Source organism: Ursus americanus, chromosome X (assembly GCF_024610735.1).
Source record: "Ursus americanus isolate L20-20 chromosome X, mUrsAme1.1.p, whole genome shotgun sequence".
NCBI classification, from domain to species: domain Eukaryota; kingdom Metazoa; phylum Chordata; class Mammalia; order Carnivora; family Ursidae; genus Ursus; species Ursus americanus.
Window position 1 is genome coordinate 32,821,408 of NC_142164.1, and position 260,120 is coordinate 33,081,527.

At 38.7% G+C, this 260,120-nt stretch overlaps 2 protein-coding genes, 1 non-coding gene and 2 pseudogenes across 10 annotated transcripts; 2 read left to right on the forward strand and 3 right to left on the reverse strand.

The window, feature by feature from the left end:
• Positions 1-13,676: 13,676 nt before the first annotated feature.
• Positions 13,677-47,796, reverse strand: LUZP4 (leucine zipper protein 4). Its single transcript, XM_087860065.1, has 7 exons — positions 47,706-47,796; positions 31,732-31,863; positions 30,286-30,401; positions 28,626-30,031; positions 23,658-23,739; positions 19,414-19,466; positions 13,677-13,713 (listed from the first exon to the last, which is right to left on the reverse strand). Exons 1-7 carry the CDS (start codon positions 47,794-47,796, stop codon positions 13,677-13,679), a joined length of 1,917 nt encoding a protein of 638 aa, XP_087716191.1.
• A 24,258-nt stretch (positions 47,797-72,054) lies between these two features.
• LOC123796371 (SH2 domain-containing protein 3A pseudogene) lies at positions 72,055-73,864 on the reverse strand (annotated as a pseudogene).
• A 34,090-nt stretch (positions 73,865-107,954) lies between these two features.
• Positions 107,955-223,840, forward strand: LRCH2 (leucine rich repeats and calponin homology domain containing 2). Of its 8 annotated transcripts, none has more exons than XR_015723447.1 (23): positions 107,955-108,378; positions 139,833-139,977; positions 145,078-145,204; positions 150,411-150,516; positions 150,596-150,732; positions 154,305-154,438; positions 159,407-159,494; positions 159,797-159,908; positions 160,094-160,191; positions 160,289-160,347; positions 162,280-162,387; positions 168,654-168,719; positions 177,434-177,482; positions 177,561-177,677; positions 186,203-186,247; positions 188,581-188,631; positions 191,640-191,697; positions 192,461-192,573; positions 192,763-192,900; positions 193,055-193,132; positions 214,123-215,965; positions 216,948-217,011; positions 219,448-223,840. XR_015723447.1 is itself a non-coding variant. In XM_087860226.1 (22 exons), exons 1-22 carry the CDS (start codon positions 107,955-107,957, stop codon positions 214,240-214,242), a joined length of 2,463 nt encoding a protein of 820 aa, XP_087716352.1. In that variant the 3' UTR covers positions 214,243-216,883. The 8 variants fall into 8 exon arrangements, 4 of the variants coding, with proteins under 4 accessions (XP_087716352.1, XP_087716350.1, XP_087716349.1 ...); XR_015723448.1 differs by lacking the exon at positions 219,448-223,840 and having other exon boundaries at positions 214,123-214,243; positions 215,903-215,965; positions 216,932-217,130; XR_015723446.1 differs by lacking the exon at positions 219,448-223,840 and having other exon boundaries at positions 216,932-218,117.
• Positions 181,660-184,923, reverse strand: LOC148106884 (ATP synthase F(0) complex subunit f, mitochondrial pseudogene; annotated as a pseudogene).
• On the forward strand, positions 188,981-189,109 carry LOC123796372 (small nucleolar RNA SNORA35). The gene has a single exon (XR_006780736.1). It is a non-coding gene; the product is annotated as a small nucleolar RNA SNORA35 (small nucleolar RNA).
• Positions 223,841-260,120: the final 36,280 nt, after the last annotated feature.

Consider the following 260,120-nt stretch of genomic DNA (forward strand, 5'->3'; position numbering starts at 1 on the left):
GAAGCAGGATTTAGCTGCTCTGGTTGACGCAAAGGTGGATGTTCTCGGTTCTCACCACCCTCCTCAAGTCCTGCGAGGCCCCTGCTCAGTTCCCACAGAAACTCAAGTTTGCAACTGTGAAAATTACTTATATAATCCACACCCTCGTGAGCAGATGGGCCTAAGATCCAGAGGAGGAAAGGAATTTGCCTAGCACCATCCAACTCAGAAGAGGAATAGCTGGGACCAGAAAGCACATATACAACTGGGCAATATATTTTCCTTAGGTTCTAGAGAGAGGTAAGGATACCACAGTAGATGTAAAGTGTTGGCAGGAGGGTCAATACACTAAGTAGGTTGTTTTGATTCAGCTATTTTGATGTCTATTTTGGCCATAAGAACAAAGAAACAATCTTTCAAGCTTAAATAAACCATTAACAAGCAGCCTGCCCAACAAAATATCTTTTTTCCACTGTACGTCCCCTTTCCCAAGCCTTCTCTCATCCCAGACCCTAGTTGTATCAAATGGCTGGTCCAAATGGAAATAGGAGGTGGTAGGCTCTCATATTTTAGAGGCAGTTTCATAGTTTATTAATTTTGTTCTGAACTTTTCAAAGTAAGATCAAATACTGTATGCACTCAGTGACAAATCAAGGCACGCTGAAGAACTTGTGATGGAAAGCAAGTCTCTCTTCCCATTCCCACTCCTTAGAAGCAATTTATTTTCAGTTTCTATTTGTATTTCCCGAAAGGAGCCAAGGTCAGTTTTAAACTACCTTGGATCACTAAGTTCATTCTGTGCTGGAATATAAGGGCTTACAAGCAACAGTCGCCAGCTATATTTACCATAGCGTTCTTTCTGTTTATATCTCTTTTTGGTCTCCCAAGATTGAGATCCTTGAGGCTAAAGCTATGGTCCTCTGTAAGACCCCAAAAAGAGCCCCATCTTAATCTTCGAGAAGCAACTCTTGAATTAGGCCCCAGACTATCTTATTCTTCGATTCTGAGGACTTAGCACGTAATAGGTACTCAATAGTACGTCACAGTAGGTACTTCAACATTTGTTGAAGATTTAATTCATTAATTAGTTAATCAGCAAAGTTCTTAAGGAACCAGTACAATATCACTTCACTAGATTATGTGCCTCAACTCCAGGATGACAGCAGTGTTGGCGATCACTGGGAGGGACCAAGACAGCCTACTTATATATTATTATTCCTATGGACCTAGGCAACCAACCTGTGAGGAAAGATGTAGAAACCTGTGCATGGAAGAAAGTCCTGACCCTGACCTTGGTTCAATCCAGAAATCAATCAGCAAGTAATAGCTGCCATAACAGTGCTCATTTATTGATGTCGATACTCAGGAAATATTATATCTAATACTCACCTGAGTCCTGTTCACAACTCTACGAGATATTATCCCCATCACTGAGGAAGAAACTAGATGCAGAGAGAGAGTGCATTCTGACTAAGGTTATACAGTTAGCATAAAGCGATGGAACGGGAGGGGTTCAAGTCTAGACAGTCTGACTCAGGCGCCTGTGTTCTACATATTTTAAAAGCACATACTCCAGCGTCTTTCACACAGCAGATGCTAAATTTATGTTAATTCTCTTCTGGTCTTGCTGGAAACAGGAAATATTTGGACAGCCATAAGTCAGGGAGGTAAAGGAAAGGAACTCAAACACTTAAACACAGAATCTAATCATATTGAGGGGCCAAAACACCATGAATACTCTTCTTAATCACCTTCCCCACTTCGCACTGCCCTTAGCATCCCCCTCCCCCCTTGGAGGTCATCCAGTTTGATCTTCAAGTCAATGCACTAGAGCTGGCTGCCTTCCCGTCACAGGACTTCATCCAAAACTACACCCACACAAGCCATGCGTCTGCTCCCTCCTCCATCTTATTTAAGGCCATGTTGATGATCCAAACAGAACGGGCAAATTATGTTTGGGGAGAAGACTGTATGCAGTTGGCTAGGGCAGAGCTTGTGGGTCTGCAGAAGTTTTCTAAGGCTCCTGACCCTGACCTTGAATTCTGCTTCCCATCCTCTGAAGACAGAGTCTGTAATAAAGTTGCATTTTGTTGCACTTTATAATCTCCTAAGAGTTTTTGCAGATGTTACCGACTGATCCTCACGAGAACCTTGGGAGCTAGGCCCGGCATTCACTCAGTATTTAAGGCACCCTACCGTGCGCCAGGCATTATGCTAGGCTTCAGCATAAGCATATGAATAAGGTTAACACCTACTCAGCCTTTCAACCTCAATGCGAATGTCACTTTTTCAGGGAGGACTTTGCTTCCTCCCTACTCTTACCATAGCCTGCTTGTATCCATCATAGGACTTTGCACAATTTAGTTTTTAAAAGATTTTTCCTTATTCACTTAGAGGAGAGAGAGAGAGAGAGAGAGAGCAGAGGGAGGCTCAGAGGGGGAGGGAGGGAAAGAATCTCAAGTAGACTGCGCTGAACATGGAGCCCCACAAGGGACTCGATCTCAAGACCTGAGTCAAAATCAGGAGCTGAACGCTTAACCGACTGAGTCACCCAGGCGCCCCTCACAATTTAATTTTAGAGTTATTTGTTTATTGGCTCCTTTCCCCACCTGCTCTGTAAGCTTCAAGAGGGTTGAGAATTTGTCCCATTCCCCACGGAATCCCCACACATAGCACAGTGGGGGTAGAGTTCACAGCTGGGAAAGAGACACAGACAAGTGCACACATCACCATAATAAACTCGTGCCCATGCCTTCGAAAAAGGCTGTTTAGCGTAGGGGCCCAACTACAGGAGGGACAGAAAAAGCTTCCCCGATGGGGCTACACTTGAGCTGAACATTGAAAGAAACGAAGATGGGAAAATACTTCCCCCAAGAGAAAGCAACATAGACAGTAGCTTAGAGGCATAAAACAGCATGCCACATTCTAGAAACTGCGCCTATGCTCTTTCCATATTGCTATTTAATCATAGGGAGCCCCCGAGGGATTTAATTTTTTTTATTTTTAATTTTTTTAAAGATTTTATGTATTGATTTGAGAGAAAGCGCGAGCAGGGGGAGGGGCAGAGGGAGAAGAAGACTCCCCACTGAGCAGGGAGCCTGATGCAGGACGCATGACCCCGAGATCATGACCCGAGCTGAAGGCAGACACTTAACTGACTGAACCACCCAGGCGCCCCCACCCCTTGAGGGATTTAAATAGGGAAGTAATAAAATCTGTTCGGTCCACTGAAGAGATCTTCCTAGGCACAATGTAGAGGATGGATTGGAAGGGGCCAGAGTGGAGACGGAGAGACCAGCTAAGAGACTACAATGAATGTAAGGCCACTGCTTCTCAGGTTTTGACGGACATACGGGTCACCTGACGATCTTGTTAACACGCAGCTTCTGTTTGAGTAGGTCTGGAGCCGAGCCTGAGTTTCTGCCTGTCTAACATGCTGTTGCTTGGCCACTTTCCAATTGATTCTTAAGGAGGGTTAAGGTCGCTCCAAGATAACATACCTAGTTAGGAACTAAAGCTAGGACTAGAATCCAAACCTGCCAATTTCTTGTCCCCCTTATTTGGCCACCGAAAGGAAGTGACACAATACAGCTACACAGCATTAGGGCTCCAACTAAAATCAAACAATTGCAAGTAAGATAAAAAAAAAAATTTAGTTCACATTTGCTCCATCTTAAATTTACCCACCTTAACTATTTCTTCAACTATTTGCCCCTGCCACGGTTTCTCTAGCATACGGTGGCATGACATATACCAAAAAATGATGTATTTAACTGTATTAGGCTAAAATACAACAGCGTTTTACAGCATTTGGTCAAGAGTATTATGATATTGAGGAGTTCTGCTACAGAGTCACTGGGCACTTCAATCCCGAGTTTGATTGAGGGAAGACTTTACAAGGGGTGGGAGTGGGATTTGGCCTGGATCTCACAGGGTGGGAAGGATCTAGACAGGATGAAAGGAATGAGAGAGTCAGTTGCATAGGGAGGACAGTGGGAATAAGATCCAGAAGCAGGAAACTACATAATGTGAATTGCATGTTTGAAATACATTATGTGAATTATATGGTAAGCCTCTGCTCGCTCTTCCAAAAAAAAAAAAAAAAAATCAGTTATCACAGAAAAAGGAAAACCACAAGGGGCTTTTCTGCACCAGCTGTTTAGGAGAGAAGAATTCCTGCTGCCATTTGGGGAAGTAAGAGGTAGAGGTAGTGTTGGAGGGTATGACATATGGTGACCTCAAAGAGATGAATGTCGTATCCATATATTCATCGAATGGGCATGTGTTTAATGCCTATCCCACCCCTGGGGAAGGGAGAAGTCTCTCTAGCTATTCTATTCAGACCCTGACCACTGTCCCCTCCCCATGCCCAGGAAACAGCCACAGAGGCACTGGCTCCATGTTTAACCATTTGAGGAACTGCCGGACTGTTTTCTAAAGCATTTGCACCATTTTACAATCCCACCAGCGAAGTATGAGGACTCACATTTCTCCACATTCTCATCAACACCTGTCTTTTTTTTTTTTTTTTTTTTTTTTTTTAGTAGGCTCCTTGACCCTAAGATCAAGACCTGAGCATAGACCAAGAGCCGGATGCTGGATGCTTAACCGACTGAGCCACCCAGGCGCCCCCTGTGTCTTTTTGATTACACCCATCCTAGTGGGTGTGAAGTGCTATCTCATTGTGGTTTGAGTTTGCATTTCCCAGCTGGCTAATGATGTGGCACATCTTCACGTGCTGATTTCCAGCTGGCTCTTGAAAGCTGATTGCAGGCATTTTTTTCCAACCCTGGTAACACAGAGTTCCCATATGACCCAGCAATTCTACTCCTAGGTACATACCTAAGAACACTGGAAACATGTACACACACACACGTTATACAGGAATGTTCATGGTAGCATTATTCATCATAACCAAAAAGTGGAAACCACTCAAAGATCCACCAACTGATGAATGGACAAACAAAATGTGGTGTGTGATGTGTATTATTCAGCAGTAAGAAGGAATGAAGTACTGAGATATGCTACAAGACGGATTAATCTTGAAAACATGATGCTAGGTGAGAGAAGGCAGACACAAAGGTCCCATGATTCTGTTTCTATGAAATACCCGGAATAGGCAAATCCACAGAAGCAGAAAGCAGACTGGTGGTTGTCAGAGGCTGGGGGGGGTGCACGGAGGGGGAAGGAACTGCTTAAAGGCCGTGGGGTTTAATTTTGGAGTGACGGACATGTTTTAGCACTGGATGTATGGCACTGAGTTGTTCACTTTAAAACAGCTCATTCTAGGGGCGCCTGGGTGGCTCAGTCCTTAGTGTCAGGCTCAGGTCGTGATTCCGGGGTGATGAGATCGAGCCCCGCATTGGGCTCTGCATTGGGTGTGGAGCCTGCTTCAGATTCTCTCTCTCCCTCTGCCCCTCCCCCTGCCCCGCACTGGCACATGCACACCTGTGCTCTCTCTCTAAAAACAAATAAAAATAAAATAAAGTGGTTAAATCTATATTAATTTCACCTCAAGGAAGAAAACAAGAAGGCATTTGGAGCTGGCTCTAGCTCACCACTGCCTGAAAGCTTTGCTGCTCCCAAGTCAGGAAGATACCACGGCTCACACCTTCTGACAACCTCCTGTCACCACCAGGGCCATGACTAGCAACTTGAATGGGAAGGGGGTGAACCCTGAAGGGTAAACCCTGAAATCTAGTAGTATTTCAAATGTATTCTTCTATCACCTTTCTGTCTACCTTCCCACTCACATTTATGATTACCTTGCTTCTCACAACGATTTTCTCCGTGGGGAGATTGAGAGCTAGGAATAACCTAGCCAAGATCACACACAGCTAGGAAGTGCCAGAGATGGGATTTAAACTTTGGTCTACCACAGCCTCTCTCTTCTAGTCAAATGGCAGCTGAGGTAGCCCTGGCAGTGGTACGTAGCCACGTTCCTTGGGTACCCCCGTCCATGGGGAGACCTCAGCAGGGAGTACGCCTGCTTGCCAACGACTTCAGTCCCATTCCAGAACGGGTGGCCTTAGGCCTTCTGAGGAACTGTGGGGCTGTAGGGCTGCTGAGCCATAAAGAATGACAGAGCCAGGGGGCGCCTGGGCGGCACAGTCGGCTCAGCTTCGGACTTTGGTTTCGGTTTGGGTCGTGATCTCAGGGTGGTGGGAACCGCATCGGGCTCCACGCTGGGCGCATAGTCTGCTTGAGATTCTCTGTCTCTCTCCCTGCCCCTCCTGCTTGTGCTCTCTCTTCCTCTCTCTCTAAAATAAATAGATAAATCTTAAAAAAAAAAAAAAAAGATAAGGCCAGGACCACGGGGCTTCTTCTGATCTGAGGCTTCCTTTGGCGTCTTTTTCAGAAAATTCAAAGAGGAATTTAAATATTTCAGGTTTTGTAGGGAGCCGAGGTGTGTATGGCTTCCTGCACCTAAAAGTCCACCTTCTCTAAAGACCTCACTGGATGAAGAAACTGAAGCTTCTAGGAGAGAAGTGACTTGTCTAAGATCATATAACTGGTTCAGTCAAGAACTAAGACTAGGGGTGCCTGGGTGGCTTAGCGATTACTCATCTGCCTTCAGCCCAGGTCATGGTCTCAGATCCCTGGGATCGAGTCCTGCATCGGGCTCCCCACTCAGTGGGGAATCTGCTTCTCCCTCTGCCCCTGGCCCTGCTTGTGTTCTCTCACTCTCGCTCTGCTCCCTCTCAAATAAATACAATCTTCAAAAAAAAAAAAGAAAAAAGAAAAAAAGAACCAAGACTAGATAAGGAATTAACTGGAAGAAGTTTGTCCTCATCCTCAACCTCGCCATTTCCCACCCTTCCTTTTCTTGTATTCCTTGCTCAGTTCTCGAATCTGGATGTGCTTTAATAAGAGAATATCTAGTAGTACACTTATCCAAGCCAAGGTACAATAAGATATATTCTTTTTTTAAAAACTCTTTTTATTATAGGGGCGCCTGAGTGGCTCAGCCGGTTAAGCGTCCCACTCTTGATTTCAACCCAGGTCAGGATCTCAGGGTTGTGAGATGGAGCCCCATGTTGGGTTCTGCACTCAGTGCAGTCTGTTTGGGATTCTCTCTCTCCCTTTGCCTCCCCCCATGCATGTGCACTCTTTCTAAATAAATAAAAGTAAAATCTTTAAAAAACCTTCTTATTATAGAATATTCATGCATATTACTTATTCACATATTACATATAATTATATCTTCCTTATTTGTTTATTTATTACTAGAATATGTTAAAGCAAGTCCTAGCTGGCAAGGCATATATTCTTCAAGAAAAGCAAAGCACAAAGCCACGCTGGGCTGCAGGTAGAAGACCTAGGCCTTGCTTAGCTCTTAGCTCGGCCACTAACTGGCTACACGACCATGGGAAAGTTGCACGAGCCCTTAGTCTCAGACTTCCTTCCCTAAGAAAGAAAACAAAACCCAGATTTCGTGACTTTATAGCATGCACATTCTGCGACTATTTGAATTCCTCTTGGAATACCCGACTTTAAAAGAAGACAAATGTTAATGTACCTCAGTTATGTGGCAAAGGAAAGTGATTTGGGGGAGCAGTAGTTAGAGCCGTGGGGATGGGGGGGTGAGTTAATGGTTCAGAGGTCTTCAAGATAGATACTCTTTGAAGGCAGCTGTTCTTGACTATCACCCCTGCCAAGTGTGGCTCTGGGAAGTGCAAAAGTATGCCACCACTCCTCTCTACCAGTGGACTTTCAGGATTCGGTGTTTAAATAGCCTCAAGATTGTGTCTGCCTCCTTGTCAGGACCAGCCCAGGGCATCGGGAGGGTGGCAGGCGTGGTGCCGACCAGGAGTTCAGGACTGGAGGGGGCCACAGAGCCCCCCACTCAGGGTGACCGGGCTGTGTCTTAATAGCAGCTTATAGAGTTCATCAAAGCAGCACCTTCCTGAATTGTCGGTGTGCACATTTTCCGAAGTTATTTTTTCTAAAGATTTTATCTATTTATTTAAGAGAGAGTGTGCCCCTGCAAGCAGGGGGAGGGACAGAGGGAGAGGGAGAAACAGACTCTCCCACTGAGCAGGGAGCTGGAAGTGGGGCTCGGGGCTCGATCCCAGGGCCCAGAGAATGACCTGAGCCCAAGGCAGCGCTTAACCGACTGAGCCACCCAGGTGCCCCTGAAATTATTTTAATGAGGATATTGCAAACAAAATGAAAGTGAGGGAAATTTTATTATTTTTCCATTCGTGCATTGGCAAATAAGTAATGCTCACTCACATGTCAGTTTAGCCAAATATTTTGGGGGTAGTGGGAGGGGAGCTTGAGGAAATTAGCCTTTAGAGAACAGATTGTACCTGCACATTTTGTGTCATTAACTGTAACTTAAATCTGCTGGGTGTGACCACGTGTTTCTGAACGTTCAAAAGGCCAGTTGAGGGGCGCCTGGGTGCTCAGCCGTTAAGCGTCTGCCTGCAGCTCAGGTCATGATCCCAGGGTGCAGGGATCCAGCCGCATTGGACTTCCTGCTCAGCGGGGATGCTGCTTCTCCCTCTCACACTCCCTCTGCTTGTGTTTCCTCTCTTGCTGTGTCTCTGTCAAATAAATACACTTAAAAAAAAAAAAAAAAGGCCAGTTGATCCGAGTCCGGGCTCTAGTTCTGCAGATGGTGCCACCAGGGAAACAGGGTCCTGGGCATGTGGGGTCTGTACTGCCGCTCACAACTGCATGTGCGTCTAGTTATTTCTAAACAAAATGTTTCATCGGAAAATAGATAAAGAGCCTGAAGATCATCCGTCTGAATTAAGCTAGGAAACTGCTGTAAGACTGTTTTTTAGCTTCAAACAAACGTCCGTTTTCTGAAGTATCCAAACACTCCACAACTTGTTTAACCAGAAAGTATCTTTCTTCTTCCCTCCTCCTTCCCTCCTCACCCCTTCCTTTCCCTTTCCTGCCTCCTTCCTTTTTGTTCTTTTATTGGGGGGGTTGCAGGTTAGTGGAAGGTTCTAGTTTAGAAGTTGAATGCTGCCATCTGCTGGCTGAGGGACGTCTCAGCCGGAGCATGGAAATCTTTCTTCCCAGCCCACAGCAAACAAAAAACCCCACGTGACTAAAGACACCAGATGCACAGTCCAAAAAGCAACTTAAATACTTTAATGGCTTAGTATTTCACTCACAAATGGATTTATTTTTTTCTGTTATAAGTAAAATGTTATTATTTCAGAAAACGTGTGAAGTCTGGGAAAGTAGGTGTGGGAAACACCGATTTCCTATAGTTTCAAAAATCTAACACATGATGGTACCTTTTTTCTTATCTTTGTTTAAGGCTTTTTTTTTTTTTTTTGGCAACACTTCAAATTTCAGTCAACAAGTATTGATTAGCCCTAGACACTTTGTTATGCACTGGCGATTAAAATAGTGAAGACAAACAAATCAAGGACTTCCCTGCCATCTTGTGTTCACGTTCAAGGGCAGGGGCAACAATCACCAAATGAAGATAGCATCAAACGTTATAGACCAACAAATGCTGTAAAGAAAGGGGCACCTGGGTGGCTTGGTCCATTAAGCGTCTGCCTTCAGCTCAGGACCTGAGCCCAGGGTCCTGGGATCAGCAGTGGGCTCCCTGCTCCCTACTTCTCCCTCTGCCTCTGCCCCTCCCACCGGGCTTGTGCTCTCTCTGACAAAAACAATAAATCTTTTAAAAAATGCTGCTGGGGCGCCTGGGTGGCACGGGGGTTCAGCGGTTAAGCTTCTGCCTTCGGCTCAGGGTGTGATCCCAGCGTTCTGGGATCGAGCCCCACATCAGGCTCCTCCGCTAGGAGCCTGCTTCTTCCTCTCCCACTCCCCCTGCTTGTGTTCCCTCTCTCGCTGGCTGTCTCTATCTCTGTGGAATAAATACACAAAATCTTTTTTAAAAATGCTGTAAAGAAAAAGAAAGCATGATAACGGGACAGAGTGATTGCAGTACTCTTTTAGGTAGGGTGGTCATGGACAGTGTCTGAGGTGGTAGAAGTGATATTTGTCTTTGTTTTTTGTTTTGTTTTTTTTACAAACCCTTGTGTTGAGGGCTGACTTACAATCCATCGCAGCAAGGGAGCTGCTCTGCTCCATACAAAACCCCTGACCCAGAAGCAGGCTGTCTTCGAATGCTTTGGCCCCAGGCTCCCCACGAAAGAGCGTGCATGGTGTGACAGGTGACAGGAGAGGGACGGCAGAGAAGTGATATTTATGGCTTTTTTTTTAAAGATTTTATTTATTTATTTGACAGAGACAGCAAGAGAGGAAACACAAGCAAGGGGAGTGGGAGAGGGAGAAGCAGGCTTCCCGCCAAGCAGGGAGCCGGATCCCAGGACCCTGGGATCATGACCTGGGCCAAAGGCAGACTCTTAATGGCTGAGCCACCCAGGCACCCCAGAAGTGATATTTGAGCAGAACCCTGAATGATCAGAGAGAGGAAGCCGTGCGAATGTCTGGAGGAAAAGTCTTCTAGAGGGAAAGCGTCCTAGGCTGATGGAAAGGCAGGTGCAAAGGCTCTGAGGCAGGAGTGCCCTACTGCGTTAGAGGCATAACAAGGAAGTTAGCATGGCTGGAAAGGTATGTGGGAGAAGAAAATTGGAAGGAAAGAAGAGAAGAGAGCAAAGCCAGGGATCAAATCACAAAGGGACCAAATCACATACCAACTTTGCAGTGTTTTCCTGCATGTAACATAGCAGAGCTGCAGCTTGAAGGACCAGGCAGGATCCACAGTCAGCCAAGGAGCGAAGGAACGTCCCCAGAGAGAGGTGTGCTCGAAGCAAAGGCGTGCATGTGGAGTATGGGCTCCGGGACTTGAGAGATTTGGGTTCAAATGCCAGCTCTGCCATGTCGAGTTCCATGACCACCCCCGCCCCGACCAATAAATAGAGTGGGATCCGCTGGTACATCCCGGGCCCTAGCTCTAGGAAACCTAAGATCAGAGGACAGCTGCTTGAGACGACTGCACATGCAGACAAGCAGAGGGTCCTCCAACACCCACGCTCGTCCCCTGGGGACAGTATTAGCGCCAACACGGAGAGGAGAGGAGAGGAGAGGAGAGGAGAGGAGAGGAGAGGAGAGGAGAGGAGAGGGGAGAGGAGAGGAGAGGAGAGGAGAGGAGAGGAGAGGAGAGGAGAGGAGAGAGTGCAGGTTCCTGATGTAGGGAAAAAGTAATAAGCAGAGAGGTTGAAACAGAAGACAGGGAGGCGGGGTAAGCCCTACAATTTCTACCTGGCCTTGGGTGGGACTTCTAGTTACCACTGAGTAGCCGGATAGCGTACCGTCTCACACCGTAGCACGCACCACACACACCGCCGGGGCCCACAGCTGGAGTTGCAGGTTCCGTAGGTCTGGGGTGAGCCTGGAGTTTGCAACGTCCCAAGTGATGCTGATGATGCTGGTTTGAGGCCCTCACTTCAAAAATTAATGCTATATGGGGCACCCGGGTGGCTCAGTGGGTTAAGCATCTGCCTGCAGCTCAAGTCATGATCCCAGGGTCCTGGGAGTGAGCCCCGCATTGTGCTCCCTGCTCAGCTGGGGAGCCTGCTTCTCCCTCTCTGTCTGCCTGCTGCTCCCCCTGCTTGTGTTCTCCGCCCCCCTTCTCTCGAATAAATAAATAAATAAATAATCTTTTAAAAAAATTACTGCTATGATTGGTGCTAAATGAGGCAAACGTGGAAAATTCTGTCAGCCAAACAGGTTCGTGTACCGACAACCAGCTAGAGTGTTTCTCTCTTGGCGTTGACCAAACTGGTTGTTTCTGCTCCTGTACTTCTAACGCTATTCAAGGTAGAGAGGGAGAGATGTGTGAGTTGTATGGCTGCTGTTTAATATAGAGAAGACACCATGGCTACTGTTTAATATAGAGAAGAGACCATCTGGAGCTTGGAAGATATTACTAGGTTCGTTGACTTACGCTGTTTGTCCTTACCCGATATTGTCCATCAGCAAGCAAGACATTGAAAACAATATATCCCTCCCACATTCTCTGTTGATGAGGGCATGAGAAAATAAGGCTTTCCTATTCTGTACGTATTCTGTACAGCACTGTCTCAATATGTGGAACATTCTACACAAGTACCATCTTATCTAGCAATTCTACTTTCAGAAAATGATCGTATGGAACAAACCGGAGTTGTACTGCAAAGATAGAGCTACACAGATGCTCGTCACAAGTTTAATTTATAAAAATTCAAACTGGATGCAGCCTAAATGTCTGGCAATGGGGAGCTGGGTACATACTGTGGAAAGAAAGCTTTGCTACTGAAGAAATCTTAGTGTCCAGAAAATAAATATGGGGTTAGAGATCACAGGTGTTATGTATATGATTTTGTGGGTTTTTTTGTATTTGTATTTTCAAAATGTCTTCAACGAACATATATTGTTTTTGGGATCTGAAGAAACATTCTTTCCCCAAATCACTTGCTACAAATGACATTCTGAAGCTTCACGCATATTGTCATTCTCTATATTCAGGATTAGGACTTGGTGACAAACAACTGCCACGCATACAGACCTTAGGTCAAACTGGTGATTGCTTTGCTTTTCAACACGATGTTGTTGGTAGGAGAGTCTTTACCACTTGTAGTTTAGTTCAGAAAACAATGGTATGAATGAGCCAGACTGGAATCCAGCTATTCCTACATTTCTATACTGTATTTCGTTTTCCTCACACAAATAAGTATTAAATGTGAGGACAGAGTTTATTAAATTAGACTAAAAGCCACCAGTCTTACATGGAAGTACCCAGTCATTATAAAACAGTATTTTTAGTGTACTGTAACAACGGGCTTAGCTGGACAACAGCTGACCTCTAAATTACACTTTGATAGTCTGTCTGTATCAGGATCATTATTACTTTGGACCCCAAGTATCAATGGAAAGGAAAAAAGTCACGTTTGTATTTAAACTTTATTAACTTAATGTGTTCATGGAAAACGACAATTTGAAATTGTTACAAGTTCATGTCAAAAACAAAAGCATAATTTCCTAGAAAAAAATGAAAAGTCTTGGGTACAAATTTGTCCTTTTAATGAAGAGTGGAATTCAGTCTTAGAGAATAGTTCATCACAAAAGACCCTTATCAATAATTTTGCTCTACCTTTGAAAGAGAATCTACTTAGGATTCATATGTGGGCTCTAGAACTCAAAAAACAAATTAAACCAGGGGGCGCCTGGGTGGCACAGCGGTTAAGCGTCTGCCTCCGGCTCAGGGCGTGATCCCGGCGTTATGGGATCGAGCCCCACATCAGGCTCCTCCGCTATGAGCCTGCTTCTTCCTCTCCCACTCCCCCTGCTTGTGTTCCCTCTCTCGCTGGCTGTCTCTATCTCTGTCAAATAAGTAAATAAAATCCTTAAAAAAAAAACCAAATTAAACCGAAGAAACAAATTCTCTACTGTTGAAAAGACACATTATTCTGAAAACATAGCTGTCTTCCTAACATCTCTCCTTCCAAGTCACCTTTCCTAGTTCATACTCATCTTCCTGTTCTTTTATGCAAACAAGGTAAACATTTTTTTCTTTTCTGTAAACACTTACTTTTGACAGATTATTCACATCAAAGCTTAAGAAAATACATTAAAACAGCAGCAAAAAGTTAAATACTGAAAGAATATATTTATGCTCTACCATTAATTCACTCCAATATCCCTGTTAACAGCAAATCTTTAAGAGGAAAGAGCTTTTTGGTCTTCAGAATTGACAACTGATTCTGGTATTTTCTTCGTTTTCAGCTTAGAGAATCTTTCATTGAGTGAAAGCTTAGTCTGTGAAGGAAAGAAAAGCTGTGACTTTGGTGGGTTAACATTAAAAAAATACTCCTGGAACGTGCTTATTGAAGAAGACAGGGAGAAGACTGGGAGTGACCAGAGAAAGACCATGAGTTTGAAGAGACTGCATAAAGCTGTTCTCTGTGACCGTAAAAGCATAAAGGAGTTTGTCTGATCTACGGTATAGCCACCTCTTGGGTTCTTACAGGCTGAACAGTGTCCTCAAAGGGCTTTAATTGAGGAGGTAGCGAAGAAAGCATATAATTATCCACAGAGTACGTGGGTAAACTTCCACAGTGGGGTGAGGGGCAGGCTTACTTCTATGCAGTAGAGATGAAATGCCTCAACTATGCCCAGGAATTTGGTCATCTGCCTTGTGAAGACACCCCTAGGGCTAAGTGACTTCCAGTTGGTATTATTAGTCTGTAACCAGCTGGACCACCTCAAAGATCCCCCAAGACTTAACTCTCTTCCTTACATAGACTGCCACCGGGCCTAAGTTTCTCTCTCCATCTTCAAGAAATACCTTTTTAACATCACCCCAAAACCTAAATCAGAAGCAGGATTGATACTGCTCCGAGGCACAGGTCGTCTCTCCGATATCATATATTGCCTGTTTCCCATGTCTGGGTCATATGCTTTTATGTGGAACACAGTTAATCAGAACACAGATGGGACAGGGTGCTCTGGTTAATTTAACCTGTTGCTAACTGAAGCTTGGCAGATAATTCTTTTGATTTCAACCCCTGCTGTGAAACTCTGTAAAAAATACATCATTCTTTTTGTTTTGTTTTCTTGTTCATTTTTGCTTTCTTAGTACACAGTCTAGTAAACAGAGTGTCTTCTTGGCAGGTGAGAAACATGTTGAGCTTTGAGGCCACTACAGATGTGAACGCACAGTAGATTGAGCTAAATCCATGTTTGACCTGAAGTTTGCTTTAAAAAAATAAGTAATTGAGCTCAGCTTATTTTCTTGACCTTCGTGTCTTTCACAAAGGCAAAATACAGGGAAGGACTCCAGCTAGGCTTTGGTTAACCACTTTTTCCCCCCACACATAAAAGATAACCCTTGTATATACTTAAAATAGACATGGATTCTTGAACATCTCATGGGCAAGCTTACGGTGCAATTCTATTACATTTACCTGATTACCAATTGCTCGAAAGTTCAGTTTCAGGCATTTTTCTTTGGACTTCTTCAGAGAACTCTTGGTTGTAGTTTTTTTACTTGTTGGAAGTAAAGGTTTAGCCCCACATCTCATGCATCTGTCAATTAAGTATAATATTTAATAAAAATATATTTAATAGGCACTAATTAGATGAGCAACTTTGGGTCATTCAATTTAGCCTCTCTAGGTCTCTTTTCCACCAGCTATATAATGAAGAAGGTATACTCAAGAATTTCCAAAGTTCCTTTTAGTATTAAGATTCCAAGTATAGGGGCTCCTGGGTGGTGCAGTAGGTTAAGCATCTGACTCCTGGTTTCGGCTCAGGTTGAGATCTCAGGGTCATGATCTCAGGGTTGTAAGATCAAGCCCCATGTCAGTCTCCATGCTCAGATTGGAGTTAGCTAAAGACACCCTCTCTCTCTCCTTCTGCCCCTCCCCCCCACTCTCTCTCTTTCTCTCTCTCAAATAAATAAATAAATCTTAAAAAAAAAAAAAAGATTCCAGGGCACCTGGGTGGCTCAGTCAGTTAAGCAGCTAACTCTTGATTTCGGCTCAGGTCATGATCTCAGGGCCCTGGGATGGAGCCCCATGTCAGGTTCTGTGCTCATTGGGGAGTCGGCTTGAGATTCTCTCTCCCTCTCCCTCTGCCCCTCCCCCCACTTTCTCTCTCTCTCTCTCAAATAAATAAACCTTTTTGAAAAAAGATTCCAAGTCTTGAATCTAGGACCGTTTGCATAGCATCCAAGAGGATCGCTTGCATGCTTTCATCTAGCCTTTTTTTATATTGTTACTTCAAAACCACTACATGAGTTTTGCTACTACTTAAATGCCAAAGTAGCTTTACTATTGTTTCAGTATGGTCTTTCCTATGAGCATTTTGGAACAAAAGTAGCCAGAGCTTCCATATATAAAGAAAATGTATTAGTAATTGCCCTAGGCTCAGGGGGAGGGAGGAAAAGAAGTTAATGGGGAGTGACTACTAACGGGTACAAGGGGTTTCTTTTGGGGATAATGAAAACATTGTAAAATTAGATTATGGTGATGGCGACATAACTCTGTTAATATACAACAAGCCATTGAATTGTATACTTTAAGTGGGTGAACTTTATGGTGTGAAAATTATATCTCAATACAGTTGTTTTTTAAAAAGTAGCCAGAACACGTGGTTACATAGAAATTAATAGAAAAAGCAGCTGGCTATCTGAAAATTTTCGTTCTGCCGTGTTGCAGGGGTATCCTCTACCTAGGGCCTTCTGAATGGCTGATGGTGGGTCTGGTTCTTGCTCTCTCTTATTATAATAGCTCTTCATGAAAATAGCACAGAAGATTTTTTGTTTTAATGGATGGCTAAATACTTGAAGGGAAAATGTTGACCACATGTCATGTCTTCATCTGTTTGGGCTACTGTAAGTAAATAGACTGGGTGGCTTATAAATAACAAACATTTATTTCTCATGGTTCTGGAGGCTGGGAAGTCCAAGATCAAGGTGCTGGCCTGATCAGGTTCTGATAAATGCCCTCTTCTGGGTTAGAGACTGCCAACTTCTAGCTATGGCCTCATGTGGTAGAAGGGACCAGGGAGCTCTGTGGGGTCTCTTTTATAAAAACACTAATCCACATTGGCTTCACCCTTATGACCTAATCACCTCCCAAAGGCCTAACACCGTCACATGGGGCATCAGGATTTCAACGTAGGAATTTTGGGGGTACACAAACATTCAGGCCATAGCATGTAGTCATACTCTGTAAGAGGTAGAGAACCACAGAAGCCTAACTGCTGTTAGATATTGTTAGGTTGCTGTAGTCAGCGGTTTTAAATAAGTCAGGTATTGTTTTCACTGTTACTTTTTTTCTGGTTATAAATACTGTTCCTCCGAGGACCCAACTGGACCCAAACCAGTGTTTGATTTGGCAAAAAGAGAGAGTGCTCTGAGTAATTAAATAAATATTGGTTTGCTAATTAACTTTTTAGTCATACTTTCTCTTTCCTTTCCTTTGACAACATTTTATAGAATGTGGGCATGTTTTTTTGATTTATCGAACACAATATATTACATTCTTAATTTGAAAAGCAGGTAAGTGTGACATTCTAGATGTGGTAGGCAGAATTCCAAAAACAGCCCCCAAAGGGTTGCCTCAGAACTGTGAATACGATGAGATAGCATATCCACGGCAAAAGGAACCTTGTAGATGTAATTAAAGTTATGAGTCCATTGACTTTAAGATAGGGAGATTATCCTGGTTTATCTGGGCTGGCCAAATCTAATCATGTGATAAAAGCAAAAGAGAGGGCAAAAGAAGAAGTCAGAATGACTCAAAGAGAAGGAGGGGCACCTGGCTGGCTCAGTTGGTAGAGCACACGACTCTTGATCTTGGGTGTGAGTTTGAGTCCCCATGTTGGGTGTAGAGATCACTTTAAAAAAAAAATAAAAATCTTAAAAGAAGAGAAAATGCCTGGGTGGCTCAGTTGGTTAAGCGTCTGCCTTCGGCTCAGGTCACGCGTGATCTCAGGGTCATGGGATTGAGCCTCATGTCAGGCTCCCTGCTCAGTAGGAAGCCTGCTTCCCCCTCTTCCTTTCCCCCTGTCCCCCTGCTTGTGTACGTGCGCACACGCTCTCCCTCTCTCTCTCTCTCTCAAATAAATAAATAAATATGATCTTTACAACAACAACAACAAAGAACGAGCAGGACATGACATGTTGTTGCTGGTTTGAGGATGGAGGGGGGCCTGCAAGAAAGGGAATTCAGGCTACCTCTAGAAGCAGGGTAACCCCTGGCTGACAGTGAGCAAGGAAACAGAAACCTCATTCCCACAACCTCCAGGAACTAAATTTTTCCAACAACTAAAATGAGCTTAGAAGCAGATTCTTACCCAGAGCTTCCAGGTAAGAGTACAGCTCAGGGTCAGCAACTTGGTTTCAGTTCCATGAGGCCCTAGGTAGAAAACCAGCCCAGTGCACCTGGACAGCTGAGCTGTAGGACTCTGAGATAATAAAGGAGTGCTGTTCTAAGCGCTTGTGGTAATTTGTTTAAGCAGCAATAGAAAACTAATATGCTAGGCTTTTAAAGAATTTAACCTTGTCTTTACTTGTACTGGTGGAGAGACACTACAGAAGAGTAGACGGGCTCCTCCTGGGTGGCTCTGACTCTTGATTTCCACTCCGGTCATCTCCGGGTTGCAGGATCCAGCCCCGCATAGGGCTCTGTGCTCAGCAGGGAGTCTGCTTTTCTCCCTCTCCCTCTGCCCCACCCCCTACTCCTGCTTTCTTTCTTTCTTTCTTCCTCTCAAAAAAAATAAATAGGGGCGCCTGGGTGGCTCAGTCGGTTAAGTGGTTAAGCGTCTGCCTTCAGCTCAGGTCATGATCCCAGGGTCCTCACTTCTTGTTCAGTGGGGAGCCTGTTCTCCCTCTCCCTCTGCCTGCCACACCCCCTGCTTGTGCTCTCTCTCTGTCTGTCAAATAAATAAATAAAAAATCTTTAAAAAAAAAGAGAGAGTAGAAAGCCCACAGCTTTGTAGCCACACAAACCAAATTTGAATATAGCATTCAAAATTTGAATTATGTTATTAGTTGTACGCTTTGAGGAAGTTAATATAACCTATTGAGTTTATTTTATTCATCTATAATATGGAAATGTTCATACCTACTTCACGGGATTGCTGGGGAGTAGATTATATCACAAATATAAAAGTGCTTAGCACAATGCCTAGTACATAATAGGCACTCAGTAAATGCAATCTATTATAATTAATCTGCTGCTGTGTCCACAGCTCTTTCAACTCTTCCACAGATGCCCTTGGTTAAACCCACTTTGAAGGGAGTATACCAGCACTCTTCCTTTCAAGGTTATAGCTCTGAATGGGTGCACAACTGCTCCTGATAATTTCACCTGGCAAAGTCCTCCATGCTTGAAACTAAGATCATTTGGAACACTGAAATTTACTTAGTATGTTTGGTATATATTATAAAGAGCTGAGGGTTTTAATCTTGAGACTGAAAATGAACAAAAATCTTCATGGCACTGAATTCCTCAGGGTGACAATTCCTGCATGCTTTAAGTAGAAAGGATACAACATCAAGACATTTATACTCACCATAGCAAAATGTAATGCAGAAATCTCAAACATAAACATAAAATCAAGCCAGGCAGTTTTACTCATGAATTTTCTGGTTCTGTATTAGGATCATTAACAGAAATTGTTATGAGCGGCGCCTGGGTGGCTCAGTCGGTTGGGCGTCTGCCTTCGGCTCAGGTCATGGTCCCAGGGTCCAGGGATGGAGCCCTGCATCAGGCTCTCTGCTCAGCAGGGAGTCTGCTTTTCCCTCTCCCTCTTCCCTTCTCCCCTGCTTGTGCTCTGTCTCTTTCTCTCAATTTAGTAAATAAAAATCTTAAAAAAAAAAAATTGTTATGGATTGTTCAGAATCAGATTCTAGAGGCCCCCTGCTCTAAGTTACCTTTATTTGTTTTTGTTCCATTTTTCTTATAAGAATAATTAAATTTAATTGTATAGATGTCTATCAGCAATTACCTTTCACATCTTCGATCATTTTCATGGAAGCTGCGGTCATTTTCTGGTGATATCTAAATGGGAAAAGTTGAAATAAATCATGCAGAAGTCTTCCGTACTCAGCACAAGGTGCTTATTTTCTACATTTTCAATTGACTGACATTTTCAGTAACAATAGTCTCTTTGCTTGATCATCAGTCTACCATTCAATTTCAGATTTTTCTTCCCTATTCACAGATGCAAGAATTCACAGTGGGCCATTGGAGATGAAGCGGTCCAACCCCCTCACGTAGCAAATTAGGCAATGAAGATTCGGAAAAGTCAAAGGTCTTCCCAAAGGCCTTATAGCTCATAGTGACCCAGAAGAAAATTCTCAAGATCTAGGTGTGGCCTGGCTCCACCCATATATGGTTAAATGAAACAAACCAAAGTATAATGAAAACATTCCATTCAAAAGTTAATTGGTCCAAATCACTCCACAGCTGAACTGGTTTCAGTGCCTCCAGTTATATGTAGCTGGTATTTGGTGGTTTAGCTGTTTGTATATGAAATCCTAACCATAGTTACAATTTGCAAGCAGATTTGGTACTAAGAGGCTTACAAACAATATAATAGCGGCCAAAAAGTCCATCAAGCCTGTAGACTATAAAAGGATCATAACACATGGGGTATTCTTCAAAGTTAATGGTTACAGATCAAATATGCACTTATTGGAAAGTTCATGTTCAAGTTGGAAGCACATATTAGTGTTCATAAGTAAACCTGTTACTGAAGGCAGCCCTGAATTCAAGATGGATGTGTGTCCAAGGGCGATGACTCCATGAGCTAAACAGAGCCTCGCATACGTTCACCCATATTCTACTACTGGCAACACTAGTTAATAGGGTCCTTGCCAAGAACTAAAGAAGGATAAGGACGCCACTAGAATGGAGGTATGGTTTACATGCAAACCAGTGGCAATCACGGCAGATTATCCAGGAGCTTGACCAGGTGGTAGAGAAGCCAGAATAGGAGAAATGAGAATAGGAGCCAAGGAAATGGTGGGGAGGGTGGGGGGAGGAGAAGGAATTAGAACTCGAAGCTATTAGGGGGCACCTGGGTGGGTCAGTTGCTTAAGCGTCTGCCTTTGGCTCAGGTCGTGATCCTAGGGTCGTGGGATCGAGCCCTGCATTGGGCTCCCTGCTCAGAGGAGAGCCTGCTTTCTCTCATTCTGCTGCTCCCCCTGCTTATGTGCTCGCATGCTCTCTCTCTCTCTCTGTCAAATAAATACAATCTTAAAAAAAAAAAAAAGAACTCAAAACTATTAGAAGAAAAAGGGATTTGAGCTAATGTGATTAATTCTAAAATAAATTGATCAATGCCATTTCCTTCCTAAGGTCTTTCAACACTTCTATATTGCCCTTGATATAAAATCCATACTCCAGCATGGCATGGCGCACAGGCCCTCCACGATCTAGCTCCTGATACTTATCTCTTCACCCTCGCCTCTCAGTAGCCTTGCCCACACACTTTACACTTGAGCTCAGTGATTTTCAAACTATTTTAAGTGGTAGAATACCTAGTTCTAACAAAATTTTATTTGGTATCCCAATGTGTAAAATATTGGAAAGCAAACTGCCTTCCTTGGCCCCTAAGGCACCACTTCAAAGATCCTAGAACTCTTGCAGTACAAAGTTTGAAAACTACCAAGCTAATTGCAGTTTGCCAAACATGCTGTGCTTCCTTTCACTTCTATACCTTTATACGTGATGTTTCCTCTGACTAGAACGCCTTTCCCACCTTTTCTGCTTTGCTTACTTCTACTCAGCCTCTAGGACTCAGCGCAAACACTCTCTTCTCTTGGATGCCTTCCCTGACCTCCCTAGCTGGTTCGTACCTTGGGCCCACCTCTATCTAGGTATTTTTGCTATATTTCTCTCTCTCTCTTTCTCTCTCTCTCCCTCACCCCTCCTTCCTTGTCTCTCTTCTTTCCTTCTTTTTCTTTCTTTCTTGGAGTAAAGATTCTTTCTCAAGTACGTAGCACATTTCTGGCATATAATAAGAGCTGAAAAGTGTTAAATGAAGAAATACTACAAAGAAGGAGAGAAAGAAGGGTGTAAGAAAAGGTCATTGAATTTGACAACAAAAAAGTAATAAAAATCTTTCGATAGCTAAATTTATTAGAATGGTAGGAACTGAAGTCAGGTTCAAGAAATGAATGGGCAAACAAACACTAGGGGGTTGTAGCTATAGCTATCTGCAAGCCTATTAGAGATTTTGTTCCTATTTTTAAAATATTCATATTTGCCCCTATATTCTCACGAGGTTTTTTTTACTTCATGTTGAAAATCTCTTGAATAACTAATAAGCATATATACGTATAAAATCTGAATCACAAAATTATTTAGAATGTAAGGACTTTTAAAAAGGCATGCATTCTTAAAGTAATCACATCAATATGGCCATAATGAACATTTGGTAATTATAATGAATAATTTGATATAATCATCATCATAGTAATAATAAAATAATAAGAACCCCAATTTATAGAATGCTTACCATAATCCAGTCTCTATCCTAAAATGTTTAACTATATTTCAATTAATCATTATGACAACCTAAGAGATCAATATTATTCCCATTTTATAGCTGAGAAAACAGGCTCAAAGGGACTTGCTCAGGCTTCCTTGGCTACCAGGTCTCATCCAATCTAAGACACCACGGTTATAAAATGGGCTATTATTTTACACATCACTGAGAAAGCTTTTAAAGCTTTTCAACTTAACTATGATATACCATTGAATGTAAGACACTTCCTGATTTCAGAGATATTAAAATCTGAAAAAAAATGTATATCTTGAAATTGATTAGATATGGTATTAGGTGGTAGAAATATGATTCCATCCAAGTGTGAGTCCCAAGCCCCTGTCATTAGTCACTACTATACCATACCACTTAGATCTCTTTAGCTGTCTCATAGATGTCCTTCATTCCTTCATTCTAATCTTTATACGGGAAGAAAACTAATATTGAGAGCTGGGGAGGTGACTTGTTCAAGGTCACACACACAGCTAGTAAAGAGATTAGCCGGGAAGGGAAGCCAAGTCTCTGAGACCCAGACTAGAACACTTTACACTAGATCATGATGCCATTTAAGCTACCCTGTCTTTTCCTATAGATAAAGAGGTATTGGGAAAAATACCAGAGTGTCATGTAGGAATAAGTATTATGTGTTTCATGTAGGAGCTACATCTACTCAATAGAACATTTCATCTAAATGCTTATGTCAGGGGCAGCTGGCTGGCTCGTCAGAAGAGCATGCGACTCTTGATCTCAGGGTCATGAGTTCAAGCCCTGTGTGGGGTGTAGAGATTACTTAAATAAAACGTTTTAAATAAATAAATAAATACTTATGTGAAACACATGGGCTCTGTATTAAAGATGCAAGTTTCCAGCAAAATAGATTTAATTGGTTTAACCAATAGACAGCATTTCTTGTAATTGCTGTTTGTAGAACTTCAGCAAATAAGTAATAAATAAAATAAAGACAATATCCTAGGGATTCAGTGATTATAAAAGAGTACTTAAAATAATACATGTTACTGGGGCACCTGGCTGGCTCAGTTAGTAGACCATGGGACTTTTGATCTCAAGGTCATGAGTTCAAGCCCCACGTTGGGTGTGGAGCCTACTTAAAAAAATAATCATACATGCTACTAGTAAGTTTTATTTGTGGAGTGCCTGGGTGGCTCAGTCTGTTAAGCGTCTGCCTTTAGCTCAGGTCATTATCCCAGCGTCCTGGGATTGAGCCCCACATCGCTTTGGGCTCCCTGCTCAGCAGGGAACCTGCTTCTCCCTATCCTACTCCCCCTGCTTGTGCTCTCTCTCTCTCTCTCTCTGACAAATAAATAAATAAATATCTTGAAAATTAAAAAAAAAGTTGTATTTGTATCATCCTATCTCCCTTGTGTCTCATGCCCACTTAAAGGCTAAATAATGTAGAGTAAGATGAAGGTAATGGAAGTAGGAACCTTTTGCAAGCAATTGTACTACAAGGCTGGAAACACTTGACTCATGTCGACATGTGTGACATACATGGCTTCTTCCTACATTGCTGTTGGTAAAAAGGTTTTAACAATGTATTAAAGTAATCATCAGTACAAGCAGATGCCAAAGGAACTACTAGAAGGAAAGTGGCTTCAAAAAGAAAAGCCTATTCAAATGAAAATGATATTAAAAAACTACATAGACTCTATGCTTATAAAATGGAAAGCGCTGACACTTACTTTTCGCATCTTGTTCATTTGATCATGTCTTTGCCGCGTCTGCTTCCGGAAGTGTTCATTCCTTCTTTTCATTATTAAAAACCTGATATGAATCATAAATGGAGGTACTTTAAAAAGCAACCTTTTATTTTGAAAGAAATTATGTAAAACATTTGTCTTCAAGCAATATTATTTTATTATACATATTTCAACGTCTGATCTAAGAACGCTAGATACAATTAAAATACAGAAGAGCGTTTTGATAAGTGATTTTCAGCTTAAGTGTGAATTATTACTTTACCACATGCGTAACAAAGATCAGAAGTTAACCAGGCGTTTGGGTGACTATTTTTGTTTAAATTTTTTTCAGGAGTGATGTCAGCAAGATGGCACTTATAAACTCAATGCTTTGTTTCCTCAAAATTCCTAAGTTGAATCCCTAACCCCCAATGTGATGGTATCTGGAACAGGGGCCCTTTGATAGGTAATTAAGTTTAGATGACATCATGAGGCTGAGGCCCCATGATGGGAATAGAAGAGGAAGAGATCAGAATTTGCGCTCTCTCCACTGTGTTAGAACACAGAGAGAGGGGGCTGTATACAAGACAGGAAGAAAGCCCTCATCAGACCCCAGCTATGCTGGCACCCTGATGTCAGACTTCCAGCCTCCAGAACTATAAGAAATAGATTCCTGTCATTTAAACTAGCCAGTCTGAGGTATTTTGTCATGGCAGCCCAAGCAGACTAAGACAATGGCAGAGTAGGAAGCTATAGACTAGAATACTTCTATGAGAATTCCAGAGACCAGCTGAGAAGCTACAGCATCCAGGCCATTGTAAAACCAAGAAGGGACTCCAGTGAATGGGGTAGGAATATTCCCAACATTTAGTGTGCTCGTTTGTGTCCCTCCCCCTATGCCACAAGCATAGAGCAACCGGGAGGAAAGCCCCATTCTAGGGCTTCTCCCTTGGGATGGAAACTAAGGAGTGGACCATGTCTGCAATGTTCTGGTTTCCCTGGGGGCTGCCTGAGGGGCTAGTTTTTGTCTCACCAGACTCAGAGCATTCATGGGACCGGTGCCAGAGTTTGGAAGCTATTGAAAACAGAGGCAAGCAGCACGTTAGACCTGCAGTTCTGTAGGCAGATGCCAAGGGACACAAATAAAAGGTCTGAAAGGTGCTAGAGCTCCCAGGCGGTAGACTGGTGGTCTTCCCCTGCATGAAGCCAGTATGCAAAGACTGGGAAAGGTGTTTGTTGTTTCAAATGCCCAAATCCCTTGGGGCACCTGGGTGGCTCAGTTGGTTAAGCATCTGCCTTTGGCTCAGGTCATGACCCCAGGGTCCTGGGATCAAGCCCAGCATTGGGCTCCCTGCTCAGTGGGGGACCTGCTCCTCCCTTGCCCTCTGCCTGCTGCTCCCCCTGCTTGTGCTATCTCTCTCTCTCTCTGTGTCAAATAAATAAAATCTTTTAAAAAGAAATGCCCAAATCCCAGCAACAAGTATAAGACATACAAAAAAACAGAAACCTGCTTCAATCGAAGGAGAAAAATAAAACTGCAGAAACCAGCCTTGAAGAAATGGCAGATCTATGAACTACCCAACAAAGACTTTAAAATATTAGTCATAAAGATGCTCAACGAGCTAAAAGAGAACACAGGTACATGACTAAAGGGGATCTGGAAAGTGATGCATGAACAAAAAAAAGAATATCAGCCAGGAGACAGAGACTATAAAGAATAACCAAACTCTGGAGCTGAAAAATACAACTGAAATGAAAAATTCGTTAGAGGAGTTCAACAGAAGATTGGATTAGGCTGAAAAAAGAATCAGCAAACGGGAAGACAGGTCATTTGAAATCACTGATTTGGAGGAGCGAAAACAAAAATGAATGAAGAAAAATGAAGAGAGCCTAAGGGATTTATGGTACATTATCAAGCGGGCCAATATATGCATTATGAGAATTCCAGAAGGGGAAGGGGGGCCAAGAGCTTATTTGAAAAGGTAGAAGCAACCCAAATGTCCATCAATGGATAAATAAAGTGTGGTATATACACACAATGGAATATCTTTCAGCCTTTAAAAGGAAGTAAATCCTGTCATATGCTACAACATGGATGAACCTTGAGAATATTATGCTAGATAAAATAAGCCAGTCACAAAAACACAAGTAACTACATGATTCCACTTACAGGAGGTATCTAACGCAGTCAAATTCACACAAACAGCAAGGAAAATGGTAGTTACTGGGGGTTGGGGGCTGGGCGTGGAGGGAAGATGGGAAGTTATTATTTAACAGGTACAGACTTTCAGTTTTGTGAGATGAAACTCTTAAGATTTTTTTCACAACATTGTGACTATATTAACGTCACTCAAGTGTACACTTAAAAGTGATTAAGATGTTTAATTTCATGTTTTTTACAATTTTTTAAAATAAAAAGATGAAATTCAGGAACTCTTAAGATGTTGCCAGTTGGCATAGATCCTTAGTCACATAGTCCAAATTTCTCCTTTCACATATTAGGGAGATTGAGATCCAGAAATAGTAAGTAATTTGTTCAATACACTTAGTGACAGAGTTGGGACACAAAGCCGTGTCTTCATATTCTTACGTGGTTTCCACTCACTCATGCTACTTATACTCCATTAGGGGCCTTTCATTAAAAAAACACAGACCAGATTCTCACTGGCATCTTCTTTCAAGAAATAAGAAAAATACTAACAATTGGGTAACAAACGGAGCTCGGGAATAGTGAAGGATTTGGGAATAAAAATAGGGAAATCAATTGGTCTGAAAAGACTTCTGTTTTTAGAGTGATACATAGTAAATTAGGGATTTTAGACCCAAAGATCTGATTTGTCAATTATAATCAGGTTCGAATCTGTTGCAAGAATTACTTGGAATGCTGGAGTGGTAATAAGATGTCAGTTGTCACTCTATAATTGGAATTTAAATGGCAAGCACTCCAAAACTAAATACCTCATTTCCTCTGAAGCTGTTATCTGTGTTTAGAACAGCTTTCATCAGGTGGACAGCCCAGCTAATGTAATGATATGCGCACTTTGCCATTCATTTCATGTAAATTACTTAGTGCAGAGTACAAAAGACAGTTTTTGTTCTGCTTTGCTACTCTATTTACACATCACTTTCATGGCCAAGGAAGGCATCTGTCTCTGGATATCATTACCATATCAGGAAAAAGGAGCAAAAGCTGAAATCGGGTATTTTGGAGGTGTGAAACATCCAAATCCACACCTTGTTTACAATAACTTCTGCTTGGGTTTTTGAGAATCATATTGGGTTTTCAAAATTGAAAAAAGTTATTGTAAATCTCCATAAATAAATAATATTCTGAATATGCTATCATTCTTTATTCCAGATATTTGTACAACTACTTGTCTTTTATTTAGACCACACTGGGCTTCTATATTGGTGGCTTGTTTAAGGCAGAAATGTACTTAGAACTTCTGGTTTGTCTTTCTCTCCTGGTGAAGCTGGCCTGAGGGGAAGATTTTGGTGAGGGCGTGAAATTACTGAAGTCTTCATTTTATACTTGGAGAAGCCAACTCCAGGTCTAAAGAGTATTATTACACCTAACTGGTCAACTTACATATAGTATTAGAATGGAAAATTACAGAGTAGGAGAATTCATCTCCAAGGGATCAGTTATAAAAGTATATTAATTTTCTGTACTTTAGGCGTTCTTTTATTCCTTTCTAATAGTTCAGCATTTGATAAGTTCAACGTTAACCAAGCAAGTACTACTTACTTGTGCTGAGACTACAAAAAAAAAATTATAATAATAGAAGATAAAGGAGGAAAAACTGAACAGAATTGTTTATTACATTTTAAAATGTAAAACGACAGAAATATGGCATTGGACCTCGGGGGAAGTGTTATGCCACTTGACAAACAAAAATTGCTGTATAAAATGAAGTAAAACGTGAATCCCTGAGAACTGCAGAAACATTAATTACTTGTCATCAGTGTTAAATTTAAATTTTTATAGCAAATTATTTGTATACTGTTTATATAAGTAGGATGGGGCCTTTAGCCTTAAAATGGTGCCTACATCAGACATTGTCTATATACACAATAACAGACACATATATTTTGGAAATAATTTTTTAGCTGAAACTAGTAATTCTGTGCAGTTGTTACTATGTGCTAAAATATTTGACTAGACATTTATAGGCAATGCAAACTGAAAGCAATTACTGAGAACTATGAACTAAAAATAAACTTTTAGTCAATTACCTAGTTAATCACAATAAAGATGTCTTGCGTTTTTTAAAAATTCAAACAATTTGCAAAACTATTAAATTACTTTTTTTTTCCCCCACCAGGGCAGACAGACCTAGCCTAACAGTTTCATAAGGGCAACAGTAAATATACACAATATATTCAAAATATATTCAGAAGGTTAGTGTTGCATCTATGCATAAAATACCATGCTCTCCTATGCTCTGATTGGAGGAAAGCAGAAAAGTTCAGCTGTCCAAAGATACAACTATCATTTGTGTGCTGAGGACTCTGAATACTCGTTAGGAAGGAGACAGAGGAAGGAAGCACAGAAATTCATTATCAGAGATTACATATTATCACCTCTAGCATAGTATGTTGTTAGATTAGCTAGCCTAGCAGTTTGGAAGTTTCAAAAGGAATGGGTCACCGGGTCAATATATTTCTATTGTGGGGAAGGCTCAGTAGGAAAGGCTGAGTAAATGGGGCTCTGCCAGGGAAGGCCAACCTAGATGAATCAACTTAATGAGGGCCCACTGGAAAACTGGATGATACTAGAGGTAGTCAGCAAGTTGAAAGAAAATTGATGCCATGTATATGTTACCTCCATTCTATTAATATCTTAGTCTTAATACAATGTCTTTAAAAAAAAAACATATTTAGCCACTAAAATATAGATATATAAAGGAAGCATGCCCTTACATTACTCAACACATTGTACTAATGGTTAAGTATTTATTATGTTTTTACCTGTCAAAATCAGACTTGATTTTGGGTGATGTTTTGAATCTTTCTACTGGTGAATGTCTTCGATATCTCCCTGATTGGCCATGAGATCTCCGTGGTAGGAGATGATATCTCCCTGATAGGATATGAGATCTCCCTGATGGGACACGAGATCTTTCTGATGGGACATGAGATCTCCCTGACAGGATATGAGATCTCCCTGATGGGACATGAGATCTCTCTGATGGGACATGACATCTCTCTGATAGAACATGAGATCTCCCTGATAGGACATGAGATCTTCCTGATACGACATGAGATCTCCCTGATAGAACATGAGATCTCTCTGAGTGACCATGAGATCTCTCAGTGTGGCCATGAGATCTCTCTAATTGGCTATGAGATCTTTCTGTGTGGCCATGAGATCTCTCTAATGGGCTATGAGATCTTTCTGTGTGGCCACGAGATCTTTCTGTGTAGCCACACGATCTTTCTGTGTAGCCACGCGATCTTTCTGTGTAGCCACGAGATCTTTCTGTGTAGCCACGTGATCTTTCTGTGTAGCCAGGAGATCTTCCTGTGTAGCCACGAGATCTTTCTGTGTAGCCACGAGATCTTCCTGTATAGCCACGAGATCTTTCTGTTTGGGCATGAGATCTCTCTGACTGTCTATGAGCTCTCTCTAATTGGCCACGAGATCTCTCTGGTTGGCCACGAGACCTTTCTGGTTGGCCACGAGATCTCACTGGTTGGCCACGAGATCTCTCTGACTGGCCACGAGATCTCTCTGATTGGCCACGAGATCTCTCTGATTGGCCACGAGATCTCTCTGATTGGCCTTGGGATCTCTCTGACTGGCCTTGGGATCTCTCTGACTGGCCATGAGATCTCTCAGACTGGCCATGAGAACTCTCAGACTGGCCATGAGAACTCTCGGACTGGCCACGAGAACTCTCGGACTGGCCATGAGAACTCTCAGACTGGCCATGAGAACTCTCAGACTGGCCACAAGATCTCTCTGATTGGTCTGAAGATCCTTCTGACTGAACATGAGATCTCTCCGATTGGCCTGGAGATCTCTCCGACTGGCCAAAAGAACTCTCTGACTGGCTATGAGATCTCTCGGATTGGCTTCGAGATCTCTCTGACTGAACATGAGATCTCTCAGATTGGCCTGGAGATCTCTCTGACTGGCCACAAGAACTCTCTGACTGGTCATGAGATCTTTCTGACTGGACATGAGATCTTTCTGACTGGCCACAAGAACTCTCTGACTGGCTACAAGAACTCTCCGACTGGCCACGAGATCTCTTTGAATGGTGTCGATTTTCTGATGAGTCTCCTTGAGATCCTTCCAATTGATGCTGGCTCCCCTCTGACTGGCTTCCACTCCTCTCTGCTTGGGACTTAGAATTTTCATTGCACTTCTCCTGCAAAGAACCACAGTTTTGCAAAACAAATATAATGATATTTTGTCAAAGCATTTCTATGGGCAATTTTTTAAAGAATTTCATTGTCCCATTTTTATAGACTAAACAGTTTTCAGAACTAATTGTTCAAGGCACCAGGAGGGAATACTAAGAAACAATCTCTGCTTTCAATGGAATTTAAAATCATCTTTAATATTAAGAATTATATTAAATTTAGGACCCTTTATATTGGTTAATTCTCCATGCTTATTTACCTGCTCATTTACAGGCTGCTTGTTTAAAGAGCTTTGTCCAGGCTTGACTCCAGAAGGTTCTTGATGTGGTTTTGTATCATTTTCTTCCTCAATGTCCTTTCTGAATCTTGAGAATCCTTTGAAAAATAATTATTTTCTGTATTTTCAGTCAGTAAAATCAACATATCTCTCAGAAGTATTACCTGTGATCTCACTGTTTTAAGGCTAGGCACTGGGTTTTGCAAAACTTGACATTTCATTAGTCTGATATCACCTGAGAGGCTCACCGAATTCTAGGAAAGTCTTTGCCATAGTGTTTCTATTTGCATACCTTAATATAGTAGTCTTCTTTGTATACAATACCTCAAATTTGTTTTCATAAGCCAACAAGGTTGGGGTATATCATCTATCTACTAGAAAAAGCAGAGATGGAGAAAAACTGTCTGCTTTGTATTAATCATGTGAATATTTGCTTCCGTTGTCTGCTTTGCTTTGGGTGTAAAAAAGGTAAAAGAAATAAAGAAGATGGAGCTCCAAAAGGCTCACAAAGATCAATTTTATGTTAGGTAGAAACATGAGAATGGGATGGGGCGCCTGGGTGGCTCAGTCAGTGAAGCATCCGACTCTTGGTTTTGGCTCAGGTCATGATCTCCGGGTGGTGGGCTCGAGCCCCATACAGGGCTCTGCGCTCAGCACAGACTCTGCTTCCCCCTCTCCCTCTGCTCCTCCCTGCGTGCGTGCTCTCTCTCTAAAATAAATTTTAAAAAAAGAAACATGAGAATAGGCCACCTCACCATTCTTCGCAGCTTTGTTCCTATAATAACCACCACCCCTCCTTTTCTCAGAACCAGCTAAGCCACTGAAGGATTCAAACAAGGACTATAATGAAGCTGGGTGGGCAACTGGCAGGGACTTGGAGTAGTACACACACTGTCAAGACGATTCCAGCTTGCTGACTAAACCGTGGAGAGCCTTAATTGTTGGGAAGGCTTCTCTACAACGGCAGTCTTGCAGCACATTCTTATTAAAATATGCAGACTGCACTGACTGGTAGGATTAGAAATACAAAAAAGGCTTTCTTCGTAATCTGTACTCTGCCGTACAGCATTTGTTTTTTCAAAAATGTGGATGACATGGTGCCCAGATTATTAACCATCCTCTTACCCCTCCTATATTGCCTGCTAAAGATGGAATTGGACCAACCAGGCTGGCTTCTGAACAGGTATAAAACATTTATCATTCTCATCCTGCTCTCCCTTATGGAAGAAACACACAGAAATTTAAACAATTGTTTTCATTTGTCATGGCATAAATTCTTACCAACCCTATATGCCTACATTTCCAAGAAAAATAAAAGTAGCAACATAATGCAACTTTAGAATACATTCCAAGTTTGCGAATTTACTTACCTAGTTATTCACAAATATTTCAGATTCTTTGCAACGTTTGATTTTTAGTATACTTTACCTCTTTGTCGGCGATGCCTACGAGCATTTGCTCGCTGTCTTGAAATTGGGTTCTTTTTTTTACGGTTCTGTGTCACATTCATTTTTGGTTCAGTGTTTTTACCTTCTAACTTTTTAAGGATTATTATGTCATCTGTATTAGAAAACACATGAAAAATAAAGACAATAGAAAAAGCCAAATTACAACGTGTCTCGAGTGAATAATCTATATTCTACCTCATCATATTTCAGAACATTGTAAAAATTGGTAGCCCTGAAAAATGGTAACAGTATAATAATAATGAACTTGTAAAACCATAACAAAGATCAAACAATGCAGACATTTTAGGGTTAGTTTCCCAGAACAATAAAGAGAAAGACTCCTGTTAAACAGATCTATAGTAATGTCATTCATGCAAAAATAAAATACTTTCAGGGCACCTGGGTGGCTCAGTCAGTTAAGTGTCTGCCTTCAGCTCATGTCATGATCCTGGGGTCCTGGGATCAAGTCCTACATCGTGCTCCCTGGTCAGCCGGGAGTCTGCTTCTCCCTCTCCCTCTGCTCCTCTCCCTGCTTGTGTTTGCACTTATGTGCGCGCGCACACACACACACGCTCCCTCCCACTTGCAAAAATAAATTAAATAAATTAATTAAATTAAATACTTTCAGAGTAAAGTAGCCTAAAAGGGAAATCATTTAAATAAATGATTTTACTAAATGTTGTTGTCATTTCAGAGAAACATAGAACAAGAGCGTCATTCCTGATGAAATGTAAGTGCTAGACAATCAGTTGAATTTATTTTTGTGAATTGCAAGAAAGGAAGCAGTAGTGATGGACATTCAGAGGAGATACCAAAGAGGCAAGGAACTAAGATTAGTGTAGTAGCAGGAAGCAATCAGACCTTACTTCATAGTCAGGCATGTTTTTATGCACTCATGCAGAGAGCACTTACGTGGCATGATCTGAAGGGTGAGAGACATGTACGACCTGCTTTAAAATATCTCTCCTAACATCTGGGATGGGAAGATTTAATGGTGGGATGTTCTATCAGTGGATGAAAGCTTACTTAGGTCAAGGGACCTTTAGAAATAAGCACAAGCTACGTATTTGGAAGGAACTAGAGATACTGGGGGGGGGGGTTGGATGCGTACAAAAGAGGAGGCAGTCGTACACCAAAGATTAACCAATTCCTTCATTATTTTGCTTAGTACTAGTCCTGCCTCGGGTCTCTAAAAATCTGATTCTGATTTTCTTTGAAATGGCTGGCATCTTCAAACATAAAAGTCGGGGTAAATCTCAACAATCAGCTGAGTACCATTTCTTGACAAGCCCATTTTAAGCCTTTGTTCTGTCTGCCTGTTGGCCACCAATGGTTATAACATCTTGCAAAGACATAGTTAATTTTCATTCATATTCTGTTCTTTGTATTCCTTCTGCATTCCCTTACCTTCTCATTTTTTCCCTTTGTTCTTTCCCCTGTATTTGACATTTAAAATCTGCACAAATCTCTGTACAGGGTTCTTCCTCATTACAATATAAGAGAGTTCACTAATCAGAATGTCTTGCAGGACACCACTTTGTATAATTAATTTGAAACAGAATTGAAAGGAAAATGCTATTTTAATGAGAATATCACATTCAAAGGGAGGGTCACAAGCCTGGGTACTGCTGAGTGCTGGGACACGGAAGATTTTTTTAATCTCCTACCCCTCCCCCTCGTCAGCCCTGAAACAATGGCCAACCAGGTTTGCAGGGACCCAGTGAGATGGGTGACTTCCTAAATAGGAGAGCAAAACCTCGGAGAGGACAAAGTGAAGGGCAAGTTCCTCCCTGAGTCAACGGTTTCACAAGGCCATGAGGCCATGAGGGAGCACTCTGGGACCAGTCTGTCTTGCAGCCCTCATGGACAATTTTCAGTGACTTCATTTTTCCTGACTTCTGAGTCACCAAAAATAAGGCAAGCTCCATCTTAGAATCACGTAAGGATTAAATAAGATGGAAAATGTCTTGGGCTCATGCAGAATTACAGCTACCATTGAGAAACATCAACCCAATGCTTTGTTACAGGGATGGCTGAATGGATAAACCACATGGATTCACAAGAACACCTTTCAACTGAATAGATGTGACACTCAGTAAATGAGACAATAAATGAACAAACGTTTATCGAGTGTCTCATGTATGTCAGATAGTGCACGCCCACTCTTAAAGGGCAGCAGAGGTGATCCTCACTTTTTAAAGAAGGAAACAGACTTATACGACTTTCTTTCTTTCTTTCTTTCTTTCTTTCTTTCTTTCTTTCTTTCTTTCTTTCTTTTTTTTTAAAGATTTTTCAGAGAGAGAGAGGGAAAGCACAGCAGGGATTCCGACTCTGGACTGGATCCCAGGACCCCAGAATCATGATCTGAGCCAAAGGCAGACACTTAACCAATTAATAAGTTAACCAACGCTTAACCCAGGCACCCCCTTACGTGACTTTGTTGAGAGCAAAAGATTAATATGTTAAGAAGTCACGATAGATTCTAAGTCCAAGATTCTTGCCACTACATTACACTTCCTCCTTCAAAAGCTCAGCTATCCCAGGGCATCTGGGTGGCTCAGTCAGTTAAGTGTCTGTCTTTGGCTCAGGTCATGATCCCAGGGTCCTGGGATAGAGCCCTGAGTCGGAGTTGGAGTGGAGTCGAAGTTGGTGTCCAGCTCCCTGATGAGCAGGGAGTCTGCTTCTCCCTCCCTCTCCCCCCTCCCCTATGCTTGTGCCTTCTCTCTCTCTCTCAAATAAATAAATAAAATCTTAAAAAAAAAAAAAAAAAAAAAGCTCGGCTATCTCAAGGATGAGGAGAGCAGCACCCAGGCTAGTGACCCTCGATTTGAATTGGTATTATTAAAATAGCATTTTCCTTTCAATTCCGTTTCTAATTAATTACACGAAGTCAAGTTTAGCACTCAAGTAGTAAAAGACAACCTCTAATACAGTGTTCGAGCACTCACTTTGCCCTGTCCCTTTGATTTTTTCAGCCTCAGACTGGTATACAATGCTCTCAGGCTTGTTCGGAACCATATAGTGCTATGGGATAGCTACGGTGTGGCTTTAGATCCTGTCAGTGGCCTCATATGCACAAAAGGACTTAAGTCGTTTGATCTTTCAAACCAACCACCCTGCAACTCACAGAATCCTTTTTAATTCATGAGTGAAATATATAACGTGGCTCCCCAAACACCAAGATTCCTCCTCCCCCATAAGCAAATCCTTCTGTTTACTTTGTAGCTTATACATAACATTATAAAGACTTCAGTCTTGGTGCCACTCTGACGGTGCCACATTAATCCCACGGGATTTTTTGAATCCTTTCCTTTTGAATATATTAGTATATGGAAACATTTTCCCATCTCATTCTGACCCAGCCCAAATATCATATAACTCCCTAGTACTATGAATGAACAAAAGACAGAGGAAAAAGTAGTGAATAGCAGGAGTATTATAGAAAGCAAAATATTGTGCATCTCAGGCAAGATTTTTTTTAAATAAAAATGTCATTTCCAAACAGGCTTTACAGATATTGACTGTCATTGTTCACATTCAACAAATAGGTATAGATTTCATATCTGCTACTTGGCCAACAGCATCAAGATCTTTTGACCTACAGTAATTATTCTAGAAGAGAGAAGGTAGAAATATACGATGATATCTATCCAAATCCACAAAAAGGATACTCTCTGGGTGAAAACTACATCATTTTCCCACTTATTTAGCCTTACTCTAAGGCTGTTTATCACCCTAAGGCTTTTGTTATGGTACTGACATTTACATTTTCATAAGAATAGTCACTGCTTTCACCCAATTTAGGCTCATAAGTGATAGTACTGGCTTTTCTTTAAAATAGCAGCAGCCCTGCGGTGCCTGGGTGGCTCAGTCGGTTAAACATCTGACTCTTGATCTCATGGGTCCTGGGATCAAGCCCCACATCCCTTGGGCTCCACTCTCAGCCGGGAGTCTGCTTAAAGATTCTCTTCCTCTGCCCCTCCCCGAATTCCCTCTCTCTGAAATAAATAAATAAATAAATCGTTAAAATATCAGCAGCCCTTTAATACGGGTTCAGGTTTAATGACCACACCGACAGCTGCTATATAAAATTCACTTAACTAATAGGAAATTCAGTTTTGTCTTTGTTTTTTTTCCATTTTTGTTATATTTTCCCACAATTAAATTTCATGTCAAAGGGCTCACTTGTGCAAGGGAAGATAAGCACACCAAAGTAGAGTGCAGGAAAACAAGCTATACGGACATAGACAGCAGGAATTTGTCCTGACAGTCTGTAACACGGGTAAATGAAACTGTTTAGAAGCCGAAAAGGACGTCATCAGTATGTTATAGACTTGAAAATAATCACCCGCATGTATGTTTCATTTAAACTGCCTCCTAGGGCACTTGGGTGGGGCTCAGTTGGTTAAGTGTCTGCCTTTGGCTCAGGTCATGATCCCAGAGTCCCAGGATCGAGTACCGCATCAGGCTACCTGCTCAGTGAGGAGTCTGTTTCTCCCTCTGGCCCTCCCCCCTCCTTGTGCTCTCTCTGTTTCTCTCTTTTTCTCAAAAATAAATAAATAAATATTTTAAAAAGAATAAAATAAAATAAACTGCCTCCTAAAAACAAACAAACAAAAAATCCCCTGCCTCCTGGGGCGCCTGGGTGGCACAGCAGTTAAGCGTCTGCCTTTGGCTCAGGTAATGATCTCAGGGTCCTGGGATTGAGCCCTGCATTGGGCTCCCTGCTCAGCAGGGAGTACGCTTCCTCCTCTGTTTCCCCCCACTACCCCTCCCCCTGCTTGTTCTCTCTCTCTTTCTCTCTCTCAAATAAATAAAATCTTTTTTATTTTTATTTTTTTTAAATTTTTTTTAAAGATTTTATTTATTTATTTGACAGAGAGAGAGACAGCCAGCAAGAGAGGGAACACAAGCAGGGGGAGTGGGAGAGGAGGAAGCAGGCTCCCAGCAGAGGAGCCTGATGTGGGGCTTGATCCCAGAACACTGGGATCACGCCCTGAGCGGAAGGCAGACGCTTAACGACTGAGCCACCCAGGCGCCCCTAAAATCTTTTTTAAAAAAATAAAGATTTTAGTTATTTATTTGACAGAGAGAGAGCACAAGTAGGCAGAGCGGCAGGCAGAGGGAGAGGGAGAAGCAGACTCCCCACTGAGCAGGGAGCCCGACTCGGGGCTCGATCCCAGGACCCCGGGATCATGACCTGAGTGGAAGGCAGCCGCTCAACTGACTGAGCCACCCAGGCGCCCCTCAAGTATTTGTTTTTTAAAGTCCTCCAAGGAACTCTGATGTTTAGCCCAAATTGCCAGCAACTGCTGTGAGCAAACTAAGAAGCTTCAAAGAGCATACGAGTGACATTATGAAATTGATGGTTTGGGGAAATAGCAATTTATGATTGGCAGTAAATTGTAGAATAATGTTAGATTACAAAAAGGAAAACTAATTATTTTGGGGTAGGCAGAGGGACGGCAATAGTTCAAGCATGAAGAGATCAAAGTTGATACTAAGGTGGTGCCAGGGGGAAACGTAAAAGAGACACAAGAAGTCTTCTCCCCATTCACTTCAGATGCCATGGGAGGGGCCTCCACAGACTCACCGTCTTCTACTCATCCGCTTGCAAGCACAAAGCTCTTCCCCCAGAGCTCACACCAGTCTCCCTGAACCACCAGTTACCAAAGAAAACTCCTCAAGTCACCAAGGAATTGAGGCTGTATTGGGAAGGAAGAGGAACCCATAAAGAGATATTCTTAGAACTATATAGTAAGGGAGAGGTCTTCCTAGAATTCTGTGTGACCCCGAAATACATTATTGCATAGCATATTATTATAAACAGTTGTCGTCATCCAAATTGCACTGAATAGACGTTTGTACACTGCCCTAGAATCCTACTCACGCTTTACAATATTGTTTCGACAGGGAGATTCTTTCTGCATCCAACAGCTGGCATACAAATGAGGTACTGGAACACAACAACACGTGCCAGCTGGGAACTGCCTGTATATGATTAAGTACTGCCTGAATAACGCAGAGACGGAATACTCCGAGCCTGCAGAGAAAAGACTACTGTGTACTGGAACAGCTGCGACATCTTTGCGGCAGAGCTGGGTAAGATGGGTAGGACGTGAATGAGGGGAAAGATCCCGGCACTCGAAGAAAGAGAAACAACACAAGAAAAGGCCTGGAGCCGGGAATTGATATAGTATTTTCAGGGCGAAGATCAGCTTGGCTAGAAGGTTAGTGCTGGAGAGTTATGGGGGAAAGGTTAGACAGACAAGGTAGATGACGAAAAGCCTTCAGTGTCGGGACACCTGGGTGGCTCAGTGGGTTAAGCATCTGACTTTGGCTCAGGTCATGATCTCAGGGTTGTGGGATGGAGCCCAGGATGGAGTCGGGCATCCAGCCCGGCATCAGGCTCCATGCTCATCAGAGAATCTGCTGAAAATTCTCTCTCCCTCTGCCCCTCCCCCCACTCGTGCACGCGCGTGTGCGCGCGCTCTCTCTCTCTCTCTAAAGTAAATAAATAATTTTTTTTTTAAGGAAAAGCCTTGGGTGTCAATATCTCAATGTACAGTAAGGGATAGGAGCTAAGGCACAAGTAGTGTGGGTTATGGATGAGGGTGACGGGAGAACCCCATACTATCTCCAGCAGTGCCATCTCAATCTATTAAATAATAAGCACTTACTAAGAGCATTCCATGTGCTTGGCAATATGCTAAGGATTATCTGAAATCAGGAAATTGATCAATGCTTTTTATTTTTTTAAAGATTGTATTTATTTATTTGAGAGAGCACAGAGGGAGAGTGAGAGGGAGAAGCAGACTCCCTGCTGAGCAGAGAGCCCGTTGTGGGGCTCAATCCCAAGGCCCCGAGATCATGACCTGAGCCAAAGGCAGATGCTTAAGCAACTGAGCCACCCAGACACCCCAATGCTTTTTAAATAATAGAGAGAGGAGCTTCTGGATGGCTCAGTCGGAGGAGTGAGTGACTCTTACTCTCAGGGGTGTGAGTTTGAGCCCGACAATGGGTATAGAGATTACTTAAACAAAAACTTTAAAAAATAATAGAGAATTGATATCACTGCACAGCTATTTGAAAGGAAACTGCCATCTTTTCTGTGATCCAATCATTTTAATTTCATTTGACTGTCTTCAGAAACTAAGTCCCCATTTTAAAGGAAACTTGTTTTAGCAAAACTGTAAAGCTGCCTAGACTACAAAAGGAGGGTAGTCAAAGAAAAGGTGAATGCTGGGCCTATTTAAAGATAACACTACATCTTTAAGAGCAAATGCATTTGGGATATTCCAAGTCCAGTTGTGCACGGTTCCCAATCAAGTAGAAAAGTTTTATATAATACAGATCTTTTATCTCACCTCTTGCCAAATGTTAACTATTCCATTTCTCTTTGCACTTAGAACACCGATGTGGTGTCATGTCAGGCCAAGCCTATATGGCATAGTACCTATCTAAACAATTGCAAGATGCAAACATCAGTATCTAAGATACAAACGGATGAAACTCAAATGAGTAGGAAATTTTAATCTTGAAAGTGCTTCAGATTCAAAAAGGAGAAAAGAACTATATTTTAGTTTTATAATCTTAAACATCCATTCTATGCTAGATTTTCTAGAAATAAACCTAGTGTAATTTCATAAATATTTCATATTAAATTAACAAATGTTCAAATTGAAATATAATTGAAAAAAAAATGGTATTAGGAAAAGGCATCTATGTCCCAACATAAAAATGTACCATGAGACTGAAACAAACAAACAAAAAACTCAGGTATAGTCTAAGTGAAAGTATCAATAAATTTAACAATGACATTCTTTTAATTCTTTTTCTAAATGGTTCTTTATTTGACTATAGAGACAAGAGAGGCTCTATAGTGCCCCTCCATCTCTAAAATTCTATTAAGAAGATTATAAAATTGACGAAAAAACCCTGTAGTGTAAGAAGTCTTTCTGTTTCATAGGAATTCTTAGATAATAGTGAATGTTTAATAAATATTTGAACTGGGAGCGCCTGGGTGGCACAGTCGTTAAGCGTCTGCCTTTGGCTCAGGGAGTGATCCCAGTGTTCTGGGATTGAGCCCCACATCAGGCTCCTCCGCTGGGAGCCTGCTTCTTCCTCTCCCACTCCCCCTGCTTGTGTTCTCTCTCCCGCTGGCTGTCTCTCTCTGTCAAATAAATAAATAAAATCTTTGAAAAAATAAAAAAATAAAAAATAAATAAATACTTGAACTGAATTGACATTTAGTAGTTGCTGACACTTAACACTTTTCTCATACGTACACATGTGGCCTATAAAAAGTACTTAATTTTTCTATTTTTCCCCCTCTAAGAATACAGGTGTGTGTTAAGTGGGCCAAGGTTAATAGATGGTTACACAGCCGAAAAAAACTGAGAAACACCACAAGTCTTGATTTTTGAAACATAATGGTCATTTACAAACTTATTTAGAAACTTAATTACTTTTGGGGTGCCTGGGTGGCTCAGATGGTTAAGCGTCTGCCTTCAGCTCAGGTCATGATCTCCAGGTCCTGGGATTGAGTCCCGCATCTGGCTCCCTGCTCAGCAGGGGAGCCTGCTTCTCCCTCTCCCTCTGCCTCTCCCCCTGCTTATACTCTGTCTGTCTGTCTGTCTCTCTCTCTCTCAAATGAATAAATAAAATCTCAAAAAAAAAAAAAGAAAGAAACTTAATTACCTTTTTAAAATTTCAATTATTTGCACCCTTGGAATATGTTGCAAGTTTGTTTTTGTTACTGGTTTTTTTTAAGTGAAATTATACATAATTTTAACCCCGGAATTTGTAATTCCACAGACCACCGTTTGATTTGTTGCATTGTAATGAAATTGCACAACATCTAGAAATCAAAGGTCTTATCAGCTACGATTTAGAGATGAGATCCAATTGCTGCTCAGCCTGTCCACAGAGAAGCGAAAACAAATGGCTTTTGGACCTAGGTAAGGTGTAGAACAACCTTTTCAGCATAGTCTATGAGGTTATGAAGATGGTGTCTTTTTTTTTTTAATTTTTTTTTTTTTTTTAAGATTTTAAATGGTTCTCTCAAGGAGAACCATTTGGTTCAGGCCTCACCAAAGACCCTCAAATTTGAATTCTTGACCTAAGTAAGATTCGTGTCAGAAAAACACTGTGAGGATCGAAGAAAGACAACATTCCTCAAACACTTTAAAATAGATCACTGAGGGGTACGTCGGTGGCTCAGTCAGTTAAGCATCTGCTTTCCGCTCAAGTCATCATCCCAGGGGCCTGGGATCAAGTTCTGCGTTGTGCTCCCTGCTCTGCAGGGAGTCTGCTTCTCCCTCTGCCCCTCCTCCCACTTGTTCTCTCAATTTTTCTCTCTCTCTCTCAAATAAATAAAATCATAAATGAATGATTAAATAAATAAATAGATAAAATAGATAAATAAAATAAAATAAAATAAATCACCCAGGGCACCTGGCTGGCTCAGTTGGAAGAGCGTACAACTCTTGATGTCTGGGTTGTGAGTTTGAGCCCCACGTTGTGTGTAGAGATTACTTAAATAAATAAATTTTTTAAAATATTTTATTTATTTATTTGACAGAGAAAGAGGCAGCGAGAGAGGGAACACAAGCGGGTGGAGTGGGAGAGGGAGAAGCAGGCCTCCCGCCAAGCAGGGAGCCCAATGCGGGGCTCGATCCCAGAACGCTGGGACCATGACCTGAGCCGAAGGCAGACGCTTAACGGACTGAGCCACCCAGGTGCCCCTAAATAAATAAACTTTAATAAAAATAAATCACTCAGCTTGAGGTACCATGTAATTACATTTTGATATAAATCTTATAAACAATTTTCTTGTAAAAAGCATAATTATATTGTTTGATGTTTCAGAAGGTGTTGAAATCACCATTTTATTATTTGTGAATGTTTAAAATCTACCCCAATTTTTGTAAACATTGTTCTATCACTTTCTAAATATGTAAAATACCAGAAACCTCAAAAAATGTGACTTAGTTTCCTCTCAATTTCTGATAGACTCTGACTATACATACTTCCAACACTTAAAACAGCATAAAATTGCACATATTTACTTAGCTGCCTCCCCAACTGGATCATGATCAGCTTGAGGAGAAGCCATTGTTTATCTGTCAGGGTACCAGGTACCTAGCACAGTGCTTAATACAGAGTGGATGCTTTACAAACATTTATGGATCTATGATTGACTACATCTAGCAAGCAGAAAGGGGTTTTTTCTTTCAAACTACAGTACTTTTGCCTTAGTCTCCTTTAGACAAAAGTGGTGAAGAGGGAAGTACAGTTCCCATTAAGTTCTTGCTACTGCCAGTTCCAAGTTTGGTTTTATTTTTGCCTTTTGTTTCTTTTTTATTTTATTTTATTTTTAAGTAATCTCTACATCCAATGTGGGGCTCAAACTTAACACCCTGAGATCAAGAGTCACATGCTCCACCAACTGAGTCAGCCAAGCGCCCCATATTTTTGCCTTTTATTTCTAAAAAAAAAACACCGTAATACCTTCTGAAAATGTTTACTAGGGACAAGAACAAAAATAAATTTGCAGAGGGCACCTGGGTGGCTCAGTCAGTTAAGCGTCTCCCTTTGGCTCAGATCATGATCCCAGGACCCTGGGATCGAGTCCTGCATCGGGCTCCCTGCTTCCCTGGAAACCTATTTCTCCTTCTGCCTCTGCCTCTCTCTCTGTCTCTCGTGAATAAATAAATAAAATCTTTAAAAAAGGATTTGTAGAGCGTTTTCCTATTTTAGTACATCTTATTACAATGGAAGTAATAAAGGGTGCCTGGGTGGCTCAGTCGGTGAAGTGTCTGCCTTTTGCTCAGGTCATGATCCCAGGATCCTGGGATCAAGTCCCGCATCTGGCACCCTGTTCAGCAGGGAGTCTGCTTCTCCCTTTCCTTCTGCCTGCCACTTCCCCTGCTTGTGCTCTCTTTCTCTCTCTCTCGTAAAAATAAATAAATAAAATCTTTTAAAAAAAAAGCAATAGAAGTAATAAATACCCTTGCATTCAATATAAATAATGTAAAATTATATATAATACATAAATGACATAAATAAGCATAAAATTTCTTTTCAAATGTACACATGCAGTTATCCAAAGACAAGTATGCATTGTTAAAAGTAATATTTTCACTTCAATAAAGTCATGGGGAAATCTACTGGAAAAGTATGACTTTCTCATCAACTCACTGAAGCAACATGTATTTGCTCTTTATGATGTATTTTTCTTGGCTTCAAACTGGAAGGGCCTTTCATGACTAACAGTTTTGCCTGTTCCCCTTGAAAAACTCAAAAGCTATACTCTCGTCTGCCTAAAATGGTATAAATATGGATCTGGGGAACCAAGGTTTGGGAACATGAAACAGTGAAATCAACAGAAGAAAAGCGCAGGAAACATTAGGTTTTACCTCCGTGCTATAGATTCCCCTTGGCTCTGGATTCCACCACCCCCCATTCAGGCTCCTGGTGACAGGGCAGAGCCTAAAATAAGGCAAATGAGGCACTCACCTCCGGCATCAAATTTTAGGGTGCTCCAAAAAACTCAGTATTTAACACAGTCTTTTTAAAAATAAAAATCAATGCAAGAACAATCCCTGATGAATAAACAACAAAAACCAGATCAGACCCTGTGCGTGCACAACATGGCCTCACTTGCTTCAGTCTGCTCCTTTATTTATAAAAACACGTGACCAGCCAGAGGGCTTTAGTTTGTCCATTTGATCTTTAAAAATATTTCATTAAAAATATTATCTCAGGGCAGGGGGGTGCCTGGGTGGCCCAGCTGGTTAAGCTTCTGACTCTTGATTTCAGCTCAGGTAATGATCTCAGGGTCATGTGATTGAGCCCCGTGTCTGGCTCTGCACTCAGCGTGGAGTCTGCTCAGGATTCTCTCCTTTTCCCTCTGCCCCTCCTACTGCTCTCTCTCTCTTTCTCTCATACAAAATAAATAATAAAAATCTTTAAAAATACATTACCTTGGGGCTTCTGGGTGGCTCAGTCGGTTAAGCGACCAACTCTTTAGTTTTTTTAAAGATTTTATTTATTTGACAGAGACAGAGGCAGTGAGAGAGGGAACACAAGCAGGGGGAGTGGGAGAGGGAGAAGCAGGCTTCCCGCTGAGCAGGGACCCTGATGCGTGGCTCAATCCTAGGACCCTGGGATCATGCCCTGAGCAGAAGGCCGTCGCTTAACGACTGAGCCGCCCAGGCGCCCCAAAGCAACCAACTCTTAATCTCAGCTCAGATCTTGATCTCGGGGTTGTGAGGTGTTTTTTTTTTTTTTTTTTTTTTTTTTTTAGAATTATTCTGCTTTTTAAAAAAGATTTTATTTATTTACTTGAGAGAGAGAGATAATGAGTGAGGTGAGGGGCAGAGGAAGAAGAAGGTTCTCCACTGAGCAAGGAGCCCAATGCGGGCCTTGATCCCAGGACCCGGGATCATGACCTGAGTCGAAGGCAGACGCTTAACCAACTGAGCCACCAGGCATCCCTCGGGGTTGTGAGTTCAAGCCCCACACTGGGCTCCACACTGGGTGTGGAGCCTACACAAAATAATTTTATCTCAGTCATCAAATTTTTTTAAAGATTTACTTATTTATGGGATACCTGGGTGGCTCATTGGTTAAGCGTCTGCCTTCAGCTCGGGTCATGATCCCAAGCTGGGATCAAGTCCCACATCGGGCTCCCTGCTAGGCGGGGAGCGTGCTTCTCCCTTGCCCTCTGCAGTTCCTCCTGCTTGTGCTCTCTGTCTGTCAAATAAATAAATAAAATCTTTTTTTAAAAGAATTTACTTATTTATTTTAGAGAGAGAGAGAGCAGGGGGAGCGGCAGGCGGAGAGAATCTTCAAGCAGACTCCACCTCCTCGGGTTTCGATCTCACGACCCATAAGATCATGACCTGAGCCAAAACCAAGAGTCAGATGCTTACCCACTGAGCCACCCAGGTGCTCCTCAATCACTGAATTTTTATTGCCTCCTTAAATTTTGCACCCTTGGCTAGTGCCTCACTTGCCTCACCTTAGTCCCAGTCCTGCCCAGTGACCAAATATTATTTTTTAAAAGTCACTTTAATGCCATGAAATATTTCAGAACTCATGTTGGAGCCTGGGGTGGAGGGCAAGTAGCAGTCTAGAATCCACAGGGCTTATGTCCTAGAAGAGTAAAGCCTATCGATACCCATCATGAAATAGATTGTTAAAAACACATTAAAGGAAAAAAAGCAAGAAAATGTCTTAGGTACTATTCAGTAGGGCCTTTCCCCCTCAGAGGTAACAGGGTAGGGTAGGCAACTTCTCAACCTTATAAAAAGCATCTAGGAAAAACCAACAGCTAAAATGATGATTCATGGGGAAAGACGAAAGCCTTCCCCCTAAGATCAGACACAAGTCAAGGATGTCCACTCTTACCACATCTATTTAAGATTTCGCTGGAAATTCTAGCCAGGAGAATCAGTCCAGAAAAAGAAAGAAAAGGCAGCCAGATTTGAAAGAAAGAAGTGAAAATATCTATATTCCCAGATGCCACAATCTTATATATAAAGAAAGTCTTAAAGATATACACACACACAAATTAGAGCTAATAAACAATCTTGGCAAGGTTGCAAGTTAGAAGATCCACACACAAAAATAAATCTTATTTCTATATACTAGCAATGAACGCTCCAAAAATGAAGTTAAGAAAGCAATTCTAGGGGCGCCTGGGTGGCTCAGTCCTTAAGCGTCTGCCTTTGGCTCAGGGCGTGATCCCAGCGTTATGGGATCGAGCCCCACATTGGGCTCCTCCGCAGGAAGCCTGTTTCTTCCTCTCCCACTCCCCCTGCTTGTGTTCCCTCTCTCGCTGGCTGTCTCTCTCTCTGTCAAATAAATAAATAAAATCTTTAAAAAAAAAAAAAAAAGAAAAGAAAGCAATTCTACCAAGACCATTCAATAGGGGAAACAATAGTCTTTTTTTAACAAATGACGTTGGAACAACTGGATATCCACATACAAAAGAATGAAGTTGGATCTTAACTCACACCATCTGCAAAAAAATTAACTCAAAATGTAAAAGCCAAAACTAAAAAACTCTTAGAAGTAAACATAGGGGTAAATCTTCATAATTACTTGGATGCAATACCAAATCATGAACAACAAAAGAAAAAAAATAAATTGTACTTCATCAAAATGAAAAACTCTTGTGCTTTGAAGGACACTAGCAAGAAACTAAAAAGCCATCCCACCATACAGAAGAAAATATTTGTAAATTGTATACCTGAGAAAGATCTAGCATCCTCAATATATATTAAAAAACTATTACAACAATAAAAAGGCAAACAATCCTCTTTCATTTCAGAAATCCACTCCCTCAGACCACATTTGTAAGGTCCCCTCTGCCTGCTTCCTGCCACTTGCACTGTCCTCCCTGGCTGCACTTCTCAGCTCCTTTCTGAGGACTGCCCTCCCTATTTGCTCATTCACTCTCATTCCGAAGGTCCGTTCTTCTGGTTCCTGCCTCTTCCCACTTCTACTGATGGCCCTCACAGCTGCTCCCTGTCTCATATGTCACATCTCAACCCTGCTCCTTCCTCCTCATTTCTAAAGTCCACCCTCCCTCCCCACTTATAAGGTCAACTTTCCCTGCTCTGTGCCCTGCCATTTCAAAATTCCACCCTCACTGCTCTCCAGTCTCCATCCCTACTCTACTCCTTCCATTTCTAAGGTCTTTTGCCTTTGCTCCTCTTCAACCCCACTTCTAATGTCAGCTTTCCTTACTCCTCCCTCCCCCCCTAAGGTCCACTCTCCTTGCTCTGCTTTCCCTCTTATTTTTGGAAGTCTGCCTCCCTCTTCTTCTACTCTTTCCCATTCGTCTCTAAATCCCCGCATCTGCTCTGCTCCTGCCATGTCTAATATTTGCCTATCCTGCTCTTCTCCACCCTCACGGCTCTCCCCTCTCATAATAAGGTATGTCCTCCCTGTCCCTACCTCATTCTTATGGCACACTCTCCTTCCCCTGCTTCCCGCCCTGCTTCCCACTCCTACCCCCGCATCTCCCCTCCTACCCCCTCTACAGGCCCTGCCGCCATTTCGAAGTTCAACCCTCCCTGCTCAGCTCGCCAATCCTCAACTCAAAACGAAATCTCTTTGCAGTGCTCTTCCCATTCAAAGTTCAGCCCTCCTTGCTCCTCCCCTTCTCATTTCTGCCCTTGCCTTTCAGCTCTTTTCCCCACTGTTAAAGCTTTCTCTTTCCCTGCTCTTCTGCCCCCCCCCCGCATCCCCACTCCACCCCATCTCCTGCCATTTTTAAAGTCAGCCTCCCTGCTCTGCCCCCTCTCCCTCATTTACGAAGTCTGCCCTCCTTTCCCCTCCCCCTCCCCATTTCCAAAGAGGGTGATAGTCCTGAAGAGGTCTGAGGTTAAGAGATGAGAGGGGGCCGGTGGAGAGGAAAGTTGGTCTAGAGTATATAAGCACCCATCAACAAGTAAGCAAGCAAACAAACCACCCCTCTGCCCAGTCTTGCTGCCCGCTTTCACTCTTGAAAACTAGCCCCTGGAAAGTAGTCATTTGTGACAGGCTCTCAGATTCAAAGAGTGATTCTGAGGAGCGTGCGGTCCCACGTGTGAAGTGGGTGGTAGCTTGCTATCAGTCCTTAGGAGAATAAAGTATACGGAGATTGCTGGCTTTTTATTTCCCTCGGCCTGAACCTTTGCAGCAATCCTTACGCCTCACACACTTCCTGTCAGCTTTCGCCAGTTTCCCGCCTAAGAGGAGTCATGGGAAAATGGGAGCAGAAAGAAAGGGCAGGAGCTAAGCTGGCACGTTGCGACAGCGGTGGTGCACAGAGTGCAAGCCTCGCCGCCCAGGAGGGTATGCCTCACGAGGCCACTTCCAGCCTGCCCCAAGCCAAGGTCCGCTATTCAAAACCAGTCAGCCCAGACTAGTGGGGGCTGGAGTCTGGGGTCTACATACCTAGAGACATATCTAGATAGGTCATCTTTCCCCCATTGTTAGGTTCCTTCAGCACCTTTCCAGAAAGTGTTGGTTTGGAAAATGAAGCCATCTCCTCAGCGAAACTGCACCCGGCTCTGAGCTGTGCTTATATATTGCGCTCCCTCACTACCCCCTAGGGTTCTGGCTAAACTTGTCACCAATCACAGTCTTTCTCTTCACTGTTGCTAAGACTCAGGGGGTGGAGCTTAGCAGTTACCTCCACAGACGTCCTATCAGGAACTTGGCTCATGCTAAAAAAAAAAAAAAAAAAGGACCCGCCCATTTCATTCCCGCGCTTTCTGAACACTGTGTCTTCTGTGCATCTGCCACCCAGTCAGTCGGTTGCAACTATTTTTCTTTCGTGACTTCTTGACCCTCTCCTTTCATAACAAAGAAAACATCATTTGTCCTCTTTGCTGTTGGCGTTCTTGGTGAGAAGAACTTTATGTTCTTGACGTGATAGACTGGTTCTCTGCTTCCCTCAAATTTGAAGATCTACCACAAATCTACCAGCTAGGGCCCACCCACAGGCTTGCAGCACCACATATTTTTTGAGGACTTCCCTAAAGATGTGTCCATGACATTTCTTATGAAAATAATATAATCATTCCTCTTATCACCTTAATACTGCTCAGTATACACTATTGTTAAACGTTAGAAGAATCCTGGGTGTCACTGGTTCTTCAGAGGAAATAAAAATCAAGTTAATAAATTTTGAAATAAAAATCAAGTTAATAAATTTTGAAATAAAAATCAAGTTAATAAATTTTGAAAACTTGTTTAAGTTGTTACAGAAATCACAGCATAAATATCTGAAGAGATTTTTAAGGTGTAAATTATTTAACTATTTGTTGTATTTAAGTCATTACTTAGCACAAGGAACCTAAAGATTAATAAATAAATCTTTTTTTCAAGGCATATACAGTTGGCGAAGACAATAAATACATGCAACATATTAATTTAGATGCTATAATTCAGTCTGTCAGTAAATACTGAGCTCCTTACTGTGTTAGTCTCTGAGGAGTGTTATCTATAAAATATATATGAGACTTACAGAAGAAAATCACCTAAGGTATCAAGAAAAATTAATTTAAGACTTGAAAAATTAGGGAATAATTTTAGGGGTGGGAATGGTATTTCCTTTCAGGGGAAACAGCCCTACCAACACTTTGAAAAGTTCAAGCTATTTCATGTGGTGGGGTCCTGAAAGATGAATCTGAAGAGATCAGCAGAGAATAGATTGTGGAGGGACTTTTATGCAATGGGTTTGGAGCATTTTTTTTCTTTCTTTCTTTCTTTTTTTTTTAAGATTTTATTTATTTATTTGACAGAGATAGAGACAGCCAGCGAGAGAAGGAACATAAGCAGGGGGAGTGGGAGAGGAAGACACAGGCTTCCAGCGAGCCTGATGTGGGGCTGGATCCCGTAATGCTGGGATCATGCCCTGAGCCGAAGGCAGATGCTTAACGACTGAGCCACCCAGGCGCCCCTGGAGCATTTTTTAATATCAGATTTATTGAATTATAGAGTAAGAACGGAAGAGGACCAAAGACAGAATCCCAAGGAAATTACAAAGGAAACTGAGTAGCAAATATCAGAGAGATATGGGAAGAACCAGGAAAGAAGCATCAGGGAAATAAAGGGAAATTCTAAGAGGAACCTAGTGGCCCACCAAGTCAAGAATTGCTGAAAGATCAAGTTAGCTAAGAACTGCAGAATTCCTTAAATTTAGTAATTAAGAGTTGGTTGGTTGTTTTTCTAACCTTTAGCAGACTTTTAACAGGCTGTAAGGTGAGAACTGATCAGTTAATTTTTATTTAATGAACACATATAACACTTATCATCTGCCAGGCACTGTTCTAAGAGCTTTACAAATATCCATTCATTTAATACCCACAATAACCCCATAAAGTAAGAACTAGTATTATTTCCTTTATACATGTAAGGAAATGAAGTCACAGAGCATTAAAAAATTTGTCCAGGGACAAAAAACTAGTAAACAGTGGAGTTTTCAACCCCAAGCAGTCTGGCTCTAGAATTCATGCTTTTAACCACTACTTTCATAAGGTAGAATACAGTGGATTGTGTTTTTGTTTGTTTGTTTTTTAAATAATCCCTCCTCCAAATTTGGGGCTTGAACGCATGACCCGAGATCAAGAGTCACATGCTCTACCAACTGAGCTGGCCAAGTACCTATACAGTGGGCTTTTTTAATGGAAAAGATTTAATTAAACATACTTCCAGGCTATGGGCAAGGAGCTGGGAAAAGAGAGGCATTAAAAATAAAGAGAATAGGAAATAATCACTGGACACATTCCCTATCCTAGAGGAGACAGAAAAGATGAAATTAAGAGTGCAATTAGAAGAATAGTCTTGAATAGGAAGGGGGAAAAATGTACCAAAAAGGTGAATCTTAATAAATGAAAAATTTCCTATGTATCACACAAGTTTTCCCAAGCCTCATCTTCCATCTGCGGGTATCAGTAGTAGTACATTAACAGCAACAACTCAAATTTCAGTAATTTCTGTTTCCCTATAATCTTGTAGTATATCCAGCTCCCTGAAATATGTTTCCCCTAATATTTCCTGGGTGAGCTGCGGGGGGGGGGGGATCTTTCATAAATCCAAAGCTGCCATACATAATCTGCTATTTCTTTCCTTTTATCTTCCTCTGGACTCCTTTTTTTGGTACCACCATGTCCTTTAAGCTCCATCGTCTCCTGCTACAACTAAGGGATTGGAGCCCTTAAGAAGTCAAAAGCCACATGCTGACGTAGAGAACGTCTCTCTGTCCTTCTGGGTCACTAATGGGACACCAAAGTGCTGCTTCTTAGATCCAAATGTCCTAAAGAGTTTTACTGGAACATTTTTGTTGTTGTTAATTTGGGGTTCGTTTTGTTCTGTTTTTAAATTTGCAGCCCCCTCCCTCCTTAGGTTTCAGAATTGAGTCTAGTAGAAACTGGGCCAGGAGACAACTTTGAGAGAGAGAGAGAGAGAGCTCTTATAACATTGCTTTGCATAAAATTGCTTCTCCCCTCTGACAACACTTTGTTATTTAATGAGTTTGGCCTTACTTAACTTTTTCTTAGGAAGAATTCTCTGGCTTCATTCAAATAGGCTTAGGTTCAGAGTTCCCCTGCTGCATAAAGATTAATGTGCGGTTCAGAGTGTTGTTTCTCCAAGTCAATTGTAGAACAATTGGGTATTTTTTAGTCAAGGATCTTTTGGTTGGAAATACCAGAAGTCTACTCCAACTAGGTTAAATGAAAAGGAGGGTTTATTAGAAGGGTCAAGTGAAGGTCAAGAGTGTGAAGCATAGTTAATCCTCCCAAAAGACTGGAACTGGTTAATTTATTTGATACACCCACAGGATTTGATACAATTGATTCTTTTTTCCTCCTTGAAATGTTTTCTTGGTCTTGACTCCTAATGATGAAGGAGCAGAAGTCTAGCTGAGGACAAAGTACAAGCTGACACCCTGCAACCCTCCCCCCGCCCCCCCCCCCCACAGACACACTCCCGGGTGGGACATGTGGGACATTCCTCTAGGAAACTTCCAACTCTCTTAATGTCAATGCTTTGCTAGAGGGAAAAAAAACCTTAGCTTGATAATAGCCAGGCCTCCAGGGTCCAGAGCGTCTTCTTTAGCACATGAAAGTCCTTTTGGACACCTCCCTTTTTCCTTACCTCCCCAACCCCATAGTATATAATCAACAGCTTCTCACCACCCCAGTGCAGCTCTCTCTGCCGCAGGTCCTGTCCCAGTGCTTTGATAAAACCACCATTTTGCACCAAAGACATCTCAAGAATTCTTTCTTGGCCGTCAGCTCCGGACCTCACCCCACCAAACGTCACCTATGTTCCAAAACTACGTCACTAAGACACCTTGCTTTCCTGGGTTTCCATCTTCCTTACTGGTTGCTCCATTTATGTTTTCTTTTCTAGCCCCTCCTCATCTCCCTGGCCTTTAAACCACTGGTGCTCAAACTGTACCATACATTCCAGTCACCTTATTAAAACACAACTTGCGGGACGCCTGGGTGGCTCAGTCGATTAAGCGTCTACCTTGGGCTCAGGTCACGATCCTGGGGTCCCGGGATTGAGCCCCTCATTGGGGTCCCTGCTCAGCAGGGAGCCTGCTTCTCCATCTGCCCCTCACCCCGCTTGTGTTCTCTCTCTCTCTCATATAAATGAATAAAATCTTAAAAAAAAAAAAAAAGCCACAGCTTGCTGGGCTCCACCCCCAGAGATTCTGATTCAGTAGGTCAGGAATAGAGAAGAAAAATGTGTATTTCTAACAAGTTCTCCTGTGATGCCGATGTTACTGGTCTAGGGACCACACTTTGAGATCCATGGCTTTAAACACTGGAGCGAGGGCCCAGTCCATACTCAGTTTCTGTATTTACATATACTGCCTCGTGATCTCATGCAGTCTCGCGGTTTTCAACAGCGGTTATACAGCTGTTTCCCTTCAATCTCTAGCTCAGACCTCTCTGCTGAAAGTGGGCATGACTGATATGCCTACCTACTCAACATATCTACTCAGATACACAACGCTCATCAGAAACTTAATTTTTCAAGACCGAATTCTTACTTCACCAAACCTGCTCTTGCCACCGCTTTCTGCCCCATTTCGGTAAATGGCAACTCCATTCTTTTCCTTTTTTAAGTTGTTATTTAAATTCCGGTTGGTTAACATACCGTGTAATATTAGTTTCAGGTGTAGAATTCAGTGATTCATCGCTTACATACAACAGCCAGCGATCATCACAAGGGCCCTTCTTAATCCCCATCCCCCATCTAGCCCCCCCCCCCCCGCCCACCTCCCCTCCAGCCACCTTCAGTTTGTCCTCTATAGTGAAGAGTGTGTTTTATGGTTTGAATGGCCACTCTATTCTCTATTTGCTCAGAACCAGGCATTTGAAGTCATTCTCGACTTCGTTCCTTCTACCACGCCCTATAGCCAGTCCATCTGCAAATGCTGTGAGCTCTACCTTCACAGTATATGCAGAATCTCACCACTTCTCTCCACCTCCACCATTACCCCCTTGATTCGTGCCAACATCACTTCTCGCCTTGATTACTGAAATAGCTTCCTAACTAACCTCTGTAGTTCTGCCGTGGCCTTTATGTGTAGTCACCACACAGAAGCTAAAATGAGGCTTTTAAAACATTTCTCAGCTGCTCGACAAATGAATTCCCTTCCTAGTTTTGTGAACATCTCACCATTAAAATCTTCTGGAGAGGCAGAGCCCGTCTCCCATTACAAACCAAGAAAATTTCCAAGAAACTGAGCGAAAACATATGACCTAGACTTGGCCCTCATGGAAGCTGGTATTAGTACAACACAGAAGCAGGGACAGTGTAGATTTCATTCTGGCCATAACAGCCAGTCCCTAGGGCCAGCAACAGCAGTGGGATGATTCCAGCATCAGCATATGGCACTGGTGGCCTCAGCAGATTCATTTTGAGGTATGAGTTTCGTGACAATTTGGAATTTCTAGCCATTCTTGGTTCCTGTCCTTTTTCTTGAGCCTGGTTCTCTAGAGTCTGGAGCTATTTCTCGAGCTACCCAACTGACTTCCAATGAATTCCTTCCATTCTTAAGGCAACCAGAGTTAATCCCATTCAACTAAGAACCTGTTCCTACTGCTATCAATACAACAGCCAGTATAAGAGAAGTAATGCCTTGAGTTTTGCTTTAGTATTGGCCACCACATATTAACTGGCAAACAAGATTGAAACAAGGGAAATCTACTAAATTTGCGAGGAGATTTAAATCATGTCATGTGAAGCATTATTGCAGACATTGTAAATGTTTCAGCCTGTGGAAACCTCGGTTAGGGGCGCCTGGGTGGCGCAGTCGTTAAGCGTCTGCCTTCGGCTCAGGGCGTGATCCCGGCGTTCCAGGATCGAGTCCCACATCAGGCTACTCCGCTGGAAGCCTGCTTCTCCCTCTCCCACTCCCCCTGCTTGTGTTCCCTCTCTCGCTGGCTGTCTCTCTGTCACATAAATAAATAAAAAAATCTTAAAAAAAAAAAAATTTAGAAACCTCGGGAGACCGTGACTGTTGTGAAAAAAATCCTGGGAAGAGGAGCGAATTTGTGCAGCGCTAGAGGGCAGCAGGAGCTCAAGTTACAGGAAAACTGATTTCTGCGCTCCACCGAGACGTTCCAATAGTTAAACTACAGTAATGGGACAAAACTACAATCGTGAGATAAACTGCCTTGAATTGAGGTATTGACACTGGAAGCATTGAAGCAGAAACTAAATTACTGACTACTTCAATGGGTTACGTTCAGTGACCTCTGAGGTTCCTTCCAAATCTGAGGCTACAGAAAAAACAAACCATGGTGACTTTTCTGGCCAGTGAGTGCAGCCACATGATTTAGAGACCGCTATCAGTCTGTCAGGTTTCTTTTTTTATTATTTATTATTATTTTTTAAAGATTTTATTTATTTATTCGACAGAGATAGAGACAGCCAGCCAGAGAGGGAACACAGCAGGGGGAGTAGGAGAGGAAGAAGCAGGCTCCCAGCGGAGGAGCCTGATGTGGGACTCGATCCCGGAACGCCAGGATCACGCCCTGAGCCGAAGGCAGACGCTTAACGACTGCGCTACCCAGGCGCCCCTCTTTTTTTATTTTTTTTTTAAAGATTTTATTTATTTGAGAGAGAGAGCGAGAGCACAAGCGGGGGGGGGGGGATGGCGAGGAGAAGCAGACTCTCTGCTGAGCAGGGATCCCAATGTGGGACTCAATCCCAGGACCCCAGGATCATACCCTGAGCCGAAGGCACACACTTAACCGACTAACCTACCCAGGTGCCCCAGGTTTCTAAAACAATAGGTAGGAATGATAATAAAAGGAAAAATAGGTAATCATTCCCACGTAGAGAAGTGAAAGCAACATAGATTTTTATGTACCTAGAATGGAGATTAAGCACTATGATATTTTAGTGCAAAATTAGGTATTAATTTACATAGACTTAACTATTCTTTCTTTGGCAGATTTCTCTGGCAGAGTACCATGACAAGTTATCTTGATTTAAAAGTTAAGTGCTTTAGGGAAAGAGTTCTGTTATAATGATTTTTTTTAAAAAAAGATTTTATTTTTAAGTAATCTCTACACCCAATGTAGGGCTCGAACTCACAACCCCGAGACCAAGAGCCGCATGCTCTTCTGAATGAGCTAGCCAGGCACCCCTGTTATAATGTTCTTTTTTTTTTTTTTTTTAAGATTTTATTTATTTATGTGACAGAGAGACAGCCAGCGAGAGAGGGAACACAGCAGGGGAGTGGGAGAGGAAGAAGCAGGCTCCCCGAGGAGGAGCCCGATGTGGGACTCGATCCCGGAACGCCGGGATCACGCCCTGAGCCGAAGGCAGACGCTTAACGACTGCGCTACCCAGGCGCCCCGCCCTGTTATAATGTTCTTAACAGATACTTTTGGGGGATTCCTGGGTGGCTCCGTCAGTTCCTGGAATCAAGTCCCACATCAGGCTCCTTGCTCAGTGGGGAGCCTGCTTCTCCCTCTGCCTGCCGCTCTCTATGTCTCTCTGACAAATAAATAAATAAAATCTTAAAAAAAAAATCAGATACTTTTGGGAATACAATGATTCCTATTACTTGTGTTAAACAACAAAATTCAACTGAGTAAATTTAAAGATTGAATTGGCATTATTTATTGGTTCATGAATTGGGTGGCACGCCACCTAGCAAATAGAAAGGACCTCCAAAGAGCTATAGGAAAGGAAAGGTTTTTAATTTAGAAAAGGGGTAAGAAAAGGAAGTTTATTAGCAAAGAGACAAGCTTGCTTTCCTAAGGAAGGGGTCTAATGGCAGATTTCCTCATTAGTGCTGACAACGTAATTGCAGACCAACTGGTTAAAGATTACGTTCCTGGAGGAGTCTGAAACTGCAATTAGATTAGGTATTAAGTCTCAATTCGGTGATGTGGGACGTAGCATAAGTGACTCCATTTTGGGCCGGTTCTCTCTTAACAGTCCCCAGCCCCTTTGATCAAACTCTCAGCTAAGCTGAGAGATGTGACCAACTTTTAAGGCATTGGTGCCACTTCCAGCTACCTCTCAAGTTGTCCCAGTTTTTGTTGATTCTTTATGTGGTACTCACAGGTCACAACGATTTTGCTGACACAGGTCACAACTTCAGGTTCACAATTTTTCAGTTGGTCATTTTCTTCACTCTTTTTCTGGCATTCCGGTTTTAGGGACGTCATTTTTTTTGGTGGTTCGCAGCTGCAAACATGAATTTAAAACTTTTGAGAGAATACAGCACGCCAAGGAGATTACTATGATTATTACAAGCAGGATAATTACCGATGTCTGGAGTGCACTTCAAAGCCATGGTCTCCAAGGCCCAAGCCAATTAAAATCAAATAAGTCAAAGAAAGACCCCATTGAAGGAGTCACCTTTTTAAGCCAAGTGCCTTGCTCAGTGATCTTATGTAACTAAGTTTCAACTTCCCCAGAAGTGTTAATCCAGGTGCAACGTGTGGTATTGGCCACGGCACAGACATCTCCTTGTTCAGTTAAAACATAATCAAGGGCTATCCTACAATCAAGAAGAATCTTGGCCAGAGAGTCCAAGGATTTTTGTCAGACGCCTGTTGCATTAACAATAGATTCTGTCATATTTTCAAGAGTCAAGGAGATGTTCCTGATCATGGCCTTATTTACATTTCTTCCTAAACAGGGAAGCTGGGACCTGTCAGAGGGAGCTAATTTTAATTCACGAGGGCCTCTGGTACAGCCATGTGGGTAAGTAAAATGGAAGGGTCTAGAGACCACACAGGTGGTTGTATTCCGGTTACCCTTGCTTGCTTTTTTTCTTTCTTTCTTTCTTTTTTTCTTTCTTTCTTTTTTTCTTTCTTTCTTTCTTTAAGATTTTATTTATTTATTTGAAAGAGAGACAGAGAGCACAAGAAGCGGGGGGGGGGGGGAGAAGCAGATTCCCTGCTGAGCAGGGAGCCTGACATGGGGCTCAATCTCAGGGCCCCAAGACCATGACCTGAGCCTAAGGCAGACACTTAACTGTCTGAGCGACCCGGGCGCCCTTGTTTCCCTTTCTTTGCGTAGAGCCTGGACTAAAGCTCCCCTGGGTTTGCGGTTGTTAACCATAGAGATAGGGAAATGCACCTCCAGGTTAGGGAGTATGACACAACAGTGAGGGGGCTGAGTCTGTTCTAGAGAAACTGAAGAAGCATTCTTGCAAGTCCGACAGCTGTTCGGAGGTTGGATTTCGCTCCTTAGCAAGGGCCTGGGTGATACAGATGATGGCACTATCTTTTCAGGCCAATGACAGAGTAAAGGAAAGGAAGAGAAAGAGAAAGGGTTTCATGTTCAGTTAAAGTATGAAGTCTTGATCCAGGGTCTTGGGAGGAGGCAGTCTACGTTGATGTCAGCTACTTCTTTTACTACGCAATTTGATTTTGAAGATTTCAACTGGGGTGGAGAGGCAGATATCAGGGGGAGAATTATTTAGCTGTGAAATACATATCCAAGGCTCAAGTCCCTGAAATTTAGCTGCCATCTGGTTAGTGAGGAAGACCTAGTCTAGTCCTTTCCAAGGAGATTCAAGGGTAGTCTTTGTCCTGAGTGATTCCAAATTGGAAGGGTGGGAGAAAATTGGAAATGTTGGTTTGAAAATTTGTAGCAAGGTATTTGAGGAAACCAGAAGAATTCAGGACCCAGTCCAGTTGTAGGTATATAACAAAACCTTAAGGCAATTAATAGGATTAGAACCTAATATTAAAAGGGTGCTAACAGGGGCACCTGGGTGGCTCAGTCATTAAGCGTCTGCCTTTGGCTCAGGGCGTGATCCTGGCATTCTGGGATCGAGCCCCACATCGGGCTCCTCTGCTGAGAGTCTGCTTCTTCCTCTCCTACTCCCCCTGCTTGTGTTCCCTCTCTTGCTGGCTGTCTCCATCTCTGTCAAATAAATAAATAAAATCTTTAAAAAAATAAATTAAAAAGCGCTAACATAATTTTTCTTTCTATAATAAACCCCCCCTTTTTTTACCAAAGATAATTTGTTTACACTAAATTTGCTATGATTATTTACGTAAATGCAGCAAGAATAGTGATTGACCACATAAGCTCTTTTTTTTTAAAGATTTATCTATTTTACAGAGAGAGAGAGAGAGAGAGAGTGGGAAGACAGGCAGAGGGAGAGAGAGAATCCCAAGGAGACTACCCACTGAGCCCAAAGCCCAACATGGGGCTCCATTGACGGACTCTGGGATCATGACCTGAGCCAAAATCAAGAGTCAGATGCTTAACCAACAAAGCCACCCAGGCGTCCCTAAGCTCTTTTTTTTTTTTTTAATGATTTTATTTATTTATTTGACAGAGAGAGAGAGTGAGAGAGCACAAACAGAGGGAAGGGGCAGAGGGAGAAGGAGAAGCAGGCTCCCTGCTGAGCAGGGAGCCCGATGCAGGACTCAATCCGAGGACCCTGAGATCAGGACCTGAGCCAAATACAGTCACTTAACTGACTGAGCCACTCAGGCGCCCCTCTAAGCTCTTTTTATGGCTGCTTTGCTGAAAGCCCATAAACAAGATATCAGGCTAATTTTTCCAAAGGGCACATTGGCTTCATAAAGTCAAATGTTTTTTAAAACTCTCTGGTCATATTTGAGTCTGCACACATCTCTGTCAAATATGACATTTCAAAACAAATATGACATTTTGGTCAAAGCCTTGGTAATATAACCAATGTTTCTAATTGTGTCCTGTTACAAGAAGGTTTTTTTTTTAAGATTTTATTTATTTATTTGACAGAGAGAGAGAGACAGCCTGTGAGAGAGGGAACACAGCAGGGGGAGTGGGAGAGGAAGAAGCAGGCTCCCAGTGGACCAGGGAGCCCGATGCGGGGCTCCATCCCAGGACCCTGGGATCACACCCCCCCCCCCCCAGCCGAAGGCAGACGCTTAACTACTGAGCCACCCAGGCACCCCAGAAGATTTTTTTTTTTAAGATTTTATTTATTTGAGAGGAACAGCATGAACCCAGTGGGGGGGGGGGGGAGGGTGTGTGTGGTGTGCAGCAGAAGGAGAGGCAGGAACAGACTCCCCACTGAGCAGGGAGCCTAATGCTGGGCTGCATGCCAGGACCCTGAGATCATGACCTGAGCCAAAGGCAGACACTTAACCAACTGAGCCACCCAGGTGCCCCTTGCCTGTAAAGTTTCTGCTAAAAATGAGCTGAGGGGCACCTGGGTGTCTCAGTTGGTTACACGTCTGCCTTCGGCTCAGGTCATGATCTCAGCGCCCTGCAATGGAGACCGGAGTCCGGCTCCTGCTCAGCGGGAGTCTGCTTCCCCATCTCCCTCTACCCTCCCCCCCACCCGTGACCTCTCTCTGTCTCCCCTAAATAAAGAATCTTTTTAAAAAAATCAGTTGAGGGGCACGTGGGTGGCTCATTTGGTTGCGCATCTGCCTTTGGCTCCGGTCATGATGTCCTGGGATCAAGCCTGGCATTGGGCTCCTTGCTCAGCAGGGAGCCTGCCTCTCCGTCTCCCTCTGCCATTCCTCTACTTGTGCGCTCTAGCTCTCTATCGCTCTGTCAAATAAATAAATAAAATCTTAAAAAAAAAAAAAAAGATAGGTGGGGAGCCTGGCTGGCTCAGGTGGTAGAGCATGGAACTCTTGATTTGGGGTTGTAGGTTCAAGTCCCATGTTGGGTATAGTGATTACTTAAAAATAAAAAAATAAAATTAAAATTAAAAAAAGAAAGATAGAGGTAGAACGTAAACAGTCATGCTCAAGAGTTCGTCTGACCCCAGAGAGTTCCTTGCTATTTGGTGGACACTCGAAGGTTAGTTTACTTGTAATCTGGTTGCCCTTTAAACTGCCGCTTTTTTTCTGCGCCCTAGAACGTGTGTGACTTTGCACGTGGATCCCTCAGTGCTGTCCTTCTCCACTACAGTTCTCAGCATCTGGGGAGAGAGTTTCGTTGTTACTGTGTCTCCACCTCTCCTGCTATCTTTGTGTGGTCCCTGTATCCCGTGTTGTGCAGAAGCTATTCAGTCGACCCTCAGTTCTTCTTCAGAAGGAATTGCTCTGTATGTATGTACAGATTTGGTGTGTCTGTGGGAGAAGTGAGTTCAGGGTATTCCTTTGCTGCCATCTTGCACCTTTCCCCTTCCAAGATTTTTTCCCCATCAACTTTCTATGAATTTTTATTTATTTTTTATTTTTATTTTTTTGATTTTATTTATTTATTTGAGAGAGAGAGAGAGGGCATGAGCAGGGAGAGGGGTAGAAGGAGAGGGAGAAGCAGACTCCCCATTGAGCAGGGAGCCTGATGTGGGACTGGATCCCAGGACCCTGGGATCATGACCTGAGCCGAAGGCAGATGCTCAACCGACTGAGCCCCCCAGGCACCTCAACATGACTATTTTAATTAAACCAACAAATTTAAACTAGCTTTTATTCACTGAAGATTATCTTAGAACACATGAACTCGGAAAAAAAAAAAACATTTCGGTTATTTTTCTTATTTTTAAGAGCTCTAGGAATCCCTTTGTGGAAGGCTTTTTCCCCCCTCTGGGTACATAGTTTTATTGTTGTTTGGGGGAGAAGGCCTAAAAAAATTCCTATCAGGTTCTGAATATCAGCTTGCAATTTAGCCAACTGCTAAAAAAAAAAATCTCTTTAAATAGCTCATCAGTTTTCAGCTGAGACGAAGAGTAAATATTTCTGGCAGTATTTAACAACCCCTTGGATTCAAGAGACATTTAGAAAAAGGATCAAATGATATTTTGTTTTCCTTTCTTTCTTGAGATTTGGGAGGTCAAGTCTGGTAAGAATTCCCACCCTTAGCCAGCGTTAGTTAGCTGGCCCAGGATCCCATCTATAAGCTCCAAGGAGGGTTTAAAGCAGAGTGAGGCTCCAGTACCTACTAGAATTCACCAAGGTTTTTCATTCATTTGTAGTTTCCCCATAGTTGTTTAAGGGAATTATACGGCATTTTACCAGAGAATTCCTCAGAGTTTATCAACTCTGGGAGGGGCCCATATGAGGGCCCTTCTTGGAGCATAGATTTGGGATTGTCTGTAAAGCCACTAATTTAAAAAAAAATTTTTTTTTTTAAAGATTTTATTTATTTATTTGACAGAGACAGCCAGCGAGAGAGGGAACACAGCAGGGGGAGTGGGAGAGGAAGAAGCAGGCTCATAGCGGAGGAGCCCGATGTGGGACTCGATCCCAGAACGCCAGGACCACGCCCTGAGCCGAAGGCAGACGCTTTAACGACTGCGCTACCCAGGCGCCCCAATTTTTAAAAACTTTTTAATTGTTTTTTTTTTAAGATTTTATTTATTCATTTGACAGAGACAGAGAGAGAGAGAGAGAGAGAGAGCACTCTCTCACAAGCAGGGGGAGTGGCAGGCAGAGGGAGAGGGAGATTCAGGGAGCCTGACTCGGGACTTGATCCCACGACCCTGAGATCATGACCTGAGCTGAAGGCAGCTGCTTAACCAACTGAGCCACCCAGGCACCCCATGTAAGGCCACTAATTTGGTGGATTTTGTTTATAGTCTTGTCCCAGAGTCCTTTACCAAAGAGCAAAGTGCTTAGTGCTCACAGTGCTTGGTCAGACCAGTGGCCTCTCATCCTAGTTTCTGCCATTTTATCAATCTATTAGTCTTAGGAGATATTACATTTACAAAAATTTTTGAGGGTTTTCTGTGGGTTTAGGAAATTTTTAAATATGGCCCTTAGTTTGGCCTTTGACCAAGGAGTGAAAGATAGCTGAACAGGATCACCTGTAGCCTTAGGTGGTCTTATTGTAAAAGGTAAAACTGTTTAATAGCCTTTTCAACATGAAAAAAGCTATTTAGACTGAGGATTACTTGCATAAGTACTCAGATAAAGGAAGACAGGGAAGTGGCAGGGGTTACATCAGTCTTATGGTCTTTTATTTTAGGTACCTCTTACATTTTTAATTTTTCATTAGCCTTTCACAACAAAACTTTCATTATAGGTATTTTGGAATTTTGAAGCACTTTGGAGCTTTCTGTGTGCCAATTAAAATAGGTTTCCCATTCCGTTTGTTTGATTTGGAAACCCTTGCTTTTAAGGGCACTTTAAAAAGTGAACTTACCTAATTCGAAGATTCCTCAAAATAGCCATTGTCATTCCTTTAAAGGCTGACAGCAGTTAGGTAGGAACCTAGCCACAAGTAGAATTTAACCCACATTTCAGTCTAGACATATCTAGCCACAGATGGGCTACAGACCACATTTCTGTCTAGCCATATTTTAGAGCCTTTGACCCCACGGTTACCAAGCCCAGTTCTCAGGACACAAAAACTTAGCCTGATTTTGCCTTTTTTTTTTTTTTAAGATTTTATTTATTTATTTGACAGAGCACAAAATCAGGAGGAGAAGTAGGCAGAGGGAGAGGGAGAAGCAGGCTCCCCACTGAGCAGGGAACCCAATGTGGGGCTCGATCCCATGACTCTGGGATCATGACCTGAGCCTAAGGCAAACACTTAACTGAGCCACCCAGGCACCGATTTTGCCATTTTTGTAGATATCTGTAGCTTCTGGAACCATAGCTCTTAGATGTATTTTATGTCTAAGAACTATGCTGATGGCCTTCAGGAGGCATGCTGGAAGATGGTGTACTTAACTCTTTTAACAATCTCATTTTTTGGCTAAGCTTTTGGGTCTCTTGGAGCCACGCTAACACCCAAGAGGGATGTGCCACTGGGTGGGGGATTGTATGGTATTTTACAATGTACCTTGTTGCATGGAAATTCTCTTGAGGTTGGCAGGTAACCTAGTGTCCATCTAACCTGTCTTGTAATCAACTTATCCTAACATGGACGTCTTCGAGCTAGGCGGCAGGCAAGTACTCTGTCAGCTTCTAAGAGCTTGACCCAGGTTCACCAATTTTGTGGCTTTTTTTTTTTTTTTTGCCTCCAAGATTCCCATTAACAATAGCCTTTACTTAAAACAAAATATTATTCAAAAAAATTAATAAATGTCATTCACCTGAGGCCTCTCTCTGGACCCTGTCCAGTTTAAATTGAGCCCGGTCTGGATCCAAACCCATTCTGGTTTTTAAGGTGGACCCAGTCTGATCCTGGACTAAATCCAGGTTTTAAGTTGGGCCCAGTTCAACTCAAGACCCAATCTGGTAAACACCATCAGTTCCCAGCATGAAATTTGGGAGAGTGGGGAGAGAACTCAGGGAGGGATTCCAATAAATGAGTAACTGTGGAAAGTCACTTAGACTGGGAGCTCCATGCAAAGAGAACGGAGCTCAGAATGGAGAGGAACTTACCTATGGCCCTCAGAAATAAAAAGAAAGGGAACTCAAGAGGGTTTTTGGGTACCATACCTGTGATTCTCATTGTCCCCGAAGCTATTCGAAGTCTCCTTCAGCCCTGCACTGCCACCAAATCTGTTAAACAACAAAATTCAACTAAGTAAACTTAAAGATAAAATTGGTTTTATTCAACAACTCATGAATCAGGCAGTATCCCATCTAGCAAATAGAAAGGAGCTCTGAAGAGCTATAGAAAAAGGAAGGCTTCTAAAGGCAGAAAGGGGAAACGAAATGGAAGTTTATTAGCAAGGAGTGCATTGTTTCAGGCAAGGTTGCCTTCCGAAGAGTGATGGAAGGGTTCTATCAGGCAGATTTATTCACTAGCACTGACCAGGTAATTCCAGATTGACTGGTTAAAGATTACATTCCCAGGGTCCCATGGGTGCCTCATTCGGTTAAGCACCTGCCTTCAGCTGGGGTCATGGTCCCAGGGTTGCAGGATCGAGTCCCACATTGGACTCCTTGCTCAGTAGGGAGCCTGCTTCTCCCTTTGCCCACTGCTCCTCCTGCTTGTGCTCTTTCTCTGACAAAAAAAAAAAAAGAAGAAAGAAAGAAAAGAAAAGATTACATTCCCAGGAGAAGCTGAAACTGCAATTGGATTAGGTATTAAGTTATGGCTTGCTGACATGGGGCTTAGCATCAGTGACTCTGTATTGGATTGGTTGTCTTGTAGCCAGGACACAGGGGTGCAAGAGCACCCGGCTTCGGGGACCCTAAACAGACTGACTTCGGCTACTTGCCACCGACAAAATCCAGAGGCAGAGAGACGAGTGGTGGTGAAACAAGGAAGGAATTTATGTCAGAGAGGCCAACACTGGGACGATAGTGGACTAACCTCTCATAGTGTGCCTCCTAAGTGCTGAAAACACTTGTAGGTTTATATAAAGAAAATATGGGACAACGGTTGGTGGGTACATGCAGGTGGGCTGTAAAGGTCAGGTCAGTCGTTGTGATGGGGTTTTGGAATATAGGTAAGGTTCAGTGGGGGTGGAGTCCGGAGCTGACGACCAAAAAAGAATTCTTCAGACGTCTTTGGTGCAAAAATGGTGGTTTATTAAGCACGGGGACAGGACCGGTGGGCAGAAAGAGCTGCTGCCCCAGGGTTGTGGGGGGCGGCTGATTATATACCATGGGGTTGGGGGAGGTAAGGAAAAAGGGAGGTTTCAAGAGAGTACTTTCATAAGTTAAAGAAGACTCACAGGATACCAGAGGCCTTGCCATTGTCAAGTTAAGGTTGTTTACCCCTCTAGCAAGGCATTAACATGAAGATAGTTGGGAACTTCCCGGAGGCTGCAGATTATAAGGACATTTAATTGTATCTACATTTCCTTCTGGAAGCTAGGTTATTGATAGAAATGCTTCGTTCTCGTAGATCGCTAAGACATTTGTAAACAGAGAGACTCAAGTCTTACAGGATTGTGGTCTCTATAGGTTACCTATCTTTGTCCTTTAGGGCAGCCAGGAGTGCCTGAGGAATGTCACATACATCCCATGGGGGGGGGGGGGTTGCGGACTGTCAGTTTCTGCTTTGTCCTCAGCTTGCCTTCTGTTCCCTCATCATTTTTGAACAGAGTGTAATTTATTGTTTGGTAGGTAATTAGTTGATCCTCGAGTAACTGAATATATGTTCCAGAAATATTTAAAGCAAACTTAACTTTCTTCTTTTTAAAAAAACAAAGTTTAAAAATTGTTCATTTAGGGGCACCTGGCTGGCTCAATTGGTAAAGCATGAGACTCTTGATCTCAGGGTTGTGAGTTCAAGCCCCATGTTGGGTGTAGAGATTACTTAAAAAAATAAAATCTTAAAAAAATTTTTCATTTAAATTATCAGTTTCATTCATATGTTTGTATACGATTTGGGAAACACAAAAAAGGAAAGAAAAGGAAAATAACCAAATATTCAAAAATCACTAAACATTTTGTATATTTCCTTCTAGCTATATTTTCTGTGTAATAATTTTTATGTAGTTAAAAGTTACATGGTTAAAAATACACACACACACACACACACACACACACAATGTAGGGACCAAGGGCAGGCTGCCCAAAAATGGGCTACTTTGGCATGAAGATTATTTTGAGTTAAAAGCAATCAAAACCCAGCAGATTCCGGAAAAGCTCTTTACCACCCCCTCAACTGCCTAAATTTGCATTGGAACGGAGAGCCTGTACCAGGAAGAGAGCTATTAAAAGAGATTCCTCTCTACCTAAGACGCTTATTTGCATAAAAGAGCACCCTTTGTTTTCCAAACATCTTCTCTCAACTTCCTACTAAGATCTTCTTCCTCTTTGTATCTCCAGACCCCTAACCCTCACCTCAGCTCAGGATGTCAGATAAATCTGATATTGCCTGTCTTTGGAATTTCATGTTTGTATGGATTCCCTGTACATACAAAACAAAATTTGATTTTCTCCTCTTAATCTGTCTCATGTCAATTTAATTCTTATTCCAGCTAGAAGGACCTTGAAGGGCAGAAAAAATTTTTTCTCCCTGACTATAGTTATATCTATCTCTATAATGTATACAGTTATTTATATATGTGTATATACATATACATATATATACACACATATATAAATATAATTATTAGGTGCATATGATCATTATATATATAATTATACACATGTTTATTATATATGGTTATATATAAACTTATTATACACCTTTATTATATTTTATCATATACATATGTTTCAAATGTAAGGTTTCTGAGAAGACTTTTTTTTTTAATTATTTATTTTTTAAAGTAAGCTCTATGCCCAGCGTGGGGCTTGAGCTCACAACCCCGAGATCAAGAGTTGCATGCTCCACTGACTGAGCCAGCCAGGTGCCCCTCTGAGAATTTTGTTAAAGGTTAATATTTCTAACATGATTACTAATTGTATTGTTAGATTATTTTAAAAACACTTTCTCTCAGGGTGCCTGGGTGGTTCAGTTGTTAAGCATCTGCCTTTGGCTCAGGTCATGATCCCAGGGTCCTGGGATCGAGCCCCACGTCAGGCTCCCTGCTTGGTGGGCCTGCTTCTCTCCCTCTGCCTGCCGCTCCCCCCGCTTGTGCTCTCTCTCTCTCTGTCAAATAAATAAATAAAAATAAAATCTAAAAAACAAAAAAACACTTTCTTTTAAGTACTTTTTTTTGCTGTGTTATTAGGTAGCCAAATACACTTCCAAATATTTGGCAGTATGAGTATATAATCATATAAGGAGTGGATTAGTTAACTTTTAAAGAAAAGAATGGAATTTTTACAGTGAACTCTGAACTTTTATTGAAGCTTGTGTTCACATTTTCAAAATTGCTCCATGAGTATTTTCCTAGAAAGTAAATAATGTTGTTTCCTGCTTTGTTGCAATGCTAGGTTATAAGCCAGGTTAATGGAAGATAGCAAATAGAATAGAAATAATTGAGGAAAACATTTAATACCCTATAGTGTGTTTGCTTCTGTTTCAGTTCCTTACTTTTTCTAAAATCCCACTGAGGGCATTAATGGTGGGGAAATTTAAACTCCAAAATGCAAGAGAGGGATGCCTGGGTGCCTCAATTGGTTAAGGGTCTGCCTTCCACTCAGGACGTGGTCTCAGGGTCTTCGGATCAAGTCCCACATCGGGCTCCTCGCTCAGCAGGGAGCCTGCTTCTCCCTCTGCTTGCTGCTCCCCCCGGCTCCCGCTCTTTCTTTCTCTGACAAATAAATAAATAAAACCTTAAACAAAATTAAAAAATTAAAAAATAATAAAATAAAAGAGAAATGAAATAATTTACATAAAAGTGTTGTAAACATATACAAGTAAAAGTTACAAAGGTACAGAACTCAACCTTGGCAGCTATGCTAGTTTTTTCATACAATTAAGTTGAATATAACATACTGAAATTTGCAAAGGAAATTGGAAAGGGGGATTTTATCCAAATTTGGCTTGACATTTCAAAATGTCAGTTGCACTTTCTGGAACTGCCTTTGAGAATGTTATATATCACTATCTTGAACTCAAAATATTAAGCATGGCAGGAATGTCTGTGAGGCTAAATACAAAACAAGGGACTCATTCATTCATTCATTTATCATTTACTGTCTGCTATTATGTCCCTTGTACTTGATGAGATTCTATCATGCAAAGATAGCTAAGCCAGAGTAGGGAGAGAGACAGGTACAAAATCATATAAATGATGGTGAACTGTGAAAGACGATGTAACAGACTAATGAACAACGTGCTGTGCAATCACAGAGGATGGAATAATACTTGTCTCTTATGGTGTAAGGTGTAAAGAAACAATTAGAAGCACATATGCATGTAACAACAGAGCCAAATACATGAAATAAAACCTGACAGAACTGAAGTGAGCAATAGACAACTCAACAATAATATTTGGAGACCAATACCACACTTTCAATAATCAATATAATGTACACTTTAAATGAATGAATTGTATGGTATGCGAATTATATCTTAACATATCTGGGTTTTGTTTTTTTTTTTAAGATATAGAAGGGCTTTGGTAATAAAGACTTCATTGGCAAATGAGCATCTAAAAATAACTCAGCTTTTCTGATTTCCTAAAGGAATATTATCACACACATTTTAAAAATGACAAAGGTAGTATATATTTATATGAGCGAAGTGTATTACATATAATTTTTTAAAACCATCCCTTTCACCACCCAATGATATCTAATTTTTTTTAGCACTTGCTAACATTTAACATTCTTTTTTTTTTCAATGCACATATTATATTTTTGTTTTGAAATAGATAATGCTGGGGCCCCTGGGTGGCTCAGTTGGTTAAGCATCTGCCTTCAGCTCAGGTTCTGATCCCAGGGTTGGGCTCAAGCCCCGCATTGGCCTCCCTGCTTGCTGGGGCGCCTGCTTCTCCCTCTCCCTCTGCTGCTCCCCCTGCTTGTGCTCTCTTTCTTGCTCTCGAATAAATAAATAAAATCTTTTTTAAAAAAATAAATTAAAAATAAAAATAAAAAATTAAATAATGTCTTAAAGTAGCATTCAACATATAATTTGCATCCTTTCTAAATCTAAACATCTTGATAATTTCTTAAGCTATTAAATATTCTTAAGCTATTAAATATTCTTTTAAAGCTGTATAGTATTTCATTGTATATCGTAACTTATTTAGTCCTTCCTTTTTTATGGGCCGTTTAGGTTCATTCCAATTTTATGCTACATGAGATGTAATGCTGGATGAACATAGGTATGCCAAATTTTTTTGCACTTCTAAAAATTGGAACAACTAGCTCAAAAGACATACAATATTGTTAAGACCTTCAGAATACTTTTACCAAAATATACTTAAAGTAAGAATTTTTTTAAAAATAGTTTATTTAGGGGCGCCTGGGTGGCTCAGTCGTTAAGTGTCTGCCTTTGGCTCAGGGTGTGGTCCCAGAGTTCTGGGATCGAGCCCCACATCAGTCTCTTCCGCTGGGAGCCTGCTTCTTCCTCTCCCACTCCCCCTGCATGTGTTCCCTCTCTCACTGGCTCTCTCTCTCTCTGTCAAATAAATAAAATCTTAAAAAAAAAAAAAGAGTCTGTTTCTTTAAAAAAATAGTTTATTTATTTATTTTAGGGAGAGAACATGAGTGAGCATGAGTCAGGGGAGGGGCAGAGGGAGAAGGAGAGAATATCAGGCAGACCCCCCCCACCCCCACCCCCCGCAGCTGAGCGTGAGCATGGCCTGGACTCGGGGCTCAATCTCACAACCCTGAGATCATGACCTAAGACAAAAAATCAAGTCAGCCGATTGACTGAGCCACACAGACACCCCAACAGTGAGAACTTTACAACAAATTTCTGTCAACATGGCAGACAAAGCTGAAATAGTATTTGCCTAAAAATCGTATTTTACTTTTGGGGCACCTGGCTGGCTCATTTGGTAAAGCATGGGACTCTTGATCTCAGGGTTGTGAGTTCAAGCCCCACACTGGACATGGGGCCTACTTAAAAAAAAAAAAAAAAAAAGGAAAAATCATATTTTATTTTTTAATTGCTATTGAGGCTGATTTTTTAGTTCATGTCCACTGGTTATTTGCTACTTCTCCTTTGCAAAGTACATTTCGTGTGTCATATCTGTTTTCAATGGGGATATTTACAATTTTTTGACTGAGGAGTTCTCTAAATGTTATGGATATTGACATTTGGTCAATCATATTACTGGAGTCCTTTTATATTCATTTAATTGCCTCTAGAACGCCAGAAACTAATACATTATGTTTGCTGTTCCTTACCCACCTCCTTCAGTACCCCCTTCTTACATAAACACCAGTTGTCTATGAAGTGGTGAAAAGAATAATCTGTGATTTTTCTGCTACACATTAGAAATTATTTGGATTTGAACTAATCTTTACCCTTATTACATAGACTTTATACAATACCCAAATTGAAAATCCCAACTATTCTCCTACCAGATCATCAGATCTTCATCAACTTTAACTTGTTTACCTACTTTCTTTTTTTCAAGATTTTATTTATTTATTTGACACAGAGAGAGAGCACGAACAGGGGGAGCAGCAGGCAGAGGGAGAGGGAGAAGCAGGCTCCCCGCAGAGTGGGGGGAGTCCAATGTGGGACTTGAACCCAGGACCCTGGCATCATGACCCAAGCCCAAGGCAGTCACTTAACCAACTGAGCCACCCAGGCGCCTTGTTTACCTTCTATAAAAACAACATTATTTTGTTTATATGTTTTCAGGGGAATATACTCATCAATTTAGACGTGCAATGCTTTTCTTCTTAGGTAAATAATTATTTAAAGATTGACATAATGGCATATTCTTTATACAGAAAAACAAGAAGGTTTTAGAGATCATCTTATATTTCATTTTTTAATAAAAGAGGAGGTTGTAAAAACATTAATTGATTTAGAAATGTAAATGATCTATCTAATAAAAAACATTTAACATAAAATCTACCATCTTAATAATTTTTAAGTATACAGGTCAGTAGTGTTAAGTATATTCACATTGTTGTGCAAAAAATCTCCATCTCTGTAAGTTTTTCATCCTGCCTGTTTAAAGACTACTCTTTTCCCTCTCCCCTCCATAGTTATCACCATTCCACTTTCTTTCTGTATGAATTTGACTCGTGTAAGTGGAAGCATACAGTATCTGTCTTTTTGTGATTGGTTTATTTCCCTTAGTATAATGTCCTTAAGTTTCATCCATGTTGCAGCATGTGGCAGGGTTTCCTTTCTGTTTAAGACAGAATGATATTCCATTGCATGTACATACTACATTTTTAAAATTCATTTATCCATTGACTGAGATTTGGGTTGCTTTCACCTCTGGGCTCTTACAAATCATGCTGCTAGGAACATGGGTGTGCAAATATTTCTTTGAGACTCTATTTTTAATTCTTTTGGATATATACCCAGAAGTAGGATTGCTAGATCATATGGTCGTTCTATTTTTAACTTTTTGAGGAAACTCCATGCACCATATTTCCTGCTAATGGTGCATAAAGCTAATTTCTCCACAATCTTACCAACACCTGTGATTATTTTTTTTAATAGTAGCAATCCTAATGGGTATGAGATGGTATCTCATTGTGGTTTTTTTTAAAAGATTTTATTTATATATTTGACAGCACACAAGCAGGGGGAGCAGCAGGCAGAGGGAGAGGGAGAAGTGCTGAGCAGGGAGCCAGATGTGGGACTCAATCCCAGGACCCCAGGACCAGGACCAAGACCTGAGCCCAAGGCAGACGCCCAACAGACTGAGCCACCCAGGTGCACTAGAATTATTTTAAATTAATGTCTTTGGCAAAACAATTTTCAATGACATTGTTTTTTGTTTTTTGTACTGGTATGCAATAGAACCGCAAGTTTCTTTATTGGTATGCAGCTTTCAGTAGTTCTTTTAAAGATGGAATATCTTTTGCATATCTAGTTTTAAATTTTATTTTGTTTAACTTTAAAATTTTTTATTGTTATCTGATATAAATCCTTTACAAGTAAACCATCTTTCACACTAAAAAATACATGTAAAATATATGGCACATAGTCTAGCGTATAAAGAAATACAATAAAAATTATTTCTTGGGGCGCCTGGGTGGCTCAGTCTGTTGAGCTTCTGCCTTCAGCTCTGGTGTGATCCCAGGGTCCTGGGATCAAGCCCCACATTGGACACCCTGCTCAGTGGGGCGCCTGCTTCTCCCTCTCCCTCTGCGCCCTCATCCCTGCTTGTGCTCTCTTGTGCTCTCTCTATATATATCTCAAATAAATAAATTAAAAAAATTATTTCTTATTAATTAGTATTTAAACATTTCTATTATTCTTAGAGGATATTTAAAAATACAATTTGCCAATGAATATTTTCCATGGTTGAAAACTTAAAACAGTTAGAAAAAAAAAAGATTCTTTTTTTTTTTTTTCCATGTTCACCACAGCTTTACTGAGAAAAGGAAGTGTTGAGCACCCACTTTGTGCCAGGCATTCTCCACCCATGATATTTAAACACTGAGCTTTAATCCCCATGAGAACCCCTAGAAAGAACACAGCCTCCCTTTTTTTTTTAAGATTTATTTATTTATTTGAGAGAGAGAGAGAGCGAGAGCGCGCCCGCGAGTGCACTCCATCGCTGGAGGGAAGGGAGAGGCAGAGGGAAATACTCTCAAGCAGACTCCCTGCTCAGCGGGGAGCCCAAGGCAGGGCTGGATCTCAGCACCCTGAGATCATGACCTCAGCCAAATCAAGAGACCCACGCTCAACTGACTCAGCCACCCAGGCACCCCCAACAGCCTTACTTTTACGATGAAGGCAGGCACAGAGAGGTTGAGCCATTTGCTAGAACTCACAGACTTTAAAAAACATTTGAACTCTGGCTTCTGAGTAAGAGATCTGCAAGTTCTCTTTCCATTAAAACTCTTATATTCACCGTTTGTAGGGCACCTGTGTGGGGGTTGAGGGGTGGGATAGGGCATTCAGAGCCTCCAGACACCTGGATCTTCTAGTGTGGGGGAGGAGGCTGTCCCTCACCCTATGATCCATGTACATTTTTAGGGAGCAGGATGGGTTTTTGCAAATCTGCTCCCCCCCATTTTGTGAGGCAGAATGTGGGTTCCCCCCGTGATTGGCTGTGTGAGCGGCTTGGGGCGACTTCCTTGGTGTCAGCCGGGGTTCACCAAAGCCTGGTTGTCCCGGTGTGAAAAGGGGGGCCTGTGCTTTCAATCATCTAGCTCCAGGTGCTGTGAAAGCACGCTGAGGACGCGCGGGAACTTCTCAAGAGGTGCAGCCTGTGGCACCCCCACGCCTCGGCTTCCCCAGAGCAGCCTCCTTCAGGAGCCTGCCCATGGCCTCTTGGAACCTGGGCGAACGCAGGGCCTTCTGACTCGCAGGGTGCTGGTTGTGCAGCCCCTGCTTGCAGCTCCCCTCTAGTGGCCCCGGGAGTTGTCCGCTCTCCAGCAGGCGCACCACGGGTACCACGTGCGGCAGTGCCACCTCGCCTGGTCGCAGGGTCAGCTGCCCTCATCGAGCACCCACATCAGCGGCTTCACCTTGGCTCAAAGTCCAGTGCAGCCCCTGCGTGGCTCCTTTGCAGCTGGCACCGCATGCGATCCAACCTGCACACCCGGGGCATGAGCAGGGCACAGTCCAGGCAGATCCCCCGCCACCCCTGTCTGCAACACCAGGGCCAGCTCCACCAGGCACCTCAGGGTGGCCGCGCGCAGCCCAGCACAGCCAGGGCCAGCACCTTGTGTCTCTCCAGAAGTTCCAACCTCAAGCGATGGCCATGGGGAAGTGTGAGCAGCTCCAGGCCAGAGGCGACCCCCATGGCACACCGCTGAGGCTTGGTCACTCCTAGAAGGACTGTAAAGCCCAGCAATAATAGGTGGAGGGCGGTGCTCCCAGGATGGTGCTCCAGGAACAGGCCTTTGGGTTCTGGGGGCCGATTCTGGGGGTCCCACAGGCAAGAGGGGTTGTTGAGGGGCGACCAGAAAAAGACCTCAGCCTGTGGTCTTGAAAAATTTCTTTTGTCTTCCTCCTCTTCCTCATTGACTTCTCCATGGGGGCTCTCTTCCTGGGCCGGTGTGGCCAGGGGGTGTTTCTCCGGCCCTGGGCACTCGGGGCACCAGCTCACAGTATGTTGGGAGGCGTCCACATCATCACACAGCACCACTGAGGGTGTTTGAGGTGGCCTGGTGCGTGCCTTGGTATAAAGCTGCCCACCGAGGCCCTGAGGCTGTCGGCAATGGACCCCAGCTCTTGGGGTCTTTGGCAGTACAGGATCACTACCTATTCCGGGGAGGGCACATGTGGGCCAACCTGAGGCTCCTGGTCCAGCGTGGTCTTCTCTTGACGACCCCATGTGCTCCAAACCTCTGGGCTGACTGCCACTCCACTTCCTAGCCCTGGGCAAGGAAGTTGCCCTAGTTGCCTGGACAACTCTATCTGAGCTGGGCTGTCTGGGAGGGTGTCCTCACTAAAGCTGTATCAAATAGGTCCTTACTGTACCATGGGCCTGGAGGCCACAGCCCCTATGGCCTGGGACAGTGGATGCTGCCTGTCACATAGCTGAGAGCCAGGGAGGCCTGGGAAACACTCATCTTCCACCTGAAAGAGGGCTGTGGGCTTGCCTGGGTGGAGATGCAGGGCCACACGGAGCACCTCGAAGTATAGGGCTAAGGCCTGCCGGCAGCAGGAGATCACCAGGTGGCCCCTATGGGTCCAGGGACAGGAACCGAGAAGTCCCCATCTTGCTGAAGGAGGGCCTCAGCCTTCTGATGGGACAGGGTGCCGTGGTACCAGGGTTGGCTGGCAAACTCTTCTCCATTCTGTGACACCTGCATGGAGCTCTCGGTCGTCGAGGGTCCAGGGTTTGAACGCTGCACTGTCAACAGTCCTCAGTCTTCCACATCTGGGCTGGGACCCTCAGAGCTGCCAAGAGGCTGCCCTCCTGCATCCCCACAGGCTCCATGCTAAGTGTAGAGTCTGCTTGAGATTCTCTCCTTCTCCCTCTGCCCCTTCCCCCTTCAAATAAATAAATAAAATCTTTAAAAGTAATATTTTGATAACTGGGTGGTGACAGATGGTAACTATACTTATCATGGTATGCATATCATAATTTGCATAATTGTCAAATCACTATGTTGTACTTCTGAAACTAATATTTTATGTCAAGTATACTTCAATTAAGAAGTAAAAAAAATTTAAATTTAATTTTTATTTATATATTTATTTAATTATTTTTAAGAAGTTTAATTTTTAGAAAATGACACTCCCTAGGGAGCTATTTGGAAGTTGTTTTTCTTTTTTTTTTTTTTTTTAAGATTTTATTTATTTATTTGACAGAGAGACAGCCAGCAAGAGAGGGAACACAGCAGGGGAGCGGGAGAGGAAGAAGCAGGCTCCCAGCAGAGGAGCCTGATGTGGGACTCGATCCTGGAACGCCGGGATCACGCCCTGAGCCGAAGGCAGACGCTTAACAACGACTGCGCTACCCAGGCACCCCGGAAGCTGTTTTTCTTTATTGAAAAATTCATTAAAATCTTGAAGACAACTTAATTAAGTTACCATTATTTCAATCAGATGTGTTATTTTTATTACCTTCAATCTTGTTAGAAAAAATAATTTATTCGATTTCTTCCTTTCGATATTATCCATTTTTATGAATGTAAATGAGTGTTTACTTTTTTAAAAAAAGATTTTATTTATTTATTTGTCAGAGAGAGAGAACAAGCAGGCAGAGGGAGAAGCAAGCTGAACAAGGAGCCTGATTTGAGACTTGATCGCAGGACCCTGGGATCATGACCTGAGCCAAAGGTGAGCGCCCAACTGAATGAGCCACCCAGGTGCCCCAGGAGTGTTTACTTTTAAACCCTGGAATTCAAGTGACATAAAGCATCAACTTAGATGTCATAATGTCTTTTATACTGAGACACTAAAAAGATGTACCCCATGATAATAACTGGATATCACAACTGAAGAGTATGAAGCTTTCTTTTCTTTTTTTAAAAAAATATTTTATTTATTTATTTTTGTGAGAGAGAGAGAGAAGAAAGAGAGTGTGCGCACACGTGTGTGGGGGGAGGGACAGAGGGAGAAGCAGACTCCCCACTGAGCAGGGAGACTGATGCGGGTCTGGATCCCAAGACCCCACGATCATGACCTGAGCCAAAGCCAGACGCTTCACCGACTGAGCCACCCAGGCACCCTGAAGAGTGTTAAGCTTTCTTTTCTTTTTAAAGACTTATTTATTTATTTGAGAGAGAGCGAGAGAGCGAGAGAGAGAGAGCATGCATGCACCCACACACAAGAGTGCATGGTGGGAAGGAGCTGAGGGAAAGGGAGAGAATCTTAAATAGACTGTACTGAGCTTGGAGCCTGACTCAGGGCTGGATCTCATAACCTTGAGATCAGGACCTGAGCCAAAATCAAGAGTCAAAGGTTAAACTGACTGCGCCACTCAGGTGCCCCAAGAGTGTGAAACTTTCTTAGCATGTGACCTCAAAAATGCCCTTTTGGGGGCGCCTGGGTGGCTCAGATGGTTAAGCGTCTGCCTTCGGCTCAGGTCATGATCCCAGGGCCCTGGGATCGAGCCCTGCATTGGGCTCCCTGCTCAGCGGGGAGCCTGCTTCTCCCTCTTCCTCTGCTGTTCCCCCTACTTGTGTTCTCTCTGTCAAATAAATAAATAAAATCTTAAAAAAAAAATGCCCTTTTGCTAGTATAACTGAACTGACGTTGACTTCACGCCTTGATGAGTCACAGATAGAAATTACACCAGGTGAGATGTAGAACAAAGGAAACTTTATTTGCAGCAAACGAGGAGATCACAGGGAATAACTTCCAAAGCCATAACTTCCTTAGCAAGGGTGGATAGGTTCTTTTTATTTAGAGTTAGGATGAATTTTTTTTTTTTAAGATTTTATTTATTTAGGGGCGCCTGGGTGGCACAGCGGTTAAGCGTCTATTTATTTATTTGAGACAGAGGGAGAGAGAGAGAATGAGCAGGGGAAGGGGGCAGAGGGAGAGGGCGAAGCAGACTCCCTGAGGAACAGGGAACCTGATGTGGGGCTTGATCCCAGGATCCTGAGATCATGATTTGAGCCACATTCAGATGCTTAACTGACTGAGCCACCCCAGGTGCCCCAGGATGAATATTTTTTAAAAAGGGATCCTTGGGGGCAGCTGACTAGCTCAGTTGGTAGAGCATGCAACTCTTGATCTCAGCGTCGTAAGTTCAAGCCCCACATTGGGTGTAGAGCTTACCTGAAAAAAGGGATCCTCATCATCATATGTAGAGGTGAGCATAAGGTCACGCATGCGCCTTAAGGAAACATGCCTGTACATACATCGTATGCATAGTGAATGAAGCTCGTGCTCCTCCTTGGGTGGAGATTTTAGTATTAGAATGATGTAAAGGTAATTGTCAGTCGTTCTGGAGGTCACTCCATGGTCCATCTGTGCAGGTGCACATCACGGGGGTGGGGGTGGGGGTTCTGTTCATACTGGGCTGGGCCAGCTGGAGTTCTTGTCAGGGCAGTTGCTATGTTTGAGGTGAGGTTTCGGTTTTCAATTGCCTGAGTTAAGAGATAAGCTGACAAAAAGAACTTAAGGAAAAAATGTGGGACAAAGGTCAGTGAGTCCAAGCAGGTGGGCAGTAAAGGTTAGGACTTGGGGTCTAGCTGGTGACACTTGGAACATGGAAAAGCAATTCGGCCTCAAATGTTGTTACTGATAACCATCACATTTGCCATCTAGGTGTTTTTGAACACTGTTTTGTGCTTGTAAAAGAAGTGTCCTTTTGGTAAAAAAAGAAAAAAAAATCTTCCTCAAAATGGAGGCATTCTGAATGTCATTAATTACATTACAAAATAATGTAATCATACAACACAAAGTGAAGGGAAGATCAAGAAATTATGTCTTTTGTGTGTATTTGGATGATTCAAGTCTAAAATTTTTTTCCTGGCCTCAATTGTTGTTGTTGTTTTAACTCCTTTCCTTCTCAATCGCTCTTTTGCTCTACACTAAGCAGGCCCAACTCAAAAATAGAAATCATAATTCTTGAACAGAATTTGACAATGGAAAGAGAGCCCTGAGTGTGGTCCAGTCCAACCGTGTTATTTTAGAGATAAAGACACTTAGCTCCAGTGAGGTTAGCTTTTTGTCTCACAAGGCACAGCGAGGAGTTGGCAGAGGAAAACTAGAGAATTAGTTTTCTGAGTCACATTACATTGCTTCTCAGGGAAACCATGGAAGAGGAAGGTGGTGGGATTTTATATTTTTATTTTTTCATTGTCAAGACACACCTAGAGCATCTTAAAACTTAGAAACTTAGTTAAGAAGTTTAAATTGGAGATAAGTCTGCTACCATTTTGAAATACCTACCCTCAAATAAATGGGAGGTGAAAAGAAATGTATCCAAAAAAATGAAATTGGGCAATCAACTATGCTTGTTGGTTTTCGTATCCTTTGTATTTTATTCTGTGTCATTAAAAATATACTTTTCAGGGGCTCCTGGGTGATGCAGCTGTTAAGCGTCTGCCTTCGGCTCAGGGTGTGAGCCCAGCGGTCTGGGATGGAGCCCCACATCAGGCTTCTCTGCTAGGAGCCTGCTTCTTCCTCTCTCACTCCCCCTGCTTGTGTTCCCTCTCTCGCTGGCTGTCTTTCTCTGTCAAATAAATAAAAATATTTTAAAAAATATATATATATACTTTTCATAATTCTATTTGCTAGATCAATTCACAAAGTCCTGATAAGGTTTTCCACGAGCAACATGCTTCCCATGTTCTCATCTGTTTAAAGCTCTTACTGTTTTTGCTTCTTTTCTCTTTCCACTACGTTGGACACGGTGGACACGGTGCCTCTCCTCCCCCACCCCAGCCTTGTTTCTCATTAGGATTGCAGGTTGGCAAGTTCCATTATTAAAGCTCAGGCAGAGAGAAGAGATGTAATTGAGGTCCTTCCTAGAGTAGAACACACAAAAATATGTTTCCTTTTTTTTTTTTTTTTTGACCCTCATCTTTCCCATGCCATGACTAGGAATAGTTGGTGGCAGATCCCCCTGTGCTCACACACTGATTCACAGCTGGTGAATTGTTTAGCACTCGGCTTGTAGCCTGACCTACACCAGCAACCAGAGCTGGGGCGAGGCACATAACTTCTGTCATAACTGCATGCAGAAAATGCACAACGCTGAGTTTGGAAAGTGAGAAAAAGGATAAAAATGTCTAAGTATCAAATATTCAAACTCTTCAGTAGATCCAGTTTATATTTGTGGAAAATCTTGCGTTCCCTTTATCTACTTAAGGACAACTTCCAATGGATTAATCAGGGTATTTGGCTGTCTTCCACTTGGAATAAAAAATGAAACATCACAAGAAACCTGTTATCAGAGATTTTTGTTTCTCTTTGTTAACAACACAGGTAAACAAACACACGAATTCGCCTTGTATATCTAGACTACTGGAGAGTGACCGTCGTTCAAAGTGATAATCCAAAAATGTACCACACACGTTCAAGCATGGAAAAGGAGCTTTCTGTTGTTTATTAATCTAATTCAACTGAATTTGGTTTTACTAATTCAACAAAGAGAAGCAATAGTCTTTAGAATATTTTTATTCAGCAAAAACACGAACAAAAATAAATTTAGCTGCATTTCATCAGAAAATTGATTTGGTCAAGACACCCTATTTCCTGAGCATTTTGGTTCAGGCTTCATAATTTAGTATCTACCCCTGAAGCCACTTTTGAGACATGGTATTTAAAAAATTTTGTTCCTCCCAAATTCAAAGAAACATTTTTTTTTAATAGGGAAAACATTTTTCAATTCTGCCACATTTTTTGACTGTGATATCAAGTACCTAACGTTTTTTGGATAAAATAATGCATTCTGTAAGAGATCTACACCACTCATTAATGACTGCTTCATTTTCTGGGCTGAATCCTGTTTGTTGCTCCCCTGCATTCAGATACTCAGATAAATTATCTACTTTCGCTGAAGCATTACTAGCTATATACTTAGGCATAATTAAAAACTCTGAAGTTTTCTTAGGAATACATGAGCTCTTTGTTTTTAAGAACCTTCTGCAAATGAATAGAAGGGAACATTTTGTAGTCTCTCTACTATTATACAAAATACCACAGAATAATAATCACAATTATCTTTTCTTCCATTAAACATTTCACTGAAAATCTATTCATGTTCAAGTACTTTTGTTAAGTAACATTCACCATTTGTTCTCATTTTTAATACAAAAAGGGTTTGCCATAATTGCAGCCTTGCGTCCCAAACTCATGTTTTTAAAAAGATGCAGCATCTTCGGGTTTTCATATTTCAGAACACGGAAACAAGTAAAAAATAAAGGAAGGCTTTTAAAAAATATCAGATCAACACCTTCACCTCCAGCTTTTGAATTTAGCTTTAAGGTCACTTGGGCTTATTCTTTGGTTTTGATGATAGCCAATGCTTGCTTTTCAGATGTAGCTACTGCTTAACTTTCATGACGCATTGTTCTGCAGGGACACGTATAATGCCATTTGTGCACATACTGTGATAACAGTACGTCCTAGCTCGAAAAAGAGTATATCGTCACTAGAACCTAGCAAAATATTAGCAACTCCTCTCACCCGCAAAGACTTCCAACAGGCTTCCCCTTTTCCCTAAAAACTGGTGGATTATTTACAGCTACTGTAGGGGGAGGACAAATAATTTTCCCTTCACCCTTCTAAGTTCTTGGCGGAAATCTACCGTAATAAAAGACAGATAAACATAAGAACAAACAGAACTTAATCACATGGAGATACCCAGAAAAACTGATTAACTCCTTCAAATGGCTCAAGTTGCCACCTTAAATACCATTGTCAGCTAAAGACAAAAGAAAGATGTTGGGGTGGGGGGAAACCAGTTATGAGAGGTTACCCTGGGAAAAAAACTGGTAAACAAAGGTTTATGCAGATTTAAGTGAGAGCCTTCTCCACTACCAGATTCTCCTGTGATTTAGTCATTCTTCACTTCCTGGTACAGACAAGAAGACACCCTTGCAAATGGAGATTTCCCTTATAAAAGGGTAACCTCTACTCTGTCTTTAGAGGTTCTCCGGTGTCTGCTTTTTCTCGAAATAATCAGGTCAAAATAATTCTTATGTCAAAAAGAGGCATATTTGGGGGTGATAGATTCTGCTACGCTTCACTACCTTAGTTCAGTTTGTGTGGGAGAACGTAGAGTAGGAAGTGGGGGATTGTGTATGGCTATGAAGGAGCCATCATAAAATTTTGGTTTTGTTTATGTGACTAAGATGGGGAACCATTTGTAGGGTTTTGAACAGAAGAGTGAGGTGGGGATTTGACTTCTGTTTTAAATATGAATCGCCCTGGCTGCCGCGTTGAGAAAAGATTGTAGGGGGCAAGAACAGAGGCAGAAAATAGGGAGATCAGTGGTGTGCTATTGCAATAATTGTGATAATTTGTGATTGTGATAATTTGGGACAGGATAGTGCAAAGTGGTTGGATTTGGAATATCTTAAGCAGACCCCACACTGAGGGTGGAGCCTGACAAGGGGCTCAATCTCAGGACCCTGAGATCACTACCCGAGTGGAAACCAAGAGTCAGATGCTTAAATGACTATGCCACCCAGGCACCCCAGAAAAAGACTTTAAATAACTTATTCATTCCTTAATTTCTGTTTTTGGTGTCATTGCTTGTATATGTCATTGAGGGGGAGCCTGGCTGGCTCAGTCAGGGGAGCATGTGCTTCTTGATCTCAGGGTCTCGATCTCATATATATATATATATATATATATATATATATATATATATATATATATGTCATTGAGTTTTCTAAAATCAGGATACACCTGATTTTTCATAAAGTGTAAGTTCCATTTATTTATTTTATTTTTCCTAGCCTTATTGAAGTATGATTGAGAAAAATTGTGTGTATTTAGGTTGCACAATGTGATTTTCTAAAAAGATATACAACACAATGTTTTAATATACATATACATTATGATATGATCACCACAATGATGTTAATTGATACATCCATCACCTCATATGGTTATCATTTTTTTGTCTGTGTGGTAAGAATACTTATTTAAAATGTAATAAAAAACATTAAAAAAAAGAATACTTTTTTAAGATTTACTTGCTTATCAAATTTCCAGTATACAATGTAATATTGTTAACTATAGTCACCATACCGTACATTAGATCTCGAAATTATTCATCTTATAACTGGAAATTTGTACCCTTTGACTAAAATCTTCCTGTATCTCTCAACGCCCAGATTCTGGCAACCACTGTTCTAATCTCTGGTTCTATGAGTTCAATTTTTTTAAATTAAAATATAAGTAAGATCATACCGTATTTGTCTTTCTGTGTCCCTTATTTCACTTAGCATAATGTCCTACAGGTTCATCCATGTTGTCGCAAATGTCAGAATTTCCTTTTATTATGGTTGACATATTATATATGTGTATATGTATGTGTGATATATATATATCTTACATTTTCTTTATGTATTCATCCATTGACAGACATTTAGATTCTTTCCATGTCTTAGCTATTGTGAATAATTCTTCAGTGAACATGAGTGTGTAGATATCTAGATGGTGATTTCATTTCTTTAAAAAAAAAAGATTTATTTATTTATTTATTAGAGAGAGAGTGCGAGCTGCAGGGGGGGGGGTGTCGAGGGGCAGAAGGAGAGTGAGACAATCCTCAAGCCAACTCCCTGCTAAGCTCAGAGCCTGATGGGGGTTGGGGCTCACTCCCAGGACCCTAAGATCATGACCTGAGCCACAACCAAGAGCTGGCTGTTCAACTGACTGAGCCACCCAGGTGCCCCTCATTTCCTTTGGATATTAACCCAGATGGGGGATTGCTGGATCTTATGGTCGTTCTATTTTTTAGTTTTTGAGGAACTTGCTTACTGCTTTCATAATGGCTGTACCAATGTAAGATACTTTTAATTTCTTCAATACTTTTTGAAAAGAAGGAATATTTTTCTTGAACGGAGTTAATAGACTTCTATTCTCAACAGCAGAGCATCAATTCAAGCATATCCATGTTTGATATAAGATGGCACAGAAAGAGTCTAGCTGGCTGCTTAGGCTGTATCTTACAGCGTGTCTATACGTGGTGGGGGGAGGAGGGAGAGTCACAATGCATTACAAAATCTGCTTATCAGGGGCTTGAGCCCTAAGGTTCACAATGAAATATATGGTAGGTGAAAGTCTCTTTTGGTATAAAGGAATCCTAAAGGACTGAATTATCTTAATGGCTACCGTAATCCAGTTATAATACTCAGATGCATCCTTTGCTTTAATAAGAATAAGGCTGTAAAGGAAAATTGAATCCTCCTATGGCACTGGAGAATGAACAAATTGCTATACTCTGAGTCCCTTACATTATTATATCTCTTTGTCAATCATCAGAATTTTTTTCCATTTCAATTTTCCTCATGAAAGACCTGTTTACATGATTACTTGATTATAGTTCATTGTTATATTTTATATTTTTAATTTTTTTTAAAGATTATTTAGTTATATTAGAAAGAGAGAGGGAGCAGGGGGAGGGACAGAGGGTGAGGGAGAGAGTGAGGGTGAGAAACATAGTCCCCACCAAGCAGGGAGCCTGATGTGGGGCTCCATCTCATGACCCTGAGGTCATGACCTGAGCTGAAATCAATATGCTCAACCAACTGAGCCACCCAAGCGCCCTGTTATATTTTAAATTGACACCTTCTTTTAAATGGGGTGCTTCTGGGGCGCCTGGGTGGCTCAGTTGTTAAGTATCTGCTTGTGGCTCAGGTCATGATCCCTTGCTCAGCGGGGGGCCTGCTTCTCCCTCTGCCTGTTGCTCCCCTGGTGGTGCTCCTCCCCCACTCTCTCTGACAAATAAATAAATGAACCTTAAAAATAAATAAATGGGGCGCTTCTCACTTAAGAAACCCCTAGTCTAATTGTCAACATACTCAGAAATCACCTCTTACATGAGTTATTTTCCTTAAAGTATTTTCCCAGGTGATTAATTTTATCCATTTGGTTTTGATTCTTTTAATTTTTCCATTCAAACCATAACATTCCTGACCTCAGCTAAAAAATCTGGAAGGATATTATATCTGGAGCCTATAGTTTTGTTGACTGAGTACAATTCGCATGGAGAAACCTATTTTTAAAAAATATATATAACGCATTTCAAACCACTAAAAGATTAACATTTTTATATTCTTAATTTCAGCTGAATACATCCCAAGTTTCTGCCAGGTCTTACCCACTTTTGACTAAGGTATAGTCAAAAGCTGTTCCTCTGGGATTAGTCACATCTCACCGACTTCGCTCACTGATTAACAGGCCGAGTAAAGTTCAGTTGCTTTCAAGCAAGCCAATGAAGTATTTCCATGCATTTAACCGATTTCTCAAATTGTAATATGAAACTTGTCAAGGAAGGATTATAAGTGGGAACCGAGACAGATTTCTTTAGTTTCAACCCACTACATTATTTTTTTTTAAAGACTTATCCATTTACTTGAGAGAGAGAGAGAGAACACAGGGAGGGGAGGAAGGGTAGAGGGAGAGGGAGAAGCAGCCCCCTCACTGAGCAGGGAGCCCAATGGGGGGCTCAATCCAAGCCCAAGGCAAACACTTAACCAACTGAGCCACTTATGTGCCCCTCAACCCACTACATTAAATTTTGCCTTACCTCAATTTGGTTAACCTCTTAATGCTGAAAGGATAACCAAAAACGTTAGAAGTTTTGAAGTTAAAAATACAGCCACTTTAGGGGTGACTGGCTGAGGCAGTCTTCAGAGCATGCGACTCTTGATCTCAGAGTGGCGAGTTTGAGCCCCACCTTGGGCGTAGAGATCACTTTAAAAAAAAAAAATTAAAAGAATACAGCCACTTTATATTCCTCTAAAATAAAGAATACAAAACAAAAAAGCCAATTGACATCAATAGCAGTTCTCGTATTCATTTATTAACATTTCTATGATTACAACTTATATATGCTACTTATATTTTCTGAGACTACTTTAGATTTTCAAATACTCTCATGTTTTTACCCTTTCTATACTATAACCACAAGCTATATACTTTGTGATACTTGAAAAATCATATTGCTGTGGATGCCTAAATTGGCTAGTTTTTATATATGGATTTTTCTGGTAATATGTTCCTAAAGCTATAGAACAGTTTAAACTTGTTTTGAAGTTCAGACACTGAACATTGTGTGTTCTTAATGCTGTGGCCGACCCATTATATTTTAACGTACAAGCTTTTAATGATGAATTTCCAAACCACTCTATGGGAGTTACCATGGACACTAAGAGGCTCTCCACTGCCAAATCAGATAGGAAAATGGTTCTTTTAATACATTTCAGGTATCTGTAGACTTCCAGAACTGGTTCTGTCACAAACAAATGGGACTTTGCCTTAATTTGTCAGAGATTTTCTGACAGCATTTCAGCTACGCATTTTTGTTTCATTTTTTTCTACCCTCTGCCTCAGTCTGTATTTTATCTTTGTGAAAGACCTTACAGTGAAGACACAAGATAATTTCCTAAATATTATTTGGCTTTGACAATAAGGCCTGTGTTCAGGGTTGGACTGGCAGATAAGGAGAGATTTGCTTACTGTGTCTCCTCCACAGGGACACCTACCAAATCCTGGGGAGACATATTTCTGCCTATAACCTCTCATTTGGTAAGTGTAATCTTGCATGCATTCTTGTTGTATGCTTGTGATTGTTGCTAAAATGCCCTAAAACAATGAATTTAAAATCTATTTACCTTCTTGGGAGTATCTTCTTCGATAGGGATTTATTATGTAATCCAGTCGATAGACTTATGAAGCCTATTCTACTAGGAAAAGGTTTGATATATTGAGGGAGTATCATTATGCTTTTATTTTTACCATAACATGTATTTTGCTCTGTAAAATCTCTTTTAATTAAATGTTATAGAATGAGTTTGGGGCAAAATAGGGTTGGCTCTCTCCCTCTTTCACAATCATTAGACATTTTTATATATCATCAAATATTTCTCGAATATTTAAATACATTTATAGTCCTGTATTACAATTTTGCTTCTTTAGTAGTGTTCTAAAGCTGATCCATGATGCTGAGCTAACCAAGGTACTGTCAAAACCTTATGTTTTCCTCATTCTAGTCATTTAATGATTTTTACCTTCAGACTAAATTTTTTTCTAAATTTTTATTACTATTAGGCCTACACAAATTTATTTTTTATTTTTATTTTTTTTTGATACCACTTATAAGTTCTTTATATATATATTTTTAATAGTAACCCTTGCTTTTTTTTTTTTTTATAATGATTTTTTATTATATTATGTTAGTCACCATACAGTACATCCCCGGTTTCCGATGTAAGGCTCGATGATTCATTAGTTGTGTATAACACCCAGTGCACCGTGCAATATGTGCCCTCCTTACTACCCATCACCGGTCTATCCCATTCCCCCACCCCCCTCCCCTCTGTAGCCCTCAGTTTGTTTCTCATAGTCCATAGTCTCTCATGTTTCATTCCCCCTTCTGATTACCCCCCCTTTCTTTATCCCTTTCTTCCCCTACTGCTCATTCTAGTTCTTATGTTCCATAGATGAGAGAAATCATATGATAGTTGTCTTTCTCTGCTTGACTTATTTCACTAAGCATTATCTCCTCCAGTGCCGTCCATGTAGGCCTACACAAATTTAAATCCATGTCTGTAAACTGCTCTATGTCTCTTTTTAGAAATTAAGCCATTAAATATACATTATTTAGCAAAGTGTTATACAACATTGTTCTTTGTCTTACCATACCAATTACCTTTATTTAGGCTACTTGTTCAGAATCTCACCTATATTGGCAAGACTTTTGTTTGTTTTCATCTCTACAGCAAATGCCCAACAGATACATTAGGAAAATAGGCAGACAGCTGGTAAACAGACCCACTCCCTGCCTCAGGGCTGACGACGCAATTTGCCAAATCCATCTTTCCCTAGTTTGTTTCACATCATCACTATCTCCAAATTTTCTACTTTTGTTCTGTAAGGATTTGAGCAATGTCTCATTTATACAAAGGAGCTGAAACCAAACTTGCACTTCATCAGTTTTGATATTAGGTGATGGGGTTTTGTTCTTGTTTTTGTTTTTTTACTAAATTCTGTAGCATGCATTCTTATTTTGGGCTGGTTCATCTTCCTCTAATTTAATTAATTTTATTTATTTATTTATTTATTTATTTATTTATTTATTTGAGACAGAGAGAGCACAAGTGAGGAGGAGGATCAGAGGGAGAGGGAGAAGCAGACTCCCCGCTGAGCAGGGAGCCCGATGCGGTGCTCCATCCCAGGACCCTGGGATCATGACCCTTAGCATACTGAGCCACCAGGTGCCCCAATTTTATTTATTTTTTAGAGAGGGACAGAGAAAGGGGGAGGGGCAGAAGAAGAGGGAGAGAGAGAGAGGAGGCAAGACAGAAGTCCTGGAGACCAATTACAGAAGGCTTCCTTCAGTAGTTCAGGAGAAAGACAACATTGCTTAGACCAGTGAAAGGGTATTAAAGATGAAGAGAAATAAATTATTTGGGAAATAATTAGAAGTTATCATTGATAAGAGTTGGTGATAGATTGGATAAAATGGTTAAGGAGCAGCAGGAATCGGGACCCTGAGATCATGACCTGAGCCGAAATCATGAGTCCAGCCTTAACCAACTGAACCACCCAGGCGCCCCCTTCCTTTTGTTCTTAATTGTATCATACAACTTCAATTTAAAAGATTATTATTTTGGGGGGTCTGGGTGGCTTGGTTGAGCATTAGACTCTTGGTTTCAGTTTAGGTCATGATCTCATTGGTGGTGAGATCCAGCCCAGCATGGGGCTCCATGCTTGGTGGGTGGGGGAATCTGCTTGAAGATTCACTCCCTCTGTCCCTCCCCCCACTCACACATGTGCAAGCATGCTCTCTCTCATTTTCTCAATAAAATAAAAAAATAAGGACTCTCTCTCACTTTCTCAATAAAACAAACAAATAAGGACACCCGGGTGGCTTAGTCAGTTACAGTTAAGCATCTGCTTTTAGCCCAGGTCATGATCCCAGGGTCTTGGGATAGAGCCCTGCATTGGGCTCCCTGCTCAACAGGGAGCCTGCTTCTCTGCCTGCCACTCCTCCTGCTTTTGCTCTCTCTCTCTCTGATAAATACATTAAATCTTTTCAAAAAAATCTTTATCTTAATTTTACTTTTTTAAAGATTTTATTTATTTGAGAGAGACAGAGCACAAGCGGGGGAGCAGCAAAGGGAGAGGGAGAAGTAGACGCCCGCTGAGCAGGGAAGCCCAACGCTGGGCTTGATCCCAGGACCCTGGGACGACCTGAGCTGAAGGCAGATGCTCAACTGACTGAGCCTCCCAGGCACTCCAATAAATAAATCTTTAAAAAAAGATTATTATTATGAAGGTTGTAAACAATGTATTTCCTAATGTGCTCAATCTTGAATTTTCAGCATTAATTTTAAATTTTTTTAAAAAAGATTTTATTTATTTATTTGACAGAGAGAGAGTCAGCGAGAAAGGGAACACAAGCAGGGGGAATGGGAGAGGGAGAAGCAGGCTTCCTGCTGAGCAGGGAGCCCAATGCGGGGCTCAATCCCAGAGCGCTAGGATCATGACCTGAGCCGAAGGCAGATGCTCAATGACTGAGCCACCCAGGCCCCCCATCAGCATAATTTTAATACAATATTAGAATTTTAAATTCTATTATTTTATTTATGTTAAATTTTATTAAAAATAAAATGTTAACTATTTTTTTTTTCAGATGAAATCAATCACAGTTATGGGAATAGAAAGAATGTTGAATTCCTTACCAAGTGTTGAGGCTACTGGCAATCTCATGCAAAGGAGGAGAAAAGTCAGGGTCAGTGATGTCCAGCCATGACTGTAAATTATATTAGACTAGGATGATAAGGTGATGATGATGATGCAGAGTCAAGAACAACAAGGCATCATGATAATAATGACAGCCACTATTGCTAGACCCTCAGTATGTTTCAGGCTTTATGCTTGTAACATAGTTCTTGTTTTTAATACTAACAACAACAGGTAGGTATGTGTCGAAATCCACATTTTATGGATTTGTTATTCAATCAACAAATATTAACTGAGTAATAAGAATGAACCAGGCCCTAGGGATATCATAGTGAACAAGACTCTCATTCTCATGGAGCTTATGACCTAGTGGCCATAAGCCACTTAACTGAGTCTTAGAAAGTTTGTGTAAGTAGCTCAAGATCAGTATGTGTGGCTCCATATCCACGTATTTACCTTCTACTTCCTATTAATGATGGCTGTGAGGTAGTAATCAGAAAGCACGTAGTAGTCACAGGAAACATTGTGCCGGAGATCAAAGTCAGTTGGACACTAGGTAAGCAAGTAGGGTTCTAGAACACTGTGATGAAAGTCAGAGCAAGAGATGGTTCTGTGTACTAAGGAAATTATCAGAAAACCAAGTAGTCAAATGGGACAATTAATGCATTTTGACGTATACTATACCATTATTAGAGTTCCAGTGCCCACCAAGCACGAAATTATCAGAAAACCAAGTAGTCAAATGGGACAATTAATACATTTTGACATATACTATACCATTATTAGAGTTCAGTGGTTCACAACAGGAGATACGAAACAATACAAAACCCCCCCAAAAAATCTGGACATTGTCAGTGTTCTTTGTAGGTTCTTTTTTCTCATCTGGTAGCTTAATTGTTAGTTTTCACAGGGATTTCTCTAGATCCTCTTCTCACTTGATGTACTGTCCCTGGGTGATTATGTGTGCTTATGTAGTTACAAACCCAGGGACTTTCAAACCTAATCTCTGGCTCAGCTCCTTCTCCTGCTACAAAATATCCAACTGCCTATTGTCTCTCTTTATCTCATACTCTGCTCAAATTCTCCATGTTCCAAGTTGACCTCATCATGTCCATCTTCTCTGCGTAAAGCCTACGGCCCGTTTCCCTGTCTCAGGCCATAAACCTGAGAATTGTCCTTGACTCCTGCCCTTCCTTAACTCCTTCATTCAATCAATCGCCAACTCCTATCAATAATAACTTGTAATTATTTCTTTAGCAATTTCTTTCTCTTCATCTTCAATACCCTTTCACTGGTCTAAGCAATGTTGTCTTTCTTCTGAACTACTGAAGGAAGCCTTTTGTAATTGGTCTCCAGGACTTCAGTCTTGCCTCCTTTCCAGTATTTTCCATGCACTAAAAAATGGTTTTCTGTATAAAAATTTGACCATCTTATTTTCCTTCTTAAAACCCTTCAATGGTTCCACATTGCCTTCTGGATAAAGTCCAAGTCCTTTATTATAATCTATGGCCCAGAGAGATTTGGACCCCATATACCATTTCGGTCTCACTTTGTGTCTTCTGACACTTCAGCTCTAGCCATTTTGAACTGCCTTCATTTCCTTGAATGGGCATGCTATCTCTTGCCACCTGCCCTTTGCACAAGCACTTCTCTGTCTCTTTGCCTTGCTAACTCCAGCCAATTGCTGAGTTCTCAGCTTAGATATTATCACCTCCAAAAAGCATTCCCTGACTCCCAAATCCAGTTAGGTGCACCTTCTTTATGTTCCCTTAGCACCTTATCTTTCCTTCACCACAGCACTTAACATTCTATAATTATACCTCTACCCATTTCTCTCATGACACTGTACATTCCATGCAGATAGGAACATCGTTGCCTATTGGCCATTATATCTCTACAAACTAACAAACTATCTCTACAAACAGCGTTCGGTACATAGTAGTTGCTCACAAGCAAGTTAATAAAGGAAAGATCGAAGAAATCAGAATGACCAGCTTTGGAGGCCATGGCATAATCTTACTAGTTTGGAGCTTTTTTCATAAACTTATCAAATGTATGAGCTAGAAGGGATTCAAGAAATCACTTCGTTCAACTTCCCACTCAATGTAAAAGTCCTACTCCATCATGCTTTAAAGACAGCCCTGTATCCTCTCCATACGAACACTTTCAGAGATGGAGAATACACTGATGTGCAAGAAAGTTATGTAGTGATGGCTATGTCTAATTGTTTTGTTTAAAGATTTTATTTATTTATTTATTTTAGAGAGAGCTAGAGAGAGAGCATGAGCAGGGGGAGGGGTTGGGGGAAGGGTTGGGGGAGAGGGACAGAGAGAATCCCAAGCTGACTGCCCACCAAGCACGAAGCCAACTTGGGGTTGGATCCCACGACCCCGAGATCATGACCTCAGCTGAAATCAAGAGTCAGACACTTAACTGACTAAGCCACCCAGGTGTCCCTATGTATTGTTTTTTTAAAAAATCTTCCTCATTTTGAACACTTTTCTGTTGTAGCTTTCATCCATATTCAAGGTCTGCCTTCTCAAACAGCACAAAACTAATCTTTTCCTTTCTTGAGCAACTCAAAATTAATCTTTTCCTTTTTCCATATAAGAACCTTTCCAAATAGCTGAAGGTCATTATTATGTGCTTTCTAAACCATTAGTTCTCGAGGTTTAATGTACAACAGAATTGCCTGGGGATCCTGTTAAAAATGTAGATTTTCTGGTCTTATCCCCAGAGATTCTGATTCAGTAGGTCTGGGATTGATCTCAGGAATCTAAAATTTTAACAAGTATCCCAGATAATTCTGATGTGGGTAGTCCGTAGACTACTTGTCAAGAAACACTGCCTAGGGAAATGTATTTTTTAAATTTCCCAATAAATGGTGTTTATAAGACTTGATCTTCAAAGTTACTAGATATCTGTGTCTATTCTCTTCAAGTGTAGCCCCCATGCTGGAACCCAATATTAAGGTATATTTTGACTAACAAAAAGTAGAGTGAAGAGGGCACCTGGATGGCTTAGTTGGTTAAGCATCTGCCTTTGCGGCAGGTCATCATCCCAGGGTCCTGGGATTGAGCCCCTCATCAGGCTCCCTGCTCAGCGGGAAGCCTGCTTCTCCCTCTGCCTCTGCTGCTTCCCCTGCTTGTGCTCTTTCTCTGTCTGTCAAATAAATAAATAAATAAAATCTTTTTTAAACAAAACTAGAGGATGCCTGGATGGCTCAGTCGGTTAAGTGGCTGCCTTCAGCTCAGGTCATGATCCCAGGGTCCTGGGATCAAGTTCCACATCAGGCTTCTTGTTCAGAGGGGAGCCTGCTTCTGCCACTCTCCTCTCTCTGACAAATAAATAAAATCTTTAAAAAAAGATGTAGAGTGAAGATATGAACCTATTATTTTCTTCAACACGGTTTATGCACTTCTATTGAAACTGTACACAATTGTGTCACCAATTTGAGTAGATGTGTCACCTTATTGACTGTGACTTTGTGTTTAACTAAAACCTGTTAGGGCAGGAATGAATTACAGGGAATGGATGACCCCAAGGTCACAGGTAAGAAAGAACGAGGGAATAGAATGAGACGGCAGTAGATAAAGGCAATATATGGTATTCGGACTAAAGGTGGCACACAGACTTCTCAATAACTCCAGTTCCCCTCTCCCACAGCCCCTGAGATTTCCCACTGCCGGCCGTTTGCAGGGGCTGCTGCTCCCTGTCACCTACTGATCCTCTCTCCGGAGTCAGCACATTAACAGTCTGCTTTGTCTCTTATTACAAAGGTAGTAAGCCTGCTGTCCATCCTCTTAACCCACAGTAAGAATCAGCATTCTGTAATCAGCCCTGCCACATCAGAAGGAGCTGGAGCCTTGGCACGCCTCTCTGGAAACATTTTTGATCTCTAACAGACTACTGAGGGTACCTTGGCATATTTGTAAAAGATGATCTAAAACTCTAAAAATAGCTATGAGCACAATTCTCCCACATGCATACAATTTGAATAGGTCTGGCAAGATGCTTTTAAGCTCATAAAAATGTCATAGAATGTTATGAATTGGCTTTACATGCTTCAGTACACCCGGTGTACAGATTAGCACTTTCTGTTATGACACCCAGGCTCTGTGCCCTCTACTCCAAACAGCAGGCAAAATTTATGAGCCAGAAAACCTTTCTTGGATTTGGCCTTAGGGCAGTAAGCAGTGGAATTTAGTTGCTCACAAAGCCAGAGTCTGAGGCTCCCAGAAATCGGGGGGAACAGTCACAGTGAGTGAAATTATTTGTTACTGTCTTCAGATGGAATGGTGAATCTGAAAGGGACATACGGTTGCAAGTAATAAAACTTTGAAACATGGCTGCTTTGTGTTGAATGCAAGGATGGAGAGTAGATCCCAACTGTGATGTGGAGAGAGGCAAGTTTAGAATGTGAGTCTGAAAAAAAAAAAGGATCATTCTATTGCAGATGTTAGGATTAAATGATTTCAATTCTCACAGGCCTGTATGTATACCTCAAAAGGGGTTGGGATCAGACTTTGAAGTGGTACCCAAGAGCCAAATATAAGGTGTTGATCATAAGGCTTCTGTGATAGTCACCTTTGGTTTCCTCTATTCATAGAACAAATATTTTTGAGCATCTACGATGTGCCAGAAGACAAATATGGATTTGATATGGTTCCTGCCTTTTAGGAGTTCACATCTGAGGGAGAGGTAACAAGACAAAAAAGTGATAATATATTGTAACAACTAATATAATAGAGATAAGCCCAGAGTGTTCCGAGAACAAAGTGAACTGGAAGGAAGCCAGGTGATGAGAAGTTAAAGGAAGGCTTTGTGGAAAAGTCATGCCTAAACCGGATCCTGAAAGATGAGTAGGAGTTACCCAGGGGAAAGAGTTTGGGGAGGTCATTTCAGTTAAGAGGAATAGCATGGTATATGGTGGGAAATGTAAGTAATTTAGTATGATTAGACTACAAAGCAAGTGAGGGATGAGAGATGAAACTGGAGAAATAGGCAGGAGCCAAATCATGAAAGGCCCTATATGCTATGCTAAGGCCGCTGGACTTTCTTCTGAAAGCAACAGGGGAGCTGGTAAGGGGCCATTTTGTTAAGTCGTTCTGGCAGCAGTGTGGAGAATAGAAAGGCCCAGAGAGAAGCAAGACAGGAAGGAGGGAGACTAGTTAGGAGGCTGCTGTAATAGTCCAGGACATGGGGCGGGGGGGCACCTGCGTGGTTCAGTCAGCTAAGCGTCTGTCTTCGGCTCAGGTCATGATCTCAGGGTCCTGGGATCGAGCCCCACGCCAGGCTTCCTGCTTCATGGAGAGTCTGCTTCTCCCTCTCCCTTTGTTCCTCCCCCAACCACTGGTGCTCTCTCTCATAAATAAATAAAATCTTAAAAAAAAAAATAGTCCAGGAGATAACTGGGGTCTGAATATAGACGATGCACTGGGTATAGCAGGAAGGGAATGGGTTTGAGTTTGAGACAGTTGAAGCAGAGTTTTGCTGTTCTTGTTTTTTTTTGATAGAAGACTTATTTTGACCCTGAGGTCAAAGTGGTTGATGCGGTGGTAGTAGAGAGAGGGTAATGTGACGGTGTGCAGCAGGGTCATAAAAGCTTATAGGAGAGGGGCGGGTGGCTCAGGCAGTTAAGCATCTGCCTTTGGCTCAGGTCATGATCTCGGAGTCCTGGGATCAAGCCCCACATTGGGCTCCCTGCTCAGCAGGGAGTCTGCTTCTCCCTCTTCATCTGCCCCTTCCCCCAGCTTGCGCCATCTCTCTGTCTCTCAAATAAAAGAATAAAATCTTCAAAAATAAAAAAGCTTATATTAGATATTTGTATAAAAATCATTCTGAAAATGCTCTTTTCAAAAAAATATATACTCTTTTCTGTTCAGCTTGCCAGAGTAATCATTTGCTGGAGATCGATTGCTTAGCCTATTGTCGAGGGGTAGTAACTGATGTGGCTCAGCCTGCTCTGGGCAATTGTGCAATGGGAATGAAGCAAGCTATGCTCAGAGGAGGGGAGAAAGGCTCTGCCAGCTGTCTTTTTTCCTCTCTCCAAAAGCACAAATACTCTTTAAGCAATCCCACAAAAAAAAAAAAAAAGAAATTTTCTGTGCCAGAAATCTGTTTATTTTACAAAGAAGAGTCCAGAAGACCATTTGGAATGCAACTGAAATTGATACTCCATTCAGAATATACAAGAACAGTAAGAAGAAATAGCTAGAATAAATGTTAAATTATTAGGACATACTACTGAATCACAGAAATTAAGTTTAAAATAGTAAAGAATGTTTTATGGGCACCTGGCTGGATCATTTGGTAGACCATGGGACTCTTGATCTCGGGGTTGTGAGTTCAAGCCCTATGTTGGGTGTGGCGACTACTTAAAAAATACTAAAATAAAGTTTTACAAATCATAGTTCAATATATTCATTTAAAAATGAATCTTGTGGGTTGCCTAGCTGGCTCAGTCGGTAGGGCATGTGACTCTTGACCTTGCGGTCGTGAGTTCGAGCTCCATGTTGGGTGTAGAACTTACCTAAAAAATAAATAAGTAAATAAAAATGAATCTTGTGTAAAAAAAACAGAATAACCAGAATAAACAGTGTATCAGATTATGAAATGAGGTTATAATAAAACAATTATACAAAGCATGCTAATGAAAGTGAAGTCAGAATGCTTCATACTGAGTAAATTAATCAGGAGGAATTAGGTGATACATTATGTTTGAATAAGAATAGAAAAGTTCCCTGTCTTAGATTATATAAATATGACCATGTAATTCTTCTTAAATATGGATGCGAAAGGAGATTTAAACATGAAATTTACACTAGATATCAATTGGGGCACCTGGGTGGCTCAGTCGGTGAAGTGTCTGCCTTCAGCTCAGGTCATGATCCTGGGATCCTGGGATCAAGCCCCAGTCGGGCTCCAGGCTCAGCCGGGAGCCCGTTTCTCCCTCTCTTTGCCTGCCACTCCCCCTGCTTGTGCTCTCGCTCTCTCTCTCTCAAATAAATAAAAACTTAAAAAAAGCACTAGATATCAATCAAATATCAAGGAAACAAGGAATAGAACTAATGATGTGGTGGAAATACATGTCTAACCTGTCTCTAAGTCTTGTTCAGTCCTCCTATAAAACCTCTTAAATTTGTTTCCTAAACATTTTTAATACTACTGCCTTAGTCTTCCGTAACAGTAAATCTCCTCCACTCCAGTTTTTCCCTGCTTAAACTCACCAAGTATAATGACATCATATTCTCTTTGAGAGATCTGCCTCATGAATCCAATCAAAACATTTCTTTCTGACCTGAAGATCTTTCATAACCCAGTTCCATCCTACTTAAGCAAGTTTATCTTTCATTCCTTCCAACATGCCCCCATGCTCTTGTCAGGCCATGCTGCGTACTGTCCCTAAAACACTACACGTTCATTTCTGTCTCCATCCCTTCCTGAGGTGTAATATTCTATCCACTCTATCTGCCCCGTTGTCCTTTGAGGCTCAAATCAAATTCCAGCCCTGCCATGAAGATTTCCTTAACTTTCTTAGTTTTTTTTATTTTCCATTGCAATCATAAATGGAAACATAAACCCTGTAGATAATTTAACTATTATTTAACTGTGTATTATATGCAAGTCTTTCTTCCTTTTTTTTTTTAAGATTTTATTTATTAATTTGAGACAGAGAGATACAGAGAGAGAGAGCATGAGCAGGGGGAGAGGCAGAGGGAGAGGGAGAGGGAGAGGGAGAAGCAGGCTCCCCACTGAGCAAGGAGCCAGATGTGAGGCTCTATCCCAGGACCCTGGGATCATGACCTGAGCTGAAGACAGACAATTAACCATCTGAGCCACCCAGGTGCCCTAACAAGTCTTACTTCTTCAACCACCTTATAAACTCATAAAGAGGATATCGTTTAATATTACTTCAATTATCCCAGTTGGATCTAGACCATTTTTATTTTAACATTTTGACCCATTTTGATACAGTATATATTTGAACTCTAAGAGCATGTCGATTTCTTTCTTTCTTTCTCTCTTTCTTTCTTTCTTTCTTTCTTTCTTTCTTTCTTTCTTTCTTTCTTTCTTTCTTTCTTTCTAGTAGGCTCCATGCCCAACATGGGGCTTCAACTCACAACTCTGAGATCAAGAGTTGCATGCTCCATCGACTGAGCCAGCCAGGTGCCCTGAACATGTTGATTTCTTGCTTATATGTACAAACATTTGATTCAGAATTACATTTCACTGACTGTTTTGTTGAGAAAGCATATTAAGAGTGAATTCAACTAACCCAATTTAATTCTTTGATCAATTTTCTATTAAATGCTATTAAAACATTTTAATATTTTTGTATTTTTATTTTACTAAAATTTCAGTCTTAAACAATCTTTTCCATGTTTATTTTACAATGAATATTTACCAATTTTAACCTTTTTATAGTGGTATTATTGACATACAATGAACTACACATATTGAAAGTGTACAGTTTGTTAAGTTTGGGCATATGGTATATACCCATGCAACCATCACCATGATTAACATAATGAATATAATAATCTTTCATTTTGTGGTTTGTCTTTTCACTCCCTTAACAAGGATCTTTGTCTTTCAAAGAGCAGAGATTTATAATTTTGATAAAGTCAAATCTGTCAATTAAAAAAAAAGATTTTATTCATTTATTTGACAGAGAGAGAGAGCAGAGGGAGAAGCAGACTCCCTGCTGAGCAGGGAGCCTGATGCAGGGCTCTATCCCAGGACCCTGATCATGACCCCAGCCAAAGGCAGATGTCTAACTGACTGAGCCATCCAGGTGCCCCTTAAATCTGTCAATTTTTTATGGATTGTGTTACTGGTGTCATATTTAAGAAATCTTTGCCTAAAATCAAGGCCATAGATATTTCTTCCTATGTTTTATTATAGGTTTTAGGTTTTACATTTTAGTCTATGATGCACTGTTGGTTTGTGTTTGCATGTGATGTGAGGTATGGATCTCTGTCCTTTTTGCACATGAATATTTACTTGTGCTGGCAGCATTTGTTGAAGCTATCTTTTTTTCCAATTATTTGCCGTTATTTTTATTTTTTAAAAAATATTTATTTATTTATTTTACAGAGAGAGAGAGAGTGCATGCGAATGTGATCAGGTGCGGGGGAAGGGCAATGGGAGAGGGAGTGAGAAAGAATATGGAGCAGACTCCCTGCTGAGCACAGAGCTAGACTTGGGGCTCAATCTCATGACCCCGAGAACATGACCTGAGCTGAAATCAAGAGTCGGACGTTTAACTGACAGCCACCCAGGCACGCCTTATTTGCCTTTATACCTTTGTTAAATGTCTTTTGTCCATATGTATGCATTTATTTCTGGACTTTCTATTCTGTGCCATTGATCTATATCTCTATTTTTAATTTATTTTATTTTTATTTTTTAAAGATTTTATTTATTTATTTATTTGAGAGAAAGAGAGGGAAAGCACAGAGGGAAAGTGACAGGGAGAAGCAGACTCCCCACTGAACAGAGGGCCCCAATGTGGGGCTTAATCCCAGGATCCTGAGATCATGACCTGAGCTGAAGGCAGACGCTTAACTGACTGAGCCACCCAGGTGCCCCTATTTTTGTATTTTTAAACCAGTACCACACTGTTTTGATTAGTGTAGCTTTGTCCTGAATTTTGCTATTCTTAGTCTTCCAACTTCGTTCTTCTTTTTCCAAATTGTGTTCACTATTCTAGATCCTTTGCATTTTCATATGAATTTGAGAATTAGCTTGCCATTTTCTACAAAAATGCCTTCTGAGGCTTCGGGGAGAACTGACATCATAAAAATATTGTCTTCCAACCCTTGAAGATGATATCTATCTATCTATAATCTAACTATCTATCTACCTATCATCTATCTATCTTATTTTATGACTTATTTAATTTCTTTTAGCAATGGTTTGTAGTTTTCAGTGTACAGGTCTTTCACATCTTCCTCAGATTTTCTATTCTGCAACTGTGTCAAACTCATTTATTTGTTCTTTTAGTTCTTTTGTAGATTCCATTGGATTTTCTGCATAGATGATCATATCATCTGTGAATAAAGACTCCTTTCCAATCTGGATGCTTGCCTGCCTCAAACTCTCCCTCTCACCCTCCCTCCCTGTCTCCCTTCTTTCTTCCGTTTCTCCATGCCCCATACCCTCTTACCTTCCTGTTCCCCTTTTATCTCTCCTTCCTTTCTCCCTTCCTTTTTCTTTTTTTTCTTTCTTTCTTTCTTTCTTTCTTTCTTTCTTTCTTTCTTTCTTTCTTTCTTTCTTCTTTCCCTTCTTACTCTGTCTGGAAACTTCAGTACAATATTCAATGAGTTGGTGAGAGTGGACATCCTTGTTTTGTTCCTGATCTTAGAGAGAAAGCAGTCTTTCACCATCAAGTTTATTAATCATAGGTGTTTCATAGATCTTCTTTATTCCAGTTGAGGAAGTTTCTGGAAATTCTCTCAGAGCAATAAAATTGAGCATTTGCAGGTCTCACTTCATTTGTCTCATACCTCATGGATTACTGCTTTTGTTGACTGATATTCAGTGTCCTGAAAACCATAGTTTCATATACTTTGTCCAAGCTTTTGGTTATTTTGGGTAAGACAATAAATCTGGTCCCTTTAGGCTATATTGGCCTAAAGCAGAAGAACTACACTCTTTTTTTTGTGTGTATGCCATATATAATATAGTAAAGATATTTAAACACGGAACATTCCCAGTACTGGGAAAATAGTCTTGCTTATGTTGCTATTGACAGTGTAAGTAGCTTCTAACTTTTTGGGAAACAACTTGACAATATTTATTAAGAGACTTGAAATATTTCTACCCTACAATTGAGTAACTGAGTTTCTTGAAATTTAGTGTAAGGAAACAATAAATAAGAAAAATGCTTTATTAATAATAATCTTAAAAAGCAAGGTTATGCATAATAAAGGGTTATTGGTAAGAACCTAAATATGCAATAACAGATGTACAGATCAAGTAGTATATGGTTATGTAATATAGAGAAATATATAATATGCAGTATATAGTTGTAATATCTGTAAGGAGGATTAGTCTCTGGCTGGATCAGTCTGAAGAGCATGTAGCTCTTGATCTCAGGGTCGTGAGTTTGAGTCCCATGTTGGGTGTGTAGATTGCTTAAATAAATAAGTAAACTTTAAAAATAATATCTGTAAAGAGTATGCAATAATAAAAAATGCTTATATGAATTTATGAAGTAAATTATATAAGTATTTGTATATATCATAATTAATAAATAAAATAAACATTTATGCCACAGGAAAACCTGGGAACAAATCCATAAAAATATTATCACCAACCCCTGGTTGTCTTCGTGAACTATGACTATGGGTAAATTTTCACAATGATAATAATAATAATAAAACCTTTAAAAAGGCCATTGTAATAATCTTGGGTTTATGGTATTTCAAAAAAGAAACCAGTCAATATAAGTACATTTAAGAAAGTGGGTTGGTTTAAAACACGATGGAAGTTGTTAATGAATAAACTTAAGGATTTAATGTAAGTTAACCAGGCAGTACTTAGCAACTGGAAATTACTGTTATATGGAGATAACTTGGAAGGAGTTAAGCAGCCAAGATTTTTTGGACTGAGAAAGGACACTAATGCAGATATATTATTGCCAGAAGTTACAGTGGTTAGAAGCCTAGGGTTAGGAGTCAACCACGCTTCTGTTCAAGTTCTTACTTTGCCACTTCTCAACTGAGACCTTGAACAAGTTCCTTAATTTCTCTGAACCAGTTTCCTCACTTATATAATGGGGATAATGATAATGCCCACTTCACAGGACTCTTGTGCAATTGAAAGAGATAATTTATTATTACTAACAAGCAGAGTATGTTAACGATAATGACAATTATACTAGCAAATGTTCTTTGAGTGCTTACCATGTGCTAGATACTCTTCTAGGTGCTCTACGTATATTAAGTAACTCGAACCCTCACAATATCCCTGTAATGTAGGTAGGATTATCATGCCTATATTTCAGATGAGACAAAAGAGGCACAAAGAGGCTGAGGTTCTTGCCCAAGGCCACATAATTGTTAAGTCGTAGAGGAGCAGAAGCAGAAAGGCCAGTTAGTAGGCTACTGTAGTAGTTGAGAAAAAACAGTGACTTGAATGAAGGTTATAGTGGTAGAGATGATGTTACTAGTCAGACAGGTTGGTGCTTTTATGTCTTTAGTTTTGCCAACCTATTAAATGGCTATTGCTTGGGGCGCCTGAGTGGCTCAGTTGGTTAAGTGTCTGACTCTTGGTTTCAGCTCAGGTCATGATCTTGGGGTTATGAGATCGAGCCCCACCTGGGTCAGGCTCTGTGCTCAGGGCTCTGTGCTCAGTGGGTAGTCTGCTTGAGATTCTGTCCATCTAACTCCTACCCCCACTTGCAAGCAAGCACGTGTGCTCACTCTCTCTCTCTCAAATAAATAAATGAATCTTTCAAAACAAAACAAAACAAAACAAAACAAAACAAAACAAAACAAAAGGCTATTGCTTATGACCAGTAGGAGAAGCCCTTGCCAACGAAGGAAATTTTAAAGTCCTTTGGTGCTCTATGTATGTGTCCTGGAGAAAAAGACTTTAATCTAGGTAGAGGTATTTAAGGTGAAGATTTTATTAAGGAGTGTTTAAGATGTACAAAGTGGAAGAAGTCGATTAAGTCATCAAGGATAACCTAGTTGTTTAGTAATTAGTACCTTAGAATTATCTACTCCATTAATGAATGACTATGTTTAGCTATTTCAATAAAGAGATTTTTAAAACCACAAAAGAGTGGGAAAGTATGTTATTTTCTTATATTAACTGCACGTGTTAAAGCCAGGAAGTGTAAAACATGAGGTCATCACAACCAATATATTTTCTCTTACTTTGTGGAATCATATCATAATTGCAGACAAAGTACTTAAGCAGAAATAAGTAGCTCTTAAGGGTTGGCATTGCCCAACCTAAACCTATAAGGTAAGTGAAAAGTGAAATTTCTGACTTCCTCACCAAAACAAAACACATCTAAAATACCCTGCAATATTTGATCACACACTCTCTTGTTTATGGAACACAGCTTTGACCCTTCCTTCTGACAACCTACAAATAGGCTAACTGGGGTCATGATTATGACTGTAGTCAAGAAGAGATAGTCTTGTTGCCACATAGGGAGGAAAAACTGGATTTTAGGGTCATGTGTGACCCCGTTATCACTTTAGAGCTTTAGGGTTATAAGACTTTTATTTTTCTTCAAGCAATCTCTATACCCAATGTGGGACTCGAGCTCAAGAAATCCTGAAGTCAAGTGTCACATGCTCCACCAACCAAGCAAGCCAGGGGACCTTGGAGCTTTAGGTTTATAGATAGTCTTTAAAAGGAATTTCATCATCAAACCAAAAACCAACAAACAACAAAAAAACCCAACACAAAACCAAAACAAAACCCTTGTAATTTGGGTACACTGCCACCAGGTGAAACCTCAGTCACAGTCCCAGGAGATTTATGTCATATGTTTGTTTTATTGAGACAGAGAAGCATAAAACATAAACCTGTAAACCAGGCATACTTCACATGAAATAAATGCTACATATAATAATGAAGATTTGAACCAAATTTTAAGATGAACAAATATAATTAGACTTTGGTAGATGCCCAACTTGATTCTTCATCATTTCATTACAGCCTTCTATTTTTTTAAAAGTAATCTCCATGCCCAACGTGGGGCTCAAACTCATGACCCCCGAGATCAAGCATCATGCGCTGCACTGACTGAGGCAGCCAGGGGCCCCATACCCTACATTTTATACACAGGTTTTGGGCCACATGTTTCTATATCATTCTACTTAATTAAATATTTTCTCCTGAGGTTTTTATCTAGCGTGATATCATAATTCTTTTAATATGTTTTACTGAAATGCCACTAATGTCTGTTTTTCTCTATCACTGGCACAGCCGGCTTATAGGTAGTATGGTTGTTGCCTAGGTTTTCCTATTAAGAATTTGGATTTTGCTTAAAAAGGCCCTACTTCATTATTCTCTCTCACATACTGCAAGAAGAGGAAGATAATTTTACAAGACAAGATTGCCCAAAAGGCATTTTGGCATGTTTCCATGTTTATATATAAAAAGGAGACTTTCTAATTTAATACTAAAGGAGACTAAAAAAAAATCTTCCTCAACTTTATGTTTTCTAATTGGACATTACAATTTTAATAATCTTAAAAAAATTTTTTTAAAGATTTTATTTATTTAGGGGCACCTGGGTGGCTCAGTCATTAAGCGTCTGCCTTTGGCTCAGGTCATGATCCCAGGGTCCTGGGATCAAGCCCCGAATTGGGCTCCCTACTCCGCGGAAAGGCTGCTTCTCCCTCCCCCACTCCTCCTGCTTGTGTTCCCTCTCTCACTGTCTCTCTTTCTGTCAAGTAAATAAATAAAAATTTTTTTTTAAGATTTTATTTATTTATTTGAGAGAGAGCGAGCGACAGATAACAAGAGAGAGCAGGAGTGAGGAGGACAGAGAGAGAAGCGGGCTCCCCACTGAGCAGAGAGCCTGATGTAGGGCTTGATCCCAGGACCCTGGGATCATGACTTGAGCCAAAGGCAGATGCTTAACCAAGTGAGCCTCCCACGTGCCCCTACAGTTTTAATAATCTAATGTGATGTTTTATCTACTTTCTTTTGGCCAAGCTAAACTAGCAAAATTCTATACTCTGTATCTTTTACTTGCTCCTCTAATAAGAAAGCTCTTCAGAATGTTTAACAGACTTGTGTCACTTACACAAAACAAAATATTTAAGACCTATATATATACATATTTTGTTTGTTTTGTTTTTAAGTAAACTCTATCCACAATGTGGGGCTCGAACTCAGGACCCCAAGATCAAGATCAAGAGTCACATGGTCTATTCAGTGAGCCAGCCAGCTGCCCCATTTTAAGATATATTTTTATGGAGATTTGGAACAGGTATCTATTTATTTATTTATTAAGATTTTATTTATTTATTTAAGAGGGAGAGAGAATGAGAGAGAGAGAGCACGAGATGGGGGAGGGTCCGAGGGGAACCAGAGCCCAACTGCTGAGCAGGGAGCCCAACACAGGGCTTGATGCCGGGACTCCAGGATCATGACCTGAGCTGAAGGCAGTTGCCTAACCAACTGAGCCACCCAGGCTCCCTGGAACAGATATTTAAATGGATGTCATGATATCAGGTCAACATACTAGAAACACAGAGGTCAAAATCTGGAATTGCATTAAAGACATTAAATAAGAATTGGAATTGGGTTATGGGATTGCAAGTGATAACACAGAAGTTAGGAGAGGTGGAAGTTTGGGGTTAGTTAACAAGGACGTAACCTCAACAGCAGCACGGAGGAAAATGTTTGTTAGCGCTGGTGGCACAATAGTAAAAAAGAATTTAAGAAGTGCCATGCTGACAATTCATGGTTCACTCAGCTCAGTATTCTATTGATAAAGCGAACCTAGAAAAAAGATAATAACGACCTTTATAATATGGTAGGGGTTTTATGTAATTATCTCATGTAATCCTCACTACAATCCTATGAAATAGCTAATAGTGTTATGATTTCTGGTCTATGGATGAGGAATCAAAACTTTGAGAGTTAAGACTTGTCTATCTCGTATCTTGTAAGTGTCATAGCAGGGATTCTAACCAAGATAGAATATAATAGTGCTTGCTGATGTCAGCACTAAAGACTAGGCACGAGCTTCTTCTAAGTAATAGTGATCGTCGATACGTTTGTCCAAATCTCTTTGGGGCTAATAAATGTTAACTTTGGGGTTAGTGAGTTTGTTAAGATTGGTTAAAGCAATGCAAGGGTTTATCTGCAAGGGTAGAAGCAAAGACAGACAGGCGAAGGAGGATCAGGGATGTTGTAAACAGTGTGCTATAAATTATGCTAAAATAAGTTAATGTATAGTCTTCTGAAGGTCCCATACCAGAACAGGGATTTTGGAAGGGACTGAAGATCAAGTTACTAGAGAGGAGGACCAAGTGAGTTTCCCTGATCCCCATTTCTCTAATCATTTTAGGCGTACTTCTCAGGGCTTTCTCTAATTCAGGAGTTGTGCTGAGATCGTAGTGAGCAGAACCGTACATCTCATTCTAGCTGCAGCTGTGAAATAGTTCAGCATGGGGTATATTAATAGCTTTTGCAGGGGTGCCTGGCTGGCTTAGTCAGTAGAGCATGTGACTCTTGATCTTGGGGATATAAGTTCGAGCCCCACATTGGGTGTAGAGATTACTTAAAAATAAAATATTTAAAAAATATATATATCCTTGTTGATTTAAAAAAGTTTTTTTTGAGTTTCTGATATATACCTTGATGATATCCACTATTTCTTATTTTTCCCCCTGAATTTTTTTTTAAAGATTTTATTTATCCATTTGAGAGAGAGAGAGTAAGTGAAAGAGAGCACAAGCCAGGGGGAGAGGCAGAGGGAGAAGCAGACTCCCTGCTGCTAAGCAGGGAGCCCGATGCAGGGCTCGATGCAGGGCTCGATCCTAGGACCCTAGGATCATGACCTGAGCTGAAGGCAGATGCCCACCTGACTGAGCCACCCAGGCGTCCCCCCACCCTGCCTGAATTTATTTATTTTAAGTAAGCTCTATGCCCAACATGGGCTTTAACTCACAACCCTGAGATCAAGAGTAGCATGTTCTATGGACTGAACCAGGCAGCCAGCCACCCCCCTCCCTGGATTTAGCATTTAACTGAGCTGATGTTTTTAGGGAACAAACTGTAGAGACTCCCATGGCTCTTTCCTGATTCTAACCAGGATGGAAAAAAAAATTCATACTATAGTTTGATCTATTTAATCCCCAGGTTCTTTGATTTGTTCTAGCGCCTGAGATAAATATTTCACTTTTGATTTATTTACACACTGGTAAGAACATCCTGTGGTCTGTCCCAATAATCTTGTTCTCTGATAGAAGAATTTGGAGCTTTGGACTGTGCTTTTCCTCCTCTATATTATTTAGAGATGTTGGGCACCTAACAATTTGCTTGGAATGGCAGTGACTATAAACTGGCTCAGGATTTCAGAAGTCGCCTTTAGAGTTCTTTTGAATACAAATCATCTTTGTCATTTGCCAGTGCTTTATTTAATAGAGGCTGCATATTTTGTTCAAAACCCCTTGTTTTCCTTCTGTAATCTTTGATATATGTCGTCTAGTCCTGGTAATTTATCAACATTCGTTTTCTAACTTTGGCTTGGATAATGCTGAGTATTGACTCTAATTTAACCAATTATCAATATGTCCAGATCAGAAATAACATTGAAGCGGTAATCACTGCAAAATATTCTCTAGTATAGACTGATGCAATCATGCAATATGTCAAATATTTTTTTGCACACAATTATCAAGAAATTAACTGATTTCTCCATTGACTTTCTCTATTTGTATATTTCTTATTATTTAGTTTTCTTTTATGACAGGAGCAAGGGTATAATAAAGAGATAAACATTTACTGAGTACCTAATGCTATACTATTCTTTGCATAGAATAGTTTCTTGGCATGGAGTAATAGCTCATATGTGATCTTATTTATTTTTAGAACAATCTTATGTGAACTATATACTATTTTTCTTCATCTGTAAAATGGAAGAATAATAGTAGTTATTTTACAGGGTTGTTATGAGGATTGAATAACTTAGTATATGCAAAGCAATTAGAACAGTTCCTGGTAAATAGTAAGCACTATTTTAAATATTCTTCTTCTTGTTATTTTCTAGTGTTACTTAAGAGGAAACAGAGGTACACAGATTTTAAGACACTTTTCTGAGTATTACAGTCAGTTAGGTGGTTGGAACTAATTTCTAAATTTCATACTCTTGGGGTGCCTGGGTGGCTCAGTCGTTAAGTGTCTGCCTTCAGCTCAGGGTGTGATCCCAGGTCCTGGGATCCAGCCCCACATCGGGCTCCCTGCTCCACTGGGAAACCTGCTTCTTCCTCTCCCACTCCCCCTGCTTGTTTTCCCTCTCTTGCTGGCTGTCTCTCTCTCTGTCAAATAAATAAATAAAATCTTAAAAAAAAATGAATTTCATACTCTTTTTTTCTAAACCTTTTACCTCCTGTTAAATGAATGAAACAAGGGGGCCATTACACTTAGGTGGCTCTATTGCTAAGGTGACTTACTTAAGCATACCAAAATCTAAGCCTATAAAAGCTTCAAGGTTATGAAGTCAAAATGCTGAGGACAACCAATCACAAACAGCCAACTAGCTTTAGGTTATAGCCAATCAGATAATTTCCTTTCTTCGGTTCCCCATTTTTTCTACATGTCTTTCCCCTGGTTCCTGTTGGCAGAGCACTCCTAGCCACTTCTGGCTTGGCATTGCCTAATTTAAATTGATAAATGTTCACATCAACTCTTAAATTTTTAAAATATGCCTCAGTTTATCTTTTAATACTCCTTATGGCCTTGGTGTTCTTGTGAAAGAGCTCTAGAATGTGTTATTTTGTCTGATTTTCATGTATACCTAACCTACTTTGCAGGCTTCCTGTTTTTTGCACTTAGACTATCTTTTAATTCTTTGAAAGATTACTTTACTTCTTAAATTTGGTTATACATTGCCTTTTTCACTTGACAGATATCCTGAAGTCATATTTTTCCTGGAGTCCAATACATTGTTTTAAATAATGCTAAAATTCCTATTGGGTAATTATTATTAAAGTAGTTCCTTTCCTAGTCTTTTCTCTAACGAATGAATTTAGTTTGTCCTCTCCCCTTCTTGATTCTGGAAGTTCTCAAGTAATACTTGATTTGATTTGTGATATAAAGATGAGATATAAGGTACAGCATTTCTTTCTGACACCAGTGGGCTTAAGTACTTTGATTTCACTAGCTAATTCACTGAAGAGTCTGATTCTCAGTTCTGCTCCTTTTGTGGGTCATGCCTATGGCAAATGTAATTTCTTGCAACGTAATCATTTTAATTAACCTGTATGGATGGCCACACATTTTTTCCTGCATTTTTCCCCAAAGTAGATCCAATGGCAGATAAACTTTTGTGATTTCTCTAAGAAAATGAGATTGTTGGCAGATTGCTCAAATTGAAATGGATGTAAAAGAGATGCATTGGATATTCAAATTGATGATGATTGAATATGCCCAAATATTCGGATAGTTTTTTTTTCGGGGGGGGGGTCACTTTACTATCAGTGAAAAAGTTTTGAGTATTCTGAGTGGAGGTAGAAGGGTTAATAGTGGCCTGAATGGTTGGGTTCAGGTTCCAAAAATGACCTTCTAAAATGGAAGATTGATTAGCTTATTATCCCCAGTGTTAAACCTACAGAATTCCACCTAAAACCAAAACCTTTATTTCGAAAATAAACTTTAAGGTTGCTTAACGATCAAAGAGTTTTCCATCAGCCATACTGACATGATGAGAAGAAACCTGAGATATTTTGGAAATCTTGGCACAACTTCAAAGAGTGATAGAACAGAATGCAGAGAACTTTTCCAAGTTTTGGAAGGCAGCAGTTTGGCTGAGACCCACACATACTGAAACGAGAGGCTTCCTTGAAAACATTTAAAAAATCTTTTCCTATTTTGGAATTCTAAAGTATGGCAAAATTCATATATGCTTAAAACTCAGTTCTGTACCAGTTTCCCTCCCCAAATAACCTTCCACCGTTTCTCTCCGTGTCAACACTGATAAACAATTCCTGAGGCATTTGCGGTAAGCGTTTCAGTAAGGTGGCTCATAGTCCTTCTAAATGCCGTTTCAACATATTCTGAAAGGAGTCCCTTTCACCCCTACCTAATATATTTGCCTTTGTTTTGCAGAGCGAGAAAGGTGAAGCAATTTACAGATCTGGGGACAGACCGCTAAATGACCTGTAGTTAAGCCGGTGTCGTTTCGCAAGATCTTGGTACCCAAAGCAGCGGAATCGAGATTTAGCATCCTTCCCCTGATCACACATTTCTCAAAGCGAGCGTTCTGCACGTTGGAACACCGTCTCTTCTCTACCCAACACCTCCTCCCAGCCCGCCCCCTGGTTCCTTCCCACCCTCTACCTCGCCCCCCCTCCGCCCCCCAGCCTGCGCATGCGTCCTAAGAACCCCCTACACTCGCGGCACAAGCTGAGAGTATTGTCGGGGGCTATTCTCTCTCCCAGGAACATGGCGGCGAGTCAGGGAGGTGGTGTTAACAGTGGGGGCGGCGGTTGTGGTGGAGGTGGAAGTAGCGGTGGCGGTAGCGCAGCCGGAGGGGGAGGTGGCGGAGCCGGAGGGGGAGGCGGCGGCGGCGGCGGGACCCTGGTGGTGCCCATCCCGGTACCGACTCTTTTCGGTCAGCCGTTCCCCAACGGGCCGCAGTGGAACCCGGGGAGCCTGCAGCCTCAACACACGGTGAGGAGCCTGGACCGGGCCCTGGAGGAGGCGGGCAACTCCGGCATCCTGAGCCTCAGTGGTAGGAAACTCCGAGACTTCCCCGGCAGCGGCTACGACCTGACGGACACCACCCAAGCAGGTGACAGGACGGGGTGGGGGGGGAGGGGAAGCTGGGCTCCGGAGGAGGAGGTGGGGGATGTGGGTGGCTGCGTGGCTGCGTTGTTGGACTCCGCTGGTCTGGGCGGGTTCGCGGGGGCCGCGAGACTGACAAAGTCGGAGCAGCCTGTTCTCGTGAATGTGAGGGGGAGAGAAGGGAACGGTGGTGGTGGGGGTGGGTGGGTTGCTGACTGTAGGGTGTATGGAAACAGGGCGGAATGTGAGGGGTGAAAGAGCATTATTGTTAAAGCGAGTTGCTCCAGTAAGGAGTAGGGAGGGAGGTATTGACACCTTCCTTAATGCACTTCCAACTCTCCTGGATGTTCTCATCTTCTCGGGGGGGGGGGGGAAGACAATAAAATCACAATTTACACATATTCTTTAAAGGCGTACGTGCCTGGAAGAATGGCATATTCCTTTTCGTCGTACGGCAGCAGCATTGCCACGGTTTTTATGTGTTACTTTGTGTGTTTTAATCATCCTAGAATATTCTTGCCTTCTGGTCACGTATGCCTTTAAAGACTGAGATTTTTCATTTTCCTGGTGTTGAGAAGGTAGTGGTGGTTAAATTAGTATTTGTTGCAGTAGCAAATGAAATCATCAATCACTAACATGTCTGGTTACTAGGCGAAAGGATCCTTGTTTTGAGTTACGTTAGAGTCTTAATTTTTATAGCAGAAATAGCCAAAAAATTTGAGGGCATTTTTGAGAAACAAAATTAACTCTATTCTTTAGGGAGTTGTGGGATAATGGCTTATTTTGGTTGAGAAATTGGCTATTGTAGCGTTCTTCGTATACTCTCTGGTACTCTTTGTTGTGGATGGCATTTTTTGTTATGAACATACCCTCTTTCCCCTCTGCCTTATAACCAATGCTGATTATTGTAAATACATTTTGGTTTGATGAAAGGATTTTTTGCTTTTCATAATCTTTGCATTTGTTATCTTTTATATTTGCTTTGTTGAAAGAAATCATGGACAGAATTATTTTGATAGGTATAGTAATTTCGAAACAGTACGGTAAGTAAATTCACCCATAAGAGAAGTAATAAAAGGCCTCTTATTTTCAGAATAACACTATTTCAGCGGAGTTTCTGGATATTAAATTTAGGTATATGTTTGGAGGAGGGTGGGGAGAAGAGGAAAGCCTAAAATTGAAGCCTTCCACCCAGTTATTCTCTTAGGAATTATCCTAAGAACTATGAATGCGTAATCGATCACTGATTTTGCATTTTGGAAAGCATGTTTGAGTATTTACTCCTTCACTCTGAACAGATTTCCTAAACAATATGTTCACATATTTATGAATATATTGGCAAAATATTATAGGACTTGGTATGCTCTTTAAAGGCTTCAGGAAAATGGTTTCAGACTACATCATTATGAGGATATATTGTTTTGTTTATTGTGCTTTATAACCTGTAAAGGATCTATCTGTGGGACTAAGTTTGAGCATCCTGGCTTGGGATTCAGGGCTTTCACTGTCCAGCTCCAATTTGTTACTGCAACCTTACCGCCCCAATCACTTCTACATAGAACCCTCTGTTCCAACTAGGTCAACTCCCTGTCCCTCAAATATATTTAATGAATTTCTGCCTCATCTTTGTAGAAGGTCACCCACATACTTGGGATTTTTCTCTTTACTCCATCTATTTAATTTTGTTCAAGCCCCAGCTTTTCCAGGAAGCTGGCTCTAACTCCCTTAGTCCATAGCAGTCTCCTGTTTTTGAGTTCTTATGGTACTATCTTTACCACTTTCTTGCTAGTGCTGGCTTTATTTCCTTTATATGTTTGTGTCATGCTGTCCCTGAGAAGCTGGAGAGCTCCTTAAGGGCAGGGAATAAGTCATATACTTGTTCAGTCTTCTCATTACATATTGCTTAATATTTTTCATAAACATGAATCTCATCTTATGTGGTTATAACCTTTGGCTTTTAAGCCTTCATTTGGTTTTCTGAGGCAAGCTTTAACACAAAGCAGAGCAATATTTGTTCTTGGTAAGCATTCATTCATCATAAACTTTATCAGTGTCTACGGTAACGCAGAATTTTTGAGTTGATTCCACCTCATTTTCCTTTTTTTTTTTCAGTTGAATATGTGTTCCCTTCACATATTGTGAACCCTTCAAAAATCAAATGAGAAATTTGTGATTCATTTGTCATTCATTTTCGACAAAAATCAGTCATGAACTATTTAGGAGCAATATTTTTGTATGTAAAGAGACTAGTATTTTTTTTTTTTTTTAAAGAGACTAGTATTAATTATGTATAAATGAAGGTGGGTACACTGGAACTGAAGAAAAATAGAGCATGTTTGAGATAATACATACACATACACATGCATACATATACATCTGTATATGTGTGTGTATATATATATATACATATATAGTATCTTCTGATGAAAACAGTTCTGTTTGTTGGTATTATTATACTTAAAATGACCCTCAGTGGGATAATGTTTCAGAACCAAGCTGATTAGTTAGGCAAGCATATAATGGTTTATTGGGTTGGGAAGAGACTGGTAGAAGGGAAAATAGGTAGGAAGGTATTATGATAATCTAGGTGTGGGGTGCTGAGAATCTGGGGTAAAACTAAATTGGATAAGAAGGGAAAATTGATAAATTTGAAAGGAAGCAAGGAGGGGTTTTTGCATTATTTTGCTCTTCCTCACATATATGTAAGACAAAATGGACCTGTGGTTCTTCACCTGGGCTGCACATTAAAATCGCAAGGGAGTGTTTTTTTAAAAACCTGTGCCTGGGCCCTACCCCAGACCAATTAAATCAGAATCTCAGGGGCCAAGAGAACCCTTTTTAAAAAAAGCATTCCCAGGTGATTCTATTGTGCACGCAGGGCTGAGAAACTCTACAATAGCTTATTTTTTAGGTACTCAAGAAGTACTGTTTAGGTGAATGCGAACATTGATAAAAATTTAGTGACTAAAGTCACTTGTCAAGAGGGTCAAAACCAAAACTAGGAACTATGTATTCAAGATCTAGTTCAGTATACTTTTTAATAGACTTGGTGAAGCAGAGACTCTTTTTTTTTTTTTTTAATGATTTTTTTATTATATTATGTTAGTCACCATACAGTACATCCCCGGTTTCCGATGTAAGGCTCGATGATTCATTAGTTGTGTATAACACCCAGTGCACCATGCAATACGTGCCCTCCTTACTACCCATCACCGGTCTATCCCATTCCCCCACCCCCCTCCCCTCTGAGGCCCTCAGTTTGTTTTTCATAGTCCATAGTCTCTCATGTTTCATTCCCCCTTCTGATTACCCCCTCTTTCTTTATCTCTTTCTTCCCCTACCGATCATCCTAGTTCTTATGTTCCATAGATGAGAGAAATCATATGATAGTTGTCTTTCTCTGCTTGACTTATTTCACTTAGCATTATCTCCTCCAGTGCCGTCCATGTTGCAGCAAATGTTGAGAACTCGTTCTTTCTGATAGCTGAGTAATATTCCATTGTATATATGGACCACAACTTCTTAATCCAGTCATCTGTTGAAGGGCATCTCGGCTCCTTCCACGATTTAGCTATTGTGGACATTGCTGCTATGAACATTGGGGTGCATATGGCCCTTCTCTTCACTACGTCTGTATCTTTGGGGTAAACACCCAGTAGTGCAATGGCTGGATCATAGGGTAGCTCAATTTTTAACTTTTGAAGGGACCTCCACACTGTTTTCCAGAGTGGCTGTACCAACTTGCATTCCCACCAACAATGTAGGAGGGAGCCCCTTTCTCCACATCCTCTCCAACAATTGTTGTCTCTTGCCTTGCAGAGACTCTTTTTTTTTCTCCTCATTATATCATGTCTATAGTGAATAGAAAATTGCCAGGAAGCTATAGTTTCTTCAGTTACCATGCATAACCCCAGTTTACATTTAATACTATTGGATAACTTTGCATTAAGAAAATAGTGCCCCCAAAACATGTAGCAGCAAAATTTCGTTTTCTCTATTAATAGTCTTGCTCTGAGGGAAGATGGATAGTTGGTAGCTGTTGGTGAAGTTTGTCCTTGGTGTCTTTTTACCTTTTTTTGCATTTCTAATATGTGATCTTCACCTCTCTGTGCCCTCCTGCTCTCCTCGTTTCTTTTCCCCTCTTCAGCTCACTCCCATTCTTTTGCTGGGATGTAGCTCAAAGCTAATTACGGTAGCCTTTTCAGGAGATTAATATTTAAAAGGGAGAGTTTGCTGATTTATTTGAATCTTCAATTGGTGGTTTGTGCTCATGACCTTTTTGAATATATCTGCCTTCCAGATTCTTCTTGATTAAAACCCTCATCTATATAAAGACATAAAAACAGGGATGAGAAGGTTCGTAATCCATTTCAGGAAAGTAGCTGACTCCTGTTGTAATGTCTTGTCTTAGATGGTCTATAGGTAGACTTGGCAGGGCAAAAGGAAATTGCATATAACATTTTAGTCTGTCTGGATACCGTGATAATTTGTTGACCTTAAGAGAGCTTGAAAATGATTCTAATAGCTACTCAAACAAATCCTGAAACTTTCATATTTGACTTTGTCACCAATGCTACAAATAAGTCTCAGCCTCCTTGCAGCTGCTCCCTCTGCTCCTTCATACCTCTTTATGTCCATAAACAATAGGTCTGTGAAACAGATTTAGGAATTCTTACATGCATCAGATGGGGCTGTGTCCTGGTTAATCACATGTTTTCCTGTAAACCTGGAGTCAACTCTAGTATTTCCTACATGTGCTGGTTCACCCCTTCAACTGTGGGGCATGGTGCATTGTATCAGGTTATAAAATGGAGCCAGATAAACTTTGCAGCATCTGATTATGTTGGAAGGTGAAGGCGCTCTTAGTGCATTCAATGGAATGAACTTGTGATTGTGATTTTGTGGACTGATTCAAATATCTACCTTGCTTTGTGTAATAAATGTCTCCCTAAAAAATTGAATGCGAAGCACATTTTTGCAGTTGAGTTCTATTTTAATTGCTCTAGATTGAATTTGAGTTCCTGGACCTCACAGTGATTTATTTTATTCAGTGATGAGTTCTTCTACAGCATAAATAGTTGCCCCTTAATTTCTTTCTTAAGTTCACATTTTAAAATAAAATGTTATCTTAAATTGGAGGTTAAGTTCATCATTAAAATATTACCATTTATATAGCTCTTTATAAATTTCTAAGCACTTTCAGGGCGCCTGTGTGGCTCAGTCGTTAAGCGTCTGCCTTCAGCTCGGCATGATCCCAGAGTCCTGGAATCAAGCCCCACATCAGGCTCCTCCGCTGGGAGCCTGCTTCTTCCTCTCCCACTCCCCCTGCCTGTGTTCCCTCTCTTGCTGGCTGTCTCTCTCTCTCTGTCAAATAAATTAATAAAATCTTAAAAAAAAATAAATTTCTAAGCACTTTCATGTATATTATGCTATTGTATCCTAATAATAACCCTGTGAGCTTGGCACAGTACACAGTAATTACTCATTGTTGTGAGAGGTTAAGTGATTTGCCCAAAGTTAAATGGCTAGTGTATGGCAGAGTGTGGGTCAGAGCCTAGGTTTTCTGACTTTAGCACTCATTATTCCAGTGTTATTTCCATTGTAATGCATTCTGTCTATATAATAAAGCTATTATTAAACTACACTATATATTACACACTATACTAATTATTTATTCTGAAAAATAAATGCTTGTTTAACTTAATATGTTACATAGTTTCTGCTTTGTGTGCAGTGTGTTTTGTGTTGTATATGGCAGTTACATAGCTTGTTGTCATGCCTCTTTTTCTGATGGTTTTAGGATAAATTAATTAAGCAAGCGTTTATTGAACTCCAAGTTTGAAACATGATTATAGCCAATAGAAAAGAAAGAGACATGGTTATTGTCCTTGAAGAGTTTATAAAATAGTTGAATGTGTATAGGAATATGTGTAACAATTAGAAAAGAATTATAGGGGTGCCTGGCTGGCTCAGTTGGAAAGAGCGTGTGAGTTTAGAAAAAAAAAAGATTTATTTACTTATTTTAGAGAGTGAGAGCACACATGAGCGAGTAGTGGGGAGGGGCAGAGGGAGAGCGAGAGAGAGAATCTCAGGCTGACTCCTCGCTGAGCATGGAGCTTGATGGAGGGCCCAATCCCACCACCCTGAGATCATGACCTGAGGCAGATTAAGAGTCGAATGTTTAATGGACTGCGCCACCCAGGCACCCCAAGGGCATGCCGCTCTTGCTCTTGATCTCGAGGTTGTGAGTTTGAGCCCCACACTGGGTGTAAAGATTACTAAAAACAAAAAAAACAAAAAAAAAAACAAAAAAAAACTTTAAAAAATTACTAAAACAATTCATTAAAAAGAAAAGAATTATATAACAATATTCTAAATGGTATACATTTATAAAATGTACAAGTAAGTGATGTGAAACTATGGCATAAGGCTTAATTTTATTTGGGGTTGTTAGTTTGAGAAAGCTTCCTTTAAAGTTAGGTATTTGCTGGATCTTGAGGTTAACGATCAGTATGGGGTCAAGTTATGATTAGGCAGGAGGGACAGTTGCAGAATTTCAGGGGAGAAATTGTATGAATACAGAATTGAGAATGATATTGTATGTTAAGGGCAGATGTTAACCGAAGGTTTACATTGTATTTTCACAAACATACTGAGAGGCTGAGAGGAGGGACCCGGTGGAGAGCTCAGTGTTCAAATGCAAAAGAAGGAGGGAGGACCTTCATTTGAAGGCAGGGAAAGCAAGAACAGGGTGAGGAGCTGTTAGCCATGGAAGGGAGAAGTAACCTGACTTTTACTAAGGTAAAAGTGAAGGTAGATGTTTGGGGACATTAGCGTCTTAAATTTTAATCTTAAAGAAATGAGGCAGTGTCATCAGGGAAAAGGTTGATGAACGTAGAAAAAGGTACTCAGTAGAGCGTAATGCTTTAAGAAATCAATTTGGAGAATAAGCCACAGTTCAGAATTAGGACTGTGGGGTAAGCAGCTAAATTAGTAGCTTTTGGAAAATATGAGCGTATTATCTCTTATGAAAAAAAATTATATATACTACATGACAGGTAAAAGAACAGAAGTGGTTGATTGGGATATTTTAGAATTGGGCTTATAGGGACACTTTGCTTGAAGTTTAAAATTAAATATCTTGATTTAGATTATTTGTAATACAAACTCTGAAGCATTTATTTGTTATCAAAAGTGTAAAGTTGGACAAGATCCAGAACTTTATAGACAAAATCAGAGGTGATGCTAGAAACATTTTTCACAAATTAAAATATTTTTCACGAATATAAATAATTGAAGACTTGCAGCTTATTGATTCCCTGGAAGGTGGTGGTGGTTTAATTTCCAAGGCACTCTGTGAAACTTTGCAGAAGGTCATGTCATTCTGTAATCCCACCCCAGCAGCCTACTCTAAGGCATGCTTAAACTGTGTGATGCCCACCCTCATTCTACAGAGCTTTTCATCATGACCTAGAGGGGAAATCTTGATTTTCTCTTTTTTGTTACACTTTGGATGTATTCGGGGTACTTCTTGAAGCATTGTAATACTCTGAAAAGTTTCAGAAAGTTTTGTCTGGGACACCTGGGTGGCTCAGTCAGTTAAGAGTCTGCCTTCGGGGCACCTGGGTGGCTCAGTTGGTTAAATGTGACCTGCCTTCAGCTCAGGTCATGATCCCAGGGTCCTGGGATTGAGCCTGCATCAGGTTCCCTGCTCAGTGGGGAGCCTGCTTCTTCCTCTGCCTGCTGTTCCCCCTGTTGGTGTGCTCTCATGCTCTCTCTCACAAATAAATAAATCTTAAAAAAAAAAAAAGTTTTGTCTGCTTCCCTTTTATATAGAAGGGAACACCTTGCACTCCAGGGAACCATTGAATGTAATAAGAGGTAACTGTACAAATCAGTTTTATAACAATAATTTAAGTTTATGTTTAGTCTCACTTAAAACTAGTGCACTCAAGTCTGCTAAAGGTCAAGTTTTAAATTTTAATCTTTACATTTCTCCTGTTTCAGATAAATTATAAGTTGATAGCATTCCACTTACAGAATATCAGTCAATGTACTGTAATGGCTGATTAAACAATGGCTGTTTCTGATGTATTTTTTGATATGAAAAATTTTAAAGAAAAGTTTTTTTTTTTTCCAAATAGGGAAGTAAGTCTTTTCCTATTTGTGGACGTTGCTAATTCTCTGTACTCTTTTATGATTTGCGACAGAGATTGTTGTCACTTTACTCTTAAATTAATAACTTCAATCTTTTTCAGTAGAATTTTTTGTATAATATTAGGGATTTAAGACAAATAAAATAAGACAGAAATAAAATAACTGCAGCATAAACTTTTATTTGAACTCTATGGAGACTAACCAATTCTAGAACATTTGTGAATTTGGATTTCATCCAAAAATCACTTCCTTAAATGATTATGCCCCAAAGAGACTCTAGAATGAATGCGCAGCCTAGAATTCTTCCTCTCTTAAAAAAGTAATTACAATATGTAAATCCTTAATACTTTGAGCTAATTGGTTGGGGATGTCTGTGTCAATGGGAAATCAAGTACTTTTAAAGATATTTATAAGTTAAAAATAGGAAATCGACACAGATGACTTTTTCCTTAACCTGCCTTAATATGTGAAAATGGGCTTATCTATTTTACGTAAATGGACAAGGTTGTAAAGCTGCTGCCTTTAAGGAATTTATGATTTCATAGTGGTATAAAATAAGTACTCACGTATCTGTACTCACCTATCTATTATATAGGCTAGGTCAATTATTCTCAATGAGGGAAAATGTGCCCCAGGGGATATTTGGCAATGTCTGGAGAGGTTTCAATTGCCACAGCTTGGGAGTGCTACTGACATCTAGTGGGTAAGAGGGGCCTGGGATGCTGCAAAGCATCCTACAGTGCACGGGAAGGACTGGCACACACAACACTTACCTGTTCCAAATGTCAGTGGTGCCAAGACTGAGAATCACTGGGCTAGAGTAAGACAAATGTCATAAGTGAAAACAAAGTGCAATACAGGTTCAAAGAGGGAGAGATGACATCCGATTGCGTTGGTAGAACAGCAGAGAGGGCTTTATAAAGGAGATTGAAGGTAAGGGAAAGGATCAGATTTTATAGTTAGGAAGGGAGGAAACTATATGCCTATTGACGTCCCGGAGTCTCTTCAAACTCAAAATATATTTAAAAAATCAGTCTTTGTTATTGATCCTAGGCCCCCTGGTCACTCAGACAAGAAACTTAGGAATGATTCTCCACTCTTCCCTTTCCTTCCCTTTTATAACTAGTTAGGAACTAAGGCCTATTGGTTATAGCTCTTTGAATAGCTTTCAGATCTCTTTCCTTCCTGTCTGTTCTCACTGCTATTGTTGTTCAGGCCCTCCTCTCCTCACTTTTAACTGGACTTACTGTTTTCCTGAATAATCTCTCTGCCTCATATTTGCTTCAAGTAGGGTTAGTTCTTTATAGAGTAGCCAGAGCACTCTTTCTAGTATGCAGATCTGATTGTCACTTGTAGCTACTAAAACACCTTGGAGCCAGTAAGCCAGCTCCATAACAATACATTGCTTATACCTTGTTTTGAATATTTAAAAAAATGTAAAAAAGCTAATGCATACACTATGCTTTATATGACTGGTAATTTTTATATTACGTAATATTAAACTGCTAAGATTCATCCAAAATGTGTGAAGCTGTAGTTCATTCTTTTTGATGGCTGCAGTATCTTTCATTGTGTTACTATACTACACTTTATCCACTTTCTCACTGATGGCCATTTGGGTTGTTTCCACATTTTTGCTCTTGCAAACAGTGCTGCTGTGAGCATTGTTGTGTCTCCTGTTGTACATGTGCGAGAATTTCTCTTGTGCATATACTTGGTAGTGGAATTTCTAGGTTATATGGCATGTCAATGTTCAACTTGAGATAAGGCCAAACTGGTTTAAAGTGTACATTTCCTTCAACATGTGTAAGAGATCCTATGAATCCATATGTCCAACACACAGTATTGTCAGATGTACACATTTTGGCCAAATGAGTTTAAAATGGTATTTCAATGAAGTGTTTCTTGATTTACATTTTTCTCATCACTAGTGATGTTAACATATCTTTGGATGTCTGTTGGCCATGGGTGTTTCCTGTACTGTGAAATAACTTCATTTATTGTGCCCAATTTCTATTGGTGGATTGTCCTTTTCTTACAGAATTCTATGAGTTAAAAAAGTATTCCTTAGAGTACTCATTTGTCAGTTTTGTATACTGTGAATATTTTCTTCTAGCTTATAATTTGCCTTTTTGCTTTTTAGGAAGTCTTTGAATGAGCAAATGTTCAAAATTTTAATATAATCAGATTTGTCAGTGCTTTATAGTCACTGCTTTTTGTGTCTTGTTTAAGAATGTGCAAAATAGGGGCGCCTGGGTGGCACAGCGGTTAAGCGTCTGCCTTCGGCTCAGGGCGTGATCCCGGCGTTCTGGGATCGAGCCCCACATCAGGCTCCTCCGCTGGGAGCCTGCTTCTTCCTCTCCCACTCCCCCTGCTTGTGTTCCTTCTCTCGCTGGCTGTCTCTATCTCTGTTGAATAAATAAATAAAATAGTAAAAAAAAAAAAAATAAAGAATGTGCAAAATAGGGGCGCCTGGGTGGCGCAGTCGTTAAGCGTCTGCCTTCGGCTCAGGGCGTGATCCCGACGTTCTGGGATCGATCCCCACATCGGGCTCCTCCGCTATGAGCCTGCTTCTTCCTCTTCCACTCCCCCTGCTTGTGTTTCCTCTCTCGCTGGCTGTCAGATAGAGATAGTATCTGTTTAATTTCTTTTTTTTAAGATTTTATTTATTCATTCGACAGGCGCCCCTCACCTACATTTTTTAAAAAAAGCTTTTATTTATTTATTTGAGAGAAAGCGAGTGAGAGAGAGAGAGAGCATGAGGTGGGGGGAGAGGGGCAGTAGGAGAGGGAGAAGCAAACTCCCCACTGAGCAGGAAGCCTAACTGTGTGATGTGGGGCTCCATCCCAGGACCCTGGGATCATGACCTGACCTCAAGGCAGACACTTAACTGACCCAGTCACTCCCATTCACATACATTTTTTACTAAAGGTCTGTTTTGGGTGTTTAAGTTCCTAATCAATATGGAATTGATTTTTATATAATAGTGTGAGGTCCAGTTTCATATTTTAAGGCACAGATCATCTTTTTCCAGATCTGTCCCTGCCTACTCCTTTTTAACATTTTGTTGAGATTATAATTCGCTACCAAAAATTCACCCATTTAGAGTGTATAGTTTATTGGTTGTCAGTTCTGTACCTATCACTACAATATAATTTTGGAATGTTTTCACCCCCTTCAAAAAAGCCCCATACTTATTAGCAGTCCCTCCCCATTCCCCCCTCACTCCCCCCCACATCTAGACTATATTAGATAATCACTTATCTGTTTTCTGTCTATAAAATTTGCCTATTCCAGACATTTCATCTGGCCTTTTGTGACAGGTTTCTTTTTATTTACCGTATGTTTTCAAAGTTCATTTATGTTGTAGCATGTATCAGTACTTCATTCCTTTTTATGTCTGAATAACATTCCATTGTACATTTTGTTTATCCATTCATCAGTTGATGGACAGCTGGGTTGTTTCCACTCTGGCTATTTATATAAATAATACCACTATGATCATCGGTGTACAAGTTTTTGTGTAGATGTATGTTTTCATTTGTCTTGTGTATAATACGTAGGAGTGGAATTGCTGAATCACATGGTTATTCTATGTTTAACAATTTGAGGAAATGTTAAATTATTTCCAAAGTGGTTGCACCAGTTTACATTCTCATTAGCAATGTATAAGGATTCCAATTTCTCCATATCCTGGAAATACTTGTTATTATCTATATTTTTAAATAGTCATTTTAGTGTGTGAAGTGTAATCTCATGGTTTTGATTTGCATTTCCCTAATAACTAATGATGTTAAGCATCTTTTCATGTGTATATCTTCCTAATTGAAATATCTACTCAGACTCTTGGTCCATTTTCTTTTTTTTTTTTTAGATTTTTATTTATTTATTTATTAGAGACAGCCAGCGAGAGAGGGAACACAGCAGGGGAGTGGGAGAGGAAGAAGCAGGCTTCCAGCGGAGGAGCCTGATGTGGGGCTCGATCCCGGAACGCCGGGATCACGCCCTGAGCCGAAGGCAGACACTTAACCACTGCGCTACCCAGGCGCCCCCTTGGTCCATTTTCTAATTGGCTTGTTTTTTCATTACTGAGTTCTAAGAGTTTTTATTTTTTTAATTCTGTACCTAAAACCCTTATCAGATATATGGTTTGCAAATATTTCCTTCCTATTCTGTGGATTCTCTACTTTAAAACACAAAATTTTGAAATTTTGATGAAGGCCATTTTATCTATTTTTTCTTATGTTGCTTGTGGTTTTGGTGCCATATCGAAGAAACTGTTGCTTAACCCGGGTTATGAAGATTAACCCTTATGTTTTGTTTTGAATTTTATAGTTTTAGCTTTTACATTTAGGTGTACTGTCCATTTTTAGTTTTTTTGTGTATGGTGTGAGATCAGGGTCCAACTTTATTCTTTTGCATGTGGATATTCAGTTGTTTCAGCACCATTTCTTGAAAATATTTCTTTCCTCCCCTTGTCAAACATCAGTTGACCATAAATGTAAATGTTTATTTCTGGACTCTCAATTCTATTCCATTGATCTATATTTCTCTTCATATATATGGGTGTGTGTCTGTATATATATTTCTATTCTTATCCTCGTACCTTGACTTCTGTAGCTGTGTAGTAAGCTGTGTATAAAGTTTTATAGTCAGGAGGTGTGAGTCTTCCAACGTTGTTCTTTTTCAAGATTGCTTTGGCTATTCTGAGACCCTTGTATTCTTGTATGAATTTTAGGATCAGCCTGTCAATTTCTTCAGAAAATGCAAGTTGGGATTTTGATAGGGATTTTGTTGAATTTGTAGATCAATTTGGGGGAGTTTTACCATCTTAATAATATTAAGTTGTCCATCCTATGAATAATGGATGTCTTTTTATTTATTTATAGCTTTAATTTCTTTCAACATTTTGTAGCTTTCCTAAATTTTTATTTTTTGATAGTATTGTAAGTGAAATTTTTTTTCTTTTTGAAAGTATACTTGACATACAATGTTATTATTTTTTATTTAAATTAAATTAGGCAACATATAGTACATCAGTTTCTGATGTAGTGTTCAGTGATTCATCATTTGTGTATAACACCCAGTGCTCATAACATCATGTGCCCTCCTTAATGCCCATCACCCAGTTACCCCTTCCCCCCACCTACCTCCCCTTCCACAACCCTCAGTTTGTTTCGCAGAGTCAAGAGTCTCTCATGGTTTGTCTCCCTCTCTGATTTCTTCCCATTTCTTATATTCCACATATGGGTGAAGGCATATGATAATTGTTTTTCTGATTGATTTATTTCTCTTAGCATAATACCCTCCAGTTCCATCCACATCAATGTAAGATGTACAATTTTAGTTTCAATTGTACAGTGTACTGATTTGACATTCATATATATTATGAAATGATTACCATGATGTCTAGTTATGATCTGTCACCATACAAAGCTATTATAGTACTATTGACTATATTCCCTGTGCTGTACTTTACTTCCCTGTGACTTATTTATTTTATAACTGGAAGTTTGTACCTCTTAATTCCCTTCACCTATTTTGCCCATCCCTCCCCCAACCACCAATTCGTTCTCTGTATTTACGAGTCTGTTTCTGTTTGCATTCTTTGTTCTTTTGTTTTTTAGATTCCAAATATAAGTGAAATCACAAGGTATTTATCTTTTTCTGTCTGTTTTATTTCACTTAGCATAATATCCTCATGTCCATTCATGTTGTTTCAAATGGCAAGATTTTTTTTAATGGCTGAGTAATATGGAATTTTTTTTTCCTTTTTCCTTTTTTTTTTTTTTTAAAGATTTTATTTATTTATTTGACAGAGAGAGACAGCCAGCGAGAGAGGGAACACAAGCAGGGGGAGTGGGAGAGGAAGAAGCAGGCTCCCAGCGGAGAAGCCTGATGCGGGTCTCAATCCCAGAATGCAGGGATCACTCCCTGAGCCGAAGGCAGACGCTTAACGGCTGAGCCACCCAGGCGCCCCAGGAAATTCTTTTCTTAATTTCATCTTGGAGATGTTCATTGCTAGTGTATAGAAATATAATTGATTTTTATATGTTGACCTTTTATCTTGCAACCTTGCTGAACTAGTGTCTTCATTCTAATAGTTTTTAATGGTTCATTAGGATTTTCTGTATACAAGATCATGTCGTCTGCAAATAGAGATGCTTTACTTCTTCCTTTTGAATCTGGATGCCTTTTATTTCTATTTCTTACTTAATTGTCCTGGCTAGTACAATGTTGAGTAGATGTGGTAAGAGTGGATATTCTTGCTTGTTCCTGAATTTGGGAGGAATACATTGACTCTTTCACCATTAAATATGATGTTAGCTCTGGTTTTTTTTCTTTCACCATTAAATGTGATGTTAGCTCTGGTTTTTTTCATAGATGCCCTTTATTAAGTTGAAGAAATCCCTTTTTATACCACTTTTTGGAAAATTTTTTTTGTCACAAGAGGGTATTGGATTTTGTCAGATGCTTTTTCTGTGTCTTTTGAGATGATCACATGGGTTTTGTCCTTTATTGCATTAATAGGTATGCTTACATAGATTGTTTTTTGGATATTATATCCCCCTTGCATTCCTGGCCTATCTGCTCTTCAAGTTAGTCTTATACTGCCCCCAAACTCTACATACCAACCTACCAAACTACATGCTGCTCCTTGACAGTATCACGCGCTTCCTTGTCTCCACGTTTTTACCCCCAATTGTTTATGTCCTTCTCCTTCTTTTCTACCTTGTGAATTCCTCTTCATCTTTTGTGTCCCAGATCAGGTCTTTATTTGTTTCCCTGTCCTCATCCTCCACATATGGTTATTACTCTATACCTCTATTATAGCAGGTGTGATCCTTTGTTGCAATTAATATATTTCCTCTGTTGTAGCATTTACCATCAATTTAATAACTTTTCTGGAAAAAATACTTACACAATAAGCACATTCATGGATTTCAGGGGTGTTAACATTAGAATAAAATGTGCATTGTACAATAAAAGAAATACGGTATTGTTTACCTTTCTCTTTTTATTGATTTTGGAGTTATTGGAATGTAGTTACTTTGTTGCCGCTCCAGCACTTAGTAGAGAGTGGTAGGTGTTTAACACATTTGTTCAGTTAAGCCTGCTCCTTACCCTAGGTGCATTTTCAGGTCTCTCCACAATTTGCCTAGTTCCTTTTCCTCTATATTTCCCACTACTCATGTATGTACCCTGTTCTCCAGTCAGATTGGATTTCTCATTGTCTCCCTGATTTTTGTCTTCATTGCTTTATTTTTATTTAAAAAAAGGAAAAAGCTATTAGAAAAAAGAAGTTTATTATTGCTTCATAAGCAGAGATATGATTATTAAACTTGAACTGTTGCTGATTAGCTATAGTTTTTTTTTTTTTAAAGAATTTTATTTATTTATTTGACAGTGAGAGAGATAGTCAGTGAGAGAGGGAACACAAGCAGGGGGAGTGGGAGAGGATGAAGCAGGCTCCCAGCAGAGGGACCCAATGCGGGGCTCAATCCCAGGACTCTGGGATCACGCCCTGAGCCGAAGGCAGACGCTTAACGACTGAGCCACCCAGGCGCCCCTAGCTATAGTTTTTTTTAAAGTTTATTTATTTGGCGTGCCTGGGTGGCTCAGTTGGTTAAGCGTCTGCCTTCAGCTCGGGTCATGATCCTGGGGTCCGGGGATCGAGTCCTGCATTGGGCTCCCTGCTCGGCGGGGAGCCTTCTTCTCCCTCTGCCCTTCACCCTGATTGTGCTATCTCTCGCTCTCATGCACGCTCTCTCTCTCAAATAAATAAAAAAAATCTTAAAAAAAGTTTATTAATTTATTTGTTTAGTAATCTCTATACTCAGTGTGGGGTTTAAACTTGCGACCCTGCAATAAAGAGTCATGCACTTCTGACTGAGCCAGCCAGGTATCCCCCCCTTTTTTAAAGTTTATAGATTTTGTATATTGTTATATTGTACCATTGGATATGTTTTTATTTTAGAATAGTTGACTGCTTTTATTTATTTATTTATTTATTTATTTATTTATTTATTTATTTATTTTTTAGTAGGCTCTGTGCCCAACCTGGGACTTGAACTCATAACCCCGAGAGCAGGAGTTGCATGTTCTACCAACTGAGTCAGCCATGTGCTCTGCAGAATAGTTGACTGCTTTTAAATATTCAGGTTAACTAATAAGATTGATTTTTGAGTAATGTTTATAACATTAAATAATATGTTTGGCATTGAAAATATTAAATTATAAAATGTTTTGAGGATTAATATGTTGGTTTAACAAATTGTGATTTGAAAATTATATTTACAGATGAAGTCCAGGAAAAATTGGGAGATGAATGCACATTTTGTGATTAGGTTTAGCAGTTTTCTTGGTAGTATAGCTCTAAATTGTTTAAAATTGTATTTTTACATGTCTTGGTCTAGTTTTCTTATTACATTAGTCTGCTGTCTTCCATTTGCTTTAGGCAGAGCTAGGATCTACTAATTCCGAGTTGCAAAGTTTTTCATCCTCAGTAGGATCAGAGCCTAAAGGTCCTCATAAACAACTCTTTATATGTTCACAGCTTCTCTTGTAAAAAGTCTCATCACCTCATGGCTGAATTTTCTCAACATTTATCTATTTAATGTTGCCATAAAAGTCTTCCCGTTATAGTCTATTGTATAATCTTCTTCCAAATTGTTCTTCCTGAGTCTTCCTTATGCCACTCACTGTTCCACTGAAGAAAAATATTTTATAACATGATTTTTTAGGACTGCCTAATAGTCTGTTGTATGAATGTACCATATTTTATTTAACCATTTTTCTACTGTTAGATATTTAAGTCACTATTTAATATGAGTATATAGCCAGGTGCAATTGTATTCTTGGCTTTAAATTGCTTCCCCCAGGATGCCTGGGTGGCTCAGTCAGTTAAGCATCTGACTCTTGATTTCAGCTTAGGTCATGGTCCCAGGGTTGGAAGATAGAGCCCTGCACTGGGCTTTGCACAGGGCTTGGAGCCTGCTTCAGATTCTCTCTCTCCTCCTCCTCCCCATAAGTGCTCTCTTTCTTTCTCTCTCTCTAAATACATACATACATACAGAAATTGCCTCCCCCAAGAGGAATTTTAACTCTTTGAGGGCAGATACAGAAATTCCCTGTAGTGTTTGGTTCAGTGTTGTGCCTCTCTGCAATGGTTGACAGTGAATGCTTGTCAAATTTCTGAATTTAAAATTATGGGAAGGAACATGACATGGTATATTCTTTTATACACTGACTTCTTGTTCTATTTGACTATAAACTAGTGGAATGGCTTTGCTATGGTACCTTGGTGATTTGCACATTTCCACATAAGTCTGCATAGGCCAGGCTCAACCACAGTCTGACCCAAATCTTGGGGGAAGACTCTATGATTCTCCCTGGTACACAGCAAAATAGACAGATGACATGAGGTCATTTCTTATCCACCTCCCTATCATGTGGGAGGCTGCTGCAAGACGGTTTATTATTTTCTTCTCTCATCCTGGGAAGACATGGGACATTTGGGTATAGCTGTGAGTATAAAATTGCAAAGCTGCAATCTAGAGTTGACTCCTCAAAAACAGAGCAACACACTGTGCATATTGTCTGTCATTTGGTCCCTCCCTCCAGTTTGGTTTTGTTCTGTAGGACTGCAGACACAGGGAACTGATACCATACTGATCGTGCTTTCTCTGTTAGTAATAAACTATCTGAATCCATTTGGTCTTACTGGTAGCTGCCAGTGTGCTGCTCTGTAGGGGCTGCTTAACCACTTAACACAAATTAATGGAGTTTTCTTTGGCCTGGTTTGTGGAATTTGCCATTACTTTGTAATTAGTTTACTATGACTTGCTTTTAATTTCAGCATCCAATATTTAGTGCTTTGTTGTTAAACAGCTCAAGTAAGGATGATCCTTGCTCTCTAAATGCGGTATTTTTTTTTTAAGGAGCACAGTATACTGCCTGTAAAATTCATCATAATCTGGATTCATGAAAGATGAAGCAGCTAGTTTTATTTAGCGTGGTAGCTTTCTCTCAGGGTTCGGTTTTGTTTTGTTTTTAACCCTCCTCAAGGACTACATTTTTTAAGTAAGCTCTATGCCCAATGTGGGGCTCAAAATCAACACTCCAAGATCAGGAGTTGCATGCTGTACCAACTGAGCCAGCCAGGCGACCCCCCTCCCACTTTTTTTAAGGACTACTTCTGTTTTGGAGTCCATAGCCTACTAGGATTATCCTGGGGAGTCAGTTTGATGCAGACTGCTCTCATACTACATTAGATTTTCTTTTCTCATGCAGTAGGAAGCTACTAAGGTGTCTTAATTAAGGCAAATAAAAAGTATACTGTATAAACAGATCCACTTGATTTTCATTGGCTAGTTGATCTTGACCTAGGCAGGAGGAGCATCGATGTCATACTAATTATGCATCAATTCATATGTCTTGGAGATGGTGAAGATGATGTTTTGCCATTACTTACTTCACTAACCAGACTTATTATAACAATTTAGATTTTACAGTTTTTGGGTTTTGCTTTAAGAAAATAATTTACATGAAATCATGATTTTGACGTCAAAAGTTTCGTACTTTTCTGGTAATTTTCATTTTAAAAATTATGACATATAGTAGAGTGTCAATATAACATGACTCAGCATAGTGATAGGTGTTTGGTAGCAGGTTGTGGTAGCAGGACCTAGTTGTGTCCCATGAAAAAGAAAATGATTATATGTAATACTACCTTACCAAGCCTGTAACTGTCTGCACATACCATTTTTATGAGTGAAATGTGTATGGTTAGAATTCAGTTTACCTTGTGAAATATAATACCTTTAAAATAGTATAATATTGTGTTTTTCTTATAACAGAAGCCATACTTGCTTATTGTAAAAAACTTGGAAAATAAAAGCATACAGAAGAAAATACAAAATACTCCTCATTCCACCAACCTTGAGTAAATATTAACATTTTGGTGTATTTCCTTCATACTCCCACATTCATCATCTTTATATGTGTATGAATGAATCTATAAAGTGTACTTTCTTTTGTATTTTTTAAATTTTATTTATTTATTTACTTTTAAGATTTTATTCCTTTGAGAGAGAGAGAGAGAGGGCGCACAAGCATGGGAAGAGGGAGAAGCAGCCTCCTTGCTGAGCTGGGAGCCAGCCATGGGGCTCTATCCTAGGACCCTGAGATCATGACCTGAGCCAAAGGCAGACGCTTAACCATCTGAGCCACCCCGGTGCCCCTCTAAAAGTGTACGTTTGTTTTAAAGGCATATGTTTATTTTTTTAAATTTTATTCATTAATTTTATTTATTTATTAATTAGAGAGAGAGGCAGGCAGAGGCAGAGGGAGAAGCAGACTCCCCACGGAGCAGCAAGCCCGTTGTGGGACTCAATTCCAGGACCCTGGGGTCATGACTTGAGCTGAAGGCAGACAGACTCTTAACCGACTGAGCCACCCAGGCACCCTAAAAATGTGTGTTTTTAAAGGAAACAGTTGGCTCATACTGTGTGTATAGTTTGATATTTAAAATGTTCTAGTTACTGGGGCACCTGGGTAGCTCAGGCAGTTATGTCTGTCTCTTGATTTCAGTTCAGGTTTTGACCTCAGGGTGGTGAGGTCAAGCCCTGTGCTGGACTCTGCGCTGGGGGTGGAGCCTACTTAAAAAAATAGTTCTAGTTATTGTCCAATGAGCATTCTTATGTTCGTATTAAGGAATCAAATCTTTAATAGCATTTTTAAAGGCTGCAAGATATTCCATTTTAAGGATATACTTTATTTTATCTAGCCTTTACCTATTGCTGGGCATTTAAGTTTTTAATTTTCTACTGTTTTAAATAATCCTTAAATGTATGTAATTTCTTATTTGTTTTCAAAAATTGCTAGAGATAGATTTCTTGAATCAGTGGGTATGAACATTTTTCAGGAGCTTGATTCATATTGTCAAATTGCTTTCTAGAAAGGTTACCTCATTTTGAAATCCCATCAGTGGTGTATGGAAGTGTCTTGCCAACACAGCAATACCTTTAAAAATTTTTAAATTTGATGAGCGAGTTATGGTATTTTACTCTTTGCATTTCTTTTGATTGATGGTGAGGTTGAACACATTTTCGTGTACATCTGGGTCTTTGATAATTTTTATTTTTGAATCTGTTTATGTCCTTGGTGCAGGTTTTACCTGTGAGTTGTTGGTATCATTTTGCTTTTTGTTTTTTGTTTTTTGTTTTTTGTTTTTTAAAGAATTTATTTATTTATTCGACAGAGATAGAGACAGCCAGCGAGAGAGGGAACACAAGCAGGGGGAGTGGGAGAGGAAGAAGCAGGCTCATAGCGAAGGAGCCTGATGTGGGGCTCGATCCCATAACGCCAGGATCACGCCCTAAGCCGAAGGCAGACGCTTAACCGCTGTGCCACCCAGGCGCCCCTCATTTTGCTTTTTGACAGACCGTAGTTTTCCTTTCTTTTTATGTCACTAAATCTGGAAATCTTTTCATTTGTGAATTATTCCTTTATTGAAGGCTTTGAAAGTCCTTCCCCATTCTAATATTAAGTGACTATTCACTAAAATGTCTTTCTAGTTTTTTACGGTTCATTTTTGTTTATTGCTTTCCTCCATCTGGAATTTATTTTAGTAAAAGTTATGTGATGAGGATCTAACATTTGTCTTTTGAAAATAAAAGTTTTCCAAGAACGGTGTAATAAATAATACTGCATGGATTCATAATGCCAAATTTATAGTATAATAAGTCTTATAAGGGTTGAAGTGTAGTGTTGTTTTTAAGTATTGCTTTGATGTTTGAATGTCATTGCACGGTTAATTAGTCATTATTTCTTGGCGAAACTAAAACACTTTGCAGAATTCCCTACAGATAACTGCATAGAGCTGCCCCCTCCTTTTTTTTTTTTTTTTTTAAATAAAGTCCTAGCCTTCCACGTGGCTTAATAGTTGTATGACTCACAGACCTTTTCTCACTGAGCATGCATGTAATCTGCCCTCTGGTTAGCAGCTGTGGTTTCTTTCTCCTTGCAGCATCTGTTTTTGTTTGCACCCTTGCTTCTCAAAGTGCCTGTGCTCAAAAAGAGCTTTCCAGTATTGGTAGCTGTAGGCCAGTGAGGTCTGCTTGTTATTGTTTCTCATAATAGTTGGCTTTAAAGCACTTTTCCTTCATTTTTTTTCAACTATCTACTGACCCTTTTTTTCTCTCTACTGTACTTATGGTTAATATTTTAACTCACCATGGAGTAGCTCAGAAGTTCTGTTATCCATCTGTCTTACTCATGCAACAAGGCTTCAGAGTTATAGATGGACTTTTCATTATCTTGTTCTGAATGACAGCACAACACCCTTCTAGGGAATACTGAATCAAGAAATCACCTGTCTTTGCAGAGGGCATCTGTTGAAAGCAGATGCCAGAGCCATGGGGTTGTCATTTCCCATCAGGCTCCAACATCAGAGTCTCTAATACTTCAAAGACACTCTCCGTTCTTGCATCAACAAACAGCTGTGGTGCCTCCTGTTTTTTGTTGCTTTTATATCTAGTTCTGACATTTCTTTTAGATGGAAAAATAGATAAGGAAGCATTAGTATTTGAGAGCATATTAATATGATTTTACTGTAAATGCTTACATTTGAGTAATATCAGTTACTAAAGAGCACAGAAAATTTAATTTCTAAAATTGAAATTTTTATATTAGGAAATATGCTTTTGAGTTGGTTGGTTTTTTTTTTTTTTTTAAGATTTTATTTATTTATTTGACAGAGATAGAGACAGCCAGCGAGAGAGGGAACACAAGCAGGGGGAGTGGGAGAGAAAGAAGCAGGCTCATACTGGAGGAGCCTGACGTGGGGCTCGATCCCATAACGCTGGGATCACGCCCTGAGCCGAAGGCAGACGCTTAACGACTGTGCCACCCAGGCGCCCCTGAGTTGGTTGGTTTTATCCACTCTCTAAAGACATATAATTCTGGTATATATTTTCCATGTCATAAGAACTGAATATAATAATCAATTTCTCTCATTTTATACCTTTATGAATATATATATATCATTATGTGCAAGTTGATAATTTTCCCTTCATTTCTATTGCTTACGTCTAGGGATTTTAGGTTGTTGTAGAATATTTACTCATTTCTAATAGCTCTGAGATAGTGAAGAATAGTAATTGATTCTGGCAATGTTTCATAGGTAGTAATTAGTAGAATCAGAATACAGTTCAGATCCAGTTTACTGCTCATCTGCTAAAAACAGTTACCCTTCCTTTTTCATTCCATCAGTCTTTGTGTGAACTTCACGATATACCCCAAGGATGATGCAGTATTGGTGCCACCACGACAGCTTTGTAAAAATTACAATTTTAGTAGAACTAAGTGGGGGTAATTATTTTTGCAGTTTCTTTCACTGAAGTGTTATTATCTAAGCAGATTGTATTTGGTGCTAGAGTGAAACAATAATTGGGATTGCTTAGGGTTGGTGTCTGAGTGGGCTTTTTTATGTACCTTAATGCCTGCTACCTAATTCATAGTGCTTAATAGCATTTTGTTTGAATAAATGAGTCCAGTCAGAATGCTGCCCAAGAAATAAGGAGAATGGGGCTTGGAAGGTGAAGATCAGGATTTGCCTGCCTCTATCACAGACAATAAGTATAGGACTACAGAGAATGTGACCATTAAGGTAATTATTTTACCTCGTATATTCTCTGTAGTGAGGCTGCAACTTCTAATCCCTGCTTGATAAGGAATGTACATGGTACTATTGGGAGATTATTTTCCATGGGCTTCGTGTTTCTGCACATCTTGCGAATGAGGCACTAACTACTCTTTGTTCAGGACTGACTTTTGGATGAATAAGAGTTTCTCTCTGCAGAGCAAAGGACAGTCATGCTTACTGTCTAGTAAACTAAAGATAATGTTTCCCTTTGAACAATGTGCATGCTGGCTTATTGTCTATTATAAAAGATTTGGGTTCCCCTACCTTAGAGTTCATCTCCTATAATGCGATGTACTATGTGGGTAAGCATTCATCTGTACCCATCTGTGTTACCCCTGTGGGATTTGGAAGGCAAGGGGAACTGATAAAAATATGCTGCTTATGCCACTTGCTATGCTGTGAGTAATAAAGTCCTTTGTCTCTCATGCAGGAATCTCAGGCCTTCTGCTAGCATCCATACAACTGTATTAGGCTAACTTGTTGGCTTACAAGTGGGTATAGTCTCAGATATTTCAGAGTCTTTGGCAGGTACTCAGGACAGTGGTTTTGCCTATAAGATGTTACTTCCTTTTGAAGAAACTTAATTTTCTTTAGTCCTTGTTTATTGAATGGGTTAAAAATACAGAAAAATTAATAAGAGTCCACTCTTTAAGGAGCCAGAAAAGCTATGTGTTGGTCCAGACCAAACAGTTCTGAATTGCTAAATTAGGAACAGCTGAGAGCTTTAAATGGTGTTCATTATTTCTTAATTGAAAATTGGACTTGAAGTAAGGTTTGTGTTCTGCTTTGTATTGCAAGAAGCAACCTAAGATATGAATGTGGCAAGGAGACTGAGAATCTCTCTGACCCTGCTTTGTGATTCCAGTGGAACAAAATATTTGAAATCTGGGACAGGAAGTCACAATAGTGTGTTGGAGGAGTGGAAAAGCACACATAGAACATGGGCTTTGAAATAACATCTCAGTTTGGAACCGTGGTGCTGTCAGTTATTACTAGTTTTTTAACATTGGGCATGCTATTCAGTCTGTCTTTGATTCATATATATAATGTGGAATAATAGCTACTTCATAAGGGTGTTATGAGGATTAGACATAATTATGCAAAGCCTATAGCATTATGATCTAGCATATGTGATGTGTGGGGTGGGGCAGAGAGAGACAGACAGAAATAGAAATAGTCACCCCAGTTCCACTTAGGTTATTGTTGTGAATTTAGAGTTCTAATTTCAGATTACTTCTCTACTTAACCTTCATGTTTGTTTGTTTGTTTTTTAAAGAGTTTATTTATTTATTTGACAGAGAGAGACAGCGAGAGAGGGAACACAAGCAAGGGGAGTGCGAGAGGGAGAAGCACAGGAAGCCTGATGTGGGGCTCGATCCCAACCTGAGCCGAAGGCAGATGCTTAACGGCTGAGCCACCCAGGCGCCCTTTAACCTTCCTGTTTGTTTTTAAAAAAAATTTTTTATTAAGTAAACTTTACCCCCAGTGTGGAGCTTGAACTCACGACTCTGAGATCAAGAGTCATATGCTCTACTCACCGAACCAGCCAGGTGCCTGCCCCTCATGTTTCTTTAAGCAGAAAATTCATTTTTTTTTCAAAGATTTTTTAAATTCATTTGAGAGAGAGAGAGAGCACAAACAGGAGGAGAGGCAGAGGAAGAAGGAGAAGCAGACTCCTCGCTGAGCTGGGAGCCCAACGTTGGGCTCCATCCCAGGACCCCAGGATCATGACCTCAGCTGAAGGCATACACCTAACCATCTGAGCCACCCAGGCGCCCCAAGCAGAAAATTCTATGACGATATCTCTGTTACTGATGAGGATGTGTTCCAGCAGCACACTTCATTATTAGAAATTTTTTCAGAGGTAGAAATATGTCAGATTTCCAAACATTATCTATGATTTTTTTTTAATAAGAGGGACTATAGCAATCTATGTCATTAAATATCACCTAAAGAAGACTCATGCATCTTAGTTTAAGTTACAACAATTTGTGACAAAAACGGTGCACTCTTTGTACATGGAATAAAATAAAACTATAATTAGTGTAATTAATACAGTGCAAAAGTATAATTTCTGAAAGTCATTGTCTATACCTACCTAGGCAGAAATGCTAGCCAGTGGGCCAGGAATTGCACTGGGTGGCATATGGACCCATTTATGGCTCTTATGGCTGCAGCTTGGGAGGCAGCAAACATATTTCCATTCCATCTGACTCCTCTCCTTCCTTTACCTAGCTTCCTTGACCTCTGAAGCTCAAGAGTGATACAGAACATAATTTAGATCAGATTATTTAAAATGATCTATTAACATCTTTAAAAGCCTCCTAGCAGTTTCACAAGGAGAGTTTTGAAGGAAGGCAGGAAACAGTACACAGCAGTCTGTCTGCTGTTGAGTTGTTGCCAATACTGCTTGATATGATTTATGATTAAAACCAAGACAAAAGAAAAATAATTCAGTGATTATAAAGGTGCTTATCGCTAAGGATACTAATTAACTGAGATGTAACCTTACTGCTTAAGAGGAAAAAAATACACAGCTATTTAATTTAAAAAACTTTGCAGGCATTCTCTCATTGATTCTGATAAACTGTTTTTACAAGAAGTGTGTTAGTTCCCTGTGTCTGCTCTAACAAATTACCATAAACTTGGTGGTTTAAAACAACAGAAGTTTATTTTTTTTACAGTTCTGGAGACCAGAATATGAAATGAGCTTTATGGGGCTAAAATCAAGTTTCAGCAGCGCTGTTTGCCCTCCAGAGGCTCTATGGGAGAACTCTTTGCTTGCCTCTTGCAGCTTCTGGCAACTGCTGGCATTCTTGGCTGCATCACACTCCAGTGTCTCCTCAGTCTTCACCATGGCCTTTTCCTCAGTGTGTCTGTCTAATCTCCCTCTGCCCTCCTGTTGTAAGGATGTGTGTGATAGCAGTTAGAGCCCACCTGGATCATTCAGGATAATCTCCTCAACGCAAGATTCTTAATTATATCTGCACAATTTCATCATATAAGCCAACATTCACAGGAATTAGGAACTGATATCTTTGAGGGCCACCATTCAACTCACTTCAGGAAGATGAGGAACAAATTTTTGTTTTCTCTTTTTGTGTGTGTGGGAAAGGTGAAACATCTTTATAATTGTGTTTTCCCAAGTCCTGCTTGTCCCCAAAGAAGGCAGGCTTTAAGGCTGTTGTGAAATGAATGTTCCCATAAGGAATAAATTTTTTAAAAAATTTTATTTATTTATTCGACAGAGATAGAGACAGCCAGCGAGAGAGGGAACACAAGCAGGGGGAGTGGGAGAGGAAGAAGCAGGCTCACAGCGGAGGAGCCTGATGTGGGACTCGATCCCATAACGCCAGGATCACGCCCTGAGCCAAAGGCAGACGCTTAACCGCTGTACCACCCAGGTGCCCCGCCCATAAGGAATAAATAAACAGTTTGTTTTGTCATCTTTAGATGGAACCATATTAAATGCAATACCAATTTGCATGTTTTTCTTGAGTATAATATGTTTGTTATCAGTCCTATTATTCTCGTTGCCCTAGTGTACTTGTTAATTAAATGGTTTTTAATGTAAAAATTACTTTTTGGTTTCATTGTACATCACAAGATAAAAAATTTAAAAGTTTAAATTTTATCCATTACATCTATATAGAAGTTAATTTTCACTTTTTTGAAGGAAAATATGAGATACTGTTAGTGTGAGATATTTTAAGAAATTAGGATACAGAACGTTTTGTGTTATTCCCTGTCTTTCTTTCCATGGTTGTATTTTTCTTTTGGCAGTGTTAATTCTGTTTCTCCAATTCTTAGAAAGGATGTTTATACAGATTTAAAATCTGAAAAATCCTAGAACAAGATTTCCTTAATTAAGGGCTTTATAATAGCTTGAGTTTTAATTTTGAGTTTATTATGCTTTATTTGATTTTACTCAATTAAGTTAGAATAATAATTAATTGTAATTTTAAGTGGTGTTTACTAAGTAAATATATTAGCTCATCCAGAAAATAGTTTATTATTGCAAATTTAATTAAATTCCTTAAGGAAACTCATTGTATTACTTGGTAATTTAACTAAATAATCTTTTTTTTAGAGGGGAAAGAACATAAAGCCTCAAACAATAATATGTAAGTTACTAAAATAATGTGTTCATAGTATTTAAATTATTTTATTAAAATCACTTATTAATAGTGATATTTTGGCTTTTTTATATTGTCAAGAAATAAATTGTACACTCGTTTTATTTCTGTTTGGGGCTAAAGTTATGCATCACACGAACAATTAGCTTGTGTGCTGATACAACATAAGAATAGGATTATGATTGCTTTTACCTTGTAACTGAATAAATAGTAATTTGGATTTTTTCCCCATTACTGCTTTAAACACTCTTTATATGGTTATTGTGCTTTCTCTTGACCATTATTTTCAGTCTTCTCTGTTTGCTTTTCCCCCCTCTACTCAGCTTGTAAATATTGGCTGTCCCAGTGGCCCATTCTTGAACTCTTTCCAACTCAGTACTCTGATGTTAGGTGATGTCTTCCATTTCTATGATTTTATAGTACTAACCATATTCCCACAACTTTCAATTTTATATATCCATCCCAGACCTCATTTCTGGGATCTATACTCATCTGACTAACCCGTCCATTGGCTCTCTTTCAGATATCTCACATTATACAAATAGAAAAGTGAATCTTTGATTCTAAACCTCTGCTTCAAAAAACAACATAAAACTCCCACCAGCAACAGCAACAAAAACAAAAATCTTGTTCTACCCCCACCTCTTTTATTAAGTAGCCTCTTACTTATCCCACATAGATGGTCACTTGCCCATCTCTGTAAGTACTAATACCAAAATAATTCAAATTCTATCTAATTTTCTTTTCTTTTTTTTTTTTTTTAAGATTTTATTTATTTATTTGACAGAGATAGAGACAGCCAGAGAGAGAGGGAACACAAGCAGGGGGAGTGGGAGAGGAAGAAGCAGGCCCATAGCAGAGGAGCCTGATGTGGGGCTCGATCCCGTAACGCCGGAATCACGCCCTGAGCCGAAGGCAGACGCTCAACCGCTGTGCCACCCAGGCGCCCCTCTATCTAATTTTCTTATCCTTATTCTTGCAATCTTAATTTAAGCTACCATCATCTATCTCTAGGACCACTGTATTATCTATGGGTCTGTAATGCTAGATATTATACAGCATAATGAACTGGGCATTATTTTGTTTTTAGGGTTTCAGATTAATTGTAAACAGTAATTTTCAACTGCTAGGATTCTGAAGTTATAAGAGTAAGAGGTAAAATCCTAAATGTAAAAGACACATCTTAACCTTAAAAAAATAGTGATTTAATCTTTCCTCCTCAGTAGAACTGCATGATGCTTGGGTGTCCAGAGGAGGTAAACCAGGATATTGAGAAACTTCTGTTTCAAGTTCAGATTTTGGTTTCCAGTAATTCTCTCTGTCCTTTTGTTTAGTCATTCAGAATCCTATAGTGGTAGGAAGAACAATCCAAATTAATTCTCAAATAATCATAACTAATGTTTTCTTTTGCCTATTATAAAATTTTACATTAGGTGAGTGTGTGTTTACACGCACACACAAACATATATTAATACTTGTATATTAATATTCTGAATAGGGAATTTATTATATTGCTAAATAAATAGATCTCATCCCTCAGAGTGAGGAAGTTAAACATTGGTAGGAGGCTGTTCTTATGAGGGCAGAACACATGCTGAATGATGTGTGGTGGATTAAGGTACACCATAGATGTTCTTCCTGACAGAGATAAATAATATTCTTAGTTTTTAACCAAATAAGTGTAATGAAATTAATGTAAGCAAAGTATATTTCTATGATGAGGTAGCAGTGATTCTCAACAGGTTATAGAGGGGTTTGAACCCCAGGGGACATTTTTTGGCTGCCATGATTAGAGCATTTTAATGGCATCTGGTGGGTAAATGCCAGGGATGCTGCTAAATATCCTACAGTAACAAGGATAGCCCCACGCAACAAATCATCACAGAGCCCAAAAGGTCAATGGTGCTTCAGTTAAGAAACTCTTTTAGGTTATTTTTTTCAACCTGTCAGATACTTGTTGTCCTAAGTATTTTTCAAAATTTCATTTAACTAACCTTTAAAAGAGATACACTGTTGGTGGGAATGCAAGTTGGTACAGCCACTCTGGAAAACAGTGTGGAGGTCCCTTAAAAAGGTAAAAATTGAGCTACCCTATGATCCAGCCATTGCACTACTGGGTGTTTACCCCAAAGATACAGACGTAGTGAAGAGAAGGGCCATATGCACCCCAATGTTCATAGCAGCATTGTCCACAATAGCTAAATTGTGGAAGGAGCTGAGATGCCCTTCAACAGATGACTGGATTAAGAAGATGTGGTCCATATAGACAATGGAATATTACTCAGCCATCAGAAAGAACGATTACCCAAAATTTGCAGCAATGTGGACGGGACTGGAGGAGATTATGCTAAGTGAAATAAGTCAAGCAGAGAAAGACAATTATCATATGGTTTCACTCATTTATGGAACATAAGAGATAGGAAGATCAGTAGGAGAAGGAAGGGAAGAATGAAGAGGGGGTAAACAGAAGGGGGAATGAACCATGAGAGACTGTGGACTCTGGGAAACAAACTGAGGGCTTCAGAGGGGAGAGGGATGGGGGATTGGGATAAGCCGGTGATGGGTATTAAGGAAGGCACATATTGCATGGTGCACTGTTATATGCAAATAATGAATCATGGAACATTGCATCAAAAACTGGGGATGTACTGTATGGTGACTAATATAACAAAAATTATTTAAAAAAAAAGAAAAGAAATAAAAAAAATAAAAGAGGTATAATGGTTATAATAATTCCATGATACTATTTTTGTGAAAACTGAAATGAATGGAAGTATATTTGTGTGTACTTGGAATAATTTAGAGGAGGAAGGAATCGAGAATGAATACCAGGTTTCTGGCTTGCACAGTTCAACAGGAGGATGTTGGTGACATTATCTGAGATAAGAGAAACAGATGTGTGGAAGAAGATCTTCAGTTCAGATTTTACAGAATTTGTACAGATTTTGTAGAATTTGAGGTGCCTGAGAGATACCAAGAGAAGTTCTGCAGATCAGAACATAGGTGTTCAGACATAGCTCTAATTTGAAATCTTTTGGTTTATAAATATAATTTAGCCCTGGTATTGGATGAAATCACCCACTAAAGTGTATATCTTAAGAAGGAAAGGGTACCTTGTCACAGCTCTTAGGACAATGACATTCACAATACAGGTAGGGGAAAATCTAGCAAGAGACTAAGAAGTAGCCAGAGAGATAATAAGTGATGCAGAAGTGTAATCTTCCAAGCCAAGAGAAGGGAAGTGTTTCCAGGTAGATGAGTCGTTATTGATACGGAGGCTGTTGGTGACCTAGGTGGGCATGAAAGTGAGTAGAAACCCAATTACAGTGCGTTGAGAAGTCCATGGTAAGTAAGAAATTTAATTATGTTGTAGGTTTATGTAAGTTTGGCTGTGAAGGAGGAAGAGGTAGAGGGGGATGTGGGATCTGAGGAGGATTTTTTGTGTTTTTGAAAAGATGAGAGAGGATTCTTCTTTGTTATTTTATTTTTTATTTTTTAAAAGATTTTATTTATTTATTTGAGAGAGAGAGCAAGAGAGAGAGAGCTAGTAGGATGAGGGGTGAGGGGCCAACGGAGAAGCAGGCTCTCCACTGAGTAGGGAGCCAGATGCAGGGCTTGATCCCTGGACTCCGGGATCATGACCTTAGCCGAAGGCAGACACTTAACTAATTGAGCCACCCAGGCGCCCCTCTCTTTGTTATTTTAAAAGAGAAATTCTAAAGATATTAAAGCATATCAAATACAATTTGTTAATAAACTAGCTTTAAATGAGTATATATATGTATGTATATATTTAGAGATTTTATTTATTTACTTGAGAGGGTGAGCAAGAGAGAGCACAAGCCAGGGGAGGGGCAGAGGGAGAGGGAGAAGCAGGCTCCCTGCTGAACAGGGAACCCAATGTGGGACTCGATCCCAGGACCCTAGGATCATGACCTAATCTGAAGGCAGACACTTAACCGACTGAGCTACCCAGGTGCCCTAAATGAGTATGTTTCTATATGATTTTTTTGCCTGTATGGTCATGGTGGATAATATTTTATAATATATATTTGCAAAAGATTTTATTTATTTGAGAAAGAGAGAGAAAGAGCAGGGGGAGGAGCAGACTCTGGCTCTATCTCAGGACCCTGAGATCATGACCTGAGCTGAAATCAAGAGCTGGATGCTTAACTGGCTGGGTCACCCAGGTGCCCTAATATTTTATAATATTTTATGTATGTATGTATGTATGTATGTATGTATTTATGTATGTAAGCTCTATGCCCAATGTGGGGCTTGAATTCACAATACTGTGATCAAGAGTCAGATGCTCTACCAATGAGCCTGCCAGGTGCCCCATATTTTATATTTTAAATAGTTGCTTAGATGCTAAGTGATTCAGCAAGTATGAAAATAGTTCTGTTAATTATAATAGATACGGTATATGCTTGGTACTCAAATATTACTTTTCTTTTTCAGATCTTTCGAGAAATCGTTTTACAGAAATTCCTTCTGATGTCTGGTTATTTGCACCTCTTGAGACATTAAATTTATATCATAATTGCATCAAAACCATTCCTGAAGCCATTAAAAACCTGCAGATGTTGACATACCTTAACATTAGGTAAGGAAACTTTTTTTTTAGTAGATTTTGTTTTTTATTACAGTTCTAATCCTTTTTAGTAACAAAGGAATGTGTTTGGCTTGGCTTTGTAACCTATATTTATATCTTATTTGTATTTGTTATATGTTCACATTACTTTATAGGTGTTTGGTCTTGTTCTTGAGAGCTGTGCTTCTCATCCCAGCCTTTAATCTGCACAGGAGTCACCTGGGGATTAAAACACCTGATTACATAGCTCTGCCGTGGGGCCTGCATTTCTTTTTTTTTTTTTTTTAATTTATTTATGTGACAGAGAGCCCGCAAGAGAGGGAACACAGCAGGGGGAGTGGGAGAGGAAGAAGCAGGCTCCCAGCGGAGGAGCCTGATGTGGGGCTCGATCCCAGAACGCTGGGATCACGCCCTGAGCCGAAGGCAGACGCTTAAGGACTGCGCTACCCAGGCGCCCCGGGGCCTGCATTTCTAACAATGCCCCATGGTAATGCCTGTGCCTGCTGGTCCTTATCACTTTGAGTAGCAAGGCTTTATTTAGATCAGAAATGTTTTACTGAAATCATAGCGCCACAATGCGGATTTATTTATATATACATTTTCAGTTAAAGTGAAACATTATGAAGAAACAGTTCTTGAGCTATATTATTCACTCTTGTGAGTTCTCCTTGCTACTTTAAGGATGAATAGGTTGGGATGGAAGTGTTGGAATGTTAGGAAGTAGATGACAGTTGGGTTAGTACTTAATAGATGCTTACTATGTGCCAGACAATGTTTCAAATACCTTATCCATATTACCTCATCTCCTCTTCACAACAGCATTTTGAGAGGGGGTACTATTATTTTTTTAAAAGATTTTTAGGGATGCCTGGGTGGCTCAGTTGATTAAGTGTCTGCCTTTGGCTCAGATCATGATCCCAGGGTCCGGGGATCGAGTCCCGCACCGGGCTCCTTGCTCAGTGGGGAGTCTGCTTCTTCCTCTGCATGCCTCTCTCTCTCTCTCCGTGGCAAATAAATAAAATCTTCAAAAAGAGGGATGATTTTATTTATTTTAGAGAGAGAGAGAGGGAGCACGAGAGGGGGAGGGCAGAAGGAGAGGAGAAACAGACTCCCTCCTGAGCAGGGAGCCCGATGCAATGCAATGCGCTGCATTGTGGGGCTTGGACCCAGGACCCCGAGATCATGACCTGAGCTAAAGGCAGATGCTTAACCGACTGAGCCACCCAGACACCCCGAGAGAGGTACTATTATTATCCTTGCATTACAGGTGAGGCAGCTGAGGCACAGAGAGTACGTATATGCCCAAAGTCATATGTGTTGTGTGTGTGTGTGTGTGTGTGTGTGTGTGTGTGTGTGTGTACATACAGCAAGTGGTAGAGGGTAATAGCTGTATTACCCTCTACCTGTAGAACTCTGATTCTTAGCTATTACCCTCTATTTATAACAGTCAGCATTTGACAAGTATAAGAAAAAAATTGTCCTGTCAAATGAGTGACATTGAATGGAAACTGGTAAATTGTGACTTAGGCTTAGAATCATTTTCGGGACACCTGGTTGGCTCAGTTGGTGGAGTGTGTGACTCTTGATCTCTGGGTTGTGGGTTTGAGCCCCATGTTGGGTGTAGAGTACTTAAAAAAAAATAAAATGTTAAAAAAAAAAAAGAATCAGGGGTGTGGTGGCTCAGTCAGTTGGGCATTTGTTTTCGGCTCAGGTCATGATCCCAGGGTCTTGGGATCAAGCCCAGGGCTCTCTGCTCAGCAGGGAGCCTGCTTCTTCCTCTGTCTGCAGCTCCTCCTGCTTGTGCTCCCTCCCTCCCTCCCTCTCTCTCAAATAAATTAATAGTCTTAAAAAAAAAAAAAAGAATCATTTTCTTGTTTTTTTGTTTTGTTGGTTTTTCTCTTTAGTTGTAAGGGATAATTTCTTCCCCCTCCTTAACAAAGTTACATGTCTAAATTCCCATACAGGGAGATGGTAAATATAATTAATGTGTATAAATAGTAATGCTTCTTTCTCACTGTGTGATACGTTAATCCTTCTATTTGTCTCCTCCAGTGGTGTCACCTGGCAGTACATAGTATTTTAACTGAATCTTTGTACCTTAAAATGTGTGAGAGGAAATTCCTTTCATAGATGTTAGTCATTTGGGTTGCTCTTTTCTCTAATATCTCCTTGGCCTGGCTTGGGAGAGGTTTTGAGTCAAGTGAGGCATTTTTAAGTTTTGTCTTTATTTTTGTTTCACTTTGTTGTCTTATGGAAAAAAGTGATTTGTCAAAAATTGAACTATATTCTGTATTAATAGAAATGTATGGTAATCTTAAAATAGTTTCACTAAAACTTTCTGATTCTTTCCTGTTTTGATCTTTATGTACTTTTAAAAAGAGTTTATTTTGAGAGAGTGCGTGCATGCGCGAGTGTGCACGTGAGTGCGGGTGGGGGGGGGCAGAGGGAGAAGCTGCCTCCCTCCTGAGCAGGGAGCCCAATGCCAGACTTGATCCCAGGACCCTGGGATCCTGACCTGAGCCGAAGGCAGACGCTTAACCGAATAAGCCACCCAGGCGCCCCTGAACAGTCTTTATTGAAATAACATTAGTCCTTGTTTCTGATTTCCTTTGTCTCTAAAACATGGCAAAAAAGTGAAAATTAATGACTTATTAGCTGTGTATAAAGAAATTCAATTCTGGAGAAAGCTGACTGTGCTAAATCAATGAACCTGCTTCTTAAAGTAAGAAAATAAGCCAATTTTTTTTTTTTCAGTAAGCTCTAGGCTCAACGTGGGCTTGAACTCATGACTCCCAGATCAAAAGTCACATGTTCTACGACTGAGCCAGCCACGTGCCCCCCCCCCCCATAGGCCAACTTTTAAACTTTTTTTGGTCTGAAGGAGATTAGAATGAATTTGTACGTGCCGTTATTTTTCCCACTTACTTTATTTTTTATTTTGGTGAAAATATCTTGAGAAACTTGTAGGATGGTTTTTTAGCTCTGTCTTTCTGTATAATACTCCCTTTTTCAGTAGAACTCTGCAGGAAGATCCTTGTGTGCTCCACCCTGGCCACTTTCCCAAGGGTCCTGTTTGATCCTGAAAGTGTCAAGAGTTGTAAGAAGCCCCTGGCATATTTGACATTCCAGCAGCCTGGCCATGATTGCTGGTCTAGGGGCATTGTCTTTTTTTTTTTAAGTCTGTGCCTTCTGATTAAAGCCAGTCTAGTGTTTCTGGATGTCCTCTGCAGGCATAACATGGGCAGTTGAAAGTTCTTGATGTTCTTCCTTGGGGTGACACTAGGTTTTTGTTGCTGTGCATGTTACACAAAATGTTAGGTATAGGTCTATAAATGCCACTTTGAGGGGTGCCTGGGTGGCTCAGTTGGTTAAGCGTCTGCCCTCTGCTTGGGTCATGATCCCAGGGTCCTGGGATTGAGCCCAGTTTCAGGCTCCCTGCTCAGCAGGAAGCCTGCTTCTCCCTCTCCCTCGGCCTGCCGCTCCCCTTGCTTGTGGTCTCTGTCAAATAAATAAAATCTTTAAAAAAAAAATGCCACTTAAAAAAACAGGAAAAATAACTTTTTAAATGAATACTTGATACTATGTAAATGTAATGGTATACTTTATATGTTTTGGTGGGGGGACTGTCTTAGTCTGTTTGGGCTGTTATGACAGAATACCATGTATTGGGTGCCTTATAAACAACAGAAACTTATTTTTCACATTTCTGGAGGCTGAGAAGTCCAAGATCAAGTCACTGGCAGATTTGGTGTCTGGTGGGGACCTGCTTCTTGGTTCATAGGCAGCCGTCTGCTAGCTGTCCTCACATGGTAGAGGGAGCAAGGGAGCTCTCTGAGGTATTTTTTACAAGGGCACTAAACCTGTTCATGAAGGGTCCACCGTTATGACCTAATCACCTCCCAAAGGCCCCACTTCCAAGTATCATCACATTGGGGATTAGGTTTTAACATTAAAATTTTGGGGGGCACAAACATTGAGTCTGCAGCAGGGATCATTTGGTTCAGTCTGTATTGGTATGTAAATTTGACCCACAGTAGGTTGAGGGTAAGGACCCCAGAGTGATATTGTCCGGATTTGAATCTTGGCTCTCTTACATACCAGCTGTGTGACTTTGAGCAGTTTGCTTAATCTCTTTTTGACTGATTCTTCCTCTGTAAAATGGGCATCATGATATGCTCTATTTTCCTAAAGTAGGTTGTTGTGACGTTAATTCATGTGAGGTACACTGAACATGGCCTGACACATAATAAACACTCAATAAATGTTAGTTGTTGTTATATTTAAGTGTATCCACAGAGATAGGAATGTTTTATCAACTTGGAACTGAGGTAAAGGTGTTAGTGGGCTCACCCTAAACCCATAAGGAAAGGGAATGGGTTAGGGTTACTATATGTGTTTGAAGATGTATTTCTTTTTTTTTTTTTTTTATAGATTTTATTTATTTATTCGACAGAGATAGAGACAGCCAGCGAGAGAGGGAACACAAGCAGGGGGAGTGGGAGAGGAAGAAGCAGGCTCATAGCAGAGGAGCCTGATGCGGGGCTCGACCCCATAACGCCGGGATCACGCGCTGAGCTGAAAGCAGACGCTTAACTGCCGTGCCACCCAGGCGCCCCTGAAGATGTAGTTCTATTAATTCTTTCATAGATTTGAACTTAGTGCATGCAAGCTTATCCTTGGAACCTTTCCTTTGTTAGAAGCATGGAGCTATTGAATGCAGTGAAATGATACCAGAGAACAAGGTTCTGGCATTTTCTAGCTCAGAAGAATGATTCTGGGTTTTGAGAGCTGATGGTATGTGAGAAAATATCATAGGTAACAACACAGGCTTTGCAGTCTTTTGTGACTGGGCAAGTCCCTTAGACAGTTGAAACCTTTGTTTTCTTCTTTGTATAATGGATATAATAGTACTGCCTGTCTTATGGGGTTAATGTGAGTATTAAATGAGATAGTGCATTTAAGGATTTTAATGTAATACAGAGTAAGCACTCTAAATGATGGTCATTATTTGGTGAAAGCTTTTTATTTTACTTTTAAGGTGATTTGTTCACCTCAACATAATGTGAGAGATTTCAGACATATCCCATAATGAGACTTTCTTATTCTTTTCAGTCGAAATCTTTTATCAACATTGCCAAAATACCTATTTGATCTTCCCCTTAAAGTTTTGGTCGTCAGTAATAATAAACTGGTATCCATTCCAGAAGAAATTGGGAAGTTAAAAGACTTAATGGAATTGGTGAGTAAAATAGTTGCATTGATATGTATAATATAGAATATACATAACACATACCTTTATATTTTGGAAGATTGCTCTTTATGAAATTTCAGTGTAATTTTTTAAAAAAGAATAACTTGGTATATCCTTATGTTCACCTTAGTAAAGTTTTGAGATACTATTGCTTGTGTCTGATATTAGCTCATAGCCACAGTGAAAGCCTGGTTGTTCCTTAGTCCTAGTGAGGTTAAAAGGTTTGCTTTATAAGTTTTAAGAAATGCTTTTCAAACCGATAAGCATTTGTCTGTCCATTTTGGGGACAGACCAGGAAAAGATAAGTTTTAAAGGTTTTACAGGGCTACTATGAAAGCCTCAGAGAAGGGGGATAGAGGAAGAGACTACAATGCCTGCAAACAATAGAATGAACAAAATAACTCTTTTTCTCGATATTCTCATGTGATTTTATAACACTTTTGGGACCAAGATAAATGGAGAGAGGCCATTACATATAATTAATTATAGAAATACAGGAATAATTTAATTACCTTGACCAGAACATTTTAGGTATTAAAGGATATTGAACTTTGAGAGAAACATACTTATATCCTCAAAGCATTGACCTATTTTCTCATCTTTCTGTTACTTTTGTAGGGGGACAAGAGCAGGTCACCCCAAGATGGGCTACTTTGGCGTGATTATTTTGAGTTGAAAGCAATCAAACCAACAGATTTAGGAAAAGCTCTTTACTTCCCCCTCAGCTGCCTAAATTTACATTGGAAAGGAGAGCCTCTACCAGGAAAGGCCCTATTAACAGAGATTCCTCTTTACCTATTTAACTTTAACTAACTTATTTGAATAACTGAGCACTGCTTTATTTTCCAAACATCTTCTCTCACCTTCCTGCTAATAATGGTCTTCCTCCCCTTTGTTTTCCCAGACTCCTACCCATCTCCTTAGCCCAGGATGTCACATAAGCATCCTGTTGCCTATCTTTGGAATTTCATGTTTGTATGGATTCTCCGTACTTACGAAACTGAATTTGATTTTCTCCTGTTAATTTGTCTCATGTTAATTTGATTCTTAGTCCAGCTAGAAGGACTTTGAAAGGCAGAGGACATTTCTTTCTTCCCAACACTTCCACGTCAGTACAATATACCTTGCTGTTGTTTATTTTTATTTTTTATTTTTTGTTTTATCTTGAGTAATGCTTTCCCAATACATAGACATTTTTAAAGTATTCTTAAGTATGACTTTATTACGTGTGGAGGGCCAAAAATTTTCTTGGGGAACTTATCTACGATTATACAGTGGCAAATTAATGTGCAAATAGAATGTAATGAACAGAAATTTCAGGAATGTCGTTCTTTTATTTCTTTTATTCATTGATGCATGTGCAATTATAACATAAGGGGAGTGCCTTGAACTTAGTCCTCTTACAATGTTTTAGAAATATATAATTGTAGCCACTTGCTAATGAAGGAATCCCTGACATATTTAGTTGTATATTTTCAGTAGTGGATAAATCTCTTTTTTTGTGTGACCAAGGCATCCCTTATTCTCTTTTGCAAAACTTTGTTATCTTTATTATTTTGAACTAAAATACATGCCCCTATCACTTTTATCCATTGGTCTTGGGACTACCACGTGAAAAAGTATAGATAATGACAACTTTTCTTCCCTTCAGGTATTTGTAATCTGTCATATGTCTACTCTCCATTTTACCAAACTCTAAGACCTGTTTTTCTGTAGCTTAAACATCTGTTACTTTTATTCCTTTCTATATTTTCTATATTTCTATTCTTCATTACTTTTTATTTTTAGCTATTTCTTTTTCTTTTCTTTCTTTATTTTTTTTAAAAGATTTTATTTATTCATTCGACAGAGAGAGAGAGAGAGAGAGAGACGGCCAGTGAGAGAGGGAACACAAGCAGGGGGAGTGGGAGAGGAAGCAGGCTCCCAGCGGAAGAGCCTGACGTGGGGCTAGATCCCAGAGCGCCAGGATCACGCCCTGAGCCCAAGGCAGACGCATAACGACTGAGCCACCCAGGCGCCCCTATTTTTAGCTATTTCTATCCTGAAAATGTTTCCTTTTATTAAGGTTCCTTTTAACATTATATTCACAAATGAGCAGAAGATTCTAGAGGTGGTTTAACAAATTCATAGTAAAGGAGGACCAGTATTTTCTTGGACCTAGATACTGTTAATATTTTTAAAATTTTATAAATATTATATTTTATTCTATGGCTGTATAATTTCTTTTTCTTTTGTTTCATTCAGTTTTTGACACTATGTTCTAAATTATATTACATGAGATAGTTTTGGGATAAATAAAATTTTAAAAATATTGAGGATTTTTAGATTTATTCTAGTATTTTTAGCTAAATAGACTATTTTAAACTATTAAATACCATGTTTCACTAGGCACTATAAAATTATTGTGCTTTTATTTAAATTCTTGAAATCAGTTAACAGTGGATTGATAGCATTAGGATGGCTAATTGACAGTTGTAAATCACATAATGAATTTGTGGGTGTTACCTGTCATTGGTGTATTTCCCATGACACTGTTCCACAAGAATGTGGTAGCCAACTACAGTGAAATTGTCATTAGAAACCTAGGAAATATTCTCGGGTCTCCAATCCCCAGCCGAGTACTTTTTAGAGTACCCATTGGTGAGTGGGTCAGTTTTTTGTGCTTGGGTTTATTTCTTCAGGGCAGCTATCACATTTCTATGGATTTTTATATGGAAATCTCTAGTATTAGATACTTTTTGTAGGAAGCAATAGTATTAACTTAAAGGCCATTTTCCCAAAATTTTCTTATCTTTCATTTCTGGTAATAGCCTATTCTCAACCTAGCAGCTAAGGTGATCCTGTTGAAACATAAGTCAGATCAAGTCATACCTCTGTTTAAAAGTTTCAGGTTTCTTTCTTTTCTTTTCTTTTTTTTTTTTTTAAAGATTTTATTTATTTATTTGACAGAGAGAGACAGCCAGCGAGAGAGGGAACACAAGCAGGGGGACTGGGGGAGTGGGAGAGTGGGAGAGGAAGAAGCAGGCTCCCATCGGAGGAGCCTGATGTGGGGCTCGATCCCGGAATGCTGGGATCATGCCCTGAGCTGAGGGCAGACACTTAACGACTGAGCCACCCAGGCGCCCCAAAAGTTTCAAGTTTCTGTTCACATATCCTTTGAGTAAAAGCCTAAGTTGTTCCCCTTCCCCCAGTGTACTCTCCCCCCCACCTTGCCCACTTCCTTCTAGTTACACTGGATTTCTTGCTGTTCTTTGGTACATGTCAGGCATGTTTTGCGTAAGAGTCCTTTTACATTTATTGTTCCTTATATTCCTTTCTTATATATTGGCAAGGCTCATGCTCTCAGCTCTGATAATACTGATGAGTTTGGGGAATATCAGTGAGGTTCAGTGGGGGTGGAGTCCGGAGCCGACGACCAAGAAAGAATTCTTGAGGCGTCTTTGGTGCAAAATTGGTGGTTTATTAAAGCACGGGGACAGGACCCGTGGGCAGAAAGAACTGCTGCACCAGGGTTGTGAGGGGTGGCTGATTATATACCATGGGGTTGGGGGAGGTAAGGAAAAAAGGGAGGTTGAGAAAATACTTTCATATGTTAAAGAAGATTCACAAGATACCGGAGGCCTTGCCATTGTCGAGTTAAGGTTGTTTTTCCCTCTAGCAAGGCATTAACATTAAGATGGTTGGGAACTTCCTGGAGGCTGCAGATTTATAAGGACATTTAATCGTATCTACATTCCCTTCCGGAAGCTAGGTTATTGGTAGAAATGTTTCGTTCTTGTAAACTGCTAAGACATTTGCAAACTGAGGGAGACTTAAATCTTGCAGGATTGTGGTATCTATAGGTTAACTATTACTTTGTCCTTTACGGCAGCCAGGAGTGCCTGGGGAATGTCACATACATCCCCTGGTGGGGGGGGGTTGCAGGGTGTCAGTTTCTGCTTTGTCCTCAGCTGGCCTTCTGTTCCCTCATCAACACTGCTCATCAGCTTCTCCATGAGACAATCTAAATTGCTAATATCCTTCCCCATTACTATTAGCACTGCCGTTTTCCTTTACCCTGCTTTTTTTCCCCCACAGCACTTATCACCTGTCATATTATGTAATCTACTCTCCTTGCTAGAATGTAAGAAGCTCCATAAAGAGCTATGAGGACAGGAACTTTTGTTGGTTTTATTTCTTAGTGTGTCCCCAGCACCTAGAACTGGGCCTAGCAAATAGTTGGTATTTGATAAATGTTTGTCATTGAGTGAAGATGCCTTAGATATAGTATGAAAGAAGTATGTAAGATACATTTTTCTAATCATCTTAGCTATATTGCATTTTTCCCTACATGGCTTTAATATTCTTCTGAATTTATCCTCCTGCCTTTTTAAATTTTTGATATAACTGAATATATGTGCCACTTTAATCCCTCCAAGCTAATATAATTTCCAGTGAAAGTTGAAAATTGGGAGCAGTTGCAGTAGCATGTGAATTTCATTTGCAGTGTGTCTGGAATGACTGCTGTGTGAGATCTTGTTGCAGATTTTTCTTCAAGAGGAGGAAGAGGAGAGCACAGTTAAGCTGTCTCTTACTATGGAAAAGTGGTATCCTTTACCTTTAAATCAGGACTTGCATTTTAATTTAATCTTGAGACACTTCTGATTCAGATCTCCTGGAAAGTCTTTGGGTTATGCGGTGGGCCGCAGAATTTTGAGCTTGTAACCCCTCATATTTTGTATCCCTTTGAGAAAGAGGTTTAAATTGATTCTGACCATAGTCTTTGGTTCTTCAGCTCATGTTTGTAAATCCTTGAATCTCTCAGCTTCTGCCTAACAGAGTAGCTTGAAATACTATAATAGACAGATTTTCACAGTGATTGATAGTCGTTTTTTATTTTACCTCTGAATGAAGAGCACCTGGGTTATCCTTATAGTTCTAGTTTTGGTTGAGGAGAGTGGTCTTTGGTTGAGATTTTCAAAAGGCTGAATTATGTAGTACTAAGTTATAACTTCAGTGTTGCACAGAAAAATTTGTTAACTGCTAGATTGACTTCATGATGTAATATAAATAGAAATCTTCCAGATAAGCCATTTTTAGAGAAACAACATTTGAGGTAACTTTTGCTAGCTATTAGCCATGTGCTTTAATTTTAAAATGGAAATAGGTATCTCTCAGTTAGTTTGTTATAATTTTATTTTCTTATTTTCCTTAGGATATTAGCTGCAATGAGATTCAGGTCCTTCCCCAACAAATGGGAAAATTACATTCACTTAGAGAGCTAAATATAAGAAGAAATAATCTTCATGTGTTGCCAGATGGTAAGATGCTCATTATTTTTACTGAAATGAATAAGAGAGTAACTGTGTCAAATTTAATTTATCTTTCATTTCTGAACAGAATTAGGAGATCTTCCCTTAGTCAAGCTGGATTTCTCTTGTAATAAAGTGACTGAAATTCCAGTTTGTTACCGGAAGCTGCATCATTTACAAGTAATGATTTTGGATAACAATCCATTGCAAGTACCACCAGCGCAGGTTTGTAATAAAAATATGATACTTGTTACTTCTCTTTTTATTCATAATTATACATCAAATTGGTAAATTAAAAAGCATCAGAATTAGGAGTCAGTTTGTTGTTGCGGCCTTATTGTCTAAAGGAGCTTTTCTGAGAAGTGAGTTTTGCACTTTGGTAGGAGATTTAGCTTAGCTTCTAGAGAAGAGGATTTCGAAAACCTAGATCTATAATTCTATCAGTGTTCTTTTAAAAACATAGGCTGTGGAGTCTCTCTGCCTCTGTCCTACTCAGGTATGTATCTACTTGACATTTGTTGCGTGATTGATTGGAACACATTCTTAGCACTGGTAGATGGAATCTTAACAGAGCAAAATATGAGTGGAAAAGTATTAATTCAGCCTTTGAGTTGGAGGATTAAATCCACGTGGGGTCTATTGAAATGATATTAAAGGAATATACTAAGATATAAACCCATAAGGCCAAAGGATGAGAGAGAAGAGGGCAGCAGGGGAGAGATGGCAACAGAATTTTGAAAAATGGAAGACAGATGAAATATTGGAAACTAGGGTCTTTACTTACACTGGCACAAGAGAATCTGGCTGAGGAGGCACATGGCAGTGAAATGCCAGCCTCTTCTCTACTTCCAATCTATGTTCCCTTGCTTGGTTGCATACATCCAGAAGACGGTTGCCTTTTTCTTTCTACAAAGGTACATTCCGCTCATTCCAAAGGAGTTGCTTTTTCTAATTCAAATAAAGTCTGGCTGGGGTGCTGGTAGTAGCTGCCTTAGCAGAATGGGGAAAGCTGAAGCTTGGATATGCTATGGGAGAAGGCAATAAGAAGAAGGTTGATTTACTGTGTTAAACCTAGGAATGGTTTGCGTATTGGAGGAAACATATAACTGAATAGAATGAAGAAAGACTAAAAATATGAAGGTCTGTAGAATTGTCTTAAGGCAGTGCTGTCCAGCAGAGCTTCCTGAATTATAGGAACGTTCTATAATTTGAGCTATCTGATACCATTGCTGCTTGCTACATGTGGCTATTGAATACTTGAAATATGGCTGGTGCACCTAAGGAACCAAAATTTAAATGTAATCTTATTTTGATTAATTTAAAATTAAATAGCTTCATGTGACTAGTGGCTGCCATATTGGACACCACAGGTCTAAGATTTGCACCCTCAGATTCTTGCTCTTAGCTCAGTGATGTAGCTGGCCCTCACCTGCCTTAGCAGAAGCCTGGGGTTTATTCGGTAGTAGAATAGGTAGGTAGATTCTCTCAGATTCTCTGCCTTGACTCAGCAGCCAAATGACTATTGCTCCTTGCCTCAGCAGAATATTTTCTTGGTCATAATACTGTAACTACTGGGTTTTGATTTAATTGTGACATATTTGTAATAATAGCAAAGGTACATCTAGTGCTTACTGTGTTCCAGGTGCGACTGAAATGCTTTACATGCATTAATTTATTTAATTCTTGTAGTAACCCTATAAAACAGGTACTGTCATTATACCTCATTTTATATATGAGGAAACAGAGGCATAGAAGTTAAGGGACTTATTCAGTGCCGCATAGCTAACATGTGGTACTGCTGGTTTCAAACCAAGGCAGCCTGATTCCAGTCCAAGCTCTAACCACGAGGCTATGCTTCTGAAGGTGGAAGTAAGTTGCTAGGGATTGAAGATGGGACGATGGTATGGTGTTGTTGATTATATGATGATATGATGATGTGAGACTAGTTATAGTAGTAGTAATATAAGAAATCTAAGTCCTCATTTTCCTTAGTAAGACCTCGACAAGTAAGATCTATAACTAAAAAAATAAAACAGTAGAACCATGTTACTGATAAATATAAAGGTAAGTAGCAGATAACCAACTAAAAGTTGATATGTGGGGGCTAGGTCTTGGAGATTGAAAGGGGTGGAATGGGGGATTAATTTTTTGTTACCAGTTTTATAATTCTCTTTGATTTTAAAACTATGTACATGAATTACTACAATAAAAAATTTGTAAAAGGAGGCACCTGAGTGGCTCAGTTGGTTATGCATGTGACTTCAGCTCAGGTCACGATCTCAGGGTCCTGGGATTGAGCCCTGCGTAGGGCTCCCTGCTGGTCCTCTCCCTCTGCCCCTCCCTCTGCTTGTGCTCCCATGAGTTCTCTCTCTTTCAAATAAATAAAATCTTTAAAAAATTTACAAAAGAAAAGAATTCACCAGTATTTAATTTGGTAATGAAAGATAATTATTTTTTGGTTTATACAGATAATGGGATATATCTTAATTGGTAGTATATTTATATTCTAATAGCTCAGAAGTTTTCCTTTTAAATGAAAATTTTCAGTGGTCAGGTCAGATTTGGTGTCTATTACAATTATCTAAGAAACATTCTTTCTTTATACCAGGAATGATAATTACCTTTAAATGTACTTTTCCTACTGTTTTGTTTCTTACTGTTTTCTTTGTTGATTATTTTTGCATATATTTGTAGGTTATGTGAGCCCATAAAACAAAACATTTTTGATTATAGTTTTCTTAACATTTTTTTTTAAAGTAAGTTCTACACCCAGCGTGGGGCTTGAACTCATGACCTCAAGATCAAGAGTTGCATGCATGTGTTTCCTACTGAGCCAGCCAGGTGCCCCATGATTATAGTTTTTGAGAAATATTTATTTGATATTACTCATGGTGACTGCAGTTAACATTTGTAAAGCTGACTTATTGTTTTCTTACTGCTCATTGTCTGTCTTTTTTATATAGAATACTTTCTTTCACATAGTATTTTACCCCTTATTATTCCTTTTCTCCATCGCCAATGAAAATGACTTTTCAGGATATTACCTTATTTGAATTGGCCATTTAAAAAACTATTTTATTCTCACTGGCCTACTAATGTGTCTTTCAACAAATTAATTTTTTCTATATTTACATTCTTTTGATTAACTTTCTTCCAGTGTTTAGACCAAACAATTTAGTGGTTTTGATAAGATTACTTTTTTTTTTTTAAAGATTTTATTTATTTACTTGAGAGAGAGCAGGGGTAGGGGGAGGGGCAGAGAGAAAGGGAGAAGCAAGACTCCCCACTGAGCAGGGAGCCTGATGCAGGGCTCTATCTCTGACCCTGGGATCACAACCCAAGCTGAAGGCAGATGCTCAACTGACTGAGCCACCCACATGCCCCTGATAAGATTGCTTTAAAGAATTACATGGGTAATTTTTTTTTTTCTGTTCTCATCACTGCAATGACTATATTTCTTTTCACTTTTTTCTAATAAAAGCAACTTTTATGAATTATAGATTTTATATTTAGTGATTTGTATATTGTACTTTTGGCAAGAAAACCTGAGTGAGATATAGAAAAATTAACTTATTTTTTTCTAGTAAGAATAGAAACAGTGAAAGAATTTTAGTTTCTATTATTGTCAAATGTTTTATAAAGTATCAGCAGTACAAATTGTTCAAATATGTAAAGTATTATGATTGTGATGTCTCAGCATAATTTTAAGATTATTAAAATATATAAATAAATTGGTAGGTGAAACTTATATTTGGACCTATATAATTAAATCTACTTTCTCAATTATTTATTGACAGATATGTTTAAAGGGTAAAGTACACATATTCAAATACTTAAATATCCAAGCATGTTGCAGAATGGATAAGAAACCAGATTCTCTGGATCTTCCATCATTGAGTAAAAGAATGCCCTCCCAGCCTCTCACAGACAGGTAATGTAATATTCTTACAGTCTCATTTCATGATTGATATCTTCTCTGTATGTAGAAGATATTTATTAATCTTGAGTGTACTGAATATATTTAGATTGATTGGCCTGGTGTTAAAATCAATAACTGACTAAAGTGAAATCTCACCATCATAGAATGAAACTTGTGATAATAGAATAAATTTGGGATTTTCTCAAAATATTAATTAGCACTAATATTTTAGTAGTAAAATGTAAACGTTTGACATTATAGTACAGAAACACTAATTTCTCCGCATTTGACAACTGTTAATATCTCTACTACCATCACTCTATTGTACTAACCAGTATTGTAATAACTACGGAATTTGACTTTGAACTGAGGTTAGTGGAAGAGCAAGAGATTTTAGGGTACCTTTCTTCTTCATCTTCTTTATTTTTTATGTCTAGCTCAAAGATGATTTATCATTGGTATTCTTTATGATATTCTGTATGATATTGATACTCTGTATGATATGAAAATCTCCTCCTGAGATTTGAAATGGTAGATTTGGCTATCTGTTTTTAATTCATCCTTTTGGGATATAGGTTGGTCTGAAAGATTTTATGGAAACATAATTCCATCCATTAATATGGAAAATAATTTGGAATGGGGTGAGACTACAGAAAGGGAGACTACACTCTTGCCTAAAATGTTAAAAGGTTTGTCATTTTATTCGTGCCAAAATTTAGACTAATTGGAATGACAGTATTTTAAGTACTGTTCTTGAATTCCCAAATAGGACATTTTCTTAAATATTTCTGTTGCCTAAGTAAAATTAAATATCTAAACATTATATTTAATACCTAAAGATTAATTTGTTTATTATTGTGAATGATAATAGACCAAACAATTCTACAAAAACTAGACTTTATTCATACTCTAACCTCTATTAGTTTGCTTTATATTTATTTAAAAATGAATATGCTTTAGTAATGGCATTCATTAAACTAGTCATTTATTTATTTCACAAGTATCAGTTGGAAAAAAACCCCCAGTATCAGTCAAATGCCTACTGGCAGGCTCAGTGTATGTTTTGTTGAATGATGTATTCCTTGGTGTTGGCCCTCATGGAGTCCACAGTGTAGAGGAGGAGTTAGTCAGCAAACAAAGCAAAGAAGTAAATATACACATACACACATACGATTGCAAATTGTGGCAAGTGTTGTGAAGGAAAGAAACATATTTCAGGAGTGTGGTCGGTAAATGTCGCTTTGGGAAGGTGAGGTTTTAAGTCAAGACCTGAAAGGAGAAAAGCTAGTTGTGTAAAGACTGAGGGGAAAGAGCATTTCAGACAGAAAGAATGACATCTGCTAAGGCCTTACGTTAGGAAGAAACTTGGTGTGTTAAAGAAACTGAAAGACCAGCATGATTGGAACAGAGTGGCTGAAGGGTACAGATGTACAAGTTGATTTTGGAGAAGTAGTCAGGGCTCGAGTCATGTGGGTGCTTTGGAGGCTGTGGTAAGGAGTTTGAATTTTACTTATAGTGCAATGGGAAGTCAGTGGACAGTTACAAGCAGGAGAATAGCATGATCTGATTTATGTTTTAAAAAAGAGCTATTTTGGCTCTTATAAGGAGAACAGGTTGGACGTAAACAAAAGCAGAACCACAGGGACTAGTTAGGTTGTTGAAGTACTTCTAAGAGATCAAGGGGTCTTGAATAGGGTGATTACAGTGGAGATGAAAAGGAGTGGACAGGATTGAGATATATTTTGGAGATGGTCTCTAGCAATGATGTCCAATAGAAATGTAATATAAGCTACATATATAATTTTGCATTTTCTTGTAATCCATTAAAAAAAAGTAAAAATGAAACAGGTGAAATTAATTTTAATAATATGTTATTTAGGGATGCCTGAGTGGCTCAGCCAGTTAAGCGTCTGCCTTCGGCTCAGGTCATGATCCCAGGGTCCTGGGATTGAGTCCTGCATCGGGCCTCCTTGCTCAGTGGGGAGCCTGCTTCTCCCTCTCCCTCTGCCTGCTGCTCCCCCTGTTTGTGCTCTCACTCTGACAAATAAATAAATAAAATCTTTAAAAAAACTAAAAAATAAAAAAATCTTTAAAAAATAATATGTTATTTAACCCAGTATATTCAAAATATCATTTCAACATTTAAATCGGGTATTTTTCATTTGTAGCACATTTCAGTTTAGACTAGCCACATTTGAAATGCTCGGTAACCATATATGATGGCTAGTGGCTACTCTATAGAATAGCTCAGGTTAATAGAGTTTATTTAATGAGGTGACTCTTGGGTATGCTAATTTCCTACTCATACCCTGTATTGAACTACTTAGAAGATTCAGGTATGCACTTTCCACTTTGACACTCATGCCTTTGGCTTTATAGTTCTTACTACCTAGAATAGCCTTCCATGCCTTGACTATTTTGTAAACTCTTACTCTACATAGGTAGGCATTATAGTAGTTAAGTATATCAGCTTTTGGAGTCAGACACATATGCCCATGAAGCCCTTCTCCAGCTCTTGATAGCTTTATGTCTTGTGTCATAACGTCTCTAGTCCTTAGGTTCCTTGCATGTAAAAGGGAAAATAATCATACGGATGCTGTCAGGATTAAACTAAATAATGTAGATAGAGTACTTAACACAATGCCTAACCCAAACAATTCCTCAACAAATAGCTTATTACTATCATTGTCAACTATTACAAATACACATATATTTTAGTATAGTACATGGATATATTATTGTGCAGTGGTGGCAGATAGATTTTGGTTCTAATCATGGTTTAACCTCTTAATTCCTCTGTAGCCTGTGTAAGTTATTTAATCTCTCTGAGCCTGTTTCTTTATTTAAAATGTTAACAATACCCACTTCATAAGCTTGTTGTGAGGATTAAATATGTGCTAGGCAACTAGTTCAAGAAACAATATTCAGTAAAGGTTACATTTTTTCAGGGCACCTGGGTGACTCAGTCAGTTGGGTGTCTGCCTTCAGCTCAGGTCATGATCCCAGGGTTCTGGGATCGAGCCCCACATTGGGCTCCCTGCTCAGCGGGGAGCCTGCTTCTTCCTCTCCTGCTCCCCCTGCTAGTGCTCTCTCTCTCTCTGTCTGTCAAATAAATAATCTTTTAGAAAAATTTTACATTTTTCCCCTGGGAAGATAACTTTTATAAGCTTCATTAAAAAATATATATATCTATTAAATATGAATATAATCATATTGTAAAAAGAAATATGTAATAAGAAATTTATAAGAAAAAATAATTTGTAAAAAGAAATAATGCATAAATTGCAGAATGTAAGGATTATAAATAAAATATGATGTGTATCTGGCACAGTAGCTAATACAGTGTAGACACTCAATAAATGATAGCAAGTATTGCCTCTCTTTATCCTTCAAGACTAAGCTCAAATGCCACTTTCTTGGGTGAAGCCTTTCCTAAACTTACCAAGAATTGATTTCTCTTTTCTCATAGTACTTTATATTGACCTTTGTCATAGTCTTCAAAATACATAAACATACTTCCTCTCTGGGCTGAGAGCCCTTTGAGGCCAAACATTTTTTAATTCATCTCATTTCATTTCAAGCATTCAGCATAGTGCCTGACACTTACTTGGTAATTGCTTACCTGAGTTTATTGATACACTCCTGAGAAGTATACACATCAGTATTTGGGGAAGAAATAATAGCATAGTGATTAAAATCAGGGACTTTAGTGTTAGATTCTTGAGATCAAATTTAAACTGCCATTTGTAAGTTGTGGGTCATTGAGTAACTTGTTTAATCTGTTCTGGTCTCTCTTTCCTCACCTGCAAAACAAGAAAACACCAACCTCCTAGAATTTAAACAAGGCATGTATGAGGTATCATCTTTAAAGCACTTAGCCTAATTCCTGGCACATAAAAAATGGTCTGTATAGAGTGTATGCGAATTTGCATGTATGTAAATTTGCAAAGTAAAGTGAAAAATACTTTGCAACCTGGGTGGCATACTGTTGTGTAATTCAGAAATTTGCAAGGACAGCTCTATCCTCATACCAAAACAATTGCTTATTCACTGCTTTGCTGACTTTTTTTTTTTTTTTGCCTTTTCTCTTAATTTTTGGATGGGCATTATTTATAAAGCTAAAGCATATTTTTAGAGCTAATGAAGAAACTATGAATTGAAGTTAAAAAATATTTCAGTGTTCTATGGTGAAATTTGTTAAACCAGAAAAATAGAAAGGTCTTTCATTAAGGTCATTTTCTAGCAGGACTCTCTGCTTTTCTGAATCTCTCAGGAGAAGTAATAGGTTAATTAAGAATTGACACTTTTTTTTTTTAAAGATTTTATTTATTTATTTGACAGAGATAGAGACAGCCAGCGAGAGAGGGAACACAAGCAGGGGGAGTGGGAGAGAAAGAAGCAGGCTCATAGCAGAAGAGCCTGATGTGGGGCTCGATCCCATAACGGCAGGATCACGCCCTGAGCCGAAGGCAGACGCTTAACCGCTGTGCCACCCAGGCGCCCCAACAATTGACACTTTAAAGATTTTATTTATTTTTTCGAGTGAGAGGGTGTGTGTGTGCACGTGCGCCTGTGTGCACATACACGAGCTGGGTGGGGGAAGGATCAGAGAGGGGAGGAGGGAGAGGGAGAAGGAATCTCAAGCAGACTTCCTGCTGAGCGTGGAACCTGACTCAGAGCTGGATCCCACAACCCTGAGATCATGAGTTGAGCTGAAACCAAGAGTTGGACACTTAACTGACTGAGCCACCCAGGTGCCCAACAATTGACACTTTACAACAGAGCACATCAGGGAAAATATTACATGAGGGCTATGAATAAAACATTTTATAGGAAGATTCCTGATATTTTCCCTTCATGTCCTTAAGGATTTTAGACATCAAGAGAATGCATTCTGTATCATCTAGGGAAATTTTAGGTCAAGTTTGTATTTATTTAAGAAGAAAACCCTAATTGCCCTTAGAATTTCTATTTCCATAGTATGGAAGACTTTTATCCAAATAAAAATCATGGCCCTGACTCTGGAATTGGAAGTGATAATGGAGAGAAACGATTATCTACAACAGAAGTGAGTCTTTTCTATTGCTGATATTTTATTTTAAAATTTTGTTAGAGTTTTGAAATAGGTAGACACTTGCACACACTTGATATATTTTGCTTAAAAATATCATTATTACATTTTATGACTTCAAGTGAAAAAAAGGACATGCACATTTTTAGAAGCAGAGCAGTAACTTAACATATTAATTTTTGGTTTGAGAACTGGAGATGTAAAGCAGATATTCTACGTGTCCTATGTGAAATTAAAGCAACTTAATCCTATTCTATGTTTAAAATGCCTCATTTGTACTTTGTGCTTATTTCTTTCAGCCATCAGATGATGACACAATCAGCCTTCACTCTCAAGTCTCAGAATCAAATAGAGAGCAGACATCAAGAAATGACAGTCACACAATAGGAAGTAAACCTGATTCTCAGAAAGGTAATTCATATGGTGTCTGCTATTTTTATTTCATGTATATTGTCCTTATTAAAAATGCATTTTGAAAAATTATAGTATCTTCAGCCAATTCTTTTACTGAGAAAATCAACTTTTTCTAAACGATACGGTATGAAAACACACTGTTTACTATTTATGTTTTCTAACAAATATTAATCTATACTTAGACCAAGAGGTGTATGATTTTATTGACCCCAACACAGAAGATGTAGCAGTTCCTGAACAAGGAGATGCACATATTGGGTCATATGTCTCTTTCCTTAAGGTAAAGAAAACTTTGAACAAATACTAATAACATATTTTCTTTGATCTCACAAAAGTACACCACACAGATTTAAAATTATAACTTTCTTTTATATAAGGGGAAAGAAAAAGGTCCTGAGAAATCTCAGAAAAATGAAGAATTGGGAGATGAAAAAAGGTAAGCACACAGGAATTCTCGAATTGAAATGTTACTTATACATGAAATATTTGTTAGGTATTCCTACTTGAAAGAGTACTTTGAAAAAATAGAATTTTTGGTTCATTTACCTGTTATGTTTCAATAGTTAATTTGTAAGTATTTCATTTGCCTGCATTCCTCAAGTAAACTGAAAAGTAGAGTAAGCAATTAAGCTGAATGTTATATACATTTTCCCCACCTCCCAGAAGTATAATTCTCCTATTATCATTACCAAGGAGAACTGTACTTTCGCATACATTGCTTCATTTGATCTCTTTAGCATTTCTTTAAAATAGATGATTTTGTGCATTATTTGGCCAATAAGGAAACAGACCTGGAGTTTCAAGTGTCTGGACTCAGGTGTTCCAACTCTTGGTCTAATATAATACACTTTCCATTTCATCAGACTGGTTATAGTAATTTTAAGGGTATTTACCTCTGTATTTATTAAAATCATTTCACTTTGATCTTTTCTGTATCGTTTATCTTACGAAATAATGGAATATGACTTGACGTATTCAGTCACTCCATAAAGTTGCTTCGTAGCTGCAGGAAGGAAGGATGGAAGGAAGGAACATTTGTTGAATGCCTACCATGTACCAGGATCTGTGCTATGTGATTTCCCATGTTTCTTATTTATTTATTTTTATTTTTAAAAAATTTTTTTACAGTTTCAAATTTTTTTTTTTAGTGGTCTCTACACCCATCATGGGGCTCAAACTCATGACCCCGAGATCAAGAATAGCATGCTTTTCCAACTGAGCCAGCCAGGTGCACCAAAGATTTTTTTTTAAGTTTTATTTATTTAAGTAGTTTCTGCACCCAACATGGGGCTCAAACTCATGACTGCACAATCAAGAGTCATGCTCTTCCAACTGAGCCAGCCGGGTGCCCCTCATTTTTCTTATTTAATCTTCACTAAATCCTACAGGGTTGGTACTGTTCCTATTTTTACAGATGAGGAAGGGGAAGCTTGGAGACTTATATAAAGTCTCTTGCCTAGAACCACTTAGATAGTATCCACTAGAACCTAGGGTGTAAACCTAGCTCTCTCTGATCCCTAAGCTTTTCTCTTTTCTCTACATTGTGCTTCCTCCAGTGACCTCATTGGTAACTTTTTAATCAGTCATGAATTAGTCATCTCTGGTGCCCCATAAGGTGGTACATTGCTTTGTCTTGGACTCTTTATATTTCATTTTTCTCTTACTTTCTCACCTTATCTCATGAAGACAGTTCCATTAACTTGAGTGTCACAGTGGTATACAAGATATGGTCAAGATACAAAATCTTAGGATTTGATACTGTGTTTTAAATGAAATACCTTTGGGATAAAATTACTAGAGTTTGGAGAACAACTTATTTAAAAATTCCTTTGTTCTCTTTGAATGATTAAAAATTACATATTTTAATGAGCATTTTCCTGCAAATTTGCCAATGTTACTTGGACCTATTTTCCATTTCTTTTACTAAAACATTTTACATGGAGATTTTGAACATCATGATGAATAAACTGATAAAAGTAGGGTGGTTTAATAAAATTTTCATAATATTAGATATTTATAAAGACAGACGTATTAGAGCTTTGCAGTTCTTATTACACTCAAGACTGGGGAGTATGCATTGTTAAATTACACATTTCAGAAATTACAAAATGATAATACAGTTTACTTTGTTAGCCATTAATGATATTAATATCACCAGTATGGTACATTTCCTATTGAGTAGAAGATATGTTTTTATATTCCTTAAATATTCCTTATTTCTTATTTTAATATTTTAAATACAGGGACATTAGGATTTTAGCTTTTCATAGTGATATTAGAAATGAATAAATGGTTTCTATTTCTGGAAGCTGGCATAAAATATCATCTGCTGTACATTTTGGATAACCATGTTTGTGTCACCTTTCAGACTTGGGAAAGAACAGTTACTTGCAGAGGAAGAGGATGATGATTTGAAGGAAGTAACTGATTTGAGGAAAATAGCCGCTCAGTTATTGCAGCAAGAGCAGAAGAACAGGTATTTTTTTCAGTAATGAGATTTAAATAGGCAGACTTTATAATCATTAAATGATTATTCAAAGATTATCAAATGAAGTTTCCAGTAAACAATAGGACCATCTTAAGGTCTATGTCAAGGGACTAACTACTAAAAGACAATAGGAAATAATTAGGAGAGACCTGTAAAATTACGTACTTACACTCACATAGTCCTTTTATTTAGATATGGTGTAGATATCTCTTTTTTATTCCTGTGCACTAAGTAATAATAACTGATTTATTTGTTGATATTCATTTTAGCTCACAATAGCATTAGATACATCGTAAGTGGTTCCCCCCAAGTACATGTTTGTGTATGTAGTGCACTTTTTATCAGATTCCAGATTACTTGGGATACGTGTAAACTCCTTAGAATTGAGTGGGGTTTTATAATGGTTGATTAAATCAGCATGAATTGAAGGTCATAGGTTCACTTTGGACTGTTCCTTGGTCAATGACTATTTCTCCCTCTGGCTAGGCTTTCTCCAAATACATGCCATTGGCAATAAGGAAGATGTATGAATGAGTATAAAATCAGTGACAGTCCATTTTCAATACAGGAGAAGATTGCTGTGCTGTTGAGCGTCAGCTGTTATTCCATCTTCATGTACCGAGAGTACTGCATTTATAGTTTCGAAATAATAAAGAATATTCGAGTGTTTTTTTGTTTTGAGAAAATTAAAAGAATAATTTTGGTACGTTAACATGGGTAGCTAATAAGTATTTTACTTCTCTTAACCAAAACAATAAATGTTTGTGGGTCACATGAACATGTTTTGGAACGTTTAAAATTTAAGTACAGTGGCATTTGCTCTTAGATATGCTTTGAAAAATAATTACTATTGAAACTTATCAAATTGCAAATGTCTGCTTTTAAGGGCCACTATTTTTAAAAAAATAATTACTAAATATCCTTTTTTGTACAGCTACTACATTTATAGAACTAAAAACCATACTAGAAAATATCACTCCTCTTTATCCCTTCTATATCTAATGTATCCACATTCCCAGTTCATGTTGTTTTTCTACCATAACTTTCTTTCACCCTTTTCTTTGAAATTTATTTTCTAATCTTTTCCTATGATTCATTTCTAATTGGCCTTTTTTAGTGTTGGCTACTTGTGAGGTTATGTATGTTTTTCTTCCTCCAATATAATCAAAGTATTGGTCGCCCCCATGGTTTAAGAGGTTCGATGAAGCAAGCCACCACCTGCTCTGTGTAGCTTAAAAAATAGTTGAGTTTCTGTCTCTTCTACCCAAAGGTGAAATAATTGTATTTATCATTATGGGCAGAGGATATTGATTTTAAAAGAACCCACAGCAATTTTTATTTCTCTGATTATGTTAAGTATAATATTTGAGTGTATAATTTTAGATTTTAACAATGTCATATATATCATTTCTATATTTTTCAGTTTTCTACTATTTTTCATCTATTCCTATAACTTGAATTATTCTTTTTAGCTTAGAAACAACATCAAATGATGTTTCATAGGTTTTATTTTTGTGATAGTTTTGTAATCTGTACAAAATAGCGCCTAGCACTGTGCCTTGTACATGGTAGGTACTCAGTAATACTGTTATTAGTTAATTGATTGCTGGAAGATGAGTTTAACAAATTTAAAGCTAATAGCAACCATTTATTTAGTTATGTTCTTTCTAAATAACTTATTTTTTTAGATGTATGCAAAAGTAATTTCTCTATCTCTGATGTTTCTCTTCATCAGCCTTTTCAGATGTTAGCACATATGAATATAGATCTTTTAAGATAAATATTAATATGCAGTGACATTAACGTAATAATTATGACTTATTTTGGAAGGCCTTAAAATATTTATGATATCTGGTCATAATGTAAGGAGCACATTTTACTGTTAAAATCTATAATTTATAGACAATTTAAATTAGATCCTTGGCCAATTCTGTTCTGTTAATGGCTGAACTTAAACTGGTCTCAGAATTTTTGTATGCTGAATGTAGTATTTTCTCCAGTAAATAATCTCTTCCCTTCTTCTAAAGTATATTGCTGTTGCTCACATCTCGTAGATGTAGATAATTAAAATTTTTGTTTGCTGTTGCACAGTACTCGATTTGAGTGAGTCCAAAAAAATCAAAAGTAAACTTCTATAAAGTTATATCCATCCCTTAGAGGATTTGGTGTTAATTGTACCTTTCCTGGTTACAGATTTTCTCTTTCACACTGTATTGTGTTTTAGATTCCAACTTTATTAATGAAGAATTTGAAATGCTATTTAAAATTGCAAGTCAGGGATGCCTGTGTGGCTCATTTGGTTAATAACATGCCTGATTCTTGATTTCGGCTCAGGTCGTGATCTCAGGGTCGTGAGACTGAGCCCCGTGTCAGGCTCCATGCTCAGGGTGGAGTCGGCTTGAGATTCTTTCTCCCTGTCCGTTTGCCCCTGCTTATGTGCATTCTCTCTCTCTCTCTCTCTCTAAGTAATAAATCAATAAAATCTTAAGATAAAATAAAATTGTAAGTCAATCAGGAGTTATAACATTTCGTTTTAGGTTTTAACACAGTCATTGTAATGTTTTTGCTTGTTGTTTGTCTTGATTTAAAATGATTTATGTGGAGTAAGATTACCTTCGCATAACAGAAAGTACCACCTAGAACTCCTGCTCTGACTGTATGCTACTTAACTGTTATTTAGCTAGCTGCTAGTTGAAGGTAAATGTAGTGTTAGCTCTCAGCTGAAAGAAGCAATGCATGTACTCCCAAATTAGAGACAATTAAAAAAACTGCTTAGATTGAGTTCAGTGATGATTTTCTTAAAGCAGTTTTGCCAGTTGTTTAGTTCATACTATTCTTAAAAGTGTCTTTTATTCTTTAAGCAAGTTTATACTAGTACTTGGTGGATGAAACTACTCTAGGAAAATAACAAGAGGGTATTGCACAGAATTAATAATGAAAAGGGGTGGGAAAGGAGATGAAATAAACTATCAGGTAGATAACTCACAAGTGTTCAGAGTCTGAAGGCCAGTTTTTAGAAGACTGCTCCCTCTTTGTCTGAGATGCATAGATTAAGCTACTTTGTTTCGAGAGTTTATTGTTGAGTTTTTAGAAGCTAATCTTTACCCCCCCCTTGTTAAAGTACTGGATTATTTCTACTTGAATTTGAGTGTATTAAGTCCCTCTGAATCAGTGAAGCTCCCTATATTAAAATAGCTATTCTGTAAGTTTTTAATCTTCACTGTGATTTGGGAAATTTAAAATAATTATCTTAAAAAATTATCTTAATGTTCTATTCTAAATTATTTAGCTAATTTTTCAAATTTCCACCGACCCTCTTACCTAATTATTAGGAAATAACTACTGTTCTTTCTCTTTTTTTAAAAGATTTTATTTATTTTGGGGGGGAGGGACAGGAGGATAGGGAGAGAGAGATATTCTCCAGCAGACTCTGCGCTGAGCGTGGAGCCTGACATGGGGCTCAATCCCATGACCCTGAGATCATGACTGGAGCTGAAATCAAGAGTTGGACACTTAACTGACTGAGCCACCCAGGTGCCCCCTGTTTGTTTTCTTATACAGATATTCTTATTATGTGGCTCAATAAGTTGATGTTTAGCTGGCTTCTTAAAATTTGTGTGGTTATCATCATAAAGAAAAGATTACGATATACGTGGGCTTTTGCAATGAATAGCTTAAGTTGACTGGTTCCCATTGCATGTTCATTCCTGCTAACTTGTGTAGTATTTTCTAATATGTATTTCTTTTTAATAATTATTTTATTTGCTGTTAAGTGTGTTCTGAGAGTTTTCACTTATTGACGAAAAATGTGCTTTTTAGTACTATGTAATATGGCTAAATAAAAAAGTAATTTTGAAAAGTTATATTGAAGTATAATTAAGGATCATGGAAAGGAAAATCACATTTTGGGAAGTTTATTATTTTGGTTTAGAATTATAGAAATTATATACATAACCTATTTTATGTGATTTTTTTTTCTGATCCTATATATGAATATTCCAGTTTGAGGAGCATCATGTTAACTTCTAGCTTGTTATAACTAATGAGGTGGTTCTTTCAACCCTTGAAATCTATCCATTCTTTCTTTTCTGCTTGCCTTACTAATGACTTCCCTGTCCTCTTCCAAAACATCTTACTTCTCCCATCTTTTGGTTTGGTTGATGTACGGGAAATGTGAATACAGATGGAGGCCTTTGTGTTATAGAGCATCATTCAGTGAAAAATTCTTCCAGAGGACCAGAGCAGCAGGACATGCATCAAGGTATCTCGAGTTTGTGGAAGCCTTAAGTATTAAGGGCCAGGTTGGTGCAGCTGAATTTTGTAGTCATTTACTTAAAATATAGTACTAGTAACTGGGTTAGGGAAATGTGTTAATAATCTAGAATAGATATTTAGATAAAGTAGATGTTTATTTTGACTCTGAGTATCACAGAGTAAAACATTAAATATCCTTGTACAAACGAACTTTTACATAGGGGAATTCTCAAGTATATAAAATACATTTTATAGGTAAGTGGATCTCAACTTTGTTTTTCTTTCTGCTCCAATATGATTCATACACAACAGTAATCACAATGTTAGTAAGTGTGGTTTGAGGAGAATTCAGAATTTACTGTAGTGAGGGCATTGTAGTTTGATCCCTTCACCTCCCACTGTTAATAATTCTGACATTCACCCCTCAGGACAGTTCTCACAGTTACGTCTCCTTTTTTTGTTTGTTTGTTTGTTTTTGTTTAAAGATTTTATTTATTTATTTGACAGAGAGAGAGAGACAGCCAGCGAGAGAGGGAACACAAGCAGGGGGAGTGGGAGAGGAAGAAGCAGGCTCCCAGTGGAGCAGGGAGCCCGATGCAGGGCTCGATCCCAGAACGCCGGGATCACGCCCAGAGCCGAAGGCAGACGCTTAACGACTGTGCCACCCAGGCGCCCCAACGTCTCCTTTTTTAAAATCACTCTTTAAAGATGTATTTCTTCCTAATAGTCTTAGATAGTTTTTACCTTTGTTCTTTTGCATTTCGGGATCAAGTGCAATTTTAGTATATGTCCATACTAAGAAGAGTAAAGGTGTCATTAATCTCAAAATTGTTTGGTGCAAAGCCACGCTGCTTTGCCTGTGATACTTGTCCTTTGCTCCTCACTATGATAGCCTCCTAGGGAGGCTTTAATCCGTCCAAGCTAGTGAGGAAACCGGGGTAACGGAGATTGGTTTCTTTAGACTAACCAGCTGTCTGTAATTACCAGCTTATCGTTAGCTTGTGATATCTTCCAGTAGTAAATATGTAGTCTTAATTTTAAATTATTTTCTCCTCTGTTATGATAGTTGACATCCAAAGGTTTTTGAATAAAAGACATATTTTATTCCTTGTAAGACTAAACTTTAAAATTGGAAAGTAAGTTACATTTAAATCTATAGTAAATAGACAAATATTAAGAACTGTTAAATATGTTAGTGACTTATGTTAAAGAAAGTTATTCATTTCTTTTTGACTTAGAGATTAATACTTAGAATTCTATAAAATTATGGACAAGTAGTTCTCTCATGATGGTTTATCGTTCTTCTTTTTTGTTTTCTTCAAATACCATTTCATTTGGATATTAAAAGTGTAATAGAACTCTTAAATATGTTAGTGACTTATGTGAAAGAAAGTTATTAATTCATTACTTTTGACTTAGAGGTTAATACTTAGAATTCTATAAAATTATGGACAAGTAGTTCTCTCATGATGGTTTATCGTTCTTTTTCTTTTTTGTTTTCTTCAAATACCATTTAATTTGAGTATTAAAAGTTTAATAAATGTGAGCTTTTTCTTTAAAGAATTGAACTTTAACATGGCTTTACATTTAGAATTAAGATTTGTTATTTGGCTTTTGGCAAAATGGTCATCAGTTACATCAGCATAACTCGTGTCATTTGCTGTGCTGGGAAAATGAAATCAGTCATGCTGGCACCTAAACAATCTGCATCTGTTTATTTTCTGTCTCAGCCAAAAGTTAGATATACACAGGGCAATAGCATGGTTAGAAGATAACCCAGGCCTCAAGAAAAGGTTTATGAAAGAAGATGCGTGGAAGAGTTGATGAGCTTCATTCCTTCATAATAGCCATGGGCATTAGATCTAAATAATATGTAAACATTGTTTTCTAGCAGAGATCTTCATGGACCAGATGCAGTTTATTATGGAGATCTTTTATATCATGTGTAAACACTTTTCCCTTTAATGTATTTTGGAATTAATGTATTGATTTACTTCTAGGATTCTTAATCATTCAACTTCTGTCCCAAGAAACAAGCCAAAACAAACTGTGGAATGCGAAAAGAGGTATAAAAATATTTTAGTCCTTATATTTAATATTTTATAATGAAACGTGATTCTCTAACAGTGATGTTCCCATATGTGGGCTTTAATTGAATAAATGGTATAGATTTAATGTAACTAGATAATTTAATGAAGAAATGTGTTCTAGCGCCAGTTAAATTCACTTTTGATATAAACAAATTAAAAAATGCTGATCTCTTTTTGTGCTCATACCTGCATTTTGTTGTAATTATAGAAGCATTTATTTATTTATTAACTCAGCAAACCATTTATTGTATCACCATTACTGCTGGGAATAATGTTTCTTCAATATTGTTTTCGTTCTCTGTTGTCATTCACTTTTTTATTTCATTTCAATTGGGTTTTTCTAAATTTTTCTATATGAATACAGGGTCTAAGTTAATATATATGAATTCCAGAGAACTAGAAGACCTTGAAAGTTTCTGTTTATCTTTTTGGCAGTTTGAAAATTTGCATCAGGTTCACTTCCTGGGTCATTCCTGCAAGAGTGTAAAGGTGCAAGGCTGGGGGTAGGGTGGGTATATATGTATACACAGAGAGAATTAACATTTCTTGAATGCTTGTTTTATGCAAACTGTTGTGAGTGGGTCTTATCTCATTTAATCCTCATAATAACTCTATACAGTTGTTTCTGTTGGTACCCCCTTTTGTAAGGGAGAAAACCGAGGCTCAGAAATTACCATAATTTGTCACGCAGCTAGTAAGTGGTACAGTGAAGATTCAAGCCCAGGTTGTCTGGTTCCAGAACCCCAAGTCTTAACATATGGTAACAAGAACATTTTGCTTCCTTGAGATTCACACATCCCACTGATATCTTTTCCTGGATACCTCACAGTCTAAACTGAACTTATTTTTTCCCAAATTTATTTCTTCTCCTATATAGTTTGCCTGAGTGAATGTGCAGTCACCTAAGTCAGCAAGTTTGAAATCATCGGAAACTTTTCTCTCTTATGTACCCCTCCCAATCTAGTCAGTCACAGAAAATTATAGTTTCTTTTTTATTTTTGTTTTAATTTTTTTTTTTTTAAGATTTTATTTATTTATTCGACAGAGATAGAGACAGCCAGCGAGAGAGGGAACACAAGCAGGGGGAGTGGGAGAGGAAGAAGCAGGCTCATAGCAGAAGAGCCTGATGTGGGGCAGACACCCAACCGCTGTGCCATCCAGGCGCCCCTGTTTTAATTTTTTAAAAAGATTTTATTTATTTATTTGAGAGAGAAAGAGAGCGCACAGAGGGAGAGTGAGAGGGAGAAGCGGACTTCCCACAGAGCAGAAAGCCTGAGATCATGACGAACTGAAGGCAAAAGCTTAACTGACTAAGCCGCCTGGGTGCCCGGAAAATTATAGCTTCTTAACATTACTTGCATCTCTCTCAACTTCTCCATTCTTAGCACAGTCGTGTTGGTTTAGGTCCCATTCTTTTCCTCCTGGATTACTGCAACAGTCCCCAGACATATCTCCATTCTTCACTTTTGTCTACCTTTAAGTTTGTCTTCTGCACTGATATGAGTGATGGTTCTAAAACCGTCTAACTGTGTGACTGCCATTTATTATCTTCTACAGGTTCTTTATCACTTCAGGATAAAGCTGAAAATGCTTAATTTCACCCGTAAGATTGAAGTGAGTTTCTGCCTACCTTAAACATTATCATGCACTCTTCCACTGGCACCTTTTGCTGTTAGGAACAGTACTTTTTTTCTTTATTCTATCATGGTTTCACATCTCTGTGTTCTATATCCTGGTTTTTCTACTGGGATTGCCCTTTCTTCTTTTTTTTCACTTAGTCTTTCAGAATTCAGTTCAAGTGTAAGGATGACTTTTTATACTCAAGTCTACAAACATTCCTCTACTCAAATTTCAATAATTGGATATAACCCACTCCCTCCCTTTTTGAATACTGATTCTGTTATCTTATATATTTGCTCTCCTTAAAGTTTGTGTTACTACTTTCCCCCCCTCACTTCCTTTCATTCCCATCTTGAGCTTCTTCCCCAGGTTCCTAATATTCTCTTGAGAAAGACCTAATTGCCCAAACCTCAAAAGTGTGATATCTAATCCTGGCCTCTCTGTCATATAACTATTACTTCTACTTTTCTCATTTTCAAAACAATCACTCTATTTTTTCTCTAGAAACAATAATGTAGCTTTATTGTTGAAAAATTGTAAAATTTAGCAAACACACAAAAAAATAAACAAACAAATAAATATCACTTATTATCTCACTCTCCAGAGATAATAAGTCATAGTATTTTGGTATTTTTCCCTTTAGACCCTTTTTCTGTCTGTGTGCATGAATATTTGCACGTGCATGTGTGTACATATATATACACCACAAAGTTGTATAACCCGTTGCCTACTCAGCACCTCCACTTGGATATATAATAGGCATATGAAACTTATCTTTCCAAAACCACACTCTTAATCACTTGTTGTACCTCTTAATTTGTTTTTCCTGTATTTTTCCCATTTCAGAAAATGTCAACTCATCCTTAGAGTTGCTCAGCTCAAAAACCTCAGTCAGCCTTAACATGTCACTTTCTTTCACATGCCGTATCTAATCCATTAGCAAATCTTGTAGACTCTATCTACAAAATATACCCCGAATCTGATGACGTCTTACCACCTCCACGCCTACCACCCTAGCCCTTGCCATGTCTTTTTAAAATTTTTTAAAATTTTATTTTTATTGTTTATTTTTATTATTTTTACTCTTTTTTTCTTCTAAGTTTTTATTTAAATTCAAGTTACTTAACAGGTGGTGTAATATTGGTTTCAGGAGTAGAATTTATTGATTCATCACTTCCGTACAACACGCAGTGCTCATCACAAGTGCCCTGCTTAATACCCATCACCCTAGTAGTCCATCCCCCCCCCACCTCCTCTCCAGCAACCCTCAGTTTGGTCTCTGATATTAACAGTTTCTTATGGTTTGCCTCCCTCTCTGTTTTCCTCTTGTTTTATTTTTCCTTCCCTTCCCCTATGTTCATCTGTTTTGTTTCTTAAATTTCACATACAAGTGAAATCATGTATTTGTCTTTCTCTGACTGACTTATTTCAGCTCTACCCATCTCTTAACTTCAGTTATTAAAATAGCCTCCCAACAGGTCTCCTGCCCTTGCTTTCCTTTAGTCTGTTTTTCAAAAAAGCATCAGATTGGTATTTTTTGAAACGTAAGTCAGATCATGTCACTCTTCATAATTCTCTAATACTGCCCATCGCATTTGGAATAAAAACTAGAGTCCTTTAAGGACTTACAAACCTCTGCATTATTTGGCTCCCTCCTGTCTTCCTCTCTTGCCTGGGTCTTCCCGGTCCTGCTTGGTTAGTTCTTCTGTAGCTATACTGGCCTCCTTGTTGAATCTCAATACACCAGGCATTTCCTGCTCCCTCAAGACTTTGCCTCTGCCTGGAATGATTTCCCCCCAGATAACCACATGGCTTATTCACTTGGGGTCAGGTTTCTGCTCAAATTTCACTTCATCAGCAAGGGGTTCCCTGGGCAACTTAAATAAAAGAGCATGCCTCCCCCACTTCTTTGTCCTTCATCCCATACCTTGTTTTATTTTTCTCCAAAGAACTTAATACCCTCTGACAGTCTAAATTTATACTTTTTTTTAACATTTGGCATTCTGAGTATATACTTCTTTATTTGTTTACTGTTTGTCTTTGCGGCCACACCACCCCCTTAGCACACTACAATGTCGGTTTTTTCAGTTATTAAGAAAAGACTATTGAAATCTCCAGGACTAATTGGGGATTTGGCTTTGAAGTTCTATCATTTTTCCTTCATATATTCATATATTCTGTGTTAGATACATAAATGTTTAGGACTGTAGTGTCCTCTTGGTGAATTTATACCTTTGTCATTTTGAAATGACATTTTTTATATTTATAAGTCTACTTTTCTGATATTGTGTAGTCATCTCAGCTTTCTTTTGATTAGTGTTAACATGATAGATACATCTTTCTCCATCCTTTTATTTTTAACCTACTTGTGTTTTTGTGGAGAAAGTGGGTTTCTTGTCTTTAGCATATGGTAGCACCTTCCTTTTTTATTTAATCTGACAATCTTTTAATGGCAGTGTTAATTTTGTTTATATTTAATGGAATTATTGATATTAATGGATTTAAATCTACCATCTTCTTCTGTGTTTTTGTCTTATCTATTCTTTATAGCCATCTTTCCTCTTTTTAATTTTATTTTAAAATTCCTGTTTATGGCTTATTAGCTATAATTTTTTGTTATCGTACATTAGTGATTATTTTAGGGTTTAACGTATAGTGTTTAACTGGGATGCCTGGGTGGCTTAGTCGGTTAAGTGTCTGCCTTTGGCTCAGGTCATGATCCCAGGGTCCTGGGATCAGCCCCACATCAGGCTCCCTGCTCAGCGGGGAGCCTGCTTCTCCCTCTGCCTGCTGCTCCCCCTGCTTTTGTGCTTGCTCACTGTTTCTCTCTCTCTCTGACAAAAATACATAAATAAAATTTAAAAAATATAGTGTTTAGCTTATTGCAGTCTACTTTCAAGTGCTATTATGCCATTTCACATATTGCATAACTTTACAGCAGTATACTTCTGTTTCTTCCCTTTTGGCTTCTGTGGTGGTGTTGCTGTATGTTTTACTTAGATACATGTTATAAACCCCATAATACATTGCTATTATTTTTGCTTTAAAGAGTCAATTATTTCTTTAAAGAGATTTAAATAATCAGAATAATGTCTTTTATCTTTCCTCCCTTAGTTACCATCTCTGCTGCATTCCTTCGTGTAGCTCTGTATTTCCATGTATAATTTTCTTTCTACCTGAAAGAGAAACTTTAACCCTACTTTTATTACTGGGCCACTGGTTTTCAATCCTTTCAGCTTCTGTATGAGAAAGTCTTTGTTTCACCTTCATTTTTGAAAGCTATCTTTGCTGATACAAAATTCTAGGTTGACATTTTTGTTTTCTTTCGGTACCTTAAAGAGTTTTTTCCACTGTCCTCTGGATTGTGTGTGTGTGTGTGTGTGTGTGTGTGTGCGTTTTAATGAAAATTCTGTTGTCAATGTTTGTTTCATAGGACCTAATGTGTCTTTTCTCTCTGGCTGCTGTTTACATTTTCTACTTATTATTTGTTTTTAAGTAATTTGATTATCATGTATCTTGGTGTAGTTTTCCTCATTTTTCTTTTGCTTGGAGTTCTTTGAGCTTCTCAAATTTGTGGTATTATTGATTTCATGAAATTTGAAAATTTGGGGCCCTTATTTCTTCAAATATCTTTTCTGTCCCCTGACCTATTCTTCTGGAACCCCAATTATATTTATATTAGGCTACTTGAAGTTTCCCACCAATTGCTGACGTTCTGTTCAGTCCTCTTAAATATTTTTCTTTCTGTGTTTGATTTTTCTTTTTAAATGTTTTAAAGATTTTTATTTATTTGACAGAGAAAGAGCACAAGCAGGGGGAGTAGGAGAGGGAGTAGCAGGACCCCAGGATCATGACCTGAGCTGAAGGCAGATACTTAACTCACTGAGCCACCCAGGCCCCCTCTATGTTTGATTTTTGATAGTTCTTTTACTAAGTCTTTATGTTCACTAATCACTTTTTTTAAAATTTTGTTTTTAAGTAATCTCCATACCCAAAGTGGGGCTCAAACTTACAACCCTGAGATCAAGAGTCTCATGCTGTACCAACTGAGCCAGCCAGGCACCCCTCTACTAAATGTCCAATCTACAGTCAATCCCATCCAGTTTATTTTTAATTTCAGATGTTGTACTTTTCATCTCTTGAAATTTGATTTTTATCTATTTTATGTCTGTTGGGTCTGTACTTAACATGTTTAGCCTTTTCCTCTAGCTTCCTGAACATTACCTGATTGAATTTTTGATTGAATGCTGGACATTGTGAACTTGACCTTCTTGGATGCTGGATTTTACAGTATTATTATAAATATATTTTTTTTAAAGGGGAAGTGTTTTTTTTGTTGTTTAAAGATTTTATTTATTTATTTGACAGAGACAGACAGACAGCGAGAGAGGGAACACAAGCAGGGGGAGTGGGAGAGGAAGAAGCAGGCTCCCAGCAGAGGAGCCTGATGTGGGGCTCGATCCCAGAACGCTGGGATTACGCCCTGAGCCGAAGGCAGATGCTTAACGACTGCGCTACCCAGGCGCCCCTATTATAAATGTTCTTGAACTTTGTTCTAGGATGTGGTTAAAATTACTTGGCGACAGTTTGATATTTCAGGGACTTGGTTTTATGACTTGTTATGTGGAATCAGGTGGCATTTACTGTGGGACCATATTTGGCCCCCTACTGGAGCAAGACTTTTCTTAATACTATAGCTGATGCCCCATGAACTATATGCTTTTCCAGTCTGGCTGATGGGAACTGGTATTATTTACTCATAGTCCTCTCTGGGTGGGAATTATTCTGTGTAATCTTTCTGGCAATTCATTCTTTTGCCTAGTGTAGTTTTCTCATACATATGATCAGGGCTCAGTACTCTGTTGAAAATCTTAAGAATGCTTCTGTAGAACTTTTAAATTCTTTCTGTGTGCATTGTTTTTTTCTCTATTACTTTGTTCTGTTAATTCCATCCATTTTTTTCACCCTGGCTCCCAGCTTTGTCTCCTCAATACAGGGAGCCCCCTCAGTCTTACTTTGGTTCCTCCTCTCTGGGCTAGAAGCCTGGAAACTCTTTTCCTGCAGCAACCTGATGCAGTTACGGGGTTTACCTTGTTTGTTACCCATCGTAAGGGATAAAATGACTTTTTTTCTTGCCTGATACTCAGTGTCTTGGAAAGCAGAGTTATATATATTTTGTTTGTTCTTTTAGTGTTTTCTGCCAGGTTATAAATCTGATCACTGTTATTCTATCTTGGCCAGACACAAAGTCTAATTCTTATATTTTGTGTATTTTGTCAATATTTAGTTTAATTGTTTCTTCCATATACCCCCTCTGCCCCAACATTTAAAAACTTACTGTCCATATTTTTCATATACTTATGTGATTTCATCTTTATTCATATTCAGATCTTTTAGTCATTAATTTTGGTATTTGATACGAGGTAAGGTATTTAGTTTTTTTCTTCCTCTTTTGCACCCTCTCTCCTCCTTTTTCTCACTCCCTGTCCTCCTCACCCTCTGTTTTTCTTTCTTTCTATGTCTGTTTTGTAATTGGTTAATCAGTTGTCTCAACACTATTTGCTATATAACCTATCATTCCTATGATGATTGTAAATTTCATTTTTTAAATCGTAAGTTGTTATATTTGTGGTCCCGTACTTGTCTTCCACTGGAAAAATCTATAAATTCTGGATCTAGTAGTAGTTAATTACTTTAATAGAATATATGCAATTTCCTAGTAGGAAAGTCCCCTTTATTATATAACTTTTCATAATCATTTATTCTTCCAAATTAACTTTGAAATTCTTTTATCAAATTTCCAAGACAAGCCCCAGAATACTTTGTTTTTTTTATTACAGTTTATTTCTGCTGTCAATTAATTTGAAGCAGTTATACCTATAATATGTAGTCTTTCTAAGAACTTTCCAGTTACTCAATTTCCTTACTAGACATTTGGTAGTTTGCTTTTTGTTTTGTTATGTTTTGTTTTGTTTTTTGAGAGAGAGAGAGCGTGAATGGGGGTTGGGAAACAGGGTTGGCGGCAGAGAGAGAGAGAGAGAGAGAGAGAGAGAGAATCCCAAGCAGGCTCCATGCTCAGCATTGAGGGTTCGATCTCACACCCCCAAGATCATGACCTGAGCCAAAATCAAGAGTTGGATGCTTAACTGATTGAGCCACTCAGGTGCCCCAACATGGGTAATTTTTTTCATGTAGGTCTTGTGCATGTCTAAGTTAAGTTTGTTCCTAGTATTTTTGCTTTTCCTTCCTTTTATGAACGAATTTTTTTCCTAATATATTTTATAGCTTGTTATAATTGATATATGAGAAAGCTATTAACTTTTGTATATTTTTTACAATTGGTAACTGTCTTTATTAATAATAATAGATTTTTTCCCCCTTGGATAATCATGTCTTCCATAAACTTTGAAAATTTGTTTCTTTCTCTTTAATTTTTAAATGTTCTTTTCTTACTGTGCAGTAGAGAAGTTCTACAACAGTGTTGAATAATAACAGCTCTTGTGGGCATTTTGTCTGTGTATTTTTGCCAGAGGAACTTCTTACCTAATGATAAAATGTGTGGTCTACTTTTCCTGACAAAAACAGATGAAAAGAATTTCTACCATAGCCCCTGTGTGTCAGAATGAAGGGTTAGGGTTTCATAATCTGTAATTCAATAGTCGAAAAGGAATTACTCCCCTAATCTCTTTGGCATTTAAACAAAATAAGTTTGTATAAAATTATTAGGTTTGTATTTGTTTTTTGTAATGATTTAATGTAATACACATTCTGTTTTTTCACTGTATGTCTAGGTATTACATTTCTTTTGGCCTCTAAAAAGTCCTTTGAGTAGTCCTTTGCATAGGATGATATTAAATAAACTCCTTTTGATGTTTTTTAAAGGAATAGAAGTGATTGGGAACTTAAATATGTTTTTGTCGACTTTATGTTATTAGTTCAAATCATAGACATGGGTAAATTCTTTAGATTTCTGGTATTAAAAAAAAAGAGACAACTTTATATTGTTCATAATAAATTCCTAAGGGTAATTCTAAATTTTTTAACATATTAAGCCATCTTTAATTTTGTAGTGTCTCAGCAGATGAAGTTAATTCACCGTTATCACCCCTCACATGGCAGGTAAGAGGAAAATGAATTCCTATTATATCTAATATTTTGTTCTCATTTATTTAGTTAAAAGAAATTGTCTCATTACAGCCCTTAGAAAATCAGAAGGATCAAATAGATGAACAGCAGTGGCCAGAATCTCAACCTATAATCTGGCAGAATGAAGAAAGGAGGCGGAGCAAACAGCTTAGAAAAGAATATTTCAAGGTACTTTATTAAATTGCAAAACTTACTTTGTAATTTTTAGTTTTGATTTTATAAGTTTTGTGTTAATAAGGTAGATTATAGCTCTAGTTACCTATAGTAAATGTGTTATTTTTTCTTCGTTTCCCACATGCATGGGTATAGATAATATGATCCAGTTAAATATATAAAATATCAGTAATTCAGAACAATTAAGAATGACATTGTAGATTAATGTTGTGATTTACCAGATACTTGACATGAAAGATGAATGTTTGCTTATACTGCTAGTTGTAGCAATATATAGTTATGTTTTAAAAGAATTGCCTAGAAAAGGTCTCTCAGTAGATTTGTTTCACTATATAGTTCACATGTATTTGCAATTAGCATTTAACTGTTTCTGTCTCAATAAATGCTATTTACATGGCTCTAGAAATGCTTGGAAGTGTTTCTCCCCCAGTTTTTCTTCTTGCTACCTTAGTAGATTTCTTAAGATGGTTTTTTTATCTTAGTTAAATTAAAAGCTTAGACTATTTGAATCATCCCAAATTTCTAGTTAACAGGGTTTTAATGAAATTTTACTGTGTATGCCTTTGTAAATATTGTAGTATTATTCATTTGTGGTTAAGGTTGCTATGTTTGTAGATACCAGTGGAATTAGCATAATCTTCAGTACTAGTCAGAATCCATTATTGGAATTCCTGACTCAAATGAACAGTGCAGACAAGCTTCCTGCCCCATGAATACCAAATTCTCTTTTTGTGCACCTTTTTGTTTCCCAAAGCCTAATTTTTATCTAATAATAATAATGATAATAATAATTTTATGTAAATACATAGTTCTATGCTAAATTATAGGTAGTTTGAAGTTTATATCACTAACAGATAGGATCATATTTCATGTTTTTCTGTATTTGGCAGAAGTGGTTATCTGTACACATTGATCTATTTCCTTATATGGGAATATAACATATTTGGAAGTAGTATCATGTGACCAGAACAAGAATGTTATGTGTTGTAGCAAGTCTGTGATAAGTTTCATCCTTCTGCAAGTAATTACAGGATCCTTTTATTGAGCTTCATGTTACCTGGTCAGTATGAGAGATAATGAAGAAATAAAAGACATAGGGGAAAAAAAACGAGGACATTCTAAGCAGAACTGTGGTCAGTAATGGTGAAAGTCTGTTTATCCCAAGTCTTTACAGATCTGCAGTTATAGTTACATTCTTTTTTTTTTTTTTTAAGATTTTATTTATTTATTTGACAGAGATAGAGACAGCCAGCCAGAGAGGGAACACAAGCAGGGGGAGTGGGAGAGGAAGAAGCAGGCTCATAGCAGAGGAGCCTGATGTGGGGCTCGATCCCACAACGCTGGGACCACGCCCTGAGCCGAAGGCAGACGCTCAACCGCTGTGCCACCCAGGCGCCCCTATAGTTACATTCTGATATTTATTTCAGAATCTCCTCTTTCAGTTTATAGGACCTTGAACAAAGGCAGACAATAAAATTGGCTAGTAGATAAAACTGGATGAATGAGTGATGATGTGGAGGAAATTTTAGTTTTTCTTACTAATGGAAGAGATTTTGATATTTATTTGATCTACTAGTAAAGTAAAAGCATCTGAATTCTGACAGTTTATCAGAATACTTGCGTAGCACTTACTAAGTGCTGGACACTAAGTACTTCACAAATATCAACTCATTTAATATTCATAACAACCCTATGAAGTAAGTACAATTATCATTCCTATTTTACAGATGGGGAAATTAAGGCACAGAGAGGCTAAGTAATATGGTTGACATCACTTAGCTAATAAGCAGCTGAGCCAAGATTTGAACCCAGAGCCTATGCTACACTGCATGTTTATCTACTGTGGATAGCCTAATATCAAACGAAAACTTTCAGATCAATACAGTTTTATTGTTTTTAAAAATACTTTACAGTAACCCAAGTGAACTTCTCAATAAAGTCTTAATAGAAACCTCAGTGAGCCTTTAAAAAATAGTTCTTTGGGGGCGCCTGGGTGGCTCAGGCGTTAAGCATCTGCCTTCGGCTCAGGTCATGATCCTGGGGTCCTGGGATCGAGCCCTGCATCTGGCTCCCTGCTCAGTGGGAAGCCTGCTTCTCCCTCTCCCACTCCCCGTGCTGGTGTTTCCTCTCTTGCTGTGTCTCTCTCTGTCAAATAAATAAATAAAATCTTAAAAAAAAATAGTTCTTTGACTTAATAGCATTTGTTAAATATTTTATTTTTTAAGGCTTAAACATATCTCCTATAATACTTCTATTTTATAAGTCGATAAGAGATCGAAGGAGGTAATCTTTGAAATGTCCATTACATTATCATCATTCAACAAATGTTAATTTCTTCCATTCTTTTAATAAAGTGGGTACAAAGTTAAGCTTTAGTCATTGGAAAATATTTTTTTTTTTTAAAGATTTTATTTATTTATTTGACACAAAGACAGCCAGTGAGAGAGAGACAAGCAGGGGGAGTGGGAGAGGAAGAAGCAGGCTCCCAGGGGAGGAGCCCAATGTGGGGCTCGATCCCAGAAGGCCGGGATCATGCCCTGAGCCGGGATCACGCCCTGAGCCGAAGGCAGGCGCTAAATGACTGAGCCACCCAGGCGCCCCGTCATTGGGAAATATTTTAAGGAGATAATGTAGTTCTCCTCAATAGTCAGAAGATGTCAGTGTTAGGACACTGAAAAAAATTGAATGGCAACAGTTCCCCCCCCCCAAAATGTTAAAAAAAAAAATAGATATAAACCTGAGATACTATTCTCTAAGTCAAAACCATTTTTTAGAATCGCCAGTATTTTCTTGCTTAAGACCTTACTGATACCTATGAAGTGTCTTTATTTCAAAAATAAAATTTCTCTTAACTTAATCACCCATCTCCCAAGAATCAAAAGGGTTATTCATAGGCTATATTACTGAACTTAATCTGGATTTAGAGTTGATTAAACACGAAAATATACTGCCTTAGAGATTTATATCCAAATATCACCAGGCTCACTCAGTGATAGCCCCATTCACTTTGTGGTGTTAAGAAACATGGAGCTTCTGTGCAACTTTATCCTAACACATGTAAATGATTGAGCCACAAGATTTCTCTGTGTTCCATGGTAAATTATTAATGGCGTTGTTGTTTTTCAGTATATTTATTGAAAGTGTTTGTGTGTATCTTTGTGTATGTGGGTGTCTTTATTTATTATTTCTTAGTTGCCAAGACTGATTTTGAATAGTAATGTTTTTCAGGTAAGCCTCTGAAACTAAGTAAAAAAGGTTTCAACATATTGGCCAGATTATGTGAGCAAGAGGATAAATTGGGTCAGATTATATGAGTAAGTAAATCACTGTAGGAGTGTTACACTAACTCTTCCCAGACCACTTTTGTGTAGGTTACTACTCTACTAAATAAAATAATGTCCTCATTGCCAAAATAAAGTCACTGCATTTTTCAAAGTAAAGGTATTTCAGGAAATACATTACTTTATTAAAAATCTTTTACAAAAAGGCATATATGTTTTACATTTTACAGAAATGTATTAATACTTTTAATAAGATACACGACAAAAATGAACATCTAATTTTTTGATAAATTATGTTTAATATAAATTAGTAACTTTAATTTCTTCTAAAAATAATAATACATGGATTTCTAAATGCATTTGATGATTGATTTCTTTTTTTTTTTTTTTTAAAGATTTTATTTATTTATTCGACAGAGATAGAGACAGCCAGCGAGAGAGGGAACACAAGCAGGGGGAGTGGAAGAGGAAGAAGCAGGCTCATAGCAGAGGAGCCTGATGTGGGGCTCGATCCTGTAACGCCGGGATCACGCCCTGAGCTGAAGGCAGACGCTTAACTGCTGTGCCACCCAGGCGCCCCTGATGATTGATTTCTAAACAAGAAAATTAAAAAGCATTAGAATAACTATACCATATTAGTTTTAAGGATTATTTGATTTATTGAAATGCCATGTATATTTGTCTTCAAATTTATCTTATTCCTGTTATGATAAAACATTATAATGACCCTTAAAATACATATCTGATTTCATAAATACAGTATATCTTCATTTAAAGGCTAACGCCAAGGAAAATATTTTTATGTATTTTCTCTGATCATGATTAATTTTATACTGGAATAGGGAAGTCAGCTGGGTTTGTGAAATAACCTGATTTGTTTTGTTCTGAGAGTTTGTGCACAAGTTATTGTCTCTCCTGTGAAATTAAAATAAGCTTCAGAAGTGAATTGACCTTTTTTGTTTCTCTGGTTTGTAAACAGGTATTTACTATATTATTTGAATTTAGATATAGTAAACTTTAGTTATTCAGACTAATACTAATTGAGGACAGCTGAATTGATTCAATAAAAGTTGGACTTATAGAATATTCTCAATCTATGCGTATATTAGGTTTTGGGTGTTAGGACCTTTAAATCTGTGCAGTAGTGCAAACTAAGGAGTTCCTTTCTAAGTTTTCATATATAATGAATATTTTTAATTAGAAGTGTAGTTGAGTAATAGTAATACAAGTCTCATTATCTATGTTCTTGACCTCATTACACTGTTTTCTTCCTTTATCAGTTATTCACTCTTCTACATTCTTTCCATCTCTTTACTTTCCATCTATACATGGGCTCAGACCTCTGCAGTTATCCCCAAGTCCCCTTGCAGCTGTTGCCTTGTCTCTTTTCTTTTATGGCCAGACTTACCATTTCTGTATCTCCAGTTTCTGATCACTCCTTAACCCACCACAGTCTGGCTTCTGCTTCCATTTCTCCATTGAAATAGCCCCTTACCTAGAGCTTAACGTGTACCTAAGAATTTGACAGTGATGGCTGCCATGTCTCTCTTCTTGAAACTCCTTTCTTGGTTTCTATCTCATTTTTCTTCCTTGGTTCTTCTGTGTCTTTTGGATGTTCTTGTTTAACTTCTCTTGTGACTTTGCTTCTGCTTGCTCTTAGGGGCTCATCCTCTTATCATCACCCTAAAAACTCTCTCTGAAGCTTTTATGACTCCAGATGTCTCCTATTCTGGCGGGTCTAAATTTACATCCCATAGCTTTTTTCCTGGTCTCCAGACCTGTGTTTCTAATTTTCTGGATGTCCTACATATATTTCAAATTTGATATATCTCTCCCTCCTGCTCCTCTCCCCCGTGGAACTTGCTTCTCCTCTCTGTTCTTTATTCGAGTTAATAGTAGCAGTATCTCTCCGGTTGTCTGTGCTCTATACTTCAGTCCTCCTGGATCTTTCCTTCTCTCATTCTTCTCACCTAATTGATCACCAGGATGTTAATTATATGTTCTTTCTCCAATTCACCATTTCTTCTCCATCTCTACTGCCCTTGCTTTTGTTGGAACCCTCATTCTTTCTTGTCTATGCAATTGCAATAACTTAATTTGCTCCCCTTTCTGTAGTTTCACAGTCCTTAGAGAAATCCCTGGTTTAAATTTTTTTCTTGGCTCTCTATGACCAGTAACACAAAGTTGGGACTTTTTAAAAATTTTTTTTTAATTTTATTTTTTTATTTTAAGAGAGAGAGATAACATGAGAAGGGGGAGGTCAAGAGGGAGAAGCAGACTCCCCACTGAGCAGGGAGCCCGATGTGGGACTCAATCCTGGAACTCCAGGATCATGACCTGAGCCAAAGTCAGTCGCCCAACCAACTGAGCCACCCAGGTGCCCCAAAGTTTGGACTCTCAAAAAACTACAGACACCATGCTCACCTACTTCTCTAAGTTTTATTACCTGTCACAATTCACTCTCCTCACTAGCCATACTGCTATTATTTTTAAAAGATTTATTTATTTATTTATTTATTTTTAGAGAGAGAGAGAGAGAGAGAGAGAGAGCATGGGTGGGGAGGGGCAGAGGAAGAGGGAGAGAGGAATCTCAAGCAGACTCCCCACTGAGTGTGGAGCCCAATGGGGGCCTCAGTCTCACAACCTTGATTTTTTTTTTTTTTTAAAGATTTTATTTATTTATTCGACAGGATAGAGACAGCCAGCGAGAGAGGGAACACAAGCAGGGGGAGTGGGAGAGGAAGAAGCAGGCCCATAGGGGAGGAGCCTGATGTGGGGCTCGATCTCACAGCACCGGGATCACGCCCCGAGCCAAAGGCAGACGCCCAACCGCTGTGCCACCCAGGCGCCCCTCAGTCTCACAACCTTGAGATATGACTTGAGCCAAAACCAAGAGTTTGATGCTTCATCGACTGTGTCACCCAGGCACCCCGCCATACTGCTACCCTTTGTTTTTTGCATAGGCTGAGCTTTTTTATTCCTTTGTGTTTTCCTTCTTCTGAGAATGCCCACAAGCCTCTTTTATTCCTGGCAAACTTCTAATCATTCAGGATTTAGACATGGTAGTATAGCATAGTGGTTAAGAGCCTTGGCTTCTCGGATCAAAACACTTTGGTTCCAGTTTTTAACTTGGATATTGACTAACTGTGTGACTTTGACAAATCACCTAACCTTGCTGAGCTTAATTTTTTTCTATCCTCAAATGACTCTAATAGTATCTTCTTTTACAGGATTCTTATAACTACCGAATTACTTGATAATGTGAAGTGGTTATGAGAATAACACTTGCCACAGAATATACATTTAAGGAATCAAATGTCCTTCTTTTGTTTTGTTTTTGTACCAGTCATTTTTTATCAGGTATTAATTCTCAGTTGAAATAAGAAAGGATTCAGCAAATACCAGGGATGACAAAGAAGGTGATGGTCAGGAATGCAGACTGAGCCCTCCACACTGGGCCCTCTTCAGTGGTACATGTGTAGCTGTTTATTTTTTTATTTTTTAAGTTTTTTTTTTTTAAAGATTTTATTTATTTATTTGACAGAGATAGAGACAGCCAGCGAGAGAGGGAACACAAGCAGGGGGAGTGGGAGAGGAAGAAGCAGGCTCCCAGCGGAGGAGCCTGACGTGGGGCTCGATCCCATAACGCTGGGATCACGCCCTGAGCCGAAGGCAGACGCTTAACCACTGTGCCACCCAGGCGCCCCAGCTGTTTATTTTTTAATTCCTTGTATGATAGGCAGTAGTTGAAAAGCACCTAAGGTGCCAGCAACATAGAAACCCCAGTGATGTTCCCTTTCTTCACATTGACAGACTGACTTGTAATACTGGTAGTAACCTCTTTGAAACACTCCAACAGTGCCTTTAGGGGTGAGATCCTGCAACAGTATTCAACTTGGCAGCTTCTTTGTTTTGACGTCCATGAGTTTCTTCTCCTTTACTGTTATGACTAATGCCATCTGCAGGTCCTAGGGTCTGCCGTACAAATGTCACTCTTTTATTGAAGTAGAATAGAACCAAGAATACATATTGTCAGCAAGCATCATGCCTAGGGATGGCACGTAGGTTTTTTCCTACAGACCAACTCCATTCAGTGGCTATCTGGAACATTGGGTTGCAAACATATTGAGACTATGTCTGGGGTCAGCTGGAAAGAGCACCCTGGTAGATTAGTGATAGTTGTCATAAATCACTGGAGAGACAATGAAGGAATTTAGGTCTGGTATTCGAAATCCCTAATACTGCTTGCCTCCCAGTCTGTGGTTGAGCTATCAGGTAGATTATCTAGTTTTCCAAGAGTTATGGAATATAAAGCTATATAAGTAAAGGCCATTAAATAGAACTTTGAATGCCAGGTAAAGAAAAATTGAACATAATTTGAATGTAGGTTTTTCAATAGGGGAGTCATGAGTTGCAAGTAGTGTTATGAGTGTGTTAATCTGCCACTGATTTGCAGGATTATTTGTGGTGAGGAGGATTTAGGAATAAGAACCCTAGAGGACTTTACAATAAGAACTCTAGTGATTGTCACACTGTATTTCTTTGATTCTGGATTCTAAAAACAAGCGCTTTTTCACATACTAGCATTTTTTATTTTAAGCATATGACCTTGGTGCCTCAGTATAAAATGCAGATAATAGTATTTACTTTAGCTTTGTTAGGACGATTAAGTGGGTTGATACATGTAACACACTTTTGTCAGTGCCTGGTGTATAGTAAACACTTATGTAAGTATTAGCTATTATCACTATTACTGTTATTGTATAGTCCATATATATACCTACCATAATGGTTTTTCTTATCTGAAATCAGTAGGTTTCTTAACAATAGATGGCATTTTTGAATGGTGAAATTACTCACTAGGTGTGAGGTAGTGGGGGCCTAGGTTCTTCAGAGAGACATTACAGAAAGAATTGACAATGATGTTTTGGATATAGTGGATTAAGAAAAATGCAGAGCTTAAGACAACCTTCAGATAGAAAACCTGAATGAATGGGAAGTGGACTGGCTCAGTAAGGAAATGTTAACAGATATATAGAAAGATGCCTTGCACATGAAAGCACTGTATATGTTAGCTATTAGTAAGTGGTAGGACTGTTTAAACTGTTATGTAATTAAAGTTAGTGTCAGATAATTTAATAAAAGTACCAAAATATGAATAAATGTCACATATAATTTACTGGTAGAGAACTCATATGTACAAAGAAAAATAAACTGTGTGTTTTAAATATTTTTCAGTATAAATCATCAAGGAAGAGTTCAAGTGGCAATGAAAACGATGAGGTGAGAAAAGAGGGTAATTGTAACAATTATTTAAAATGTTTACTTTTCATATGTAGTTGGCTCATTCAGAGTAAAATGTAATACCTCTGTCAGTTTCTTGGTTAGTGATTTAAGGCATGGGTTTTTTCCAATAATAAAAACTGACCATCATCATGCAATTATTAATTATTAATTATGTAATATTATTACATAATGTGTATATTACATATGTAATATATTACATATATTACATAATTATTAATTATGTAATTTCCATGTATCCTTTATTTTGACAGAATTTCTAGTAGTTCAGTTTTAGAATTTTATTAACATTTGTCTTTTACATTTTCTCATCTTTTGTCTTCCTAAATCAACCTCGTGGTCAGTTGAGATTCTTCTGGAATTTATTAATCGTTTTCTACAAATTTTGTGTACTGTTTTAACATTTGAAATTAAATTGCTACAGTTTGTGCGTTATTATAAATTTATCTTGCCATTTTATTATTTATGTATTTTTAAAAAAAGATTTTATTTATTTATTTATTTGACAGCACAAGCAGGGGGAGCAGCAGGTAGAGGCAGAGGGAGAAGCAGACTACCCACTAAGCAGGGAGCCCGATGCAGGGCTTGATCCCAGGACCCTGGGATCAGAACCTGAGCCGAAGGCAGACACTTAACCAACTGAGCCACCCAGGCACCCTTATCTCACCATTTTAAATTATGCAGCAGCCTAGCATTTTTAAAATGATATGGTATCATCACCATAAATACTTAAGCTTTGTATCTTTTTGATTGGAGGGATTGGTAGTTAATTTGATGTTGAGTACTTGGCAGGGCTTCTGAAAACTTTAATTTTAGGAAATGGCATCACATGGAAAATGTTTGTTGAACCCTGAGCTAGAGGTGCAGCTTGACTATCATTGTTCCTGCCCCTTTGTATTTTATATCCACTTTGGTCCTGCCTGCCTTAATATCTAATCAGTTACCAAAGACCTACTTTTTCTTTCTGATACTGAAATATTTTGAATACATTTCCCACCTGCGTTTCTGCTTTCTCTGCTCTGGCAGAGGCCCTTAGCATTTTTTGCCTGTATTACCGCAATAGCATCCTTGTTCTTTTCCCTTTCTCTAGTCCGTTTTCCTTCCTGCAGCCCTAATGATTGCACCAAAGAACACAAAAATGGGCTCAGGCAAAGCTTCACCGTGTCCCTGTCACTTGGAAGGTAAATTCTTGGTCCTTCCTGATCAGGCCTCTGCTTTAGCACATCAGCCTCAGCTCATGACGTGTCTTGCTTTCTCTTTCTTTCACTGTATTCTCCAGCAATGTGGACTGCTCAAAGGTTTTCTTTCATTTTTGCTTCTGTGCCTTCGTCCTTGTCCTTTCGGACATCTTGGAATGTTGTTCCCTTCCTTCTCTTTCTGGTAAACACCTGCTCAGTTTTTCACTTTCTCAGGAAATTTGCCTTTCTCCACCACCCCTGCCATTTCCCCAAGTGCTCCTTACCTGTGCCTCATAATATGCCATGCATAGCTCTGTCACGGTACTGAGAAGGTTGTATTACCTGTACAAATGAATCTCTTTTCCCCCTAGACCGAGAGATCCTTGAGTGGATGATATTTTACTACATTTTAATATTCCCACTGTCTAGCACCTTGTCTGACCTATAGTAGGCAGTCCATAATCTTTTGTTGAATAATGAATAAATGTCCTATGTGGTATGCATATTCAAGGTTAAATGTGAAGATTTTTGTATTTGGTTGGTAGTAGTCATTCAAAAAACATTGATCATTTAATACTTTATGCAGTTAAGTTCTTTGTAATTACTTCTACGTCTATATTAGATACACATAATTTTCCACATAAAACATTCTTACTTGGGGCGATGGAATTTTTGTATGTCTCCATGTACCTCTTTCAGATTGTAGCATCTTGTTGGCATTTCCCATCAGTAATTAATCCTACATATGGATCTCTTCTAAGAACTATGGAAAGATTCTTTTCATTTTTGTTATTTAAAGGAAATAAATTTATAGGAATATTTGATGTGGATAGATAGTGCTTCTGATACCTTAAAGTGCTTATGAATCAATCACCTGGGGATCTTATTGAAATATTGAGTCTGGTTCAGCAGGTCTAGGGTTGGCCTGAGATTCTGCACTTCTCACAGGCTCCAAGAGGGTGCTGATGCTGTTGGTTCTCACAGACCACACTTTGACTGGCAAGGTGGTTGATGGTGTTTTCCAGATTCTTCCTTTATCAGTTGATCAAAACAATTTTCAGTTTTTCTTTTACATGTCTAAATCATCATTTGTATTTTAATTTCATCTTTCATCTTTTTATTTTTATATTTTAGCAAGACAGTGATAATGCTAATATGTCACCACAATCTCCGGTATCATCTGAGGTACAAATTCTGTTTTTATATATGATTACATAGGTTTCTTCCTTGTCTCTTCTCTCTAATATCATCTTTCTTTTTCTTTTAAACAATATAATTTATTCACCCTTATTAAACAATCCACAGTAGGTGAATTCGTACAAACCTAGCCTATAAAAAATTCTAAGACCACCATCTTTTGTACAAATATTCATAATAATTATTATTATAATATCACCTGAATTACTTACTGGAAAATGCCTATAGAGCATAGAGAAGACTTCACCTTATAAAATTCTTACGTTGCATAATTCATCTATATTTTGAAATAAATGATAAGAACAGCTTTGCAATTTTAAATTTGAAAGAAGTACGTCAGCATTGTGCAATGGCCTTTGGTTTTTCTCGTAACCAATTAGGCCTGAAAGCAATGCAAGAGAAACTTCCTTTTTCCACGAGAAACTTCCCTGCGGTGGGTTGTTCCTATCGACAGGAGGGTACACATTTCCTGGCATCTTAGACCTAAGGGGGAGCATAGGGAGAAGGGGTGGATGAAAGTTAGCATTTGTGAGATCTCACCCAATTTTCTGGTGGCTTGAGTGATCAATTCTTCTAACTTAGTTAAACCCATTGCTTTACAAGAGATAAATTTAAAAAAAATTGGAGCACTATCATTTCTACTTCATATTACCTTATTCAGTATTCTAAAAGTGTTTTGGCATTAGTAAATAAATGATTATATATTCACTTGGTGAATTGGTGAATTCAGAACTTTGTCTAAATGTTTGGATCATCCATATTCATTATCTAACTTTGGTTAATTACATAGATAGTATTTCATTTTATATAGGTGGTGTCAATTTTTTTTTAAAAGCCAAGATCATTTGTCTTTTGTTTTGGGTGAGTTGCATTACAAAACTTTTAAATGGATTTGGATATTAGCTTTATAAACATGTTTCTAAATTATTTATATGGCAAGTAAAATGGCTTGTGTTCTTTTAGAAAGTAATTTAAGTTAGAATATCCTAAAATTAGTCTTTATCACATGCTCTTGTTAATCCTTTCTTTTACTTTCAGTTATAATAAATGTAAGCATATCAGTGACTAGTTCCCTAGTTGCCTTATGATTTTATGATCTGTGCTCATGGGGAGAGTATTACTGCCAGTTTTCTTAAATAAATTATATTGCTTTTATAATACATTTTGCTTACATTTGGATAAGTGAAATTTTGGGGAATTTATAATACTTTATTCAAAATAATGAAGACAAACTGTGAGCTTGTGGATGGATAGGGTGATGAGCATGTGTTTTGGTGGCTCAACTAACATTCAACTTGAACTGCATATAACATGTTAATCAACAGAAGATTTAGAGAATCAACAAAATTCTGATTACTTCCATTTCACCTGTGAAAGAAAATGGTAAAAACAATATAGTATTATTTTTAAAAAATTAAAAAAATATTTAAGTAGGCTTCACACAACGTGGGGCTTGAACTTATGACCCTGAGATCAAGAGTCACATGCTCTACTGACTGAGCCAGCCAGGCACCACTAGTATAGTACTATACTGTTTTTTTTTGTTTTTTTTTTTTTTAAGTAGGTTCCATGCCCAGCTTAGAACCCAATGCAGGGCCTGAACTCCTGACCCTGAGATCAAGACCTGAGCTGAAATCAAGAGTCAGACACTTAACCGACTGAGCCACCCAGGCACTCCTAGTACTATACTATTAACAAAGTGCTTGCCTGTACATTTGAACCTAAAGTTGTCCCATGAGTTGGGTATTATCATGATTTTATAGCTAAAGAGATTGGTAGCCTTTCCCAAAGATCCCAGTCAATAAATGGTAGACAAATGACTGAGGCTCAGACTTTAGCTGCTTCACAGTTATTGCAAATATTAAATAACGTATGACTGAAATTATGTTTTCTTATCACTGTACAATTTCTAAAGTGCTTTCTTTTCATTATCTTAGTTAATGTTTACACAAACACCCCATCTTAAATATGAAGAAATAGTCCCAGAAATTAAATTTTTTTAAAGATTTTATTCATTTATTTGAGATAGAAAGAGAGCACAAGCAGGGGGGCAGAGGGAGAGGGAGAAACAGGATCCCTACTGAGCAAGCAGGGAGCCCAATGCAGGGCTTGATCCCAGGACCCTGATCATGACCTGAGCCGAAGGCAGGTGCCTAACCGACTAAGCCACCCAAGAGCCCTGAGAAATTAAATGTTTTGCTCAAAAGTTAGCCTAAGCTTTCTAATTTTGTAATTTTTTCCCCTAGATTTTTAAAATATACTATTTCTTTCCACAGCACACCACTATGTGAAAGCACTTCAAAACAATGTATTCAAATAGATGATAATTTATCATTTATTAGTATCACCTTTCACCCCCTATCAGTATGAATGTGCAGGTTTGCCTCATTTTATCTACTAAATGTCAAGCCCATAGTAGATACTGAGTGAATGTTGCTAATTTCACTTATTTTTTCACTGAAACGTATTTCACTTTGTGGAGGCTTTAATCTGGTTCTTCATTAAAAAAAAAAAACAAAACTATTGGTTTTTTTTTTAAGATTTTATTTATTTATTTGAGAGAAAGAGCGAAAGAGAGTAAGAGAGAGAGAGCACAAGCAGAGGGGAGGGACAGAGGGAGAAGCAGCTCCCTGCTGAGCAGGGAGCCAGATGTGGGGCTCCATCCCAGGACCCTGGGATCATGACCCTAGCTGAAGGCAGATGCCTAACTGACTGAGCCACCCAGGCACCCCCAGTACCTGTTTATTTTATATAATTCAGTAATTTTTACTTATACTATGAGAGAGAAGTATTTAAAAGCTTATGTAGTCAGATCAATTAGCAAATATTTGTAGACCTTTTAAAAGTGAAATGTATCAATTTGAATTGAAATGCATTTTGCTTTTCTGTACTCCACTAATTATGGAAACAAATACTTCTAAAATTGAAATGGATATGAATAACTACCTTGGTTATTTTAAAAGAAAAGTGGTTTTATTTCTTTTCTTTTTTTTTAGGAATATGATAGAACCGATGGTTTTTCACATGGTCCTTTTGGCTTGAAGCCTAGATCAGGTAAGTATATATTCTGCAAATAAAATTTTTTGGTTATATGTGAAACTAGAGTTTTTCAGCTTAAGTGGGATTGAGTCCATAGTTTTAAGTACACATAGATTCTTTCCCCTCTCCTAAAAGTAATTTTCTCTTAACCTTATTTGTCTTTCCAATTCCCATTCCCCATTTCTTTCTTCCTCTTTACCTTCAAGCTCCTGAAACCTCAGCTTTTTGCCTTAGATATACTGCAGTCTTATTTCTACTCTACTGTGACTGCTATTAGAATGACCACTCTGCCAGCAGACCAAACACTGTTTGAAATTATAGCACTCCATTATATTGTGGTTTTAAAAAGGGATCTTTTCGCATTTGGCAAACCCAAAAGAAAATGGATCCATGTTACTTGGCAAGGTATTGAATTATAGTTTTTATTCCTGAATAACTGTATTGACCTTCAAGAATAATTTCCTTTTTCTTTAAAGGTAATAAAGGCTGATTTATGTTCAATAATTTTTAACCTGGATCATAAGTTTCTAATAACGTATGTTTAAATAAGAACACGTATAGGTGGTAGAAACCGTTACAGTTGTCTTCCCTGTTGCTTTCAATTGTGCAGATAAATAGATTTCAATTGTATTCTATAAAAAATATTTAGAATGTATTAATAAGTAATAGTGTTTTATGTAGTTTTGTACTGATTCTTTTTTATCATGCCTCTTTTCTCACCGCTGGTTGAGTCTTCTTATTAGCCTTGTGATAAGCTAGGAAATTTCTGTTTTTATAGCTTTTAGCCGCTCATCTCGCCAGGAATATGGGGCAGCAGATCCAGGATTTACAATGAGAAGAAAAATGGAACATCTACGGGAAGAACGAGAGCAAATACGACAACTTCGCAATGTAAGTAAGCTTGACCTTACAGATCTGCTTTGTAGAAATGGATATGGATTTAACTTGGAAAATTAGCAAGATATCTGAATTTTATTTGCAAAGCTTTTTAAAATTTGGAGTATATAATGATTAGTAATATAAATTTATAGCATATATATTTACATAAAATATCTGTGATTTATACCTGTTTCTTTATAGAATCTCGAGTCCAGGTTAAAAGTAATTTTGCCTGATGACATTGGAGCTGCACTGATGGATGGGGTTGTTCTTTGCCATTTAGCCAATCACATAAGGCCACGCTCTGTAGCTAGTATTCACGTGCCATCACCAGCAGTGGTAAGTTTTGTCTGTAGTTTGTTAGTTCTCTAAAGAAAGATAAAGCTTCTTGAAACCTTCTTTAAATAATATACCTCAATAAAATTAAGTTTTATATTGGTAAATTTCTGTATAAATATGCCTGAAAAAATGCCTTTTTCCTTTTCCTTTACAGCCTAAACTGAGCATGGCAAAATGTCGAAGAAATGTAGAAAATTTTCTTGATGCTTGTAAAAAGTTGGGTGTATCACAGGTAACTGTTACTTTTCTAACAAAATGATCATTTAAATATTAATTTATTATGTGCATACTGGAGTTCTTCACAATCAGATGAATAATGCTTTCTGAACATGAAAATGAATACCTTCCTTTGGTACGTTTTACTGAGTTCCAGCTTTAACCGTAGCAGCTATCTAATGAATGTGCTTAAGCTGCTTTTAAAGTCATTTATAAAACAGCTACGTATATGGAAAAATTCTGTAATCATACATATCATTGAATAAACATGACATAGTGGCTATATTAAAACTTGATCGTGATGCAATTGCTACTTTCATTTTTCCTGCTGACAGACATTTGGACTCCATTGTAAATCTTTGGGTAGACTCTGATTGGAAGATGAGCATTCAGTGTTAACTATGTTTTACTTTTTAAAATGTTTTTAATTTTTAAAAAATGTTTTATTTATTTGAGATAGTGAGACAGAGTACGAACAGGGCAGAGGGATAGAGGGAGATGGAGAAGCAGGCTCTCTGCTGAGCAGGGAGCCCAATGCGGGGCTTGATCCCAGGACCTGGAGATCATGACCTGAGCCAAAGGCAGGTGCTTCTACTGGGTATTTACCCCAAAGATACAGACGTAGTGAAGAGAAGGGCTATATGCACCCCAATGTTCATAGCAGCAATGTCCACAATAGCTAAATCGTGGAAGGAGCCGAGATGCCCTTCAACAGATGACTGGATTAAGAAGTTGTGGTCCATATATACAATGGAATATTACTCAGCTATCAGAAAGAACGAGTTCTCAACATTTGCTGCAACATGGACGGCACTGGAGGAGATAATGCTAAGTGAAATAAGTCAAGCAGAGAAAGACAACTATCATATGATTTCTCTCATCTATGGAACATAAGAACTAGGATGATCAGTAGGGGAAGAAAGGGATAAAGAAAGGGGGGGTAATCAGAAGGGGGAATGAAACATGAGAGACTATGGACTATGAGAAACAAACTGAGGGCCTCAGAGGGGAGGGGGGTGGGGGAATGGGATAGACTGGTGATGGGTAGTAAGGAGGGCACGTATTGCATGGTGCACTGGGTGTTATACGCAAGTAATGAATCATCGAGCCTTACATCGGAAACCGGGGAAGTACTGTATGGTGACTAACATAATATAATAAAAAATCATTAAAAAAAAACAACAACAACAAAAAACAAAGGCAGGTGCTTAACCGACTTAGCCACCCAAGTGCCCTTGTTAACTGCGTTTTAAACTTTATTTAAAATGGCAAATTGGAAATCTTAGTAACATATTATGATATTTCATGGGATAAACTTTGTCAGAAATTTGTAGGAATTGGCTTATGTTTCACATAATAATTGCAGTACTATAAAATTGACAATTAAAGCAATATTGTAACTGTATAATAAAAGCAAATAATTAAAATATTGCTTTTTTAGAAAACATTTTAGGCCTAACGTTAAGATGATTGACTGTTGAGAGGACATGGTGTTGTTAGCAGATCACAATATAGTTATACTTTTCCCTTTTATTTTAAAAATTTATTCTTATTGGGATATAATTGACACATAATGTTGTGTAACTTTGTTGTACGGTGTGTTGATTTGATATATTTATATCTTTTTTTTAATGTTTTTTTATTATGTTAGTCACCATGCAGTACATCTCTGGTTTTTGATGTAAAGTTCGATGATTCATTAGTTGCGTATAACACCCAGTGCGCCATGCAATACGTGCCCTCCTTACTACCCATCACCAGCCTATCCCATTCCCCACCCCCGTCCCCTCTGAAGCCCTCAGTTTGTTTCTCAGTTTGTTTCTCAGAGTACATAGTCTCTCATGCTTCATTCCCCCTTCTGATTACCTCCCCCTTTCTTTATCCCTTTCTTCCCCTACCAATCTTCCTAGTTCTTATGTTCCATAGATGAGAGAAATCATATAACTGTCTTTCTCTGCTTGACTTATTTCACTTAGCATTATCTCCTCCAGTGCCGTCCATGTTGCAGCAAATGTTGAGAACTCGTTCTTTCTGATAGCTGAGTAATATTCCATTGTATATATGGACCACAACTTCTTAATCCAGTCATCTGTTGAAGGGCATCTCGGCTCCTTCCACGATTTAGCTATTGTGGACAATGCTGCTATGAACATTGGGGTGCATATGGCCCTTCCCTTCACTACGTCTGTATCTTTGGGGTAAACACCCAGTAGTGCAATGGCTGGGTCATAGGGTAGCTCAATTTTTAACTTTTTAAGGGACCTCCACACTGTTTTCCAGAGTGGCTGTACCAACTTGCATTCCCACCAACAATGTAGGAGGGATCCCCTTTCGCCACATCCTCTCCAGCAATTGTTGTTTCTTGCCTTGTCAATTTTTGCCATTCTAACTGGCGTAAGGTGGTGTCTTAGTGTGGTTTTGATTTGAATTTCCCTGATGGCTAATGATTTTGAACACTTTTTCATGTGTCTGTTAGCCATTTGTATGTCTTCATTGGAAAAGTGTCTGTTCATATCTTCTGCCCATTTTCTGATTGGTTTATTTGTTTCTCACATGTTGAGTTTGAGAAGTTCTTTGTAGATCTTGGATACCAGTCTTTTATCTGTGGTGTCATTTGCAAATATCTTCTCCCATTCCGTGGGCTGCCTCTTAGTTTTTTTGACTGTTTCCTTGGCTGTGCAGAAGCTTTTTATCTTGATGAAGTCCCACAAGTTCATTTTATCTTTTGTTTCTCTTGCCTTTGGAGATGCGTCATGAAAAAGGTTGCTTTGGCCGATGTCCTAGAGGTTGCTGCCTATGTTCTCCTCTAGGATTTTGATGGATTCCTGTCTCACATCGAGGTCTTTCATCCATTTGGAATTTATCCTTGTGTATGGTGTGAGAGAGTGGTCAAGTTTCATTCTTTTGCATGTAGCTGTCCAATTTTCCCAGCACCATTTATTGAAGAGACTGTCTTTTTCCCACCGGATGTTTTTTCCTGCTTTACCAAAGATTAGTTGCCCAAAGAGCCAAGGGTCCATTTCTGGGTTCTCTATTCTGTTCCATTGGTCTGTGTGTCTGTTTTTGTGCCAGTACCATGCTGTCTTGGTGATCCCAGCTTTGTAGTACAGCTCGAAATCCGGCATTGTGATGCCCCCAGCTTTGTTTTTCCTTTTCAACAGTTCCTTGGAGATTCGGGGCCTTTTCTGTTTCCATACAAATTTAAGGACTATTTGTTCCAGTTCTTTGAAAAATGTCCTCGGTATTTTGATCGGGATAGCATTGAAAGTGTAGATTGCTCTGGATAGCATGGACATTTTTAACAATTTTAATTCTTCTGATACATGAGCATGGAATATTTTTCCATCTTTTTATGTCTTCCTCAATGTCTTTCAAGAGTGATTTATAGTTTCTAGAATATAGGTCCTTTACGTCTCTGGTTAAGTTAATTCCAAGGTAACGTATGGTTTTTGGTGCTATTGTAAATGGGATGGATTCCCTGATTTCTCTTTCTTCAGCCTCATTGTTCGTGTATAGAAATGCAACTGATTTCTGAGTATTGATTTTGTATCCCGCCACATTACTGAATTGCTCTATAACTTCTAGTAGTTTGGGAGTGGCTTCTTTTGGGTTTTCCATATAGAGTATCATGTCATCTGCGAAGAGAAGACAGTTTGACTTCTTCTTTGCCGATTTGGATACCTTTGATCCCTTTTTGTTGTCTGATTGCTGTTGCAAGGACTTCTAGTACTATGTTGAATAATAGTGGCGAGAGTGGGCATCCTTGTCGTGTTCCTGATCTTAAGGGAAAGGCTTCCAGCTTTTCCCCGTTGAGAATGATATTTGCAGTAGGCTTTTCATAGATGGCTTTTATGAGATTGAGAAATGTACCATCTATTCCTACACAGGAAAGGATGCTGTATTTTGTCAAATGCTTTTTCTGCATCTATTGAGAGAATCATATGATTTCTGAATTTTTGTTTCTGGATAAAATCTAAGACACTGATAGATTTGCGAATGCTGTACCAACCCTGCATCCCAGGGATGAATTCCACTTGGTCATGATGGATAATCCTTGTAATGTATAGTTGGATTCTATTAGCCAGGATCTTTTTGAGGATTTTGGCATCCGTATTCATTAGGAAAATCAGTCTATAATTCTCCTTTTTGTTGGGGTCTTTGCCTGGTTTGGGGATCAAGGTAATATTGGCCTCATAGAATGAGTTTGGTAGCTTTCCTTCTGTTTCTATTTTTTGAAATAGCTTTAGGAGAATAGGTATTATTTCTTCTTTGAATGTTTGGTAGAATTCCCCAGGAAAACCATCCGGGCCTGGAGTTTTGTTTTTTGGAAGGTTGCTTATCACTGTTTCAATCTCTTCATAATTAATTGGCCTGTTTAAAAAATCAATTTCTTCCTGTTTCATTCTTGGTAGTTTATAGGTTTCCAGGAAGTCCTCCGTCTCTTCCAGATTGCTTAATTTATTGGCGTAAAGCTGTTGATAAAAGTTTCTAATAATCCTTCCAATTTCATTGGTGTTGGTTGTGACCTCTCCCTTTTCATTCATAATTTTATTAATTTGGGTCCTTTCTCTATTCTTTTGGATAGGTCTTACCAGTGGTCTGTCAATTTTGTTAATTCTTTCAAAGAACCAGCTTCTAGTTCTGTTGATCTGCTCTATTGTACTCCTGGTTTCTAATTCATTGAGTTCTGCTCTAATCTTGGTCAACTGCTTCCTCATGCGTGGATTAGGCCTGTCCCTCTGTTGCTGTTCCAGCTTCTTGAGGTGAGAATATAAAAACTGCATTTTAGAATTTTCTCTTCTTTTGAGTGAGGCTTGGATGGCTATGTATTTCTCCCTTAGGACTGCCTTTGCAGTATCCCATAGGTTTTGGACCATTGTGTTTTCATTCTTGTTGGTCTCCATAAATTGTTTAAATTGATTTTTGATTTCCTGGTTTATCGAATCATTCCTGAGCAGGATGGTTCTTAGTCTCCAAGTGTTTGAGTTTCTTCCAAATTTTTCCTTGTGTTTGAGTTCAAATTTCAAAGCGTTGTGGTCTGAGAATATGCAGGGAATAATTTCACTTTGGTATCGTTTGAGACCTGTTTTGTGACCCAGAACATGGTCTATTCTTGAGAATGTTCCATGGGCATTAGAATAGAATGAGTATTCTTTGGTTCTGGGGTGTAGTGTTCTATATATATCTATGAGGTCCAATTCGTCGAGTATGGCATTCAAAGCTCTTGTTTCTTTGCTGATTTCTTGCTTAGGTGATCTGTCTATTGCTGATAGTGGAGTGTTGAGGTCCCCTACTATTAACGTATTTTTATCTATATGTCTCTTTATTGTGGTTAAGAGTTGGCTTGTGTATCTTGCTGCTCCCCTGTTGGGGGCATATATATTTATAATTGTCATATCCACCTGTTGGATACATCCTTTAAGAATAATATAATGCCCTTCTGTGTCTCTAACTATAGTTTTTAGTTTGAAATCCAATCTGTCTGATATGGGAATTGCTACCCCAGCTTTCTTTTGAGGTCCATTGGTGTGAAAGATGGTATTCCATCCCTTTACTTTCAGTCTGAATGTATCTTTAGGTTTATAATGAGTCTCTTGTAGACAGCAAATGGATGGGTTATGTCTTCTTATCCAATCTGCAACCCGGTGTCATTTTATGGGAGCATTTAGGCCATTTACATTGAGACTGATTATTGAGAGATATGATTTTAATGATGCCATGTTGCCAGTAAAGTCTTTGTTTCTGTAGATTGTGACTTCCTGTTCTGTATCACTCTTGGGGCCTTTTTACTTTTATAGAACCCCCCTTAATATCTCCTGTAGGGCTGGTTTCGTGGTTATGAAATTGGTTAATGACTGGCGATTCTGGAATGTCTTTATTTCTCCATCAATTCTGAATGACAGCCTTGCTGGATAAAGGATCCATGGCTGCATGTTTTTCTCTGAAAGAGCTTTAAAAATGCCCCCCCAACCCTTTCTCTCATTCCAGGTCTGTGTAGACAGGTCTGACGTAATTCTGATGCCTTTGCCTTGGTATGTGAGAAATGTCTTTGCCCTGGCCGCTTTCAATACTGTATCCTTGCATCTGATATTTGCGAATTGCAGTATGACGTGACGTGGCGTAGGTTTGTCGTGGTTGAGCTTGGGAGGGGTCTTCTCTGCCTCTTGGACACAAATGCTTGTTTCCTTTGCTAGATTAGGGAAGTTTTCAGCTACAATTTGTTCAAATATCTCTTCTAGACCTCTGTTTTTCTCCACCCCCTCAGGGATGCCGATGATTCTGACATTGGAACGTTTCATTGAGTCAGTATTCTCCCGTAACCTACATTCCCGTGCGTGGATTTTTGTGAGTCCAGATTCTATTTTAGCTTTTTCTTCTAGAAACCAATCCTTCAATTCGCCGATTCGTACTTCTGCCTCATTCACACTGGCCGTCAGAGCCTCTAGTTTTGCCTGCATTTGGCTCATAGAATTTTTAATTTCTGCCAAATTCGCTCTCATTTCCGCCCTTAGAGATTCTATATTCTCATTAACATTTTCGTTAATATTTTTTTCAAGTCTACACATCAATTTTACCATTGTTACTCTGAATTCCATTTCTGATAGTTTGGTTATATCCATATCCATTAGTTCTGTGGCAAAGGCCACAGACTCATTGTCTTTTCTTTGCTGGGGGTACTTCTCCTTCTCATCATTCTGATGAGGAGAGGTTGCGGGGTTGTCCAGAGCCCAAATTATTGACTGGGACCCAGGCCGTGCGCCCTTGTTTTATAGGGATCTTAGGGATGTGGGCTTCTTGATTTTTCAGCCTGCCTTCTGGGGGAGGGTCCTGCCGCGCCGATACTCAGGCAACCTTGTTTGGGTAGAGTCTCCGTGTCCCCTGCGAGGGGGAATGGGGATGGGCACGCTGTGAGCCGGTATTTCCAGGCTTTTGTTCTCTGGCGGCTTTCCCTGGTGGTTTGCTGTGCCTCTTCTGAGAGTCAGAGCAGCAGTGGCCGAATCTCAGCCTCTGTCTCAGAACAGAGGGATCGCGGACCATTCTCCACTGATGTTCTGGCCACTTTAACTCTGTTTCTGTTGGTCCTGCTCAACTCTGCAGCGTCCCGGGATGTGCGCCCCACACCCGGCGTCCCAGCCCTCACTTCCAGGGCCAGCTCATCTCTGTCCTTTGTGTTTCTAATACCGACAGCCGCCCCGCGCGCGCTCCCGGATCTCCCAGTCTCAGTCTGGTTCCAGTGAGCGCACCGGGATTCCGGTGTTCCGTGAGAAGTCTGGTGGCGCGCGCACCCGGCTTATGGTCTCAGTCTGTTCTCTCGCGGGTGCCGTCCGCGAGTCAGCCCGCTCCCCCGTGCAGGTGGCTACCGCTTCCTGGCGCCCCAACGTGGTGGCTCCCTCCCCCTTCTGTTTATCTTCCGATATTTGTGCGCGGTTTCACGGCTCCCCGCTTCGTACCTCAATCCTCAGCGCTGGAGATGTTCATTTGTAGAGATCCAGATGTATCTTCCTGCGTCTCAGGCTGATTCCGTGGATGTTCAGGCTGGTCTGGTACTTATCCAGCTCGACTCGGGACCGGCTGAAAAAGGGGTCCCCTACTCCTCCACTATCTTAGCTCACCTCCTGTTGCATTTTCTATTTAGAGTTGTATATAAATGGAATGATAGAGTATGTATGATTATTTTCTGGCTTTTTTCACTCAGTATAATTGTTTTTAAGACTCATCCGTGTTGCGTGTATAAACAGGTCATTCCTTTTTATTGCTGAGTAGTATTTCATTGTATGACTATATGACAGTTTGTTGGTCCATTGACCTGTTGATAGCCTTTTGGTTTGTTTCCAGTTTTAGGGGACCACTTAGACAAATAAGACAGTTATGAACGTTTATATACATGTCTTCAGATATATACATTCTTCAATTTGGGGTGACTATCCAGGAGTGGAATGACTGGAATATATGGTCAGTGTGTACTTAACATTATAAGAAAGTGTAATACTGTTTCCCAAAGTGGTTGTACCATCAGTAGTGTATGAGTGTTTTAGTTCCTCTACATTCTCAACAAGGATTTAATATAGTCAGTGTTTTTGTCTTTTTTTAGTTTTTGCCATTCTAATAGGTATGTACTGGTTTGTCAGTGTGGTTTTAATTTGCATTTCCCTTAAGACTAATGATGTTGATCATTTGTTCAAGGGCTTATTTGCCATTTGTATGACTTCGTTTATGATGTGTTCTAATCTATTATCTGTTTTTTAATTGGGTTGTTTTCTTGTCATTGAGATTGAGATTTCTCTACAAAAAATGGACAGAGTCCTTTATCAGATGTGTGAATTACAAATATTATAGCATAAGTCTTTGGCTTGTCTTTTCATTTTCATTATAGTATCTTTCAAAAAGCAGAAGTTCTATATTTTTTGAAGTAAAATTTATCATTTTAAAAAATTCTGCTTTTGGTTTCAAACGAAAGAAATCCTTGCATAACTCAAGGTCACAGACGTTTTCTCCTGTGTTCATTTCTAAAAGTTTTATAATCTTTTTCTTTTTATTAAGATTTTATTTATTTATTTGAGAGAGAGAGATAGCGAGAGAGGGCATGAACGGGTAAGAGAGGGAGAAGCAGGCTACCCACAAGTAGGGAGCCCGATGTGGGACTAGATCCCAGGACCCCAGGATTATGACCTGAGCCGAAGGCAAACGCTTAAATGACTGAGCCACCCAGGCATCCCTAGAAGTTTTATAATTCTAAGTTTTACATTTACATCTATGATCAAATTTTAGTTAATGTTTGTGTATGTTGAAAGATATGGATGGAAGTCCTCTTTTTTTTAGACCTGGGATTGGGCACACACATTGATTTTTTTTTTTTAACATTACTGAAATTTAATTAACATACTGTAAAATTCACTGATAAAAAGTATATAGTTCAGTGGTTTGTAGTATAGTCACAGAGTTGGGCAACAGTCACAACAATCTAAGTTTAGAATATTCTTTTCCTTCCAAGTTTTTATTTAAATTCCAGTCAGTTAACATACAGTGTATTATTAGTTTCAGGTGTAGGATTTAGTGATTCATGACTTACATACAATACCCAGTGCTTATCACAACATGTGCCCTCCTTAATACCCATGCCCCTGTGCACCTCCTCTCCAGCAACCCTCAGTGTGTTCTCTATAGTTAACAGTCCTTTTTGCCTCTCTCTTTTCTCCCCTTTGTTCATTTGTTACGTTTCTTAAATTCCATATGTGAGTGAAAACATACGGTATTTGTCTTTCTATGCCTGACTTATTTTGCATACCATAATACTCCCAAGTTCCATCTATATCTTTGCAAATGGCAAGATTTCATTCTTTTTTTATGGCTGAGTAATATTCCATTGTGTATACCACTTTGTCCATTCATCAGCGGATGAACATTTGGGCTTTGTCCATAATTTGGCTATTGTTGATAATGCTGCTATAAAAATTGAGGTGCATGTATCCCTTCAAATCAGTATTTTTGTATCCTTTGGGTAAATACTTAGTTGTACAATTGCTGGATTGTAGGCTAGTACTATTTTTAAGTTCTTTTATTTTTAACTCTTTATTTTTAACTTTTTGAGGAATCTCCATACTGTTTTCCAGAGTGGCTGCACCAGTTTGCATTCCCACCAGCAGTATTAGAGGGTTCCCCTTTCTCCACATCCTCACCAACATCTGTTGTTTCCTGTTGTTAATTTTAATCATTCTGACAGGTGTGAAGTCATAGCTCATTGTGGTTTTGATTTGTATTTCCTTAACGAGTGATGTTAAGCATCTTTTCATGTGTCTGTTAGCTATCTATCTTGATGTCTTCTTTGGAGAAATGTCTGCTAATGTCTTCTGCCCATTTTTTAACTGAATTACTTCTTTTTTGGGTGAGTTTGATAGTTCTTTATAGATTTTGGATACTAACTTTTTGCCAGATAAGTCTTTTGCAAATATCTTCTCCCATTCCGAAGGCTGCCTCTTGCTTTTTTTTTTTTTGTAGTTTCCTTCGCTGTTCAGAAGCTTTTTATCTTGAAGTCCCAATAGTTTATTTTTGCTTTTGTTTTCCTGGCCTCAGGGCACGTATCTGGTAAGAAGTTGCTACCGCCAATGTCGAAGAGGTTACTGCTTGTATTCTCCTCTAGGATTTTGATGGTTTCCTGTCTCACATTTAGGTCTTTATTACATTTTGAATTTTGTGTTTGGTGTAAGAAAGTGGTCACGTTTCATTCCTTTGCATGTTGCAGTCCAGTTTTCACAATACCATTTATTGAAGAGATTGTCTTTTTTCCATTGGATATTCTTTCTTCCTGTCGAAGAATAGTTGACCATATAGTTGTGGGTCCATTTCTGGGTTTTCTATTCTGTTCCATCGATCTATGTTTCTGTTTTTGTGTGGAGTATCATACCGTTTTGATCACTACAGATTTGTAATATAACTTAATGTCTGGAATGGTGATGCCTCCAACTTTGCTTTTCTTTTTCAAGATTGCTTTGGCTATTTGGGGTCTTTTCTGGTTCCATACAAATGTTAGGATTGTTTGTTCTAGTTCTGTGAAAAGTGCTGGTGGTATTTTGATAGGGATTGCATTGAATGTGTGGATCGCTTTGGGTAGTACGGACATTTTAACAATATTTTTTCTTCCAGTCCATGAGCATGCACTGCTTTTCCATTTCTTTGTGTCATATTCAATTCCTTTCATCAATGTTTTATTGTTTACTTTGTCAAATGTTTTTTTCTTTACCTTTTGACAGGATCATATGGTTCTTATCCTTTCTTTTATTAATGTGGTATATCACATTGATTGATTTGCTAATATTGAACCACTCTTGCAACCCAAGAATAAATTACACTTGATCCTGGGAAATGATTCTTTTAATGTACTGTTGGATTTGATTTGCTAGTATTTTGTTGAGAATTTTTTATCAGGGATATTGGCCTGTAGTTCTCTTTTTATGTGGGTTTTTAGTCTGGTTTTAGAATCAACATAATGCTGGCTTTGTAGAATGATTTTGAAAGCTTTCCTTCCATTTCTATTTTTTGGAATAGTTTGAGAAGAATAGGTATTAAGTCTTTAAATATTTGTTAGAATTCGCTTGTGAGGCCATCTGGCCCTGGGTTTTTATTTGTTGGGAGATTTTGGTCACTGATTCAATTTCTTTGGTGGTTATTGGTTTGTTCAAGTGTTCTGTTTTATCCTGTTTCAGTTTTGGTAGTTTATGTATTTCTAGGAATTTATCCATTTCTTCCAGATTACCCAGTTTGTTGGAAAATTTTTTATAATATTCTCTCATAATTGTTTGTATTTCTGTGGTGTTGGTTGTGATTTCTTCGCTCTCATTCATGATTTTATTTATTTGTGTCCTTTCTCTCTTTTTTTTAAGATTTTATTTATTTGTTAGGGAGAGAGAGAGAGAGAGAGAAAACAAACAGGGGGAGTGACAGGCAGAGGGAGAAGCAGGCTCCCCGCTGAGCAAGGAGCCTGATATGGGACTTGATCCCAGGACCCTGGGATCATGACCTGAGCTGAAGGCAGGTACTTCACCGACTGAGCCACCCAGGCTTCCTGAAGACTCTTTTCTTTTTGATAAGTCTGGCTAAGGGTTTATCAGTTTTATTAAGTTTTTTCAGAGAATCAGCTCCTGGGTTCATTGATCTCTTCTATTGTTTTTTTAGTTTCTATATAATTTATTTCTGCTCTAATATTTATTATTTCCCATTTGCCCGTCTGCTTGCTTTAGGTTTCATTTGTGTTTTTTTTCCCCCTAGCTTCTTAGGCTGTAGCATTAGGTTGCGTATTTGAGATTTTTCTTGCTTCTTGAAGAAGGCCTGTATGCCACATACTTCCCTCTTTTCCCTCTTAATGACCACTTTTGCTGCATCCTAAAGGTTTTGAACCATTATGTTTTTATTTTCATTTGTTTCCTTGTGTTTTTTTAAATTTCTTTTTAAATTTTTCTGGTTGAGCATTCATTCTTCAGTAGGATGTTCTTTATCTTCCATGTATTTGTGTTCCTTCCAAATTTGTTCTTGTGGTTGACTTCAACTTTCATAGTGTTGTGGTCTGAAAATCGGCGTGGTATGATGTCAGTCTTTTTTTTTTTTTTTTTTTTTTAAGATTTTATTTAATAGAGAGCATGGGCATGAGCACAGTCTGGTGGGGAGGGAGGCAGAGGGAGAAGCAGACTCCCCTCTGAGCAGGGAGCCTTATGCAGGGCCATCCTAGGACCCTGGGATCATGACCTGAGCTGAAGGCAGATGCTTAACCAGCTGAACCACCCAGGAGCCTCAATGTCCATCACTTTGTACTTGTTGAGGCCTGATTTGTGACCTAGTATATGATCTATTCTGGAGAATTTCCAGTTTGCACTTGAAAAGAGAGTGTATTCTGCTTTAGGATGAAATGTTCTGGATATATCTCTTAAGTCCCTCTGTTCCATTGGGTCATTCAAAGGCATTGTTTCCTTGTTGAGTTTCTGTTTAGATAATGTGTCTATTGCTGTAAGTGGGGTGTTAAAGTCCTCTATTATTATTTTATTATTACCAATGAGTTCCTTTATATTTGTTGTTAACTGTTTTGCATATTTGGGTGTTCCCAAGGTGGGGGCATAAATATTTACAATTGTAGATCTGGTTGGATCGACCCCTTTATTATAATTCCCTTCTTCGTCTCATGTTACAGTCTTTGGTTTAAAATTTAGTTTTTCTGATGTAACTATTGCTACTCCTGCTTTCTTTTGGCATCCGTTAGCGTGTTCAGTGTTTCTGCATCCCCTCACCTTCAGTCTGTAGGTGTCTTTAGGTTTAAAATGAGTTTCTGGTAGGCAGCATATAGATGGGTGTTGTTTTTTATTCATTCTGACACCCTCTGTCTTTTGATTGGAGCTTTTAGTCCATTTACATTCAGAGCAATTGTTGATAGATATGAATTTAGTACAATTTTATTACTTGTTTTGTCATTGTTTCTGGAGATTTTCTCTGTTCCTTTCTTGTCTTTATTGCTTTTTGTCTTTGTTTTCCACTCCAGAATCCCCTTTAATGTTTCTTTTTTTCTTTTTTTAAAAGATTTTTATTTATTTATGTGACAGAGAGACAGCCAGCGAGAGAGGGAACACAGCAGGGGGAGTAGGAGAGGAAGAAGCAGGCTCCCAGCGGAGGAGCCTGATGTGGGACTCGATCCCGGAACGCCAGGATCACGCCCTGAGCTGAAGGCAGACGCTTAACGACTGCGCTACCCAGGCGCGCCCCCCCTTTAATGTTTCTTGAAGGGCTGGCTTAGTGGTCACCAACACCTAGTTTTTGTTTTTCTAGGAAACTCTTTATCTCTCCTTCTATTTTGATTGATAGCCTTGCTGGATAGAATATTCTTTGCTGCAGATTTTTCCCATTCAGCACTTTGAATATATCATGTCACTTTCTTCTGGCCTGCCAAGTTTCTGTGGAGACATCTTCTGTTAACTTTATTTGTCTTTCCTTATAAGTTAGGGACTTAATTTGTCTTGGTTCTTTTAGGATTTTTACTTTATCTCTATATTTCACAAATTTAACTACGATATGGCTTGGTGTTGGCTTGCTTTCGTTGATTTTTTAAAAAGGATTTTGTTTGTTTATTTGGATTGTATTTATTTATTTATTTATCTATCTATCTATCTATCTATCTATCTATCTATCTATCTTCCTGAGGGAGAGTAGAGGGAGCAGGAGAGAACCTCCAGCAGACTCCGTGCTGAGCATGGAGCCCAATGGGGGGCTCAATCTCATGACCCTGCCATTATGATCTGAGCTGAAACCAAGAGTTGGATGCTTGAGCCACCCACGCACCTCTGCTTTTGTTGATTTCGATAGGAGTTCTCTGTGCCTCCTCGGTCTGTTTCCTTCCCCAGATTAGGGAAGTTTTCAGGTATAATTTACTCAAATAAACCTTCTGCCCCTTTTTCTCTCCTTTTTGGACTCCTATGATATGATTATTATTACGTTTCATGGAGTCACTGAGTTTCCTTAATATACTTTCGTGATCCAAGATTTTTCTTATCTTATTTTTTTTTTAAAGATTTTATTTATTCATTTGACAGAGATAGAGATAGCCAGCGAGAGGGGGAACACAAGCAGGGGGAGTGGGAGAAGAAGAAGCAGGCTTCCAGCAGAGGAGCCTGATGTGGGGCTTGATCCCAGAACGCCGGGATCACACCCTGAGCCAAAGGCAGACGCTTAACGACTGAGCCACCCAGGCGCCCCTTTCTTACCTTATTTTGATCAGCGTCATTATTTTTCATAATTCTGTCTTATATATCACTTGTTTTGTTCCTCTGCTTCTTCTATCCTTGTGGTAATTACACCCATATGTTTCGAATCTCAGTTATTTCATTTTTCATTTTGGCCTCACTGGTTTTAAGCTCTTTTCCTCTGCAGTAAGGGTCTTCCTGATGTCTTCTATGCTTTTCTCAAGCCCAGCTAGTATCCTTATAATTGTTGTTTTATATTCTGGATCAGGCATATTACTTAATATCTGTTTTAATTAGATCCCTGGCCCTGACCTTTTCTTGTTCATTCTTTTGTGATGAAATCTTCCATCTTGGCATTTTGTCTAGGTCTCTGTATTAGGAAAGCCTATTATCTTTCCTGCTTCTGAGATGAAAGGGTTTATGAAAAAGAGGTCATATAATGTCCAGGGCCTGGCTCTTCAGGAAGTGTCTCTGGTATATGCTGCGGGCAGTCTGCTACTGTGTTATGGCTGCTCTCTCCCTCAAATCAGTCCTCTGCAGAGTTTCTCCTTGCTTGCAGTGGGGAGTATATTTGGACCTTGGCCAGAGTGTGGCGAGTTTTAACTAGGTGTGTTCTGGTCTGCTTGTTAAAAGAGACCTGATGCTATTTCCACTAGAGCTGAAGCTTTGCAGAGTTTTATGGTCAGTAGATATGGTGTATGTGGGGGGTTTGTGCTGGTCTTCTGGGGGAGGGGCCTGTGCTGCTCTGGGTTCTCAGGCACACTTGTCCTAGAAAAGCAGTACCAGAAGAGCACATGATGATGGGGCTTGGTGTAAGCAATTTAGGCAACCATTGTTGGCACTGTGCTGCTTACTGAAGTTAGTTTATGTGGAGGGGTGGGGGCATGAAATGGCACCAGCCAGCTCCTTTGTCCCCAGAGAGGTGAGGGGAGTTCTTGCTGTTCTCAGGGAAGACCTCAGAGAAGAGTGAATAATTTCCTTCATGTGCCCTAGGTGTTTTTCAGATTGCTGTTTTCACAGTGTCCGGGTTGCTTGCCTTCCTGGAGCAGCGCAGTGTACTTTGGACTCTGTCCTAGCCAGGTCAACTGAGTTTTAATCCTCCAAACTGTAGGGACCAGGTGTGGGGGGGACCTGTGCTGGTCTTCTGGGGGAGGGTCTCGCTGGGCTAGCTTTGATGCGGGTTTGACCCAGAAGGGCAGTTGTACCAGAGTGCAGGAGTGTGGGGTTTGGAGCAAAGCGCACTGAAGGGCCAGTGTCCTGGTTAGCTGCCCTCATCAGGTGTCTCAGTGCTGAGGGGCAGGGAAGGGAAATGATGCCTGTCTGCTCCTTTGTCCTTGAAGAGGCAATGCCACCACTCTCAGATGTGCTCCAAGAAGGGGAACCACAGATTACGCAGTCTGCCCCCGGGTTAGCTGCTTGTGTTCTCTACAGTAGCAGTGCAGCACCCTCAAGGCTTTATACCAGCCATGCCACAGACCTCTAAAACGCCAGTATTTGAGCCCCACTGATTGCACCAAGTCCCCAGAATCAGCCTCTCTCCTTTTCCCTGTCAGTGGCTTTGGGGAATTATTTTCCTTGTGTGATCCCCTGTGTGCTCCTCTCTCTCTCACCTCTCTCTGTGACCAGGGCTTCTTCCTCCTGCAGCACTCAAGATTCTTTTCTCCCCCAAACCTCGCCTCCGCACCTCTGATCTTCCATGATGTGGCCTCCTCTCTCCCTCTGGTTGTGCATTTTTTCAGTCCTCAGATCGATTTCTTGGGTATTCAGAATGATTTGATATTTATCTAGCTGTGTTCCAGTAATGAGGCAAGCCTCATACTCTGCCATCTTAGCTCCTCCCCTAGAATATTTTTATCACCCCAGAAACCTCTTACCCATTAGTAGTCTCCCTTCCCATTTCCCCCACCATTCTGTCTCTATGGATTTGCCTATTCTAGACATTACATATAAATGAAGTCATACAATATGGGATCGTTTGTGTCTGCTTTTTTCATTTTGTATAAGGTTTTCAAGGTTCATCCATGTTGTAGCATAAAGCAGTACTTAAATTCTTTGAGTATTTTATTGTATGTAAATACCACATTTTATTTGTAATTCATAAGTTGATGGACATTTGGGCTGATTTCACTCATCGTTTATTATCAATAATGCTGCTGTGAACAGTCATGAACAAATTTTGTTTTGACACACTTGTTACAGCTTTCTTTGTTATATACCTGGGAGTGGAATTGCTAGGTTATATGGTCACTCTGTGTTTATCTTTGAGGAACTGCCAAATTTTTTCCAATTTACATTTCCCCCAGCAGTGTTTGAGGATTCTAATTTGTCCACATTCTCATCAAAAATAATTATTGTTTACTTTTTTGATTTTAACCATCCTAGTGGTTTGAACTGGTAGGTATCTCATTGTGGTTTTAATTAACATTTCCTAATGGCTAATGATGTTGGACATATTTTCATGTGGTTATTGACATTTGTATATATTCTTTGGAAAAATATCTTTTCAAATCCTTTGCCCATTTGTTAATTGGAATATTCACTTTTTGTTATTGAGTTTTAGGTGTTTTTAATATAATCCAGATATAAGTACTTTATGAGATCTATGATTTGCAAATGTTAGCTGTTGGTTTTTTTTAGAGGTGAACTGTATCAGGTTGAGAAAATTCCTTTCTGTTCCTAGTTACTGAGAGTTCTTATCAGTAGTGGATGTTGAATATTGTCAAATGCTTCTTCTACAACTACTGAGATGATAACATCCTTTTTCTTTCACAATATTGTGGCTTAGCTTGGTTGATTTTAAAATATTAACTCAAACCTGGATTCCTGGGATAAACCTTGGTCATCATAGATTTTGTTGTTTTTATATTGTTGAATTCAGTTTGCTAAAATTTTGTTTAGACTTTTTACATCTATGTTCATGGGGATATTGGTCTTTAGTTTTCTTTTATTTTAATATCTTTGCCTGACTTTTACTGTCAAGATAATGTTGATATCATGGAATAGCTTAGGAAATATTCCCTATTCTTCACTTTTCCTGAAGATTTTGTGTAGAATTGATATTATTTCCTTTTAAAATATTTAGTCAAATTCTTTAATGAATCCATCTGGGCCAAGGGTTTTCGTTGTGGGGATGTTTTTAACTACAATTTTAATTTCTTTAATAGATACAGGGCTGTTCTGGTTTTCTATGTCTTTTTGCACAAGCTTCGGTATACTATCCTTCAAAGAATTTGTCTATTTCTTATTCTTATAAAGTTGCTTATAATGTCCCCTTATTATCAACTTAGTATTTGTAGAATCTCTTGTGATGTTATTTCTCTTATTCCTGATATTGGTAAATTATGTATTTTCTCTTTTTCTGATTAACCCAGGTAGAGGTTTATGAATTTTTAGAAATTTTCTCAATGAACTAATGTTTGGTTTCACTGATATTTTTTCTGGGTTTTATTTTATTGTTTTCCTCTCTCAACTTCATTTGTTCTTTCTTTCTGCTTGCCATTGGTTTGATTTGTTCTTTTTCCATCTTCTAAGGTGGAGGCTGAGGTCATTGATTTGAAACCTTATTTTCTTTTCTGACATTTCAGTGGTTATTTGAATAAATAAGCAAAACGTTAGGAGGGCAACAAATATTGTTGTAAAAATGGAGATAAGAAGATAGCTTTTGAGAATGCTTCTGATAGATGGGGTTTTACCAGTAGTATTTGGTGAATGGTTTATGGGAATAAGGAAGAAAGAAAAGATTATTATGAAAGAAAAAAGATTATTATGATTCTCAGGTTTATGTTGAGAGAGATTGAATAGTGTATTACTGGCTGTGGTATAATGTAAAAGGACAAGTTAATTTAGTGATGGAATAATTCTGCTGTGGATACATTGATTTTGATATGTTTGTTGAACATTCATTTGGCTATATCAAGTTCATATTTGTATCCAGAGCTCAGTAGAGAGATCATGGCAGGAAATAAAGGTTTGAAAGTCATCAGGATAGAAGATATAGTTGTTACTATTTGGGAATAGGAGCCCAGACTTGCCAAGGCTTCCCATGTTTCAAGAAACAGTGGATTTAGGGGCACCTGGGTGGCTCACTTGGTTAAGTGTCTGCCTTCAGGTCAGGTTATGATCCCAGGGTCGGACTCCCTGCTCAGTGGGGAGCCTGCTTCTCCCTCTTCGTCTGCCTGATGCTCCCCCTGCTTGTGCTTGCTTGCTCTCTCTCTCAAATAAATAAATAAAATCTTTAAAAAAAAGAAACAGTGGATTAAAAAAATAATATTTTGGGACTGCTGGGTGGCTCAGTCAGTTAAACAACTGACTCTTGATTTCAGCTCAGGTCATGATTTCAGTCCTGATATAGAGGCCTGCATGGGACTCCCCGCTCAGCAGGGAGTCTGCTTGGGATTCTTTCTTTCCCTCTCCCTCTGCCTCCCTCCCTTTCAAATAAATAAATAAAAAATTTAAAAAATGTAATGTTTCTAGATTTGTAAAATACTGTGCTAACCAAGTATAATACAGTTATAAACCAGATGCGTCCTGTAGATGGTCTGTTTGCCATTCACTCTATCCCTTACTAGCTATTTTCCTGAGATGAATGTGTGTCCCAACTGAAGCAGTGGGCTGCATCGTTTTTCTTCAGAAATAGCTACCAAATTTATTTGTTGGTATACACATGCATGCAAACCTTCAGTTAACCCTTGCAGTTTTGATAAAGCTTTGAGAATACCAAAGAGAGGATATAGTATAAAAGAGAAGGGGTGAGGACAGAACCCTTGAAAACATTAAGAATGTTAGAAGACAGGCACCCGGCTGGCTCAGTCGGTAGAGCATGTGGCACTTGATCTTGGGGCCATGAGTTTGAGCTCCACGTTGGGAGTAGAGATTACTCACAAAAAAGAAGAAAAAAAAGAAAGACTGTTAGAGTAAGATCAGTGAAGGCTAATGAGATGTAATGCAAAGTTGCTTCTAAACCTTCTTTCTTATAGAATTGTGAAGATCAAATGACACATGGAGTAGGTAGTTGTTACTTATCAAATTCTAGGTCACTGGAACTAAGAAGCATCTAAGGAACTAACAAAACATCACTAGAAGCTGGAGGGAAGTAACCTTAAGATAAAAAAAAGTACTGAATCTCTTCATATATCAGAGACCATGGAACCTCAGAACTGGTAGAATGAATGAACCAGAGCGGTCAGTTTTGTACAGGACTGAAGAGTTTACAAAGCACTGCTACCACCAGACTATTCACTTTGTTTCTCACATGGTTCTAGCTTCAGGATAAAGAAACTGAGTCTCAGGGAATTTTATTACCTGTAGTACTTCATATTGCATGTCCATATTAAATGTCTTGGCTGGAAATGTAGCGCTCTTTCTACTCCAACAGAAGAGCTTAGGGAACATCTAGCATGACTGTCTCACTTTTAAAATATTTACTTATTATATGGATCAGATCAACCTCGCATCAAAACACCTGTAAAATAGAATCCCGTACCTGTAAAATAGAATCTGATATCATTAAAATCTATTGAAACAGCCATTTTAGAAGTAGAATTTACACAATGAGATATCATCTCACATCTGTTAGAATGGCTATCATCAAAAAGACAAAATGTTGGTGAGGATGTAGAGAAAAGGGAACCCTCATATGCTGTTGGTGGGAATGTAAACTGGTATAGCCACTACGGAAAACCGTATGCAGGTTCCCCAAAAAATTAAAAATAGAAATGCCGTAAGATCCAGCAATTCTACTGCTGAGTGTTTATCCAAAGAAAATAAAAATACCAGTTCAAAGAGATATATGCACTTCTGTGATCATTGTGGCATTATTTACAATAGCCAGGATATTGAAGTAACCTAAGTGTCCATCAACTGATGAATGAATACAGATGTGGTATATATATACAATGGAATACTACTCAGCCATAAGAAGAATGAAATCTTGCCATTTGTGACATGGGTGGACCTTGAGGAAATTATGATAAGCAAATTAAGTCAGGCAGAGAAAAACAAATGCTGTATGTTTTCACTTACATGTGGAGTCTAAAAAAACCAAATGAACAAACAAAATGAAACAAAATGTACATTTTATTTTATTTTATTTTATTTTATTTTATTTTATTTTATTTTATTTTATTTTAAAGATTTTATTTATTTATTTGACAGAGACAGAGACAGCCAGCGAGAGAGGGAACACAGGCAGGGGGAGTGGGAGAGGAAGAAGCAGGCTCATAGAGGAGGAGCCTGATGTGGGGCTCGATCCCACAACGCCAGGATCATGAAGGCAGACGCTTAACTGCTGTGCCACCCAGGCGCCCCAAAATGTACATTTTAGATACAGAGAACAGAATGGTTTTTGCCAGAGGAGAGTAGGTGAAATCAGGTGATGGGGGCTCAAGAGGTACAAACTTTCAGTTAAAAAATAAGTCCTGGAGATAATGTACTGCATAGTGACTACAGTCAGTAATATTGTAGAGTATACTTACAGTTGCCAAGAGAGTAAATCCTAAAAGTTAACTTTGTATTGTGATGGATGGTACTAGACTTATTGTGGTGATCATTTTGCATTATACTCTATGCATATTTCAAATCATTATGTTTTACACCTGAAACCAATAGATTGTTACATGTGAATTACACCTCAATAAGAGAATTAAAACATTAGAATTTAACTAAATTAGAATGGTGTACTTTTTACTTGAAGTTTTACGGGAAACATTTTTAAAATCCAGTTCTGACTTGTTTAGGCTTTACTGCACTATTAAAAAACAAATGTTCTGATATCATTTATTTTGTTTTTCAGGAAAGACTGTGTTTGCCTCATCATATTTTGGAAGAGAGAGGTCTTGTGAAAGTTGGTGTCACAGTTCAGGCTCTTCTTGAATTACCTACAACCAAGACATCTCAGCTTTCTACAGCTTGATGTAACATTTCAAAATTATAAGTGTATAGTTGCATTTATTTGAAGTGATTTCAAATATCTCAAATTCATGATAAGAATGTCTAGTCAAAAATAATTTTATTAGGTCAAGCCTTAGGTTTAAAAAAATCATGTTAAAACATCAAAATTAAATTTGAATTGCCCAAACTTCTTTTGGGGGGGAAACTGGATTAACTTAATAAGAGTTTTTGGTAAATTCAAATTCTCTTTTTACTAAGTCAGTTGATAACCTTGATTATTTTTCAAAAACCAGATTGATACTAAATTTAAAATGTGGTTTCAATTTAATAATCACATTAGGTTTAATTTTTTATATCATAGCGTACTAGTAAACACCTGGATGAGGTAATCATTTTTTTACCGATTTAAAACTATATTTGAGTTATTTAATACACTTCTGATTCTAGTTTATACACAGTTTCTTCAATCTTTGGTCTTAGTTTTCTAGAAAAAAATGAGTAGAAAATGCAGAACTCTGGCTTTATATTAAATTCTTTTAGTATTATAGGTTGGTGCCAAAATATTTTCAGTTGTACTGTAGATTGTTTACATGTGAAGTGCCTGTGTAATTGATGACTCTTAGTCTTAAGCATTTTTGCAATTTCTTTTTATGTATTAATGGAATCAATGGAACTTTAAAATATTTTAGTAGATTTTGTAAGGTCAGTAATATGTGAGGATTTAAATATGCCTCACATTGTGACATTTGTGGTTTTTTATTTAGTCCATTGCAGTTTTCCTTAAATTGGTTATGTCATGTTGTCAAAAAAAACCCCAATGTTAATATGCTTAATTTATGCTATTTAATTTTGCAAAACTTAATCATCTTTTAAAATGTATTATTTGAAGAGTATTTTATTTCTGTATTGAAAATGTTACACAAAGCAGTAAGGTTTTTGAGAAGTAGCAAAGTACTAATTATCAAGGACATTTTGATAAAACTGCCAAAGTTTGGGTTTATGTTTTGACTTTCAGTAACATTATGTCAGTATGCTGCCATTAGTTTTATTCAGATTCAGAGAGCAGCAATTGAAGAATAGATTTTTATTTGAAATCTGGCCATCCGTGGATCCTGTAAATCTTATGATCCTCAATTAACAAGATGTTGAATTAAAGACCATTCTATAAATATTTTCATAAGTATACTATGTTACAAGTCCTTGTTTAATTTGGAGATGGATAAATTTGTTGGTAGTAGTGCAGGAATTTTTCAAAAACATTACTGTAATGAATAACTCAGTTTGCTATAGGAGAAACTTAGTATAATTACTTTTGTAGTAGCCAAGCAAGTACCATATCTTAAATATGTGATTATTTGCACTTGTTACCTCTTAATATGGATGCAACTTATTAAAAGTGTTGGCCTGGGTATTTCAAAGGGTATATATAAAAGGTAAAAACTAGTGTGCCAAATGGTATAGTAAGGGTTGTTTTAGGAACAACTCAACTAGTTTTGATCAGTTGGCATGAAGCCATATAATTAAATTGTGGCATCAGAATACAGATGTGTTCTTTACATTCCCCAAGTGTGAAATTGGAGCTTTTAAAGAATTAAAGCTTCTTATGACTATAAGGTTTAAAAATTAAATTATTAGTAATTTATTACTTTAACTATTTGAGCTAATTAGTTACTATTTTTCAGTTGGATCTAAAAAAAACTTCATTGGCATAATCAATCTCCCTAGTGAAAACTTGGGTAATAAAGGTAAGAAATGGCAAATAAATATCTTAAGTTGTTAGTTTTTATTGTAGAAATTTGACAATGTTACAAATAAAATGACCAGTAAAAGCTACAGCAATCATTCATACTGCTTTCATAGTTATCATGCTGTAGGAGTCCTCTTAATAATCAACCTAGATGTTAATTATTTTACAAGTATTTTCCTATTTCATATCATTGAAATATTAGTGAAATTATAGGCCATTTCCTTATTGCATTTCACTTACTTGTCAGTTATTACCTTAAAGGGAAGATACACCAGAACCTTATTGTAGCATTCTTTACTGCAAAGCAAAATTCCATTTAAGATGGAGCCATCTGAGGGCTGTATCATGTTAGTTTATTTACTGTACTGCCAGAAGGCAACACCACCTCTAAGTCGGTTTCTCAGCATAGTCCCCAAGGACACATTTTACCAAGGCTCTGATATATTTCTTTTATTAGTTTTTAAATAAGTATAAATTTTATTCTAAAGGGTTTTTATGGTTATTTTATAGTTATTTTACTTCATCAATTATTGAATTAAGAATGATTATAATTATTTGAATTGGATTTGTGATTTGAAGAGGGTTAATCAAACTGAAATATTTTATTAGGCCCTAAAAAATGTAGTAGATAGCTACTTCTGCTAAATTTTATTACTGTATGGCACAAGAAAGAAGTGATGTTGGATATGTTAGAATTGAAATAAGGAGTAAAAATGCATTACCATTTGTTTAATAATTATCTCTACAGAATGCTAGTTTATTGACTTTTCTAAGTGAATTTTTTGAAGAATTCAGAAATCTTTGTATTGGTCACAGATCTATCATAATTGATTTTCTGATGCATTTAAAAATAAATGGAACACTAAATGTATATTACCGATGCAAACTGTGGATAAAGTTGAATGAAAAAATTAAAGTCTGAGATTTCTTTTCTCCTTTTCTACCTCTTCTCTCAATATCACAGCATCCATCTTTTCTAGGTATTTGGTAGCTTGTGTCTATATTCTCTACTATGGAAAAATAGACTTCAAGAGGATATTCCACGTAAGTTAAGAGTCCAGATTCTCTTTACATCGTGTTATTTTCAGTAGACAATGTTTTCTTTAAAACACAATAATTTTCTAAGATATCTTCACAAAATAAATCACCTTTATATAAGTTAAACTCTTAATATATATAAGTGTCAGATAAACCTTTACATAAAATAAAAAATAGGATAGGTCAAATTGTGATTATTTGTATTGTAGATGTTACTGTGAGGTATATAATTGAATTACCTTAAGCAATTTGATTAAAAAATAGTCTTTCATTTTCAAGTAATTCTAGTTTTTAAAAATTCCACATATTTATGAACATGATTGTCGTTTATTCATAATTGTTACTCATCCTTAAAGTGGAAGGTTATTCAGGTAAATAATATTAAAGATTATATTGCCCCTGTTTTATAGTCACCCTAAAGTCTCAGATTTAAAGAAGTACTTAAGTAAGTAAATATTTGGCATAAGTTGTTTGAAAAGTACTCTAATTTTACCACAGAATTTTGAATTGTCTTTATTTGCTTTAATAAATTTTGATGTTGTACATGGAATGGTTCTAAGGATCTCAGGAACCTATTTCAGCATCCAGAGTGCTCTGAGAGACTGGGTTCCCTTTGATACCTTACTGTATATTGAATTAATTTGGAAATGCCTAGATATCTTCTGTTCCTTAAGGCACAATCTCTTCTATTTCTGTATTTTAAAACATGACCAAAATCCCTATGCTTATGGTGTTTAAATAGCTTAGAATTTCCACAGTGTGTGTTTGTGTTTTGTGCAAGGCTCTAGCTGTTGTAGCAAAGTAGAGTCTTAACTACATTGGAAAATCAGAGTTTTTAGAAGTTATGAGAATTCTGACATCAGTAGTTTAGGATGGGAAGTTGCCGATTGAATCATTTAAAAGTTACCATAATTTGTAAAAAGAGAAGATTCTTTAAAATGTGATCTTTTAGGGGCACCTGGGTGGCTCAGTCATTAGGCGTCTGCCTTCGGCTCAGGGCGTGACTCCGACAGTCTGGGATCCAGTCCCGCCTTGGGCTCCTCCGCTGGGAGCCTGCTTCTTCCTCTCCCACTCCTCCTGCTTGTGTTCCCTCTCTCGCTGGCTGTCTCTCTCTCTCTCTCTCTCAAATAAATAAATAAATAAAATCTTAAAAAAAAAAATAAAATGTGATCTTTTAAAAAATTTGAAGAAATTATTGTAATCTATTTTCTTTGATTCTCAAATATATAATTTTATTACCCTGCCACTTTAAGATTAGAAAAAATTAATTCATTTTTACTGTATGCCATTAGTATTCATCAAGCGTCTACCTGAATAAGTGAGAAATATATTAGGTGTGTACATATGCAAATGTATAAATAGAAATAGATTTTTCAGATAGCAAATTGAATTTTCTAGAACTTTGTTCGTGTATTGCAGTCACTTCTAATGCAAAGAAATAAAAAGTAATGTATAATTTATGAAGTAACAATTAAAATTATGCTATAGGACAGTGATTCTTACACATAATATGCATATGGATCACCTAGTGACCTTATTGACCAAATAACAATTGATTCAACAGTTCAAGGATGGGCTTTGAGATTCTGCATTTCTAAGAAGCTCCCAAGTGATGCTGATCCTGCTGGTCGAGTGACCAGTTTTAGTAATAAGGCTGTATGGTTGTTCAAGCTTTATATTGATTTCAGTTTATTATATTATACAATAGTAGTTTGATATTTTACGTGATGCTTCAAGGTCTTTATAACAAGTACTTAACATTTTTTAATAGGTCTCTTTTCTGAATTGTGTTCTACTTTATTAAGGACTTTTAGATTTTCTTTTATGGTTTTATTTAATTATTTTTTTAAGTTATTATTTTAATTCCAGTTAGTTAACATACGTGTTTTATTAGTTTCAGGTGTACAATGTAGTGATTCAACAAATCTATACATCACCTGGTGCTCATGACAGGTGCACTCCTTAATCTCCATCATCTATTTGACCCATTTCCATAAACTCCCTCTTCTTTTATGGTTTTAAAAGATGTGCTTTATGCTCTGATTAATATTATTTCATATTTTTATTTTCTTTTAAAAATCTATTTTAAACACACATGACCATGTAATTTAAAAGTAAATTAGTCACATGAATAATAAGACATATATTTATAAAATCCAAACAAGTTAATATAATGTTAAATTAGCGACTATTAACATATAACACCTTTCTTTTTTGGAATGCTTAGAAAACTACACCTATTTTTCATGGTGTTGATGTTAGTCCATTCTCCTCTTGCTAGGCAACAAGTCCCCTTTTGGTTTTAAGCTCAAAGCATACTCATTCTTTCAGGCTACCATGATGAATGTAAAATTTGAGCCATATACAATACGTATTTATTTTATATATTTATGATTTTTTTTTATCAGAGTTGATACCAATTTTTGTAATTTTCAATTACAGATTATATCCCCACCAAACAAATTGGAAAAGGTATTTATTTTTTTCATTCATTTTTATGGTAAATTGTATTGACTTAAAACGACTTAAAACATTTGGAGTCATTTATTTTAATGCCTTCCAAAGCACGTGGTATAGTCCGTTCAAAAACAAATTAAAATCCAAGTTCGCCTGAATTACCAAGGGCAGTCGAATGTCTTCTGTGGGAAGATGATTCATTTACTCTGAAGAAAATATGGGAAGGTTAATAATTAAATATAAAGAAGGGAGGGAGAGCAGAATCATGTGGAGCATTAAACTAGATGCCTTTTTATAATTGAATTATAAATAATGCAATTTATATGTTTTTACTTATGTTTATCTCTCATTCTTAATCTTTAAAATTTAAGATTAGTATTAGAAATTAGTATAATGCTATAACCCAAATTATAAAATTGCACTTAATTGTATATAATCATGCTCATTAGTAAAGAAACATGTATGAAATATATACATTTTTTTTACAAAATGTACAAATACACCAAATGTACAAAGGTACCAACATACAAAATATTGTTATAATTCCTTGTTATTTGGTACCACCAAATTTCCAGGTTTTTTATGTATAAGGAATAGTTAATGATACACTCTTAGGTATAATCATAAAAAATTTAATGCCATAAAAGATTTTAGAATTTGTGTACTGCTGCTCTTCTATGCTTCAGACTAGGAAGCTGTGGTCTAGAATTATAGGACACAGAGGCCAAAAATAAATCCATACCTATATGGTCAATTAATCTATGACAAAGGAGAAAGCACAATGGGGAAAAGACAGTCTTTTCAATAAAGAAAACCTCAAAATGGATTAAAAACCTAAATGTGTGAGACATGAAACTATAAAACTCTGAAAAAAGGAAATAGTACTTTCTTGGACATTGGTCTTAGCAACATCATTTATGTATGTGTCTCCTCAGGCAAGGAAAACAAAAGCAAAAATAAACTATTGGGACAACACCAAAATAAAAGGCTTTTCCACATTGAAGGAAATCATAAAACAAAAAACCAACCTACTGACTGGAGAATATATTTGCAAATGATGTTTCAATAAGGGGTTAATATCCAAAATATATGAAGAACTTATGCAACTCAACACTAAAAAACCTCAGACAATCCAATTAACAAATGAGCAGAGGTTGGTAAGTTCTTAATAGATTTTGGATACTAACCCTTTATCAGATATGTCATTTGCAAATATCTTCTCCCATTCTGATAGTTGCCTATTTTGTTGATTGTTTCCTTCACTGTGCAAAAGCTTTTTATCTTGATGAAGTCCCAATGGTTTATTTTTGCTTTTGTTTCCATTGCCTCAGGAGATGTGTCTAGTAAGAAGTTGCTATGGCCAATGTCAAAGAGGTTACTGCCCATGTTCTCCTCTCAGATTTTGGTGGTTTCCTGTCTCACATGTAGGTTTTTAATCCATTTTGAATTTCTTTTTGTGTATCATGTAAGAAAGTGGTCCAGTTTCATTCTTCTGCAAGTAACTGTCCAGTTTTCCCAACACCATTTGTTGAAGAGACTGTCTTTTTTTCCGTTGAATATCCTTTCCTCCTGCAATGTCTATAAAGAATTTATCAAACTCAACACCCGAACAACAAATAATCCTGTTAAGAAATGGGCAGAAGACATGATTAGACATTTTTCCAAAGAAGACATCCAGATGGCTAACAGACACATGAAAAGATACTCAATATCACTCATCATCAGAGAAATACAAATCAGAACTACAATGAGATACCACCTCACACCTGTCAGAATGGCTAAAATTAACAACACAAGAAACAACAGGTGTTGGCAAGGATGCAGAGATAGGGGAACCCACTTATACTGTTGGTGGAAATGCAAACTGGTCCCACTCTGGAAAATAGTATGGGGGTTCCTCAGAAAGTTAAAAAAAGGGGTGCTTGGGTGGCTCAGTTGGTTAATCGTCTGCCTTCGGCTCAGGTCATAATTCCAGGGTCCTGGGATCGAGCCCCACATTGGGCTCCCTGCTCAGCAGGGAATCTGCTTCTCTCCATCCCTCTGCCTCTCTCCCTGCTCATGCTCAAATGAATAAATAAAAATCTTAAAAAAAAAGTTAAAAATAGAACTACCCTTGGGGCATCTGGGTGACTCACTCAGTTGAGTGTTTGCCTTTGGCTCAGGTCATGATCTCAGGGCCCTGGGATTGAGCCCTGTGTCATGCTCCCTGCTCAATGGGGAGTCTGTCCATCTGCCTCTCCCCCGCCCCTGTTCATGCTCTCTCTCTTTCAAGTAAATAAATAAATTCTTTAAAAAAATTAAAAAAATAGAGCTACCCTATGACCCAGCAATTGCATTACTAGATATTTACCTATAGGATACAAAAATGCTGATTTGAAGGGGCAAATGCACCCTGATGTTTATAGCAGCATTATCTACAATAGCCAAATTATGGACAGAGCCCAACTGTCCACCAACTGATGAATGGATAAAGAAGATGTGGTATATATACAAAATGGAATATTAGCCATAACAAAGAATGAAATCTTGCCATTTGCAATGACATGGATGGAGCCATAGGGTACTATGCTAAGCAAAATAAGTCAGTCAGAAAGACAAATACCATATGATTTCACTCATGTGGTGTTTAAGAGACAAAACAGATGAACATAGGGGATAGAAAAAAAATAGAGGGAGGCAAACCATAAGAGACTTTTAACTATAGGGAACAAACAGGGTTGCTGGAGGGGAGGTGGGCAGAAGGATGAAGTATTAAGGAGGGCACTCTTGATGAGTGGGTGTTACATGTAAGTGATGAACCACTAAATTCTACTGAAACTAATATTGCACTGTATGTTAACTAACTAGAATTTATCTTTAAAAGATTTGTTTATTTGAGAGGGAGAGAAAGAGGGAGTGGGGGAGAGGGGCAGAGGGACGTGGAGAGAGAGACAATCTCAAGCAGACTCCCTGCTGAGCATGGAGTTTAACTCAGGGCTTAATCCCATGACCCCCAGACCATGACCTGAGCCGAAATCAAGAGTCGGATGCTCAACTGACTGAGCCACCCAGGAACCCCACTAACTAGAATTTAAATGAAAATTTGAAACATCAAAAAATATGAACAAAGGACCTGAACAGACATTTTTCCAAAAAGGACATACAGATGGCCAACAGACACATGAAAAGATGCTCAACATCACTCATGATGAGGGAAATGCAAAACCACAATGAGATATCACCTCAAATCAGTCAGAATGGCTAGAAAAAAAAGGGACAAGAAATAGCAAGTGTTGGCAAGGACATGAAGAAAAGAGAACCCCTCATGCACTATTGGTGGAAATGTAAATTGGTGCAGCCACTGTGGAAAACACTATGCAGGTTCCTCAAAAATTTAAAAATAAAAATACTATGATCCAATAATTTCACTTCTAGATATTTACTGAAAGAAAACAAAAATGCTAATTTGAAAAGATATATGCATCTCTATGTTTATTGCAGCATTATTTACAATAGTCAACATATGGAAGCAGCCCAAGTGTCCATTGATAGATAAATGGATAAAGGTGTGTGTGTGTATGTGAGAGAGAGAGAAAGAGAGAGAGAGAGAGATGGAATATTAGCCATAAAAAAGAATGGGATCTTGCCTTTTGTGACAACATGGATGGACCTTGAGAGTATTATGCTAAGTGATATAAGTCAGAGAAAGACAAATACCACATGATTTCACTTGTATGTGGAATTCAAAAAACAACGTACAAACAAAAAACCAGATTCTTAAATACAGAGAACAAACTGGTGGCCGCCAGAGGAAGTTGGGTGTGGGGATGGGTGAAATAGATAAAGGGGATTAAGAGGGACAAACATCAAATTATAAATAAGCCACAGGGATGAGAAGTATAGCATAGGGAATACAGTCAATAATATTGTAATAACATTGTATGGTGGCAAATGGTAACTATACTTATCATGGTGAGCATTGAGTACTGTACAGAAATGATGAATCAATATGTTATACACCTGAAACTAGCATAACATATATAATTCTACTTCAATAATTAAAAAACCCCACTTTTCAAGCATTTACTACATACCTGGTGTTGCTGTTGTAGGTCCTAGTGGTAATAGAGATGATGAAGACACGGTCTTTTTGTTTGGAGCTTTATAAAATAAATCTGTTGCCAGTTTCTGGCTGATGCATTAAAAAAGTTATTTAATATATGTTCATAATATTAAATTTTGCTGTTGAAATTTATCATTCTTCATGCTCATGTTTTGCAATCTAAGTTTTAACATTTACCTCCCAGTATTACAGTTGTCATTGAAAATTCATTTCTGCTAGTTGGTCCCAATAATTCTGTTTCTTTGAGAAATAATCCTATTTAGTTTGAATAATTGTATATTACACTTATGTGGAGAAAATATATTCACATATTAGTCAATTATTTTATATATGACTATGTTTCATAAAATTATATATTTTCCTAAAAATAACATTTTGAAATCATTTTTGAAGTCTTTCTCCGTGTGAAGTTTTAGAATATTTCACGTTAGTTTAAATGTAATGCTTTTGTGTTTATGGTTTGATTTATTTTAGATATACCATTAATACATCTCTGAAACTCTGATTTTTTTTTTTTTTAATAGTGAGAGAGAGAGCTTGAGGGTGGGAGGGGCAGGAGAGGGAGAGAGAGAATCTCCCAACATGGGGCTCCGTCTCATGACCCTGAGATCATGACCTGAGCAGAAATCAAGAGTGGGAAGCTTAACGGACTGAGCCACCGAGGCGCCACTGAAGCTCTGATAGTTTTTGTCCTAGGGAAATGTTAACCGAAAGTATTTTTAAAAAAGGTTTATCTATTTTTTATTTTTTTAAAGATTTATTTATTTACTTGAGAGAGAGTGCGAGTGGGGGGAGGGTAGAGGGAGATAATTTCCAAGCTGACTCCACACTGAGCGTGGAGCCTAATGCAGGGCTCCATCTCACTACCCATGAGATTATGACCTGAACTGAAACTAAGAGTCGGATGCTCAACAGACTGAGCCACCCAGGCTCCTCTCAAAAGTATTTTTATTTTATTATTATTTATTTATTTATTTATTTATTTATTTATTTATTTAAAGATTTTATTTATTTATTCGACAGAGATAGAGACAGCCAGCGAGAGAGGGAACACAAGCAGGGGGAGTGGGAGAGGAAGAAGCAGGCTCATAGCGGAAGAGCCTGATGTGGGGCTTGATCCCATAACGCCAGGATCACGCCCTGAGCCGAAGGCAGATGCTTAACCGCTGTGCCACCCAGGCGCCCCTAGTTTTTAAACAAACAATATGGTACAAGGATACATTCCTTATTTTCTGTACTTGTTTTTAGATGCTTTTGATATTTGAAAATCATATTGGTAAGATTTATGTCAGTAGGGATATCATTCTTTAATTGCTCTTTTATTCATTTGACCTGTTATTTCCAAATGTTTTTTCTATCAGCAGCCAAGTTGGTGCTGATAAATGCAAAGGGAAATGTCTTTCTTTCTCCTGGATCTTTTCATAAACCAAGGTGGCTTTTTAATGTTGCTTCTGTACTTTTCAGCCTGGTTAATCTACAGGAAGGAAAGAAGGGAACACCACAAGTAATGTTGTGTTGCTTTGTGGCCTAGACCCAAGTGTTTTTCAGCCAGACCCAATGGGTTGATGTGGAACTACTAAAAAATAAGATGTAATATTTAGTGAGTTGTTACTATGTGCATAGCATTATACTGTATCTTTTCAAGCATTATCTGATGTAATCCTCAGAATAACCCTGTGAGATCGGTACTGTAATTATTTTACTTTTATAGATGAGGAAAACTAGTCTAGAGGTTAAGTAGTCTGCCCAAATTTACCTGTGTCATAGGTGGAAATCTAGAAGACTAAGTATATCCAACATCAAAAAATGTTTATTCTATCACAGCACCTCTTGGAAATAACGTTCTGTGTTCCTCCTAAGGAATTAATTGTCATGCATCCTTCACTTGCTTATTTTTGTATTTTAAACTATATTTGCTCTATGGCATATGTATATATCTGTTTTCTGTGTACATATGAATAGTAAATTATTAGCTTATATTTGCATTTTAATTATTTTTCTTATATGGGGAAATGTCTTGAAAAATTTGAAATAACATTAGGCACTATGGCATGTCTTAATACTTGAGTTGTAAATCATTTAGAAAATACTCAATATCTGTTACATGCCAAGCATTGTGTCCTGAGTACCAGATATGCACTGGTGAGTGAGACAGATATTCGTACCCTCATGGGTCTCATAGTCATGGCAGTCTTTCAATATTGAGTGTCTTGTTTAAGAGTTGTGTTTTGTAAGTCTTCTATGACTATTAAATGTAAATGCTTTATCACTTACCATTTGATTTATACCTCACTCTTAGAAGTAATATGATGGTTTGCAATAAAAGTAATCAATAAAAACCCTCATATATCCAGTTAAGATAATAATCCAATAAAGAGCCAATAAAGAACACAAGCCATGTAATGGGTTGTGTAGGGGAACAATTAAGCAGAAAACCCAGACTCAAGTCAATTACTACAGTTTTATTAAAAATTTAGGTCTCACCCTCCTGCCAGATAAGGAATACATTTGTACAGGAAGATTGCTCTTTCCCTAGGCTTTGGAGATCATTCAGTACTGCATTTGCTGAACCTTAAGTGTAATAAACTCTGTTATGCATTGTGCACAGAGCATAGGCTTTGTAGGACAGACCCTTTATTTTTTTTTTTGTAATTTTATTTTTTTATAATAATTTTTTATTATATTATTTATGTTAGTTACCATACAGTACATCCCTAGTAGGACAGACCCTTTAATCCCAAATTCCTTTACTAGCTATGGAACTCTGTGCTAACTTAACCTGTCTATTTGGCTACTACATAGAGTAGATGAAATGGAAATTTTGTAGATTGCCCAGCATAGCTCCTCATGTAAGGTAGGTTTCCTCCATTTCGATATTAAGCATGTAGACGGTCAAAGATATTTTGTTGTGAAAATTATATCCTAATTCATACAGAAGCCTTATATTGGTCAGCCACAGGATTACCTGTAGGTAGGTACGAAAGTTTCTTTATGAAGGAGTATCATCTATTTAAAAGTCTAACAGTTGTTCAGTTGAAAGTCCTGATTTCCACTATAATGCAGAAGAGATTGCTTTAAACCACAAGGTATTAATTATCTCCTTAGCAGTAAAATAACTTTAATATGTTTCCTACCATATTAAACACTTCAGTCTTAAGCGGGAATGCTCTCTCAGTGGTCCAACCAGAGATAATTTATACAAATTATAAATGTTTCAAGTCTTTGCATTCATCCCCACATTTTCTCAGTTGGTGAATTTCCTTTACACTTTATTTATTAAATAGAAATGATCATCGGGAACTCCCTAATATTTCCACTTGTAAACTTAACTACCCTTACAACTATTGGATCATTCAGGATTCTTAGAACGGAAGATGTGTCTTTCCACTTATCAAAGGCCACCTGTTCTCTGAAGAAAAAATAATGTACTTTTTTTGTTAATTAATTTTCTTGCCTCCACCTTGTTACCATCAACATAAAAGCATATGCTAGTGTTTGCTATTTGAAAACAATCACAAAACTCCTACAGTCTCCCAGCAATTGATTGCTTTTCCTGCTTGCCTACAAACCCAAATCTTTTAGAGGACTACTTATGCTGTCACCACTTCTTCACCTCCCATTCATCCCTCAAACTGCCTGTTCTAGTTTCCAGTCTCATCTCTTCACCGACAATGATTGCTCTCGCCAAAATCACCATGATCTCAGTGTTGCCAGATAATGATCAGTTCTTCATTAACATCTGTTTGACCTCTCGCCAGCTTTCATCATAGTTGACCTCTCCCTCCTTGAAACATTCTCCTCTTATGTGTTTATGACACTGTATTCTCCCAATTTGCCTCTGTATCCCCCTGGCTACTCCTACCCTACTGAGTGTTTCGCAAACATTAGTATGCACAAAATCACTTTGAAATGCAGATTCCTGGGCATTCTCAAGTTCTGATTTAAGAGCTCTGAATTAAGCCTAGGAACCTATCTTTAACCAGTACCCCAAGAGATTATGATATATAAATAAATCTCAGTTTTGAAAACCTTTGCTCTTTAGGTCTCATTCCTGTGCCTCCCCTCTGTCTACACTTTCTCTTTTTAAGAAGTCATCCATTTCTATCTGTGTCAGTGCTTCTCAACTCTAGCTGCAATATAGAATCACCTAGGAGCTTTTGAAAAACGTCAGTGCCCATTACACACCAAGTAGACAGAAATGCTGGGAATGGAAACTGGACTGTAGTATTTTTAAAAGCTTCCCAGGTTATTCTCATTTGCAGCCAGGGTTGAGAATCACACTATTCTTCAGATGTAGAACTTTTGTCTTTAGGTCAACTGTTTCTGAGTTTCAAAAGTATGTATCCAATTGCCTACTTAACGTTATATTGCTGTATCTCAGACATTCTAATCCTAAAATGGTCAATAAAGAACTACTGATTGTGCACCTGGCCTCAGACACATTCATACCCATAGAAATAAATGTTAGTATCATCCATTCAGTTGCTTATCACAGGGAACTGGGAGTCCTCTTTGATTTTTTTTAACTTTATTTTTCATATTCAATTCATTAGTAAGACTTGTCACTTTTTTTGACAAATCAAATGGAAATTTTATTTATTAAAAATTATTTTTTTATTTGAGTGTAGTTGACACAATGTTAAAATACTTGTAGGTTTATGACATAGTGAGTTTCTGTATATTATGCTATGATTTGTCATTTTACTTTCAGAATATATCTCCGCTCTGTCTCATTTTTCTCATCTCTACCATCAGGATGCTAACCCAAGCACCATCATCTCTTGTCTGGACTGCTGCAAGACTTTTAACTGGCCTCGTTTCCAAACCGACTTACCCAGTCCTTACTCCACATGGCAAACTCAAGTGACCTATTAACCATAAATTCTCATGTCATCTTCCTACTTAAAAATATCTCACTTACAATAAACCCTGGCATACCTCTCCAATTTCAGCTCTACTAACTCTGCCTACAACTCACCATGTTTAAACCATACATTTCCTTTCTGTCACTGATGCCACCAGTGTATCAGGGCCTTTTTATACTGCTGAAAATGCAATTTCCACATGGCTGGCTTCTTATTTATCTTGGAGGTGTCCTCCTCAGAGTTTCCCCCTATTCTATAACATAACACCCTGTTGATTTCTTCGTAGTTCATCTTAATGTGACATTTTAGTTTGTGTTTATAATTCTTCTAGACTAGTTTGTAAGATTCCTTACGTCAGGGATCTTACTATGTATTGTTCATTACTTTATCTTCTTTAGGTAACACAGTACCTTCCACTTAGTAAGGGCTCAATACAAACTGAGTTATGAGTAATTCAATTTAATTAATATCCCCAGATAGCTAAATTAAATGACTCCCTGAACCTCCACTTCTATTCACTGAGCTTGGCCAATTTCAGTTCATCGTTCAAATACAGGATTTCTCAGACTTCTCTTTGCCACCCCACCCCCATTAATTTAAGCTCCCTTCAATACATTCTTATACTGTTTTATTTTATTTTTTAAAGTTTTTATTGAAATTCCAATTATTTAACATGCGCTGTAATATTAGTTTCAGATGTATAATACAGTGATTGAGCAATTCCACACACCCTGTGCTCATCACAGCAAGTACACTCTTTAATCCCCATCACCTATTTAACCCATCCCCCCACTCACCTCCCCTCTGGTAACCATCAGTTTGTTCTCTATAGTTAAAGAGTCTGTTTCGTGGTTTCTCTCTCTTTCTTTCCACTTTGCTCATTTGTTTTGTTTTCTAAATCCCACTTGTGAGTGAAGTCATAAGGTATTTGTCTTTTTATGACTGACTTATTTTGCTTAGCATAATTCTTGCTCCACGCATGTCATTGCAAATGGCAAGATTTCATTCTGTTTTATGGCTGAGTAATATTCCATAGTATATATACCATATCTTCCTTACCCATTCATCAGAATGATGGACACATGGAGTGTTTCCATAATGTGGCTATTGCAGATAATGCTTCTATAAACATCGGTGCATGTATTCTTTGGGTAAAAACCTAGTCCTACAATTGCTGGATTATAGGGTAGTTCTGTTTTTAACTTTTTGAGGAACTTCCATAGTCTTTCCAAACTGGGTTCACCAGTTTGCATTCCCACCAACAGTGCAAGAGGGTGTTCCTTTCTACACATCCTCAGCAACACCTGTGGTTTCTTGTGTTACTGATTTTAGATTCTGAGAGGTGTGAGGTGGTATATCATTGTACTATTGACTTGCATTTCCCCAATGATGAGTGATGTTGAGCATCTTTTCATGTGTCTGTTAGCCATCTGGATGTCTTCTTTTGGAAAAATGTCTATTCATGTTTTCCACCTATTTATTTTTTTATTTTAGAGAGGGGGAGAGAGAGGACAGAGAGACAGAGAGAAGGGGGAGGGGCAGAGGGAGAGGGAGAGAGAGAGAATCTTAAGCAGGCTCCATCCCCGGTAGAGAGACCAATGTGGGGCTCGATCGATCTCACAACCCTGAATTCATAACCTGAGCCAAAATCAAAAGTTGGACGTTTAACTGACTGAGCCACACGGATGCCCCTTCTGCCTGTTTTTTAATTGGATTATTCATTTTTTTGGGGTGTTGAGTTTTATAAGTTCTTTATATATTTTGTTTTTTAAAAAGGATTGTTTTGTTCTTCTGAATCCCTTTTTAAAAAATTTATGTTTGTATGCATGTATGTAATCTCTCACCCAATGTGAGGCTTGAACTCATGACCCTGAGATCAAGAGTCACGTGCTCTTCTGACTGAGCCAGCCCGGTGACCCAGTTTTTTATATATTTTGGATACTAACCCTTTATCAGATAAGTTATTTGAAGATATTTTCTCCTATTCTGAAGATTGCCATTTAGCTCTGTTGATTGTTTACTTCACTGTGTGGAAGCTTTTTTTATCTTGATAAACTCCCAGTAGTTTGTTTTTGCTTTTCTTTCCCTTGCCTCAGGGTACATATTTAGAAAGAAGTTCCTAGGGCCCGTATCAAAGAGGTTACTGCCTCTGTTCTCCTCTTAAGATTTTTATGGTTTCAGGTCTCCCATTTTGGTCTTTATTACATTTTGGATTTCTTTTTGTGTATGGTGTAAGAAAGTGGTTCACTTTCATTCCTTTGCATGTCGCTGTCCAGTTTTCTCAACACCATTTGTTGAAGAGACTTTCCCATTGGATATTCTTTCCTGCTTTGTTGAAGATTAATTGACCATATAATTTTGGATTCATTTCTGCGTTTTCTCTACTGTTCTATTGATCTGTGTCTATTTTTGTGCCAGCACCATACTGTTTTGATTACTACAGGTTTGTAATATAACTTGAAGTCCGGAATTGTTTTGCCTCCACCTTTGGTTTTCTTTTTCAACAGTCCTCAGGCTATTCATGGTCTTTTCTGGTTCCATACAAATTTTAAGATTGTTCTCCCTCTGTGTAAAATGCTGGTGGTAATTTCATAGGGATTGCATTATTGCTTTGGGTAGTATAGATAGTATGGTAAAACAATATTTGTTCTTCTAATCCATGAGCATGGAATGTCTTTCCATTTCTTTTTGTCATCTTCAATTTCTTTCATCAGTGTTTTATAATTGTCAGAGTACAGATCTTTTACCTCTTTGGTTAGGTTTATTTCTAAGTATCTTATGGTTTTTGGTGCAGTTGTAAATGGGAAAATTCCTTGCTTTCTCCTTCACCTTTCCTCTGCTGCTTCCTTATTGGTGTATAGAAATGCAACAGATTTCTGTACATTGATTTTATATCCTGCAACTTTACTGAGTTCATGTATCAGTTGTAGCAATTATTTGGTGGAGGCCTTCAGGTTTTCTATATATAGTATCATGTTGTCTGCAAATAGTGAAGGTTTGACTTCTTCCTGGCTGATTTGGATGCCTTTTATTTCTTTTTGTTGTCTGATTGATGAGGCTAGGACTTCCAGTACTTTGTTAAGTAACAGTGGTGAGAGTGGACATCCCTGTCTTGTTCTGACCATAGAGGAAAAGCTCTCAGTTTTTCCCCAGTGAAGATGATATTAACTCTGGCTTTTTCATAGATGGCCTTTATGATGTTGAGATATGTTCCCTCTATCCCTATTTTGTTGAGAGTTTTTATCATGAATGAATGGACGTTGTATTTTGTCACCTTATGGTACATGATTTTTTAAATGTATTGTTGGATTTGGTTTGCTAGTGTTTTATTAAGAGTTTTTGCATCCATGTTCATCCTGTAGTTCTCTCTCTCTCTCTTTTTTTTGAAGATTTCATTTTCAAGTAATCTCTACCACTAACATGGAGCTCGAATTTACAACCCCAAGATGAAGAGTTGCATGCTCTACTGACTGAGCCAGTCATGCACCCCTGTAGTTGTCTTTTTTTGTGGTGGTGTTATCTGATTTTAGTTTCAGGGTCACACTGGCCTCATAGAAGGAATTTAGAAGTTTTCCTTCCTTTTCTATTTTTTTGAATAGTTTGAGAAGAATAGGTATTAACTCTTCTCTAAATGTTCGTTAGAATTCACCTGTGAAGCCATTTGGCGCTGGACTTTTCTTTGTTGGGTATTTTCTGGTTACTGATTTAATTTTTTTGCTCATTATTGGTTTGTTCAAGTTTTCTATCTCTTCCTGTTTCAATTTTCGTAGTTTTTATGTTTCTAGAAATTTATCCATTTCTTCCAGGGTGTCCAATTTGTTGGCATATAGTTTTTCATAATATTCTCTTATAGATGTTTGTATTTCTGTGGAGTTGGTTATTTCTTCTCTCTCATTTGTGACTTTATTTATTTATTTGGGTCCTTATATTTTCTTTTTGATAAGTGTGGCTAGAGGTTTCTCAATTTTATTATTATTTTTTTTCCAAGAACTGCACCTGGTTTCATTGATCTGTTCTATTGTGTTTTTTTTTCCTTTGAGTTTTTATATCATTTATTTCTGCTCTAATCTTTAATATTTCCTTCCTTTTGCTGGGTTTGGGTTTTGTTTGTTGTTATTTTTCTAGGTCCTTTATTTTTTTTTTTTAAGATTTTATTTATTTATTCGACAGAAAGAAACAGTGAGAGAGGAAACACAAGCAGAGGGGATCGGGAGAGGGAGAAGCAGGCTCCCTGCCGAGCAGGGAGTCCGACGTGGGGCTCTATCCCAGGATGCCGGGATCATGACCTAAGCCAAAGGCAGATGCTCATCCAGGCACCCCTTTTTAGCTCCTTTAGGTGTAAGGTTAGTTCATTATTTTAGATTTTGCTTTCTTCTTAAGGTGGGCCTGTAGTGGTTGCTATATACTTTCCCTCTTAGGACTGCTTTTGTTGCATCTGAGGTTTTGGGGTGTTGTGTCTTCATTTTCATTTGTTTCCATGTATTTTTAAATTTTGTCTTTGTTTTCCTGGCTGACCCATTCATTGTTTAGTAGCATGCTGTTTCAAATCCATCTGTGGTCTCCAAATTTTTTCTTGTGGTTGACTTATAGTTTTGTAGTGTTGTGGTCAGAAAAGATGCATGGTACGATGTCAGTCTTTTTGTATTTGTTGAGGCCTGATTTGTGCACTAATATGTGATCTATTCTGGAGAAGTTCCATGTGCACTTGGGGAGAATGTGTATACTGCTGTTTAAGAATGGAATGTTTTGAATATATCTTTTAAGGCCATCTGTTCCAGTGTGTCATTCAAAGCCATTGTTTCCTTGTTGATTTTCTGATTAGATGAAATTGCTGTAAGTGGGGTGTTAAAGTCCCCTACTATTATTGTATTTTTATCAATTACTTCCTTTATGTTTGTTACTAATTATTTTATATATTTGGGTGCACCCATGTTGGATGCATAAATATTTACAATTGACAGATACTCTTGTTGGACTGCCCTGTTTATTATGATATAGTTCCCTACTTTTTTTCTTGTTACAGTCCTTAAAAGAAAGTCTAGTTTGTCCGATAAATGTATTGCTACTTCGAATTTCTTTTGACATACATTTGCATGATAAGTATTTCTCCAACCCCTTACTTTTGATCTGAAGTGTCTTTAGGTCTAAAATGTGTCTCTTCTAGGCAGCATATGGATGAGTGTTGTTTTTCAATCCATTTTGACACCTTATGTGTTTTGATTGGAATGTTTAGTCCATTTACCTTCAAAGTAATTATTGATAGAAATGTATTTATTGCCAGTTTAGTACTTGTTTTGTCATTATTTCTGGAGATTTTCTCTGATCCTTTCTTGTCTCTCACTGTTGGTCTCTCCTTTGCACTCAAAGAGTCCCCTTTAATATTACTTACAGGGATGGTTTAATGGTCACAAACTCCCTGTAGTTTTTGTCTAAGAAACTCTTTATTTCTCCTTCTGTTCTGAATGAGAGCCTTGCTGGATAGAGGATTCCTGGCTGCAGATTTTTACTATTCAGCACTTGGAATATATCATGCCACTTTCTTCTGACTTGCCAAGTTTCTATTGGTCTTATGGCTTGTTCTTTGTAATTTAAGGACTTTTGTCTTGGTGCTTTTGAGATTTTTTCTTTATCTCTGTATTTTGCAAATTTAATCACAATATGTCTTTGTTTTGGCCTGCTTTTGTTGATTTTGATGGGAGTTCTCTGTGCTTCCTGGATCTGGATGTTTGTTTCCTTCCCCATGTAAGGGACATTTTCACGTATTGGTTTTTGCAATAAATTTTTGCGCCCTTTTCTCTTCTTCATCTGAACTCCTATAATATCAATGTTACTACGTTTGACAGAGTCACTGAGTTCCCTAAATCTATTCTCATATTGCATAATTGTTCTTTCTCTCTTTTGTCCACTGTCATTATTTTCCATCATTTTGTTTTCTATGTCACTATTTTGTTCCTCTGCTTCTTCTAGCCTGCTGTTTGTTGCATCAAGCCTGTTTCCAATCTCATTTATTGCATTCTTTATCCAGTTGATTCTTTTTTAACTCTTTTATCTCTGCGGAAGGGTCTCCTTGCTGTCTTCTATTCTTTTCTGAAGCCCAGTGAGTTTCCTTATGATAGTTGCTTTAAATTCTCCATCAGGCATGTTACTTATATCTGTTTCACTTAGATTTCTGGTTGTGACTTTGTCGTCTTCTTTCATGTGAGATAAATTCCTCCATCTTGGCATTTTTTCCACGTCTCTGCCTTCTTCTCTGTGTTAGAAATGCCAGTTGTGTCTCCTGCTTCTAAAAGTAATGGCCGGGGCATCTGGGAGACTCAGTTGGTTGGTGACTGCCTTCAGCTCAGGTTATGATCCCAGTCCTGGGATCGAGCCCTGCATTGGGCTCCCTGCTTGGTAGGGGCCTGCTTCTCCTTCTCCTGCTCCCCCTGCTTGTGTTCTCTCTCTCTCTCTGTCAAATAAATAAATAAAATCTTTAATAAATAAAAATAATAAATAAAAGTAATGACCTATCAGAAAGGATGAAATCTTACCATTTACATTGACATGGATGGGATTAGAGGGTATTTGTTGGTGAAATAAGTCAATCAGAGAAAGAGAATTATCATATGGTTTCACTCATATGTGGAATATAAGAAACAACACAGAGGGTCATAGGGGAAGGAAGGGAAAACTGAATGGGAAGAAATCAGAAAGGGAGACAAACCATGAGAGATTCTTCACTCTAGGAAACAAACTGAGGATTGCTGGAGGGGAGGTGGATGAGGGGATGGGGTAACTGGGTGATTGGCATTAAGGAGGGCACGTGATATGATGAGCACTGGGTGTTATATACAACTGATGAATTACTGAACTCTACATCTGAAACTAATGATGTACTATATGTTGGCTAATTGAATTTAATTTTTTTAAAAAAATTAAATTAAAAAGAAAAGTAATGGTCTTGTGAAGAAGAGGTCATATAGTGCCCAGGGCCTGACACTTCAGGGAGGTCTCCAGTGTGTGCTGCTTGTGCTCTGCTTGTGTGCTCTTTGTGCTCTGTCCTTCAGGCCAGTCATCTACAGAGGCTCTCCTTGCCTGGTGGGGCAGTGTTTGTTCCCTGGCCTGCATGTGCTGAGTGTTAACTGAGTGTACTCTGGTCTGGTTTTGAAGTGAGACCTGTTACCACCTCCACTGGAACTGAGGCCCTGCAAAACTCTCTGGTTGGGAGATGTGGTGTGGGCAGGAGTTTGTGCTGGTCTTCTGGGTGACGGGTCTGTCCAGGTGAGATTGAGGCAAGTATGACTGAGAAAGACAGTGTCATTTCCCCCCTACCCTCCAGAGTGCAAGGAAATGGGGCTTAGTGTAAGCAAGTTCAACAGTCAGTATCTGTGCTTTGCTGCCTCCCACAAGTGGCTCTGTGTTTATGCTGAGGGGTGGGGGGAGGGAAATGGCACCAGCCAGCTTCTTTGTTCTGGGAGAGGTGTCTCCGTGAATACTCCCTATCAGGTACATGCTCAGAAAAGAGCAAATAATCTCCCCAGTGTGTGCCCCAGACACTCCTCAGATTGCTGTTTCCACACTGTGTGCTCCCAGGTTGTTTCCCTGCCTTCTCTCCAAGAGTAGCACTGTGCCTTCTGGGCTCAATCCCTGTTAACCCCACTGAACTTAAAAATTCCAGGCTTTAAGGCCTGCTGGTTGGAAGAACTCATGAAATTCAACCCCTCTCATTTTCCAAGCCAATAGCTACGTGGAAACATTCTTCTTGTGCAGTCCCCTGTGTGCTCCTCTCTCTCTTGCCCTTCATCTCTGTGACCATGGCTTCCTCCCCTCCATAGCAGCTAGAATCCATTTGTTCCCTAAACCACCTCTCTGCTTTTCCTACCTTGTTTGATGTGGCCTCTCTATCTCTTTAGTTGTGGAGTTCTGTCAGTCTTCAGGTTAATTTCTGAGGTATTTAAGATGATTTGATAGTTATCTAGTTGTGTTTGTGGGATGATATGAGCCTAGGTTCCTCCTACTCCACTCCTATCTTCCTTGTCTGATACACTATGTTAAAAGTTATTTCCCCAGTATTTTCCAATCAGTGCATGATATATCAAAATATTCTAAGACTATACTATATCAAGTTACTTAGAAATGTTAGAAATGATGTCATTCCCACTCAGTACAATTTCAAGATAGTATTGCAGTATGGGCTGTGAAAAAAATAGTGGCTTGGGAACTATACCTAGATCATTTATCATACTTTGTAGATGGATCCACTCTATATATTCACAGATCAAAGTTTTTCATTAAATTCTGTAAAATTCTTATGTAGTTGTTAGCTTCCTAACTGTGAAAATAGAGAACTAAGTCATAGTCAAAAGGAGACCATTTGTTTTTTTTAAGAGAGCATTCCTGAGAGGAAGAAAAGAGGGAGAATGGGAGAGAAGAGGGGAGAAAGGATGGAATTCTGAGGATATATTTAGAAAATTGATGAACTGTAATCTTGGAGAAAGAATATTAATTTGTTTCCATCCTGCCTAAATTATACCTGAAAATTTTGAAAAAAATGTTTCTGAAGATTGGAATTTCTAATGCTTTAAGTAATTATGACAGCAGATTTTTCTTGATTTTTTTTTTGAACTTTCACACAAAATTTTAATGTTTGCCCACTTTAAACTTAAAGTGGTTAATAAAATGAACTGTAACTGGTGGAACTTATTTTCTGGTAGAGAAAATTCTGGAATCTGTAAAACATGGGGCTAGAAGGTCAGGAGAAATAGCTCCAAGCTTCCAGTGAGCACTTATATCTGTCACTGAGTGAGATGAAGGAAAATATAATCACAGAATGATAAGTAGAGAAGGAGTAATTACTAATAATTTTGTCATTTGATTAAAAATGGGAGTAAGTTTCTCTCTGGACCTATTTGACAGATTATCTTTTAACAAGATTAAGTTGTGATTAAATAGATATGATCAAGCATGTGTCTACATTTGATTTTAACTTGGAAGCTTGGTGAACCATCAATGAAGTTGTGTTTTGTTCACATCCTCTCATTAAAATGGTACATTCTACAAGCAATTGAATGTAGATAGTCTATTCAAAAATATTAACCAGTGGTGATATAGTTCGCAGGTAATGTGATAGAAGTTGTCTGATTGCAAGGGGGTTTAGTTCCTTACGGCAAAATAGTGGTGCCAGACCAGAAATATTACTTGGCTTTGTCCTGTAGTTATGTTTAAAATGCCTTATATTTATTATGTTTTTTAAATGTGTTGTGATTGGGGAAATATTGTGTTTTTATAAAGACAAATTCTTTCTTTCTTAAAGATTTATTTATTTATTTTAGGGAGAGAAAGAGAGCAGAGGGAGAGGGAGAGAGAAACTTAAGCAGACTCTGCCTTGAGCGCAGAGCCTGACATGGGGCTTGATCTCATGATCCTGAGATCACAACCTGAGCTGAAACCAAGAGTCAGAGGCTTAACTGACTGCATCACCCAGGTGTGGCAAGACAAATTCTTTAGAAAAGGATAGATTATTTGTCAAAATGGAATTCTCAGACCCGCTTTTATTGTTGACATGGTAAAATGCTATTCATTTTGTATCTGAAAATTTTGCTTAAGTCTTCTTATTTTCAACGACTTGCTTATTCTATTGATTATCTTATGTAAATGATCATATCATTTTCAAATAATAGTTGTAAGTTCTGTCTCTAATCCTTAAATCTCTTATTTCTTTGTAACATTGGCCAAGACTTGCAATACTATGTTATACTATGGCGATAGCTGGATGCTTCATCCTCGTTTTGGTCTTACCAGAAATGAATGAATGTTATTCCAATCAAGTATAATATTTTCTGTAGGTTTTTGAACATTTATCAAGTATTGTAGTATTACAGACTTTTAATAATAATCATAATAGATGTCTGACCTTACTGAATATTTTTTGCATCAATTGTAATTTAATTCAATAGTCTATTACATGTGGTAATTTACATTAATAGGTTTTCTGATGTTGATTCAATCTTGTATTGATGGGATAATTCCTTTTTGATAACGATTGTTTTAATGATTGTTTTAATACCTCATATTTCATTTGACTACCCTGATATTAACCCTATGGTCATATATACCTGCTCTCATTACTGTAGTATTATTGTGTCACGGAGATGCAGAGTAGAGGCAAAACCAAAACATAAGCCTCTTTTTTCCTAACTATTCCTTTTACTGCTGCATCCAGGTAACTTTTGTACTAGACTTCGACTCCGTGTTCCCTACCATATACATCAGTTTGTGTCTTCACAGGGAGTTTTCAAAGATATTTATTTATTTATTTATTTTTAAAAATTTTATTTATTTATTTGACAGAGAGAGAGAGTGAGCACAAGCAGGGGGAGCAGCAGAGGGAGAGGGAGAAGCAGGCTCCCCGCTGAGCAGGGAGCCCGTCTTGGGGCTCAATCCCAGGACTCTGTGTTCATGACCTGAGCCGAAGGCAGGCATTTAACCGACTGAGCCACCGTGGCGGCCCTGAAGGATTTTTAAATTAGTTTTTTGGGCCTGTGTTTTCCTCTCTAGTTTCTCTAGAAGAAACTTAGTAATTGTGCTAATTTTCCATCATTGACAGAATTTTTAGAAATCTTGCTTAGGTATTTATATATAAACTGCTATTGAGCCAGATTCTCTTTCTCTGTATTTGTACAATTTAGTTTTTGAAACTTTATAGTTTTTCTCAACATATTTAATCTTGTTAGGTGTCAGACGTTTCCAAAATATTTTTGAGTCTTGATTCTGCAATCTAGCATATTAGCAGTTATCCCCTCCAAATTTCATAAGCATACCATTTATGTCTCCATGTAATTCTTTACTCTAAAGATTGTGTTCTTCAGTGTTTTATCAACGTATTCTGGTTGAGACCTTATTCACTATCGCTAATAACACTGAATGTAGTTTGTGAACTGGCTATGAACAGTTCCAAAATCATCTAGGCCAGTGCTTCTCAACCTTTAATGTGCATACAAATTAGCTAGGAATCTTGATAAAATGCAGATTCTGATTCAGTAGGTCTGGGAAGGAACCTGAAATTTTGCATTTCTAACAAGCTTTTATATAAGGTTGATGCTGGTGGTCCACGGAACACACTTTGAACAGTGTGGATCTAGGCACATTTTTCAATCTCAATGAAAATAGTCTTAAACAGGTCTATAAATAACTTTTTGAGGAATAAGGTATATTATGAATAGGGTTTTTTTTTTTTTTTTTCCTGATTTCCCTACCTGGTACAACCAATAAAAATAAATTTTCCTTAAACCACCAGAACAAGCTACGTGCTAGTCTCTGTATGTTGCCTGGGCTCCTGAAAACACTGTTGGAATATGTAATTTTTGGTAACAATGATAGTAGTAATGAGTCTTATTTTGGACCAGCCAGGTTTCCACTAGGTTTTCAACATAATGACAAATAAGAACAAAATACTTTGAAACTCTCATTCACTTCTTTCCATCTATTTACCTGCATGTTTCTAGGCTCCTGGTTATGATGGAAATGTGGAGGAATGCTTGATATACAGATAAGATTGATTAAAAATCTTCTAGGTAATGGTAAGTAGGTGCTTCTAAAGTGTTTTAGGGTACTTGTAAACAGTTTCCACATATTTTAGACATTCCATGCAAGGCTACTTTTGCTTAGATTAATTTATTTCAAGTATTTATAAAAAATACTTGTTAAGAAAATAATAGAACAAAAAATTCTGTCTAGCATGTTACTATCAGTGCGATCCAAATATTTTATTGAGATTTAAATGTTTAGAACAGTGCTTCAAGATATCTGTTTCTGGGGTACCTGGGTGGCTCAGTCGGTTAAGCATCCCACTCTTAATTTCAGCTCAAGTCATGATCTCAGGGTTGTGAGACTGAGCCCTGTGTTGGGCTCTGCACTAGGTGAGGAGCCTGCTTAAGATTCTCTCTCTCCCTCTCCCTCTGACCCTCCCCCCTCTGAAAAAAGATATGTTTCCTATGTTATTATAAGTGAAATGACATGAGAACCACCCACCTCCTGAAAGTAATTAAGAGTGCTGGGTTAAAAAATATATATATTGCTGAAGACGTTACTGAGCTAATTAGGAAGCCATAGGTACTAATCAGCCTGAGGGTTTCTGACAAAATTTGTTTTGATGGTTGCATAGGACTTGGGGACAGGAGATAAAACCTGAGGTTTTTCAACGTTGGCATTTGAAAAACATAATGTGAAATGGAACTAGGACTTCAAAGGGTTTTTTGATGTACAAAAGAGGACAAGGAAACTTGCCTTGCTTGACTTTGACATTAAGTGAAAAGCAAAAAAAAAAAAAAAAATCTCTCCTAAGTATAACATAACGTTAACCGTCTCCAGCATGGGTTTATTACTTACTACATATTTTTTTGTGTGTATTTTAACAGACCTCATGCATGGAATTTAATGAAAGTGTACCCAGATTGGTAGTGTTTCCAGCTGACCAAACAAAGCAAAAGCATCTCTGCTCTGGAGGAGTGCACCTTCAACCTCAAATTCCCATAGATAGGATTCAGTAGAATATGAGCTCACCATTAAATTTCAAAACATCCCACAAAAGAAACAAAGGCTCAGCAGGGATAATAGAAAACAGACTAGGACAATAAAAAGACTTTATTATTTGTTTTACGATCTTTTTATTTAGAGAGGGGCGGGGAGGCGCAGAGGGAGAGGGAAAGAGAGAATCCCAAGCAGACTCCCCGGTGAGCATGGAGTCTCACATGGGATTCAATCTCATGACCATGAGTTCACGACCTGAGCCGAAACCAAGAGTTAGACGCTCAACCAACAGAGCCACCAAGGCTACCCAAGGACATGAAAAGACTTTAGAGATAGACTAAAAATAAAACGTTAGAAAATGTTTAAAAAATTAAAAATGAAATGGATAGGTTGATAAAGGACAAGAAGCTATAAATAGGATGAAGCATACTTTTTTTTTTTTTAAATGGTGGTTTTTTTTTTTTAAGATTTTATTTATTTATTTGACAGAGATAGAGACAGCCAGAGAGAGAGGGAACACAAGCAGGGGGAGTGGGAGAGGAAGAAGCAGGCTCATAGCAGAGGAGCCTGATGTGGGGCTCGATCCCGTAACGCTGGGATCACGCCCTGAGCCGAAGGCAGACGCTTAACCGCTATGCCACCCAGGCGCCCCAATGAAGCATACTTTTAAAATAAAATTGTCTAGAAATTAAAGTTATAATAACCAAATTTAAAGACTTAGCGATCAAATTTGGAGCATATTGGAGGCGTCTGAAGAGAGTATTAATGAAGAAATTGCCCGAAATTCATCATAGTGAAACAGAAATTAAGAAATAAAAGAAAAAAGAAAGATAGAAGGGAGAAAATCTGATATTAGTGTAATGGCATTTCCAAAAGGAGAGGTGAAAGAAAGTGGGTGAGAGGAAGAAACCTTTGAATAGATGAAACCTGAAACTTTGCAAAATTGAAGAAAGACAACAATTCTTAAAGAGCCCAGCACATCTCAATTAAAATAAAAAAAGATCAGGGATGCCTGGGTGGCTCAGTCAGTTAAGTGTCTGCCTTCGGTCAGTCATGATCCCAGTGGGATCAAGCCCTGCGTTGGGCTCCCTGCTCAGTGGGGAGCCTGCTTCTCCCTCTGCCTGCTCTGCCTGTCTGTCTGCTCTGCCTGCCAATCCCCCTGCTTGTGCTCACTGACAAATAAATAAATAAAATCTTAAAAAATATATAAAGAGATCCACACAAACCTTGTGGTAATATATAGAACATCAGAGGAAAAGCGAAAGAGAAAACACCTAGAGTGAAAAGAGCTACAAAGAATCAGTGCTTAGGTTTATTGCTTATTTCTGTAATACAACAATGAAAGCTAGGAGGCAGTAGAATAATATTTTCAGTGTCTGATAGAAAATCATTATCAACTAAGAACTATATAGTCAATGAGACCGTATTTTAAAAGGCTAGGACAAAATAATATAGACATATAACAACTAAGATTATTTACTGTCCATTGAGTCATGTTAATGGAAATTTTAAAGGAAGTACTTTAGGCAGAAGAAAATGACCTGAGATCATCTGAGATTTGAGAACAAATGGCAAAGGTAGAAGTAAATATGTGGGTAAATCAAAACAATCATTGACTATATTAAGTGATAAGCTAATTTAAAGAAAATATAAAATTAAAATACCAGACTCTATTCACATAACTTATGAGGAAGATGTGATCTGAGTTAATATTCTATGATGCTTGTCTTTTTAGGAGGAGGTAAGGTATTGCTTAACTTTAGACTTTAAGCATGCATGATAAAATGTCTTAAGAAAGCACTAAAAGATTAGAAATATTCTAAAATAAGGGGGAAATGGCATGAGAAAAAAGTCAGTCAAAATGGAGGGTGCTGAGGGAAGTATTTCGTCCACAATGGTGGAGTAAGGACTTCTGAAAATTCACTCCTTCATACAGGAAATGAGAATACTAGCAAAAATTGTCAAAATTACCTTTTTCCCAAGTCTGAAAATTTATGAAAGTCTTGCAACAATTTGAGGAGCATTTATTTAAGAAAAAATGGTTGAATTTCAACAGAACAGTGAACATTATCAAGTTTCAATTTGCCTTATTCCCATCTTCCTCTTTTACACTCTGGGATAGTCTTGGAAACCAGCAGCTTCAGGACCATGTGTAGATGTGAATAACTACAACCTAGCAGACATAGAAGGGTGCAGAACAGGTTTAGAGCCCCCAAAAGAGCTTCATTCTCAGAGAAATGTCACTGTTTGACCTTTTGGACACCTCCCTGGAAAGTTCTCATTATGAAGACCGATCTTTATTTGACCTGACTCATGGCTTGCTCACTGAAGAGAATCCTATCCTAGGGCATTTTTTTTTTCATTAAAAAATGACAGGCAGTTGTTAAGCACCACAAATTTATGAGGTGGCAATAATGTTGTGGCAAAGAAGCCACAGATCAAAAACTTAAAAATATGGGGAATAAAATGTCCATAGGGATCTTTGAAAAGTTCTGACATATTCATGAGGATCTAGATGGCCATGAACATGTACATGACTGAGTACATACCCAAGAAAGAGCTGAGAAGACCCTAATCTCTTACCTCTGGCTGACCTTGAAGCTGTACACAAGCAGGAAAGGAAGGCTAAGGCAGAGTTGTAAGCTGCAAGAGTATTGAAGACATTCCTCTACAAACAAAACACCTCAGCAAAGGGTAGGAGGCTTACTAGTTTGAGGCATTTGAAGTAATTTCTGTCAGTCATTAGCTGACCGCTAAGCTATTTGAGCAGACTTCAATGGCCACAAAAGGCAAAGAATATAGGCCAAAGGATTAATTTAGGGAAGTCCCTAAGCAAACAAACAGCAACAATAATAAACAATGATAATAACACAACCTGGGGAAGGGACATCTGATTTTCAGAGTTGCCACATTATATTATTTCAAACACCCAGTTTTCAACAAAAAATTACAAGACACATAGAGAAACAGAAAAGTATCATGGAACAAAAATGTAGTCAATAGAAACTATCCCTGAGGAAGCCCTGATGTTTGATATACTACACAATGACTATAAGTAAGAAATTATAAACATGTTCAAAGAACTAAAATCCTGTTTCAAGAATTAAAAGAAGTATGAGAATGGTGTTCACCAACTAGAGAGTATCAATAAAGGGATAGAATTTGTAAGACAGAACCAAATAGAAATTTTGTACTTGAATTGGGCAGTTCATTAGAGGGAGGCTCAAAAGCAGATTTGAGCTGGCAGAAGAAATAATCAGTGAACTTAAAGGTAAGACAATTGAAATTACCCAGTCTGAAGAATAGAAGAAAAATGAATAGGTGCCTGTGGGACACCATCAAGCATACTGACTTGCACGTAAGGTAAGTTCCAGAGAGAAACGAAAGTACAAGCCAGGAAGCAATTTTGAAGAAATAATGGCTGAAAACTTCCCAAATTTGATGAAAACACTTATCTACACATTCAAGAAGCTCAACAAACTCCAAGTAGATTAAACTCAAAAGAGAATTACTCCAAGACAAGTCATAGTCAAACTGTCAAAAGACAATAAGAGAAAGTTGAAAATAGCAAGAGAAAAATGATTATGTACAAGGGATCCTTAATAAGATGAACAGCTGATTTCTTATCAGAAGAATGAAAGCCAGAACCCAGGGATGACAAAATAATGAAAGATTCAACTGAAAACTCTATAATTAGCAAAATTATTCTTCCAGAATGAAGGAGAAATTAAGGTATTTTGAAATAAAAGCAGAATTTGTCATCAGCTGACCTGCCCTACCAGAACTAGTAAAACCTGAAATGATGGGAGACTAGCCAAGAGCTTGAATCCATGTGAAAGGTACCCTTAAAGGTAACTACATGAATATGTAAAAGTTAGTGTAAATGCAATTTTGTTTGTAACTCTTCTATCAGATTTTAAAGACTCCTGCATAACCAATAATTACAAACCTGCACTGATGGGCTTCTGATATAAAAGATAAAATTTGTATTACAACAATAGAACAAAGGATGGGGGAGAAGACAATATTGGAGCAAAGTTTTGGAATACTATTGAAATTAAGTCGGTATTAGTCTGAACTAGGTTGTTTAAAGGTTTAATGTTAATTGTTAACTCCCATGCCAACCACTAAGAAAATAATTAAAATAGATGAAAAGAAACCAGGGAATTAAAATGATACGCTAGAAAATATGGAACAGGAAAAAAAAAGTAATTGAGGAATAGAAGAACCAGAAAGACATAAAGCATGGAAAGCATTTCATTTATATTCATAAATATAAAAGCACAATAAGATTTCCCTTCATACCCACTAGGATGTCTATAACCTAAAGGACAGACAATAACAAGTATTGGTGCAGATGCAGAGAAATTAGAACCCATGTATATTGCTGGCTGGAATGTAAAGTGCTGCAGGTGTTTTGGAAAACAGTCTGACAGTTCTTTAAATGGCTAAACATAGAATTACTATATGACCCAGAAATTCTCTTAAATATATACCCAAGAAAAATGAAAACATGTCCACACGAAACCTTGCTCATGGATATTTATAGCAGCATTATTTATAATAACCCCAAAGCAGAAGCAATCCAGAGGTCCATTCAAAGATGAATGATCGAGCAAAAGGTTGTATATTCATACAATGTAATGTTATTAGGCAATGAAAAGAAATGAACTGATATATCCCATAGCATGGATAAATCTTGAAAACATGCCAAGAAGGCAGTCACAAAGGATCAAACATTATATGATTCCAATTATATGAAATGGGCAAAATAGGCAAATGTTTTTTTCTCCAAGTTTTTATTTAAATTCCAGCTGGTTAATATACAGTGTAATATTGGTTTCAGGTGTAGATTTAATTATTCCTCACTTATATAAAACACCCAGTGCTCATCACAACAAGCACCCTCCTTAATCTGCATCACCTGTTTAACCCATACCCCCCCCCAGCCCCACCCTCAGGTAACCCTCAGTTTATTCTCTATAGTTATGTCTGTTTGGTTTGCCTCTCTTTTTTCCCCCTAGGTTCATCTGTTTTGTTTCTTAACTTCCACATATGAGTGAAATTTTATGGTATTTGTCTTTCTCTGATTGACTTATTTCACTTAGCATAATACTCTCTTGCTCCATCCCTGTTGTTAGCAAAGGGCAAGATTTCATTCTTCTTGATGGCTGAGTAATATTCATTGTGTGTGTATATCTTTATCCATTCATCAGTGGATGGACATTTGGGCTCTTTCCATAATTTGGCTATTGTTGATAATGCTGTTATAAACATCTGGGTGCATGTATCCCTTGGATCTGTATTTTTTATTTTTTTATTTTATTTTTTTAAATTTTTTTTGTTTTTGTTTTTTGTTTTTTATTTTTTAATAATTTTTTTTATTGTATTATGTTAGTCACCATACAGTACATCCCTGGTTTTTGATGTAAAGTTCGATGATTCATTAGAATCTGTATTTTTTAAACCTTTGGGTAAATACCTAGTAGTTCAATTGCTGGATCATAGGGTAGTTCTATTTTTAACTTTTTGAAGAACTCCCATACTGTTTTCCAGAGTGGCTGCACCAGTTTTTATGCTCACCAACAGCGTAAGATTGTTCCCCTTTCTCCACATCCTCAGCAACAGCTGTTGTTTCTTGTGTTGTTGATTTTAGATTCTGAGAGGTGTGAAGTTGTATCTCACTGTAGTATTGATTTGTATTTCCCCAATGTTGAGTGACGTTGAGCATCTTTTTCTGTGCCTCCTGGCCATCTGGATATCTTCTTTGGAAAATGTCTATTCATGTCTTCTGCCCATTTTTAACTGGATTATTTGTTTTTTGGGTATTGAGTTTGTTAAGTTCTTTATAGATTTTGGATACTAATCCTTTATCAGATATGTCATTTGCAAATATCTTCTCCCATTCCATAGGTTGTCTTTTAGTTTTGTTGATTGTTTCCTTCACTGTGCAGAAGTTTTTATCTTGATGAAGTCCCCATAGTTCATTTTTGCTTTTGTTTCCCTTGCCTCAGAAGTCATATCTAGAAAAATGTTACTATGGCCAATGTGAGAAAAATTATTGCCTGTGTTTTCTAGGATTTTGATGGTTTCTTGTCTCACATTTAGATCTATAATCCATTTTGAATTTCTTTTTGTGTATGGTTTAAGAAAGTGGTCTGGTTTTCCCCACACTATTTGTTGAAGGGACTTTATTTTTCCCCATGTCTTGCTTTGTTTAAGATTAGTTGACCAGGTAGTTGTGGGTTCATTTGTGGGTTTTCTGTTCTTTTCCATTGATCGACATGTCTATTTTTGTGCCAGTAACATATTGTCTTGATCACTACAGGTTTGTAATATAACTTGAAGTCTCAAATTGTGATGCCTGCAACTTAGTTTTTCTTTTTCTTTCTTTCCTTTCTTCTTTTTTTTTTTTTTATAGAATTTTATTTATTTATTTGACAGAGAGAGCGAGAGAGAGCACAAGCAGGGGGAGTGGGAGAGGGAGAAGCAGGCTCTCCACTGAGCACGGAGCCTGATGTGGGGCTCTATCCCAGGATTCCGGGATCATGACCGGAGCCAAAGGCAGATGCTTAACCAACTGAGCCACCCAGGCCCCCCTGCTTTTCTATTTTAAGATTGCTTTGGTTATTCAGGGTTTTTTATGGTTCCATACAGATTTTAGGTTTGTTTTGCTCTGTGAAAAAATGCTGTTGGTATTTTGATAGGGATTGCATTCAATGTGTAGGTTGCTTTGGGTAGTATAGACATTTTAACAATATTTGTTCTGGGGTGCCTGGGTGGCTCAGTCAGTTAGGCGTCTGCCTTTGGCTCAGGTCACGGTCCCAGGGTCCTGGGAATGAGCCCTGCATTGGGCTTCCTGCTCGGTGGGGAAACTGTTTCTCCCTCTCTTTCCTGCTCCTGCTCTATCTCTCTTTATCTCTCTTCTCAAATAAATAAATGGAATCTTAAGAAAAAAACAAAAATAATATTTGTTCTTCCAATCCATGTGTATGGAATGTTTTTCCATTTCTTTGTGTCATCAATTTCTTTGATCAGTGTTTTATAGTTTTCAGAGTATAGGTCTTTTACCTCTTTGGCTGGTTTATTCCTAAATATCTTACAGTTTTTGGTGCAATTGTAAATGGGATTGATTCCTTGATTTCTGTTTTTGCTGCTTCATTATTGGTGTATAGAAATGCAACAGATTTCTGTACATTGATTTTGTATCTTGCAACTTTACTAAATTCATGTATCAGTTGTAGCAATGTTTTGGTGGAGGTCTTCAGGTTTTCTATACGGAGTATCATGTCGTCTGCAAATGGTGAAAGTTTGACTTCTTCCTTGATGATTTGGATGCCTTTTATTTCTTTTTGTTGTCTGATTGATGAGGCTAGGACTTCCAGTACTTTGTTAAGTAACAGTGGTGAGGGTGGACATCCCTGTCTTGTTCTGACCATAGAAGAAAAGCTCTCAGTTTTTCCCCAGTGAAGATGATATTAACTGTGGCTTTTTCATAGGTGGCCTTTATGATGTTGAGATATGTTCCCTCTATCCCTATTCTGTTGAGGGTTTTTATCATGAATGGATGTTGTACTTTGTCAAATGTTTTTTCTGTATCAGAATAGGCAAATTTATATAGAGAGAACATAGAGTAGTAGTTCCTTTTTTTTTAAAGATAGATTTAATTTTTTTAAAAAATATTTTATTTATTTGCCAGAGAGAGAGCACAAGCAGGGGGAGCAGCAGGCAGAGGGAGAGGGAGAAGCAGACTCCCCACTGAGTAAGGAACCCGATGTGGAACTTGATCCCGGGACCCTAGGATCCTGACCTGAGCTGAAGGCAGGCACTTAACAGACTGAGCTATCCAAGTGTCCCAGATTAGTAGTTCCTACATTTGAGAAGGTGGGGGCTGGAATGTGCAAGCTAATGTATATAAGACTTCTTTTTGTGGTGATGAAAATATTCTAAAACTGATAGTATTAATGTTTGTACAATTCTGGATTTATACTAAAATATATTAAATTGTACACTTTAAAAGGGTGGATTTTATTACATGTGAATTATATCTCTAAGCTGTTATTTATAAAAATAATAATATGTAGAGAAAAGCAAGACAAAAAATATAAAATAGCTTCAGACAATAAATGTAAACAGAGCTAAAGTTCTAGTTACAAACACAGATTGTCAGACTGAATCAATGAATAAGAAAATATATATAAATATCTACTGTTTATAAGATATGTTGAATGGTAGAATATAAAATCATGGTGAAGTTAGTAGCGAAAGTATAACAATAACGAGCTTATGTATTGGGGCACCTGGTTGGCTCAGTTGGTTAAACGTCTGCCTTTGGCTCGAGTCTTGATTCCAGGGTCCTGGATCATGCCCCATGTTGGGCTTTCTGCTCAGTGGGGAGCCTGCTTCTCCCTCTGCCTGCAGCTTGCCCTGCTTGTGCTTTCTCTCTCTGTCTCTCTAGCAAATAAATAAAATGTTTTTAAAAAGAAGCTTATGTATTATACTGAGGCAAAATAGGCAATAAGCATGACGCATTCCTAGAACCAATTATCACATAATAAAAGTTTCAGCTCATTATGCAGATATAATAATTCCAAACTTGAATGCACCCAATATCTTAGCCTTAATATACATAAAGCAAAATCCATAGATAGAAAATAAAAAATTAACAAATATACCATCAATAATTATTTATTTATTATTTTTTAAGATTTTATTTATATATTTGACAGAGAGAGAGAGGGAGAGAGCACAAGCAGGGGGAGTGGCAGAGGGAGAGGGAGAAGCAGGCTCCCCTCTGAGCAGGTAGCCAGGTGTGGGTCTTAGATCCCAGGACCCTGGGATATGACCTGAGCTGAAGGGAGACAGACACCTAACAACTGAGCCACCGAGGCACCCCAAATCATCATTTATATTTTAACATGTCTGTCTCAGTGTTTAATTCATCAAGAAAACAAAAAATCAATAAGGATAAAGATTTTAACAGCACAATTAATATATTTGATTAAATACACTTTTATGTAGAAACTAAATCTATCGTCCTATGGACGTGTTAGCCAAGAAAACATGGGAGTTGATACTGACAGCAGAGGGTTGAGGTGATAGACCATGAAATCTAAATTTAATAGGGAAGAAAAGCAAAGACAATGGAAAGTTTATATGGATGAAGCAGATGGGCTTGCGAGATAGTGGTTAAAGAACTGATATCTTGAGATTGGTAGAGTGAAAATTCTGAAAACATCATCAAATGGCATTGTGACTAAATTTAATTAAGAAGTAATTAGTCCTGGGGTGCCTGGGTGGCACAGCGGTTAAGCATCTTCCTTCAGCTCAGGGCGTGATCCCGGCGTTATGGGATCGAGCCCCACATCAGGCTCCTCCGCTGGGAGCCTGCTTCTTCCTCTCCCACTCCCCCTGCTTGTGTTTCCTCTCTCGCTGGCTGGCTCTCTCTGTCAAATAAATAAATAAATAAATAAATAAATAAATAAATAAATTTTTTTTTTTTTTTAAAAAAGAAGAAGTATTTAGTCCTGTGTGACTACAAGGTCCAGAGTGTTACCATGGAAGTGTTTGGCTGAACTGAGATAGAAGTCATGGTAGATGGAGATTAAGGTATTGAAAGTCTAGAATGATGGATAGGTCATACATAGATATGAAATACGTTAGCATGTCAGGACATGAGTGGAAAAGAATACTGTAGTAACTGTGAGTCAAATCTATTGAATGGAGGAACATCAGCAGGAATTGGTAGTTCTACAACCAAGGAAGGTCTGGTTAGAGCTGGATGGCATAAACCAATGTTTTCATAGGTAATAAAACAAGGTTTTTACAGATGTGTGAGGCTCTAAAACTAGTATGAAATGAGGAGGATGCTGATCCCATTACTTGATCCAGAGCTACATTTAATGTGGGAGAAATAGCAGCTTCTACTTGATGGTATGGCAAGAGAAGCATTTTCCAGAGATAAACCTGTTTAAATTAGGGTTAGAGAAAGTTACAGTCAGTGAAAGGAGCTTAAACTGTAGCACAGTTTGTTAAAATGTAATGGAGGTTTAAAAGATATAATGGAGAGGTAAGAGATAAGGAGATCAGTGGTAGATTTAGCAAAGGGGAAAAATTAAAGGAGAACAGACAGATGAATGAATTTACATTCCGGGAGCTAATCAAGGATGTGTGGATTAAGCTGCTTGACAGTTATAAGAAATCCTCGTTTTTCTCTAGTGGATGGCAGTGAACAGGTGTAGGTCCCTTACACTTCTGAGAGGATTTGAGTCTTTACTGGATTCAAGGGAGGAAGTTTTTATCTGGCTTGAATTCTTGGGGATTTGGCTCATTGCTCTAAAGATTCCCAGAGTAGATATGAGGCTCCCATTACCAACCTACTTGTCATTTCATTGAGTCCAGGCTAGATGTTCTACAGAATGACCCACATTCTGGATTTATTTGAATGCTTCCTTATGATTAGTTTCAGGTAAAATATCTAGCAAGAAGATCACATGAGTGGTGTGTATAATTCCCACAGCAGCACATCAGGAGGCACATCATATCAAGCCATTCCACTATTGTTGTTTTCAAGCTTGACCACTTGGCTAATGTGGTGGCCACCAGATCTCCATTGCAAAGTACTATTTCCCCTTTGGTCCAATCATCCATAGCTTGAGGGTGAACAGAGTCTTATGGTATAGACCTTGGTGATACATACTCAGCAGAGATGTGAGACATGGATAATAAGCAAGGACTAGTATACACATATAATCCACATATGATATAAATTGATAAGAGCTGTAAGAGAAGTGCTTATAGGAACATAAATAAGGCAGCACTTATTTCTGTTTCTAGAGTGGGGGTGGTGGTTGTGGAGGAAATGAAGGGAAAGCTGTGGAGCAAAGGTGATATTTGAGAGTTCGATCTTTAAAGATGAGTCAGTTGGTGGTTGAAGGTGATGAGGGCATCCCAGGCAGAGAGAATAAATATGAGGGAAAAAAAAACTGAAAACAGGGGTCTGAAATTACATGGTTCAGCTGGGAGAAAATTAAACAGAAATATCAATCAATTAATCGATAAAATAAATCCATCCAACCGTCTATACTGTTAACATATAAGATGTATGGAAATGAGTGGCTGGAGATGAAGTTAGAAAGGTAGATGAGGATAGGTTGTGACGGACCATGCACCCCATGCTTAGGAATTTAGCCATAATTCTTTTAGTGTTGAATGTTAAAGAAGGTTTTTAAGCAAAGGAATATTCAGATTGGCCTTTTAGAGGTATGTGTGGATGACTGTGGCAGATAAGAGGGAACATTGGCAAGTAGTCTGAGAGATAGGTTTTGGTGAGAAATGATGAGGACACAGACTAGGTCAGTGGTAGTGGAGTAGTAGAAGAAGGAACTGATATGAGAGTTTTTTAAGGGTGAAAGCAACAGAAGTTGATGAGTGACTAGATATGGGCATTGGACTATTGTAGGCTTTCTGACTTGAATCTTATTGATGGTGATCCCATTACCAGTATAAAGAAGATAGTAGGAGAAACAGATTTAGAATAGGAAAGATAAATTCTACATATATTGAATTTTCGTTACCTAAAGTATACTGTTTCTTATTGTATTTTCATCTGACTTTTTCCTCTTTTTTTGTGAAGTTTTTTTTTTTCATTTTAATTCTGTATTCCTGCTTGGATCACAGAGAGTAAACTGGAGTGATATGAACAACGCACATTCCAGGTAGGTATGACATAGAGCAAAATATGTCCTTCGACCTAAAGATAGGAAGGAATCAACCCGTTGTTCCCTGGACTATACATTGACAGTCTGACCTTGTGATATCTGAACAATCTGGGTTAAAACTCAAGGGAAGGACCTGTTCTTTTTTTTTGTACCTGCTCATTGATATGCTTTATGAAGTAACTTGAGCCATTCAATTTTTCAGTCTAATGAGAAAAGTCAACCCACAGATTGACTCTTAACCTTAAAGATTTGTAAGGTTTAACTAGATAAAATGTTTCTCCTTCCTTAGAAGCCAAGGATTTGTTATACTAGTCTCAACCAAGATAAATCAAGTATTTTCTTTTTCTTGATTTCTTTGTTTTTCTGACAAAGCCGTTTTTATTTATTATACCCAATTCCACTGAACTCTCTAATTTCAATAGCTGCTAAAAATAATCCCCTAGAGGAGGAGAAATACTGAACAAAGAAAATAGGCCAACAACATGACACGGAGCTGCATGCACAGCTGGCTGTGTACTAATAAACACCATCCAAGAAGATTGGGTTCTTAAGAACGTTTCCCTCATTATGATCATGATCTGTGCCTTCCAAGAATAATATGTGCAATATTTTAACAAGGGTAGAGAAGACGTTGGTAACATGATCTCTATTTTCATTAGTTTTTAAGTCATGACATGTAAAAAAAGATGTTTGTCTTATATATTCCTAGGAAAGTACAATAAGAAATCTTTAAACCCTTTATCAAAAGGTTGGTAATTTTGAAAATATTTTTAAACAAAAATGATAAATCTATACTTTAAATAAAACCTCAAGATTTCTAGGATGCTCAGGAGTTTCAAGGCATGGATATTGTTTTCCCCTCTAATCCAAAGCAAGTTCTTTTGGAAATAACACTGCCAATTTCCTCTTTGTTTAATTTAGGTTATATTGTGTAATGGTCAGGGTTTATAACTGAATCTTCCCAGATGTATTTTGTTTCAGTGTTCTCTCTCTGGACTGTCTCCTCATTTTTTCTGGTGTAAATATTGTCTAATGTAATTTTGATGCTGAATGTTACTTGAGGTGAGAAAACAAACTGAAATCAAAGCACTCTGATGGAAAAAGAGAAAGCCATATACTTGTTTGCCTGTACTTCATATTTTCTTATTACTTGGCTTTCTACTCTTTACTACCTCCTCTATTTTGTGTGAAATTCAGAAATTTCACACTGATTCTTTATCTTCCAATTTGCTAGATAAACTGTGTCTGGATTAGGAATTAAAGAACAGAGATTAGGAAATGAAGTATAAAATAGAATGAAGAATCTGCAGGAAAAGAAAAAGGGAACCAGAAATCTGGAAAGGGACTTAATAAAATTTATGAAGCAGACAAACATTTACCTTCTGTTATCCTTGTTCAGCCTTTCTCCCCACCTCCATCATCCTTTTTGTTCTTTCATCCTCTTCCTGCCTAGCCTGATTTTCCTTTCTATAGGGCCTTGCCCTTTGCTACCTTGTCAGTTATTTCCTCGAAGATTAATGGACACATCTAAAAGTATTATTCTCACAGGCATTTGCATTTTACTAAAAGGTTGTTACAGACTAGAATTAATTCTAGTCCCAAGAATGAATTCCTAATAGTTTAATGGAATTGGCTTCACCATTTGTATAAGTGTTTTCCTTGTGGTACTACTTCCATACTTCTCACTTATATATCTGCTTCCCTCCCAAATCGCATTCTTCCATCTACCCCAGTCTGGCCAGGCTTTCTACATGTTCAGTTCCCAGAAAATATCAGTACTTTCACCAGGATGCTGTTGGATATGTATATGAGGAGAAGCGTGGACAATCACTAAATGTACACATACATACAAATATATGTAGGGATAGGTTTGGAAACTTGATTGAGAGCTATAATTCCAGTCTATGAAGAATGAAGACTATTTGTCTATGCAAACAACAACATAGGAAATACTGTTACAGGGGACATCTGCTTGACCACTACCTTCAGGAAAAGAGGATTTTATCTATTTCAGGAAACTTCTTCTACCTATGATCACTTAGTTGCTAGCTTATTGGATTGTCTTCCGGTGAGATTCGATTATTAGATCTGTGATACAGGTTTGAAAATAAGCTTTTTTTTTTTTTTTTAGTTATTCAGAAACTATTAAGTCTCCATTTCTCTCTCAGTTTCTCTGTATCTGTGTGTGTGTGTATTCCCTTTGAATTGGCTTTTCTCCTCTTTCAGGGGAGCAGTATATATAGGGGCAGATACTTATGCTTTATTGCTCTAGGGAACTGTAGGAGGCAGCCAAGATGATCTTGGGGAATATGGGAGGGAAGAGAGGACATATAGAGGCTTAATTCTTTTAATACCAACCTGATCTTAAGTATGGACTGAAAAAAAAGGAAAAAAGAAAATATAAACCTTGCCAATTCGTGAAGAAATCATCTGTTTTAGTATGATACTCTATGATCCCCTTGGAAAAGAACAGTTTGTGTGCAAAAAAGTACAGAAAGTACCATAAGGAATTGGAAGATATGTAAACACGGTGATCTGGTTGTGAACCTTTTCTCTAATAGCAGGAGTGTGAATATGTTCCCCCAGCCTTTCTTAAACTTGATTCCCTATGCATCGCAATATTGTTGTCTTTCTTATGTCTCTTTAAGAATCAACTGCAGGCTGATAGCTGTTTACCAATATCTGTTCTTCCCCTTCTTTCTGTGCACACAGCTAGATTACATTTCCTAGCTTTTCTTGAACTTAGGTTAGGCCATCTGACTAAGTCTCTCCAATGGAATAATAGCAGAAGTTACAGATGTCAATTCTAGGACTTTTCTGTAGAATCTTCACACATGTACTTCCAAGCTTCATTTGCCTCCCCATAAGAAGGAATGATGGTAACCAAAGCAACAGTGGAATCTACATGTTGAAAATGAAATTCTGGGGTGCCTGGGTGGTTCAGTCAGTTAAGCATCTGCCTTCAGCTCAGGTCATGATCCCAGGGTCCTGGGATCGAGCCCTGCATCGGGCTCCCTGCTCGGCAGGAAGCCTGCTTCTCCCTCTCACACTCCCCTTGCTTGTGTTCCTTCTCTCGCTGTCTCTCTCTGTCAAATAAATAAATAAAATAAAAAATAAAAAGTTAAAAAAAGCCAAAAAAGAGCTATTTCTTTAAAAAAATAATCTTTTATTATATAAAATAATTATAAAATATAAATAATATAATGAAATAAATATGATTGCACACAAACACTCGTACACACATATAAAAACAATGTTATCACTTAGTGTGTTTGACAACAGAGGGTTATACATAATGGCATATATTTATGAGTTGTCTAGAGCAAAAGTGTGGAACAGTGGACAGAAACACTCATTTATTAGTTTAATTTCATCATTTTTCAAGATGTTGCAGTTTATATGTTCCCAGTTAAATTTCTCAGATTATCAAGTTTGTTTTTAATGAACTAACCATCATTTTGTGAGATTACTGCAAAGTATATTGATATTACTAATAATGTAAACACAAGTGAAAAAAATTGACAGTATTCTTTACCAACCACACTATTAATTTAAATACAAAACAAAAGAAAAATAAATACAAACAAAAATTCAAAAACCATGATGATCTAATTAGACCTGCTAAAATGTTGTCCTACAAAGTTCAAAATTAACAAGAAGACTTTGACATATCAATTTATATCCTGTATAGAATCAGTAAATTTTACCCTAAATATGTTTCGTGCCTTAAGATATTAGCAAATTATGACACTACACGTGTATAATTTGTAAATAAACACTTCTAATGAGAGGGTACATTCAAAAGAAAACACCATAGAGTTTATTATCTACAAAGTTGGGAGACCAGTACCTTAACATAATCCCTTATCTTAATGTATTGGCAATATTTATTTACATATCTGTTTTCTGTATTAAATACAAATTTCCTTGAGGGGAAAGGGGCTGGGTATTATGTCTGTATCTATAGTATGTAGCTCTTGGTTTTGTAGTGGTGGGTGCTCAATATCTGCTAAATGAAAATAGAAAGTTGTAGCCAATATTAAATGACAGCAAGGACTAAAACAGCCTGAGTTCTTTTACTAAATACATAGTTTTTTGGTCATATGAACTTGAAATAGGCAATTTTATTTTTCTCCCCTAAAAAATGGGGTGAATACTTCCTGTTCTACCTATTTCAGTGGTTTCTTATGAAACTCACATGCAAAAATAAAGATAGGGGTGCCTGGGTGGCTCATTAAGAGTCAGCCTTTGGCTCAGGTCATAATCCCAGGGTCCTGGGATGGAGTTGTGCATCAGGCTCCTTGCTCAGGGAGAAGCCTGCTTCTTCCTTTGACTGCCGCTCCCCCTGCTTGTGCTGTCTCTCTGGCAAATAAATAAAATCTTTTAGAAAAATAAAGATAAATTTTAAAGCCATGTATAGCTCTGATGTGTTCATATTATTTTTCAAGTATAAATTACTTTGGAAGCGTAGTATTATGAAAAAACTAAGAAAAGGAAATGACAGAAGAGAAAAATGTTAACTAGGTCTTGAAAATTAAAACAAATGCCTCTTAATGTGTTTAGCCTTTGGAATGCTACCACTTTCCTCCAACTGTTGGAATGAATTGTTTCAATGAACATGCTATAAAAGTTACAGAAGTTTCTGAAAGGAGAGAAGGAGCTGTAAGCATTGCTTTGCCTACCATTTCCAAATGCCTCCTGTAGTTGAAGTGGTGTCAGCATTACCTTTGTTCTTGTTTTCGTCAATTATACTTAAAAATAACTCATTTAGAGATAAGAAATGAAAGTGGAAAGCACAAAAGAGAAATCAGTGGGGCAGCTTCCCTGTTCTGAGAACTCATTTCCTGACAATGTGAAGGTTACAATCACAGGAGAAGGCAAGTCTTATACCTCACTTCTATTTTGTTAAGTAAGGTAACCAAATACTTTTTTGTGCATGTGTGAGAAAATGCACTATAGCCATTTAATGAAACTAGGGAGATGTGGCACCTTGGGAGAAAGGAGTTTGCTACTAAAATGTCAAGTTTTTAATAGGTGTGGATACCAGAAACAGGAATAAAAGGAGTGAGGCTTATACGGAGTGAGGCTGACTTATCCAGTCTGATCAAAGTTAAGGTTCATGAGGGGTGCCTGGGTGGCTCAGTTGGTTAAGCATCTGTTTTCTGCTCAGTTCATGATCCCAGAGACCTGGGATTGAGCCCCAGGTTGGACTCCCTGCTTGGCAGGAACCCTGCTTCTCCCTCTCCTTCTGCCCCTCTCCCCATTCCTTCTCTCTCTCGCTCACTCTCTTTCCCAAATAAATTAAAAAAAAATCTTTTTAAAAAAAACAAAAAACAAAAAACAAAGTTATGTTCATGAGAGACCCAGTTGCGATATTTCCTAATTATGCTCTGACATCACCTTTTGATTTTTTTCCTGAACTTTTTTTTTTATTTTAATGATTTTTTATTATATTATGTTAGTCACCATACAGTACATCCCCGGTTTCCGATGTAAGGCTCGATGATTCATTAGTTGTGTATAACACCCAGTGCACCATGCAATACGTGCCCTCCTTACTACCCATCACCGGTCTATCCCATTCCCCCACCCCCCTCCCCTCTGAGGCCCTCAGTTTGTTTCTCATAGTCCATAGTCTCTCATGTTTCATTCCCCCTTCGGATTACCCCCCACTTTCTTTATCCCTTTCTTCCCCTACCGATCTTCCTAGTTCTTATGTTCCATAGATGAGAGAAATCATATGATAGTTGTCTTTCTCTGCTTGACTTATTTCACTTAGCATTATCTCCTCCAGTGCCATCCATGTTGCAGCAAATGTTGAGAATTCGTTCTTTCTGATAGCTGAGTAATATTCCATTGTATATATGGACCACAACTTCTTAATCCAGTCATCTGTTGAAGGGCATCTCGGCTCCTTCCACGATTTAGCTATTGTGGACATTGCTGCTATGAACATTGGGGTGCATATGGCCCTTCTCTTCACTACGTCTGTATCTTTGGGGTAAATACCCAGTAGTGCAATGGCTGGATCATAGGGTACCTCAATTTTTAACTTTTTAAGGGACCTCCACACTGTTTTCCAGAGTGGCTGTACCAACTTGCATTCCCACCAACAATGTAGGAGGGATCCCCTTTCTCCACATCCTCTCCAACAATTGTTGTCTCTTGCCTTGTCTATTTTTGCCATTCTGACTGGCGTAAGGTGGTATCTCAGTGTGGTTTTGATTTGAATTTCCTTGATGGCTAATGATTTTGAACATTTTTTCATGTGTCTGTTAGCCATTTGTATGTCTTCATTGGAAAAGTGTCTGTTCATATCTTCTGCCCATTTTTTGATTTGTTTATTTGTTTCTCGTGTATTGAGTTTGAGAAGTTCTTTGTAGATCTTGGATACCAGTCCTTTATCTGTAGTGTCATTTGCAAATATATTCTCCCATTCCGTGGGCTGCCTCTTAGTTTTTCTGACTGTTTCCTTGGCTGTGCAGAAACTTTTTATCTTGATGAAGTCCCACAAGTTCATTTTATCTTTTGTTTCTCTTGCCTTTGGGGATGCGTCATGAAAAAGGTTGCTTTGGCCAATGTCGTAGAGGTTGTTGCCTATGTTCTCCTCTAGAATTTTGATGGATTCCTGTCTCACATCGAGGTCTTTCATCCATTTGGAGTTTATTTTTGTGTATGGTGTGAGATAGTGGTCAAGTTTCACTCTTTTGCATGTAGCTGTCCAATTTTCCCAGCACCATTTATTGAAAAGACTGTCTTTTTCCCACCGGATGTTTTTTCCTGCTTTATCAAAGATTAGTTGCCCAAAGAGCCGAGGGTCCATTTCTGGGCTCTCTATTCTGTTCCATTGGTCTATGTGTCTGTTTTTGTGCCAGTACCATGCTGTCTTTGTGATCACAGCTTTGTAGTACAGCTCGAAATCCAGCATTGTTATGCCCCCAGCTTTGTTTTTCCTTTTCAACAGTTCCTTGGCAATTCGGGGCCTTTTCTGGTTCCATACAAATTTAAGGACTGTTTGTTCCAGTTCTTTGAAAAATGTCCTCGGTATTTTGATCGGGATAGCATTGAAAGTGCAGATTGCTCTGGGTAGCATGGACATTTTAACTATGTTAATTCTTCCGATCCATGAGCATGGAATATTTTTCCATCTTTTTATGTCTTCCTCAATGTCTTTCAAGAGTGATTTATAGTTTCTAGAATATAGGTCCTTTACGTCTCTGGTTAAGTTAATTCCAAGGTAACGTATGGTTTTTGGTGCTATTGTAAATAGGATGGATTTCCTAATTTCTCTTTCTTCAGTCTCGTTATTCGTGTATAGAAATGCAACTGATTTCTGAGCATTGATTTTGTATCCTGCCACATTACTGAATTGCTCTATAACTTCTAATAGTTTGGGAGTGGCTTCTTTTGGGTTTTCCATATAGAGTATCATGTCATCTGCGAAGAGAGACATTTTGACTTCTT

What these genes read in the sequence shown, in the direction of transcription:
- LRCH2 (XM_087860226.1), top strand. Translation starts at nt 107,955, where the DNA reads ATGCGTCCTAAGAACCCCCTACACTCGCGGCACAAGCTGAGAGTATTG. An exon ending in GACGGACACCACCCAAGCAG is followed by an intron (nt 108,379 to 139,832) that starts GTGACAGGACGG and finishes TTTCTTTTTCAG; the next exon opens with ATCTTTCGAGAAATCGTTTT. An exon ending in TATCACCCCTCACATGGCAG is followed by an intron (nt 177,483 to 177,560) that starts GTAAGAGGAAAA and finishes GTCTCATTACAG; the next exon opens with CCCTTAGAAAATCAGAAGGA.
- LUZP4 (XM_087860065.1), bottom strand. Translation starts at nt 47,796, where the DNA reads ATGGCTTCATTTTCCAAACCAACACTTTCTGGAAAGGTGCTGAAGGAA. An exon ending in TAGGCATCGCCGACAAAGAG is followed by an intron (nt 30,402 to 31,731) that starts GTAAAGTATACT and finishes TATTTTTCAAAG; the next exon opens with GATTCTCAAGATTCAGAAAG. An exon ending in AAATGAACAAGATGCGAAAA is followed by an intron (nt 19,467 to 23,657) that starts GTAAGTGTCAGC and finishes TTTCCCATTTAG; the next exon opens with ATATCACCAGAAAATGACCG.